Source organism: Phaethon aethereus (genome assembly GCF_964289735.1).
Source record: "Phaethon aethereus genome assembly, chromosome: 17".
NCBI classification, from domain to species: Eukaryota; Metazoa; Chordata; class Aves; order Phaethontiformes; family Phaethontidae; genus Phaethon; species Phaethon aethereus.
The window spans coordinates 9,495,308-9,777,117 of record NC_138593.1 but is presented as its reverse complement, the minus strand read 5'-3'; the positions used below and the strand labels follow the sequence as shown (position 1 = coordinate 9,777,117).

Here is a 281,810-nt window from a genome sequence, read left to right as displayed (position 1 = left end):
TGAGCTCTCATAAGATGAGTAATTGGGCACGGAGTGGTTACAGCAGAGTTGGCAGTTGAATAGTGTTAATCACAGTGATGACTTTAATAGCATTTAATAGACACTTATCTGAATTCAGAGTCAGATGAGATACTGTGCTTTTAAAAAGCATTTCCAGTGCTATTAGCTTTCTGTCATGAGAAGCCACTAAAATTTCCATTTTTTTGTTGGATGTTGGGAAAAGTGCTTCTCTTGCTTTCTGAATTCCGGAGATAAGTTGGCTGGCTGTACTGGAAAACCCATTTTCAGTTGATAGCTTAAAGCAGCTGTTTAGGGTTGAAACTTCCCTCCCAGGCAATCCTTTAAAAACTAACAAAAAGGTGCTTCCAAAACAAGTGGCTGAGGAACGTAGGTATTTCTAAACTGCGTTGCACAAAAGGCAACCAGCAAATACCCTCAATCTGTAAAGGGCATAGACATTGAGCTGCTTAAAGTCTAAATTGAGATTGCAGCTCCACTCTTTGTGTGAGACTGTTGATTAGCTTACTTGGATTCTTGTGGATGCAGGTACTTAATGCACAGCACCAGACATGGTCTATTTCTATTCTTACAGTACTGAAGTATCAGGCAAATGCTTTAGGGAGAAGGTGGGGGGATGTTAGCCACAACAGAGCAGATTGCAGATGATTCATATATAATGTAGCTTTAGTTAAGCCTGAATTAAATTTCCCTGCTTAGTTCTATTACTGTGCCTTTTACAATTGGACCTGTGCCGTCAGACCAAATCCTACTAGGAAGTAATGGTCCATTCCCCTTTTTTAAGGAGCAAACAACTCCTGATGGACAAAGTGTCATTCAGGAAGGATTGGAAAGGGAGAAAAATGAGCTTTCAAATGAGTGCAAAACTTCTTAATCTATGCTAAATTACGTATTCTCTCTAAACACAGGTTTATAGCAGGTCTGACTGCATTTGAATAGTCATGCTGGAAAGCAGTGGGTTTTCTGCCAAGCTAGCCATAACCTTTTAAACTGACAGCACCAAAACAAAGATGACTAGTCCTTCCCGCTTTCCTAAATCTAGCCACTAGAACAGCCAGCCCTGTTGAGTGTTCTACAGCGTTGACAGCTCTAAGGGGTAAGCCAGCCACTTGCTGCGTATGTTTTGGTTGTTTATAACATATTTATTCGATTTTACTTTATCTAAAGTTATTTCTATTGATTTAAGTCATGTCAGTTGAAAAGTAATCAAATGGAGACATGAGGAAGTGACTGCATCTGAACACGTTATCTGTCGTAGACACTTCTTAAAATACTACCTTAAAATGAGCTGGTAGGCTCTTGTGATAACCTTCTCTCTGAATAGAACAGGAAACCAAAATCTTAGAGGATCACTTCAACCTTTATTTCAGTGTGACCCATCAGAGCCCAAATGCTCACAAGCCTTCCCCACAAGCTATTCAATGTTGCTAGTTTAATGTGTTTTCCAAACTGTGCATGCTGCTGCTGGTGCACACAAAAATAAACAAAAGGCAGCTGTGTTGGCAGCGTAGAAAATTTAGCAAGATGCAGCTTTTGTCAAACAGAAGAGGGCAAAATCAATAGGAAAAGAAGTGTTTTCTAGCTTCTTGGAATGCAAACAATGGAATAAAAAAAAGCAACCTAAAAGAGTTGGCAGTGCACTGTCAGCTTAAAACCACTGTTTTAATTTGGCTGCTTTGTAATGTCTGCTTTATTTTGTTAACAAACTCCTCTCAGTCAGGGTTTCATGTCTTCTTGTTGATATGTGCTTTTTAGTCTGAAGAGAGAAGATATATTTAACTTTCTAAGGAGCTGAGCTGAATGTATCTGGGCTTTGTGACTGGTAAGATGATGATTATTAAATTTTCTCTCAACTATTAAGCCTGATTACTAATTTCCAGGAGATATTAATATAGCAAGTACTGAACTTATTAATGATTAAATGGTTCTGGATTTCCACGCACAAGAACTTCATCAGTCTTTCTGGATCTAGCAAATCACTTCTTGAAGTGTGTTATCATTTGTGTGGCAATACATTAGGCATGTGGAAGGTTTGTTGCTTTGGCAAATGGAGCTGGAAGGTGTGACCATCACTGCCTGCAGGAAGTATTTATCCTTTTATCTAAGGAATGATGGTGCCTTCTGGATGTCCAAGGATAAAGAGATAACAGCTAGGAAACTAGAGAGATCCTATGGGGAACTTCTCAGGGCAATTAAATACTATGACTTCCTCTTTTTCATGTTGCCCTTTCTAATTTTGTTAAAATGCATTCTGCTTAATACTGGATGATTAACGCTGCTTTCTTTTTTTTTTTTTTTTTCTTCTTTCAGTGCATTTAATAATAGCAACATGTTTGTTTTGTTGGGGGTTAAAACTTTATACTGGCCTTTTTTTTGACAGTGTAAAGTTTTAACTTCAAGTACTTTTAACTTACTTAACTACTTTTAACTTCCTCTTCTGTAAGTCAGTCCTGCTCTGTCTCCTCCTTATTCTCTTCCCAATTTTCTTTTTTTTTCTATCTTTTACGTCCTTTTACATTGTCAGCCACCCTCCCCAAAATGCTGCCTCTTAGACTGTAAACTCCATTGGCTGTTAAGTCAGTTTAGTTGATGCTTTATAACTGTAATTTCATCTGTGTTCATAGTGAATGTGGTCTGATCTTTGGCGGCCTGCAACACCAAGAGTGTAGAACAGCTAGGAAGATAAGAGACTACAACAACTGTTTTGTCTTTGGCATTTACCGGTATTGGATGTGTAAGAAGAAAATCCTGTTGTTTGCATGTTATTCCATAGGAATACTTAAGCTTATTTCAGGTAACAGTAGCTCTCATCCTGTATACAGGACTTCAGGAATATTCTTGTCTCTATTTCCTTCTTCCCGCAGATTATTTGTGTTTTCAAACATTTGCACTGTTGGGGATGCTTTCTAACTTTCTTCACCTCTTCAGTTCTCTCTCTTTCTTGCCCTAGTTGACCGAACAGACAGGTTGGTAACTGCAGCATACCATGTGGCTAATCAACCTCTCAGTCAGTGTAATTCTTCAGTGTCTGCTCTGTACGATAACTTAAATCCTGTGCTTAAGTGGTAAGTTAGACCTCTGTAGCTACTCCTGCTGACTTAAAAATGTGTGTTCTTATCAGTATTAAAATATTACCAGAGCAGAACTCTTGCTTTAGGCACATCTCTTGCCACTGTGTTGGCTAATGAACCTTGAATGAAAGTAAGAGGGCCAGTGACTTTGAAATAGAAGCTGTTAGCCAAGTGTTGTAGAATTGTAGTCCTTATTTATTTTGTACGCTAATCTGCACTTGTGACCCTGAGCAGAAAAGCTGCAGTACAGCAGGTTTCATAATCTGTGGCTTAACCAGTTATCTAGTATCTTAAAACTCTTATTTAAGCTGACTGGTTTTGTGCACCGATCAGAAACCTGTTGTCATTGATCATTAAATGCTATGCATATTATACATTCATTTACATGGATTGTTCTAATAGTGCTTGTGTGTATTATGCTACATTACCATATTTTTTATATACACACACACACACACACGCATGTATGTATTGCATGAGGTTTAATTGTTGGGATTTTTTTGTATTGTCACTTTTGTATTCACACAGTGCCTCATGTATCTATTTGCATATTGCAAGAAGTTGTTTCAGAGCAGTGATTGGAAACGGGTGGGGATAAGAACTCTCCACTGTAGGATCTGATGTTTCTGAAGTATTAATAAAGTATAGTGATTCGAAACATTGTTTGTTTCTTTTCTTAAATATGTTTTTCATTCTAATACTTCAAGTAGCTGGATCCGCAGTGGTCATATTGCACATCTTTGGGTGATTATCCTGTCACCAGATCTTACCTTCTTCCATAGGGCCTTTCTGAGAAAAGAGACCAGTGGAAGCACTAGAAGGAAACAATCCTTGGGATCACAGAGCATGCTTACTTGAAAAGATGATGTCATTAAAACCATCTTAGAAATGGACTGCGTACCTCTAATTCATAGATTTTATTTAAGTTTTCTTTCATTCTTTTTACCAGCTAACAACTGTAATAATGCAGGTTAAGTTTAGCGTACTACCTAATGTCTTACAGTAATGGGATAATGATCTGAAAGACCTTTTTGCAGCAGAGATCACGACAATTTGTTGTTTACCTGCATACTTGTTAAAGAAGTGGTCTCTAACCTCTGAAGTAGAAGGGTGGATGTGAATTCTTGGAGTACGTTAGGGTTAATTTACTACAGAATATAGAGGAAGTTTGGAGAAGGATGGTAACTTTCAAAATATATACGTATGGCTTGGAAGCTAAGCTAATCTGTGTGATTGTTTCTGAAGTGCTGGTGTTCATATCCTCAAGAAAGTAAGATGTAAGGAGAGCAGGACAGAGATCAGAGACTTGACAAAAAGCAAGCCTTAAGTGTCTTGGGGATCTGAGAGATGCAGTCTTTTAGGCAGTTTGTCTAAATGCTGTTGTATTTATTCTAGTGAAGAAGAAAAATAAAAACGTAGTAAGAGCCCAGGATGCTACGTCAGAGGGAAGCAGGTAAGGTATTTCTTGAAATAGAAAACTAAGAATAACCATAATCAATCATCAGGTAGATTCTGCTCAAGATGCTTGTGGGTATACTTGAACCTACTTCAGATAAAACCTCAAATCTCTTGAAAATATCTTCCATTTCATGGTTCTAAATGTTTTGTTGGTTTGGGTTTGTTTGTTTGTTTTTTGTGTTTTTTTTTAACAGTAAGAATTCCAGGGGTGAAAATTCACTTGTAATAATCTCTAGAAAAGTAGCAAATTCTTAGAAAAGTGTAGGCTGGGAATTTGCTTGACTAGGTTTAGCAGCAGTTTCCTAGCCTGTGATTCACTTAGCTGTTGTTATGCTCCCTGGCGAGCTAAGTGTTTCATGACTGTGCAAAGCAACTATGGGAATCCATTATCCAGGTAACTCCACAATCCAAAGGCAACTACAGCTGCTCTTTGCTGATAACAATACAGAGCTGAACAAAATAACTCCAGTGTCTTGTAGGCATCTTTGGTACTTCCTAACAAAGGGGCCCATCTTCCTATAGATCTGAGCCCATTCTAGCTGCAGTTGAGAACAGGACTGGACATCACTATTGTTTCTCCTTGCTGGTGCCCAACATTGGCTTTACTGTCTCCTTTTGATTAGTAGGAGGTGAAATCCAGGTGTTGCTGATTGTTGTTGGCTGTGCTGTCTTATGAATATTTTCTTTTTCATCCAGCAGATCTCAAGCAGACCATGTGTTCAACATGGGGCTCGTAGCCAACCTTCTGCTCTGTGGTATCAGGCATCTGCAGTCTCTGTTACTGGTGGGTTTGAGCAAGAAGCAACCAATAAGCCTATGGAAATGAATGTAAAACTCTGATTTAAAGCTACATGAAGCTAAACTTAGATGTTATTGTATGGGGTTCATGACACACAAGCATTATCCACCTCAACTGAGCAAGCAATAACAAATCTTCAAGTCCTGTTTAACCACCCCCATTTGATGTATGTTTCTTTGCGGACAGTATGCTGTAAAATCTGTAGCCACTCATTCCCTAGACTGTAGAAAGTAATGAAATAACAGTGGTGCTGAGGCAGATGTTTCTGTTTCAGCTTGAATTAGTGACTGTTACAACATAAATGAGGGCTATTTAATTCTTGTAGAGCTGCTGAATTACCTTGACTAGTATTTGCTGGTTTCATCCAGGTTCTCTAGGAAACTCTACTGGAGGTTGCTATGCTGAAATTAATTCTTTAGCTCTACCAGATCTGTCTGGAAATGCCTGTCCTCTATACCTGGGAAACGGAGTAGAAGTGCTTCTTCAGAGACTAGGAGAACTTTAAGAAATATGGGCTCTCCTCTAGTAATGCAGACTTTGCATGTCTCTGCTCTTTGGCGAGGGCCAGACAAAAACATTTTCTGCATCTAGATCAAGTTTGCTATTCAAGTAGCACTAATGTAGATTACAGGCTTTCATGTTACTGTCTAATTATTATTTTTTTAAGAAATCAAGCATAACCTTGAATATGTCACGCAGAAAGTTGCTTGTAAATTATGTGTAGAGGCTCTAATAGATATTTACCTGGTTCACCAAACTGATAATGCAGGTTTGCGTGTGTAACTGTGCAGATGTCTTACAACCAACATCCCTTATATAAAAAAAAACTTGTTTTTTCATAATGTTTCATAGCTGTTCTTGAACTTTTCTGTTTCAAGTATCTAACAAAATGTTACCTGTTGTACTACAGCTAATTTTTAATATCATGTTTAGATGCTCTTTGATACTTGTGTTTTGGCTTTTTGTTTTTCTTTTACTGGAGTTAAAATGTTTTGAAGTTTGAGTTTGCCACATTCTCATGTTGTTATGTTGAGCTGTTTGGAAAGAATCTTAAGTTCTCATTAGAATGAGAAAATATTTAAATGTTTAAATTGTGCAGCTGTTATCTATCCTTCAAATAGAAGTAGCTCTTGGAAAGAAATATTTTGAACATGCCTTGACAAACATAAACCTGCTCATTTTATACAAGAGTTCATTGTATGCTTGAGGCATCTAGTAAGGCAAAAACAAGTCTTTTGCATAGCCCAAAAGAAAAAATTCTAACTATGTTGTGGTGGGCCAGACTAGCTACAGTACTTCAGTCTGCAGTTTGGTGGTGGTCTGTTTTCCCTGAAAAAGATTGCACAAACGATAGAAAAGAAACTTACTTCCCACATCATATTCTAGGCTGTAGAGTAAGCACTTCCAGGAAAGAGCCTATGACCTCCTTCTACCCAGCCTGATTTTTCTGCGTAGACCTTCAGCTTCTGAGCCCTTGCACACGACAGGAAACTGCTCCCATCTCAAGGTAAGGCAGGAGGGTCTCGGTATAGAAAGGCAAATTGTTCTGCAGGTGTCTGAACACTCCTTTAGGGCTTTGTGTTTCTACCCCTAGAGGGCTCCCTCTTTCCTTTGGCCAAAGCAAACCAAAAAGCAATAGGAAAAGGTAGGTGATGCCCATTGCCACAAATTGTTCGAAAGAGCCCCTTGCATATTATGTCATTCCCATAATATTTTCATCTTGTAGGTGGGCACTGGAAAGCTGAGTGGGAAAAGTTTCTTTGCATGATAATGCCTTCCTTCCCTATATCTTTTAAGCAGTTGTAGTGTTTCTGGCACTAATTCTATGTTTTGCCTTTTCCTAGTTAAAATTCAAGTAGTTGCTTCAGGCTGGGGTACAGCTGTCCAGTACCATCTGACGATGGCCAACAGCAGTAATTTGGGGAGAGTGCAAAAAGCCTTTTACATGGCAGGTGGGAAAGAAGTAATTCATGTAATGAATGGGACTAAACAAGTATAGGTTTAGAGGAATATTCCTTTTTGCATCTCTTGCTTGAGATTAAAAACCTCTGAAGTCTTGTTTCTCTTTACATAAGATATAAAAGGTATTTCTCCCTGTGTTTATCAGGCTATAAGGATACCTCTCTTTTAGTCTAAAGCCTAGTTCTTTTACAAAACCAAGTTCTGGTGTCAGTGTGGGGAAAGGAAAAAAATTTTTAACAATGGAACTGAAGACACATCAGACTTTCTGTATGATTAATTATAGTAATTTAAAATCTTGTGCAAAGCCTATGCTTGAAAAAGTTCTAAGTTATAATTAAGCCAAGCTGCTAACGATGGATCTAATTGTTGGGTTACAGACAGGCGCAGGTAATGCGAGTTGGGCCACTGACATCAGATATTTCACCCAATTGCTTTCTGTTGATGCAGCTAATTCCACACAACTGTTCCAGCAGCTGGAATGACCGGCATGGGGTGAAGCATGGATGCATGTCAAGAGTTCTCCCTGACAGACTTAACTGGCCAAATGTCATTGGTCTTTAAAGGTACCGTGTCCTTAGTGTTGGCTCTCAAAAGACTCCCTGGAGCACAGCTGCTTTAGCACTGCTTTTGTTGAACCCCCACTGCGGAGGGACTCGAGATGGGAAAATTAATTAGATGCTAAAATGGCTCTGCCAATTCCCCTCTTTCTATCGTGTCAGTCACCTGAAGTCCCGTATCTTTCTGAAGAAACAAATCATTGCAGTAGAGGCAAAGGTCAAGTTCAACAGTGCAGGCAGGCTTTGTTGTTGCATTGGTGAGTCTGCTTTTAAAAACAAAGAGTAATTTTCTCTCCCTCTCTGTGTCCCACCCTTCAATGGATTTTCATCTCTTAAAAAAATGTTAGAAATATAAAATCATACATGGGCAGACCTTCCTCTTACTACAGATCTAAAGTTGTTTGCCTGTACTGGTGATTGATGAGGATACTAAAGTAAACACCAAACCCTACACATTCAGTATTACGGTTACATCTAACGTCTAAATAGAGGGTGCTTGGAAGTTATCGACTGAACCATTGAAACAATTTTCCTGATGCACAGTGCAGTGTATACTAAGCAGTAGATTATGAGGAAAGCATTTCAAGCGCTTGTTTTTGGACTGACATTAAAACCTTTGCAAAATAGTTTAATCTAATTTTTCCCCGCCATTATGTTGTTCCTCCTGGAAATGTTTGTAAGGCTGATTTTTGCCTTAATTGTAGCATCTCAATTCGTGTCTTGGTTTTGTCTGCTTTCTACGGTAAAGAAATTATGGATCTGTATTTTTAATCTTAGGCCCCTTTGTAACTGGTGGCTTTTACTTTTTTGTTAATGCCAGCAAGGGATCGGAAAGTGGCTGGTTTCTGCAGACTAAAAGAGGCAGGGAGGGGATCCAAGCAGTTTAGTATTCTTTACTTTGAAGTAGATTAAGGAAAGGTTAATAAATAAATCCTAATACAAATACTAATGAAAACGGTTGATTTCATTCCCCTACTAATAATCACCTTTTGTAATGGGAAGATGTGTTACAAAGATCTGCCCCTACCCTCAGAAAAGTGTCTTCTAATATTTTCTTGTTAACGAAATTTTAAGTCGATGAGCTACTCCCAAACAGCAATAGGCCAAGCCAGGATGTGCATTAGCAGGCTAATGGCAGGCATCCTGCATTGCTGAAGGCAGTGTGTCTCACAGCAGTCCTCTAGGAGTTGGCTGCATCACTTGAAGCACTTAATACTGGCTCTGCTAAAGCACTCTTGTGCTCCCATTGCCTCCTTTGGGAGACCACTCCATTGACTAACAGATCTCATTGTCAGGAAGTCTTTCCTGTTCTCCAGTCTTACTGATCTCAGTTCCAATATATATAACTGTAACTTCTTTGACTACTCTTCAATGAAAAATTTAAAAAGATAGGCAGAAAGTCATCACACACATAAAAAAAAAAAATTGAAACTAATCTGTGTTTCAGTCTTTGCTGTAGAACTTGGGTTTTTAGTTAAATGCTGCCTGCATACATTTTGGGCTGATGGCAGCACGATCTGGAAGCTGGCTAGCATAAATCCACTCATCAATAAAACTCCTGCGACTTTGAATCTGTCAGTGACCGATGTGCATGCCTGTGACATGTACAAAAGCTGGCAGCTAATGAAAGCCAAGCTGAGTTGCTCAGGGCTCAAGGGAAATTTGTGAAGTTACACAATGTGCTAGTTGAGATGTCATGGGGAAGCCAAGGGCTGGGGGTGGAGGGGAGACCACCAGGGCTGCGTTTTGCAAGAAAAATGGTGTCAGTGCAACAGCAGCCTGCAAAGCTCTCTGGCTTGGGTGGTGGGAGCTGCTTGCAGCCATCGCCAGCCGTGGAGAGAGGCTCGTGTGCAGGAAGTAGCTGGAGAGAGGTTTTCACAAGGACCTGTTGTTTGGTTGCTCAGATTATATCAGTGTTCTGGCTATCGAGAGGGATTTGGCCTTTGGGTTTTGCTTTCAGCTTTATTTATTTTTGTCTGTTCTCAATTCTCTTTGTGAATACCAATATTCTGAGTCACTCAGAGCGATTTCTGCCTTCATTAAAGATTCCTTCCAGCTCCCCTTCAACTGCCTGTAGGCTGTTGCCTGCCCCTGCCTCCCCCTATGCACTTTGCTGCACATATTTAGCTCTCAATATTCCATCACTCATCAACTCCTGCAGCTCTGGCACTTGAATACATTCAACCATCTTAAACTATATTGTGCCTTTGGTTCTTTGCACAACCTGCGTTCCTCACCTGACCTGTTCTGTACTGTCTCTGCTGCTTCTGAAACACGTTTCCAAGCAGTTGAGATGTGGTATGAGGCCATAGTTTATCCTAGTCCTACAGCAGCTGTGCTTAGAGCTGACGGAGTGAAATGGTTAAACCAGGAAATGGGCATCCAGACCCTCCAATCTATTTCTGTTACACTGTGTCCTTCTGTGTCACCCTGGATAAATCCATTTACCTATTTGTGCCTTTGTTTCTTTCATATACATTGGTGTTTAAATTGTCTATGGTATCTACACCAAACGAACAGGGCTATGTTTCTAAAAACCAAAATTAAAAGATGCGATATAAAAAGGAAGTAATTGTATAGCTCTTTAATGGGTATTCCTACATGAGTTGCTGAGCTCCGTGGCACTCTAAAGCTCGTGTATGAGAAATTCTACAAATCAATGAAGAAAATAACCTGGAGAGGAGGATGGGTCTCTTATTACAGCACTAAGTTTTGATACTGTAGATTTCTTAATGCTAGTTAATGACTGTCTCTAATGGTATTCAAATAATGTACATTTGCTTTAGCTTTTTTCAAAGTCCAGATGAGCTGCTCAGAGATGTCTTAATGATGCAAATTATTTAACGCTCATTTGTATGCAGTATGCTCCTGCTTTGAAAGTACTTCACAGAATTCAAGCCAAATTCATCCTTGCAGCTCCGCTGAAGTCCGTGCTTGTCTGTGCATCTGTTGGTTGCTTTTCTTTTTCTTTTTACTTGAAGAGTTAACTTCTTGTTGTGTTGATTTTATCTTTTTTTAAAGGTAATATCTGCAATGGGTTTTTAGTCATCCTTCTCTCCTCCCAGAAAAGTAGCTGTAAGTACAAACGCAGTTCTGCTGATTCTCACGTCTCCCTCTTAACCCCTGTGAAAGGAGGACGGGCTAAGCAGAATGTATTTTTTTTGTGTTCTTTTCTTTCCTCTATTTTGCACCTTCCAAGCACAGTTTCTGTAATATTTGGCACTTCTAAAAATCATCCTGCAAAGAATCTCTGCCATCTGATGTTTGCAAGTTACTGAGTTCCTCTCTGTGGCCCATTTCTGGATTAACACAACATGAACTGTTAGAGGCCCAAGTTGTGTGCAATTCTGCAGGTTAGTTATTCTCAATGTAACGATGTCAGGGTGCACTTTGTTATGGCTGAGAGCAATATGGCATGGGAGCCTGACCTGATATTTTGAATTAAAGTAGCTGCTGAAAGGTGGAACAGACATTCTTAGTTCAGGCATATGCTCATTTTTTAGTGTTTGACTTTACATTACAATTTTTAACTCATCCCAAATATGAGGGATGAGTTTAACACACACACACTGAAAGAAAATTAAAAATCATCTGCAATCATATCATTCGCTCCCCCTGGGTAATGGGTAGGGGTGTGATTTTCAGCTACAGTACAGACCCACAACCATCTACTGCCTGCACAGAGTAGGTGGGAGTAATGGAAAAGCATCCTTTCTATATATGCATGTCACTAGAATGGGCAGAGACGTTCCTTGTCAGCTGTTAGATATTTGCTGGCAGCACAGGGATGAGTGTTGAGACGTGGGAACAATGGGTTTGTTTCCAAGCTCCACAGCGGATAAATCTAGATGCCCTGTTGCCCTATTTTATATAATATTATTATAGTATATGACTGCTTCCCCTCTCCTTTTCCTGCAGTACTGTCCTCCGGCTCCTGCCGATGTTCATCTTGATGTTCTCTATAGCGTAGCTCCTTCCTCTCCCTCCCCCCAGCTCCTCCCTGCCCACTGCCTGCCCATCCCTTTTGGCCTGAATCTCTCTTCCCTCTCTCCTGCTGGGGATGGATGTAATCCCCAGAGGAATGTGGCCCACAGGCCTCTGCAGGACTTGGGCGTGTGACTCTGGAGAGCCTCGGATGGTGAATGCAAAGCAGGAAAAAGCAATCTCCTGTCACCTGGCAGCACAGGGAGGGAAGAGCTGGATGTTTGTGGGCTGTTCAGTGTGCCTGGCTGCCCAGCCAGCTTATCAGACGAAAAAGAGGCTAGACTTTTCGCCTGCATGTGCTATTTCCCTATTCATTGTGTCTGGGTGATGTATTTTCTGCCTGTGGTTTTAATAAATATATTCCATAGCTACTTTCTGCTTCAGTCCCCCTTGGGTTAGCTCTTTCCAACTCAACTGCATCAGTGTGCTGAAGATGTTAAGCCTGAGTGTGTGGAACAGAGGAAAGAGGAGGGAGAACTTCATGCAGAGCATCCAAGAAAGCTTTACTTTAACCGTATCTCTGTGAAGCTGCTGCATATTACACAAGCCTCACCTGCAGTTTACTTTGCACAAAGCCCTCTCTCACTTAATCATATTAACTCTTCTTCCCTTTCCTCTTTGTATTTTTATGTCCACAGAGCATTCAGAAGTGTTTGCAAGGAGAACCCCAAGCTACTGCTAGGACCCAAACTTGTGTTGTTTTTTAATAAGGCTTTGCATGTAGGATGTTGCTGTGTTTTAGAGAGTGTCCTGGAGGTTTCAACAGGGATGGGCGGGGGGGGAAGAATAAAGATCACAATTCTGTGTTTGGAAACTGAGTTCTGTCCTATGTAGTAAGCACCTGTCTTAACCCCGCTACAGCAGAACAAACGCCCTTTTCTAGCAGAAACCAGGGTTGTTGTTAATTAATGTCTTGCTGAAAACTAAGTCTTTGCCATCTGTTCCACCCCCTCACTACGAATGCCACTCTCATTATGTTGATTATGTAATTAAAAATGAAAATATATTTTGGTAGAGTGCTGCGTAGGCATCTGTGCTGATTCTTCTCCTGTTCCTATTCACCGTCCCCTGCCCCCCTCCCATAAGAAGAGGAAAAGGCGACAATTGTTTGCCTGCTCGGTAGCTTTATCCTGGAGCTGCGGCGCTGGCTGCCAAGCTGGTGCATGTTGTGGGAGCTGCCACTTCAGCCCCGCCGCGTTTGAGCCGCGAGCCCTTTGGAAACCCTGGTTATTAGGCTCATGAGAAATCCATGGCAGGAAGCTGCCCCTTAAACTGAAGCTGCTTGAAGTTCTGGTGAGGGGTTAACTTGAATCCGTAAGAAGAAAAGTGAAAAGAAAGAGGCCTGGTTACTTCATAAGTGATAGCATGACCTCTGAGATCAGCCAGGCTGCTCCTGTTACAAATATGGCCTCTGTCTATCTAAGGGTGGAGGAAGAGAAAAAGAGGAGGGGTAGCTTTCCTGGAAGTGGGTTAGAGCAATTACTGAGGTCTCTTACAGCAAATGAAGTTGTCAGTGTGAGTCACATTCCCTTTTTTCTCTCGCTGCCAAGTTTTAGGCAGTAACCAGACAGAGGGAGGAAAAAAAAAAAAGGGAAAAGCAACAATGGAGAAAAGTTGAACTGAAACAACCCTTCATTCGGGGTATTGTTTGACATTTTGGTTCTGATTGTACGTAGAGATAAAGGATCTATAAATATCCTGTCTGCTGAAATTCCGTATCACAACATCGCCTGTCAGCTGAACAAATAGGTTAGGTTCTCCAAATAATATATAATTACATGTGTAAATATGAAATTCCTGATTATATCCTTGTGCCACATGGAATGAAGGCCTGATCACTGGAAAGGACGTTAACCTTTTCTGTTTTACGGAGAGATGCCCGGTCTCAGGAAAGCAAGTGGCACATATAGCTGCTGCCGCTGACTTGGTGTGAGCTCCAAGACCAGGCTGAAATAAGCAAGGAGATACTTATCTGACTGACTAGACTAGATGAAAGCATTTTCTGACACTTTTTGAAAGTATCTTAGCATTTAGTTCTGCTTAACAAATGGCTGGAAGCTTTTCTGCTCTGCCTTAGAGCTTTTAATGAAGCATTGTGATCTCATTGTGGTCAATTGTTTGACACTCTTATTATTACTGGTATGCATAGCGTTTTTTAATGTTTGACAGCTGGAGAAAGAAGTATTTTGTGCATTCAAACTTTTAGCACAAAGCTGCTGTTTTCCATTCTGCCTTTGTCTTTTATTCTTGCTGATGCAAAGCAACGAAAGACAGAACTGATTAAATTACATTTGTTTACTTTTTACTTGATGATAATAAGACACAGCCTGCCTTTTGTAAAAGACAGAAATAGAGGATGTGAATGTTTCTACAGTATTTCTAGAAAGGTTTTTTTTCTTACAGTATAAGGGCATTTATTTGTTTCTTATGTCTTGATTTATCAGATAAAGTGCACTTGCTAATGTATGGGGAATAAGAATAGAGCAGTGAAAAACAGTTAGCAATGGATTCCCTTTGGAAAGCTTATATCTTGTTATTTTTATTAATTCAACAGTATAAATGATCAGACCACGTCACAAAACACACACAGCAAGATACTTCTGTCCTTCACAGCAGGACTGCCTCTGATCATTACTAGAGCTGTAGAAAAGCCCCATCATTGCGGGCTTTAGGTTTATATATACACAGTTGTTATTGGGCCCTGGCTTCAGTACGTTGGTACGATACTGGAAAGAAAAAAGCACAGAGAGGCAGGGCTGGAGAAATCGGATACCCATGATTGTTTTGGTGAGTAATGCGCATGTCTTGTGGATTGTGTAATACTTTTTTTTTTTGAGAACGCTTGTCCTGAGAAAGGGTCTGCATTTGTCTGTCTTGTGCAGTGTGCTCACAAAGAAAAAGATCCTGGATCAGGAGTGCGTTTCTAGAGGTCTGCTTGTGAGATGGTAGGACAAGGTCGCCAGGAGCATGAAGAATTACAGCAGAAAGATTTTTGGGAATGGTAAATGGTAGAAACAGTAGAGGAAGAGGATGAGCATAAAGGAGGTAGTAAGGAAATCACTATAAAACTGTCCTCGTGACTATTTTTTTCCTGCATTGTTCCAGAACAAAGTGCAGCAAAGGATGGCAAAGACACAAGAAGTGTCTGAAGGCTTCTCAGCAGTGTAGTCAAACCTCCTGGTTTCACAGATGAAACTAGACTTAGGGAGTGATATCGCATGGCAGCTGAGCCAAATCTAATGGACTGCTGGTATCAAAAGGGACACCTCTGCTCCCAGCCCTGCTGCTTTCTTTGTACAGGTCTGGTGCTTGTCTGGCCCTTTGATGAGTTCATGCAGTTCAATAAACTGTAAGAAAATGAATTCAACAAAACGTATACCAGCCCAGGATAGGAGGAGAGTTGGACACTGTGAGAATGGAGACTGGAACTGCAATGAGTGGGAGAGGTATGGACATCAGATTTTTGCTGCAGATTTGGGCTGTGCCGAGGGATGCCTCGCTGCTGTTCCACACCTAACCTCCCACTTCACCTCCTAGGTGGTGATTCCCTTGAAAGGGCATGAGAGGAACACAGCCTGATCAGGGAGGCTGACTGGATAGGTAGAGGGAGGCGATCCAGCAGCAACCAGCCCACATGGCAGAGAAGGGAATGAATGGGACTGCAGGAGCCCAGGAGGATGTTGTCATGGGTAAGAGCAGTGGAAGAAGAACCAAGGAGGAATGAGGACATGTTCAGAGCGACCACAGAAGGTTGCTGCAAGCACTGGAAACATGCTTGAATACAGGGCAATGGTCCTATCTTCCTAATCTAGCTCTTAAAGGGTTTATTCTCATGTATCTATGTAGCTGAAGGATGAGTCCTGTTTATGTCCCTTATTTAGGTATACATTTCTCCAAATTGGGATTTGGTAAGAGGACAGCTGCTGCATTTTTATTTTCTGTGACAAGTGGCAGAGAAAGCTGTTCAGAGTTCATGATGGAAATGTGTTTGTATATTGGCATTTATCCAGCCGCACTTTACAAAGGTAAATGGGATATGAGAGTGGTACACTGCCCCCTTTTAATCCATTTTCTATAGATGGGGGCATTTTGCCTCTCTGCGGGAAAAGCCAGCACAGCTACTGTGCTAATAAACACTCATTTCTCACTGCAGCATATGCGCTTCCCAGACTCGTAAATCCAGGCAATTTGTAGTTGAATAACAATTAAATACCCACATGCGTTTCCATACCACGGTCTGGTGTGCAAGGCATAGTCCTAAGTAGCTGGACATCTGCTGTCTGCTCTCCCACACTTACTGTTTGGCAGAGCATAATCACTTAATCTTACCCTATCGCCATTAATGGTACCTGTAAAATTTGATGCAGAGCATTATCCTACAGATATTTTGCCATATCCATAAAAAAGAGCAGTGTTCTCCCTCTTGCTTTATTCTTTTTTCTTTTTTTTAAAGTAGCCTTTATTGTAATAGTCAAAAATACTTTTAACTGCTGTTGGTCTTTCTCAGGATTTTCAGGACAGGGATTCAGTTTGGCTCTGTTAACATCAGTGGGAAATGAGACATCATATTGAAAAGTTAGTTGAGATGCAGGATGCTGATAGATCCTCACAACAACTTTGTGTCACTTGTACAAAACCCAGAGACTCAGTAATGCAGTAAGATAAATGTAGCGCTTGATTACAATAGATGTATTGCACTTATATAAAAGGCATCTCTCATCATTAGGCTCTCCATATCTGGAGTAATAACCACCATATGTCAGGTAAGACAATGGTAATGTGAGCCAGATAATTTTCCCATTATTAAAACTTTCAAAATCCAAAAAGCTATGAATGTCTCAATTAATAATTAAATTTAGCTAGATCTAGTGCGAGTGGCCAGAGGGAATATGTTTCTGATGTCCAGTCTATCCCCTGGTCTAACTGATAACAGTGTGTGTGGCAGAGTTCAAAATGTTTGTGTATGTGGCAAAGTTTAAATACACAGTCGTTACCCATCTTGAATGTCTGTGCAGCAGGATTACCACATGAAACTGCGGTTCAGATGTTTCCATTTGTCCTAGAAAGCTTGAACAAACAGATAAGCCTTATATTTGGCTCTGAACTTAGCAAGCCTCCTTCCGTGGTGAAGCTCTATGAGACACAACGCCTGTCTTTGCATTGTTGTTGTAGTTACCTGTCAAAATGCTTATTCCCTACAGGATTGGCAGAAACCTTGAATTTCCTCGCTGAGCCCAACCCCATGTGCCTGTCAGCTGCAGACCAAGTCCTAGCCATGATCGCAACATCCTGAATCAGCCTCAATAATTTGCACTTCCTTGCCAAAGATCTTATCTGTCGGGGGTGCAAATTGCACCATCAAGGTTGCTGGTGTTGAAAAAATCTGCACCCTTCTGCTCCCCAGCTCTACCTTTTCAGGCTAGGTTAATTTATCCAGAAGAATTAATTGAGACTGCAAAGCTGTCAAGTGAGAAAGGCCACACAGCGAGACAGCACTGCTCTGAACATCTGCACAATTTGTATATTTGATTAAGTACCTGAGCACTTGCAGATTATTGTTGTTAGAAGCAAATCTTACTTGTGCTATTTTCATATAAGGCTCTGTGCTTTCATTCTGCAGATGTTCATTCTCTGTATACCCACATTGTTTACAAAAATGACAAATGCTGATAGTAAAAATTACATTTGCTCACTCAAACCTCGTGCTATCTACATACAAGAAAAATCATATGCCAGGGGTCCAATGGCCTAAAAAGAGATGCAACATGGACTTCAGCTGGTGGTGGATGGGGCCCTCAAAATCTGGTTGTCTCACACAAATAGTCCCCTGATATATATATATATAATGAAAACCTTATTTTTTAAATAATGACAGATGCCACAGGGGTTTGTATATTTGGATATTATTTTTTCTCTAGGACTGTTTATTAACAAATGCTTGAAAGTTTCATGATGTGGTGAAAAGTCTCTCAGGATAAACAGGAAGCGCTCAGACATATTGCATTACCCCTGTAACGCAACACAGATTCCAACAGCTTGGCTCTTTTTTTCAAAATACTGTGACACCACTTCCTTCAGGAAATCTCTCATCTGCACAACTCTTATCTGCTATAGATATGCAAAATTGCAAAAGAAAGGGTTGTTTTAAAAATGAATGATGAATCATCAATTTCAGGCTGTAGAAATGGATGTCTGTAATTGATATAATATCTATTAAAAATACGCAGTACAGCCTCTTTGGGCCCTCGGGTCAGTGGATTGAACGAGAGAAGAGACTGACGCCGTCCCTCCCGCAGCAGAGGTGCAGCGCAGAGAGCAAAGATGCAGATTTCCCTGCAGGCGCTTGAAGTGTGTCTCAGCCGTAAATCTGGAGGTGCCTCGTCTGCGCTTCCGTCGGTCAGCGTCAGCACGGCCAGGATCTAGCCGCTAAAGGAGAAAAGGCAGTCCTGTTCCCTTGTTATCTGCCAAGACTAGCAACAGGAAAGCTAAGTATGGCAGCTCATATGTGGAACCTCATATTCGGAATAACTTGTACTATGGCCTCCAACTTGATCGCGACGGCTGCCGCGCACCCGTCATGCGACGTTGTATCAATGTTGGCTGAATTTTGAACCCTGGTGACTCTCACCTGAAAATCTCAGAACCCCATTAGTGTACTGTTCCCTATCGCTTGTTTCTGTTCGGCCACTGCCCATCGTTTAGACTAAGTGTGATAACAGCAGACAACTAGGAAGTTTACCTGTCCCATCACAAAATCATTAGCTACATGTTTATTTGTGATGAACATCACCCCAGCTGACAACAACGGCACATGATAAAAAGCAAGTCCTGGTAAGCTCTTTTTAGGTCTGGCACCATTCCCCAAACTGGTTCCTCACGAAGGGACTTGTGTGTCTGCCAAGCGCTTCACTTGCACAAAGCCAGATGCAGTGGGGTCTGGATATCACCCCTGCAACTATAACCCTTCTATTCCCATAGCTCATTCCCACTATTTGCTCATCTTTATTTTACATTCTTCCCCTGCATATGCTCTTTTATTCTTTCCTTCATCATCCTTTCTCCTCTGCCTTCACATCGGCCAACCTCTTCATCATAAATACTCCCTAAATGTTTAGCTATGAGCAAGAAATATTAAAAATGGAGTTACTGCAATACCTGGACAACATAAAACTCTAAAATCCTCTTTCTACATTCTTTGACCTCTGCCTTGGTTGGAGGCATCACTTGTCCTGTCTACAACTGAACCGAGAACAAGTGGGGGAAACAGACTGTATATTTTAGTATAATCTTATCTCCATTTTTGTATTTTCCTAGGTATCAGAAATGCAGTGATGAAGAGACTGATATTATACACTAGCTAAATCTTTTTGTAAAAACTTAATAGCCTTCCAGTGCATATAGCTTCGGCAGAAGAAAACAATGGTCATATACCGGGACTTCAGTGGCATCCTTGCAAGTTGCTGTAACATTCTCTATAAATATTGACTATATGCATGCGTTTTTTTTTTTGTCAGTCCTGAAAATAACTTTTTATCTGGTGGTTCAATTCTCTTATCATCCACAGCTTGTTTACTGAATTTTAATTCTTGGGCAGGATGAAGCAAGTTCATGAGGAGTAGTTGGTTTTCAAAAGATACAAGCTCCAGATAAGTAAAGCACTGAGGACAAGTAAAGCACACAACAATATTGAAAACACCCGGAGTTCTGTTGCAGCTGACTGAGACAGAGTGTGCTTTGAGGCTGGGAAATTTCCATTGCTGAAGTGCAGGACAGTGCCTGGATACTGCTGCTACCGCAGTTGAAAAGTAAAAGCAACTTGATTTTATACAGACAGCAACAAAATGTCAGTATATCAATTAAAATTGTTAGAAGTACATAATAAGCTTTTAAGTTTGCTGTAAAATGGATCCCTTTTAAAATATTTAGAGTATAATTGTAAACTACTTGTACAAAACTAAGAAACATAAAAATGACTTGAAATTGCAACTGTGTTTTCAAACTGTATTTGTGAACAGCAAATCTAATAAGTACATGAATACAAGACCTGTCCCACCACAGTGACAGATTCTGACAGTGACAGACTGATACCCAATGCAAGATCAAGGTTGCTACTGACAGTATAGTTCTGCAATTAATAATCTTTTGCGCTCCCCGTGGCATGCACAAAACAAACATAGTAATCTGTTTACTAGTTTTAACTCCCTGGTGTATAAGCCACCACAAGCTTCCTGCAACGTCGGTCAGAATGCTGAATGGGAAAAAAAGGAAATACTAGGGGGGAGGGAAGTAAATTTTTTTTTTTTTGGCATCAGTTGCCCCGCAATTTGGGTAACAGGCTGTTTTTAACTTCCCAACAGCATAAGATTACACAGAGATCCTCATTTTCGTTGAGGTCACTTTAGACTGTCAAAGCAGTGGTTGACATTTAAATGAAAATCAGTCTCAAGGGATTCAGCTGTATGTCACCGGTTAAATCAAGCCCAGGTAGGTACTGACTAGAAGTTATTAGCATCTGATGCTCTTTATGAATCTTAGGATAGTTCCCTGTGGATCAAAGCTCATATCTAAGCAATTTAAGTTTGTGTCACATTCATCACCATGGTTCCTGAGTGCCTTAGAAGTTAAAATATATCTTTATAAAACATCTTACATGTCTTATTTCTCTCTCTCGTCACCCCCGCACAGAGGCTTAAGGTCTTTTTCAATAATGCTGGGAAAATTGTTTTATATACTTGAAGCCTGCATCTTGTTGGGATGATGGGGAGGTTCAGGGTCATGCTGAGGTACTCTGAAAGCAAATGCCATACTCCTACAGCAGCCACCAAGAAAGCCATGTCTTCAATGTCCCCACGCAAATAATACAGCTAATACAATGATGATTATTTTGGGCAATGTAGCTTTAAATTAGCACAAAAAATGGAAATCGTTCCCATCCCCAACAAAGAGTAGCATTGTAGGGCAGCTACATTGTGTTTGTTCTTTGCCTAAACCTGGAAATGCTGTTTCCAGGACTTGTAGGACCTTTCATAGTATGACATTTACTTTTCAAGAGACCTATTTACAGAACACGAAGTTAACAGTTAAAGTAGATATGTATAACAGTACAGAGAAGTTCTAGGCTCTGATTGTAGGATGAACTCATCCATGTGACTCCCGAACTTGATATGAAGATGGAGATAGTCCAAACCATGGCATATTTAAACTGACCGATTGTATGGCTTAGCTGTTTCCTAATATAGCTTTCAAACTGAAGGTACTGCATTTCTGTTGGGACAAACTCTTCTTAGCAATGCTTTTATTTCTGTTTCAGATAAAAGGTTTGGGGTTTTTTTCCTCCTGCTTTTCATTATCTGCTATAATTTTTTAGTAACTATCACCTCTTCTCCCCCAACATAACCCTTTATTTTGATCATGGAACTAATAATTTTCTTAAAGCACATTTACATTCTTTCCAGAATTGAGGCTTTAATGTCACCTTGTTAAGGTAAAAGACCCAACATTAAGTGCAGGTAATGGCAGTGTACTTAAATAGCTTGAAAAGCAGTTGATAACATTGCTGTCTGGTCTGCCTGAGTAACTGTAGCGATTCATTGAAATATATGCACTAAGTTCCATCACAGGAGAAATTGTTGGGAAAGCATGCCATAGCCTTTTGACCACTTCTTTGGGTTTAATTGGATTAGACATAGCAGAACACAGCATTCAAAGGAGCTGAGTCTTTCCACAATTTCCTGGTCTGCCTGGTTGGTTTCCTTTTTGATCAGACACAAAGGTAGAAAATAATCTAGATACACGCCAGTTTTTAAATTAAATTTGCTACAACAGGTTGTGTTTAAGCTAGATTCTCTATAATAATTTGTTTTGCATTTGCTGATGACAGGTTTATTTATGTATGTAATCAGAACTGTAAGCATAATTTCATTTTTAGAGTTAAGAGAATCTTTTAAATAATATTTTACTTGGTTTCAGAAAATTTAAACATTTATTCACATTTACTGCTGTCTAAAATTTCTGAGAAAAATAATGCTGCGTTTCTAAAGTGCAGAATAACATATAATGGAAAGGAAAGCATCATATACAAGTAAAAATAAATACATCAGAAGCATTATCCCACTCAAATACATAAACAACCAAGCTATACAGTTGAACATCTGTTAAATACAGAGAAGAGTTTATTAGATTATGTTGGTCACCCATGACGGCTTTCACTCCATCAAACTGGGCTGCATCTGAAACCCAGACCCTGCTGGGTAGGTCTGCCTCAAAGGACAGTCCTTGGGCTGCAGTCTGGCTAACTGGCTGCACAACTGGAACCAGTAACTCTTCCCTCTCGTCTTCTGGTCTAAAAGCAAGCCCAATGCTTTGGGGGATGTTAGTAACTTGTAATCAGGAGATTGTACAGCATTTGGAAGCAGCTATAGAAAACTGCAATCGTTTGGTCAACGGCAAAGGAAGCTGGCTTGCAGCAAGCAGTGACAGAAGAAGGTGGGATGCCAGAAATGACCCTCTGGCAGTTGGGAGGAGGAAGACAGAAAGTACATTGGCAGGGACACATTAAAGGCAAAGACAGACATGAAGCAGCATGATTGCCAGCAGATATGCCAATAGTAAAAATGTCAATAGAAAAAGCAGAGCTGAGAGAGAAAATCTGAAAGAAAGAAGAGGGCAAAGTACAACTGGTGAAAACCTGAGAGCAGCTGGATTGTCATGTAACAGCTTCTGGCTGAGTACTGTTCCACAGGAATACAAAAGTAATAACTACTTAAAAGAAAAAAAGCTTCATGGTCAAGAGATAACTGGATGATTCCACACTGGGGTCCTCTGCCAGGCTGGGATGGGTATAAACGTGGAGACACAGGCATGCTAAGCTTTATAAAGATACATATTTGAATGAATCTTCAAACTAACAGAAGATACAGCCCATTCTCAAGCCACTGTAGCAACAGCAGTTTAAGCAAGTAGCAGTAGGATTTCAGACCAGGGATTAATACTTTTTGTCAAGATCACTAGAGAATTGCAGAAAAAAATTCAGGAGTTAAAAACCTTGTGCGTAACTTCTGCAAGCATCCAGATAAAGCAAAAGCTGTATTAGGAAAACTGAGCCTTGCAGGAAAACAGAAGAGAGAGACAATCAGTCATCAACTACATTTTCACCTGCCATTCATAAGCCTTGAGTTTATTTACATCTATATGGGAAACAACTAACAGGAAAATATAATTCAATATAAAAACAATATGCTAAATAGAGGTTGCAAAACTATGCACTTAAGTTAGGAAATGTCAGAAATAATCTTGCCCTTATTACAGTAATTCAGCTTTCGTGTATAATAACCTTGTGCTGCATGACATCAGAAGGTTGTAGCACAGCCAAGAACAGCGCACAGCCCTTCTGGGTCTCAGACCAGCGCCTCACACACATGAGAAGCCCTTTCTTTTCCTGCAGCTCACTGCCGGTCACCCTGCGCCCGGCATCCAGCTCAGCTCCACACAGAGCCTGCAGTACGTAGCTAAGGTGAACGGCAGCAGGCACCGACAGTGACCGGAGGCGGGGTGCAAGGGCCTGCGGGACGCCGGGCCTGCCAGCCCTGCCCGCAAGGCTTCCTTCGGGCTGGCGCCCGTCGGACAGACGCTCGACCCTCGCTCAGCACTACGCAGGCACCCCACTCCGCCCGCCGCCTGGCGGGCCGCGGCGGCAGGGCCCGTCCTGCGGCCTACCCAACGGGCGGGATGCGGACGCCTGAAGGCGGCAGCGGGACGCCCGGGCCGGGCCCTGCCGCCGCGCGGGCTCCATTTCCTGCCCCCGGCTCGCCGCCACCTGACGCCTCTAATGGCGCCTGGCGGCCGCGCGCCCGCAGACTCGGCACGCCCACCACGTGACCCCGTTCGCCGCGCCCCCTCCCCAGCGGCTGCGGTTACCGCAGTCCTCGGCCCCACCCCCCGGCCCCGCCCCGCCCGGCCCCGCCCCGCCGCCGCTCCCTCCGCGCGAGCCCCCACCTCTCCCCCCTCCCCGCAGCCCGGGTCGATGCGCGCGCGCGCGACCGGCGGCGTCTCCTCACAGCGGCCGCGGAGGGGACGGCGCTGACGGGGCCTCGCAGCCGGCGGTAGCGGCCGGTGCTCTGGGGCGCGGCGGAGCGGGCGGCGCCTGTTTTCCTCCTCCCGCATCCTTCTTCTCGTCCCCCTCCTTCCTCCTCCCCTCGCCTCCGCCCCCCACCCCTCCCGCCGCACGCAGTCACCGCGGTTCCCGGCACGGACAACATGGCGGCGGTGTCGGGGGCCGGGGCTGCGGGCAGCTCTGCCAACGCCGGGGGCCCGGAGATGGTGCGGGGGCAAGTGTTCGACGTGGGGCCCCGCTACACCAACCTCTCCTACATCGGCGAGGGGGCCTACGGCATGGTGTGGTAAGTGCCGGCTGCCGCGCCCGGCTGGGGCAGCGCCCTTGCCCTGAACAACTCCCTTCCCTCCCCGCCGCCCTGCCTGGCCGCAGCCTCCCCGGGGCCCGGCCGCGGGCTGCGGCCCGCCCTTGTAGGGGGGAGAGGCCCCTGCCGTGCCCGCGGGGGAGGGGAAGCGGGGGCTCAAGCATCTCTGCCTCCCTCTCCTCGGCTCTGCTTTTCCCTTCGTGTTCCCGAGGTTGTCTCTCCGGCATCACCCTTCCCCTCCCTCGCTGCTCCCCCCCCAATTCCTCCATCGACGGGTGCAGCTGAACGCCTCGTTTCCTTTCGGTCATGCGTTTGTTTTCTTGAATATTTTTTGTCCCTGCCTCTAGAGTTGGTTGCTCTCTTTATTTTCTCCGTCTCTGTAGTGTGGTTGCAGGCGTTCAAAAAGGGGAAAAGGTCGTAAAATCCTGCTAGCAGCTCCGCGTTTCTCTTTGTGCCCGTGTGAAGGCTCACCTGGCTGTACGTCCCCGAGGTCACGGTTCATGAAAAAAGTGAATCTGTGCATACGAATTGCTGCCCCGACCTGGCTTTTCTTAGGACGTGCTGTTTGTGCTGCATAGCCTGCCAGATTGGTGTCTAAATTAACGTGTGTACTGGTGAAAGTTCTCCTCAGACGTTCTAGCTCTTCGTTATTTTGTACCGTGAAGACTTATATGAAGTCTCACTAAAAAGTGATCGTGTGTGTGTGTTTTGCTTAATATCAGCCTTAAAGAGCCAGGTGAATGAACTGCAAAATACTGAAAATGTAAACTAACTGGATCGAGAGTGTGAGGGTTTTTTTGGTTTTTTTTTTTTTAGCGATCTAAATGAATTGGGATGATGCTCTGTGGTGGTGTATCTGGTGACTGGGTTCTAAATCTGACATGCTCAGTGACCTTACTTGGGATTTCTTATACTGTCTTCTGTTAGTAAAACAGGTTTAAAACACTCTTAGTTCTGAAATAATATAAGGGATGCAGATGAAAAACTTTTTGTTGTCATTTAGTCAACTTTCTTCCAACACTGCTTCTGTTTCTTCAGAATGTTTTTTGACCAAAGGTACTAAATGAGGTTTACAGGCTATGACTTCATGAAAGCTTTATCAGCATTAACTTCTCTCTCTGATGCTTAATCTTTTGTAAACTAGTGCATTTCTCAGCGAATGCTCTTCACAGCCTTCAGCTGTGTGTTACAGATTTTTACAGCTATAGCTTTTTGCATATGGTCATTGAATTGTGCTGGCCTGTTAAGATGAAGTCATCCTGTATTTCAGGGTGGAAGCTTTCATCTAGGCCTGAACTTAGCTGGGAGATGAGCCTTTCTTACAAAGTTTTGAGTTGCGGCCTTCACTTTTTGCTGAAACTTCAAAATGTAAATCCAGGATTTCTGATTTATGGTCTAAAAATGTCCTTGTTACTGTTTTAGTGTTAGAAATCGCAGCAATGTATCCAGTCCAAAATTTGTTACCATAGCTTATGGTACAAGCTGTTTTTTATTGTGGTGTAGTTTATCATCTGAGCTAGGGAAAGTAAACCGGTGCAGATAATCTCGGTACTAACTGTACCAGTTTACACTTGCAGTCTGATTTAGGAAGGTGCTTGGGGAATAGCACTTCCAAGATGTGTGCTGTGTATAGTCCAGTTCGTATCAACAGGGTGTAAAAGGGTGTCTAACAGACAACATGTTAAAGCTAAACTATTCCACCACAGATCAGAGATTACAAGAAGCAGTACGATGGCAGCTGATGCCCTTTTTTGGCATCACTATGCTAGTGAGCAGATACAGGGGAAATGGGGCCACTTTCTGCCCCTCCAAATGGTATGTTATTAAGTGCCACACTGAAACTCTTTCCCCTCCAAAACTATAATAAGGTTATTGTTTATTTTAAAACTTACTCTACTACATTGTGTCTGCTATGAATGCTATACAAAATTACTATCAAAAAATCCAAATCTCGGGTTCAGTTGTAGTATGCACTTGGCTCCTATGTTTTCTACTCTAAAATTATTAATGTGGGATACTAAATTTGATACATTGTGCTCTTAATTATTGCTCTTCTGCCTTGGGTGTGAAATGCAGGGAACAAAGTCTCAGTTCATATTGTATACTTGATAAGGAAAGTGTTGGATGCACTTCTTGTAGTTAAATGCCATAGCAACTCTAATGTATTGTAGTGCCTAACATACAAGCTGCAATGATTAAATAAGATTACTTATCAATCAACGGAGGTACAGGTTATGCAGTTTAATATTGCATGTTTCTTATCTTGCTTTGATTGCTAATGCAGTGAGGATCTGCAGAAGCTTCTCCCGTGGGGGGGGTGGGGTAGAGGGCAAGCTATGAGTGTGCAGATGGAGATGTTTCCCGCAACTGCAAAATCCATTTAAATTTGTACACTTTAATGAAGGAAAGCAGAGCAGGCTCTGATGGTTTTAGACCCACTGCTAATGTGTATGACTTGTGAGATGCTAGTTATTTACAAGTGCGTGGTGCCATAAGGCTTGTTATATGGAAAACATGTGACTTAACTCTTAAAATCCTTCACTCTCTTGCTTGTTTTTACCAATTCTTATATTTCTGGATTAGGGAGTTGAAAACAATACAACTCTTATAATTATACTACTGAATAAAAGGGAAAACAAAGTATTCTTAGGATAGTGCTGTTACGGTCAGTCTTCCATTTTGATTTTGCAGCAGAGAGAATAACGTTTGAGAAATATTGATCACAACATAAAATAAGAGCACAGGAAATAGAGGAAGATGTTGACTGAATAGACTGTACGCGAATGTTCTCTCATCTGGATTTGAAAACCCTTAAAGGGTAAATTTTTCTCTAGTACAGTCATTTTTAACATAATCAGGTTTTGAGTAAAAATAAACTTAGCAGTACATTTACTTCTGTGTTGTGGTTGCACTTTCTCAGCTTCATAAGCAGAAAAGGCACGTTATCAGGCAAACTCCCATCTTAATGTCCTCCAGTTAAACTCTGCCAAAAATGTTCATCCTTTGATACAGGCTTGCATCTTACTCGGAAATTTTGTTTCTGGGGGTGAAGTTTTTAATAAGTGTATATCCATGTCACTGTTCCTTTCTAATCTATTTTTTTGTTTTCAGTATTTTTGCATGTGAAACTAGGGAATGACCACAGAGCAAACAAAGTTTTATCCAAAATCCTCAGTACTTTCTAGGACTGCAGGACATTCTTTGAGTAATGTAGTCATACAGTCATGTTTGTTACTCTGAATTAATTTATCCAAATAGATGCAAATGCTGTGGTGTTTGGGTGTTTTTTCTTCCCCTTCTGTTTTACTTAAGATTTGTTCTGAGGGGTTTTGGTGTGAAGCTCTTTATGTGACTTTCCCTTTCTTTCCGTGGTAGGGGATTATCAACCTCAGAGTCAGCTGGGACTGACTTTCAGACCAAGTCTGAAAGTTTCAGAACTACCTTTCAGACACAATGAAGTGTGAAAGGTTTTGGAGATTGTCTCCTCCTTCCCAAATGTGTGTGTTTCGTTTTTGTTTTTTTCTTCTTAAAAAAAAACCCCAAAACCAAACTGCTAACAGGCCATACTTTAAACACACTGAAACAGCGAGAAAAATATGATTGTGTTGAGCTTTAAATTTCCAGTGTGAATTGTTCTTCATCGAGTTGGTCAGTGGTAATTTGGCAAGGATGATCATTTGACAGTGTAAAACAAGCCATCTTTTTGCAAAGAAATGGTGAATGGGAATGTGATAGGGATGTTCTGGTTTATATTCTGGTTTTTGGAAGTCCTTTTTGTCCTCAGGCTTATGTGAACATGAAGTATTTTCATTTCTGCAAATAACTGCATATTGGTAATAAAGATTAGTGCAGTTGGAAGAAAAGTTTTGAAGCTCAAATCTTGCATTTTGTGGCCTGAATTTGACTGTGCTATTACAAGGACATCTTTGTGTTACTGATGTGCTATAGAAGAGTGATGTTAGAAGACTACTTTAGTAGTCAGTAGAGGAATTCTGAAAAGAGTATTTAAAAGAGTATTTAAAATGTTTGGCTATAGTTTTTTTTTAAAGGTCTGCTCCTTTCTGCTGTCTCACAGAAGAGCCCTACTTTTAGAGGATGGATAATTTGAAATGAAATCTGAGAAGATTATTCATGAAGAGGCTTGAAAACAGAAAAAAAAATCAGGAATAGAATGATCTGCAAGGCATAGATGTTTATATTAAAAGATGAAAAAAGAAAACTTTGATAGGGTTGATGGTTGTGTAACACTTTCTTTCGAGGCTGTCCAACCTTACACAAAAAGGTAGCGTTTGCATCCCTCTGAGGGTCAGAGTGGTGATCTGGGGTGGACTGCTTAGTGGCAAGGTTCAGTAACAGCCTGGAATTTTTTTTTGTTAACCATTGCATTGATCTGATGGTAGAGCAAGTGTAGAGATTCATGTCCTTGTTTATATGTGCTTTTAGGGAGCACAGGTTGGCTATGGGTGTCGATACCTGGTAATTAGCGTGTTCTAGGTTGTGTGATAAGGAAAACCGGGAGCTGATACATGTTAGCCAACCCTAATAGGTCCTCCTTAGTGCAAGGATCAGAGTGGAGAATTAGGGAATGTAATTGGTGGCTAGTTATCAGCTGCTGCTTCCCTCTGGGGAGAAGGCTGAGGGAAGTGTTTCTCTTCAGTCACTCAGACTTCTAGCACTTGCTTAACCTGATGTGGAAACACCAAGGAGCAATTAGAGCTGCTTTTCCTGCTTGCCCCTGTGATGGGACAGGTGGTCGGCAAGCTGTGCAGCAGGCAGCGGGGCAGGACCGCGGCTACTTGCACACTCTGTTCGTATCAGAGCTGTCCTTAAGATTTATGGAAGAGGAGAGGTAGCAACTTTTCCTGTCTGCCCAAAGTAATGGGGTACTAGCTTAAGAGGTGAAGAGTGTGGCTCAGGGACACTTGCATTTTATAAATAAATACACACTTTCTTAAAATAGCATGGTGCAGCCCATGGAAACAGAGATAACTTGTGTAGGTTTTTTTTAAGCATGATTTATTAAGGAAATAAGGCTTTTGTTTTCACAGTATCCATATGTCGTTGCATCAGTCTGTCTCCTGTACCCCTACATGCTGCTCTTGAATCTGTTGCCTGCCTTCCATCAAATTTGACGGGTGGGAAAAGTCTTAAAGATGGAAAGTTTCTGCAAGTTTCTTTAAAAACGGGTATTTTGCTAGAGTGAAAAGATCCTATGTGCTGCTCCACTGAGGAGGAGACTGGATCAGGAGGTCATGTATGAGTAGTCAGGCTGCCCCAAAGAGACATGACAGATGCCTCAGTTTCACAGATGGATTTATTTGTACTCTCGAGACCAGAAATGTGTATTTGCAGGACACAGGGTCTGTTAGTTCAGTGATGTCCCTTGAGTGGGGATCTACAGCCCACAGAAGAGTTAATACTTACCAACTGAGCAGGTATACAGCTCAACTTGAGTTGAAAACTAATATTTCACCAACGTAGTAATTTTTTCATGCTTTTTATGCTGATGCTTTGTCATAGCTTTCAACTGTGATCTAGAAATGAAATTAACTGATCGATTTGATACTTAGTAAAAATATTTTATGACATCTTGCTGTGGAATATGTCACAGAATAATGTAGGTTGAAAGAGACTTCCTGAGGTCACATAGTCCAACCTCCTACTCAAAGCAGGGCTGATGTCAAAATTAGATCAAGTTGCTCAATATTTCCAAAATCTCCAGGGATGGAGATTCCACAACATCTCTGGGTAGCTTCTGGTTCTAGCGTTTAACCAACTGCCCAGTGAAACTTTTGCCCTTAAACATGAGTTTCCCTTGCCGCAACTTGTGACCATTGCCTCTTGTCCTTTGTACTTCTTACCTCTGAGAAGAATCTGGATCAGTTTTCTCTGTAATTCCCCTTTATGTAACTTAAAACTGCAATTACATTCTTTCCACACACACCCTTTTTTTACCCCTCCTAGCCTATACAAACCCAGTTTCTTCCATTTTTTTTCTTCCGTGTCCTGTCCTTCAGCCCCCTGTGCATCCTAATGGTTTTCTGCTGGACTTGCTCCAGTACTGGGAGAGAGGAAAACTGGATGCAGTATTCCAGATGTGGCCTCCCAACAGTAATCACTTTCCTTGACCTGCTGGCTATGCACTTAATAATGCAGCCCAGTCTGCATGATGGTGAAGGTTAGCCTTCATTGCTGTGAGCAGGTGCCGCTGATGGATGAATTTGGATGTTGTTCTGGTAAGCTAGAAGATACTTTTACTTGCACTTAAAGTGAGGTCTTTTAGGAACTTTTCAAATAATGCCTGAAAAAAACCCCAATCCCCACAACATTTTATTAAGTGATTTCAACTGTATTTTATTTTGATTTCCAAATAGCTCAAATGAAGCATGTGGAGCCATAAACATATTTTAGAATGTAGCTTCTAATTTACCTTACAGCACAGTAACAGAAATTAATAGTATATGTGAAATGCAGCAAAGCTGAGTTTGTTTCAGTTCTATTAATTGTTAGGTCAGTTCTTAGAGTTTTTTCCTTTTTCAGAAGGGAGCTTATTTTCCTTTGCTTTATTACAAGTTTTGGGCATATGGAGAAGCTATTCTTAAACTCATCTTTTTGCAAGGTATGTTAAAAGCCAAATATGCATTACTTCATTATCAGCTTTGACCAGGAAGATTGGTAAGACCCAGGTAGTAATAAATGTCATTAATTCTGATGGGCTTATTTGATGAGATGTTGGTAGATACTTGGACAAGACGAGGTTTTTTGTGCTCCATCAGCATGCAGTAGGTTGGTTTCTGTTTCAGAGAGCATTCCTGTCTCCACCCCTTTCTGCTGGGTTTCTGGTGGCTGGGTGAGAGCTAGAGCAGAGGCAGCCTCGCGTCCCCTGCGGAAGGAACTGCGCTCCGGCTTCCACCGGGCAGGCTTCTGGTGCCCTGGCTGCCTGCACGCTGGCTGAAGGAAGAGCTGCCAGAAGGTTGCTGTGTGCCTTCCCAGGCCTGGTTGCCTTTCCGTGGTGGATGAAATACTGATTTGTGTGTGTGTATATATACGGCTTGTAGAAAGGCTTTGCTAGAAATGTGGTTCTATTAGATTTGTGCAGAATCTTCCATGACAGTCCAGTTTTTAGCGAAGTTGTGCATGTGTGTTTACTATCTTTCGTGTTTAGCAGCATCTAAAATCACAACAACCGAAGTTCTATTAAGGGAAAGTATCTTCTCTTGGAAGTTCTTCTTGTATTTTAAGAGAATTTTCATAAAATACTGAAATACTCTGGGGTGATTAGAATGCAAATGAGAGTTTTTGTTACATAGTAGAAAGTAATTCGTCTGTGTTGTGGGTATGTTTTAAGTACCAGCAACTTGCAATTATGCTTATAGTTTATAATATGCAATTACTTCATTTTGCAGTTTTCCTTAAAATTAGCAGCTGTCACTGCAGTACCTTACATCTCACTTCTTTGGAGGGAAGGCGGTTTGCTCCACCAAATATTGCTGATGTGTCCTGAGGAAAACTTGAAGTCATTTGAGCGCCGCAAATCAATACTCCGCAAACTGCTTCAGTCCGGAATTCACCCAGGTTATTTGCATTTGGATGGTGCAGAGAACCCCAAATGACATTCAGGATGACTTTTATATGTTTGAGTGTTTCATAATTGTGAATTATCTTCCTTTTAGTTACAGTAGCCAGCATGTCTTAATGCTGATACCCTGTCTGAACAAAACACAACACTGTTACTATGTTGATGGGCTAGGGTTTACTGCTGGCATGTCTTTCTAAAAAGATGCATGAAAAAACATGCAAAAAAAAAAAAAAAGAAAAAACCTACAAAAAGTGCCTTCTAAGCTGATACTGAAGGGAAGTAACTTCTGATAGTGGCGCAATGCACACTTGGTGCTAGTGGTTTGGTTTTCTTGTTTTGTTTTGCAAGTGGGATACTGAACTAACCATGGCAGAGCAATCAGTAGCAGTGAGCTTGCTTTCTCTAGTGCTTTGTGATAGTTTTCGTTTTGCAGTGATGTTTCTACAGGTTTAGGAGAACCTCTGCTTCTAAGTACGCATGAATGATTTTGTTCAATGATTTATTTCTTTATTTTCTGTTGGAGTGAAATACTGTGAACTATCTCTTCTTAAGATTTATATTGCGTGGAATCAATTAAATAAGCTAATTACTGAAAAATATAGTAATTGTCTGGGTCTTGTATTTTCTCCTTTTCCTAAGGCTGATTTTAGGAGGAGTATTTGGGATATAAGTCAAATCAGATCCTTATTAGACAAAAGAGTAAAACACACTGGGGGATTTGTTAATACCATTACCACTTGCAGCACTCTGGTAGTGCTCTCCCTGCTCTCTGGGAAAGGGGGGATATTTCCTGCACACACTTAGAGTGCCTGCTTTGCTGCAGGGGTGGCAGCGGTGGTTCTTTTCCAGGCTCTGGAGTAATGTTGGTCATGTTACTGACCTGCTGTCCCTGTCTTGGTGGCTTTTTGTTGCCTCTCAAGAAGCCATAAGCACAGGAGGAGGAAGTCAGCACTTCATCGGCTCATGTGTGGAGGTTTAGCTTTCATGACAATCGGGCCTAGACACTTCAGCTGTGGTTTCCATGACTGACTTGTGCTGATCTTGGTCTGTGCTGCTCCTACAGGGGAAGCCTTTCCTTCTGTGCCCCTGGTCGTGTCATTTCTTCCTCCACTCTTGTGCTGGTGCTTACACAGCTGTAGAGTTACCTGTGGTGGAAAATTTAGATGAAAAGTTACTTCACAAAAAATAAAATAAAATTCAAAGGTGGCAAGTTGATGTGACCGATGCAAAACCCCATGAGTGCTAGTGCTGACACAGGAAGGGAATAGGAAAATGCAGGTAAAGACTTCTTTACTGTTCCTATTTGTAAGATGCTTTGACTTGGAGCTGCTCCAGTTCTCTGAACTGTCACAAAGAAAGCTACCGCTCCAACCAAAAAAGTGAGAATGGGGCAGGGTTGTCAGGCACAAAAAGGAGAGTGAACCACAACCATGCCTTTTAATTCACTGAGCCCTTAGGTTGTCTCAGATGTTGTCAAGCTCTTACAGTTTTACCCTGAAATTGATTCCCGCAGGAATTGTTTATAGAGAGAGAAGAAAGATAGTGATATTTAATATCATAATATCAAAAGCAATGGGTGCCTTTGGAATGAGGGGTTCATTTTGGAGGTAGCCAAAGGGCCTTTAAACATAACAGTGAAGTTTGCCTAAATGTTAAATTTGGCATAGATGCTATCAAGGGGAATATTAGCAGTGGAGACTCTGTAAACCTCTAAAATGGGGAGGATAAGTGGGAAGACAAGAAGTAGGCAAAATACTAAGATGTAAGAGTTGTCTATTCTCTGAAGACCAACTTGAAGTGGCATAGAGTAGGCATATATGATGATTTGAAGTCACAATTCTATACCTTTGAATTCGCAGCCAAAGGTATAGAAAGACAAAATGCATTTTAGAAGAGATTGAGAGAAGTGATCGGTTTTTTATAACAACAAAGATTGGTCAAAACACAGTGAAGTTAAATGACATCTTTAGCTAAACAATACAGAACCTTGGGTGAAATAGCTAATATTTTTCTAGTATTAATGTTAAGGTGTAGTCCTAGAACTGTTGCTCTTCATAGTTCTACTTAGTAGGTGCTAACGAAACACAAATCATCTGGTCTGCCACACCCGGGATTATGAATTGACTCAGTTGGCAAAAATAATTTATTTAAGACTCCATTTTGCATGACTAGCTATTTGTTTTTACAATACTAGGAGTGATCTAAGGAATTAAGCTATTAAGTCATTATTATGTGTATAGTAAATAGTTTTAAATTGTAATGCTTTGGAAGGTTCCATCAGATTTTACTTTGCAAATTCTAAAAAATTAAATTGTGCCTTTGCAACCTATTAGAATTATTTCAGTAGATATATGAAAACTAATCTCCTATAGGAGGTTACAAACGTGCCTTAAGAATTTGTGGTGTGAAGGGCAATAACCTGTAGTAGATCAGAAACTACCAAAGAGTAAAATCACTTACTAGTAATCATGTACTTTTGTCATGGGAGGAAAGAGTTGGTGTAATTGTGCCAGAAACCTTTAATATTAGGATTGATTTTGAATGTTATGAGAAAGACGATTGAAAAAGTAGGTGGTAAAGGTGAAGGTAATGCAGTTACATTTTTGACTCAGTATGCTTCAGAGGTTAACTAAAAGCTTGATAGAGCAGTCTGCAGTGATTACTTGGGCATCTTGCTATGCACTTGTGATAAAATAAAGGACACTGGTTTAGAAATTATATTTATTTTTCCCCTTGTTGGAAAAGTGAAAAAAATCAACTTTAAGAAATGCAAACAAAAATAATTTGATTAGGTATCTTCTATAATAAAAACAAAACCAAACCATAGCGGTGATCAGCAACAGACAAAAAGAGATTAGGAATATGGACAAACTCATGAGGATTTTGTAAAGTATGACAGTTGCTTTGCAGAGGGGTCATCATAAAAGGTTTAGAAACAGGGATTCATATTTTCTTAGCCCCAAAGCAATAATCTATCTACTGATACTAGAATCCCGACAAGTGAAAAATGGCTTAAAAAACCCTAAAACAACACCAAAAACAAACCCAAGATTTTTCAAATAGCATGCAATTAGGAATTTTCAGGTAGGGCCAAATTACTACTACTGCAAATTGGATCACATCTACTATATAGTAATTTTAATGTTCTTTTGTTGCTCAGTCTTCCCCTGCTGCCATTTTTGTAGGATGAGATGCAAGAAAATGGGGAGAAATTGTGAGTGAATTTCGGTGTCTGCGGGCAACCGTATGTCACAGCAGGGCATATTCTTTTTCTTTCCTCGACAAAAACAAGACTTAAGATAAATCTGAGGTTATCCTGTAATTTCTAACTTGAGGTAGTTTTCTGACACACTCGACAAATAGTGGAGAATTCAGCAATGAGAGAATGATGAGAAGAGGTCCATTTCTTTAACACAAACCTTTGGCAATTCAGCACGTAATTCTTGTATCTAAGCTTACTCTGAAGTATTTCAATTTTGAATTCAAGTTTTTTGGCCTCTTCTTTTATGATAAGTGATTAATGCTTATGCTTGTTTCCCAAAGACTGAGAAGATAATATATACAGTTATCTTTTGATAATCAATGGGGGGTGTCTGTAGCATACCAATAGAGAATTGAAGAATGCTGAATTACAACTTACTTGACTTTTGTCCCTCAGAGTAGGATGAAAAAATACGTGGTGCTTGTGTTCATAAAGTTACAATCTTTTTGTAGCTTGAAAAGCAACTAGAGCCTCGAGGCTGAGCTGGTTTTTGTCTTGTTGTTTTAAGAATACCATATTTAGGTAGTTCTCCATTTTCATGGATCTACTAACTTTTCTGCATGGTAGGAATTAGTCTGGAAAACTAAATCTTTAATGGAGAAAAGTAGAAGTGTATTAAGATGCCCTTGTTTCTATAGTTTATTTCCTGAATTCACAGCTGAAAAGCCTGGGAAATGTTTTGTTATTGAGAACCTCTTCTGGAGAAAGCTAATAAAACAAAAACTCTGAGTGAGACATGGGTTGCCTTTTCATAAACTGAGGTTTGTTAAAACAAGGCAAATACATCTTAATATGAATAAGAACATATTCCTTTTAAAACCAGGTGCTGATTCTGTAAGTTAGTGCTAAGAAAAAAGATCTGTTGAATAATATACTTACCAAAAATATTATGAATAAATGGAACAAAGTAACAAAAATTTCTAGTAACTGTAGGTGTTTACAGTTGGGGACAAAAAGTATATTCAGTGGTATAAAAATGACATGCTACTGGATGTCCTAAATTCTGAAACTCTTTGGCTACTTTTATCCTTTTTCCAGTCTTTTCTCTTTGGTAGGAGAATAATACACTGTAGCTGCTACCTGTATTTTAATCATATAGAATCAGAAATCAATTATTTGGAAGAATCTGAAAATGTTAATATTATTTAAAAACAAAAAAAACACAAAACAAAACCAAGCAAACAAATAACCAAACAGTTCCCTCTACAAATCTGCACCCGTGACACCAGCTTCCCCCACCTCCAAATCTGTAGCGAACAGTCTGTTATAGTACTGCTAGTTATTACTACATCATCTGCCTTATTTTCCTTACAGCAGTCTTAAAAATAAGTTTAAGCTATTTGCTTTGTAACTTGATAAATGTCAGCATGTTGTAGAAATGTCCACGATTGAGCTAAATGTAGACTGAATGAAAAGATTAAAGATCTGCATAGATCAGTTTGCTGGGAATTATTTTTTTCTTTCCTCTCCTGGCTGCAAGCAGAATTACTCAGTATTTAGGAAAGATTCTTATCCCTGGATATGCCCTTGGAATCTTGTTTCCACAGCAACACAAAGCTACTGATAAAACATCCCTTTTAAACTTCAAATCAGTCTTTTATTTAGAGTTGTAATTGGGATGTTTGCCGGTAGCACTGTGTATTTTTATGTGTATGTTCGCATATGCTGAGAGCAGCCTGTAAAACAGCCATAAGGTGAATAATCCTAGAAGTGTTGGAAGAATATTCCATGCTGGGGTGAGCCTTCAGGCAGCGTGGCAGAGGAGTGCACCAAGGATGGCGGTGCCGACGGAGTAGGCCGTTGTTTTTCAATGGTTCTGTGAAGAAACAGCCCTCTATGGGCTGTAACTATTGCCAGGAGCTGGCTCCTTTCCTCCCGGCAGCTGCAGCATGCTCTCACTTGTTCCAGTTCTGCTCCAAAACGAAACATGTGAAGAATAGAAATGGATGGAAGAACGTGCAGCAGCCTTTGCGGGTAGAAGGAGCTAAGCGTTGGCACTTGGCCTGATCTGCCTGGTGAAAAGCTTTACTTCCTTGAGAAGGAATTAATGGGAGCGGGGCTACATGTCAGAGGTTCATCTGAGCAATTAGTATGCTGTTTTCTGTAGGCTGCTCAGGTACTGCGGTGTGCTTTCTGGTCCTTGCATGTGGAAGCAGCCCTACCCTGGGCTTCATTTTTAAAAAGGAAGTTGGTACCAGAGCAGGAGAAAGATACAAAACACTGGCTTGAAAAGCTGTGTGGTGCAGCTTCTTGGGTTATAAAAGCTCATTTGTTTGTTTCGTACAGCTGTGCAAGATGTTTTACTTAGTTAAAACTTAGTTATATATTTACAAGATACTTAATATGAGGAAAGATGAACTGTACAGCTAGGGCTTATATTGATTTTCACATGGTGTCTTAAAAGTATCAAATAATGGTGCTGTTGCAGGTTGTCACAGGATAGTAACCACAGCTTGAAATAGGAATAATGTTGTGTATACTAGAGTTGGGCAGTTGCAAAATCTATATTTAAATTTGTCACGTTACAGATAAATAGCACTCACAGCTGAATGGTTGCATCAGCTTGTGAAGCTGCATATCATTGGGGTGGAAATAAATCCTTCCTTCTGAATATTTAAAGTGTCAGTAAGTAGCTTAATCATAATGTGAATAACACACAGACTGTTAAAGGGAAAGTTCTATGTGCAGTGATTGGTTCACGTGGTTAGTGATTAGAAACTAAAAGCTATAAATTAGCACTCTAAAAGTTGTTAGTATGTGAACTGTTATTCTCACTTTACAGATTTTTATCTTCTCTGGAAAAGAGTCTAAATAATAGAAGGTTCTTGCCTTTAGAAGGAGCCCCTTCTATTAAGGGGACTAAGTTAACTGCTTCAGTGAAAATATAAACAGTTGTTGTGAGATTTAGTAGAGGCTGACAGTCTAGACGACTAGGTTAGGCTGTGCACACTGGGACAGCACTTCCAGAATGCAAATAATCTAAATTTAGGATGCGCTGGCCGGTGGATGGGATGTGTGTGTGGAGTTACTCCTTTTTGGACTCTAGGAGGAGCACAGGTGATTATTAGACGTAAAATTAGATCTCTAATTCTAGCTGAGGCTAAGCAAGATGAATCCTGCGTGAAGTGATAAGCTGTTATATTAACTGCGGTAAGTTAATGCATCGAGGGTTTGGATTTGCACTTTTTATAGTTGTTTCATTTGTGAACACTACAAATGGACATATAAATGGACATATATAAATGGACGTATAAGCGGTATTATTTCTTCAGCAGAGTTCTGGAGAGTAGCGGGTAAATCTGGTGTTGATGGCAGGTAGCGGTTGGTTGGAGATTGTGAGGAACAGGGAAAGCTTTGCGGAACGGTTCAGTCTGACCTACAAAGGACACGATTTTGTTAGCTTACGGTGTTTCCTAGGTAGTGAAAGAGATACTGCTGTATGGTTTCATAGGCCCAATAGGTGTCTGGCTAGCATATGTGCATGAGAAAACACACGACTTCAGTTCTACTGAAGTTATATGTTATAAAGTTATAGCTTATATAGTTACATAGTTATAAATTAATATAAAGCTTTTACGGTTTTCTATAGCACGTGTCAAATTGAAAAAGCACTGTTTTTGAAAGGGTCACAGAATTTACTGAATGAATGCTGTATTTGCTTTGAGGGCTGTGACTCTGAGAATGTGGAATGGTGTTAACTTTATAATACAGATTCTCTGTGTACCTGTATTATGCATGATATTTAAAATATAACACATAAGCAAGTGTACATAACTACTTGTATGCTTCTTGCTCATAGGAATTGAGATAGATCTTTCATAGTCATGCTCATATTTCAGAAAATGTGGCAACAGAAATAAATCCCACGTCCCTTTTAATGTTTCAACTAGGTAGTATTTCGGTTTTGCTCTCCTTAGCTGAGGCTTTGTAGTGGTAACAGCAGTGCATGCTCAGCTACAGTAGTGTGGTGAGATCTTCTGATACAAATAGAAGAACAACTGTATGCAGAATGTACACTGGCGAGGAAATTGATTGCATCTTTACTGCAAATAGTCAGCTTTTTTCCATACTGAATCATGTGTTTTATAGTTGAACCATCTGAAAGTAAAATTACCCGGCCTTTTTAAATAACAGCATAAACCTTCTTCTAAGAAAATGCTTCAAGAACTATAAGTGAAGCAGGTACAAGAGAGGAAATCTTGGTATATTTAATGGATTCAAATTCATTGAATCTGTACAAGAAAAGATGCGTATTTTTCATCAATAACCCACCTTTGCTTGAGAAGCAGTAGCTTAGAGATTTTATCAAATATTGTGAGAGATTAGGAGCTTTTATTTAAGCAGCATTGATTGGTAAATATTGGCATTTTGACTTTCTTTGCTTTGCATAGCTGCTGCTGTCCAGTACTTTGAAAGGAAGTAAGATTCTGCATTGTGGGAGAAAAAAATAGGCTTAAGTCAATACAAAGAAGGAGGTAGGAGGTTGGTTTGTAATGATAAAATGGTCCATAGGATTCTTTCGCCACTTTCCCAAATGCAGGTTGTTTGTGCTTCAGAATTATTTCTAGTTTTGTTTTCTGCTTGTGACTTACCTTACTGGTATATTGTAAACAGCACAGGTGATTAGCTGATTAACTAAGAAAATTACTGTAGACGAAGTGCTCTTGAAGGCTGTGCCAAGTTCCACTTATGGCACTTTGTTATTATCTATTTTGGGACTTACGAACTGCTAATGTGTTATCTATACATATGTAATAGCAAGAGTTGTAACGAATACTTGCTTAGCATGTGGAATTTCAAAGCACCCTGTGGAGCATTTGAGTTCAGTGTTTCTAGAGGCAAATAAATTGTGCAGTCTGTTTGTGGTTAAAGACCGGAGTTACGGATGCAGACAGGTCAAAGTGATTCTGTGGAAAAATCATGCAAAAAGGATGTCACTACATATGCATGAGCTGTATGAAGATCTTACTGGTGGCACAAATTCTGTGTAGTTTATAATAATGGAAGTGAGAAATGTTAAATGCTTTTGCGTACAGTGGTAACAGTACTATCTCAAAAACACCTTGTCACACCATAAATCTGCTTAGTGGTAGAAGAACCTTGACGTGGCCAGGCATTTGAATTCCTTTTAGGTCTCCTTCTCTAATTGGTTTTTCATATTTCATTCTGCTTTACCTGATCACCAGATACCTGGACATCTCAGCAGAGTAAGGCAAATTAAGAGAGTTTCAAAGAATGTTCTGGGACTCGATTATAGAAAATGATGGAATGTGAAGCCTGTTTGGCTAGTATGTTTATATTTTTATATGAAATAGTTGAGGCTAACAGAAGTGTTTCAATGTAGGCTTGATTATTTTTTAATTTCCAAACAATGCAATAGTGAGCAAAAAGAAATTTGAAAGGAACAAGAATCATATATGCACATTTGAATTATAACTTATTCAATTACCATGTACTTTTAATACAAAGGGAAATTATTATAATGAGATGCTATGTCATTCATATAAGTAATACCATACAAAATATCCTAAAATTTGTAAAGATTCATAACATTTTTACTAAATAATAACCAGAGTCCAAATTTTAGAAGATTGTGTATGTTCTATTGAGCTTTTTTATTAGGCTTAGGCTGTGATATTCTTCATAAATGTGTAGGCATTTTGAACAGAAATACTGAGACTGCTTTATTGGTATAGCTAGGAACGCTTTCTAGGCTTCTGAAATGACAGTACCGTAAATGTAGCAGCCAGTGTGTTCATTAGTATGGGTCACAATCACCGTATTACTTTGTTGTACCGCTGGTTGCTTTTGCTTCATGTGTGTAGTCAGATAGTTTTTCTCTTCTTGAACTTGGAAAGGTGTTTTCACGAATTCTCCATCCCTTTTATTCTTCCATGTCTGTTCTTCATGGAGGTGCCAACAGCGTAGCTTGACTGAGGAGTAAAAGGTTGTGACAGTTGGAATTACTTGCAGGAGTTAGACATAGGATGTGGAATCCTGCTGCTTGAAAGATGATTTCTGAAGGCTTTTCTGTGCCCCAAAGTGAATGGGTTAACTCAAGATAAACTTTTTCTCTCAAACTTCTTCTTGATTACAGCATATAGAAAAAGACTCGAACTTGTTTTGTTTCACAGGCTGATAAAGAAGATGAGTACGTCTGTTCAGGTACCCAAGAATCAGCAGACTCTAAGTCAGTTTGGAAGACTAATGACTTGTAGATACCCAAATAGGCTAGTGATAGAACAACAGTATTTTGTCTGTTCATCAAACTAAAAGATACTTGCTACTGTTGCACTCTTAATTTGGTAAAAATAAATGTAAAACAAATGCACCGCCCCTCTATTCAGTTGAATTTGCATTCTTGCTTTCTGAATTGAATGAATTTAATATTCCTTATAACTAATGTTATCGATTCTCTTCTAGTTCTGCCTATGATAACGTCAACAAAGTTCGAGTTGCTATAAAGAAAATCAGTCCTTTTGAGCATCAGACGTACTGCCAGAGAACTCTGAGAGAGATTAAGATCCTACTGCGCTTCAGGCATGAGAATATTATTGGAATAAATGATATTATCAGAGCTCCAACTATTGAACAAATGAAAGATGTGTATCCTTTCAAAGTTTTAAGTTATTTTGCATAGTTAGTGATGGTTGCCTTCTCTGTTTTGACTATTTCTTCCTTTTCAACCTCTTTCTTACTAAATTTTAATAAAAGTTGGCTTCTGTTATTGTAAATTGAAAGGGAAGTTCATAATGTTTGATTGGTTTGTAGAAATCAATGTTGTAGAGATGATTTAGTTTAGTTGATCCTAAAGCTATATTTGCTTTTAATAGAGCAGTTGTTAGAACTGATTGCTTTGAAGAGAAAATAAAATGGCCAGACTCTGCTATAATTGTCTAAAATTTTCTTTAAAGAATAGATTGGATGCATCTGGGGGTGGAAATATTAAAATAAAGCAAAACACAACCCTTAGTTTTGCAGTGCGTCCTACATTTGTGAAAAGTCTGAAACTCCGTGAGGGCAGGTAAACATGCTTGATTAATATATGCAAATCTGGCCTTTTTGTTATACTAATTGTTCTTTCATGGGAAACTTGTCTTTGTGTAGATACGACTTCATGTGGCTATCTAATGTATGAGGTAGTCTTAGCTGGGAGACTCTACCTGAGATACAAGGCCTAATTTAGAGTCAACCAACTTAATTTCCCGAAGTCCACATGCATTGGTTTCTCTTGGTTTTGTGGGTCTTTGCAGATGTCTGCCCTATAAAAGGCGTAAGTGCATGCAGGCAGAAATTGAATTGAATCTAGGTCAAATGTTTTTACTTCATAAATTATCAATATACTATTTGAGTTCAGTCGGTCTTTGTGGGATTCTGAGGTTGCATTTCTGTGGCCATTTTGACTAATGTAAGTGCATGCTGTCTGTAAAAAGATGTCCTAGTTGTGTGATTCAATCTGCATACCCAGAGGAGAGGATGGGAACGCCCAACTGGAAAGGCAGTAGTAGCGTGTTTTCACAAAATCCTATTTCAGTGAAAAGTGATCATGGAACTACACCCCAAGGGGTTTGCAGCCAAATCAAATTAAGGGAGAAGAAAATTTTACTTAACTCATTCCTACCAAAGCAGGAAAAAAACCCCAACAACTTTTCTGTATGTTCACTCCAATCTTAGAAAAAAATCATCTGACTGAAAATATTAGATTTAATCTGGTAAGCAAAGGACTGCTGTGTTCAGTGTAGCATAATAAATATATAGTAAAGGAGAACAACAGCCAAATTTTTGAAGTGGAGAGATGACTTCCGAAGACTGATCAGAAATTATCAGATCTTCTACCTTCACAGATTTATGCAACTGTAAGCAAGTATCTCAAGTATCTGAAGCTTATTACTCATTAAACTAAAAAACAGTCTTTTTTTCTTGGCAAGCAGGATAGGAATCTGATTATATTAAGATTCCAATAAAAATCAGGATCTAATATAAATAAATAGAGGTTTATGATGATTAATTTGAGGACCATGTGCTGATGCCTCTTAATTCTGTAAACTGCTGCATCATCAACAGGACTGATTTGATTCAAAACTTGTAAAGCAAGATGCAACTACATAGTTTCACAATTGTCATGAAACAGACAAATAAGAGAGAAAAAGTGTTACAGAGATTTAATCTGGTACTGTATGTTGATATCTAACATGACACCACGTTTGTTTTGCTGCCTTACATCCAATCCCTGACAGATACATTGTGCAAGATCTTATGGAGACAGATCTTTACAAGCTTTTAAAGACTCAACACCTCAGCAACGACCACATTTGTTATTTCCTTTACCAGATTCTGAGAGGGTTAAAATATATCCATTCAGCCAACGTGCTTCATCGTGACCTCAAACCTTCGAATTTGCTGCTTAACACCACTTGTGATCTCAAGGTTAGTTGAAATTTCTCACAGATTTTGCTCCCATGGTCTTCATAAATTACCTGCTGTAACCATGAATGTGGTTTTGTTACTGGGGATTAATGTGATTTTTATCCTGGAAAGGTTGCCAAAACATTATTTGCTTTGATAAAATAATTATTAAGATTTGAGTGACTAAGAACTCACTGCTACGCTATTTTAATGAGTGCATCACTGTTTCCATCTGGAGGCTGACATTGAAACAGCCTCTTTGAAAGCTAGGTGAAAATACTTGTCTGAAGTGGAATTGTGTTTACCTAGGGAGTAAACTCAAAACTTGTGTGTATTTTGAGTCTTGACTCCTCTGTGTTTAAACTGTTAATTGTTCAGTGTTGGAGAAGGACTTCATTAGTGGGCAACTGAAATGGCATGTGAAATTCAGTGCTGATTAAATGCACAGCATTTACTTGGAGAGAGAATATTCCTAATTTACATTTCCAGTGATGGGCTCTGTGCTAGTTAATACTACAGAAGGATGATCTTAGAGCTGTTACGATTCTTGGAAAATGTCAGCTCAATGCTTACTGGCATTCAGTAAAGCAAATCAAGTGTGAAGAATTAGAACAGAAATAGAGAATAAAAAACCCCATGCCATTCTATAACTTTCTGGTTTTGAGTCTTCAGTTCTGTGTGTTCGTAGTTATCGTACTCTTCCCTGTGATATCCTTTCAAAATGAGGAGACCAGGACTTCAAAGTACTTCTCTCCATGTCAGGAAGAACTATTTAGCCTAGGTCTCCTCTGCTGGAAGATGCTGCTTGAGGAAAAGAAAAAATACAATAGAATTTGATAAAATTTAGTGCCATAGGGAGGGAGAATAGAGAAGAGTTGTTCACTGTCTTTACCTATTAAAAAGGGGTAGGGGGGATGAAAGGAGCAGGTGGCAGGCTCAGAGTGAAAGGACATAGTAGTTAACTTGCAGGATTGTTAAGCTGTGGAATTTGGTACCACAGAGCCCTGTAGATATTACATGTAATGTGACTTAAAAAAACAGCAAGCAAATTAGTAGAAGAAAAAGCTATTGAATGCTGCCTTTGGGTTTGAGTCCCATGGTGGCAAATCCATGGAAGTTGAGAGAAATTAGTAGAGAAGCACTGGAATATGTTCCATTTTACGCTTTACATTATGCAGTCGCTGTTGGCCACTGATGGAGTGAGATTATGGAGCTTACGTTACTTTGATCTGAGTGGTACCACTGTGTTGTTGCATTCTGCGTTGTACCTGATTACACTCTGTTTTTTATAGTAGCTCTAGCTTTCTCATTAAAAAAAATTAAAATACCCTATTAAAAATGTAACCCAGTTGCTGGCCATACAAGTTCGTCACAACTCCAAGAAAAGTACTTGCTGTTCATGTGCTGGTCCCTTCTGTGTACTGGCTGCATGGTCAGTTTGCTTTACATTCCCGCTGCTACTTGTCAGCTTTTCCTAATGCGTGGCACTGCTGGACTGGTCACCTCTGACTCTTGCTATGGGATTTCAGCAGCTGTTATTACATCAGATCCCTTCGAGGCACTAACCCCTTCATGAAACAAATGGAGTAAAATCAATGATGACTGTGCGATAGAAGCAGGAAAGAAGAGTTTGGGTGTAGCGCTGTGTTATGTGCGATTAAAGGCAGTAAAATAATAAAAGGCAATGTTTTAACACAAGTAAAATGGCCTTGAAGAAGGTAAGCCCACTGTATGGCAAAATATACAATATGACCTTAGTGAGTACTGTTCCAGTTTCTTTATAAGATTTTAAAAACAGCATGCCACTACAATATGTGCTTCCTAGTGCAGAATCTGGTAGTCTATATGACAGAGCATATGCTTTTTCATAACCTAAAGGGAACTCTGGTGTTGTATTAATACCGCATCTGAAGTTTAAACAACACAAAACTAGTACATGTTAGGCCTTGTCTGATGAATGCTGAACTTGTACTAACTTGCTTCTTTTAGGGCCATTCTGCAGGTCTGTGTGTCAGCTATGTACATGTGCGTGCTCACAAAGTTGATTGTTGTACGTAAGCTCAAAACACACCATACTGTGCAAATGAACAACTTAAAGTCATACTTTTGGAAGAAAGTTTGTTCATCTTCAGTGGTAATGCTGTTTGTGGAAATGCTTCTTTCTTTAATGGCATTATGAGAGTGCGCTGTTAATCTCTTCTGGAGCTCAGTCCTACAGGTTGTAACGAGCTGCTTCTTTCTTCTCCTTAAACATGATCTTGACTTCTGGATCTTAGATTGCATTTCCAGGAAAGAAACGTATGAGTCTCTATTGACACCGTTTGTCTGTGAACCCTATAGCTTGTCCTAAGCAGCTGCAAGGCTCAGGGCAGAAGTGCAGAACCTGAAGGTGTTTCTATTTACTTGGGCTATGCTACAGACTTAAATATGACTTACCACACAGTGAATGAAAGTTTGTGAAACTACATAATTTGACTTAACTACTGTCTCCTGTTACATATTTTCAGTGAAAATTAGATTTCAGCGTCCATGAAAACTCCTACCTTAGAATCTCTCTCCAGTGAGAGTCCTGGGTAATAAAGATACTGGTATTCTTTTTTGCAGCCTGGCATCTTTCCCATGAATGAGATTAATGTATACTGACATGCTACAGGATGGAATATCTTCTAAAGTAGTATCTAACTTGTTTAGAAATATTTTCACATGCTTTTGTGATTATCTGTATCCAACAATTTGACCTGTTTTGCAGTTTTGTAAATTAAATGTTACATAAAAGCTATCATGACCACATAATTTTCCTAGGCCAGTGGCATTAACATTCAGAAAATGAGGTCAAAGTTATTTTAAACAGATTCTCAGCTAGTATGTTGCAGTGTCTTCAGATATCCAGTTTACTCTAGCTGAGAATTCTGCTCCTTTGACTTGGTTAAAACATTAACACACTATATAAATATTACTTATAAGTTGTGCTTTTCTGTCTACATAGTGAATACTCCCAACTATTAAACATCCAAGAGTTGTTAGATACTTTGATAGGCTTGAAAGGAGTGTGATGAGAGAGGGGTTTTTTGAGGAAAACTGCAAGTTATTGTTTGTTTCAGGATTTTGCCAATTACTCTAGAGATGCAACTGTTTCAACTACTGTCTTATTAGCAACTAATCTTAATGGAAGCCTCTCCTTTTCCTTTTAAAAAAATGTATACATACACATGCACGGACTACTCAATGATACAACTTCAGATATTTCACTGTGTTAGTAGCACTGTTGGGTGTCATTTCATTTGCTTAGTAAATGTTCATATGTACATGATCCTTATAAATCTTCTCATCTGCTTGATAGCTTCATCCAATTTTAAGCCATGTCTATTTAAAAAAGAAAAAAAAAAAAAAAGCAAAGCATACCTGATACTGATTATAGGAGCATTGTTTCCAGAGAAGTGGAAGCTAAACATATAAATAGGATGCCGGCATTTTATTTATTTATTTAGAGGGGAAGTTATTGCTTCTCTCTTAGTAGCATCTGTTCTGTCCCTCCAAGGCACAAGGCACTGGCTGACATACCTGTGTCTTTCACTATGCAGTTTTTAAGTCTCTGCTATGACTTAATCAATGCCAAGAAAATTTAGCATGTCGCTACATTGCTCTCACGGATTCTTTCTTCTTTGGTTTTCGTCCTGATTGAGAAGCCTACCTTATGGTGCTTTGACTTTTACCAATTATTATTTGAACAGGCAAATTGGAACACCCCCACACCCCCCATACCCCCCCCAGTATGGTAGCTGCTTTGTTAAATGTGTTCTGTGGCCACAGGGCAAGAACTGTCTGCCCTCATCAGGGTCAGTCTCTGTGCTTCCTCCCTTGCACCCGGGACTTCAGGCAGAATGCTGGCCCCTCCAGCTTCTCTTCTGCCAGCTAATGCTGCCGGTCAGCTCTGCAGCTGGTGAAAACACTGCTAACAGCCAAAAGCCTCTTTCCTGCAGCTTCAACCTTGATGCCTTTCTCACTAATGGTGCTGCTTCTTTTCTGCTTAACCTGTTTCTGCTCTAGTCAGCAGGAGCTTTTTGTCATTTTAATGAGCTCTCTTTGTCATTAATCTTCCTTTCCATCCCATGTGCATTTTTCTACTTGAGAGATTCACAGACACCTCCTTTAATTCTGTTCTTTCTCCTCACCGTTGACCGAAGAGTGTCTTTCTTTTTTGTCTTAATAATAAGTCATAGCACTTTGCTTGTGTCATACTATAATTCTGCACAAGTCTCCTTGCCTGTACTCTTACATAGCTTTTTTCTGAGGTTAGGAGGAAAAGATTACAACAATTTTGTCTGCTGAAGAAGCTGTCCTCTATAGTTTCTTTCCTTCTGTCTTTACATGAGACTCTTCTGATTATTTGTACTGATTCTCTTTGTGTAAGCTGCTAATTGCACACAAGGCAGCCATTCTGTTTCCGTAGCCTGGGAAAACCTTGACATGCTTAAAAGGGTTCTCTTTGGTTTTGTTTTCTAAGGATTCAGGGGACTGGGTTTTTTTAAATATGTAGCTAAAGTCAGAGGAGTCATCCCGTGCAGCCTCGCCCATGAATTTCATCATTGCCTTTTCTTCCGTCCCTCTGTTTAACAATCAGCTGCGGATCTTGTCTTTCAGATGTAGCTTTTAATTGGCTGAATCACTTCTGAACTGATCTATCGATTGTTTCACAGGCTGTCCCCCCAGGAGAATAAAGGAGTAGGTTGCCAGGGTACAGTGAGGTTTCTGCATTTCTGGTAGTATTATCCATTACAGTCTTTATGGACCACAACATATTATTACTTCACATTTTTAATACAATCAGTGTACACAGTTAGCTATCAAAGAGTAAACTATTGTAAAACGTATGCATCGGAGGAACCTCCTAACCATTTGCTACTCCTACATTTGATGCTTTTTTTTTCTGAGAGTACATATTCTATCATGCAAATATGCTTTGTGTGGAAGTAGGTCATTATAATAAACTGGTATTTGTTTGGCGGTAGCAAAAGCATATGAATTTGTCTGATGTGCCAGTCAACAGACTTGCCATTCACCTTTTGGAAGGTAAGAAGGGAACAGCTGCTCTAGTCGAGAACACTTCACATTTTCAGTGTTCTTAATTTCTCTCTGGAGAAAGGGCATGAAATAGTTCTGAAAGCCATGGAGCTTCCTTACAGAGTATAAATAAAAGCACTTTTTCCTTTTTGCTGATCTCACTAGTCTAGATCAGAGTTCATTTTTCTTTTCATGCTTAGATAAAACTATTTTCCTGATAAAGGGTTGAGAAATATTTTTTTGTGGTTTGTTTGTTTTAAGCTCATGTTTCCTTCAGCAACCTAGAATCTCTCCAGTCTACCATTATCTCATGATTGGACAGGATGTTTCTCGTGCAAAGATGCAGTTATGGTAGCTTTTGTAAAAAGGAGCATTGAACTTTGCTACAAACGTGTTGGTTGATAATTTTGTTTTCTGGGAATCTTAATATCTCTTCATTTCTGGTAAATTTCTAATAACAGGTTGCAGCAGTGCATCTTGCCACCTGTCTGGCAGAGAAGGTGTTAAGTAAGTGGAACATAAATTGTGCACCAGGAACATCTTTTTTCCCAAACCGTTTATTCTTCCTGGCCCCTGCATGGCCTAATTGGATACTCTTTGTACTTAATCCAAAACATTTTTCTTAACCTTTGTGCAATAATTTGTTTCAAAAAATACAGGTTACCATCACTGTTTTTGTAGGTGTTACATCACGGGTTGAGGAATGGTGAATTAGTGATGTTGTAGTATTGGAAGCTGTATGTCTAATGTGCTGCTTTTTTTTTTTTTTTAATTTCTTTAAAATCAGATTTGTGACTTTGGACTGGCTCGTGTTGCAGATCCAGATCATGATCACACAGGATTCTTGACAGAATATGTGGCCACACGCTGGTACAGGGCTCCTGAAATCATGCTGAATTCGAAGGTAAGAACCATAGTGCGCTGCTAAGGGTGCTTCTGCGGCTGGTTATTCACTTGTGAGTGCTAACTTCGCTTCCCCCTTCCCCGTGCTTTCGGGATCAGAATGCATGCATAGTCTTGAGGAAATGTGGTAATGGATTTGCAGTATAGCTACTGGCTAGCAATAAACTTGTGGTTGCAGATACAATTACTGGATACTCCAACTGCGTAATCATGTGCATGAGTTCCCATGTGTCCAGTTCCTTGCCAATCATGAGACTTCTTTCCATCAAACGCTCTTCCACAGAGCAGGACGGAAGTACTAGCAATGAGAGCATTTTACTACTGTCTTCGTGAAGGCTTGCAAATGTCGCCTTAATATTAATCTTGACAGCTTGATTTAGGTTTAGAATGTATAATGAGGGTGAATCTGATTCTAAAGGCATGTGATCTTTGTGTGTCAATCTTAATTGCATTCCCATAGTCTTAATGAAATCATCCCTTTGGGGTTTTTTTACTTGGAATTATTCTTACGTTCTTCTGTGGCTGTTTTAAGGTGTATCCAGTAGCTGTATGGTGTGAGTAATGAGTCTCCTTCATAACCTTTGCATTTAGTTTCTACAGCCATACGCTTGTTCACAAAATACCTGTGATAGCTGCATCTGTATTTTGTATTCCTCAAAGGCTTTGTTGTTTTGTAGGATTATTGCTTCACTGGTTGTTGGGTTTGATTTGTTGTGGCAATGCTGTATCTAATATGCTTCTAGAAAATAGTCATTTGACCAATTGAGGGTTCTTCTTCCCCAGCTTCTTGTATTTCAAACTCACACTGAGCCATAAACATAGGGCGACTTAACCTTATTTCTGGATACACATATATTTATCAGCAACTTTGACAAGAAAATATTCTGTGTGTTTCTTAAATGGTCAACTTACCATTTTCCTGGCCTATAGCCTCACTTCTTTTAGAATTACAGTGCCTTGGAAACAAATGCTCAAGTGATCATGGCTTTTGTTGGAAGCTCCCTGCTAATGGAAGGGGGAGCAGTGGGCAGCAGGCTATGGGAGAAGAAGGCAAGGGAGCTTGTAGGGCCAGAGGTTCTTGAGGTGAACTTGCTCCTCTGTTACCCAGGCACTAGTGTAACTCGAGTGCTTTGGAATAACAGCCTTTTCTTATGGATAACAGAGATTATCCCTACACATGGACATATGGGCATTTGTTCCATTCTTCTTATATCCCATTGGCTGTTGTTGGCCTTCTCACATCATCTTTACTACTTACTTACCTGTTGTGGTTTACAAAACAGCTAACCAACAACCTATTTTGCCCTTTCACCACTTTGATGCTGAAAGCTTCTTACTTGTGTGGTATATAGATCCCGTTGGGAAGAAGGATGGCTTTTTTTTCCACATGGGTTTAGCATACTGTTAGGAGCTTAAGGAATTAAGAATAGCTTGTTTCCAAAATTTGTTAGTGTAAATTTGCTTTAAAATTAGGGACTCTCAAAAATTTGCAGTTGGTACTATGTTTAGCTAAAGTTAGAGAATCCTTTTGGAAAAGTGTATCTTGCATACTTCAGTTATTGCTACCCCTTCAAAGTAGCGTTTTGATACGCAATTCTTAATTATTTCATTCTGCACAGAAAAATCAAACAGCATGAACAAGCATGACTCATTTAAAAAAGAAAAAATATTTATTTGCATGCACTTTGAAAATTTACTAAAGTAACATATTGCTGCAATTACGCAAAAATTTCTTTGACAAAAATATGGTTTTGCTTTACTTTCAGGGTTACACCAAGTCTATTGACATCTGGTCAGTAGGCTGCATTCTGGCAGAGATGCTCTCCAACAGACCTATCTTTCCAGGAAAACACTACCTTGACCAACTTAACCATATCCTTGGTAAGCTTTATATAAAGTAGCATTTCCACACCCGTCTGTCTTCATCTTTTCTCCAACTGAATGAGTCTTGGTCACTCATTTCTTTCTCTTCATTGGTCAGTGTATAACATATGGATCTGTAGGTGTATCATCTGTTCCCTGTAGTTATTTCTGCAGTGATTTCTACAACAAATAATTGATTTGGAGGGCAACTAGAGGATACTTACCAGTTTACTTACTATATCTGCAGAGATGTTTTTAAAATAATAAAAGCTCAAATACACTATTAGGTCCATGTCGGTTTGTTTGTTTGTTTTTAATTTCTATAGATATGCCACTTAGTTTGATCTTTTAAACAGATTACTGATCATTAGAAAACTCAAATGCATTTGTTTGTCTGAATGCAGAAAAAATAACTTAAACCTTTTTAGTAAAGTTTTCTAAAAAAAATTCAAAGGTATTCTTTACTCTTAAAACATTTAGTCTAAAAACTTCTTCCCAGCAGTTTTAATACTGAGTTTTAGCAAACATGATAAAACCATTTTAATTCTTTTCATAGAATGCAGTACTGTTTGTGGTTTTTTTGGTTTTGTTTTTTTTAGGTATACTTGGATCCCCTTCCCAAGAAGATTTGAATTGTATAATAAATTTAAAGGCCAGAAACTACTTGCTTTCCCTACCACACAAAAATAAGGTACCATGGAACAGGCTGTTTCCAAATGCTGACCCCAAAGGTATTTTATGCTCTATTACATTGTATCAGATCTTCGGAAATGGGAATGAGCACCAAAAATAATGTCAGGATGGGATTTTTCGAACCCACCTTAAGAATTTATCTTCATCTATATTGGAAATAGAATATGCAGGTCCCTTAAAATGGCAGTACAAATCTAATATAAAATCATAAACCAGCATGGAACCCTCATAGTAGCTTATCTTTTTTAAAGCAATTTTTAGTAACTCTTAAGATTACGTGCTGTGGTGGTTGATCTTTAACTTAACACATAAAACATGAATCTTAACTCTTGTTATTGTCTTTGAAAGCATGATGTATGACTCAAGTACCAAACATAGGTGTTGGATTTGACATAGGCATCAAACAAATCTTGAACTTTGTTTCTAAAATCAGCTAGAAGATAGCTGTTCATTGCTGAGCTCAGTGTAGTTTGTGCAGACTGCATGTCAGTTCTAGATCAAGCAGGATAATATCAGTCAAAGTATGGGTCCTTTGGCAGTATGAAAGGTTCACATTTAATGGGTTAGAAAATTCAGTTACAGTAAGTGGAGCAAAAGTTATAAAAGCAAGGAATGTAACAATTGTTGCTTTTTTTAACAAAGCTTTAGTAAAGAGTAAATGTGATTTTGTTTTGCTAGATAGCCGTTAGCTTGCCTTTTAAATTCTACTTCATACATTTAAGGGTGGTTGTATTTACAGTACACTGCTCTTTCACCTGCTCTGACACAATTCATAAGTCACTTTTTTTAAACTGAGATGATAATTTACTCTTCGTGAATATGATCAGGTACTGAACTACTGGGTAAAAGCTGAGTTCTGCACATGGCACTGTGTAGAGCTGGCTGAGAGAAACAGCAGTGCTTTACTCTGTTTTTGTAATAGTGCTCATCAATGTAAGAATTTTTACCGTGGGCTTCTGACAGCTCAAGTTGTAGCATTGCTGATATGCTTAGCTGCCAGGGGAGCATGCAGTTTGCCTGACTTTTGCAACACCTTTTCATCTAAATCTTCAGAGTAGCTTTGACAGAGCACTTTTTCAAAAAGCTGCTTGTCAATCATTTCAGTAAAAAGCATTGTGCACGACATACTTTAGCATGGCGTGAGCATGTGAGTTTCCAGTGTCGAGAAAACTGCATCAAAATATTTAATGTTAATTGCTGTGCAAGTTTGCAGCTTTTTCAAGCTGCCATTGAATGCAGTGGTGAAGTTCTGTCTCTTCTGCAGTGCTTGGTATGCATCTCATCCTGGTGCAAAGCTGCAACTACTTTACTGCATTGAAAGCCTTTATTAAAGTTCTATGTCATAAATGGCGTAGTGAGGAGAAGAAATGGAATGAAATTTAGGATACTGCCAATATCTTTGGGCTTCTTCCTACTACAATCATTCTGTATTATTTTATTGGAAAAGGAAAGTGTGTTACAGTCAAAGTAGCTGAACAACTGCAGTAACTCTGACGTGTAACATTTGTCCAGAATTTCATCAGACCTCACTCTCTGTCTTACTGGATCTTCAAGCTTTCTATGGATTCTTTATGGGTTGTCTTCAACAGATTTTGCCTGAATCTCATGAATATGAATATATTTGCATCTTACCTGGAGAGTATCTTCTGGGCTGCTAGTTATGCTACAGTAGTTCACTGTGATGATCTAGGACTCCTAATGATTTCTGGATGACGTTTTCATCATTAAACAGCCAAGTTTTCTTTTCAGAATAAGAACATATTCTTGATTACTTACTCATTTCAGAAAAGCTCTCTCTTGGTTTGATTTTTGGCACAAAAATCCAAAATGTCTGAGTGAAGAAAAAGCCTGATCTATTGAATTTCTGCTGTAGTTAAAAACAGATTGTACCATAGGGTTCTACACATTTCTTCCCTCGACACTCATTCTGACGCTGAAGAGCCTTTGAAAGGGTATACCACCTCCCTTAGCCCAGACCGTGCCAAAGGCAGCCGTAACCAGGGAATGCCGATGAGATGGGCTGACGAAGATGCTCTGCCCAAGTTAAAGGCAGCGATCTGCTGCTGCTGTTACTGCTGCTACAGCTGGGGAATTCCAGCTGTCAACTGAAATTAGCACAAAACTTAGAGGAGCATGTATTTTCTCTGTAATATCAGTGTTTATAACACCTTTGTACTTTGGAGTGTATATTAAACTCTTGCTCACTTTTTTCCTCTCAGCACTTGATTTGTTGGATAAAATGTTGACCTTTAATCCTCATAAGCGGATTGAAGTGGAGCAAGCTTTAGCCCATCCATATCTGGAGCAGTATTATGATCCAAGTGATGAGGTAAAGACACTGTTAAAATGTAAATGTTGATTAAATGATGCAACAGCTTATTTTCTTCATTAGTTTAAGGACAGTGTTTCTACTGCTCTAATGGAGTTGAGGAATGAATTGCATCAATTTACCACAATTTTGTATTTCTTGTTCTAGTATAACATTTTGGAGGTGCAACACAATAAATAGATGCTAAGGTGTACTATCCTGAAAATAGAGCTTCTGAGCTCCCTGTGGTCGTGTTTCATAACGTCTGAGATAAAGGAGGAGAACAACTGAGTTTGCCATCAGATTATACATTTAAAACCCCCGAATCTGAACTATAATAAACTGTAGTTTATTATACAATTCTGATGAGATATCAGGTTACTTTTGGTGAAGGACTAGGGGAGGGAAATAAGCTAGTTTTCCTTAAGGGAAGATATGTTTACTCTGAGAAATACAAATGTTTCAGATAATTTTTCTTCAGGTAGATACTAAGTTATGAGCCTTTAATAAATATTTTAACTTGTGGTTTAGATTTGAGTAGCTATTTACTACGGCTTGATTTAAAATTTGTTAAACTAATGTATAAAGCACACAAAGGACTAGTAGAATGAGTTCTTCCTTGAAGACTGCACAGCATTAGATATTATTGTGAAGCACATTTTCAGAGGTTTTTTTTCTCCCAAACAAGGACTACATGAAATTCAACAGAACAGTAATATTAAAAAAGTAATAATCTTTCTTTATATTATTAAGCCTGTTGCTGAAGCACCCTTCAAGTTTGATATGGAGTTGGATGACTTGCCGAAGGAAAAGCTGAAAGAACTGATTTTTGAGGAAACTGCTAGATTCCAGCCAGGATACCGATCTTAAATTGTGCATAGGTAAAGTCACAGCAATACAAAACCTCTTGGGCAGGGGGAAGAATTTTGGAACTTTGTTACTGCTACTGGAATGCTGAACTGACCTTTTCTATTGATACGATAATGAGCTGTAAAGGATAGCTGTGTGCTTATTCATTTGACCTCAGTCCTGCTCTGTTGTTGAAGAAACAGTTTAGTTTTGCCTACAACTCTGAAGAGTCTACAGAGAATCCAAGCAATTGTCTGAGATGTTTACCTAGTTTTAGGTTCCATTTAAGGAATAAGAATTACGTTTAAATAATGCTCCTCATAATGAAAAGTAACGCTTTGAAAAGCAAATTCTATTCAAAAACATTTGAAGGGGGCAATGTTCTTCATATATTACAGACTATTTTGTCATATGGCTTCAAATGTTTTTTTTTAAAAAAAATCTTCCTTAAATGTAATGTACAGAGGAGAAATCCCTTGAATTATTTTAAAGGGGGGGAAAAAACAAACCATGAAGCTTCAGTATTATTTAACTTCAGTTTTAAGTACTTCTGAAATAGTGTGAGTAAATAAGACTAGGTATCTAAATATTAACAAATTACTTATGAGTAATCTTCTTAATCTTTTGAAGATTTAAAATTTTAATTTAAAATGTAATGTGCTGATATTGACTGTCTATGACCTTTTTTTTAATCAATGAACTTAACTGGCCTTCATATACTGTGAGGCTTGCAAGTCTCAGTAGTTTCATACAAAATTGGTCAAATACTGACTTGAGTAATTTTTTTAATACTTGAAATCATAGAATCACAGAATAATTTGGGTTGGATGGGACCTTTAAAGGTCATCTAGTCCACTCCCCTGCAATGAGCATCTTCAACCAGATCAAATCAACTGGCTTGAATATTCAAATGTGTAGTTGTTCACAAATGAAGTAATTTTGATCTTTAGAAATATTGTATTTTGCTTATTTAAGCTTACTAGCTAACATTTGAAACTATTTTAATAATTAAAAGTTAGGTAAATCTAAGGTTCACACATCTGGCTCTTATTATTAGCTGGGCATTGCCAGTTGAATTAGTTCTGGGACACAGTAATGTGTGTGGTGGTTATTTCCTGTCCGTCTTTTCTGAACGTAACTCTGTACAAGAGGCACTAGCAGTACATGCACACGTGCTGGAAGAAAATGAGATAAATTTTTAGGAGTAAGATGAAACCTGTTACTGATAGGCTGTAGTATGAAGGAAGGGAGAGCAAATAGCTAACGCTGTGGTAAATCGTAGCTTATGATCTCTCCTGCTTGCCTCTTTGCCCAGACCATATGTACCTAGGTTGTATTAGGGATTAAGGGATAAAGGGATCAGGGATAAAGATATCTGTGATCTCTGGCTAACGGAAATTTCTGGTTTGCTAAAAATGTTACCTTTAAATGTTACTATGAAGAGTTGATTTGGCTGACACGATACTGAAATTTAAATACTGTACTCAGCTTGATAATGATATGCTGGTAACTTGTCCTAGCCATTTGTCGTTAGAATGATTAGCTATTCCACATCACAACAGCTTAAGCGTAAGTAGTTGATATCCTAGTGAAGCCAGTCCCCAGGAGCTGGCTTAAAATGGACAGTGACAGTCTCTTCCTGTGCATTTCTGCTCCCCCTACAGAGCCCCTGTACTTGATCAGCTACCTCTTCTCAGTGTGTTACTTCTTGAGATTCAAAACTTCCTGCTTGACTGTTGTTTTTGGGATTGAGAAGCAATGTGAAAATCACAGATTCTTCAGATGACCAAATAATATACTTCGTTCATTAGTTATGATTAACTTTCCTAATCTTTCTAAGATTTAAAATTCTAACTAAACTCTCTGATCTTTGTTTTTTAAACATATACTGGTACTGCTGTCTCTGACTTATGGTAAACATAGTGTACATAAAGCACAGAAATAGGAAAGTATGCTTGTTTTAAAAGGTGATATTAAGACTTCCTTCACTGAAATATGTCTCTGCTCTTTTTTTGTAGGACAAGGACTTAAAGGACTGGGCATGCTCAAAACGTTGCTGTTCCTCTTCCCAGTTCTTTATTGTTGGTCATGTCTTGTGGCCTCTCTCAGCTTATCCACTAACTCCTTTGAGCCATTCAGGAGGGCAGTTCCTGGTAGTTTTGGCTTCTCATGCTTTCAATGAATCTTTTAAGCCTGAAGAATTGTAATTGACACTCCTATGCGTAATGCCCATTGTTGCAGTACTGTACTGTAAGTGCACCTACTGCTGGCCGTATTTTAACTGCTTGCTTTCTGGTTTGAAAGATGCAGTGGTTCCTTTCACTCCTGGATCAATATCCAAGAAGATAATTCATTAACCTGTAAGAAGTTTACACCATGAACTATGTTTTTCTGACTTTACTGAAGTCGCTGGCATATTTTTTTTTTTTTTTAGGAAAGCTACTATTCAGGGCACTTTAAGTCAGTGACATCCCAGATTTTTTTTGCACTTCCTTTTTAAATAGAAATGGTTAGCATCCAGCAGAGTTTCTACCATTACGCTATGGATTACAGCATAAGTCGTGTTCATGTTAATCTTGCTTATGCACTTGTTTGGGTGTCCTGTGCTGTGCATACAGGTATTCTATACAGCATAAGAGCCACATAGGAACCCAACTTAATTGAATTCATCTAAGAAACTTTTTTTCCATATATTGACAAAATTTGTACCTTTTTCTCCCTGCCTTTTCTAAAAGAGATCATTTAAAGTTTAACCATGTTGGAGGCATAGTACTTCCAAAGTTCATACCATGTAGTAGTGTTTATAAGACTTGTGCAAAGAGAATGAGTGGCAGCTCGCCAGCTTATATTTACTCACCCTGTGGTGGAAGATTAACAAAGAACATAATGGCATGATGACCTAATGGTGAATGCTTTCCTCTGTGGAAGGCATCCGTATGTGGTGGCAAGCAAGAAACCAAAATACGATGTTAATAAACTCAGTCTACATACTGCATACCAATGAAATGCTTCAGATGAGGACTGATAGTTTTTACATTTGAATATAATCAGTGACATTGAGAATTTTTGCAGAGAGGAACACTGCATCTTTAAATGAGAAAGTTTGATTTTACTTTTGCTCCTACAGCATGTCAGCATCTCAAGTTCATTTCTTGCAACCTACACTATGGTGATTTGTAATCAAGCCTCCATGAGCTCGTGACATGAAGTACTGTTCTGTTGTCAAGTACTATCAAACTCTTCTGATAATGCTGAGTTAGGACAACCAAACAAAGCTAGCACTAAATAATGTTTAAAATTGTATACCTTTTAATGATCTTTTCAAGTATTTGTTACTGAAATTGTATAATGTGGAGTTTACTAGGTGTTATGTTCCAGTGCAGTGCCTCCTTTTCTTTCCCCACTGCTCTCTGTGGTGAGAAATTTGCCTTGTTTAAAATAATTACTGTGCCCTCGCATGACTGTTAAAGCTTTCTGTGCAAAGATGATTGTCTAAGTGCCACATGCCTATGATTGAGAAAAAAAAATAATCTATTGTTACCTCTGAGTTGTGTTCAACTGAAATGCTATTCAACAAATAACTTAGGAAAAATAGTTCTATTTTTAGCTTTTCATATCTCTGCTGTCTTTTTCTCATTTTATTTTGGCAGCAGTGAAGAATGGATTGTATAAAGACTGCTTGCTAATATGAACAAAATGCACTTGTAATTCCTGGAAATAAATTTAAATCTTATATCTTCACATTAACATTAAGAATTAGTTTTTGGTTTCCTCTTGGGTAATGTGTTTGAATGGAAATCAGGTTCAATTGCTACTGTAGTATATAAGGATGCTTGCTGGTTAATAACTCCAGGCTTCCTCATACCATTTAGTCTGCTTTTCAAGGAAATCTAGAAAGCCATTAATGTAGACTTCAATAGATAAGGGTGCTTACAAGATTCCATTTCAAAGTTTTCTTTTTCCTATAGTTTAAGTGTTAGTTTGCCAAAACTAATTTTTAATAAGCAAGGGTTTATCATTAAAGGGCATTTTCTATTAGGAAGTTCCTGTGGTACATAAATCTCTATAGCGGGGAACATATTAGGAGCATTGTCAGGACATTACACAAGCGATCATTGAATTGTGGTATGGAACCTATGCTAAAAACATTTCTATAGAAGAAATATGCACTTGACTGTTGATACTAGTGTAGAAATTCACTTGACATTTCTACACATCTTTACCAAAATGCTTTTCTCGCTCAGTTTTGAAAAGTTGAAATATTTCTAGAATCTCTGCTACTTGTACGATCATTCCTACAGGAGTCATTTCTGGCATGTTTGGAAAGATGACTGTTACTGAAATTCGTTTGTAACACCTCAGTTTTAATTTGAAGAACTTTGGCAGCTTACTTCATCCTTCTCTTTCTCAATTCTTTTTTTACTACTTTCTTTAATTTTGGATTTTTGGGGAGATGTAGACTTACCCTTGCATTCTGTCTCTCAGAATGAGAAACCGAGGGTTTGCTTTACCTAACATCTGGTGCTTTCGGGCTTTCTTCCTTAGCTATTCTTGCTGAATCCAATTGGCATCCATCAGTATCAGTAACCACATTCATCAATCTCTTGCTGAATTCAGTAAACATTGTTGGGTTGAATTTGCTGATGCGTCAAATGCAGAAGCATGATTTTTTTTTTTTTTTGTTTAGATTTTGAAAGTAGTTTAAAAGGAGGTGCCTATAACAACACTGTGTTAGGTCAGTTATTTCATCATTTTGCTTTGAATTTCTTTTTTCTTTATGTAGTTTTTCTATTTTAGAGCGGAGAACAGCAACTCTTAATCAAAGTAACATGCATATTTCATGGTAAAGATGTTTTGGGAATACGGAATGTAAACAGTTCACTGTCAAAAACATTCTAACCTTATAGCTGAAGAAAAATATGCAAACATAAAATTCTCATGGATGCTTTGGCAAGTAAGCATCCTACTCTACTGTCCTGACTGTTGCCAGACTCTTCCTCATCAATATCACACGTTATATCAAATCCGAAGTGTACAACACACTACATGGGCTGAGCGGTGTGGTGCACTATGAGCTTTCAGGAGTAGCAGTGATGATAGAACTCGGCAGAGGCCAAATGAAACCCAAGGAGCTGAGCATGGTTTTCCTTACAGAATGAGGAAAAGAAAAAACAGTTGTTGCTGCCCACTGTAATATGCTACGATATATTTATACCATGTCGAAGTTGTTTGCTGAGCAACTGTACTATAGATTTAAACTTTATTAATATATATTTGCTTATGTTAGTGTAGTTTATATAGTCCTTGGTTATTGATAAATTTATTGTGTTGTTACAGCACAGTGATATGGTATAAATATAGAGTCTATACATACACACCATATACTCATGAATTTGGTCCCTTGCATAGTACTTTTATATTTGTACAGCAATGTCTTCAAGCAATCCCAGATTTTAGGGGAAATATTTTTGTAAATGCAGTGGTTTAAACAAGAGTCCAAACAATCCTTTTACTAAGTTTTAAATACATTTGTGGTTCAAAATGGTTTAGTTAACAATTGAAATCAAGACACTAAATTAGTGAAAAGTGCACATTAGTAAAGTGAAGCTTACAATGGTTTTTGTAGCATGTGCTGTGATCAAAATAGGTGAAACATTGAGGGAAATGTAGAAGTTGGACTACCTTTGTAAATCTAGAACAAATTTCTAAAGGTTGCAGCTGGTTTACTTACTATTGTTGCCTTTTCTTGTGTTGTATCAGTGTAGAGCACTCTTAAAATACTCAAACTGCTTTGTCTTTGCTTTGTACTGTTGGTGCCTTCTTAGTCATGTACCCTACAAGTCCCGCATAGCTAATTTAGTTAATGGTAAGTTTAAAATAAAAAAGCAAAGGAAGATTTTATAAAAAAGAAATTAAATCATTTTCTGTATGTTCTTATTCATTGTAACAATTAAACGTTTATATTGTGACAGATTTGTGATTTGGTTAATCTGTATAGATCAATTGTAAGTAGCAAAGGTTTATATTTCGTCTTATTCTTTTGATGTTGTAAACGTATGTGATCTTCTTTTTTTAAATCAGGTAACTTAATGTTCTGTTTTGTTTTTGGCATCTGAATCTTGTAAAAACAAATGCAAAGAAAATCATTAAATTGTGTCCCTGTATTACCAAATCAGCATAGTACTGTGCATATATAGAATGACTGGAACTTTGCTTTAAAATGCAGTGCTGTTTTATAAACCATATTTATGTTTTTATAAACCATAAATACACTTACATTAGCTTATCTTAAAAAAATGACTGTCACTTGAACACTGCAGTAGTGAGTAGCCTACATTTAATATTTGTAAATACTCGAGTGTTGTTCCACTGTATGACTATACCAGCTTGAAATTAAATTAGGGAAGGCATCCAAAGCCACAGGCGACGTTTCTTTAGAGACAGGCAGAAATGTTTTATCTTTGGTGCAAGAATGTTAGGAAATCATCAGTGTTTTGAATGGTTGGGCACGGAGTAATGCAAATAGATTTCAGTGTATCTGATGATTCACAGGCTTCTTTGACACTCTTTATGTTGATATTCATATAGCCATCACCCTGTTCTCATGAAATCTTGAAAGTAATTACTTGAGCAATCCTTAGAGACCAAATGTTTTCATTTTACTACAAAAAGGTTCTTCTCGGGCCAAGGGTTTGAAATGCGTGATTTCCGAGAGCAATGCAAGTAAGCTTACATCACTGTAATGGGCTTTTAATTAATTTTTTTTTTTAGCCTAAAATCAGACTGACAAAGAACTGAACTCTTAAAAGGTGCAGTTGGATAATGGCTGCTAGAAACTTCTCTCATTAATATGAAAACACAGAAAATGTGACCTGAAACTAAAGAGAGCTTAGCCATAACTGATAGGTCTAAAACAACTCTGAGAATTGGCTTGTTACAACTCATCTCTTCATCTCTCCACCCCCTCTTTGGATTTCACAACAGTGTTTAAGTTTTTCCCCAGAATATTACAGAATTTCGGTTTTGCCATAGATAGGTTTATGTGCGTTCTTACTTTTTAGTTGACTGCAGCTGCCTCTCGCTTTCTTTGTGTTCCCCCTAGCAGAACCCTGTATTCACAATAGTGTGTACTTCAGCAAGTTACTTTAAGATGTGACTACACTGCCGCTCATCTCGGTGGAGGTTTTGACAAGCCACTCATTGACTAAACACTCTTGTAATCATTGTTTAGGTAGGGCTAGTTTGAAATACCATGCATATTTCCTGTATTTCGCCAGAATTGGACACTGATCCTCTCCATCTGTAAGCTTCAGGTGTAACGTTGGAGTTGAGTGCTTGGGCCTTGGTGTGGGCTGGCCTGTTCCAGTGAGAGCCCCCTGGATGCTCTGGGAGCTGAGCTGCCTGTGCTGGGGGAGGTGGCACACTCAAATAGTCATGAAGGCTTGTGAGGAACCACTTCTGAGTGTAAGCCCTGTTTATTGGAAGAGAGACTAGTGCAGGTCTGATGGCATCAAGCTTTGTAGAGCTCTGACCCCAGGACTTTCTCTTCAGGCCAGTGATGCCATTTCTGTGTTGTATATTTTTCATTTTTAGTTATTCTTTCTACTAAATTGCATATATGTAACACTTGACAAGCTTAAAACCTAAGAAAAACATTTGAGGCATGTAGAAGACTTGGAAACTTCATCACTTCAATACATGCCATGTCTGTTGATGGTTATCTTGCTCTGATGGGTCTTTTCACCACAGGTGAAAGTCTTCACCTCACTTCAGAAGAGTTCTAGAACTTGAATTCCAGTTCCAAAGGTGGCTTTGGCAAGTGTGCAAAACAGCATCCTGGGGCTCTGCCAGCTGTTAGAGGTGGCCAGTGTTCACATCCCCCATCAGAAATGTGGCCCCACTCATGCTGTGTTCATGTGAAGGCTAATCTTGGAAGTCAGATAGGAGAATTGTTCTGTAACCCCTTTATCTTTCCCCTTTATAAATTACTCGCACTGATGACTTTCCTTCAGGTGTTTTCCAGAACTCTCAGTACATCTTGCTATTGACAATTTACCTTCCTATTCAAACTGAGTTCCAGTTGTTCCAAAAACCTTTCTTCTACAGGATTTGTGAGCTTTCTGATGACAGACCACAGATTATTGGTCCTGTTAGTTAAACTGATGTAAATCCAGTGAAAAGGTAAGCAAGAAGGCTGTAAAACTCTTGAGACTCTTGCTGTTGGAAGCACAGCCTGTGATCTGGTAACTGTACATGGGTTTCTGGGAAGGCAATATAAACAGACAGACGGAACAGAAAGGAACAACGCATTTGGCTAAGATGTGGCATGAAACCCTGTTCCGCTGGGTTTCTTTGTTGCTGTTAGGAACTTTTGCCTGAAGTCCAACAGTCCCTGGTTCAAACTTTTCTCTTTTTGACTCTAAATCTTTAAATACCTTGTGGATACTGAAAGCTTTTTGCTACTTCCCTAAAATTGCCTCTCATCTTCCTCTCAACACACACACTCATACACAGAGCCCATTTTCCTTAAATTCTTTCCACCTAATTAATTAGTGTGGTAGAGAAATGTGTGATCCTTCTAGCCTTTCATTTTACTTGGTACAGAGGCAGCTTATGTATGTACATGAAGGCTGAAAAAAGGAGCCCTAAAGTATTTCTGATTTTTTGGAAAAGAGCAAGAAATACCTTGATAGCATGTTGGGTTTGCAGAATTTTCTCATCTAAAAATACGGAGTTTAAAAATACTTGTGAGTCTTTCTGTGAGTTCGTGTGACGTTCAGCTGTGTTAACTGTTGACTGACCTACTACTTCTCCATGTCTCTTTCCATTGCTGCCTGGACCAGGCTGACCTTTGATCCTGCTGAGTTACTGTCTTCCAGTGATGCTTCTCTTCCTCAGGGTTTTACACTTTCCATGTTGGTATTCTTCTCCAAAGTCCTCTGTCTAGTATGACTGACTCGATGACTTCACGTCTTTGTTCTTGGTTTTCTTTATCTTGCGTGGCTGCAGATGACCTACAGTCTCATGGCTCAACTTTTGTTTGTGTGGGGTTTTTTCTGCTGTAAGGCTGAGCCAAGGGCACAGCTGCGCTTCACAAAGCTGGGCCCTGGTTACAGGCAGCTGACTCCTGGGCTGCTGTTTACAGCTGCTGGCTTTGCGGGGAAAACTTGCGTAGCGTAGAGCAGCTCTTCTCCTGCAGTCAGTCGCTGCAGTGCCCAGGATGGCACCGACTAAGTTGTCGTGCGGTGTAGTGATCTGCTAATTCTACCTTACGATGTTAATGCTGACCTTGAATACACAACCCAGAAATAACAATGGAAAATTTTAGTCTCTCGAGCCATGATGCATGCTTCAGCACGTCTGAAAACTATTTCAAAATTCAGGCTTTTCTAGCAAAAAAAAAACCAACCCCAAAGCTGTAAAAGAATGCCATAGACATTTTTTAAATTTGCTATTACTGAAAGACTTGAGATGCACCTTTTAGGGTTTTGTTGTTGTTAGATTCAAGACCAAATGGCTTGTTCTGAAGATGTTTTTCTGCCTTAAAACTGCAAATGAAAAAATGCTGAATATTCAGAATTTTGTCTTGAGAGTCACTGAACTGATTATATCACAAGTGAGCTGAACAATTCAGGGGAAAGTTGTTTTAGTCAAGCCTTTCTCCTAGTTCACCTTTAATTTCAATAGCTAGTACTTAAAAGGAAATTTTGACTAAAAAACATTTCTATATTCCTGGGAGTGTTAAAACTCACAAATATTCTAAGTTGTAGTTGAGACATCATGAACTCTTGAGTCTAAGCTTCAGACTTTTTAATGTATTCTGTGTTTTTAAAAAGCTTTTTGTTAGTTTTTGTATGTGTATATACTTATGCAGGCTTTTTGAGTAGGTATACCACAGATGTGGAGGGAACACAAACTTTAGCAGGCCAGCTTAACACACTCAAAAATACTTAAATGAGTATCGCTGATGTCAGTATAGCTATGTGTTCTAATTCTGTGTTTGCTCTCACATGCAGCATAAGTGCAGCACTCCAGACAAAAAGTGTGGGGATTAAGGAAAAAAGAAAGCCTGTGGTCATTTCTTAAGCATTCTTTTGTAGATTTCTTAAGTGTTGTTTTGTAGCTAAACTTAATTTATAAACTTGTTTTGGAGGGTATGTATGGTATTTTGGGAGAACTGTATTAAGCTGTTTTTACAGCTGACTTGGTGACATTTCTCAAAGTATAATATGCTGTTGTTCCAGCATGGCAAAGGTCTGCATAATTCATGTGTGCTCAGCTTAATCACTGGTTTTCTTCTTGTGACAATAAATGGCATTGTACCAAAAGCAATATATCCTGTGTGTAGTTAGTAGTGGAAATAATTATTACTGTGCAGCTTTTATTTTCATTGTCTTTCCAGCCACTAGCATGGATTGTGTGCATTGACAGTTGCTCCAGGCTATTAAAGATGTCGGGCGGGGGGAAAAAGGTCCTGAATAATACTTGTGCGCTTTCTGGAAGCTGCTGCTGTACTTTGAAGCAGAAAAGGGTTGCATCTGATGCTGCATTAAGCTTATTTTCTCCTGAGTCTTATCATCAGCACACATCTAGATCTAGAGTGTTTCTCCGGAATTGCTCCTCCACATTTTTCCTCTTGAGAAAGGCCCAGGCTCAACACCAGCATCGTTAGAGCCAAGGAATATAAGAGCACGGAAGGGCTTTTTTTCTCTGCTTGATTTTGGGATTCTGCTAAGCTATGCTCAGCCTTACTAGATCACGGCACTGTAAAAAGACTTGTGGAATGCTGCAACTGGTTTTGCTCATCAACTCCTTAACTCGAGACCAGATAAGACCACGGCAGGCAATATGCAATTCATGGGAACTCTCTAGTCTTAAGCTCTGTCTCTCCTGGCCCCCCAGTAGCAATTCTGCACTACTGGCTCTGCAAGTAAACCAGCCCTGGATAACTTTCCCTTCAAAGAGGGAAGCTTTGTTTTTCCTTTCTAGGTGCTCAAAAGGGCAAGATACTAAGACAGTTATCTCCCCACCACTTGCATTTGACTGCTAGTGTGTAGTATTCATCATACTAAAGTGTCACTGTACAAGAATTTTAATGCTGTAGAAATAACAGGGCTGAAGAACTGGCTCTTCTCAATGTGTATACTCCTCCTTGCTTTCAAAATCTGTAGAAAAATACTTTCAGTTATAACTGAATAGCTTTTCTGCATTCTCTGTGCACTTTTTTCTCTTCTGCCTCCTACTCTTCTTGGATGTGACTTATTTTACTGCTAATGGTGTTATAAAAACTGTAGTACTACAGGTGTCATATGGTAACTTGTAAATAAAATTACTGTAAACACACGGTCAAGTTATTTGTGGTGCTGCTCTGTAAATGTGTGACATTACCTTAGCTGTAAATCTTAACTGCGCTTTCCTGAAGGACCTATACATTGCACTTAGTGATTATAAAGCTGGTGTCTGTGCCTTTTACCAAGAAGCCTTTCGGTGACTAGCGTCCACAGCAATCTGGTCCTAGTAACACGTTCCAGGCAACTATAGCATTGACAGTAATTACTTCTAGGCAGTAACTTTGCAACATAATTTGCTAGATGACAGCAAATCAACACTTACATCAAGCTGAGTGTCAGGGTAGCAATAATACATTTTAATGTAAATATCTCTAACCATTTGTGTAGCAAATGCAAGATTATTTACAGTTGGAAGCTGATTAGGAAATTGTTGCTGTGGTAGCGTTTTGTCCTTGGATGCTATCAGCTCTAGCAAAGGACTCTCTGTTTCCTATCCAATTGAGAGAGTGGCGGAAAAAAGTGGAAGAGGTCTGACCTGTGCAGAGAACACAAAGTGCTATGTTTTAGTTAAAAAAAACAGGTACAGTGCTCTGCTGCATTCCCTTCGTGGTTGGTATGCTGTCAGAAATGGAGCAGCAAATGCTGTGTGGCTGGCTCCAGGGGTGTGTAGGCAGGAGAAGAGGTATTGCAGGCGCTGCCAGGAGCTGGTGGGGACACGTTTATGAACAATACTCTCTTTCTCTTCTAGAAAACGGTCCTGAGGAGATCTAATTAGCAGTCGGACATTAAGCTCTTCAGAACAGTTTGCCTTCATATATGCACATGTTGTGGAGGGCCTGTCATTGGTCAGTAGATGAAATTCAATGTTTAAGGGTTTTCATGCCTTTTCTTTGGGGGATGAATGTTTTAGTCAATACTATGGAATACTTCAGGAAAATATTCAAATGGCTGAATTTTCTGCAGTGCTGGAGGGATAAGCAACTTGTCATTCCCAACTACCTGAGGGTCCAGTCAGCTGTCTTTTGTGTATGCAAGTAATAAACAGCCTTCTACTCCATACCACGGCAACAGGCTCTTTTTGAAAAGCATACCTGAGCAGAGGCAGGTGGGACAGGGAAGCAGAGGGGTAGGCTGTTTGAAATATGCAGTCCTTGGCACTCTTCCTCCCTTTGGGGTACCTCTATGGAATCATCCTCTGCAGTTCTCCCTTCCCTGTCCCTCTGGCTTCCTTCCCTGCTTTTTCCTGTCGGTGCAAACTAAATGATGTTGCTTGTCAATGCCTTGTCTGTGACCGATTAGAATTTCCTCCCTCTCCCACTCTTTAAGTTCATCTGGAAGCAGAGGGGTAGGCTGTTTGAAATATGCAGTCCTTGGCGCTCTTCCTCCCTTTGGGGTACCTCTATGGAATCATCCTCTGCAGTTCTCCCTTCCCTGTCCCTCTGGCTTCCTTCCCTGCTTTTTCCTGTCGGTGCAAACTAAATGATGTTGCTTGTCAATGCCTTGTCTGTGACCGATTAGAATTTCCTCCCTCTCCCACTCTTTAAGTTCATCTGGAAGCAGAGTTCGTTCCAACTTTAATTCTGAAATCAGTTACTTTCTTTTTTTTGGTGAGAACTGTTGATAGTTATTACAGAGTTGAGTGTTTTGCTAGGCAAATGACAGTTCCTTGTGAGACAGTAATAAAAACCTTGGCAAGCACCTTTGCCTATGATAGCTTTGTTTTGTCCAATGGAGTTGACAGATAAATCAACAGATTTTTTGCTTTCCTTGTGTATTGTGGTGACAGTCATTGAGAGCACACTAATTTGGATGAAACTTTTTAGAAAACTGGTCAGGTTTAGGAAACACTTTGTGCATTCATTTTTAAAAATAATTGTCCTAATGATCTGCAGTGTGAGTACAGTTATTTGAAGGGACGGGCTACAGAGGTGCAGTGACAGGCATGCAGCACTTGCACAGGATCTAGTTTGTAGTTCTAAAACTGCCCAGGAGGGGAAAAGCAAATAAGAAGAGTGGTGGCTCTTTTAAAAGCAATTGGTAATCCAAAAAATGCTATATGATGCTGTCTAATAACATTAGCTATGTTCAGAGTTTAAATAGTGCCAAATAAATGAGCAAAGAACAAATAATTTGCCATCCACTTTCAAGATGCAGACGACCAATGCTTGGGCCAGACTCCATCACTCTACTTCAGTTACTGCCAGTCATAGTTAGTCTGATGAAAGTGGCTGTATTAACGCATTTATTTTTTACTACAACTTCCCTTCATGCTTTTGTTATGTAATTAAGAAAAGTGCTTTCCATTCAAATCAATCGTTTAAAGCCAGGGGAGAAAGAAATGACCTTGCAGTGTTGCTCTTGACTTTCAATAACTAGGAATGATAGCAGTTCTGCTTCTCAGCTTTCAATTGCTCCTGTAACTTTCACCTTATTCTTCCCTTTAAATCTCCTTCCTGCAACTGTTACATACAGTCTTTGGGAGCCTGGTTCTTTTCAAGGTATGTAAGTGTATTAAGAGGCAAATACCACATGGAAACATTTATCTGGAAACAGTTCCACTTAACAGGGATCAAACTGTTTCTCAAAGCAGGAGCTTGTGACACAGTAGCTTGTGGCCTTTTACCGTAAGGGGTACAGCTTGTTTACAGCAAGCATATTAAACTAAACAGTTCAAAGAATAAGCATACTCCAAACAAATATAGTCCTTTTCAGAATAAAATATCATGTCCATGATAGCTACTTAATGGAATCTCTGACAAAAAAAAAACAAACCACAAACAAGCAAACAGGTACTAGAAAACAAAATGTCTCAGAAGCAATGCACTTGAATGAATGAAATTCATGCGTGCAACAGAGATTGTCTGAAGGTGGTGATTATAACTCAGGCGTTTTTTGTGGGTAGAGAGGTGGGCAGCAATAATGAAGCCTGTGGCCTTTCTGTATAAACATTTCTATCCGCAAATTGCCACACACCTCCTCCAACAAAGATAGCAATTAATTAACCAGGAGTCTGTTTCAATTCTTAAGGTGCTTATTCAGGATATTCAACTATTGCCTTGAAATTCACTTGCACTGAGACTGGATTCATGATGACATCTTTGTGTTAAATTATTGAAATTTTGCATGTGTATATTTTGGTTGTACTTGATTGTATGAATCACTTGAACAGCCAGTAATTTTCACTGTGAAAAGAAGTGTGACTGCATTTCAGTGATCCTGCCTTGCTATTGCCTCCTAACTGTACTTGAATTTGGAGGAGGGGGAAATACTATTTGTTTTTCTTTTGGAGTGCACCTTTCCATGCCATGGAATGTCTTTAAAATAAAATCATCTTCAGGTAAACTAGTAAAAATTGCAAACTCTCCATATGGCCTGTTTTAATAAATACATCTGCATACCCTTTGCACCTACTTAGGCAGTGAAGAGGTAGCTAATACCTAAAAAGCTTGACAAAAATAGATAATGTAAAGCCAGCTCATGCTCTTCTATAAACACAACCCTATACCCTCCTGACAGCCAGCTTCCAGGGCTCGGTAGTTTGCAGAAGTTACATTGCTACTGGGTGGTTTTTCTGATGCTATGTGTTTTTTTTATCACAGCAGCCCAAAAGTTGGATTAACCCAGTGCCCTGTCTCCTTCAGGAAGTTACGGGCTCAGTCAGAAGTGTTCTACCTGGTATCCTCTTGCAATGATTTTTTCTTTTTCCATTTGTTGTCTCCTATAATCAGTTATTTTCTTTTTTGTTTGGTTTGGGGTTTTTTTTTAGTCCTTTCAAACTTAAGGTTGTTCTAGAGTCAGATTAATGCCTGGCCTTAGCTGAAGCACAGGGAGTCCATCATGAGAGCCCTCTGTAATTCTTTGCAATTATATGCTAGTTTTTGTCAAATGTACACCAAGCTAATGAAGGCAACCATAGAAAAACTCGGCTTGGAAGGAACCTCTGACGGTCATCTGGTACAGCCCCTGCTGACAGCAATGAAGATGTGGTGACCTGCACTACCTCTGGACCACATGGGGCTGAAGAAGACCTACTCAAGGAAGAGGAGGAGAATGTAGATCTTTAATTTTTACTTGCTTGTGCCTTACACTGCTGGTTTTCGCAGGTCTTAAGGAATAGTTAGAAGACTAGTAGTCTTCTAATATTAAGTCTTCTAATAGTAAGAAACCATTAAGTAACTGATTAGAGAGAGAAGTTAGAGATTAAAAAGACAGATTGAAGTCAGAGATTTAGGTATGGAATTTACTCTTTCACTTTTTTCACGTGCTTGTATGCTATACAGGGTGCCGCCCCTCACAACATCCTTTTTTCTGTCTTGACTGGAAGATATTGGGTGCAAAGGATGTCATTCACATTTGTATAGAGGTTTTAGTTACCGCAGAGATGCAAACAATTAACCCCTCCTTGCTGTTCAGGCTGGCCTTTGTGCTGTTCCTGCTCTTGGGCTAAGCTTCATTCTTCTTGTGCCATCTGTTTGCATCTTTCAAGCACTGGATTTTACATATAAAGACAATCTATATTCTAGAAATCAAAAGCCATTTTGTGTAACATTCGCTATTAATTTTGTGCACAGGTCAAATTTTTCAGAGACAGAGCTATATAGTCTCCAGAGAGGAAAAAGAAGAGAGATAAAATTGGCCTGAGAAAAGATGAAATAATACTTTTTACTCAGGCTCCCACTAGATACCTTGCCTCCATGAAAATCCAAATAAAAGCTGCTGCAGGAAAAGGAAAAGCGTAACTATGCGCTTCGAAGCTCTCCTGCCTATTCCAGCAATTGTAGAACTGTTAGAATGATTATGGTCTGTAGTTGTGCCATCTGCTGGTGGACAGTTGCCATTAATATCATTTATATAGATAAAAACCTTGCTGAATGACAGTTAAACATGATCATTAAAGAGCAAAATTTATAATAATAATACCTAGTGTTCTGAAAAATATCATACAAATCCTCTAGAATTATAGCTCCAGTGTTTATCAAAGGCTAACCTAGCAACAGTTTAGAGCAGGAAAATACCTCTGAAACTCTTAATGACTGATTTACGTTTTTACATGGTAGGTTTGGGGTTTTCTGTTTTGGGTTTCGTTTTTTGGTTGGGTTTTGTGTGGTTTTTTTTAAAGCAGGCTGAGTCTCCCAGTGGGTCTGCAGTATAGAAATGAGGTCAAAGCAGTAGAAATGAGGATTAAAAGAAAATGTTATTGTGTGGAGACTGATTTGATCATTCTTCCCCTTTTTCCCCAGTTTCTGGTGTGGGTTCAAGCAATTCCAACCACCTATGAATAAAGCACACCACCATGTCAGGGAATGGAGCACAGAAGCAAGGTGAAGCATAGGGTACTTTCTTAATATAAATATTAATGATGATTATTATGCTAGTTACGATTTTCAAACTTTGTACAATCTGTTCGTCATGTCTCAGTACACATCCACCTCTCTTCATATTACTGACATAAGTATCAAAAGAGCAATTAAAGGTAAAGGACCGGGAGAAAACAGTACTGTAGCTTGGTAACATGAAAAATTAACTTTACTGAACTGTTGCTGTGTTTTGAAACCCTTGTTTGTATGTGACTCGATTTCTCTCTTGTAATAATATCCAAGGGACTGCAAAATCTTGTTTGTAGCAGCAGCAAAGCGTCTTGCAGGAAGTTTCTAACAGATGCTAATGCTCAAGGGACCCTGCTAGTTCCAATAGTTATTCTGAAGGCTTTGCAATGGTTTCCATGCACTGCTTTGCATCCTGCTCAGACAGGTACTCTACCTGCTCTGTAATTCTTTGAGCTGACAAAAGAGCAGATTGCACATTTCTGATTAAATGTGAGTTACACTGACTTGTGCTTGTGTCCTCCAGCCAGAGCAGCTGTTTTGGTCCTGTCCTGCGCCTCACTGAGCCATGCAGATGTCTTGGGTGACTTTTTTCCAGAGCCTAAACATTTGAGATACCCCAGAAATGAGGCACTGGAATGTGGATATTTTTGAAGCTCTTGCAAAAAAAGGATGACTGAACAGGGTCTTGACAAGGATACCAGAGAGTACAATAGTAAAACCCATGATGCAAAACGGGTTTCAAAAAAGCAAAGTGCAAGCACACCTTTGACAGTTAATTTGCACGGTATGACAGCATTTGATGTAACTTTTTTTTGAATACACCGATGCAGAAAAAGATGCTGAAGACTGTGACCCATAGGCAGTGTGGATAAGATACTTCCAAGTGCCAGCCTCTGCAAAACGTAGATATCAATTGAGATGGCATTGCAGTATTTGCATTTCATCCATGTATTACCAATTAACCTTCTATCCTGGCACACTGCAGAACATGAAGCAGCAGCATTACCTCTGTCTTTATTTTAAGTAATTGTTATTGCATACCACGACATATGCCTGGTAACTTTTACGCTTAGTGCTGATGCTGCTGTCTTAAGCAGGTGCAAGATAGCTTTTTATAGCTTCCTCCCACCCTTGTTCCAGTCATTTAAAATGCTCACTGTGCTGTGGTTGAAAGTCGCCTTTGCAACAGCGCAGTCACCCCATTCCTTTCCTGTCCTCCTCCCCATGCTGCCTCACTGGGCTACAAGCTACACTGGCGGCTGTGCCAGAGTCAGAAAACATTTTGACAAACATTTAAGTACTAGAGCAGAACAGAGTAAGTATTCAGTAGCTGTATGGCACAGTACATAGCACAGTGTGTATGCACTGTGTGCATAGTGCCTTCTGACCGAGCAACACACTTATTTAACGCAAATATTTTTTCTTGGTACAAAATCTAGCAAGGAATCCTTCATATAAAACTGTAGTGCGGCTATGAGCAAGATATACAGCAGAAAGAATGACTTTGATACTATTAACTCACTATGTATCAGTCTTGCAAACCTGCACTTATCTTCAGATTTCTGAGCACGTCTGCAGGGGATATAAAATGGAATTCTAGATTTGCAATGTGCTCCAGCTTGGCACTTATATTACAAGGTAAGGCTGCTCTGTCACTCACCTTTGGGTATCATGGATACTCTATAGGACACGGCAAGAGAGACTGTTCTTGCCAGGCATATTTTGCTGGGGCCTGTGACTCCTTGGAAACAGGCACTTTCTTTGTTTCCACATCATATGGATCAGGGGATGTGTCTTTCATATGAAGACTGCCAAAATACGTATGCAGCTAGCCTCATCCTGTCACGAACCCAGTAACCAACTCTGTACCAGTTTCTGGAAACATAATTTGTATTCTCTTGATCTCTGCAATCTTGCAACTCTGACCATATTTTGAGAGAGATAAATGCAATTTCTAATGTGACTGTTAGAAGCTCTATCCAGTAATATACAACAGAAAATCCAGCATACCCTGTCAACTCACTGCCTTCCTGCTGCCAGCACTGAAGGTGCTAAAAGTGAACTACTTTTTTTGCAGTCTGAGGAAAATATATAGTTGTGCTATACACCAAAATATGAACTTACATAACTGGGATATGAACAAGGGACTTGCTGAGCTATGTGGTCACGTGTTGGCAGTCTCCTGTAATTTCTGCTGTGTATTTTGTCCTTTCCTATGCTGAGTTCATGGTTTGGGCAGTCAAGCAGTCAAATTGGGGCAGTTACTGAATATACTTCTTGTAGCTCAGGAATAGCAGGAAGAGGTTAATTGAAAGGTATCTGCTTTTTTCTTTCATTCGAATGCTAGCATTTTATCTAAGGACAACCACCTGAAAAAATATTTGTTTTAGAGAAGAATGCTGCTAAAATAAACAAGACTGGATCTGTGCTTATGCTTTGGTAGAAATTCTAGGCAATTCTTGAAGGTAAGTGGTAAGTTATGTCACTGTCCACACCAAATTAATAGTGAACAACGATATTACTGCAGGTTGGAGTTAAAAAGTGCTGATAGATGCTTGCTCTCACTATGCCGGGCTGAGGCTTCTCTAATGGTAACGAGGAGGATGTAATCAAAGACTATGATCAATAGTGTTACACAGGGAAGCAGGCAATGCTTGCTTGAGCTAATCTTGTCTTTAACCAGTCTCCCTATTTCTCTATTACCAGAAACATTCCACCCATTTGTTCTAAAAGTTCACACATTTATTTATCAATATTTATATACGGATGATGGTAAGATTTAAAAAAATCAGTACAGTCTCAGCCACAAGATGGAGCCAGTACAGTACCAGGCACATCTTCCCAGCTGAAGAAAACGTTACATGCTATTTTGTCTCTAAATCTTTCAGCAGCTTTAAGAGGATTGTTTGCTTCTCACTTAGTTACTGAGACAGCATTGGAGAAAACAAAACCAAGAAATATCTGGTAATTAGGGTACAGAATTCATATATAAATCATTCCAATCCACAAAAAAACTCTTACAGCTTATCTGATGAAGAAAAATAAAAATCAGTGATGCGTCTTTCCTTACTCTACATAAAGCTAGTCTTTGGACTCAGTTGTATTCTCCAGGGGTTTATGAAATTTAAGTGACTTGAGGAAAAGAAAGAAAGAAAGGTTAAGAGGAGGGAAAAATTAAAGGGTGGCAAATAAGGCCCTTAGGTTAATCTTACAGAATCAGGTATACCAATGTAAGTAATAAAACAGCAGAGGCAGCTCTAGCAGCTACCACAATGAATTTAATAAAAATTCCCAGTAAGTAGGACAGAAAGACAGAGGTTCCTCTGTACGCTCTCCTTCCAGCAATCTTTTTAGACACTTTTTAGATAAATTACTAAAAATAAATTAATTGGTTAGGCCTGCCTGCAGTGTCAGTTTATAGTGTACAGTCGTGTCTTCTAACAGTTCAGAGCATCTATGTTTTCTTCTTGCTGCTACTGTTCTCCTCTTCAGTCTACTACTCATTCAGTTTCAAAGTTATGCTAGACACACTAATCACAACAAAAACTTTTAATTTTGTCCTTCTCTGACAGAAAATTTCTGTGGCCAACGTTATTTTTCACTTTGTATAATTGTCTTGACATTGCAAAAAAGAATAAGCTCTTTAATAATATCTGTCTTCATATAATTCCAGAGAACAGTGTGATGCCTTGAAGTTTTACCCTGCCCTGTTGCATTTTTCCCTGTAAACAATGGGCTGGCTACCACAGGAAGTCAATTCTCCTTATCAAAATAGGTATCTTTTCTTTTCCCTAGAGTATAGCTTTACTAAGGAAACCTATGTTCTGATTCACCTCTGAAAAAATCCAAGTAATCTGCTGGTCATTCTCCACAAGAGATGCCTCCTGAATGTAGACAAGCTTTTAACTTGTACTGTATGTCTGGACCAATTCAGGAGAAAACACTGACAATCTGAAAATGTTTTGACAATCAATTAGCTAACTTTTTTTTTTGCTTTCCCCTTATAACAAGATTCTCAGTAGCAGAAACTTTCATTAAGGTGTCAGTGCATTTATGAACACGCCAGTCACATCCCCACTTCTTTCAACTTAAGAATGGATGTTTGTATAACATATGATCTGCACAATGGTACTGCTTGTAGAAAAGACAGATGTTAAACATCTGTAGTACTCATCTTTCATATAGTGTTTATTCAAACAGCTAACTATATTAAAATAGTTGCTGTGAGGCTGAGGGATTAATAATGGATTAATGGTAACAAATATATTTTCTTAGCATTGTATAAGCTATCGTTGTCTAAGAACATATATAAGATGGGGTCTGTGGGGTGGCCAAACATTTTTATTAAACCAATGACCATGTTACCTCTTCCCAGAAGTCCATTTCACTTATATTCTCTCAAACAGCAGTGATTTTCAAATCAAATTTGCATTTAAGCTATTAGAGAAACTTTATGATATGTTCCTAGTAAGTTATTGAAAGTGGTGTTACAACTTACAAAAAAAAATTCAACTCAGTGTCTCTGATGTATCTAAATGCTATTTGTAATTCAGGGAAGGTAATAGACTCATCAAGATTTTGTTTCCCTCTCTATAAGGCTTCTCTGGGCTTTAAACTTTGCAAATCTGCTTGCTTAGAAAGAAAGGTGGGAATAGGCAGGTATTCATGTTCTTGAAGTGGGAACAGCAATTCTGAAATGCCTTTGGGGATCCTTGTGAAGAATCAGTTGAATGCCTGGCAATTAACCAAACAGATAGATATGATCATCAGACTGTCTAAATAAGAACAAAACAGTCCTGTGTTTGACAGCGACAAAAATCACTGCTGGAATCCACAGTTCAAGAAATCATTTGATAACTTGGAGAAGGATCTGAGAAGAGATATAGAAACAACTTAGAAATTGAAAAATGTGCTTTATAAAATGCTATTGCTCGAAAGGATGACTTGCCTTTATATTTGCAGCAAATCCTATTGTCTCCCCAGTCTTCCAGATGAAGGAAAAAACAGCTGAAAGATAAAACTAAATACATGCAAGGGAGAAATAAGATGTACATATTTGTCAGTGAGCATCATTGATGACTGGAACAAGGAATTAACAATTTGCAGAGACAGGATGTTCTAAGATGTTTTCCTAGGGGATGTTCTGGTTTAAATGACAAGTAATATCACCAGTCACATGGCTGCTATCTCACAGCAAGTTGTACGACATGATTACAGTAATCCCCTTGGCCCTATTTATCTGTGAAACGATAGACTATGCTTGTGCTGGATGCCCTAATCTGGACAGGATATAAAATGAAGATGGAAATACAAGTCCAGCTTTTAAGATGAGAAACACACTTCTTGGAGGAAGTAAAAAAAAAAAAAAAAAAAGAAACCAAGCAAATCTAAAACAGAAAAGGCTTGAACACCTGCCTTTAGACAGCTGTTTTGCATATATAGACAAGCATATGCAGAATGTGTTTATACAGAACATGTATCAACAGAAAATTAATCTCTGCTTTTCTATGGCTCACAAAACACAGGTTTAACTTCTCAGATAAGTAATAGCTGGCCAACAATCAGCCAAGGAGCCTACAGCTGCATGAAGCAGATGACAATCCTATATAAAGGTGGATTTTATAATATGTATGTGTACATTTAAAAGCTTATGTAGTTCTTTTTATTCTACTACCTTTATGTAGTTCTTTTTATTCTACTACCTTTTCCTTTGCCTTAGAGAGATGTGTCTTCTGCTTTCTTTACTGATAAATACAGACAATATATGCTAGCATCTACTTTTGCTCTTTAAAATGCTATGGTCCTCATAATGTGCAATTAGTTTGTATATGTTGTTGTGCTGGTTTATTGTGTTGCCACTCCTGCTTGCATGCTAAATTGAGATTCAAATGTTCCACTGTACTGTGTAATGTACTTACCCAGAGTGAATAGCTGCAAAACTGATGATGCCATTTCCAGTCTCATGGTAAAGTGCAGTCTGATTCTTGTCTACAGTCTCAATGTATCTTGCTGTAGGCACAGCCCAGCCCTCTCTGCAGTCAGAATTACCCAGCCACTGTCAGAGGTTCAGAATAGTTCTGTCTTTTCAGTCTTTGGATATGATCTAGACACATGCCCCCCCGCAAAGGAGTTCGGGATAGTTTAAAATAACTATTACTTTTTCTGAGATGAGGGGGAAGTTACAGAGTACTGGATTAGGCTCTTGTTCACTGACAGATTTTGTCCAGTCCAGCCATATATACGAATGCACTTTCATAATCAGAAATGAAATCCAAATACTGAATTCTGAAACAGGTCACAGACAAATGCTAAGAATGCCCACCATTTTCATCCTGTTTTCCATCTCTAGTATGCTTTCACAACATTAATTATCAAAACAAATCTGCATTTGATAGATAAATGATTATGCTTATTTCCCATAAAGAGAAACCTGACATAAATTGCCCATAGACAGTAAGATTTGGAATTTGAGCGTGAGGACTGAGAGATACAATGTACAGTTCACACAACTGACTAAATCTACACTGTTAATTAAAATAGAAAGACCTTCTAATGTATACCTTTGGTACTGCTTTTGGTCCTGAATCTTCTTTTGTAGCAGTCTAAAGCATATTAGAATGAGTCAAACCACTTGTGTCCCCAGTTTTAGGACTTGATTTCTACTGTATCTCACCTTTGGGTCCTGATCTGTCAATCCTACCATTCCAGAGGTTGTAATGGATTGACTGTGCCACATACATACAGAAATGGAACATAGTTATAAATTCTGCCATTAGAAAAACACTGTTGTTAATTTTATATCGAGTGATACACACATGTATTCACATACTGCAATTGTCTGTTCTACTCTTGAGTCCCTTGAAAGACTTTCTGCAAATGCAACAGCAGCTAGCAGGAAAAGCAGAAACAACCAGTTGCAGGGCTTCCCTACTTACCGAACTAGGCAAGTAGCTGCTCGCAGTCCCTGCAGCTGCCTCTGCTTTTGAAGACAGTCAGAACTTCATGGATCCAGCATCTTTTTCTCTCCACAGCTTGGCTAGTACAAGAAACAATTTTCAAGAATAAATATGGCTGTCACTTTTTCTTATGATTATAATTTTCATTACTGTGCTCATATCAAGATGACTCTTTTTGTTGGCCTTGTATTTTTGTTTAAAGACCAAAGGGAGTATATAACAAAACCTGAACTCTTATAAGCTCCTACCACTGTTATCCTGCAGTGAAAGGTCTAGATTTTCTAGTGAAAGTAGATACTTAAGTATTATAAACCAAATTCTGGAAAAAAATTAAAATAAATTAACCTAGCTACTAAGGCATGCTGAAGCTTGAATGGCTTGTATGCTGGCTAATTCCCTGGTGAACTTCTCTGCTTTAGGTAGGACACTTGTGTATCAGTCAGTCTGAATATTAGAAAAGTTTAGTTAACATCTGGTTTTGCTATTTCAAAAGTCACACAAGAGATAAAAGTAGCACTTCCACAGTGATGGCGGGGACAAAAAGAGCAATTCAGATTTTGCAGATGACGAATCACCCTCTAGTGGTGTATGTTTCAGCCCTCTGATTAGAGAGAAGATATACACTCCTGAATTAGGTATCTAGAGGTGGGTGATACAGACTTTTTTCCCCCTCACATCCATTTATATGTATATGAGCAGATGTCTACATCACACAAAAGTCATGATACAAATTTGTTTGATTCATAGCCCCCAGACAAATTCCTCTGCCTATTCTCCACTTGAGGATAGCTTGAGACCTCAAAGTATTTCAGGGCAGCTGATGATATCACTTTATATTCCCTGATCCACTAAAGTAATGGCTTCATTGCATCTTTTCTGGGTTTGCAGGTTTTACATTGGCATATGTAGTACAATTTAATACTTACTCCTACTGGTTTCAAAAATCATCCCAAATGAAATTATACTAATTTATTTGTTCACCTGAAATGCCTCCCTACACATGCAGTTCCAGACAAGTAACTAAAATAAGCTGTGACAAATGCCAGTATAATTTATGACCTAGCAACAAGCTGGTTTGCAACTAATGCATAATGTTATATTTTCATATTACATAATAAGAAATGTGATATTAATTTTGTCGGCTAGTTCAGTTATTTCTGTATTATACTCTTTAAACTGGCTGCTGCCCTGTCCCAAGAAATAGATGCATATTTCTTTTCCTTGGAGAACTTCAGAGAACATGATGTTATAAAACTGAGTAACTGGGAAGAGAAGAGCAAACCTGGGTTTTTTTTCATTACTAAGCTCACATTTATGACAAGCATATAGCAAAGAAGTTATTTTTGTCTTTAAAAAAATATTTTTCCTCCTTTCAGTAGTTGTCTTTCAGCTAAAACAAAGAACACGGATCTCAACAATTCTAAGACCCATCAAATTTTTTTTTAAATTCAGTTAAAGTATCCAAACTTTCGAGACTTAACATATCCTAAAGAAGCAAAGGAAGGAACGATCCTGACATTCCTTCTCAGTTTAGATGCCTTTAACGATCTTTCCTGCCTCTACCTGTCATGTTTTGAGTTTGTCCTCTTTTCAGAATGGCTGTTTATGTTTTTGAATACGATTCACCTAGCAGTTCTATTTCTAATGTGCTAAACCACATGGACAATGACTGCATGCTGTCTCTCCAATTCCCATAACCCAGTGAATTCCAGAACTACAGACCATAAACTTGATTAGAATCCTAATGAGGAACAGTAACACCCTCCCTCCTATTACAGAATTATATTTAAAGAGAAGTTTCATGATGCAGAGCTCACAACAAAAACATAGGCAAGAGTTGCCAGTGTCAAAATCAGTCTCATTAAAATGGTGCACATTATATTACTGATGATAACGTTATTGTGATATAATTATGACACTACACAGGATTTAGTAGTAGTAGTAGTAGTCGTATGACAACTGCTTTGCTAATTAAGATCAGAGGCCCACTCTGAAAGGCAGGCTTTGCCCTAAGAGTTTACAGTTTAAACAGTACAGAAATTGAGATGCAAGCATTTTTCAATTTCTTCCATGCTTTTTGTTTTAAGTTATTTCACTGTTTCACTGGAGTACATGCAGTACTTTCACGTACATCATGCTGTATCAGAGGTTCATTCGTACAAGCAACCTTAACCTGCTACTGAAAGCACTGAATACATCCTTGACATGTCTTATCTTAAAAAAAAAAAAAAAAAGGATGATATTCCAACAGTGCAGCTTGTGTATTTGTTACTAGGGAAACAAACAGCAAAGAGAAAGAAACCCTCAGTGTCCTTGTCATTTGGATCTTTCAGTGGAGAAGCAGAACTTGTGTTAAAACAATTGAAACATTGTTCTGCTTTCAGGATCCTTTGCTGTCCTCACTGAATGACAGCCACTTCTTTCTCCCCCTTGTCCATCATGTCATTTCTGAAAAGGAGAATCACTTCTATATTCAGGGTTGGACCGCTGGTTATTTTTTTATTCGTCATGTAGAGTTTAATTTCTGTTTCTGTGTAACCTGGTCAGTTCCTAACACCTAAACCAAGATCACAACATGTCTCTGAAGGTAAACAGAAGAGAGGAACCAGATATTCCATTCACATCTGTAGAAAAGCATGTACAGCAGCACTAGTAATTCCAGGTTTGCACTTCTTTGAGTCAGCCCTGAAGCAGAGCATCAGCAAGACTTTAGACAGTGCGAGAAGTACTGCAGCATTTGCCACATTTCAGCATCGCAGGACCCTGCGCAGCTGTGATCCCTGAAAAGGACTATGCACATGTGGTAACATTGCCTTTGAGGTTCAGGGGTTGGATACTGTGGTGGGAGCTGTGCCAGCAGTTTAGTGAACCAGTGAGGTGTCAGTAATGACTTAATGTGGATTGACACCTCACTACAAGGGTTGAGAGGACTACCTGCAGAGATCAGTGTTGTTTTTATTGTGACTTTCTGCTCATTGCTTAATATTCCTCGTTCCTAGCTCTCAAAAAGAGGATAAAAGTAAGAACTATGGTAAACACACTGTGGAATAGTACCTGAAACCTCTAAAATACAATATAAGTATTAACTGTTATTAAAAGGTCAAAGCAATTACTTCTAAAGCATACATACAGGGGTATTTTTTAGGCAACTATATGGCAGCTGGCTGTGTGAATAGGGTATAGGATCAGCCATACCAGATGACAACAGCCATCCATCCAACTAGATAAAGAATGGACTCAGAAGTCTATCTTGTTAAGGGAAAGTAGTAACAGGCCCCTCAAAATGAAGTAAAAGCAGCAGCCTGTTAAAAATTTGTAAAAGCCCTTTATGGATTACTTTTAACTTTTAACGGCTGAAGCTGTTTTTCAAGAAGTATCTCAAGATTTATGTACTCCTGCACTGCATCAGATTTAATGTATTTTCTCTGCTAAATGATGCCACATCCCCGCCTCTTTCTCTGTTCCAATTATTATCTTGTTGTACATCTTTACCATACGCCTTATCTAACTCGTCTGTGGCAACTAGATTAGGAAGCTTGATTTGGTGCACTCAGAAGTGTAGCTAAGTAAGTCAAAAGGATTATCACCTTTCTCCTTTTTACAAGACTACAGCTACCAGCACTGGAGCTAGAGAGATGATGGGAAAGTTGCAATAAAAGCCCTACTGGACATACTCTCACAGATGTTTGTTTCCTGCTGTTTTGCCAAAACATATTTCTTCTTTATTGTGCAAGCGTGACTTTTTTGTACTATTCTTCAAGAACGGCCATTAATTTGCCATTAAGAAGGAAGGAGTATATGACAAAAATGTATAAACATGTGAATTATGTTAAAAAATGGATAGGCAGAATAAAATCAACTAGCACATGGTTTATTGATTATAGCCACTAGCTGAATTGTAATGGACTATATTTCTCTAATATGATGCAAAGTACCAAGGCCCCTTGGGTAAAAAAACCCACTTGATAAAGATTTGGGAAAAAAAAAAGTCAGTACTGACAAGAAGAAAAGGAGGCGAAGAAAATTTTATTGATGCTGCATTTATGTAGCATGACAAAAGAGCCCTGCCTCGGGGTACAAAGTATAAATGACAGCTTTGTCACAGGCTTCATCAGTTTGTGTCTCTATACTTTTTGCCTGTGGAAATAGAAGAGTACAGCCAAAATAAACTAGGTGCTAGCTTTTATTTACTTTTTAAAGAAAACATGATCATTGCTAACAAATCTCAGATGCTTCGGAAACTACTGGTATTTTGGTTTCCTTCAAAAATTTTCCTTTATACCTTAAAACCCGTGTGTTTTTTTCTTTATCAGCAATGAACTCTTCCCAAATCTCCCTCTCTGGAAACAAATGCTCTGACCCATTCTACTTATCTTCCACTCTCCAACTGGGCGTTTTTTCTTAATGTTTTTTTTAGAGCACTTAACTTTTAACAGGCCCGTGTCATCTTCCAAGGTTTTACCAACTTCCAGCAGAAACGTGAAAGACAAAACCTCTCTGGCGAGACACAAAAGTCTGAGCAACCTTACACTGCTTATTACAGCGCCCTGGCATTAAAACCCCTCTGAAAATACCTCGGGACGAAGCCATAACCGTGGCCGCTGCTCCGGCTGAGAATTTACCTCGTGCTCGCTCTTTCGCCCCCTACCCCGGGCGGCTTTTCTCCTCGGCTCCCCCCTGGCCTCCTCGCCGCCACAGACGCAGGCCCCGCCGCACCTCAGCAGGGGCCGGGCGGGCGACAGCCCTCAGCGCGCGCTGGCGCCTCGTCCCGCCGCGCGCCTGAGGCGGGAGAAGGCGGCGGGTAACACACGCCTCGCTGCACGCGCCCCGGGCCACGCGCCCGCCCGCCTCGCAGAACGCGCGACGGCTCGCGGGGCGGAGCGAACGGGGGTGGAGCCAAGCCGGCGCGCTCACCCCGCCCCCGAGCCCGAGCCCCCTCCTCCACAAAGCCTGGGGGCGGAGCGCCGCGCGCCCCCCGCTCGCGCGCGCCCCCCGGCGCGGTCGCCGCCGCTCTTTCGCCCCCCGCCCCCAGGGGGCGGGGCGGGCGCGAGGGCGCGCGCGCGGGCGCGGTGATTGGCTGCCGGCGGCGGTGGGAGCGGGTTTAACGGCCGCAGCAGCCGCGGGCCGGAGGAAAACAAAACAAAGGCGGTGGCGGGCGGGTGCGCAGCTCGGCGGCAGGATGCCTCGGCCGCCCCTCGGCCCTCAGGGCGGGAGACGCGCGCCCAGCCTCCGCTGATGACCCCCGGCCGCCGCCGAGAAGGTGCCTTCGAGGCGAGGGAAGACGCCCCCCCCGCGCGCTTTGTTTTTCGGAGAGGGCCCGGCGCTAAGCCCTCGCCGGCCGCCGTGCGAGCAGCGGGGGTCGCGCCTCCCCTCTTGCCCGCTGAGGGAAAGGGGCCCGGGGTCGCGCTGCTGTTCGGAGTCCGGGCTGGGGAGCGGAGCCGGCAGGGCGTAGCGGTGAGTACCAGGGCGTGCGGGAAGCCGGCCCCTCTCCCTGTTGTTGGTGGGTTTTTTTGTTGAGGAGACGGGGAGGCGGCTCCGACAAGGGCCCTGTGTTGCACCCCCGGCCGGGGGGGGCCGCGGTTTCCGGTGCGCGCGGGGCGGGGGGCCGCCGAGGCAACTTCGGTGACGGGAGGAGGGCTCGGGCGCTATTTATAGCGCCTGGAAATGACGGCAGCGCTGCCTGCCCGTAGCCTCCTCGTTACAGGGCGGGCGGTGATAGTTTACATAATTGAGGGGGGAGCGAGGCTGAGCTCGGTGAGCAGGGGGCCAGTGGGTTCCCCCCTCGCTCTCTCCCGCTCTGACAGGGCCCCGGGAGCGGTGCGGCGGGTCCCTGCCCGCGGTCCGCCAGGGACAGAGCCGACGGGCTGGAAGAGCCGGCCCATGTTTGGGGGGCGCGCTCGTCTCTCCGCCGGCAGCATGCCGGCGGTCTGGGGGAAACAAGCCGTTGTCCGGCGGGGATCGGTACGAGCGGGAGAGAAAAGGCAACGGCGTCACCCGCCGCGGCGGCTTCGTGCTCTGGCGTGAGGGAGGAGAGGGCTTAAACGTGCACGGAGCAGCTGTTCCCTCCCGGCCGCGAAACCGAGCTCGGTCTCCGCCGTAACTTTATCCTCGCATATTTTTTTCTGTTATTTCTCGGTATCTGAAGAGAAAAATGAGGTTCCTGTGTCTGAGTCTGTAACTTGGTGATGTTTTCGCTGCTGGAGGGAATCGCAGCTTGCTAAGAGTGCGTGCACAGGCTTTGTCCGGCTTCGTGGAGCTAGTCAAAGACTCAAGCGTATTTTGTGTCACTCCTTTATTCTGAGTCCGGAAAAAATGACGGAGAGGCTAATTTCTCTGTACGGTTGTGTGCGACTCTTGAGGCGGCCGACCAGCAGCGGTGTGAAAATCCCCACGCAGACAGGGGAGCTGCTTGCTTTTGTTTTCTCCTTGCCGGTGCCCGGTCGCAGAGCGGAGCAGCTCGCGCAGGCCCGCGCGGGGCCGCCCCCCCGCCACGCTGATCGGGGTGTTTGTTTACACATCCGGGAGCCGCGCGGGGCGGGGCCGCCCCACCCATTGGCCGCCCGGCGCCCCTCCCCAGTGACGTCACTGGGCGGCGCGCGGGGTGCGGGCGGTGGGACCGGGCTGTTAAATTAATCATCCCCGTAAAACCGGGCGACGGGGCTGTTAATTAATCAGTCATCCCCTTAGAACCGGCCTTCGGCTGAGGGGCGTCCCTCGGAGCGCGTCGGGGGGCGCGCCCTGCCCGGGGCCGGGGGGCGCCCCTGGGCGCAGGCCGCGGGTGGCTGTGCCGGGGCAAAGCCCCCGTGCGAGGCGGCGAAGAGGCTTGTTCAGGTTCCTCCTGCCGGCTGTACGGGCCTGTGGCGAGCACGCTAGTGCTTCCAGAGGCTCCTGTTGGGGCTAGACGGGTAGGTACACAGACAAGTCGCCCGAAACAGTCTGGACAGCCATTTAGAAATGGGTAGACAGCAACCTGTGCGCTTACTTTTGCACTTAACTTGGCAATTTCTTCTAAGTTCCTTAGATCTTCAGGAAGCCCAGCTGTCGTGTGCATGACCAAAGCACAGACTGTGCTGTTGTCTAAGAGAGAAAGAAAGAAAGAGTTGCCTCAGGGTTTTACGCTGCTTTCCACAGAGTACTGAACAGCAGCTGTGGAACCTGCTGCTGCTCTATCAGAGTCAAGTGAGACTGGATTTATTCACCATTACTAGAGCAAGCTACGAAATGGTTTGTGTTTTGATTCTTGTCTTTAACATCACAAAGCAACAAGTTCTGGGGTTCTTATGGTGTATATCAAACACATAGGATTGCCCTCTTATTGAAGAGAGCAATATCAAATACAGTTTTGTCAAAAGAGCTTTGGAATTCTTTAATTTCTGTAGCTGCAGGACTCAGTATATTGGGTCTGAAAGAGTCCAGATTGCCTTTAGAAATATAAATTAAAAGAGCTTCTGGGAATGCCCTGAAGAAAAATACTTATGTTCAACTTGCTGAACTTCTGCAAGCATTGAACTCATGTTTTGATTACTGATATAAAGGGTCTAATCCAAAAATAAAACCATCTTTGTTTTGTGGTGCCTTTTGTTCTGAAACCCTGGGTTTTTTTCTATTTCTGTAAACCTAAACAGGATCTGTATCTTTCTAACATTAAGAGTTCAAGCAGCAATTTTAAAGGGGACCTCATGTTTAACTTCAGGATTGTATTTCTTATGTCTTCTTTCTCCTATAATATGTTATCTCTAATAAATGTGGCTTAATATCTAGTTGTTCTCTCCAAACACTATAATCATTCTTCCCTTTGCAGTTATACCTATTGTCCCAAGATAATTTAATTACATAATATTTGTTTAAATGGCTGTATTAATAATTAAGTTCTGGTCTTCATGCTAACTGGGGTAATATTTCAAACATATTGATGTATTACTTGCCAAATCTGTCTTCCTTTTCAGTCTGATGTGTAGATATGTGCTTTGGGTGGCAACTTCTTTCAATTGTTGCTTTAATTTTTGGATTGCATTTGTTCTGCTACATGTCTTGTTTGTGGCTTTTCTCTGCCTTTGCAATTCTTTGTGTAAGAAATTTTCTTGTACTAAGGCCTTCAGTAGTTCTTGAATCTTTTCTTGCTGCTATCATAAGCTTAAGATTAAAAAAACCAAACCCCTTTAAATCTCGCTGTGGTTGTCTCTTGTGCTAGGCCTGTACAGATTACTTTTTCAGAATTTATTTGAAGCACAGTGACTGCTTCCTAGGAACGAACTTTAATTTATGTGGCTTTCATTATCTTCTCTATTTGTATTACTAGTATCCTAAGGCCAGAAGAGTGGTTAACAGCTGTCCTGCACACAGTTTACAACTGTGATAAGTGTTTTGCATGCTTGTTTTAACAGCATGGATGATGATACTGTAAATTCTTTATATTGGGTCTCATTTCTGTGTTTGTGCTATTGACCTACTGTCAGTCACCTGATAGCTGATGACATAAGTGACTGTGCAATGTTCATGTTTGGATTGCTCATTAGCTTGATGCATACAGTGTGGCAGCTGATGGCCTTTGACAGATCAGTAGATGTTGTTATGAATATTTAGAATCTGTAACTTTCAGGCAAACTCCAAAAAAAGCTTGCTTTCCAGCATAGTGGGAAGGTCTGGCCTTCTCTGTTTATGCATGTAATGTCTCTTAAAGGCACTCAGAATTAAGAATGCAATAGCTATTCTCAGTGTAGAATTTAACTTGTATTATCTGACTGGGATTTTGGTAGCATCCATTAAGACTATTCTGGTTGAGTGAGGAGGTATTTAATTAGCTTTCATCAGGACACTAGTCGAAAAAGTCTTTGCCTAAAGGCATAATTCTGCTGAGCTTGAGAGAGGAGGAGACTAAGATCCCTGAATAGGGTGGCAGCATCTTCCTTGGCATTTGACTTTTGAAGCATTGACTTCAAAGCCACATGTGATGCAGCAAGATTTTTGCTGAAAGCTGAAGTGTGAATATTTATTGTATGCTTATTGTTGGACATAGCAAGTGTTTTCCAAGATGCCTTGTCACTTGCTATGTTGGAACTGACCACTGGAACTTCAAAGACAATTAACTTTCTCTAATCCCCTGCCTTTTTGCCGTAACTTTCTGCATGGATGTCTTAAAGAGTATACCTCGTATATTGTAAAAAGTGCTTGTGTTTCACGGAGAGCTGTTTGAATCTCCTTCATTAGAAATGTGATGGAGTAAATGCCACTAGTGGAACAGAGCTGCTTGTTGCTGTATTGAATGGAACTTGAATTGAGCAGCTTCACAGAAGAAAGGGGCCTGTAATGTAGCAAGGCATTTGCTCTAAATGACACTTTGCTTTGTCTCTAGCATTGTTGAATAACGAGTTTTTTCTGGCCTCGTTGTAAGCTGCTAATTGTTCTGTTCTTTTCACCTACAGGTGGTGACTGTTTCTCTTCTGTCACTTGTGTGGAAAGTGCCACACACACTCCAGAACAACAACGGCTTTTGCTTGCATATTCCAGTGTTTCTTTTGTCAGCGAGTTCAGCAAAGTTGTAATTCTTCAAGTGCCAGCCCTGAGCTGAGTGAGGAGCCACCAGCAGAGATGGTAAAAATGACAAAATCAAAAACGTTCCAGGCTTACCTGCCAAACTGTCATCGAACCTACAGCTGTATCCACTGCAGAGCCCATCTAGCCAATCATGATGAGTTGATCTCCAAGGCAAGTGATTTAAGAGACCTCACGAATTATTTCTTAACCAAAATGGTTATCACTGTATCACTGCTTCCAGTAAATAAAGGATGCAAATTGATGCATACTTCAGAGTATCTTCCCTGGGTTCACTCTTGGGTCATACATGTTGTGTACTAAGGCCTGGACATATTCTGGAAATGTTTGAACGTGACAACGTGATCTAATATAATCCCCATGTTAATAATCTGTCTCCTGTCAGGTAGGTACTATGTGAGCTGTCATGTCTGAAAAGTCTGCTAAGGAAAACTGTCAAAAGAAGACATGGATCTCAGAGTAGGGAAATGATTCTGGGCATGGTCATTCCAGCTAAAAATTATTTTTGACTCTTATTTGACTGGAGGTGATGAAACTTGCTGGTTTTGGAATGTTCTACTGCTATTATGGAATGTGTAAACACATTCACTTCTGTTGTATACCAGTTCCTAAGGAATACGATTAGCCCGGTTGGACTGCCTAAACTTAAGTGTAGAGGATGTGTGGATCCTTGAGACAGGCCTAGCCTCCTCTTACCTGTTGCTGGAAGAAACCAAGATTTGTGATGTATGAAATATGTAGGAAAACTTGAAGTTTGGGATAAATACTTGACAGACTGGCTCATTTTTTGCTTCAAATAAGCTCCTGATGGATTTGCTCTTAATGGCATCCTGGAGAAAACACTTCAGTTGCTTTTGAAAGGTCTTAATACAAATTGCTTTCTACATAACTATTTTGTGAAATTTTTTGGCAGTAAACCCTTTATAACTAACTTTATCTGTTGCTCCTGCCTGTTTGTGTGTTCAGTGGCACTAAGGTGGTGCTGCTTTTGAGTGCTGAAGAGATGGGAGGTTGAGAATTCTGCGAATTCTGAATTGAAGTTTTCTTTGGGTGAGGAGAAAGTATACCTGCTTGCTTATCCCTTAGGGGGTTATCAGGAAATAATGGGGTTTCCCCATATAGTTTTTCTTGTGTTACTTATCTTTTTGATCTTTGTTTAGATCTCAAGGCAACTTTTGGATTCCAGTAGTAAAATTGGTGGCAGTTCTTGGCAGTGTTACTTATTGCTTGCTTCTGCTCTGCCTTTAGTGTCTTCCCCTAAGCAATTTTTTCCCTCAACATAGTATATGTATGGAGGCATGGTCCAGCAAATGTGATGCATCAAATATGAAACAGTGAGCTAGCTGTTATATATATATATCATATATAAAATGATGTGAAGAAATTAAGAGGGAGGACTTGTTTTACTTGTATTAACCTGAAAACAGTTCCTCACTTTCCTTATAGTGACTGATCTTATTTTGGTTTAAGGTCAGCAAAACCAAGAGAAATATTTAAATAGTAATGTGAATGTATTTGAATTTCTTTTTTTTCCCATGCTGATTTTGGAATTTGAGCATAAGGGGTCTTTTTGGCAATGCTGGATTCTAAATTACAAGCAATAATAGCTTCATTATTTGCTCCATGTTCTGGGCCAAAAACTAGCGGGAAGGGACTAATCTTTTCTGAACTTGTAGGTGTTGTAGATGCCTACAGGAAGGGTGAAACTTTGCTAGCTCTGTCTCTTGATATCTATAAATTCATCAAGAAAAGGCAGTCCAAGCACACATACTTAATAGGAAGCTCTTCTTTTTGTGGACTTAGACTTTTGCATGTCAACTAAACTGCCACAGTTACCACATGAGCCAGTTCTTCAAGGTCTTAGGAGTCTTGGTCAGCAGAAAATTTATGAAACTGTAATATGAACATGTGCTTTGCTTAAGAACATATTAAAAATAATCTCAAACATTAACAAAATCAAATTTTCAATTCAGACTCTTTAAAGAAATCTATCTGGTCAATACAAATACTTCTCAGTTGTTTCTAATGGTGTTGGGAAGGGTGTTAGATATAGGTTCTGCTTTATTTCTGGCTTCCGTAATTTTCAGTGAAGACATTTCTTAGAAAAGTTTCTGCACTTGCTGGTTGACAGTATGTTTATTTGACAGCTGATCCATATTCTGTCAACTTAAAATTTCTTAACCATATTGTCTAAATCTGTGGTAATGAGAAATACATTTAAATGTGAGGTGTATTTTTTGTATGCTTGTGAAATAAACAGAACATTTCTCATCTATTGTACTTGTATTTGGAACATAGCATTAAAAAGCCCACCCTCCTTTAAGTTGTATATATTCCAATATTGGAGAAGTTCTGATGGAAACAACTGCAAAGCAATAGTTAGATACACTTGGATCATTAAAAATAAGTAGTGCTGTCCTGGGGGGTGGCTGGGGGAGTGGTAGGAGGATATAAGATTTGATTTCTTTTGAATGAAAACACAGGTTAACCTGGAAGATGAAAACTAAAGGCACATTCTAGACATCTGTGTACATAACTTAGAACTGTAAAAGGACTAACAGATGAGTATATGTCAGAACAGTTTTTTATATGAATCTTTAAGTTCTCAGAAGTGCTTTCATTGATGTACATTCTCTACAATGAACTTAGGTTAATGAGAGATTTTTTTTAATTTATACTAACAATATCTAGAATTCTCATTACTATTAACTACCCAGCTGCAGCAAAAATACTTAAAATAACCTGAAGCATAGCAAGTTGATTCTCTACAACCTAAGAACAGTGCAGTTTCTGTGCTGTTTTGGATTTATTGATGGAGTAGAGAATTGGACTGCTCAACCAGATTCCCCCGACATACTCCAAGGACCTAGTTAGAAGCTAAGCTCTGGGTAACACTTACTAAATACAATTTTTGTTTGCAGATTGTCTCACTTTTTTCCAAATGCTTACTCTACAATATCACTCCAGAACACTAGTGCCCTAAACACTCTTCAGCAGATAAAGACAAACAGTGTTCAGTACCTAGCCGTAATGGCTTCATTTGGGTGTTCCCCACCCTGCAGTTCCTGGATGCATGGTGATTGTTGCTGCCTTCTGTATGGTCAGGGAAAAAAGCCAAAATACATGGTCTGCTTTTAATTGAAAAAAGTAGCTTTCTAATGTGCTTTGAGGTATAAGTGTGTTAGACCTCTGACACTAATGTTTCCAACTTGATGGAAAGATAAGCTATGCTATGAAATGAGTGGTGTCCGTCTTTTAAATGCTGGTCTGTCATGGAAAAGGAAAGAGCACTGCATATTTCTGTCAGTCATCCCTTTGATTCTGGTTCTCTGACCACCAGGCTTCAATACAGATTTGCAGTTCTTCTGCTTTGAGAACTGTTGATGCCAATTGTCTGACAAGGATGGCAGTGTACGTGAATCACCTTTTCATTTTATTGCTGTTCAGTCTGAGCAGCAGGATCTCTTTGTTGCCTTAGAATTAATCATCACGCTCTTTCTTGTGCTCTTGCTGGTGATAAAATGGTGACCAAGAGTCTTGGCAATGGCTTTAGAAATAAGAATGCACACTAATAAGATGGTGTAAAATGTGCTACCTGCACAAGTGGATTTATTATCTGTAGTTTTAATTTTCTCTGCAACTATGAAAGGATTAAACATGTTGCCTTATATTGAAATCCACTTTGATGTTAGTGAGTGAAGCATACATTTCTAGATGTTCTCACTCTAACCTTGTGTTTTCTGAGTCTAAGGAGGAACTTGGGGAAAGGGAAGGAATGGGAAGGAGGATGGCTGAGAAGTCCCAAACTGGGAGGTCGTCAGCAGTAGAGATGTTGACAAGCATTAGTCTGTGCAGCTGAACATATGCACACAAGTGTGAACAGTTGCCATAATTACAACCCCATTTGTCTTGGAAGACACTAATTTGAAGGGTGAATAATAAAAGAACTAACAAACTGTATATGACTTCAAAATTACACATTTCAGTTAAGAGGTGTTAGGTACCTCTTAGACACTACTGCTTTGCGTTGTTAACAAGTCTACAAGTGCTGGATTTTCTCTTTCGTTGGTGAAGACTTCAAAGTGCATGTTAAACACTTAAAAAGAAAAATACTATTAGGAGTATACCAGTCTTCACTACATTGGGGGGCATTCAGAGGGCAGGGAAAGAATCTGCAGCTTTTTTTTTTCCTTTAAAGGAGCAAATGGATATTTTTAGAGTAATATCCTACTATGCCTATAGACACAGATGAGAAAACTTCTATCAGCAAGCAACCACAGGCCTTTATGAGCAAGGCAAAAAAATTGATGCTGTAGGAGGAACTTGCTGGATTTTAAAGTGTTCAAGTAGTGCACAAAAAGTGACCAAACAGTATATGTTAGAAATAATAACTTTAAAAATCCCAATAATTTTAAAAACTGACATAACTAAGTTTTGAGGGAAAACTTCTACAACACTCTTTGAAGTCGAGGTGATGCTGCCATGTGTGTGGCCTGTACAAAATGTTATATAGCTCTTAAAGCTATTCTAAAATAAGTTTTTTGAAAGCATTAACTGAAAGAGCTTTCTTCTGATCTGTTTGTAAGCGGTACTGCAGGGATTATTAGCAGTAGTTAATTTTATTAGGAGACCAATGTTGCTTGAAGAGCATGAGTTCCAAAGCACTTGAGAATGGCTTGTACCTGCTAAGTTCCAGTAATTGTTTAGAAATTCAGTCAAGGTCCAACAAATGACAAAGAAATACAAATACATAATAGAAATCTTGGAACCTAGTGACTATATTGCAAAGGATAATGCTTTGTAACTCAAGGGTGACCTGCCTGAAAGACTGTTGAATCATCTTACAGTTTGCCTTAATGCTGGGGATGGAAGAAAATCTGGATTACTTTGTGTAGATGCCTGTATATATACTGTCACTTTCTTCTGTCTCATTCATTGCAAAGCGTATCTGACCAGAGGGGAGAAAAGTCACAGACAAGACTAGATGTGTCAATGTTCTCAAGAACAAGTTCTGCATAAAGGTATATGTATATGTAATGGTCATTGACTTCTCTGGGAAATCCTTGCACCTCATGGGTAAAAGAACAATCTTGGTGGTTAAATTTAGTTCTCCAAGGCATTCAGTATATCTGCTGTTATATTATTGATGAGAAGGAAAAGTCTTCAGCTTAAATAGATGCCAAAACATTTTTAGCCTTGCCTAGCAATTTGTGTTTTTGTCCTCCTCTGTTTAACTGCTGAGTTCAAGAGGAATTTTTGCAAGGGTTTATTGTCTTTAAATAACAGTGCTATTCTTAACTTGATTCAGTTTGGTAATTCCCCTTTACTTATGATATAAGGAGTACCTGGAAAGGTAGCTGGGCCTGTTGTATCCTTGAAGGCCATTGTGCTGAAAAAGCTGAGAATGGACCTAATGTCATAAACATTCTGGTGATAATCTTTTTTCTCTTAAGAGACTTCTAGTTTTTTGGGTTCTGGGAGTTTGTTTCTTTTGGGGGAAGAATCTAGTTTTTGGAAGAGAAGCAATCTTTGGAAAACATCCAAGAATAGATTTGAAGGCTTAAAAGACCTGGAAAGTGTGCAAGGGTATTGTTCTCTTCTATGGGTGTTTTGACATAATTATTTCCAGAACACATCTGAGATGCTGTATAACTCAAGATAACTTGTCCTGCCTGACAAAGTCTTCACTTTGGAAACACCATTTGCCAAGTCTTAAGGCATGCAGTTTTTGAGGTGGAATTTTTTAAGGTTATTCTCTACATATTGAACTTTAAAATTTGCTTCATTAAAATCAGTAAATAATTGAATGAAAATGCACTTTTAAATTTAAAAAAATATTTATCATGGAATCATCTGAGCAGCATTATCACTAGTTGTCTGCAGTATCAAGGAGGAGTTGGATCTGAGAGAAATATCAAATGAAACAAATATTTTTTCCCAATGCGTTTTTTGTCAGTAGCTTATGTTGAGTTCAGTTTTCTGAATTTATTTTGCAAGTCTTGAAGTGATAGGATATCCTTGCAGTCTCTGCATCTTACTGAGAAGATAATTTTAGGCATCAGAACACTTGTGTTTCTGGTTTACCTTAAGAATACTGCCCCTAAGAATACTGTCTTCTGAATTTGAATTGTGTATTTGTTCAGAATACTAATTCAGGTTGATCTCTTAGCTTGTAAAGTGAACTGTAGCAAATGAAAGGAATCTCAAGAAAATGAAACAAAACCAACCCAACTATGGACTTCTTTCATTGCCATTCTTTAAAATCATCTTTCTGAGTTACGAGTAGCTTGCAGGTTGTGCGTAAGGAAGATACGGTTAATACCATTCTGAGTTGCTTAATGATGCCTGCCATACCCTTAATACATGCTAAGATGGCAGTTTCTCTGCGTGTTTTCTGTGGAGCATGATCTCTAGCCACACAATTTAATCCCATCTGTGGGGAATAATTAATTACATAAGCTTTTTAGTACCTTCCCTTCCCCCACTCATGCCCTTAGGTATGCCTTAAGGCAGTAAATACATCTTCTGCTTAACTGGTACTTCTTTTTCTCCTGGGTAACAGCTAATCCTGGCGTCAGAGGTAATGATGGGTTTAACTTGGAAGCATAGATCATACCATTCTGCAGGTATGTCCTAGGGTATAAGTGAAAAGTTTCTTTACTACAAAATGTATTGATGACACAGGTCTGTCAGATGACTTGAAAAGATTGTAATACCAAACTCTTATTGCAGTTGACCTTAGTATAGTTCCTAAGCACAGTTAAACAATTTTGGTTACATTATCAGACAATTCAGATACTTTCAACTGTGCTGAAACAAGAAAAAGTTATGGTTCTAGTAAATCTTCCTGTAGGAATGGACAGCTAGTCAAAGATGTGGATTTTTCTAAGGACAAAGCTGACTCATAAATCAATGCAATATTATTAATTGAGGTCCATGAAAAAGCAAACTTGAAAGCAAGTTTGTTTTAACTGCAAATGTTAGTTGAACTGATAAATCGCCCAGCTTCTAAGTAAAAATCCTGGTTGATGTGAGTCATTATTGATGACAGTTGGTCCTACTTGCCACTATTTTCTAATTCCTCTTTACTGGATAAGACACATATTTCAGACTCAGAATTAGGACAGTTTTAATAGAATGTTCTGTTATAGTTATGATGTATGTATAGTGATAGCAGTCTTGGAAGTGCTGAACAGATCTTGCAAAGTCAAAGTTTTCGTTTGCATAGATCATGTTTATTCTGTAGAAGAGCAGTTTGTCTGGAGACTGGTTTGAACAGTTATGCCTGTTAGTCCTTGACACTGCCATTTAAAATATTCTCTTTGCTTTCGTTTCCTTTGAGGAGTTGGCACACAAGGCGTTTAACCTGACAGTCTCTTAAAATTAATATCAGTATAACTAAATCATAGAGTGCAGAGTGTGAGAAACTTAGTGCTGGTAAAAACAAATGTTTGTTCAGTATTAATTTTTTTCTAGTTATGCAAAATACTCTGTTTATAGCCATGTTACAAGCCTAGCAAGCGGTTCAAGTGCCAAAATGAGTTGTCATCTTTTCATTTCTAGTAATAGGATGCATCAGGAAGTAGAGCTCTGATAATAAATCTTTCTTCTACTTAATCAATATTCTGTGGTCAAGAGGATGCATATGTGACTAATGTGTACCTTTTTGTGTTCTTTGAATACAATTTTTGGGGAAAAAAAATCTCCTCAATTATTCAAGTGAGTAAGAAACTATGACTGCCAAGCTCTGACAAGTTAAGAAAGTCATAAGAAAAATTAAAAGGCACGGGGATTTAAAAATGTACATCTTTACAGTGCTTTTACTTCAGTGTATGAGAGTTCCACATGGGTGAATTGCAGACTGTTAAATGCTCAATGACACACTGATGTTGTGGTTGGACACTGATTTTAAAGGAAAGTCTGACTTAGATTAGACCTAGACCCAAGTTCTGCATTCCAAAACACAGTAATGCAAGTTGCCACGGGTTGCTGTCAAGTTACCTGTAAGTAATGTAAACATGGAGGAACTAGCTCTTCCCATCTGGGCAAAGAAACAATTGTTCTATGGCACGTAAATATAATATCTATCCTCTAAACATATATGGAGGCAAGCCCCCAACAAATGAATGGGCCTAACTCTGCTAATGGGAAGCTAGCGAACGTGGGAATGGAGGAGCTTTTCACAGTGCGATGTTTGTGAACAGATTTACTTGCTAAAACCACTGTCCCAGGAAAAGGTTCTGATTTGTGTTGCTTTTCCCTCCATTCTACCTTGATAATCCCAAAAATTAGAAAGTAATGAAGGTGGCCATTTCTAAGGGGAAAAAACCCTAGGAGAGTACAGCATATTTAGGGCAACAAAGCAAGGGGTAAAAGAAAAGTCATCTTTAAAAATACATCAGGAAAAAAGCAACTAAAGCAGTACTTTCCAACCTGCGGTTTGTATTTCATTTGGCTAGAGGGTTTTTTTTCAACTTATGAAACAAGAGAGGGAAAGAGCTGCTTTTTCTGCTATTCCTGGCATCCTGTTACTGCCCTCTGCTTAATTTTGAGAAATGCAGTGTCAAAGGAGAGCTTTTATTAGGTGATATTAAGTCAAGACTAAACATAAACTTGGCAGAAATAATTGCATAAAGTAGTTCAAAAGGTCTTCTGACTGAGTTGTTCTGGAGTCTTTTTCTTTCCCAGCTAGCTGGGGAATTTCAAGTATGGCATATAAGTAGTTTAAAAAGTGATTGTGTAGGACCAGACAAAAAAAACCACATTAATTTGTATGTGATTGGCATGTGTAATTACATGTAAATAGAGAAACTAGCACATGATTAATTTAATAGGAGAGAGTATTTCTTGGTGCAGTTTGAAAAAGGATTTCTAAATTCTAGTTCACAACATGAAGTTTTTAAAGCAAGGAGAAATGGCTGCAACTTCTTTAATACAAGAATTTTTACAGTAGCTTAACCAAAAATAATGGTCATCGTGGCTTTGAAAGTTCTTTTTCTTAATTACTGGTACATGGAACAAGGAAGTTCTATTTTAGGTTTATTTCTTAATGAATAAGAGGACCTTTAAAGTGTTTCCTTTGCTTTTTTTAAATTTTGGAGTTGCATAACAGCAGTTGTCTAAATTCATGTGGAGTTGACTCAGACTAGTTACTCATTTGTTAATGGGCAGTTTTTGAGAAAATATACACAAATAGTTTTTTGTTTTCATCTGCAGTACGCATTCTCTGCCTCGTTATCGATCGTGAGACACTGGCTCTGATTTAGAGCACTGCTTATTCTATAGAAACTACAGACTGTAGGTTCAGTTCCATTCTGCCAGTTCTGCGATGCGTGTTTAAGTATCTCAGGAGAACTGAAATAGTGGTGGGGCTTTGCTTGTTTGTTTTAAAGGTAGGTATAAGGATTGCTGCTGGCAGAGCTGTTCAGACTCTGTACTCGACTCAGTCTCTCCTTTCAGGGTCAGTCCTACCAGAAGTTTTAGCTTTTACTGCACTGCATAGCCTCTTTTTGCCCTTGCCTTGTGAAAAATAAGACTTGCAGTTCTGACTAATGGAGAGAGTACCTTTTCTGTTGTCTTTGCTATAGATGAACAAATATGTTCTGTGAATAAAAATCTCCATTTAATAATTCTTTTAAGTGGTTGCTAAAATAATATTAAAATATCAATGTTTTAAACTGTTAAGTAGAACTTCTCATCTTAAGGTGAGATTTTATGAATAGCTGAGGGCTGAATGTAACTACACGACACTGTTGCTAGTAGTCCAGAGAAACGTATTTCTTAACATTGATGAAAAAGTGTTCATTTATATACGTTTCCCTTTTACATCTTTTTTTTTTTGCAAACTGTTCTGAATAAGTTGTTAAGATACAACAGTTCTTGGTGTTGTGTTGCTAATCATTAGACTGGCAAAATATCTATTTTGGTGTCAAGTGACTTCTAATTATATAGGTAAATACACATCAGAAGAAGAATGCATTACAGAAAGGTCCTTCTGCCTATGGTTCCATGTCTAATGTTACTAAAACCATTTAAAAAGATATTAAAGGTGAGATTTTCCTTCCAAAAACCTTCCACGTTGATCTAAGGTAGGTTTCAGAAAATTTGGTCTTTGATTTTCTAATACTAGAACCGCAAGGATTTTTTAACAATTGTATTTTCTCTTTAGCATGGATAAAATTGTTAATTTTCTTTGAAAGTAGGTTAGGGAAGGGAAATTCTGGAAAGACAGACAGTTTAGGGATTTTTTTTTAAAGTGAAATTCAGTATAGAAGAGAAAAAAAAGCTTCCTTTCAGTGTGGTCCTGTTTGAATGGGAAATAATGGCTGTGTCTAAATTATCAAGTAATTCAATACAGAAGGAACAAAACAACAGATGAAAGATATGTCTTACGTACATTTTGAATGTTTTACCTATGGCTGGATCGAGTCTGCTCACAAGTTGTGCCAGGATGTTTGTAGCTCAAGGCTGTCTGGTTATAGGTTCAGGCCTTTATGTCTTCATTAGTGTTTGTAGAGTGCGCAGTGGAAGAGCTTCGGCTTTAGTTGGGTGCAGAAGGAACAAAGGCGTAGTTCACAGGCACTGAAACTGCTCTGCCAAACCGGCCCCGAGTGAGTGTGGTTCATGAGGGGGGTTTGCTTCAAAACTGTGCTACTGCTCTGAACTAAAACATTAATGTAGATTCAGCCAGGAGAGTCTTAACAGTCATCTTTTGTCCATAATCTATCATGGAATGTGAGAGATTTGAAAGCATATGGCTGTGCTTGTGCATTTGGTGATAACAGTTGTTTTATTAAAATAAAGCCATGCTCATAAACTGGTCAGATGCATTTCCTGAATATAATATGCTAGGTTTATGCTTGATCCAGAATTTCATTGGTCTTACAGCAAATGATGCAATGAAATTGAAATAATCTTTTGGGTGCAGTGGGAGAGGACAGAGGAGATGGAAATAATTCCCTTTGAATTAAAAGCAGATTTATTTTAATTGGCATGAAGGAAATGGTCTAGGAAAATGATATCTAGCAGAGGGGTAGGAAAAAGTATGTTTTGTTTGCATTACAGACATCTTATTTTGAACAGTAATGCTTAACAACTTAACATAGTTGCTAAAAATTTCATGTGGGTGAAAACTTTGCTGACCAGGCTTTCCTATAAAGAATTGGTATAAAGTAATTACTCTGAAATAGTTTATATCTGTATTGTGTTTATGTGCTTACTAACACACCCTTCTGGAACTATTTTTTTGTTTGGTGGGGGGTTTTGTGGTTTTTAACAAGTGCGCTTTTGTTTTATGCAGTCCTTCCAGGGAAGCCAGGGAAGAGCCTACCTCTTTAATTCTGTGTAAGTATGTTATTATGGTTAAGCACAGTACTTACAGAGTGTAACTTTTTTTGGTATGCTTCATAAGTGGAAAACAGTAGGAATTAATGTAGCTGCACTTTGCCCTGTTCTTTTCAATGTTGGCTTCACTCACCAGCAATAGTTACTAAAGAGCTACTGAGCTGATTCACAAGTATCCCTTTGCACATATTAGTGTATCTTAAATTTTAAGTAATTCTGCTAATAGCTGAAAGTTTAGGGGAGGGTGTTAATGTGAAATTCCTTTTGTGTATGTAATGGTAACTGTCTTGAGTAAGAGTTGCCGTTCTGAGATAATCCAGAAATCAAAATATGTTGTGTGACTGTAACTTTGCTTCAGACAACTCTGCTGTACTCTGAAGAAGAATTTTCCAGCATGATAGTTGGATACATTTACAGGTTAATGTTTCAGTAAACTTGGTACATCTTAAATGACCTTGAATATTGCAAGTGTGCTAGAGGCAAAAGGTCTCTGTGATCTTATCAAGCCTAATATTTGCAATTTTAGGCATGTCCTACCCATGATAATAAGGTTCTTTGAATCTGCTAATGGATGTATTTTAAGTTTCTGATATGCAGGATTGCAGTTTTGTCTTTATTTTTCAGCAGTTTATTGTGTTGCAGCATTTTGGAAAAAGAGATGCAGTTAAGTGTCTTAGTCTGTTTTATACCAGGGTAATGGAACTATAACTGCAAAGGATTTCATTGCAGATCCTTGAAATTCTTTTTATATGTAGTCATTTAGTGGTGAGTTGGGACTTCTAGTATAATTGTAGTAGTAAGGATCTGGTAGCACAACAGCAAAAATGGCAAAATTTTGCTTTTGTATAACATTAAAAACTTGGTTTAGTCTTGCCTCATGTTTTCTGTGTAGACTCTTATTCATGAAAAAACTAGCTTGATGCAGTACTTCCTGGGATGTTTTGTTTTGATATTGCTGTTTGTTCATCATGGCTTAGCCTGATGATCTGTAGCAAAGAAATATTTATGAGGCTTTTTCCTAGCTGCTATTTTTGAGTTGGTTCTAAATTCAGATGTTGGTGCTGATTTATTGGTATAGACTGCCATTATAGGGGTCTCAAATAGTATTTGAAGAAAAGCCTGAAACTGGAGAGGTGTCCAGTTACTGCTTAGTGTTGTGTTCTCTGAAAGTTTAACTATTTAGCCTGTCTTTTTTTTGATGGGAGTAAGTGGGCACCACCAACAGTTTGCAGTTTAGACTAGACACTTGAAAAACCCTTTTTCTCTTCTGTCCTTCAGCTCAGTGTAACAGAGGAGGTTACTTTTACAGCATTGAATAAGTTAGGCCCTTTTTTAAAACTGTTTTTTTGTACTCTGGAGAAAAGATGGGTAACAGATAAGAAAAGAAACACTCTTGTGCAGCTAATATAACTTCTTTTTTTTTTCCCCAGGGTAAATGTGGGCTGTGGTCCAGCAGAGGAGAGAGTTCTTCTGACAGGTTTACATGCTGTAGCAGATATCTATTGTGAAAACTGTAAAACCACTCTTGGATGGAAATATGTAAGCAATATACTTAAGTCTTTGATAAATGTTTATATGTTGAAACACAGATGCTTGAGTAGGCCATTGAGTAGCACCTATACTGGTAGTTTAGGTGAGTTAGCTCTAGTGCTTTTGTGCATATCAGACTGTAATATAGTTTTGCTTCCTTCATCTGCTGGAGTGCTGTAGCAGAGAACAACTTTAGACTACAAAACAAACATGAGCTATAGGTGCTATTACAGCTATCTAATGCTTCTCTAGTATCTTTTTGCGAGATTACCAACCACATACACTAAACTGGATGGAAGAAATTGTCAAAGTGGGTCTTTAATTTCTTGGATTGCAAAAGTTGGTTCATATAGCAAAAATCTGAATGATGATAAATGGTACTGAGCATGTTTACACTGCTTACAACTAATGTGAACTTGATTCTGTTTGAAAAGTTATTTGTGCACTTGCACAGTTACCTATAATGCTTGCAGCTGTGTTGCAAGTTTGATGTTTTGAAAATGTTAGATTCTGGGTGCTGCATGTTGGAATTTCATTGATTCAGTATAGCTTCAGATCTTATAGAAAGACGTTGTCCTAATGCATTCCCTCTGATGATGAATATAGAGGAGAGCTTTTGAAAAGGTTCCTGTTCCCTCTTTTCATTGTTTCTGGGAATAAAAAAGTGAACACACATAACGTGCTACTTTAGGAAGCATTCCTAAAAAATTAACTTCAAAATAAACCTTCATTTAAAAAGCGTTAAAATTCCCTAAGCACTGAGAGAACACGGAAAGTTCTAAAGCAAGATGGGTTGTGCAGTGGATCTGCTGATTCCTCTTACGAGAAGTTTACTCCTATTTCCTTCTCAACCCTGTTCATCTTTCCTCCCTCCCACCTTTGACTTGGTGTAACTGATAGGGATGTTAACTGGAATGTCTCTTGGTTTGTGTTTTTAATGCAAGTTTGATGTTTAGAATACTTCATTTCCCCAGCTTAACTCAGTGTCTTTTCTTCTTTCCAGGAACATGCTTTTGAGAGCAGTCAAAAATACAAAGAAGGAAAATTTATCATTGAACTTGCCCACATGATAAAAGACAATGGCTGGGAGTGAATCATAACCTTTTTCCTTCTGTTTGGACAATATTCTGTGGAACACGCTTTACAAAGACTAATGCAAAGTAAAGGAAGAGCTTGGCTAGAGTGGCCCTGAGAATATCACTGACTCTCAAACCTCACAAATGAGTAGTGTAGTGTAAGTGGCTATTTCAGGCCATGTTTGCCTTTTCTCCTTGTGTAAGTTCCCTCTTTTTGTATGTGTATTATTGTGTGAACAGTTGTTTTGGAACATTTTGGATGACCTTTTTCTAAACTCTCTCAAACTAGAGAAACAGTTCACTAATTGAAAATGGATTTTACTGGTTAGCATCTATCTCTGACCTATGCCTTTAATGCTACCTTCTGCTGTGCATGCTTCTTGCCTAAACACCTACACTCCAGTCCTGTAGAAGTTCTATATCTGAGCAGTCCTAAAGAATGTATGGGATGGGGTGCTTTTTTTATATGTAGCAATTTCTGATGTGTTTGGCAGTGAAGAGGATGCAGTATTGTAGTTATTAATTTCTTTTGTAAATTTGAGTGTACCACACCTGTGTACATCTTGTAGGTGAATTGGTTAAAGGTACAGTGCTCACTTTAAAAAATATTTCGGTTGCACTGACTGAAGTTAGCAGGTTTCAAGGTGTTAGGAAAGGTTATGCTAGAGGTTTGGTATCTTAACGAAATACCTTAGAAGGATTTGAAATCAATGCTATAGAATATGTTAATTTAAGACCAACATATTCCCTAAGGAGTTTGGTGGATAAGAAATTTATAAAATTATAGCTTGCAAGATTAGAAAGGCAGAAAAATATATGCATCTTCTATTTTGGAAAAAAAAAAATTAGTTGTTGGATTTTAAAAAAGTATTGGGTACTGTACCTTTGCCAGTAACAGGGACTTGTGCATCAGTAGAGTTTTATGGCTGGTTCCATGTAACTGTATAGTCCTAATGCACTGGACAAAGAGGTTGATATCAAGGAAACTTGTTGAAGTATTCTGCTTCTGCTACTTTTGAACAAAAATATTTATTTTTGTGAGAAATGGCCAGAGCCTATGACATGAAAATTAATATAGTACTTGTAGGAAAAGGAGGGGCAATAAGAGGGAAGGGAAATTTGACTCAGTTTTTCATAAAATAAAGTAACAAGATAGTTTTTAAAACTTGGGGATGGGGAATGGGGTTTCTTGGTTTGCTGGCTAAATCATCCCCAAGTACCTTTTTATAACAAAAATTTATGTGAAGCTCGCCTTCTCTTTTGTTCTCATGCTGTTTCTTAAATGGAATGAGTTAATGAGAGAAACTTCTGGAAAGAAATGTGTAGGCACAATATTAGCCGTTGGTGTATCTGTGCGTGCAAATTCTGGGCAACTATGGAAGAAATGCTCTATATAAATTTGCTAACTTTATTTTCAAATTTGTCTCTGAAGACTTTTTGTATTTTAATCCTTTCAATGCTTGAGGGCAAAATGTTTGGGGAAAAAACCTTTAACACTACATAAGTACTATAACTGAACGATATGGAAGCCTTGCAATACAAAATCATGTTCTCTCAATAACAATTCTAATATGGCACCTGCTAAATTAGTCATAGGTGCTGTTGCTGCTGTTATGTTTTTGGGAATCTCTGATAGGCTTTCTGAACTTTGCTGCACTTTAGAAATTTTGTCATACATGAAAAATTATGCCAATGGGTAGGGGCAATACAAATCTTTAAAACCAGCTTTCTGGTGTCTCTATGGAGAGGGGGAGAGAGAAGAGTTCATCCATGTGTATGCATTCTCTATGATGCAGGCTGGCTAAACTGCATTCAAGATGTTGTAGTGATCTATACCTATGAATTAAAAATGTAAAATTAGAGAGAGTAGTTAAAGATGTTGGATTTCAGTTGAGAGACCTGAGGTAGTACAGTCATGTTCAATCTGGATTTCGTGGCCTACACATTATTACATGTTCACATCATCAGGCTTCAAAGTCTCCTTTCTAACAACATCATTGATGCAAGATGGGCTTTGGTGTTGCCTGTCTCTTGATCTTTTTGACCTGGAATTCTTGTGATTTTGTTTTCCTCCACTGTAATGTATGTTGCCAACAAAGAAGGCACTAAAACTTCTATCAGGAAAAAGCTTGTGTTGGCTTCAAAGTCCAGTTGCAATGTTGATACTTGTGAACACGCTTATGTGAAATTTGTGTATCTTTGGGCTTTTCTTGTTTCTTGGCTACAGACTTGTTGAAGCAGTACACTGGACTGAAGACAAAAATAATGGCTGCTTTTCAGTAGAGAGTTGAAATTAAAGAAAATATGTAAAGTATTAAGGATTTTTCTCTCTAAAATTGGGGGTTTGGCTATCTCTTGTTATTATGTTAATGCTGTCTGTAACACAGTCTGATTCTTACTTAGAAATTCAACCTCTTTCTTCAGTGCATTATTTATATTTCAAACTGGACATTTTCACCAAAACCTTAATTAACTTTGATGCCAAAGGTTGGGACTTCATCAAGTGCTTAGCACATAGAGCTTCAGACTACTGGCATAAAGAGTTAATGATCTATATGTGATGTTTATGGCTTTTAAGAGAACCAAACAAAGCAATATTCTTTTTGGTCTTTTAAGAGTGGATGCTTAGAAGGAGTAAGGAGTAGAACTAGTACAGAATTACTATTTCATGCTGCCATGCAACAATTCTTGAGGCTGATTCTGTTGAGGGAAGATGTGAATTTTCTTCCTGTGTTGCTTGGCAGTGTTGACAATTATTTTCTTCCCTTGTAAAGATGTAGAGAGTTCTTGTTGGTTTTGGTGAAAGTAGAATCCAGATAGCAATGGCTGCTGGCTGATGTGAAGAGGTCAGTCTGGTCACTGAACCCTCCGGCAGTCATTTGAAAGAAAAACTTACTTGAAAAAAAATTTTACTAAAGCATTTTCCCTCTAACCAATTTTTGTAATATATTAAAGATTATATTTAAAGTTTGTATGTGTTTGCTCTGGGCAAGTTTACTTCCCCTCCAACTTGAGCACTTTTGTTACTTGTACTGGGTTTTTTTTGTTGGTCTTAACATTTATTTTGTATTTTGTTTTTTATAAACTGTAACAAGAAGCTTTTGTGAACCTTTGTTTCTTGCTGGCTCTTTCTTGGACCAAATGAACTGACTATGAGCTGGCTTAGAAGAAATGTTCATTGGGATGCATAGGAATTTGCTAGCAAAAATGTACATGTATTGAAAGTTTTTTTTCCTCTGAACCTCTAAAGCCATGCCTGTCCTAAAGTAATTAATCATAATTTGATGTGACTTTAATAATTTGACTACACAATCGCTGTCTAGGTCCAAAATAATGGCTGTAACAAGGGTGTTCCAGGACTGAGTCTGCCTCCAAACACTAGAGTTATTCTTTGGCTGGTCACCCTTAAGTACCTTTTCGACTAATAAAGGCAGTGCTGCCATCTGTAAAAATTCTGTTAAGTTGCAAACTTGCTGTGGAATAAGCTGCAGAATTTGGTGAGGGATTGCTGACACATCAACGTAACCACTCTTGCTGTATGCTTTTAGCGGTCCAGTAATCTCAATTTTACCTGCCAATAAAAAGGGCCAGAATAATAATTTCCTTTGTTCATTGTAAGCTATATAATGCCAAACTGTATTAACGAAGTTTGTTGTAATTCCATCTTAATTTCCCACTAGCAAGGCCTACTTTAATGGCCAGTCTGAGTGGATGCTTTGCATGCTTGCAGTCTTTCACCAATCCATGGGAGAGGAGCGGGATTACAGTTTATGAAATTTCTTTGAATTAAAATTTGGCCTCAAAGGTTCTGACACTAATCATCACTGTGCCCATAACCAAATGGTCATCCATATTTCTTACTGGTATATCAAGTTGGCGCAAGAGTTCATGAATGCTGTGTACTGTTTTTGGTGGACTTGCGCATCCCTCTGGGTAATGCTTGTAGAGCTGTTTCTGCAGGCTCATCTCAGCAGTCAGATTGCAACACTAGCGACCTGCAGTCTCAAAGACCAAATTTCAAACATCTCCATTCTTTGGTAATGGCGATGAGTGAAAGAAGCTGTCAAATTATTGTTAAACTTTTTGGACACTGTATTGTACTTCATTGAGACTCATGTTAAGCCAACTAGCAGTATAAATGCTTACTGCAAAAGGAACAGACACTTCAGAGGTTTCTTTTAAAAGGACTGTTACAAATGGCTTAAGGCCTAAAGCATGAGTCGTAAATGGCAGTCAAGTTGTGCCTCATTGTTTCTTAAACTCTTTCCAATGCTTTCTTTTACAGGTGACATGGCTGTGTTGCTGTTTTGTCCTAGCAATACTGTACATCATTTGTTGTTTCACTATATTGTATCTACTTGAGGTATCACAATAAAAGCTTTCAATTGTTTTGTTGAGTTACTTTTGTGCTATCTTTTCTTGCGAAGTAAATTCTCATGCTTTATTCTCTGATAAAAAGGCCAGTGCTCTTAGTTACTCTTAAACTTCTAAATGTGGGTTGAATCTGATTTTTATGTGTTTTAGGTCTGCCGCTAAACATTTGGGTTTTTCCTTTCACTAATCTTCCCAACACACAGAAAGTTGTGTTGCTGCTTTTAGAGCTTTTGCCCATTTTGAGCCAATTGTAGAACCTCTGCAAAGTGCTTTCAAAAAGAGCCAGTCTGTGCACACCCCAAAACTTAATTTTCAGAGAAATTGTAGGAAGGGTGGGTGTGCTTTCTGTTGTGTTACCTTGGTCATCCATAGGTCAGAGGAGCACTCTGAGCACAGGCACTCAGTCTGTTATTTCTGCTTTGGCTGGGAGGAACTTCTGTAGTTCCTCTAATCATATTAAGGCTTCTCACATGTTAGTGGAGTTAAAGTCCCCACTGTGAGTCAGAAACAAGGATGTGATGAAGATCGGTCCTCCCCATCCAAGAGCCCAGGTTGTAGTGGGCTTCATACTGACTGAGATTTATTCCACCTGTGTGTTTGCGGGAGGCACAGTGTGCTGTGTCCATAACTGCAGGGCTCCTACCAACATTCAAATATGAACTTTTCCTTAAAGATCATGTCAGTACCTCACCAGCTGTCCGTAGCATCAGGCGTGACAGTGGCGCTTAGATTCTCCAGTGGAAAATCTGTGCAAAACAGAAAATTTGGATGAGAAGAGATGACTAAGGAGGGAGATGATTTCTGTGATAAGCTGCCTCCTTTCCTACTGTAGCCCCACTATGTGTTTTGCTGCTTTAGGGTGAGAGGACACTCAGCTCATATTCAACCTGGCATCCACTGTAGCAACCCCCAGGTCCTTTTCAGTTTGAAAATCCAGTCTGAGGCACTCATTGATGATTTAGTGACTTCTTAGGCCAAACAAAGTGATGTTTTCTCCTGAAGATTAACCTGCAGATGGTGATAATTGATCTTAATGGTTGTGATTACAAGAGCAAAGGTAAACTGAGACTTTATTATGAAAGGCTTCATATTTGGAAGACTTCATATGATGTATTTGAAAGACTTCAATCAATACCTCAGTTCAACCAAATCCCCAAAAAAGCTCTGCTTACTGATAGTAAAAATATCCTTTAAAATTCCTTTAAAATGTAGCAAGGGACTATTGCAGTGATCTAGCTTACTCTTCTGTATAATAACAGGTGTGGGATTATCCTTACAGTAAACAATGTGAAATAACTTTCAAAGAAGTGCTTCACATCAAACTTGCTAGTACAAGATGTAGGTGCATGCTAGGTAGTGTTAAAGTGTCAATGAAATTTTCCTGGAAATTCTCCTAACTCCAGGGTAGGCTAAATTATGTCATTGTGATCATTCAACTATTTTTAGCATGATATATAGAATTCAGATACAAAGCATCGGTTGTTTGCATTTGAACACTGAGTGAAGTAGGAAATTGGTATCAAGGACTCATGTAGGATTGGGGGGGGGCGTTTGGTTTTTATTTGGCTTAGTTGAATGTTCAGTTACTGAACACTGGCAACAGAGCATCAAATATGACCCCTTTGGACTGCCTGAGGCTGAGAATTAAGTCATTCAGTGCAGGCTTATTCAGTGTCTCTTCAATAATCCATCATTTCATCTCTCAGACAGATGGGGATGCTCTACATAGGAGATCAAACATAGTATTTCCATCTTGAGAAAGATAGCCTGCTGCCCTTTCTTTTATTCATGTGCTTATAAGCTGTCATCTCAGACTCCTTTTTTTCTTTTTAACCTTTTGGCTTTACTGTCTTAGGGCATGAAAGAAGGATCTGAAGGTCTGAAAAAAAAATTAATAAAAATGGCATTTTATGAGATGTATGGTATTCATTGAATAAAAAACTAATTTTTGACACTCATATGATCGAGGTAATGCAGATTCAAATAACACAGAAGTATCTTTCATATTCAAGATGTTCATAGTAACATCCCATTAAATTTTGGTGTAGCAAAGGGACTGTAAAAAACACCAACAACTGGAATACTTCTGGAAATGTGAACTCCAGCTGGAGGATCTCTGACTTACTTGCAGATAGAGAGAGATGGGCAGATGCCTTATCTAAAAATTGGGAACCTTCCATTAGAGGTCTCTTTGCCCCAGTTAAATTTAAATAACGACAGCAGTCTCGGTTGAGGGTTCTCTCCCTACGCATGAAATGCCGTAGCTGTAAGGCTAAGCCGTAGTGGTCTCTTTTTACAAAATCCAGTTAGCCTGAACAGGAAACCAGTCACAACTAAAGCTGAGTTTAACCTCTGAAAAGTGCTCTGGCTAGGTTACTTTGTCCACGTGAGGGGTTTTTTTCCATTTTTGTCTCTTTGCATCCCCTGCCTTGGCTCTTCCCCAGATGGGTCCAACCTGTGGAGCGGAGCTGAGCACCTGCGCTGCCGCTGGCCCTCACACCTCTGACGAGCAAAGCAGCTGCGGATTAACTGAGGCTGGACAAAGTAATTCCTTGGCTGTGAAGCAGCTCTGCTGAGCCATGGAATTGGTCAGCATTAACTGGTTCTCCTCTAGTTAGGAGGCTGAGCTAATCTGAGGGTTTGGGCTCACTCATTTCTATAGTGTTGCTAAATAAGACTCGAGTGGAGGTCACTAACCGCAGAGCTTGGGCATCTGAGATACTCTATGATTCTAGTAGCAGTTTACTCTATGCTTGCATTACTTATAAACTTGATTGCCCAAAGATTTTACTCAGTAAAGATCACTCTAGTAACCAGGCAATAGAGGTTTTCCGGTATTCAATGAAACAATGGGCAGTTTTTGCATGGTCTGATTTCTGTATTTTTGTCATAAATAGTGTAGCTTAATTTCCCTTCTTGCTCAAATAAATAGACTTTAGAGGCTTCTGGCTCAAGCAAAGGCAACGGCAGGACCAAACTAGCCCTTTATTCAAAATGGAGTTTGCATCCTGACTTTAAAATACATACATGTATGCAAATTCCATCACAGTATGGAACATCGTGACTCGCCCTTTACCTGCAAGACGGGTTGTGGATGTTCTTTAATCTTCAGAACACCTTTATGACATGATTAGCAATGATCATCTGCTTTATTTTACACCTGGTGGAAGTTGTTACTTTTACAAAATCATTTATGCGCAAAAGGCTCCGGTTTGGGACTTGGAGCAGGTGACAATGCAGCAGTGGTGTATGGGCATCTGAAAAAAAGGTCTCGCTCTTATGTTTAAGTGTTGTAGAATTAAAACTTCAGTGAATTAAACAGCAGCCTCATCGCTGCCGATTTTGCTAACCTTCCTATTCTACGCGTCTGTACAATATATATGTCAAAGCTGGTAGCCTTGTTTTATTGCATAAGGCAGACTATTAAAGTCAGATGAGATTACAACCGATATATCATCTCTGAGTTTGGCTACATCCATTTCTGATCACGCATTGGATTTCTTCAAGTTTCTTTGTCCCTAGAGGCAGGAGCTCACCCGCACAGGCACCCTCAGTCCCTGCACGTTCAGGCTGAAAGCTCGTCGTGTCGGTACGGGAACAGGGAAGGCATGTTACTGACTGTGGGAAAAGTTTTAATTTTGTTGTGCTTTGGGTTGAGTGGCGTTAATAGTCAGCTGTGTTTGAATTGCGATCCAAGTTCTTTGTCCATTGAAAAGCAAAATCAAATAAGCTTTATTCTGCAGGAATGGTTATTTAAAATGTTTTAATACTGAATCATATACAACCATTCTCACAGAGGCGCAACACTAAAAGCGAAAAAAACCCAAACCCAACTGCTGGAGCTCTGTGCATTGTGCAAACAAACTTTTTCCCAAAACTTTCTTTAAAAGCCCACTGGAAGTTGGGGATCTTGTGACAGGGAGCAGGGCTGCCAAGGGCGAGAGGAGCTTGTTTTGCAGTTGGGCCCGGGGAGGATTGCTGCATCTGGGAGCCGGGTTGCAGATGTGAAACACGTGCTTTTGAGGGCTGGGGGGCTTTCCTAAACAAATATATTTCCTAAACAAATATAAATAGATTCTCTGCCATGCGCAGGGGAAACCTGTTGATATTATCGCAGTGAACCTTTGATCTGTTGATCCGGAGCTGCCGTACACTGCGAAACCATTTTGGGAGGCAGGTGCTAAGTGCCTAAAGCCAGGGTTCGGAAGGGCTGTAGGGCACTAGGACGGGAGGGGTGGGCACCGACCCCTGCAGTGCTGGGAGGGTGGCTCTCCCTCCTCCGAAAAAGCCGAACCTGTGAAAGAGCAGTCTCTCACAGCCTGCCCTGCAGAGAGCGCAGGCGCAAATCAATGGGGAAAGATGACATTTTGTGACAACGCGGGTGGCCCCAAAGCTCTCCATTTCTGTGCCTTGTGTTAGGTGGCAAATGAAACTGCTTTTTGTGCGCCCTGCGGGGAAGGAGGAGCCCCTGCCCCAGCACCCTGCTGACCGGCTCACCGTCGCCCGCGCTGCGCGGTCAGGCCGTGCCTCCGGCAGCTCGCCGCCATGGGTACCGCACGGCCCGCAGCCAGGCTGGGCTGGGAGACCCACAGCTCTCCGAACCGCTGCTCTTCGGGGCGAGAGACTGTTTCTGGCCATAATCTCCTTATAGGCCTGAATTAATCATCTGTTTCCCACCGATGGCCAAGCAAGCACCATTGCCCTGGGTGGCACGCTCCACCTCATTACCTACTTTAACTGTTAAGCCTGTAAATCTGCTTTTGCTTGTCTACTTAAATTATCTTCCCTCCCTTTCTTCCTCTCTCATCTTTCTCCTTCCTCAATTCCCCACTTTTTTATGGTACACACAGCAGTCCAAAGTCGGCGGCATTTTGCTTTTTATTGTTCCTCTTCTTGCCCCTCCAGAAAGCAATACCCTAAGCGGCAGCATTAACAATTCATGGTCACACACCGATGTTTCGTGGTGTTTGATTCACTGCCGGACGGTGGGTGGGTGGTGGAGGGAGCCCTGTCCGGCCGGACCCTACCCCTGCGCCGGGGAGCCGGCGCGGCCCGTCCGCAGCCCTCGAGAGCAGAGGACAACGTGCTGCTTTGCTATTACCCTGTCACTGCTCTGCTGACTAAACTCCTGCGGCAAGTTTGAGGCCTAAATACTGTTTCTCCGCCGTGATCATCGACAGAAATGGAGCATGTATGACCTGCAGCCCCACAGCCCTCCAGCAGTGCTGCGCTTTATCGGCTCTGCTCCTCCTGCTCCCAGGCTGACGAGGCCAATGGATTTTGCTTCAGCAGCACTTTTTTCCCCTTTCCCCCTCTCTTCTATAATTAAAAGTTTCTCACAGCATAGAGGCTGGAGACACAAATTAATGCTCTTTAATTACCTACCCAAAATATACAAAACCAAAAGGTTTTTCACGTCATTCTTTCAATGTTTACTAAAATAGAGACTTTGCTCTGGCAGACCTCTCCGTCACTGGCCAAAACTCACGCTGAAGGTTAACAGCTCCCAAAGTTAATGATTATCTTTCCTTGTTTGCTCGGTGTTTCAGAGTTAAAACATGTAAATACAACTCCCCGGTGTAATTGCCGTGGTCAGCCAGCGACGAGCACTGCAGAAAACATAAACACGTCTATTAGCAGAGAGAAATTTCACTCCCTTGCCTGGCCTCCCCGGCTCGCAGCGGTGTCCGCTCACCCAGAAAACAGCCAGCGAGGACGACACCGTCCCGTGCCAGCTGGCGATTGCACACTGTGAAAACCCCCTCTCAAAATAGCAGTTTCTAATCTCTCCCGAGGCCGTTAATCAGGTTTCTAATCCAGCAAAGCTGTCCGTACTGTAACGTGCTGCGATTCCCAGGCCTTTATTAGAAACCTCTCTCGGTTACAGCATTTACTGGGTCAGGGGACGGATGGCAACGGCCGCCTGAGCAGAAATAGCTGTGAGAGGCATCTGAGATAGCGGTCGGTGCCATGACCTGGCTGCACCTTCCCTGCGAGGGCTGAGCATTACCAAAGGCTCGTCTGCAGAGAACCACCACATACCACCACCTCCTGCTTGGAGATTTTCTGAGGACCGAAAGCAACCTCTGCGTTTCTGAAGACAAACACAATGGCTGGTCCTGTCCGACCGCTTTCAAATTGGGTAGAAATGCCCTGAAGGCGTGCGGCTGTGAAAGATTTATGGGCAGCTTCACAGGAGCAGCGGGCTTGCCCCCGTACCTTGGCTAAATTCTAGCTGGGGTAATTGCGTCTGCCTCTTGCCTGCCTTTCCCTGGGTGGCTCTGCCTGTCTCGGAGGACCTGATGTGTTGCAGACTGGGGGTGACACGACCGATGTGGGTAGCTTGCACAGAAGTATGTGATATTTGCAGTATTCACGGGGGTCCCTCTGGCAAAAGGCGCTATATAAATGTCAACTCGTCGCTCACAAAGCGAGTCGGCATCCTGGTGCACGGCTGTACACGAGCAGGCGGTATTAGCGAGGCAACGGGCTGCTAAATCTCCTCCTGCTGCAGGAGCGGTACGAGGCTCCCTGCGTCCCAGCACGACGTTTGGACTTTGAGGCTCTGGTGGCAGAGATGCAGGCTCCCCAGGGGCTCAGTGGGAGGATGCTGCAGGGACGGCACTGTCACGGGGGGCTATCCGGGTGCTCAGCGGTGGGGGGATGCCGCGGCTGAGCCCCATCTGGGGATTTGCCTTGGTGGTTGCCGGTCCATGCGGCTGTGCCCCGTGACCCTGCCCAGCTGGGAGAGGGTGCAGCGGGATGGGGAGGCGGGGGGAGCTCATGCCTCAGGTTGCTTTCCATGCCCCAGGACTTGTCATCCTGCTTGCACGGCCCGCTCTGAAAAGCCATTTTAAGCAGAACCACCACCAGTCCCGGGTCTGCAGGAACCAGTAGGAAGGTTTACAGGCACTGTGCATTGAGACCACGGCGGTGAGCGGACGTGTGCTACGCCGAGACACCTCCCTAACACCAAACCCAGGACGGGAAAAAAGTTTAGTAAAACTTGGGGAATGAACTGACGTGTGTGAGAGCCCCGGACAACTGTTACAACATCACTGGGATGTGCGCAACCGTGCGCTTCTCCAGGAAAAGCCCCCGCCGCCTCCCGGCCTCCTGTCCCTCACCATCCCTGAGCGCAGCCGCGCACGCTGCAGCAGCCCGCCTGCAACACACGTTCATGGGGAAGACGATAAATACAGCGTGTTTTCTTTCTTTATTTAGCATCTTCCTCCCAAGAGGCTCCAAGGTCTTGAACTCGGGGGTTTTACCGAGCTCGCTGTTTATGCGCGTGGGCCTATGCGCGCATGTGCGCGCACGGCGGGGCCGCTTCGGTGGCAGCGGTTTCCTCCCCTGCAGGACGAGCTCCCGGGGCCCGAGGGGTCCGGAGCAGCCCCGTCCTGCAGCTGACGGCCGGTCAGCAAAGACTGCAGCAGCCTCTGCGCCCGCCAGCACTCAGCCAGCGCCCAGCTGCGCCCACATCGCGACCAGATCAGCTGGCCTCCCCCGGAGTTTTGCTTTTGTGTTGTGCTGTTGACGTTTGACCATATATTTTAGCCTCATTTTGCTGTTCCTTTTTTACCCCACCCCTCTCCCTTATTAGCATCATTTAGCCAGTGCCTCTGTCGCTTCCCCGTGCTCTCCCCTCCCCATCCGGCTGGCTCCGTGCCCCATCTCCCAAGGGCGACCTGTGTCCTGGCCTGTCCCAAAGCCCGTCCAGCTCCGGACTGCAGACAGGAGCGGTGGAAGGGAAAAAAATGTTATCGAGGTTTTTCCAAGGGTAAGCGCTTGCAAGCGCCCCGCTCGCAGCGGCGGGGCTGCTCTGTCGAGGAACCGGCGCCAGCCCGGGCTTCGTTCAGCACCGGGCTGGCTCCGCGTCCCTGCCGCGCTTTCATCTTCCGTTAAAATCAAGCCTGTAGTGCCGCGAGGTTAACGAGGGGCCCGGAGCAGGGCAGCTGTGGGGCTGGTGTCACGCTCTTGCCCCACACCACGGGTCCTGCCCGCTGGAGCCCTGCGTAGTGTACCCAAAATGAGAGACGCCGCCTCGCTCAGCCGCCCACCCCTGTCCCGGGACGAGCCCACAGGAGCGCGGGGCCGGCGTGTCCCCAGCGCTGGATGCTGCCGGCGCGGGGCAGTGACTCATTCGGGGCTCTGGGTGCGGATGTCTCATTTGTTTCTTGCCTCGGCAGCAGCAGCTTTGCCTGGTCAAGGGCTCTTGCTCCCTGCCCAGCACGGCATGGGGGGGCTGGCGCTCGGCCCTTGGCCCCTGCACAGCGCCTGATCACGTCAGGCCACAAACTTGCAGCAAAACTACCTGCCTCATCCCTTGGTTTCCTAGAAATCCAGCAGCCGGCTTGGCGAGCGGAAACCCAGTCCAGAGGGCTTGTTAAATCAACACAGAAGGGACCATTACACGGAGGTTTGCATGACGAAGCGTTTGCAGCTGTGCCAGAGGGTGGGGGGTGTTTTTTAAATCTCTGCTTTTTCCGTTTGAGCTACAGAGGCAAAGCAGCCCTTCGAAACAGCACAGAGGGACACAGCCTGCAGGCACAAGCGGGCGCATCGGGTGCTTGAGCCATGCCGGGCGGCTGGAGCCCCGGCGCCCGCGGGGTTGCCCTGTCTGCGTCCGGCAGCAGCCGGGCACGGCTCCTCTGCTGCCAGCCCCGGCACGGGGCAAGCCGCCGGGTGCTGCGCTGGGGCTGGTAGATGCTCAGGCTAGCGGTGTTGAAAGAAAAATTGTATCATCAGTGCAATGAACCTAAGCTGAGGTGCAGCTGCAGCAATGGGACGTGGACAACATGCCCAGCCGTCCTTCTGGGGGTGTGGGAGCCCCCAGAGCCCTTCTCCAGCCCCCAGTGCACCCCTGACCATGCAGCAACCCCTCCCCTTGCCATCACTTTCCTTTGCGTCTCTTGGCTTTTCTTGTCTCTTTGATTTTCTTTTCCCTGCTCTTCTCTCTTTTCTCTTTTTTCTTCTTACCTTTTTCTTTTTCCTTTTTTCCCTTTCCTTTCCTCTCTTGCCTCTTTCTGCTTTCCTGCTGTGCCACAATCGGACAAAGCCTGACAGCCAGGAGCAGTTACTGGCTTTGTGAGCCACCGGTGTCCGGCAATACCAGGGCCTGACTTTGCTGGCTGGGACAAGGCCCCTTCCCGGGGAAAAAAGCAGCTCTGGTGCCTACGGCCGCCTGGGAAGGAGCCTGGCCCGTCCAAGGTGCAACATCCGAGCCCTCTGACCGTACGAGCTGTTGTCCTGGCGCCTGTTAGCGAGCATTAACACGCAGCGGTTTCGCCACTCAAAAATCCCAAGACTTGTAAGAAGAGCTGGGCCTTTACCCAACGCTGTCGGTGCAAAGGGCTTCACGGAAACTCCTCTGGTTTCTGTGGATGTCGGCTCTGAAAAACAAGCTTATCATCTCCTCTGAGCCATGCAGTAGGTCGCTAATTTGAATTACGGACATGAGGGGAGGGCGGCAGCCAGGCTGCGTGAGCATCTCCAGCTTTTTTACATCAGGAGTCGGTGAAAACTGCGCCTGGGCTGGCCCGGCCTGGCTTCCGGGGCACCAGCAGCAATGTCCGTAGAGCTGGTGGTTACCTTTCTTCCCCATTTTTTCCCACTTTCCTCTCTTTTCCATGTTTTCAGATGAAGCCGAGCTGCACGGGTGTTTGATCCCCGGAGGCGCCGAACTGAGAAGCAGAAGTGGGTGCTGTCGCCCCGGGGGAAGCCCCCCGCGCTCCCCACCGCCCGGCTCCAGTGCTGCCTGAGACCCGGCTGCCCATGTCCGTGCCTGGACTGCCTGCGGCCCTGCTGGGGCGCGAGGCGCGGCGCAGGCCCGCCCGTACGTGGGCGGGTGGTGGGGTGGATGCTGAAGCCGCGTCGCAGGCGCGGACACGGGCCTGAGGACCGTCCTCTCCGCTCCCCATCAGGCAGCACCCTGCCGCCGCCCCGGCCGCCGTCCCCTTGGTATGAGCTCCGAGTGGCATCTGCTTCGGCTTCGCTGTTGCTCCCTGCGGCCTCGCGGCACTACAGGCTTGATTTTAACGGAAGATGAAAGCGCGGCAGGGACGCGGAGCCAGCCCGGTGCCGAACGAAGCCCGGGCTGGCGCCGGTTCCTCGACAGAGCAGCCCCGCCGCTGCGAGCGGGGCGCTTGCAAGCACCTACCCTTGGAAAAACCACACACACACACACAGAAAATCAGGCCAAGCTCCAGCAGCGTGTAACTTGTTTTGTTATAGATTAACTGTGGCAATACACCGCAGGCACTTTGCTGAACTGGCCGTTTAACCTACTGTCCCCACGCCTGGGTTTTTTTAAGAAAGACCGGCGCAGTACAAATGGCCATCCGTGCTTTCACGGGGAGGTCACAGGCTGCGGAGAGGTTTGCCTGGCCGCTGCGCATCCCCAGGCAAGAGGCCGGGAGCGAGGGGGGTTCCACCTCCAAGCACCCCGGCCCCGGGGCTGGGGACACGGCCGCGGCCGGGAGCCAAGGCCCTTCATTTCGGTGCTGAGCAGAAATGCCGCGTATCGACTGATTAATTCTTCCCTGAGCATCTGCCGACTCCTCACGGCGGCTGCCGGAGCCTCTCTGCCTCCCCGGCGCCGGGAGGGCCCTTTGCCGGGTGCAGCGGTGCTCGGCCGCCGGTTTCCTTCCTGGAAAGGTTTCAGGTGCCGCCCAGAGCGCGAGCGGGTTTTGCTGACCCCGCAGCCTGCAATCCTACTCCTGGGCTGGAGCCACCTCCCGACGCCGCTCTTGGCCCCGCTCCCCGCTGCTCCGTCCCCGGGACACGCTGTAACCATCTCGTGGCAGGACAGCCCTGACCTGAGTGCTCCGGCTCCCAGCAGATTTCCCCAGCCTCGACGGGTGTTTGCAAAAAACCCCAATGATTTATTCTCGACAGCTCAGCTGGGCGGAGAAAACAACATGTTGGTCTTTACGTCTATTCTTAATTTTTTTCTTTTTTTCTTGTAACAGAGGTTGCCAATAATAACACAGCAGGAACAGCTCCCGGCCCCATAACTGTCAGTTTTCTACACTTCTCTGTAGCAAGTGCCAGCCTGGTTTCTTGCCAGCCCCATGTCTGCTGACAAAGCGTCCAGCAGCGAGGCAGCGGGAGTCCGGTGACGGTGTGAGCGAGCCGTGCTCCCTCAGCCCTGGATGGTGGTGGGGACAGCGGGTGACACCCGGCCCTTTGCTTCCATTCGCAGTCCCTGGGAGGTGACAGCCGCCCCCTCCGGTAGCTGGTTACGGAAATACGGCCGCATGAAATGCAAAACCAACACAGACAGATAGGGCTTATAGGCCGGTGCCTCAGGATGGGGATTTTCTGGGAATACATTTATTCGGGAGATAAGACGACAGTTCCCAGCCTTTTTGGTCCCACAGGATGAGGGTGCGGGGGGGGGGGGCACCTGCTGCGCTGCAAGACCAGAGCTGGGAACAGCCTGCGCGGCGGGCAGAGGAGGAGCCGGAGGGTTTGACTCGGCCCCGGCGCGGTGGGGCTGGTTTGTGTTAACTGGCTCCCTTGTCGGCACGGGGTGCGGGGCTGGCGAGGGAGCCGGGCTCTGCCCCAGCGGTGCCCACCCCACAGCCGATGCTGCCCAGCACCCCTGCAGATCCGGCGTGGATAAGCGCGCTGTTGTTTGCCTTATGAGGGGGGAAATACGTCAGTGTCTTAAAATGGTCCTAAATAATCCAAGCTGTAAAAGCTAGTTGACGTCTTCCCCGTGTCTCTGCCTGCTTCCTTGCAGAGCTCCGCAAGGTCTGTGGCCATAAAGCACAGCCAAAAACGAGCGTATTCAGCTGAGGACCTGGCACCACTGGAGACCAAGAGACAGCCCAGGACTGGTGGAGATGGAGCAGGGTGGAGAAAGCAGGATTATTGCCTGGAGTGAGGCTGGCACTGCTCAAATTGGGGCAGGGAAGGGCCAGCACCCAGCCATGCTCCTGCCAGCTGGGATGCCTACAGGACCTGGGTACGATGCCTCCACCTCTGGGCAAGGAAAAGCTGCATCCCTTTGACCACTGAAGCTCAGGAGACCCATTTGCTGCCAGCTCCTTTCCCCAGCAGCCCTGGCTCCCCCCTGCCCACCCGCTGGGCTTGACCCCCATTTCTGCGCTGCCCGGGGTGCCGGGCGGTGGCAGCAGCCGTGGGAGAGGCGAGCGAGCTGACCCCAGCGTCTCGGCGCTGGGATGGCCGAGCCTTCCTCCCCCTGCAAGCCCTGGGCTCCCGCCCGTCCCCGCCGCGGCACCGGCCCTCGAACCCAGCTGCAAACCCGGGCTGTGCAACAGCTAAATACTGGGAAACTGGGCGGGCGCCAAGGACTTTGATCCCCAGCCATAAAAACCGCCTCCACAAGCTGACTTCTCTTGCGAAATAACCTCGGGGGGGGGCTGAGCTGATGCCTGCTGCCCCCGCTGCCTTTGCAGCGCCAGAAAAGGGAGTTTGGCTGGTAAGGGTTGGCATCGCCCGCAGCCTCGTCCCGCAGAGGTGCCGTGCTGGTGCCGGGCAGGTGCACGTTGCACCAAATACACACATTTACCTTGGACTGCTCCCAAGCGCTGCCGTGCTCCGCCCCGGTACACCTGCACGCACCGGCGGCGGCAAGGCCAGCCGAGAGCCTCCCCGGCTGGGAAACGCCAAGCTGAGGGTCTGTGCCTGGCGCAGCACCGAGACCCCTCTTCCAGACATGGCCGGCGGGACAGGACCGGCAGCGCTGCCCACCCCGCCGGGCCGGGGGCGCGGGCGCAGCGCTGCGCAGCGGGTGGCTGGAGCTGCCGCGCCGACAGCTGCATTATCAGACGTGGATGTTAGCGTCTGCCTTAAAAAAACTTTAAAAATGGGGTTTTAATGGGTGTAGGGTTTGTTTGTTTGTTTGGGGGGTTTTGTGGGGTTTTTTTCTTTCCCGGGGGTGCTCAGCAGCCGCAGCCCACCCCACCTTGGGGTGGGCGATGCTGAGCTGTTGGGTGCGAGCCCTGCACTGTGCTGGACATGCAATATCAGGCTGGCTGGGTATGCAAGAGCCACAGGTGCCCTCTGCTAAAAAGCTCAGTGAGCCACCGATGAACAATTTCTTTTTCCCATTTTTGTTACCTTTATTTTAACTCCAACGCCATGCAGCATCCTGGCGGAGCTGGGCCTTTAGTGCTATTTAGAGGCAAAGATGGGAAACAAAGGGATGTTTTGCAAATGCCAGATTGCAGCTTGATCAAATAAAGGCAAAATGGAGTCTGCACAAATGGGGATGTGTAAAAAGATGGCACAAGAGCATCTGGGGCTTCTCATACCAAGGAATCTCCGCCTGAGGCAAACACAAACCCTATCCCACGGTCCAAAACGCTGCCAGATCCTCAGAGAAGGTGATGGTTCCTCTGAGCTGCTGATGCAAACATCCCGGGTTTCCAGGCCGACACAGAAAGCGCAGGACCAAGGCTTCTGCGGTCACAGCCAGCCCTGCCGTGAGCTGCTTTTATTTCTCAATGTCATGGTTAAACCCAGATTTTCCCCGTTCTTGCTTGTCACTTTTATTAGCATTTCTGCTCCTTTATTTATAGCTACAGCCTCGTCTCTCGCACCCACGGACACACGTGTCAGCAAGACGCCTCTGCAGCGGGGGCTGATCGTCCTGGGGATGCGTCTCTGCCACCGTGTCCCCGATCCTCGCCCGGGGCCAAGAGGTTTAGGGCATCGGTGCCACAAGGCCTTTAACACGGCTCCAGTGTCACCTAGCCGTGGCTCCCCAGGCATGGCAATAACTCGGAGTGTTTTTCCGCTCAGCCAAGTAACCTGAGTGACTTCCCGCACTCCCCTCCCCGTCTCCCCGCAGCTGGGCTCCAGCATTCGCACTCTCGGTCACGCCTGGATTTTGTGATTTTGCAGCCCAGAGACGCTCCCCTCCAGGGTGAGCGCTTGGCCTGCAGCACCCAGGTGGGTCCCCCGGCGTTTCGGGAGCATCTGGCCGCTGCCGCTTCTGGTGCTTGCTGGGACCGAGCAAAACTCAGTGCATAGGTGCCGAGTGGCAGAGCTCGCCACAGGGCTGGGGCTGTCGCTGCCAGCCCCGTGGTGCAGCGACGGCGCAGCAGCGTGGGAGTTTCCTTTTCCTATTAGCGAGCGCGTTGAACTTTCCCGGACCCCCCGTGAGGTTCCCATGGCTTGGGGTGAAATCAGAGTTTGGCTCCGCGTCGGCCTCTGCGCAGCGTCTGGGAGAGAGACGGGCCCGGTTCTGATCCCAGCATCGCCAGCACGTCTTCGCCCTCCTGCCGCACCGACCGGGGCCACAGCACCCGCCAGCTCCGCAGAGCTGGGCGCCAACACAGCACCCGGCCCTTTCTCCAGAGAAGGGATTTTTTTTTAAACAAACCAAAACACAAAAAATCTCAAACTCAAACACGTTTTTAAGGAGAAACGACGATTAGAAATACTGTAAGTGGTGGAGACAAAGCACCAAAAATAGCATCCAAAGTTTCCTCCGTGCGCTCTCCCTGCAGGCAGCCTGCACTGTATTTGTCTTCACTTGCCATTTCTGCTGCAATCAATTTGCAACGGCCGCTGGCGAGGAACCCATCTATTACAAGCTCGACCGAGATCTGTGGCAAAGATGTCTGTAATAAAAAAACCTGGCCATTTGTTAAAAAAAAGTACCCTCCACAGATTCTCCTGGCCCCAACAAAATCCTCTAAAACTGTCCCTGGCCACACCGTCTGGGCTCGGGATCTGCCGCGGGAGCCCGGCGTGGGTTTCCTTCCACGTGGGGAGGGATTTGCTGTGCAGCCGCTCAGAGGCTTGGAAGCACTTGGTGTCTGCTGCGTGTCGGTGCCTCATCTCCGCGATTTGCTGCGGGCCGCCCCGGGGAGCTGGATTCCTCCAGGGTCAATTGCTTTTATCATAAAAACAACTGTTTTCTATCATCCCTTTCATCCCAAGATGAAAGCGCAGATAGAAATCATGCACGCAACGCCCTGCGCCGCCTTGGTGGGCCACGCTGCCGCGTGCTGCCGGCAGCTCGCTCTCCCGCCCCGAGAAAAGGGGTAGGAGGGATAGGGAGGGCAAACGGGAGCCGGCAGCGGTCCCTGCCTTCGCCTAAAAAATAACCCCATGGGGCTGGCTAAAAAATAACCCCGAGGGCTCTCCGGAGGCACGTGGCTCTGCCCTCGGCTTTCTGCCCCAAAGCGTCACGGCCAGCGCTGCCACCCGGCTGGCTTCTGCCAGACCCGGGTACCGGCCGGGCGCCCGTCTGAAGCCCCTGTGCTGGAGGACGGGGCGCGGAGGGAGGCAGGAGGGCGACGGGGCCATTTTGGGGAGGCTGGAGGCACACAGCCTGTGTAGCCAAGCCAAACAGCGTCTGCGGGGGGATGCAACTGCTGCCTATAAATAGCGCTGGGAAGCAAGCATTAGGGAGGGAGAAAAAGCTATTCAAGCTAAAGGACAATGCTGGCACAAAAGCAAATAGATATAATTAGCCATTAATAAATGGAGGCCAAAGATTAGAGAAAGTATCTAATATCAGAAAAGTGAGAGCTCGAAAGGCTTTCCGGGGGGGAAGGGTAGGGGAGAACTTGACCAGTGTTTAAAACAGGCTGTGGCTGTTTTTTAAAAGCCATTAAGTTACGAGCTGTCAAACGCAGCCTGCTGTGATTGCAGATGAGCCTTTTTTCTGTGTAATGGGGAAGGTTTGGCCTCTCCATGACGTCAGGAACGGCAGAGGGGCCTGGGAAGCTGCCCTGTGCGCAGCCCTGCGGGTACAACCCCGGTCCCCAGCGCTTCCATCTCCTCCCTCGGGCAGACGGGCCAGTGCCAGCCCTTCCCGCAGCCTGCTGTGGCCGCTCGGCCCTTCGCAGCCCTGCCTGGGGACCAAACCCGCCTGAAGGGATGCTTTAATCCCCAAACCTCCCCAGCAATGCTGGCGGGGTGGGGGCCTTGCCGCAGGCGTGCCCCAGCCGGGGGACACGGGCCTTGGGAGGTTTTTTTCCTCGCCGCAGTCAGGGCATCACGCCGGCAGCGGCAGCTCCTGCCACCCCGTCCCGCAGTGGCCGCCCAGGGCTGCTGCAGCGGGCCACATGCTGCACAGCCGGCCCAGGGCCCCGCACGGTCAGCAGGGCACGACGCCCCTGCACCTTCCTCATCTCCGGAAAACAGCACAGCAGCCAGCCTGGAGCCGTGCACGGAAGAAAACCCCGCAGAGACGCAGCCCCCCGGCCCCGCTCTGCTCAGCCCCCGCAGAGGGAGCAGAGGGGTCCAGGAGAGGCAGTTGGCTGTCTTTCCTTTTTATGAAAGCAAACAAGTACGTGAGCGACAAGCGACCGCAGAGCTCGCTCGCCCCAGCCCCGCTGACCTTTAAACAGCAACCGTCGGGAGCAAACTTGGCACTGGCACCGCAGCAACTCCGAGAATTTACAAAACTCTTGCTCCCGCCCCGAGCGACCGGGTGCCCGTTGCGCCTGTGCGCACCCTCCCGCGTGCCCCGCGGCAGAGCCGCCGTGGCAGGCGGCACAGCCCTGTCCCGGCCGCGGGGGCTGTGCCTGTAGGGCACCTGCCTCGTGCCCAGGTCAGCCCTCCAGCCCGGCCCCGGCCCCGGCGGAAAGACCACCATGGAGACCCGCAGGCTGCCCCACGGGAACGGGAACGCTCCCAGCCTTTGTGGCAGACCCGCAGCCGGGCAGCGCCGTGCCGGTACGAACCCCAGGACAGGGCTGCTCGCCTGCGATAAGAGCGAGAGTGGAGGGGCCCGTTGTCTGCTGCAGTCGCTGCAGGCCGCTGCAATGGCTGCGCTTTGCTGCCGGGGGAACTGTGGGATTAATTTTCCCCTGAAGCCTTTGCAGAGAGGCCGCTGCCTTTCTGGAAGACACATCTTAGCTGCGAAGGCACTATCGGCTTGAGTGCAAATTGTTCTGTCTGTGCTGTACGAGCAGGTGGGGTAGATAAAGTCGTGATCGCTCTGGCCTTGAGACCCCTTGACGTCACTGAGTCCTGCAGCAGCGTCCCGCAGCGCCCGCCGCGGCGCCAGCGGCACCTTCGCTGGCAAATGCCGAGAGCCCCGTGCGGCCGTGGGGCCCTGTCCCGTCCCGTCCCGCGTGGAGCACCTCCAGCGTGCGCCCAGGCTGGGGGCAAGAGGGCTGCTCCTGCCTTGGGGCTTAACCAGCTTCCGCGGCCGGGGCTGAGGTGTGGCAGCGGTGCAGGCAGCGGTGCAGGCAGCGGTGCAGGCAGCAGCGAGCGCCTGTGTGTCTATATGGGTATGGTGGTGACAGAGGGACGGTTCTTCCCCGGCTGCTATTTCCAGCGGATGAAGTCACCAGGCTGCAGTGCCTGAGCTCAGCGGAGGGTGAGTCAGTGCCGGCCTCACCGAGGCACCGCGCGCAGCCCCCGCGGCCCCCGCTGCGCAGCAGCCACCGCGCCTCACCCTAACGCGGCAGCGCTGCGATGCCCGCGGCCTCAGCCCCCCACAATGCGTGGGGGACGAGTTCAGCGGGGTTTGGGCTTTACAGCAAAGTGGTGTCAGGGCCCCCGACCCCCCCGTGGCCCCGTGGGATGGCCGCTGGGCTCAGCTCTTCCCCCACAGTCCCACTGGCTCCGGGCAGCACTGAGGAGCTGCTTTTCAGAGCCACCTCGCCATTTGTCCCAAACGGCTGCAAGTCCCTTCAGCGGGAATGTCCCTCCCAGGGCCGTGGGGTGCCCCAGCCCATGATCACAACATGCTTTTTGTTTAAAAATCCTTATGCACACTTTCTCACAAGCTCTTGGCTGTAAATGGCGGTGCTGCGGCCATCAGCCCCAGTGCTGCGCCGCGGCTCAGCAGCTACCGCTGCCTCCCGGCGAAGACGTCCGGCATGGGACACGCACACTGCGGTCAGCCACGGCACGGCCCAGCCGCTGCTCGCTGGACGCCAGCGGCCACGCATGGCTGGAGCCTCCCAAAAGCCACCCGGGCTGCCCACAAGGTGTGCGGGAGGTTGGGGGTCTGGGACTGGGAAAGGGAGGGAGCTGCCGTGGTGGCTTTCGCAGCAGCAGTGGGAAGGGCTGACCCCACTGGGACCCTCACTGCTCTCTGATCCACCCATCAAGCTCCTTTTGCTTTTTTAGAGGTGTGTTTTGCTGCAGGGTTTAAGGCCCAAGAAGCAAACTTGCCCCTGGCTGTTTGTGCCGGATCAGTGAGCTAAAGCAGCGCGTGGGATGGGGGGGATGCTGGCGGCTGCGTGGCAGGGCAGGAAGGTGTGATGCCACCCTGCTGTCCCCCCCAGCACCGCAGCCCTGTCACAGCCTTGTGCTGCAGCGGGGGTCCCCGGGGTCCCACCCTAGTCCCCATGGGTGGTAGGGACAGGGACACCCAGGTCCGAGCCGAGGGGGTTGGATGTCACCGCCGTGGAGGTGGGTGTCCCGGAGCGGAGGGGCTGCGCTCCCCAAGCTCCGAGCACAGCCTCAGTTCTGGCCCCTTCCCTGCAGCCACAGCACAGGGCGGTTAAATCCTCCTCCACGGCCGCGATAACAAATCTGCTTTCTGAAGAAAGAGAGGAAGCAAGAAACCCCCGGCCACGCCATGCGGTGTAACCTGTTGCCGGCCAGGGCAGGCAGCTGCCCGCCTCCTTCCTGTGCCGTCTGAGTTAGTTTGTTTGCCTTCTCCAAAGCAAACAGTGTTGAAACTTGAGGGGGGGTGTTTGGCAAATCCCCTCCCTCGCTTATAAAAGCTGCTTCCTGGCACAGGGTTTCCGGCATCCTGTTCCTTCCAAACACCACTAGCAAGGGGCAGCGGGGGGATCCCAGAAATATTTGATACTTATGACCCGGCGTCTGAGGGCTGGGTTTGTTTGCCAGCTGCTCCCACCAGCTACAGGGTGGCCATGGCCATGCCTGCGGCTCCGCCACCGGCTGAGGGGACCGACGCGGCCCATGCCGGGGTCACCCGTGCCGGGGGGGGTGCCAGAGCCCTCTGCATCCACGGATGCTGCACCCGTCCGGCTGCGTGGCTGACCACCACTCTTGAACAGAAGCTGCATCAAAGGTCAGACCATGGACATTGGGCCAAAGCCCAGGGGACCAAACGGGTGTAAATGCCCCCCTTGCCTGGGAGGGGAGCGGGTGCTCATCCTGGCTTCTCACCCTGAGGTCTCTGTGGCCAAGTCACGTTGGAAAATGCATAAACATAGCTCAGCCCAGCTGAGGCTGGGGTTGGTAGGTCTGTATTGGACCCAACACACAGGCACATGCCACCCTGTGGCCCATGGGGACAGGCACAGACCTGTGGCAGGGGCACACAGACACACACGTGTTGGGAAACCTCTGCAAAAAACTGCCAGGAATTGTCCAGAAAGGACCCGGAGAGCAAAATGGATCCCTTCGGGTATTTGGTTCCCCTCTGCAAGGTCTCCAAGGACACCTGTGCAAGGTGGAGGCACCAGCGCAGGCAGTCGCCTCGGGGCAGGGTCATGCCACCTCCATAATGTGCCCTGCGGGGTCCCCAAACCTGTGAGGCAGCCCTGGGCGCTTCTCACCTCCTCTCTTTCGGCTGCTCTACCCCACGGGTATGGCAGCCACCTCAAGGGGCTGGTAGCTGCAACCCGCACGCCAGGCTCCGGTGAGGAGTCCTGGCACACGCGGCAGCCCCTCCTCCCCCATCCCCATCCTACCAGCATCGCAGGCTCCTCCAGGTTGTCTCTGTCCATTTGTTTCTGCCCATGCTCTTCTCTGCTTCTGGTGCCAACAGCATCCCAGCAGCAGCTGGTCCACAGCCCGAACATCTTCCCTGTGCCCACTGTTCAGGCTCAAGAGGATATGACAGCCAAATCCTGGAACGGTACCTGGTTGAGGTTATGTTCTGTGTGGTTTTTAATTCACGGTAAGAAGTAAACTGGAGTAAATTTATCACAGATGGAAAGTGAGCCAAGCCATGCTGGGCTGAATTCTGCATGCGCTTCTCCATCCCACCCATCAAGCCTCTCGCCCCGATGGCCAAGCGTGGCTTGGGCTCTGGGGAACACTCGCTGCCTGGTCCCTGTCTTGAAAGGAGCTGGAGGGAGAAGCAGGATTTTCTTGGAGAACTTGAAACACAGTTTGACTACTCACAATTCATGGCCCCACATGAGGTGGGTGCCACTATGATCTACCACATGATGCTGAAGCGGAGCAATTGCTTGTACAAGGTCCTGCTTCCAAGAGAGTGGGCTGTAGCAATTCAAACTCGTGGGGAACAAGCAAAATTAAACTGAACAACAGTATTTTGGGCTTCTTCTCTTGGTAAATATGGAAACAGAGTTGCAGCTATTTAGCTTGAAAACTATTCAGTTAGTGCCATTTCCCCCCCAGACGATACTACGGTCCTTGAGGGGCCGGGCTGGAGGCACACCAGAAAGAGCAGAGGTGAAGAGCCGAGTCTCCCGCAACCCCCACGTCTTTGTGCGGCTGTATGGAAACGAGCGGTCACGGCTGCCAGCCCCGCCGCATGCCACAGCCTTCTCGGGGGTGTGTTGTGCTTGGGGCGTTTGCCGCTACAGTGCCGGATCTCAGGAAACAATGAATTTACTGGTCACCCAGTGCCTCTGCCTTTCAGCAAAATGACTCAGGTATGGAGCAATGCAAAGTAAGAGAGCACTGGTGTTATTGCAGTCAAGGCCGGAGAAAAGCTGCTTCAGCCTCTAGTTAAAATCATACTTTTTCTCTCTAAGCACATTTATCCGGAAAAGTGTCAAAGGCACTTTGTAAAAAGGTGCTTACAAACAGCAGGGCAGCTCCCGGGAGTGCGTTTCTGTAGTAAGGCTGCACAATTCCTGCCTGTGCCTCCAGCCACGGCAGCAGCTGCTCTGGGTATTCCTTTAACACACCATCCTTGCTGGAGAGCCAAGCGATGAAAGAGGCAGAAAAGGTTTCAGGAAAGCCTCCTTCTTCCCCTTTCCCAGCTCAGGCAGTGATAACTCTGCAAGTCACCCAGCAAAGAGCCAGGTTTTGTAAAAATGAGGGCTACACCACAGTGCGCTGCTCGCTGGGCACCCCGCTCGTGCCCCTGTCAATGTATCTCACCACTTCGCTGCGTCACGTTGTCCTCCTGGTTCTGCCCATCAGAAGAAAAGCTGAAGTTAAAAAACCAGAAGTGACCAAGTATGCAAAAGCACAGGTGTGGGAGGGAGCAGAGGGGTGGGAATTCAGAACAAAAATTTGCTGCAAGGTCTGGCTGCCCGAGCACTGACAGTGCTGCCCCGCAGAGGCTCTTGGTACAAAGCCCAGCCCGGCTGCTGACTCAGCACACGGCCTCGGCCAAACGGCTCGACCTCCACATCCCACCGCGGCACCCTGGGGCCGGGCCAGAGCCAGTGTCTCCCAGCCCGGAGGCACCGACACAGCGGGGAGCACCAGCAGGCCTGCTCGAGAAGGGGATTCAGGTCGAGCAGCGAATGGGAGCTGAAGAGCTTCACCCCTGCTTAGGGCAAAACTAAAAGGGTTATGCTCAGCCCTTCCTAGAAGCCAGGAAACGGCTTTCTTTTGTGCCGATGTTATGGTGGGCAACTGTAACGAAATGGGCAGCGCAAAGGCAGCGCTTGGTCGGGCAGCGGTCCTGTCCGTGCTCTGCATGGCCGTGGTCCTTTGCGCGCCGCAGCGAGCACTGCCAAAAAGCTGGAGTAGAAAGGGAAAGCGGGCAGTTATCTCTGCAGCCTGCTGCTGCGAGAGGAAACTGTCCCTTATATCAATCTGTAACAAGGACTCTTGCTGAAATAGGAGTCCTTGCCACACCTCTGTTGCCTTCCTTGTAATCAAAAGCTCCTTTCTTTCATAATAATCTCCATTTTAATCTAGTACAAAAAAGCATTTTACTCTTACAGATTTCATTAAACTGCCTGTTCCAGCTCTAGCAACACTGTGAACTTGACAACTCAAAAAATGTGCTGAAGCAGAAGTTAGGTAGAAGGGATCAATAAAATTTATCAGTAAAAGGCCAGCCCAGGAGAAGCAAAGAGGCTTCAGTAAGACACAAGAAACGCAGCTTGAGGAAAGTACCATCATATCCCCTGTTCCAGGAATCAAACGTGTTATTTCAAACTTACACGCTGCAAAATGTTGCAAAACAAAACCCCTCTATTATTTTTTCAGACTAGTTTCAACTTCCTATGATTTAACAAGGATGTAATCACATCCGCAAAGATCCAGAGTTCCTTATGAGCATCTTAAAAAGTAGGAATGAATCATTTCCTTGTACGACAATCAACTTTGCAATGCCATGGTCTTGGAAGTGACAGTTGAACAGTCAAAGGCAAGCACTCAAAAGAAAATAAAAGCATTTAATGCAAAGCATTTTACCAAAAAGTTTTTACAGCAATTTCATATAAATGGAGTCTTCTCTTAAAACATGAAACCACCAATATAAATGTATTGTTACAAAGTTGATTATAAAACTATCTTCTCCGCCACACAGAGAGGTAGGGAAGGTATTTCTGTCATCTGGAAATACCCAAGATGAACTGAAAAGTAATGTTCAGGATCTAGCCTGCTATGTCTGAGTGACAGTAACACACACATGGTTTTGGATTAAAACTTCACAGGCTGATATATCTTTACCCCATAAGGCCTTTATTAAGCTTCCTAATAATTTGTGAGGATGCAACGGAAATATCTGAGATGCCTGTCAGCTAGATTATAGGGTTTTCCATAATGATGGGAAGCCTGATGTCAGGGCAGACTACAGTGTGTGTTACCCTGCACGAAGCAGGCTTTAGGGATAGTTATAAAAAAAAAAAAAAAAGAGTTATTTCTGTTCCTGCTCAGTTGCTCCAGGATGTAGTTTCTGGGACCCGAGGACAGGGTTGAACTGGTGCATCCTGGCCCCTCTGGCTGCCCAGTGGCTCAGGGAAGGCCATACACTGGGAGCAACAAGCAGTGCAGCTACCCCAGGCTCCTCATCTAGATTCGCTGCTTCCCAGGCTGTCAGAGACTTCAACGGGTCCAGAGAGCGCGCATCTTGGAGCGAGCCAGGCCCTTCAGAGACTGACAGCAAGTCAGTCCAGCCAGGAGGTAGACCCACAAAGAGCAAGAGGCAGAATCGGTCCTTGTTGGGAACTCGCAAAAGGCAGCTGGAAGGGAAGGGCAGGGCAGCCCTCTCCTTCCCTCCGCAAAGCACTGCAGCAGCACAGGCGCTTCCCCACCACGTTAACTCACTCCTTCATTTGGCAGACTTGGCTCGTCTGGAAACGATTACCTGTGAAAGGAGCTCTTTCACCAACGTAGCTGTTCACTGAAGTAGCGTCCTGCAAGGCTGGGCTCTGCCTGGTCTGCTGCCAGCCAAGCAGAGCTAATCCCCAGCGGAGCTGGGCTGCCTGCTCCCCACTTAGCAAAACAACAACAAAAAGGCCTTCGAGGAAGATGCAGCGGGGGGGAACGCAGCTCTCTAGAAAACAAAGCCACATTAACACGCTTTAACAAAGCGACAGTTTTCTTCCCCAGTGGAATGGCAGGCTGGTGCCTTCCCTCCCCAGGACAGACTGTCGTTTGGGCTCTTCGAGGACACGTGGGAGGCTGCCTTTTCTTCTTTGCTGTGCTGCTCCAGTGCTAGGCTCCCCGCGCTGCTACCAGGAGCTGAAGTCCCCAAAGCCTGTGCTCTTTTTCTCTTTCTTCACAGCTGTGCTGGTTGAGGGCCCGTCATCTTCCACACTGCGCTTCCTGGAGCCAAAATGAAAACAACTCTCAGGGACTATTCACCGTTCGGTGGGACCAGGGCAGCTAGATGCTCTTCCTCTCTCAGCAACAGCTATACCGGAGCCAGCCCATCCTGCATCAGAGGGAGTGCAAGCGCCGTGCCAGCATGGGGACTGCAGAAGGGGTGGGGGCCTCTGGCATACCCAAAAAGAGGGAGAGTGTGTCAGTCTGTGGGGATGGTTTGGGTCAGGCTTTGAAGGCTTCCAGGAACCTGTTCAAAACCCAACCAGTTCTCCAGGCCAGAGATGAAGATTTAACAGCTGTACTTTTTTAGCACAGTCATGATGAGAACGTGAGCCACAAGTTCTCTCCCCACCTTCTCACCTGCATTTGTGGCAGCAAAAGGATTTATCGGGAATTAGGTGTAAAGCAGCTGGGCAAGTTTTTCAGATCCTTTCCTGCTTCTTGAGCACAGCCTGCTGCAGTTGCTGCTGCTATTCTCAGCCTCTCTCGAGCAGAGTTTGCAGCCCCATGGAAACACTACTCAGCCAGCTCACGTACTGTGGTTTTACTGTCAGATATCAATAGCCAATAGGGAGAACCCTGAACCTGCCAAAGGGCTGATACGGACCAAACGCCCAGTGGCAAGGCAGGCTGCAAGGAGTGAAGGACTAGGAAAGGAAAGTCCTTTCTATACTACTTGGCCCTTTCCACAAAGCTGCAAACTCCACATGGGTTTCCTTGGTAAATACAGTGCAGAATGGTAGCAGTTTTAAGCTGACCATAATATTTTAGGGGACCAGCAATATTTTGTAACTGAAATGTTTAGCTGACACACCAAACTGACCTACATGAGAACATATTTTTGTTCTCGCGGTTATGCAAATGCCTGTAAGTCACACGGGCACATACGAGCTGATTAGGTAGTTGTCCAGATCTGTGTATGCATAAATACATGCCTTTACACAGCAGACAGACAACAGCACTTTTGCAAATGCTTTTAGAGAAGTCTGCTAAAAATCAAGTGCAAGGCATTTATTTTAATTCATCCAAAGCTCATGCTAAGCTGCTGCTCAGGCAGGATTCTGTACTGTCCTTAGGAAAGCAAGCGATGCTGCCAATCCCAACGGGTGTACAAAGGGTGTCTGGGAAACGATGCTTTAGGACAAGCCTGTACAACCAGCCAGGCACCCTGGAGCTACTCGCCAAACGTCCTGTGCTCCCACAGCAAGCCTGGGAACCTGCTCCCCTTTCCTGCCATTTCAGTTGTGCTGGTACAACTGTTTGTGAGGCTGAACAGGGAACCAGATCAGCAGACTGATATGGGCTTAAGGCAACTACTTTGTGCAGGGGAGAAGCTGCTAAAAGAGCGCATCTGTGGGACCATGGCCTTCAGAAATAGCTGCAGAAGAGGAAAAGAATAAAAGATCGTATAGGAAGTGACACAGTACGGTTCCTCAAGGACTTCCGAGTTGCGGAAATGTATCTACAGTTCTAAAGTCAGCACACGCTGTTACAGACCCAACTTGGTCACATTCAAGTGCTAAAAGCTAAACTCAGTTAACTTGTAATCTTGAAAAACAACAGAAGTAGAGGGAACTCTTGACTGTTAGGACTGCATGAAGGTGTCTTTCCAAAGCCTGCTGGCACAAACCAAACATCTGAGCAATGGCACTGGACAGGGTCAGCATCCAGCAGGGAAAGCAACTAAAACACTCAGCAAAGATCAGATGGGCAGGGAACTCACGCTGCAGCCATGTTAATGTATTTTCCAATTCCCTGCCGGTAAGTTTTAGGAGTCTGGACCTCTTTCTTTGGTGGGACCATCTCAGCTTTTGTTTTGGCTGCTTCTTCTTCTAGCTGGACCTTCTCTCTTTCTGCAGCAACCTGTGGGAAGCAAAGAATGCAATCTCTTGCAAGAGCTAGTCCAGAGTAAGGAGAAAATGTCTACAATTCTTTGAAGCTTTAAAGCACTCTAAACCAGCAATCAGCACCATTTATGATTATAGAGCAGGCTGTAGCAGACAGACCTCAAGACCAAACAGGCTGTCTGCAGCCATTGTAACAAAACTCCTCTCTTCTCACCTGCAGCTACACATAGCTACTGTGGGCATTTGGAAAGGAAGCGTGATGGACTGGGAGCTGTGCCAGACTCAGTTACAAGACCTCTCTGCTGAAAGAGCGGTGATGATCGTGGCACAGAAGGCAGTGCTGAATGGCAGCTGTTTAATCTTAGCTTGCAACCATGTGGGCCAGGGGGCCGCCCATATTCAAAGAAAAGGCATTAAATTACAAAGTTCTCCAAAGATCTTTGGCCTTTAGAAAAACCCAGCCAACCAACTATCCTCACCTGGGCATCTGCCTCTTCATACGGATCAACAAAAACGGTTGTTGCCTGAATTCGTATTTCCTCCTGGGAGCAGAAGAGAAGAAGAGCAAATCAATCTGCCGATTAAGTTGCGCCATCCCCCCCCAGTCTGCCTTTCAGAGAAGCGTCAGCAGGGTGAAGCGCAGTGCCACGTGAGGCCATATGCATTCGCTCCCTCCTGTACAGCCCCTGGTGCTTCACACGTACCTTGGGACGGTCTGTTTTTGGGTCACTTTCCACATTCTCCATAGCAGTCAGAGTCTCAAAGCCACCAACCACCCTAAAAGGGGAAGGACACAATTTTCAGCTGTCACAACACACTCAAAATATTCCTGCACCCTTACATCTAATGTATCTAATATATCTTATTTATGCCCATCACTCTAGCAGATTTTTAAACGATCATGTTTGGGGGAAAGGGAATCAGCAACTGTATTTGGAAGACCTCAGATAATGTCATTCAGTGCGGAAGTTAAGAATTGTTTCTCAAGTCTGGATTTGAATTTAAAATTAAAACAGAACATGGAAAAGTCAAACACTCAGAGGCAAAGCAAAGCCATTTGTCCAAAAACCCAGCAGCCACACAAACCAGCAAGATGGAGAACGAGCAACTGTGCACAGCTATCTAGATGTGCACGAAGACACAAACCCATTTCAAAATGGGTTCATTTGCTAATGCTACATCCATAAATTTGGAGCTCATTTGTTCCTCCCATGAGCTCTGAAAAATAACCCAATAGACTTGGTCAAGAAAGCAAATATTTTCATTAACTTCTGATTTTTTACTTCTTTTTTGCTAAATTGTATATCAGACTGAAGAATGGTATTAGGAAGAAAGGGAATCATAACTACAACACTACTGGAGAGCAGTGAAAGACTTGTCCATAACACCACCAATAGCACAGAAACTGCAGAACTGCTCCAAAAGCACATCACAACTGTGAGCTCGGGAGGCTCTGGGAAAGCAGCAGAGCATTGAGTCACAGCCACAAGATAACACCAGGACACTTTTCATCGCAGTTTTTAGTTATGAGGACGTTAGATGCCCATCCTTTAATTTTTCAAGTCAACATATCCAAATACTTGCTTCAAAATGTTTAAGAAAGGCTGAGGACTTTCTGGACTGTCGTATGTTCATTTAAAAAAAAAGTGTGGAACAATGGGAAAGTTCCAGAAAAGGATATTTAGAAAGGATAAATGGGGTGACCATTATAAGCCTCTCATCCTGGCATCTATCCCAGCAAAATAATGGAATAGCCGAGACAGGACATGATTAAGAAAGGAAATAAGTAACGGCAATCAACAAGGTTTTGTGGAAAACAGAGTCTGTCAAACAACCTTCTATCTTTGAGACGACCGATGTGGTTAACAGGGATAACGGTGTCCGTGGAACAGACTTCTGGAAGGCGGCTGATATTTTGATTGAGAAACCAGAACGATACCAGTGAACACAGCACACATTAAATAAAAAATTGGCTGACAGGTGTCAAAATCTAATTTTAAATAGGAACCACTGAGTCAGTACATTTCCAGAGGGGTCCTGTGGGGATCGGATCTTGGTCCCAGCATATTTAACACTTTTATCCACATCATCATCCCCAATTAAATTTGAAAACAGCTATACTTAGAAGAGCAGTAAATAAAGATGAAGACAGGCTGCTGATGCTGGGCGATCCAGATCCCTTAAAAAAAGCAGGCTGTAGCTGGACAACATCTGTTTTAATAGGGCCAAGCCACATGGCCAGGAACCAAAAATACAGCCCATACTAATGGCTGTGGGACAATGAGAAGCAGCCGTAATTCTCAAAAACACTGTTCCCGGAGCCAGAGGAGTTTGGGGCTGGGAGCTCGGCCGCAAGGCCATCAAGGAGCCCAGGGTTGCCCCGGGGACAGGGGTGCAAACCCAAAGGCCAGCAATCCTCCAGCCTTTGCGGCGTGGCAACTGTTGTGAAGCGCGATTGCTGGGATTACTGGGACTCTGGTACCAGCACAGGTAGGCTGCCAAGGGATGGGCACATGAAATGTCAGAAAAATTGAATTGTATGAAACTGGGGGGGTGGGGTGCAAACTGGTGGAATACATAAGAGTATATCACCTAACTCTGCTTTCACCTCAAAGAAACGAGCGTTACCTTGGTCAAAACACACCACATATTCACAGGTATCACACATCTATACGCTTCTACTATGACATCTCGTTCTCGCAGGTGTTTCGCGGCCCGGCAGCCCTCTCCAGTCCTGCCACGCCAGTCTGCCCAGCCAGCAGCAGGAGTGGCCCGTGACCACCACCTGCAGTGGCCTCAGCTGATCCAATGGAGAAACACACCTTCCACCAGCGCTCCGCACCGCGCTACCTACGCGCCTCCCAGGAGCCACGCTATCCACATGCAACAGGCCGAGCACCGCGGTGGGAGAGGCAAGCGGGTCCTCCTCATTCTACACGCCTTGTGCTTGGTGCGCAGCACCACTGCCCCGCACTGCTGCCCCACGGGCCGGGACAGGCCCTGAAGACAACCGAAAAGACAGACCCCATCGCAGAAAATGGAAGGATGCAGGTCAGAGAGGGTGCTGCTCCGCACCCGCCCCAAGCACAGCCGTCCTTGCCAACATTTCGCTGCTGCGGCGCTGCTCCAGACGTCTCCCCTTTACTCCCCAAAGACCTGTGGATATTCTGTAATCAGGTTGTGACTTTTAAGAGCAATTACAAAACACGTATGTGGGCTAGAACAGCCTCATTAATTTGCAACTGGAGGTAACACACTGGGGGAAACTGCTCAGGGCTTGAGGACACTGCATGAACTTTGGAAAGTTCATAACAAAAACTCAATTTTAAAATCCTCCTCCAGGCCAATATCAGATTCGCTTATAATACTGATGATTAACACACAGCCTAAGATATATTCACTGTATTTTAATTGCCCCTAAAGGAAACTTCGGATTTAATATTGGAGGATTTTCTAGCCAACAGCTCCACTCATTATCTGCTTGTATGTTTTCATTTAATTAGGTTCTGATCATTTGAAATAGCCAGATCAGCTATGCACCGGCAATCTCAACTGAGTAAGCCCTTAGCCCATAGCTAGACCTCCCACAGTACTAGCCCTAATGCATTTTGGCGATGCTCACAAAACTTCAGTCACTATGCTAATTAACTTTATTTGGAATACTTTGTCGCTTGTGCATTTTAAAAGGCTGTGATAGACATGGCATTCACAGGTCATCAGTAAATGACCTAAATAGTCTATTTTGACATGGTTATAAAGGGCTAAGGGGGAAGAAGACAAAGTTGTTATGCCTGCAGAGCATGTAATTCTCTTTTCTTCTTAGCTTCTTGTCTCTAAAATGGAAAATTGCTTTTGTTTACACCCCTGCATTCTCTAACGTTTTGCACAGAGTGTATCTCCATGCGTATTACAGTGTGAGCACAGTGAGCTCTCAGTATAGGTTTATGTTTTTAGACACTGCCGTAATACCAATAAAAAATAAAAAATAATTTGAATACAAGCCACTAGCTCAGAGAAGAGAGCTCTGACCAGAGGAACTGGAAATAATTTAGTCACTTTTGTTCAGGGAGCACTTGGAAGCTGTGTCACAGATCAGACCCAGCTGAGGCTGGCGTTTCACCAGTAAAAATCCAAAAAGGACAAGATCTGATTGCAAACATCACCCATCCAGTAAAAACTGAACTGCATACTAATCAGGGCAGTCATGGCTGGATGCAAGAAAAATGCAGTATTTCAACGTAAGGTCTCAAACCGTAAAGGATTTTGCAAGCTTTCCTCTGATTTTTCTAAGTAGAGAGATGATGTACACGCAGGCTCTCAAAACACCACATGTTGTTATTGTCAAATCTGGTGATGTTACATTACTGCACTAAAATCAGTCTGACGAGATATAATGTATCTAAGCCCATGCACTGGTAGCCATTATGGCAATTGCTCCACACAGAATGAGGAAACCAAACACACCAGAGTAGTTTTGAGCATTCTTATATCCTTATATTCTTACATTCTTAATATTATTCTAATATCCACTGAACTTTGAACAAAGAGATAAAGCCTGTTCTATGAATAAATGTGAGTCTCAGCACAAGGAACTCTCTACATCATTTTCATTAAAACAAAACGCAAACTCAAGAAGTTCAGACTAATATCCCTTTATACCCTTTTTATGTGCTACGCGCGTTACATAGACGGTGGCAGATCACACCGCTCAGCCTTTCTCATCCAACGTCACTTGTACGAAGTTGGGAGCACAGCAGGGAAAGGAAGGGAGAAGGGCAGAAACAAGTTTAACCTTTCCCACTGTTTCTGGCTCCATTCCTGTTATAAGGCGCCACACATGCTTTGTCCTAAATTGACCAAATGAGGTTTAAACAGATGTTCAGATGACATCCTACAGTGAAAAGGATGATACCTTCAAGACACCACTTACATTAGAACAACTAGCAAAACCGAGGGTTTGCTGTGTACTTCCAGTCGATGTTGAACAGAGAAATGATGATCTCAACTATATATTTAGCTCAGCATCCCTGAGACAGCTTGTTGTATTTTTAGAGGAGCCTGATAAATGTTGCATTACACTTAAGCATGAACGACAAGGTAGGTACGTTTAGGTTTTTTTTCTGTTAGCATAGTAACGAAAACAAAAAATGTGCCCTTACTCATGCAATTCTGTTTTCTTGAAAACTGAGCTAAGTTAGCAGTGGAAATTTTAATTTCAAAATTAGAGATATTATTTAAAAACTTACTTCCTGTTAAGGCTCTTTTATGCAAACTAGCAACCTTGCTTCGTAACCACTGCCCATGTCTTTGCATGAAGTAGAAGTGAAATATCTGGAGCAAGCTCTATCCATTTGCAATATGCCAACAAAAGTCTCGCTGTACGTTAGTTAGTGCTGCTCCCAAAGAAAACTGCAGCTCCCTAGTGTTTCACAGACGTTCACACATGGGCTTCCTATTTATCATATTTTTGTTTAGAAGAATTATAGGAATTAAGGCTTATGCAATGCTGGGGATGGCAGCAGTCCAAGACGATAGAGTTTCCTGGTCAGAAGATGATAGAAGAACAATCTCTGGACTTTTTTTTTTTTTTTTTTAAAAAAAAAAAGCTTTAAACTAGAAACAGAAACCAGAAAGAAATATTGTTGTTTTGTAAACACATTCTGCCCTCAAGCTTATTTTTATAAAAAGGACTACATACATTTATATACACACACAGAGAGAACAATATATACACGTACAAACACGTCCACTCAGGACAAAGTGTTTTCTGTGTATACACCCAACCTGAAATGGCGCGAGCAATTTGAACTGGCAACGAGGATGCGGTCGAAACATCTCCATCTCTCATAAAGGCTTAATCTAGCAGGTGAGACACAGTAATGAGGGGCACTGAAAAAAATAAAACAACTTGGAAAAAGCATTTTGAAACTAGACTCGGACAAACCTCGCTCATAAGGACTTCTCTGCTTTGGCACAGGTTCCTCTTCAGAGTTCATACAACTGTTTTGGAAACGATAGCAGCCCTCATGCAGCTCTGATGGCCCAGGCCTCGTGTGCTACATGAAATCACGGCCATGGCTTCCACACGGAGGCCTGGTTCATTTTCCCACCTTGCTCTTCATGCCTCTCCTGCTGCCTGGGGAGCGGACTCTGCAGTGCAAAATTAGGTCAGGCTCCCTACACAGATTCAGCAGAATCCTCTCTTCTGCTGTCACACAGCTTCTCCATTCTGCAGACGTATTTAAGCGGAAGCGCAACAGGAGTTTCCCAGCTTAGAAGCCATTGGAGTTCACAGGTTGAAATCACAGAGGGAATGTTAGAAGTAGAAACAGACACTGCGCGTTACTGAAAAATACCCGTATAACTGAGTAACAGGAGGTGGTTTGTGTAGCTAATTACTTTAGAGAACAAGAGTTACTTTCGTTGCCCCATTCTACAGAATTGCAGTAGAAAACATTAAACGGGTTAAAGAATACTCAACACAGAGTGATACATCCAAGGAAAGAAACGCTCTTCCACAGAAGCATCTGGCAAGGGGAGGAGGGAAGAGAAGACTAAGCTGAGTGCGTGTCAGCTACTGACTGGTGCCTCCAATTTGGCCAAGTCTGAGGTTTCCCAAACCACCTTGTTCATTATTTCCAGGAACAAGACAACTGAAGAATGAGCAGCAGAAGCCTTGAGAGAACGTTAAAAGTTATCAGTGTAAGCAGATACGTGCAGCCACGTACAAAGGGGACAACTGTCCTCTGTATACTCATCCCCATCTCAGTTGCCACATCCTTTTCTCAGTTCTTGACAAACACAAGCAATGCTCCAATGAACACACAGAACTGCTGCACAGATCATTTCCAGCTTTGCCACTCTACCACAACACTTTTCTCTCCGCTCTATTGCCTTTCTGTTTATCACACCGCATACCTGCAACCTGCCCTCACTTTCAAGCCCATCATGCCCCGCTTGTCCTAAATCTCACCCAAAATTCAGAGAGTATTTCTTTCCTCCTGCTAATCAGCACGGCTTGATCACCTTCCACTATTATTTTAAATATGGACTTTTTACTGTGTCCCTTCAGCTTTGGAACAGGCTCCCCCAAAACATCCACAAAGCCATTTTATTTTTCCTGGGGTTTTCTTTTTCCTTGGTTCTGAAGAAAGTCCAAACTGTCGATGGAAGGTAGACTGAAACGGGTCACTATCATGACTTCCCTGTTACACGCAGTCTCTTTTCTACCTACACAGCTCTCTGGGACAGAGAGAATGTTTCTATTTCTGCTTATAAAGGGCAAAGGTAGCAGGTCTCTGATCCACAGGAGCTGTGAGCCATTCGAGTAATAGAAAATACAACAACAATGGTTGGGGTGTGCTTGCATCTACATTTCATAAAGCATGCCGGCCAGGAACGTGAGTCCACACTGGCGTTCTGGCTGTAACATCTCTGTAGCTGATGCAGCTCACGCAACAGCTAACTGCCAGTTGTAGCATGGATCAGAGGGAGTCCCCTCACACACAGCCCACGGCAGCAGCAGACGGGACCTTCCCCATGTCACCTGCAAGTGCTTCTCATCCACTCTATGCAGAGCAAATGCATGTCGGTTGGTTTACATTAAGTTCCTAAATTAAATGTTTTACCAGCCAGCTAGAAGCCAACAAAAGCCACCAGTTAGTTTTCACATTAATTACAACATTCTCTAAGTCAGGAGAAATGGTAATTACTAGAAATTGTAATTACTAATTTAATCAAGGCAGCTCTGCTGGAGCAGGAAATCCATGCAGCCTGCAACACACCTCCAGGGGAAGACGCTCTTCTCTCACTCTTTGCCTTTGTTTTGGTTCCCCAACCATGCCAAATCACCTCCTTTATTTCAGTAACATCCATCCTCATTATTGCTATGGTGGGCAGCACAATCATGACAAGATGCCCTCCCTGTCCTCCAGCCGCAGCCTTCTCCCGAGACTTGAAAACTCCAGTGCACCAAGCCAGACACGTGCCACCTCTTCACAGTCCCGCCACCTGCAACTGGTGTGGTTTTCAAATATACTTAACAGCCAAATATCCAACATTAATAGCTGCTACTATGCAAAAATTGTGTTTCAAACCAGTGGGGACATGAATAAGATGCAGCCCCAGAGAAGGAACTTTTCAATGTTCCATCTCACTCAGGACCACGAAACAAAGCAAGGGATGGGGAATGGTTGCTCCTTCGCTCTTTCTTTGTTCTCCAAAATGGAAAGCCTGCTGAAAAGTTCTATACCAATTGCAAGCGGGTCAAATTCTGCTCTTGAAGATACATATATGACACTCACTAACATGAACCAGAGCTGCAAAGAAATAGCTGAGGATACAGTTGAGATCAGAGTATTTTGGTTTTTATATTAACTGAAATAAGTAATCCTCAAATCTGTATGAAAGTCGCAACAGGCCAGTAAGCATCCAATTGAGACAATCCAACTTAACATTCATGGAAACAAAGAATTCAGGGTTCATTCTATTCTTAAGCCTAGATATTATTCCTAGATGTGCTTCCCAGATATGATTTTACTACAGTACTAAGATCAGATACAGTCACCAAATCCTGGAAACACCCAGGATCTAAAATAGCAAACCAAAGCTGGAGTTTCACTAGAAGTACAATCTCTTGGATCTTTTGCCTTTTATAGCTTTTAAAAACAAGTGCTGAAGGAATTTGATGACAGAATACAGATCTTAAGAGCTGCAAACATCAGCCTTTTGTATTAATTTTGTAGGTAAACTCAATGATTCAAGTATTCAATTTGTAGATAAATACAGAGTGACTACAATGCATCTATTCCAGCATCTTCATTTTTTACATTCTTTGAATTAATCTTCATTTACATGAAGGAAAGTCCAGAGTAAAATGCACCTTCTCTGTGTTCAGATGAAGATGTTGCTCAGTGTTCATGCAGAGCGGCATATATGATTCCAAAACAACATTTTTAATAAAGTTGTTCCTTTGTATTTTGGCTAAGAATATTTGCAGTGCTCACAAAGCAGCACCAATTCTTTACTCTGCCAACCAAGTTCAGATTTCTGCAGTATCAAGGACAATTAAAAAACTAAGACAATCTTTGCTAAAACTGCATAAATCTCTGCTACATACACTTAACCAGATTTACTTGGACTTTGACTGAAGTAATTCCCCTCTAAAGGGCAACGTACAGTGTGAAACATCAGTTGTGCTATTTTACTCATAAGGTACCCGAGATGTTACGCATGGTGTGAAGGCTATTGGGAGCACGTTCCCTGCACTGCAGTAAGCTCAACTACTCTCTAAATTCTTTCCTGGTGAATTATGGTAAAACTGGAGCACACTGGGGAAAGACAGCAAAGACACTGCAGGACTATACAGGATGCTCGCTGAAGCCAGGCTGCATCCACAACTGAACAACAGCCACATTTTCAGCTGAGCTGTCCTAACCCAAGTATTATTTGATGAGGTGGCAAGCTCAGGTTAACAGCATTACTGTATGGGATTTAATGGGATTTTTGCAAGGACGACTCAAATTGTGGCTTAAGTGAAATAGTCTTAAGATATGGGTAATGTAACTCCTCCAAGAACATACTTGCTCTCAGCTTTCAGTATTAGAATTTGCTTTATTTATCTGCTTCCACCAAAGGACCAGAGAACTTTAAGTTTTTCTAGGACAGACTTGAGAAAGGAAAAAGAAATAAAAGAAATATATTTCAAAGGGTGCAATTAATGCAGAATCAGTATCGGAACTAATACTAAAATAATTGTTTTAAATGAAGCCAGTTTCTGCCTCAAGAACTCACAGGCAGAGAAGATGGATTAAATATATCACTTCCACTGTACAGCACAATTGTATGACATCCGATGAAAGTAAACACCACATGCATTTACTTTCAATTGCTGCTTTTCAAATGGATAAAACTATGAAAAGAATAAAGACCAAATCTTCATTTAAAAAAGATTGTAAAATCCTTGGGAACTACCAATGAAGCAGGCTAGTAAAACCCCCTTCCTGCCACTTGCACCAAGGCATTTGTTACAACAGCTATGCATGACTTGGTAAATACCATGTACCTGCAGCAGAGGAAGCAAAGAACAAACTGTAACATAAAGATTTCATAATGTCTTCAGTAATAAATACCTTGATCTTTATCACTTAAGGGCTTGACTGGAAAAGACTTTCAGAAGAGACTTTAAAAAGAATGAAGTTCCCTTGCTGTCTTGCCATTGGTAGTATCTTTTTATATATACATACACACACACGCATACATACAGATTTTATACCAATGATAACTGTCAGGAATAAAAGAAAAGAAGAATAAAATAAAAAAGAATAAAAGAGGCCAAAAGACCTAACCTATGCAGAAGCTCTATGTTCTATGCCATGATGAAGAGCAGCCCTGCATGACTAATTTCCCAGTGGACAGCTCGTAAGAGGATGAAAGCAGTGTTGAAGAGGTAATCTCTTGTGTCCCAGCAATTAGCATGCACAAATATTAACATGGTTGGTTACAGGATGATGATTACTTTGTTCATGACTCCCTGGAGGACCATCCACAGAAGGGAAGCAAGGCAACTTACAGTGATGGAAGCAGAAAAAAAACGCAGAGTCTGATGACTGGCACTGATGTGATATTGGCCACTTACTCATGACCAGAAGAACTGGATTGTGAGCTAGGATTTTGCTCCAGTTCAATTGCAAGCGTCACTAGATTCTTCTCTTCAGGCTTCAGACACACAGAAGAGTGTGTCTGCTAGACTGCTGTTCATAATATCCTTCACTTACCTTCCAAAAACTGTATGCTTCTTGTCCAGATAGGCACAAGAGCGGAATGTGATGAAGCTGGAAGGAATAAAGACGTAACAGTTAGCATATTATTTCACTGACACTCAACAACAGCCAGAAATGCTTAAAAACAGCACTCTCAGAGAGGGCAAGCCCCTCTCCCTCTATGGCTCCTCTCTGGGAGGCCTGCTGGCGAAACATCCTTTAAGTCCTCTGTTTTGTGTGTTTCATCTTGGATTTCTGGAATTTTGAGTTCTCATTTTTATACCTTACTAACATCCCTAGACAGTACTCTGAGCACGGCGACTTGTACAAAGTCAAAAATTAATGTAAGCATCTGCCTCCTTGGCCAGACAGGTCCCAGGGAAGCTCACTGCAGGACAGGGAGACATGAATCCTGCTTGAGAAGTACGTTTCTTGTGCGTGACTGGGAGCTTGTACCCAGCAAATACAGTTATATAACACAATAGCACTCTGCCAACTTCTATCTTTTAGGATATTTACTTTTTTGCTTTTCTCTTCCGTTAAATTGGCCTGTCGGTGATCCATTTCTCCTCTGGACAGAGCAAATTTGTGCTTTTGGATACAAACATGGCAGAAGTGTCAAAAGTAATGAAAACCTGTGAAACTTTGATTTTTAATTAATTCGACTTTTAATTTTGAGGGTTGTATTTTTAAATGTAAACTTGGGAGCTAAAATGCCAAATCCAAAGCAACCTTTACTACTAAAACTTTTCTCTAAAACTTAATGCTTCTTTGGAAGACTTGAACTACAAGCATATGAGACAGAGGTTTCCACTGTGGTCTGCAGACCACGATGGCCCATCTTGGCTGGACATGCAGTGCTGGCTCTCCTCCCCGTCTCCATCTGTTACACTACATTAGAGACAGCTAAAAATATATAAGCATTCCAAAAGCACTTTTCCATATAAGCAACTGCCTCAGGAAGTTATACTATTGCAAATAGGAGGGGCTGCAATCTGCCAGACAATCTATTAAGACGTAGTTTGCCCTAGGAAAGCTTTGAGATGCTGTGCAGAATGCAAACTCCTACGCAGGGCAAACATTATAACTTCGCCTTGTGCATGGGTTCTTTGCACCAGTTTATTTCCAGATATCCAATACTTAAGATTATCAAGTGGTCAGTTATGGAGCATTGTAATAAAATATCTGAGCAGTTGCAAATATACAGAGAAAGTTTCTCATCCATCACCCCAGTCAAAATAAAATTAAGGACACTGGAATTAACATAACTCAGGATGATCCCGGAGAAGTTTTGAGCGTTATTCGAGCATCACCTTACACAGGGGACCCAGCTCACTCTGCACTGCAGTGTCTATCACCTATGGGGAGAGTGCTATTCACCCAGTTCCTAAGGTCACAACAGTTGCCAAAAGTGTCTAAACACTTCCTCGGAAGCTTTATAAATATGGGCAACTGGAGTCCCTCAAGGACTTAAAATATAAAGGAATTTCATATTGCATTTGCAAATGTTAGGGAAACATTTACAGCAGCAGATGATGTGATACAATATGGTACATCACTCATAAACTGTCTCTAACTTCTGTTTCTAGAATCCTTTTAAAAGAAAAAAAAAGGCTCTACTTTCCCCTAATTTAGCACCTGAGTGCTGGCAATAACATTCAAATCCAAAATAAACTCTACAGCAGCTCCATCCTGCAAATTGCCCAACGTGTGCTTAGCCTTAAGTATGTGAGTAAGCCTATTAAAGGCCCTGAGACAAGCACTTGCGTTTAATTAAAGCTAACCACACTACTGCGCAGTTTACAGGCCATAGTAATACTCAGCATCATGAAGACCAACACCATGAACCCTCTCCCCCGCCAGTCACAACACACATATACACACACACATATTTACTCTTTGCTGGGGCCCCCAATAAAAGTACAACTTTTTTCCATTGTAGCACTTCAAGAGCAACTAATAAATAGCTGTCTCAAAGTGACACAGAAGATTTTCAAAAGGCTGCAGGCAAACACCCATATCAGTGGTACACGTAAAGAATATTATTACAACTTCAATTTAAGTTTCATTTGTTGTTCTTCCTGCTTCTTCATTCATTTTTTCCTCATTTTAGTCCTCATTCTGCTTTTGTACATCGAAAAACAAGACATTCTCAATCCCAGATTCTGCACTCTGCTATGTCTGTGTTCTACACATTTCAAGAGTGCAAAACTCTTGAAAAGTTCTCACTTATCTAAAATCAGGCAAGTAAAAAGAAGCAATATATCCATAGAGTATATGTTTCATTTCATTAAGCCCTTTCAAAAAGTTCAATAAGGAAAATGCAAATTTCAATCTGCGTATTGAAATATACATTCAATATATATTTTGAATACAAAAGAAAAATTTAAACAAAGTGCAGAGGTGTAATGATCTTACAGGGATAACACTGGGAGGATACTGACAAAAATGAAATAAAAACTTCAAATCATAAACCCAGAAAGTTAAAATTAATGATGATATAATAAACCTACAGGTCTTCTTCCCATGCTTCACTTTGCTCTTCGATTGGGTAACAGCAGCTGTAGCTACCCTGATTTCAATATGCAGCACTCCACAGAGTATTTCACTTGACTGAACTTTAAAGAGTAGCTCTTAAAGTGTCATTTGTATTCTTAAGAGAGTAAGACACAATGTCTAGAGGGAAACAATAAAACACAAAACACAAGCGACTACTTACAACTGCGATTTGTTTGTGTTGGGTCCTGAATTGGCCATACTAAGAACACCACGTCCCGTGTGGGACAAATTGGGCTTAAATTCATCTTTGAAAGGTTTTCCCCAGTAAGATTCTCCTCCTTAAAAGAAAAAAGATGATAGAAGAAATGTTTGTTTTCATTAGTTTCCCACTACATTTTGTAACAGGCATTGACATTAAATTCAAGGCTTCTGGCACTTCTGATCACTATGTGTATAATATATTCTTACCTCACCCCTATCACTAGGCTAGTGTTTGAGCATGCCCTTGAAATCAGGAGTTTGTAACTGGCAACGCAATTCTGTGCCCACACACTACCAACTGCAACAGACCAGACTGTTTATCAACAGCATTATATATTGTGTGCTAAAGAACTGTCAAGGATTTAATTGTTTACTGCTGGCCCACCATAATTTTTCTTTTTTGAGTCATTAAATCTTTAAAAGTGGCTTCCTCACAAAACATAGAGCAAAGAATTACTAATTTAATCACACTCTGGATATTGCATTGCTTCCGGAAATAAAATATCAGGGAGATGAAATACCTTCATAGAGTCAACTAAGAACAGGACCTATAAGCTCAAATGCTTAATTCCTGGCTAAACAGTGAAGAATGACAATATATATTTGTCCAAAATAAAAGAAAAAAATTAGATATTTGGACTAGGTACCTGGATGATGTAAACACTTAAATGCAATGACATCAACAGGCTGATAAAAATTTACACAAGCCACAGACCCAGCCTTCCGAAACCGATTTCTTTTTCCTGTGTCTGTGAAGAGGAAGAGGGCCTGGGAGACCTCTCCTCCTTGCTGTCATTCTTATATTATTTATGACAGATCTGACATTTTCATTTGTGCTTTCCTCCAGGATCATTCTTAGTAAGCATAACGAAGGCTGAGATGAGTCATAGTTTTACAGTCAAATCCACAATCTTGTTTGACAAACCATGAAAAAAAATATTTCACCTTAGGATAGTATTAAAAATAAAACAAACAGAACTATCCAAATAGGCAGCAAGACTCGTCCATCTGCAGAATTGGCTCAAGGACCCTCTAGAGTAACTGCATCACTTGTGAAGCAGGAGGTCAGTAAAGGATCTGCAGGGCTCAACGGCTATTTGCACATGTAATACAGAAAAGCAATTTGATGATATAACTGCACAGGCAAGCAGCAAATACAACTGAGGAACAAAACAGGCTCCTATTGAAAAACTTATGCAGAAAATCACAGGAGTGCATCGAATGAGAAAAGAGTTTCAGATGATACCACAAAAGCAAAGCATCACACGTGGACAGCTGCAAGTGCAAGTGGAACTAAGCAAGAAAGAAATTTTGGAAGAAACTGACCCACTTAAAAACCCAATTAATCATGTTCAAAAGACTTTATTAATAGAGTGGAGTGTTGTCTGCTCTGCAGTTTGACAAGAGGCAGCAAAAGGGGACAAACCTTGCAGGGATTTTCTGTAATCAGGAATACAGGAGGAGTGATTACTTCAGCAATCTTTGGCTATTGAATATTTTAAGATCAGCTAAATTACACCAGCTTGATCTCATGTCCAGTCTCTTCCAGCAGTGGGTAAAAGGGATATGGTACAGCTGTGGCCAGCTCTACTGTCTTGAAGATGGATCCAAGACCCAGCTATTCTAGCCAAATCCAAAGCGTTCAACCTATTAGAAAATGTCTTACCAGAAGCCAGTAATTTTCTTTGCTAATGAATCTCCTTGTGCATTCCTGTTTGCTGAGAGAGGTTACTTGTGCAGTGCCTGCTATCTACCTTGTTCAGGAAAGCAAAGTTCTTGTAGCTTAGTAAATAAACAAGTTACGCTCAGAATGTAGCAAGGCTCCACGCCAACAAGCACTGCCCCAAACCAGAAACACCCCAAAGCCCGCAGAGCCACTGCCCATCAACAGCACTATGCCCTGGGCACCGTTCCTCTTCCCCCCTTCGCCTTTCGGAGTTTTCACCCTTCACTTCGGGCTGGCCTGGCGGGGCAGCGCTGGGGACGGGCTCCCTGCCCGCGCCACCGCGCCCGGCGCTGCCACTGCTCCAGGCTCCGCGTTTCTGCTCTGGGCCATGGCCAGAGCTTTTTGCACCCCAGGAACAAACCTCACCTGGACTTCCCTTAGAGAAATACAAAATTTTGCTTCAAAAGGTCTCTTGAAGGAGCTCCTAATTATTTGTAAAGCAGGTGCACTCGCGACGAGTCCTAACCTAGAGGAATTTTAGCCGTCTGACATTTTCAGATGTTACGCAAACAGGAACACAGCCCATTGAGATGTTACCCAGCAGCAAGTGGCCAAACCCTTGAGTTCCTTACACCCTTCATACGCTTCCAGCTGATGCTGGAATTACAGCGTTGTCAAGCTGCTGAAAGAGAGTGGAATCAATCCCGAAGCCTTCGCTGGTCAGAAAAATAATTCAAAAGGAAAGAGAAAAATTGTGAATGACAGAGAGACTCTCTCTTTCTGGCACAACAAGCAACCAGACCCAAGAGCTTGCAGACAGGAGCAATGAGCCATGATCTTTGGGTTTTGGAACACTTATTTTTGTATGATTTCATTTTAGATCACGCACTGCAGGTCAGAACTAATCTCATATGTACGAAGGCTAACTTTGGTTCTCTGGAACTAATTGCTAATATTTCAGTAGATAGTTACAGCATGAGATCCAGCCCCTGCTTCCCTCTCTGTCTGCCATACAGCTGTTTCCAAGGCTAATTCTGGCTGCCCGGGAGCTGCAGCAAGAGCAGAGAATGGCCTGTGCAGCATTCACCTAAAAGGCCAGACGTCCTATAAAGGACACAGCTGAAGTGTCTGCGGAGGCATGGACTGGCAAGGGATGGTGGAGACAAAGGCAGTCAGACAGCAGTACAGGGGTTTTTTGTTTTTTTTTTAAAAGAAAAATAAATTGGTGGTTAAAGAGAATAGTTGTTTTTTTTTAAAAGGAAAAACCCAAAAGTAGTCTCCTTAAATTGGAAATAGCCTGAATGTGCTGTTTGTCAAAGTCCTGCTAACCTCTGGGATTGTTCCACGCTTCAATTATCTGCTTGAAGCAGGACCAGACAGAGCAAGCCAGAAAATGGTGAGTTAAATGTATATATTTTTTTAATTACTGAAACCCAGAACCATTTCCTCTCTGAAGATCCAGTACAGATCCCTCATTAGTCTACTGCCACGGCGGTGCAGTGCCCAATGCTCAGCCCGGGGGTCTGGAACAGGGATTTTCCATTCTTACATTTTACTCTCTACGGCAGAACTCAACGTAAACTTGGGAAAATAAGTCACAGGCTCCAAACCTACTACTACTAATTATGAGGCATTTGGAAAGTATCTAGTAGATGTTACTGTATTTACTCTTGACACGGTTGGGAGGTGTGTCTGTGCCATCTTCCTCATTTTCTGAAAGCAGGATGGCTGCCAACAGAGGAGGTGGGACCATCGCACTCTCTAGCTCTAGCTCTCGTGTTACTCTCATGGTAATCCATAAAGAGAGGAGGCTCCTCCTTATATTCCCCCAATCTTCCTCAAAGAGCACACAGATCACTGCTGACTATATATGGAGTCACGATGATGCAAAAACGTCACCCCAGTGCTGATGTACAAGCCTACAAGGAAAGCCCACGGAAAACAAGAATTGACTCTGGCTGTTGGACTCGCAGTGGGCAGCGCTGCCTGTCACTTCCCCTTCCTCTCAGATTACTCCCTGATTAAGATTATTTTCTGTCCAAGTGGAGCTGGGTGCCTATTGGACTTGCAAATGTTTCTGAGATCCTGTTACAAAAGCTGCTGGAAAAAAATTCTGGGGGCTTCTGTGCTAAAAATCAGAGGAGTTCACACGGCAGCAGACACGGCCCCAGGCGGGTACCGCCGCTGGCTGGACTGGTGCTGGGCGCGAAGCGGAGCGGGACTTACAACCCCGCACGTGGGGGGTCTCCGGTTTGCACAAAGCTGGAAATGCACTCGGGATCGGCCACGGAAGTACGCTGGCCTTCCAACAGCGTTTAACCTGTACAACGTCAAAGCCTTCAGGAGCCAGAAAGAGTTTCTGCATAATTCTGCAAGGTAAAAATCACAGGCCTACGCAGACACTCAGGATTCAAAGCTGAAGGCAGCTGGGAGCCACTTCCCCACCTTTTTAATAAAAGGGAAAAATTCGCTTACATTAAAGAGGTGTTTACCTAATTCTCACGCAGAGATGAAACCAAGCAGATCACACAGCTCACAGAAAAAATGATGACTGTAATAATCATTTCCATGGCTATCCAGAGTGGCAAGATATATTTAGATTGTAACTGAAGCTTAGTTATTCAATCTTGTATCTGCATCTTGTGCTGATAGTGAAAAGGTGCACAGCTCTAAATGGACACCTGAGGCAATCACACATTAGCAACCATACAGAAAACAGCCACGTTTTCAGATTCTCTTTCGAACTGAAACAGCTTACTCTTTGGTAGTCTTTCTTCCTTCTAAAGGCATTTTTTCAGAAAGTAATTTTTTTGGGTAAAATTGCGTAAGTTGTACAACTATATTTGCAAAGAGCTGAGAGATGCACCTAGAGCTTCAGAAATGGAGCATTCCAAAAGCCAGGTGTGGGCTGGGAATCATCATTCATGACAGTTGCGATTTTAAATAAATCGTTCCTTTTTCTGGCATAAAAATTGCTAAGCAGTGGTAAGGAAGTGGGAGGGCTCTGATTCACAAAAATGATGGCTTACTTTCTGTAATTTTCAGCTTGTCATTTGGAACAACGAGGTACATAATAACATCTGACACTTCTACAGAGCTTTCCAAGCGAGATTCTTGAATCATTTTGCAAATATGAAAGCCTTAGCTCAGCCAGTAAGTGCTTCTCTCCCTTCAGGTAAGAGGACACGGTACTTTTAACCCCATGTACCAGAGGCTGGATTTTCAGATGGGCTGCAATCTAAAAGAGTATATTGCTAGATAAAAAGGTCTTGCTCTTGTCCTTTTGCTGAGCTTCAATCATGCAAGAAAAGGGGCTTTAAAACCGGTTACGTTTTAGGAACTTGCCTTATTAGGAAATCACATTGCAGAAGTGACCAAGTTTGTCCACAGTCCCTTTGCTATTGACGGGGAGGGGGGGTTGTCCTCCACTCTGCTCGTTGCCACCCAAAACACAATTCCATCTACCAGTGGTATTTCATCTTGGCCTTTTACAGCTATTACATGCCTCCTTTGTGCCCTCCTGGATTCATAAATGGACGAAGGCAAACACACACACCGATTCATGAGACCTTCCAACAGGCTGCAAGTAAGAGTAGCTGAAAACTGCCTGGGCCGCTTTGAAAACGTAGTGATTTGCATATCGTTTTCCCTTTTTCATACAGAGGGCTTAAGATATTAAACCTATTTTTCCTACATGCAAATTTTCTTCTATTATTTGGAACACTGAATATAGAGAGCAGCTGCTCCACTTGCACTAGCATGGGTTAGACAGAATTACTCACAATGTTCAACCACTTAGTTGTTATGAACAGCAGGAAAAGAGATATATCACAAATCTAAAATTCATTTTCAAATAATTAATCATTACAAAGAATGACCATGACTCAGCTTATTGCTCTGAATACCGCCTCTACGGGTGGTTGTTTTGTTAGAAAAGAAATAAGCTGCTGCAGCACACTTCTCCCAGTAGTCTTATGAAACATCAAGTTGAAGGCTGTAGAAAATGAGTTGGGTCCTCTAAATCAGTGTCAGCCTTACAGGAGTGTGTATCTAATTGCTTTGGCAATGCAGCTCTGTCAGATAAGCTAAGGTAAAACTATTCCTCACTCTTTTCCCAGTGTGGTACCGCAACTTCTAGACGCCGTAATGCTAATTTTCACCCTCCTCCACCTCAAAGTTAACAGCTGAGTACCAGGAACCAGTTGTCCTTCACATGTCTGCTGGGTCACAGTTACTTTTACGACAGCCTAACAAGAGACTCAAAAAGGACACCTTTGGGGTGCTGAATAACAAATAAAAAAGAAATAAGGATCAGAGCTGCTTACAGATGGACTGTTCAGCTGGAGTAGCCATGGAAGCGGACAGTCGGTGACAACCAGCTTGGCATTTTACATCTGTGAAATGTTTCCAGAACACAAGCGCACTTACCTAGGTGAGCGAGAGCACAGTTGCAGTCTATGTACATATGATGTGTAACCTTACATCATGTTGTACTGAATGTGCCCAAATCCACCCAGAAGCCGACCTGTCCTGGGCTTAGTTAGCAATGGAGTGGGTGACCATCTAAGCATTTGGGAGCTGCAACCATAAACCTGACACCTGTTGCTGAACATGGGATGAATGTCAGATGACAGAAACCAAATGGTGGGAAGATTTTTGAACAAGTCTGTTCTAGTTCCTGAGCTGATGAACAGGAATGATTAAATAAATATAACACAACAAAAATATATACAGGCTTAATGCACCTTCTCCATATCAGTTTGGAAAAGGTGGTTGTTTTATTTAAATAATCAAACAAACAACTATCCCAAACCTCTTAGCCAGAAAATTTCAGTCAAAGCAGAAGGCTCTATGTGGAAGAGGAAACGAAGGATGTTCTTTTTTTCCTGAAGTCTTCCTACAAAAGGCTCTAACAGAAACAATTCTGGCCATTTAAAATATTGATGTTTAAAGGGTAACCTCCAAATAGTCTTCCCTATTGCCAATTGAAACATCTGTGAAGAAAGCCCTGTTCTACTCTCATATTACAGAAGTCAGGTTATTTACTCCCCCAGTAAACCTCTAAAGACCGTTAAATCTTATGGACTTTCTAGCTTTCAAAGATGCATCTTTGAATTTTTTTTTTTTCTAAAAGCAGTGAGGCAAAGAAATACTGACATTCCTTCCAGCTGCCAGAAGAAATAAAAAAGGGAATTTAGACTGCAAATAACATACGAGACCCAGGTAAAAAAAGGTACAAAGTACTGAATCCCAGTGCTTTACTCCAAAGCTTTCCTAACATGAATGCTTGTGATCACTTTTACAAACTTTTACACCACGAGTGCCTGGGAAAGCATCGCTACGTTTGCCATGTTCTTAAACCGCTGCTGAGCTGTACCCTCCGGCCACACTGCTGCGGAGAGAACGTAAAGCCAGACAGGGACCTTACGTCTGGGCACCTTCTTACAGCAAGTGAAATTCCTGCCTCCCATTCAAGTGCCCAGGACCTATTAGGTAGTCAGAAACAAACCCTGACAGACTACTTGCACTCTGTGGACTGTCTTAAGCAGCTTCACTTAAGCAAGTATTAAATACTCTGGCATGACAGTTCAAGAGAAATCAGCCTGTCCATATACAACATTTTCTTGTGATATTATCATATTCAATAAGTGATTAAGTAAGGATAAGTAAGCTGTCTTCAAAAAATAAAAAACATTAAGTTGCAAAGAAGATAGTTGCATCATTTGGGCTCTACAATAATTCCAAACAGTCTCTAAAAATCTGCAATACTCATATCTGAGTGTACACTGTCCATTTTATTAGAACTTTAATAGTCTTGACAGATGTTTGCAAGACATCTTGCCTGCCATATATGAATATTTAATTAAGAATGACAAGGAGGAATAGAGGTCATTAGACTCTTTTTTTTAAATAAAAGAATATACATAAGGCGTTTTTTTCTCCTATGGGCTTATTTTGCATTTTACTTCCTACTTGCTTTGCCAGTAGAGCTGAGTCTTGACCTTCAATGCAGCTGCACTGCCAGTCCTCTGCCAACTGTTAATTGTGCTGTCTTACAATACTTCTACCGTTTGCACAGAGACAAGAACGACACCAGCAAGTTAATTTTCATTCCACAGCAGGATCTGAACTCCACCCTACAAGGGTGAAAGGTGTCTCAGTCAACCCATTAAATTTCTCCTGTCTCTTGACACCTCTTTAATTTCTCATTTTAAAAGATGTTCCTAATTATGTCTTTTGGGATTTGAACTGAAACTTTCCTTACAACAAAATCAAATCACATTTCTTTTGATAGTCCAAGCATATACCGTAACAAATCTTGTTAATGGGCTTTTCCCATCAAAACACAGATCCTTTAACTAGTCTCAAATCTTAGAGTATGCAACTTCTAATTATCGCATGCAGTAGAAGAAAAGCTGTTGGGCACTCACAATAACATTATTTACAAAGTAAATAGAGATGAAGTATTTAACGACTACAAAGACATCTTTTTTGGATAACCTGTGAGCACACACAGAAGAATATAGTGCTTGCATATACAAGTGACACATGTATGAACTAGAATAAAAATGCAGAGAACCCCACAGGACCAGGTGATGAAGAGCTGTGGAGGCTGGTGACATCTACAAGTGGGTAGATAAAAGGTGCAAGGGGAAAATGAGCAAATTCACAGCGGCAACTAGAGATATTACATGACATGTATACTGTGGTGGGTGATGCTGTGAGGACCCTTCAGCTGCTGTGTCTCCTGACCATTTCTGATATGGTTATTATGCAGATCTCCAACTAAGGGAGAAAGGCAGAAGAATTTAGTAACAGTGATCCCTAAAAGTTAGAAAAAGAGCAGCTTGGGCTTTACAAGGCAACTAGCTGGGAGAACAGATGGTACCTGGCCACTCACTAATTCTGAGGTAGGTCTCAAGTATTTCATTAACGCTGAATTTGAAAGCAACTTTGCATGAATGTGTTTCTTGCTTTGTTCTTTGCCCTGGAAGGCTAGCTGTAAAAGAATTATAATTTTTATTTACCTTCTGGAAGAAAAAGGAAGTAAAGATCCAACAGGAACTCTACATGGAAGAGTGCCCAAGTTTTAGATTGAGAAGATCAGATGAAATTTTGAGCATAGTTAAAATGGTCATAAAAATATAGCAATAAAATCTCTGCTTTAAAGCAGAAAACTCACAATGTAACACATATCATCATTTAGAGAATTTTAATCTACAAGGTGTCTGGAAATAAATGTAACAATACAGTGCATGAAGTGGAGACAGTTTACTTGATTCAAACTCAGCCTTACCAGTTCCTGTTCCAGTCGGATCACCTCCTTGGATCTGCAGAATGTAAATAAAATCAATAGGTTACATATATATCTGTGTGAAAGACATTAAATACAATCCATAAAAGCCAATTCTGCTCAACTTTCTTCCTTCTATATTGCACCAGGTTGACAAGTTAGCAACGAGGAAACCATTACTACTTATTTGGACCTTCTTTTATCAGCTGGCTGTCACCTCCTACATTACTTATCCAAGAGCAGAACGACAGTTTTATAAAAATAATAAGTCTCTTGTGGGTAAATAGGGAAAATAAACTGTCTCAAATGAGTTAACCAGATCATCCTTCCTATTATGTGCTGGGTCGTAACCTGCTTTTTAACTGATGATGCCTTACTTTTGGAAATGAAAAGGCTTTACATTTTGCTACCAATCCTCCACATGATGGGAGGGCAAGAAACAAGGGAATATGGAACATTTTCTGTATCTGAATCTGTATTTCCCAGTATCCCCCTCACTACCTGCAGTAGGAAAAATGCCCATGTGAAACCAATGTTTCAGCAACAGAATTAATGACTGATATATATATATATGTAGGATCTACAGAAATAATATTCTATATTCTAATGCCAGTAGAGGTAGTGTGCCATGACTAGCTTCACAGTTACAGCACACAACTTTAACTGAATTTAACTATGAACTGAGACATACAGTGCTGTCAAAAGAAAAAACATTTTTTTAGGATGAGAGGATGGAATGTACCATTCAGTGATGTCCCCTGAAAAACGTGCACTGCCTTCAGAATCAGGTTATTAATTCTTCTGAATGGAAGTTAGAGGATAGCTACAATATCCTAAGCTACCTGGACTGTACCTATGTAAATAAAGATTTTTGACTACTAAAGTCAACTTTCTGGTTCACTAGGTGCTCTTTAACTCCTTCACAAAGAAAGCCTGGGCTTAGTCCTGGAGCACACTCAGGAAAGGATGATCTGACAGTATCCAACTACCACAACCTGAACCAGAAATTCAGCTGTTTTCTAAAGTTTCATCTGAATGGGATTTCAACAGGCCACAGTATTACTTATCCAAATTAGCATCCCCCCCCTCTCCTTCTGTTCATTAACCACCCACTCACAGCTTACAGAAGGTAACAAGAGCCTTGCCAAGGCTCTCAAAGGCTTTGTCTGGAATGCCAGCAAAAGCACTACTAAATGCAGTGATGTTCCAATATTAGTCAAAGACAGTTGTTAGCAAGACTAGTAAACACAAATTTTTTAAGTTAGGACAATCCTAGTTCTGATGGTATATTTAATATACATCTACTGCAAATTGTCATGCGTGGAAGAAACTAAAACTGAATTAAGCTAAATAAGTATTTTGAGGACATCACATATTGAGTATTACACAGGAGTTGTCCAAGACTCACCACAAAATTACGAATCGATCTGTGAAAAATTGTTCCATCATAGTAGTTCTTCTTGCACAATTTGATAAAATTTTCACATGTTCGTGGTGTCTGAAAGACAAACGGAAGTTTTAATTAAGCAATACCTTTAGACAATCAAATTGGTCACTACACTATTTACAAGAATCGCTTTTCATTTGTGCCTTCCAAAGAAGCAATCATGCAGGACTCCTTCAAGAGGAATGAGTCGCTGTCTACAGAAAAAATGATATAATACATTCTCTTTTAAAGTATACTGGAGACACACACACTGTTAAATAAATTAATCCCAGACCTTCCAGTTAGCACAAAGTGCTGAACACTAGCTGGATAGCGTGAGCTCCCAGTAGACATAATGATGGCGAGAGCAGGTAAGCCCAGAGACTGTCAAGTAAGAAGACTAAGACTACCGGGGAAGATTATGGAGCGGTTCATCTTGAGAGTGCTCACAGGGCATGTACAGGACAAGCAAGGGATCAGGCCCAGCCAGCATGGGTTCATGAAAGGCAGCTCCTGCTTGACCAACCTGATCTCCTTCTATGACCAGGTGACCTGCCTAGTGGATGAGGGAAAGGCTGTGGACGTTGTCTACCTGGACTTCAGTAAAGCCTTTGACAGCGTCTCCCACAGCATTCTCCTGGAGAAACTGGCGGCTCGTGCTTAGACAGGTTTACTCTTCGCTGGGTGAGGAACTGGCTGGATGGCCGAGCCCAGAGTTGTGGTGAACGGTGTTAAATCCAGCTGGCGGCCGGTCACAAGCGGTGTTTCCCAGGGCTCGGTTCTGGGGCCAGTCTTATTCAATATCTTTATCGATGATCTAGATGAGGGAATTGAGTGCTCCCTCAGTAAGTTTGCAGATGACACCAAGTTGGGTGCAAGTGTTGATTGATGGAGGGTAGGAGGGCTCTGCAGAGGGATCTGGACAGGCTGGATCGATGAGCAGAGGCCAGCTGTATGAGGTTTAATAAGGCCAAGTGCAGGGTCCTGCACTTCAGTCACAACAACCCCATGAAATGCTACAGGCTTGGGGAGGAGTGGCTGGAGAGCAGCCCGGCGGAAAGGGACCTGGGGGTGCTGGCTGACAGCCGGCTGAACATGAGCCAGCAGTGTGCCCAGGTGGCCAAGAAGGCCAACAGCATCCTGTATCAGGAATAGTGTGGCCTGTATCAGGAATAGTGTGGCCAGCAGGAGTAGGGAAGTGATCATGCCCCTGCACTCAGCACTGGTGAGGCCGCACCTTGAATCCTGTGTTCAGTTTTGGGCCCCTCACTACAAGAAGGACATTGAGGTGCTGGAGCGTGTCCAGAGAAGGGCAACGAAGCTGGTGAGGGATCTGGAGCACAAGTCTTATGAGGAGTGACTGAGGGAACTGGGGTTGTTCAGTCTGGAGAAGAGGAGGCTGAGGGGAGACCTTATCGCTCTCTACAACTACCTGAAAGGGGGTTGTGGTGACGAGAGTGTTGGCCTCTTCTCCCAAGTAACTAGTGATAGGACAAGAGGAAATGGCCTCAAGTTGTGCCAGGGGAGGTTTAGATTGGATATTAGGAAAAATTTCTTCACTGAGAGGGTGGTCAGGCATTGGAACAGGCTGCCCAGGGAGGTGGTGGAGTCGCCATCTCTGGAAGTGTTCAAAAAACATGTGGATGTGGCGCTTCAGGACATGGTTTAGGGGGCATGGTGGCGCTGGATTAGTGGTTGGAATTGATGATCTTGAAGGTCCTTTCCAACCTAGTGATTCTGTAACTTAGTTCCAGCAGTGTATCATAATCCTGTTCCAAAGGGGGACTTCTAGCACTGAAAAAAAGTTCATTTCCCAGAGTAAGAAAGAACCTCTCTGCTCCACTATTTCAAAGTGAGCACATTGCAGCTAATTGGGAGAGAAACATTTGGCCCGCTTCACCACTAAAAATGGGACTGACCCCACAAGTCACCTGACCGTAGGAAAAATAAAGACAACTCGTTTTTTTAAAAAAAAAAAAGACGCTAAATGTATTGCCAACTTCTAACTTGCTTTTACAGTGCACATTAAAGCTATTTATTCAAATTTATGAGGCATGTCATTCAAACAGTAACTTATGAAAAATTTTACTGTCTACCTAATTATCCTTCCACTGCAATTGTACGGACTCTCCTCTCTGCAATACTAAAATATCTTCACATGTACAAATACAAGTACAGAAACAGCTTGTTTTCTATACTTGGACATGTTCTCCAGCCCCACCGTGGATTACGTGCATAAATATATTCCAGATTTACAAAAGAATACATCTAACTAATCTGAGTTGTTACAGGCCTTGAAAATATCCTTATTGTACGTGCTTGCAAGTAAAGCCCCAGGACGAGTTGCAATGTCTGTAAATGAACACACACAAGACTTGAAGCGTCTTTCTGAAAGACACTGATTCACTTTGCATTGGTATGACATCATTCTTGGTCTGAGAGCTGCAGAGAGACAGAGTCAGACTGAGCCATGCAACCTGAAGTGACTTAAAAGCAAAAAAATACGGCAAGACCAATTACAATCATTTGAGGATGAAATAATCTCTATCTTTTTAAAAGCAGATCCATACAAGTATTCATCCAGAACCATAGAGAACTTCAATTTTCTCTATTTTCTCATCTGAAACACAATCATTCTCACCCCTCTTTATTGACACTGAAATGTGTCTTCATTATCCAAACAAACTCTACATGCCATCATAAACTCTTTATAATGATTCCTTATTAATTACTTTACACAGATGTAGATGACAGTTGTCAGCTGGGCCATAACTGGAAAAATAAACATATTCTAATGCAGTCTTACACCAGCTATTACCTCAGATTTCCTATATAATTCTTTACTGGGTTAAAATGGCAATGGTACCGTCATGGGTTTACAGTAGAATGCCACTAGGACATGTATTTTGGTAGCATCCTGAGGGCAACTAAAGTAAATATATTCCACAAAAATTGTTTCAAGTAATAGGAGGTTTTCCTACAGTTTCAATGCTTATAGCAAATTTGAAAAGTTTTCTTTGAATTGGACATATATGCTTGAAAATAATCTTTGCACATAACCTTTCAAGTAAAATTCAACCCTTGAAGAATCATTTGTGCAACATGTGCTTCCTTTATTAGACAATATCGTAACAGCCTTGATCCTAACGTAGTGCTATTAGTTATCACTCATGAAAAATGTCAGTAAGGATAAAAATAAGTTTAAAAAATCTCTTTATGAATCAGAAATGGAATCAGCAGCTTTTAGCCTAAGGCACTTTATCTCATGAGAACCAAACACTCTTTGGAGAGAGACACATAGCTAATAAGTTCTCTGGGGGGAATAGAGCAACCTGTAATTAATTTTTTTAAGAAAAACAAAGTCAGGCGAAAGACTGAGTCCCCTAGGAATACATAGCAAACTGTTTTAAATTTGCACAACGTTGATAACCCAATACAGATTTCCTACTTATTTTCAAAATATGATTTGTAAAATATACATCAAAAAACCTGGCTCCAGTAATGTATTTTTTATGTAGGACCTATGCTGACCCTTCTCCCTAAATGGATTTCTAGGTATTGTATCTTTTGCCAGAAACAAGCTTTTCAAATGCAACTGCAGAAATATTTAGTATACACGCAATATCATTTCAGTGAAAGGTTTTCTTTAAATAATTGCCACCAAATTGGTTCCCATGGTCACCTCATGCATCATACAGATACATCTGGCAGGTAAACAGTTCCTTAGCAACATCACCATTACCTTTTACAGTGCTTTTTAATAGACACAAATAAAAAGGTTTGCATTCAATCAGTAATAAACCCTAGTTTCAGTCATGCAGTTGATCTAGAATATGTCTCAGATTATCTGACTTATTCAAAGCAGTTAAATGTTCTTGCCAAATCTCACACTGCCAAGCACATTTCAGAGACTTTTTTAAGCAGTATCCTGTCCAAAGCAGGAGAAAAAGGCTTAAGGTTTATGAGGAAGGTGTAGATCCCAAGTAATGAAGTTACGTTCTGCATTGACCATACAAACATAGCCAGTCTTTGAAGTCTTTGTTCCAACTACAAAGACTGATGAGAAATACACATAAACAAACCTGACTCTGTTATTTGAGTGTAAGATCTTATGGAAGATGTCAGACTAGCAGTCTTGGAATGCAAAACTGTCTACTTCTTCAGAAACTTCCTCTACACCACTTGCTTCACACCATTTCTGAAGGAAGAAGGGACGGTCAAGGCACCTGGAAAAGCAAGAGTGCAGGAGGCAATGCTGGTTTCTTGTTGCCTCATTACTGACAACGGACTCCAGGGTCTCTTTGTACTTCTGGCTGTTCTGGTCTCAAATTGACCACAATAACAGCAGATAGCTTTTCGCTCTTTATTCTTTTTACATTAAGCAGAAGTAATTTAAATTATTTTCATCTGCTGACTGTGACTTAGACATGTATGTAAGAAAGTCATGGGGAAAATGCCACCTTAATTTGTTGATCTGAAAGCCACCAACACAAAAAAAGCTTATGTTTTAAATCTACTGCAATACCTTCTGCGAAGGATGCAGTGATAGTCCTAAGAAGTCAAATTTAAAAATTGCGGAAGGCTTTTCTCTGTGAAGAGTAAGCTAGAACAGCCTTGAGAAATTCTCCTTTTCTTCGGTCAAAGTTGCACCACATAAGTGACCACAGTGTCTCTGTATGATGTCCTTCAACTTAAAGACACTTCTCTGTCTGAATGACAAACAGCAAGAAAAAAACAACCATATTTATACCAGAAAGAGTCTCCTGCTCCAAGTATGCTCCCCATTTATTTTGTAGATGCCAGATAACTGTCTTTCAGCTATTGAAAATTCACACGCAAGACAAGTGGTAAAATGTTAATAAACAGTTTGAGACAGGAATCCAGAAGAATACTTGTCCCAGAAGATGACACAAATGCTTTGCTTGGCTCACAGACATGTGCATTTAATGGGGAAACAGCCCAATGGTTTTCTAATCATGTTTAAGTCTCCATTTAGCTAACACACTTAGTACGTAATTCTACATGGAAATACCAGCAGTCTACTAGTAGCTACTAGGCCTGGACAAATTTCAGAATTGAAAAGAAATCGCTACTATGACCATGCAAATACAACAGTGACAAAGAAGCTGATCGTGAAATCACAGGTACTGGGAAAACACTAAAGAAAGGAATGTAAAATTAAAAAAAAACAAAACCACAAAGCAAAACATAAACTCGAGTCCTTTACTATAAAGTTCTAGAAGAAATGCAGATTTTATCTTGTTCCCCTTTTAAGTATTAACTGAGCCAATTTTAGTTTCCTTTTTGCCAGCAAGGGTGGCTTCAAACCCCGGCAAAAGTAATCTCTCTTGCTGCACCCTGAGACCTGAGGGCTAAGACTAACCAAGCCAGGTCACTATCTGCTTTCTCTGTTTGCAGCTCTCCTTTCTCATCAGTTAAAATGGGTCATTACGTTTGTAAAAGTTACCTTAACTCAGAATTTGTATTGGGCAGCTGAAGAGCCAACCAGAAGCAGATTAAAAACCTGCGGCACTCCTGTTGCCAAGGTTCAGGAGATGGGAAAAGAGAGGAGCTTGAGTCGTTGCCATGACTGCAAGGAAGAAGGCTTTACTATGTGAAGAGCTAATAATTTCAAAATGCTCCATCCCTTGAGGATCTGCATGAACCTTGAAGAGAAATTACACACTAAGCATTCAGAAGCTGTCATTCGCATATCTGTATAATTTCCTTGTGCTAATTCCACTTCCCTTTTATTTCTCTTTGTCTCTCTAAATTGGATGAGCTGTAGTAGTTGCAATAAACCACAGAGCCTTGATATATGCTCATTAACCCTATGTTTCAAAGCAGAAATAAGCTGAAATAATGAAAAGTTTGTTCCTCACAAATTAAAATTGCATTCTACAGCCTTCATCTTATCACACAAATGCTAGAATCCCGCTACTAAGAGGCATGAACTAGTGATGGAAATTTCTAAAGCTTCAAATGAAGCCTGCAATTTTTTTAACATAGATCTCCTTTAAAATGCAAGGTGGATTTTGTTTTGCTTTAGTCCATTTACACACCTTTTTCTTTTTAAATAGAGCATTTTCACTCTTGTAATTGTTCATTCGAGCAACTATTCTAATGCATCAGCCCATAAAGAGATCCTTTGGTTAGGTTTAAACTCAGTTCTCCCCATCTCTTTCAGTCCGCAATCCTTGTAGCCTACCCATCCCACAGGAAAGAACTCACCCTAATAAAAACTTGGCTTTCTTTAGGGCTTAGTCAGAGGCAACTGTAATGGAGCAGTTTCAGGAATCACCATCTATCAGGTGCAAGTGTCTGTTCCCTCTACCAAGTCATGGACAGAAACTGGACATAGCAACGTTTCTAGCGTGTTTCAAAGCATAATACTCTACTGGAAGCCCGTTTAAGCCACCCTACTGCACTTTGCACCGATGCACTAGGAGCACACTCCATTTGTTTCAGAGTAAGAGGGACAAGAAAACCCAAAACTCCACAAAGCCCACTGAGAAAGCACAGGGAATTTCACTGCGGGAAGCCCATGACATTTCCTGCTGGAGGAACATTTATCATAGACCCGAACATCAACCCCTGCCAGCTCCACTTTCCTTCTAACAGTGCGACAGGTTATGGTGGCAAATAACAGCTGCCTAGAGTGGTTCGGTTCAAAAAGGACACAGTTTGTGTAAGGGACACCACTCTCAATCTGGTCACGCAGCCAGCAAACGCGCTCAGGTCAATTTGTGATCTATGGTCAGAAGAGCGCGGTTCCAGTGAGAGAGCACTGGGAGAGATGAAAGCATCAGGGCATTGTGGGGTAAAACACTTGGCCAGACTCTTACTGATATTAAAAAAGAATCAGAACAGGCAAACTATGCCTCAGGTAAGAGATCGCTGACTTGATAGTAAACATTTGCCTATTTTCCTACCTCAAAGCCTCAAAGTTTGCTTAGAACAAAGAGCAGAATTATTGCATTCCCATTACATACAAACTCACTATAATTTAATTAGCTATTTAGCGAAGATTCCAGCAGACGCTAGATTTCGCTTTTCAAAGGCATTTCTTCCACAGTACTGACATTAACAATGCTACCAAAAACTTTTTCAAAGTCTAAGCAAGATGCTCAGCTTAGACAAGATGCCAATAAAACAATTATATATTCCAGTTTTATTTTTCACTTTTTTGCAAATACAGGGACAATCAGTTTAGCTGAGCACAACTCCAGTTAAACAAGGCATCTAATTCACTCATCTAATTTTTCAGTGTTAACTACTAGCTCTCCAGAGGCAGAGTTGTCATCTCTAGCCGCAGTCATTACTTTTCCTCTAACTTTTATTTATTGCAGTGGTAGAAAAGAAAACAATCCTCTCCCTCCTTCTGAAATTTGTCAGTCAGGGAAGGGCTGAGGAGCTTGTCAGACAAGGTGGTGCAGGGCTGGGTGCTGATGAAGATGGGACCAACAAGCATGACATAGCACCACTAGGTACGGACTAAATGAGAGCACAACTTTAATTGCTTGAGTAACCTCCAGCAGCTGTAAAACTTGGGAGTATCGCTGGTCCCGCGGTGGCTCCCTGGCATTTTGTCAGTCTGCAACAGAGTGCACATAAATTCCACCTTTTCAGAAGGTGCAACCTGTAAGCACTTCCACACCAGACAGCAAAGCTCTGGTAGCTGTCAGCCTCCCAAGGTCACCCTGCTCTCATCACGGGAGCCAAGGTACAAACAAGTAACATGTCAGAGGAAGATGAAGAGCAGCAGCTGTGTAACTCCAAACCGCCCACCTCATCCTCGGGTTCAGGATCGCTAAGTGGCAGACGCAGCTGGTACGGGATGCCTGCACCCTCAAATGTCAAAAAACAAGCAACACAACCCAACAACAATCTATTTGCTCCCCAGATCCAGCTTATCAGGGGGGCTGGGGAGGTAGAAAGGTCCACATGTGCAAAATGCCTTCCCACCAATTACCCAAGGCCAAAGGCTGCCAGGAAACTCTGCAGAGACAGCCGGGGCAGCAAGCCCCGCGGCGCAGGGAGATGTTCACAGCGAGGGGGCTGAGCACCTCCCTTAAGCCCACACTGAATGTCCCATTCAGGCACGGGCAGCAGGGGACGCTGGGGACTCCCACTGCCCTGTCACTCTGAAAAACAGCACTGAGGACAAGCGCGCGATGGCAGCATCCAGATAAAGCATCTCCTACTAACATCTCACATGAAAACGTTTCTCCTTTCTTAAGCATGGGTGTTATGCTCCCAAAGTTAAAAATATTTAAAATATTAGCTTCTAGTCACTTAAAAGCAATAACCTGTTAATCAATATGGCTGCACAGAGCCATTTCACTCCCAACCATAAAGAAGAGCAATAGCTCTGTCTGTTACTGTAGCGCTTTGGGATAAACACACACCAGAACAACAAACGCTTTTATCCAGCTCTTTTACTGGAAAAGGACGGGTTGGTTGGTTTGTTTTCGGTTTCTGTTGACAAGAACTTTCAAAGCTGAAAGTTGCAGCTCTTCCTACAGTGATCTACTTTGACGAAAAAAGTACAAAATAAGCCATTTACAGCCATGCCAAGACCGCTGTACTTCCTCCCTACAACCATATTACTGAGGGAACAAAATACTAGTAAAACATCAGCCAGTTATTTGCCTGACAGTGCCACAATGACGCTGACAGAAAGCGAGCAGAATGGACATTTAAAAAAAAATGAGAGATTTGGGAAGACTGGGGAACCTCGTCATGCCAGGAGGCCAAAGGAATTTTTTCCAGCAACTTACTTCTTTCCCACTGGAAATGGATAAGAAGTTTACAGGCTTCTGATCTTCAGAACAGTCCCTCACACAAAAGGAGAGATGATTTCAAAGACCAGGGGCTGGATTACACATTTATAGATCACAGGCATATTTAACAGGTCAGAGGGCCTCAAAAGATTAAAACATCAGTGTTTGTAGCATAATGGCTTCTTCAGATAGTTATGCCAAGACATCATCATTAAGCAGAGTTTGCCAGGTCCTAAAACCTCAAAAAGCATTTGCGGAGTGCTGGATGGAGCTTTGAAATCCATCTCACATTCTTCTTTGTTACGCCAACTTGCCCTTAAACCTTAAGTATTAAACCTGAGAGAGACAGGCAAATTTACAAAAATTGCCATGGCAGTTACGGATCAGTATTCAATTACTGCTATCAGCATGTGTTTAATCGCCAGATCATTACCCCAAGACCACTTGTATGAGGAGAACTCACAAAGGAGAGAAGGGAGATAGCACATCAAACCTCCTGTTCATCACTTGGGCAGGGTCTTCTGGAGTGTTAAATTTTTATATGTATATTTCTATAGCACAATGAAAAAAATACAAGCACTAAACAAGAAAGCCTCAAAGCAACCTAGAGGCAAAAGCGGGAGTTTTCATTCCCTTCCACAGGTGCAGAGACTAGAAGTCTCTACTCTGTTCTTATGCAGGGCTGCTGATTCCAACAGGCAGCCTGCGTTATTCGTGTAGCTGCACTTCAGCAATCAGGCACCTGTGATACGTATTTTTGCCTGGGAATTCAAAATTATGCCTGTATTTATTGCTCATTGTGAAATAAAAAATGGGATGCCACTGATTTAAAAAAAATAATCTGTAATCAAATGACATAGCTACATCACGCAGCAAGTCCACGGCAAAGGCACAGAATTCAGGGCTTACCAGCTCCTAGTTCTCTACTCTGCCCATTACACCACACTGCTTTTGTACTTCCCAACCCAATTCAATTTGACTTTTTGCATAGGGTAAAGACTCCACCCTGCCTTAAGAGGCTGCTGCACCACCTGCAAGGTATAACTGCATCACTATAGTCACTAATACAGCAGAATACACACAGATGATACAGACAGTTCTTCCCAGCAGTATCCTGATTAAAGCAGCTAAAAGAACTTGAGGAGATTAGAAGAATCACAGTAAATAAAATACAAGAAAACCAGTGACATTCATTGCCTTTCATCAGTTATTTTTTCACAATTTATTTGTTTGGCAATGCATGAAACTAGAGCTGAAAGAGTAACACTTGTTGGATGCTGTTAAATCTTCTGTGTACTTGCCAGAATTACTTCTGGCAAGTAGAATTTTTGTAAATTTGTTTCCAATTAGCGTATACAACAAATGTTGCTTATGCCCAGCTGAACTCAGCTTCCTGGAAAATGTCCCTAACAAACAGCCATCTGATTAGTCCCCATCAGGAGGAAGATACTGTATCTGAATAAGAAGACTGGGAGAAAAACAAATGGCAACAAAGAGCACTACACACACTGCTAGGATGCGGAGACAGTAGTGTACCTTTGCGCATTTGAGGCACTAATTCAAAAGGGTGGAAAAAAAATGCAGCTTCTCTTCCAAAGTCTTTACTACCTTTTCTCAGATCAATGACTTAGACCACACATCATCTTTCTGGAACCTAAGTGAAGTTTTCTGGTGCTCTGAACAAGTGATTTCAAAAGCAGAAAATATCTGGATTCCAGACCTATTTCATGCTCTCTCTCTGAATCCTGTCACAAAGTAACTGATGATTTCAATCACCTTGCAGCTCTGATTTCCTCCCCTGGATCGATACAAAACATTTCTTGATTAGGTTTTTGGTGCTAGGAAGAATCTCATCACTATCAATCTTATTGATTGGCACCTTAAAGTACCAGTGTATGAAGATCCCTAGATTTATTTTTAAACAAAAGTTTCCACGCGTACATATAGACTGAACTCCAAACAATCCATACTGACAGATAGCTCACAAAAAACAGGAGAAAGAAAGAAGAGGAGGCAGAAGACCTGTGAAGGGAGAGGGAGTAAGAACCCAAGGGGGTACTGAAGGCAAGGAGGATATTGGGTAGACTTCAGAAGCAATGCAGACTGCTGAGAGCACAACTGCAAGAATATTTTGCTTACACAGACAGCCCATAGGCATGAAAATACAGTTGAAGAGCAGACATACACTCTAAGACAACAAATATGTCACTTGCTGTTCTCTATTTCAGCAAGAAGACTTCACCTCAAAGTGTGTATTGAAATCTAACCTGTAAAACTATTTTAAAATGTAATTTGAGTGTTGCAAGTCCTACCTCCGGACACAGGTATTCATTTGTCATATTTATATAGCAACTTCATCCTCAAGCTTCCTACAGCATTTCACAATCATGTATTTGCAGTACTGTGCCAATACAACCACTGCTAGGGTGGCTTCCATAATAACCAGAGCACAGGAAATCACTCAGCAATTAAAAAAAGGAGCCTGTGGTCAGGTCAAGACAACAACCAGCCAGGCCGTGTTCAGTATTTAAAAAGAGAAGCTGAGCACCACTGTACTATGGCTTATAAATCATATACTTGCTCCTGCAGTTGCACTGCCTGAAAGAGCAGATGTATGAATTCCCCAAATCACACGTATTTTGCCTGAATTCAAACAGCAATGACAATCTAATATTGCCATCATCTCTCTCATTCACTCAAGCAGCACAGATCTGTGTGTTGAATCCAGGGGTCCCGAATCTGCTGGTGGTCGCAGCGTGTATCGATATAGTGCTTTGGGCTGAAATTTGTTCCTCCATTTCTTTCTGAAAAGCCAGGCTACTACTCACGCCAACTACATTAAAAAAATCACGAAGGCTGAAAAGTCAGGCACCAAAAAGCCTGTGCAACATCAGTTTGGGTGAGCATTATGATACAGTCCAGCTCCCCCTGACTGCATTCAAGGACCTTACCCACACTCTACACTTCTGCAGAAAAAACAAATCCTACATATAAACCATTTCACCACACAGTTCCAAATAGCTCCCAGAACTTCAGCTTGTGCACTGAATAAGCCAGGAGAGCTGATAAAACACTCCTCATATGATTAATCAGGACTATTGCCATGCATACTCACAAGCAGGGTGAACTGCATGTGTTTAGAAAGGCTTGATTTTGGCATTTCCCCATACTCTTAAGTTTGTCTTTGCAATCTCAATAGATCCATTGTAGCTGATCTGTGTATATGTCTGTGACCTATATATGCGTTGTATGTTTGTAAGATGTTTGCTCTATCTGCACCTTATGTGCCTAACCTCAGCGTGATTCAGGAAAACCAAAGTTAGAAGCACAAACTCCTTATATAGTAAAGGGAGAAAAACAAGCTCCTCCAGGAAGAACTGATTTAATAGACCTCAGATGATGACCTAAAGTGGATGTTGTGAAAACCTCCTCAAAGCAGCAAGTTTTTCCTACTTATCCTAAATATATTTTTTTCTTTTCCCCTCTGCAGTGCCAAAGGTCTGCTTAATTCACACAGATTTAATCGACACAAAGAAATGAAAGAAACAGATGGCTACAGGCCAGTGTTCAAGTAGGTCTGGTTGTGTAAAAAAGGTCACACTTCCAATGTGTACAGCAGTGTGTGTGGAAGGGAGATGAATAGGAATTCGTCTGGAAAAAGGAAACACAATTGATATCATACAGGAAGTTTATAACAGGCAATTGGGACCAGGTCCTGAGGACTGAGTGACACTGATCACACACGTGGCCAAAAAACCCGCACTGGTAAGAATAGCTGCAGTCAGCCTGCATTAGCCAGGAGCCAGTTTGAGAACATATGGCAAAACAAATGATTCAATGCAATCTGCTCATTCTGCTGCTTCCCCCAAATATTGCTGTTCTAACATCCTCTGCTTTTTGCCTTATTACATAGTGTTACTATTTAAGAGCATGGAAAACACCTGTAGGGATGACAGGGACCTACAGAATTACTAGCGTGATACGCTGCTGTGGAGATTCTCATACTGTTTCCATAGATCAGCTTCAGATGTTTACTCTCCGTACTCCCGACTCGCACGACAGAAAGGAAGAGACGGGAAAGCTCACAGGTTTGTCCTATTTGCTCCTTTTTCTTTCTCCCAGGCAAAAAAGGATGCATTCCCCCACTGCATCTCTGGATTTCACACCAGGTACCCCAGCTCCTAGCCAACACCACTGTCCTTAAAATTCTGTGAGGGTCACAACAAGCAGAAGTTTTACCATTTAAATCCCTATTCACATCCTTCAACTTCCTAAAACATCTACCTTCAGGCCTATGATCTCCTGAAGTAAAAATCTCAGTAAACAACAGAAGGTTTGGGCTTTTACATTGAAATTTTTCTCCTTGTGTGGTTATACAAATAAATAAGCCAGGGCACCAGCAAGCGGTGACATCCAAGACTTCAGTGTTGCCACAACTCATCTGTCTATCACAAGTCTTGCCATGTTCATTATTTTAACAGCCACAGATTTCCTCCAGAATCAGACTGTATTGACTATAAAAAAAAAAACTCTAGTCCATTCTTTTTTAAAATGAATGTTTAAAATGAATGGGAAAAATGGCAAAGGGAAGATGTTTGAAAACTTGAACCTTAGAAACTGAGACAGCAGGAAGTAAAAAACATATTCCAAGGTTTTCATTTAGGTTTGTTCTGTAAAGCTCAGGATTTAGAAGCAAATCTAACTATTTCTGGGGATCTCAACTACATGTACTCAGGCTGACAGACTGCTCTCAGTTTCACTGAAGTTCTTTTCCTGCTTCTGCCAGTAACCTGCTGTGTAACCTTGGGTTATTTTCTCTTCTCTGTGCTCTTCCTTCTCTTTTCTCTGCCTTCCTTGTCATCATTTTGGTCACTATAATCCTGACACTTTGAAGCTCTAAACATGTACCTTGGCATATTCTAAGTAGTCCACTAAAATGTATGGGACTACTCACAGAGAACATTTATACATATAGTAGCATAATATATAAAATAATATATATAGATTTTACAACAGAGTATTGTGTATGTATGAAAACACGCCAAAACAACTGAAAGTTAGTTATTTATCTGTATCTATTACAACTATGCACTATTCCCTTCTTTGGACATTCCCATTGCCAGCTCCTATTCTGTTTGTTATCTTGAGAGATTTATCTTATGGGGCATACAGTACCATATCACAGTGCAGCTCCAAGTTTAGGTCTCCTTTATTAGTGTGAAGTCGCACGTAGCCCTTCTTCTTCACGTATTGGTATCTCACAACATCTTCTTCAATAGCAGCTGTATCAAAGCAAAAGAGAATAATTAGCTCTCTGAAAGCGTACTCATTGATCTTTAGAAGTCATCAGAAAACAAATTGCTACATTCTACTGTCTGACCTCCTCCCCTCAGGTACTGGGTCTTCAGGGATTGTACTCTGCAATTCATCTACAATAACCTCACATTAATCTCTGTGCAAAACACTTTCCATTATAGAAAACCACCAACTCCTCAAGAGCCAACAATATCATGTATATTTTTAAGTCACAGAAGCATTCAATATTACAAACTATAATTTTCAAGTAATGTCTACCAAACACAAATGTTACTTTGAAACCAAACTGTTTCTTGTCAAACTTGGAAGCCAAGCAGGTAGTCATCAGTCAACAACAAACTGCTGACATAGGAGGACCTACCCAGTTCTGAAAACAAATGAAGTTAAGTTACTGAAAACATTACTGGAAAGTCAAACCAAAGGATCAATCTAGGATGTTTCCACTTCCATTCTGTCAAAATGTCCAGTTAGTCAGATATTTTCAACACTTAAGATTCACCTGCACATCAGTATAATCCACGAAGTAGAGGAACTGAACTTGGTATTCAATCTTTGCCTAGGTGTGTGACGTACTTCTAAATTTTAGTGCTAAAAGCCAGACCTTTCTCTTCAACTGGGAATGCCAACTGCTCAGCTATTTAATCAATATTCAAATGGAATAAATTCTACACATTTGTGTTTAGGCTGGAGAATGAAAGGAAAACTTTATTGTCCTAAAATGTGTTTTTGTGTAACCTTGAAAAGCAGTAAATCTGAAGTTATCACCACAAAATTTGCTGTCGTTCTAACCAATACTGGGTTAGGCCAAAAAGGTGGTAAAGATTTTGTATGCTAGTTGAGGAGAGATTATTCTTCATTCCTAACTTACGTAAGTGGATATCCCATTTTGTGGTCCCTGGGCATAAAAAATACCTCATTAATTTCTGTTCAACATATGTAACTGCCATTCAAAGCTGAAGCTAATACATAATTGCTCCATTATTTTCAGAATGAGCTCACTGGAAACTAAGGATATATCTACTCAGGGAATACATTTCCATGGCATCATTACTGACCAATTATCAATGCATTCCTTCAGTCCTCATAAATGTATGTGTGCTAGGGAGCACACTTCAAAACTGGGAAGTAAATAACAAGCTCGTAGCTAGGTAGTTCTGGTACCTGCTTCGTGGGTAGTTTCGGGCACCATTGCAGTGGAGGTGAAGGAAGCACTTACTGCTCCAGTGGAATAGTGAGCCTGTTTGCAGAGGAAAAAGCGAGAGAAAAAGACATTAGATCTTAGACTTTATCTACTAAAGATACTATATAAGCACTAGAAACACACATATGTCATCCTTCTGAAGGCAGACTTTCCGCTCCACCTCCTATAGAAAGAAACAAATGCACGATGCAGTGATAATTCTCCATCTGTTACCCATAACATTTGCTCTGATGAAACCCTAGTTAAGGCTGCCCAAGTGCTGAGATGAAGGCACTTACTGCTTCCACTACAGTTTAATACACCATTACGCAAAGACTCTATTAATCAGAATTTATTTGTATGTCCACAGGTAGAGATATGAAAGGAGTACTGCTGGCAAGACATCTGTAAAATTCTCCAACATTGCTGAGTAAGTGGAAGGAAGATCCAATGAACCACAGATACTGCAGAGGAAAGCAAACCACCCCACCTCCCACACACAGCCCTTCTGCACGCAAAGGCACCGTCTCGTGGTTCCCAATGTCTATTTTGAGCTTTGTAATTGTCCTGCAGAAAGGAAATGTAAATGTCACACATGGATTCTGTAGTAAATTAAAAAGATCTAATAAACCCAGAGATACATTTAACAGTTCCGGGGCAATGCCTGTAAAGAATACAGGTCAGGCCAATGCTCTATCCATAAGGTTACACTGCACCCTATGCAAGTTTATCATTATGCCCATCCATATCATTAGCTGACAATCTGACTCTGCAACACGTGTAGAGCTCATCGTTGTCTCTCACCTCTTTTTTTTTCTTCCTACACCTTTTGTTTTCTCATAACTCTGTGATGCCCTGAAAAAGGAGCAAATGTGATCCTACTCCTTGGTCACATACACTCCCTGATCTGTCACTAAGCCTCCTCATTAAAAGCCATATGCTGCATTGCTGTTCGTTTTCATGTAAGTAATCAAAGCACGAAGACACATACATCCCAGAATTATTAAAGGAAAGGAGAATACTCTATCTTGCCCATTTCAAACAGTCTTTGATGTATGAAATCTAGATGCAGATGAAAGTTTCTCTTGACAACCATGACCACACAGTAACATGCACCTGGAAGAACATCCTTTAAAATATTCCACTAAAAATCCTGCATTCCAGTGGAAAAAATGGAGAAGCAGCTGTGGATGATTTATATATTTGCCCACACCAGGAATGATTCACTTGCACTGCCCTTAAGGTGTGTTCTCTCTGCCAATAACTGCAGGAAGCAATGATAAACAAATTCAAAGCAAGAGATTACAACCTGGGAAAAAAGTTTCTGCCAACATATACATGATAACCACATCATAAAGATTCTTTCTTCTTATTGTGCTCCATTTCTAAAATGTTTAGGTTCATTTACAACGGTTTAACGATGAGAAACTCACTGACCATACAATGTATTTCTAAGGAATCCCAATACGATTCTCATATTCTCATCTATCACAAATTTCCATGTAACAGAAAACAGAAGTAGTAGTGTCTGTTTATATTGCAATATGTCCTCTAAGCTGAAAAACATCTATTACCATTCTTGAAGAAGTCAGTCAGTGCCAAACTACACATTAAGTCAACTTACTGCATTCAGCTTATCCACTTTCTTCTTTTCAGGAGCCTTCATAGTAGCTGCTAGAATATCGTCGCCTTTGAATTCCTTATAAAGCTCCAGTAAAGTCTCTCGGGTCTCTGTATTTGTATTTTTCAAATAGTAAGATGGATCTAATTTTGCTTTTTCTTCATCTAGATAAGACAAAAGTTAAATCATTCAGAGTTAAAAGAAAAATTCTATTTGATTCTCCTTCAGTTTATTACATATCTAGTTACACAAAAATCTTCCATATATTATTTTTTTTAAAAATAAAAAGGCCTTGTAACTGTATTGATTCCTGCAGAAACAGTAACAAATAGCAATGCATAACACTAATGACAGTACAACTTGAAATATAGCACAATAAATGCCAGTATGGTGAAGTATAACAAAAGCAAAAAACAACTTCAAATCAACTACTGCAAAAATTTCTTTGAAACCACTAGAAATTATCTGAGTTCATGCAAGTCTTGTAAATTTTTTACAGAACAATAAAGACAAGATACAGTTGGACACAATATAAACTTCTGTCCTTTGTTTCCTCACTGAATGGCCAGGCCTGTGATGCAAAAATCCCAAGATCAGCTCTTTAATGTCATTCCAGGGGCAGGAGTCTGGTAGACTGAACTGTAGAATTATTTTTTTTTTTTAATTTAATTTTTTAATTTTTACAAGTTTCACTTGTTCCCTGTCTCGGTATGTCTGCTGCTTGCTGGATATTAAATATTCCACCTCTGAGATAATATCCACTTATTTTTAACAGGCAAATAGAAAGAGAGATGCTTCCTTGCAGAACTAGTAGCTTAAAAAAAAAAGAGCGTAAGTCCCAGAAAAACACACCATGCTTAAAATCAGCAATTAGGTTTCATTAGAAACAGTTCTAAAGGAAACCACAGGGGCAACTGAGAGAATTTTTTTGCCTTTGGCAATTTAATATTAGTAGATATTACTAAGCATTTAGCTATCAAAAAATCACAAAAGAACTGAAAAGTAAATTTCTTAGATATCTAAAAAGAAGAAAAAGGCATTTGATTTTTTATTATTAAAATAATTTTGGGACTATTTTAGAAAAAATCTCTATCAATCTTTAACTTGGAAGATGTGCATTGTTACGCAGGCAGAAGGACGGGCGACACAGGGGTGACACACAGGAAAGCGAGCCTAGCAAGCAGCTACGGAAGACGTAGGTTTCTGGCGGGGTTTAGCCCCAGGACGGCAACTCGGCCCACGCAGCCGCTCGCTCACTCCCGCACAGCGGGATGGGGGAGAGAATTGGAAGGGTAAAAGTGAGGAAACTCCTGGGTTGAGGTAAAGACAGTTCAATAGGTAAAGCAAAAGCCCCAAAGCAAGGAATTCATTCACCACTCCCTGTGGGCAGGCAGGGGTTCAGCCATCTCCAGGAAAGCAGGGCTCCATCACATGCAAGGGTTACTTGGGAAGACAGACGCCATCACTCCGAACATCCCCTCCTTCCTTCTGCTTCCCCCAGCTCTATATACTGAGCATGACACTGTATGGTATGGAATGTCCCTTTGGCCAGCCTGGGCCAGCTGTCCCGGCTGTGTCCTCCCAGCTCCCCGTGTACCCCCCTCCTGCTCGCTGGCAGCCCAGCGCAAGAGGCTGAACAGTCCTTGACTGCTCAGCCACAACTGAAAACATCAGCACCTTATCAACATTTTTTCATCCCAAATCTAAAACATAGCCTCACACCAGCTTCTATGTGGAAAATTACCTCTATCCCAGCTGATAGACAGTATCCTTGTCTTGGTTCTGGTACAAGGCTAAGGGACCTTTTGGCAAATTATTTTTCCTCCTCTTCTCACTTCTCTCTCATCTATCTACTCTTAAACGATATGGAAAGCTTTCCATGTTTGCACAGCACTCAACAGAGACAGTTAATGATTTCTCACAGAATTATATCTCTGCTTCAAAATTTGTTAACACCTTTTCATGTAAAAGGAATAGTTTCAACAAGTTATTCGTGTTTCCAAGAAGCTTTCAAAGTTACCATTAGCCACTGAGAGGTGTCCATCTAGAAAACAGTATCAATTTGTCAATTCCATAACGTTGTCTTTAAAATTTGCATATTTGGGTTGGTGTTTTCTCAGCCTATCTTCAATTCATCCTTACCTGGATCAATTACTTTTATGTTGTTCTTAACATGAAAGAAGTTTGAGACATTGAACTTATCCAGGTTTGTTGGATCCTGAAAATAATAATTAAAAAACCAAATATCAGAGAGCTTGGTAGGCACCCATTCCATGCAACAGACTAGTCTGAAGGGCTGACATCACCATAATGAATGAATAGGGAGAGACAGAATAACTTCCATGGTCCCCAAACCACAGAAAGACAAAAAAAAAAAAAAGCAATCAACCCCAATCAACATCAGCAATGAGTCTATTAACAGTAGGATCTGGAATTTAGTCCCAAACATAATATTCCATATATTTTGCCTAAAGAAGTTACTAACAGAACTAAGCTGAGTCTACCCTATGCTAGTGAGAAGAAAGAATGAGGAGCTGCAGTCCCTTGATTCTTTCCTTTGTTCTGTGGTTTGGTCTAAGATCTATGCAAATTCACATTAGCTATCTCCTTCTATTAATAATAGTGTGCCTGATTTGCACGTGCTCCGTGAACTTTTGTAATGCATTTCAAAACACAAACAAACCTCAGAGCAACTCTTTGCAGTCTGAACTGTTTTGACCATTTGGGTTTTTTACTAGTGAAATTTGTGCTTACAGAATTATGTTTAAAAATAAAAAATAATAAAAAAGCAACAAAAAGCGGTATTATGAAAACTCTGTTGAGTGATTACTCATGGAAAACAGCACAAATACACAGTCCATTAACTGTGAGTCTTTATACTACCTCTAGGCAGCTTGGGGCATAACTTTGACCTTTTGCTAGAGAGTGTGAGACAAGGAATACCTACTGGTGATCTAGGTTACATTATACTCTCATTAAACAGTTCTTAATCGTCTTCTTACAATGACTTGAAGGTTTTCTGCTCAAGTTCCTCTGCAGCACAGAAAGGTCAAAACATGAGCCCTGGACACACAGTGATTTCTGGAAATTCTCATACAGAAAATAATTCAAAAATCTAAAATACTAAAATACCTTAATAATACGCAATAGTTTCAAGCTCAGGATAAAAATAATGCAACATATTATGCAAAGAATTACAACACTGACATGAAAAGTATTATCGCAAATAAATTTAACAAAGCTTCTCAGATGACCACTGCTGGTAAGAAGTTCCAACAATTCCATCTCTGCTAAAAGTAATGATTAATACAAGCAGAGGTGGTAACTCCATTAGTTATTAAATGATCTAATTATGCCTTTTATCCATCCCCGAAATGGAATGCTTCCACCAGCGAGTCCATTTTTAGTTTTACTGCTGGTAGTAAAACCAAAACACATTTATGAAATCAAGCTGTGTGATTCTGCACCCTAATGATGACCTCCTGGTTTTCTGCTGTCCCCTTTCCCAACCACTATGTAATAATTTTCTATTGTTTCCTGCCCCACTATACCCCTCCCGACAGATCTTCATCAAGACATGGACTGACCAAAAAAAAAAAAAAAAAAAAAGAGAAAGATATTTTATTTTTAAGATCTTGCATTAGAAACAAATAATCTTTAAATAAAACTACTAAGAAACAGGAAATTTGGACCTGTTTTTAACCATTTTTGTATCCTCTGATGCTGGCACTCCGGTGTATTTATTACCTCACATGCATATTTATGTATATGTACGAATACAGATAATTTCAGCGTTGCTCTTTGACAGTCAAGAAGATGCATGGAGAAAGTCTGGAGAAAGGGCCCAGTGTGTTTCCAGACGATGTGTGTTGCCCCCTCCCAAATACTCTTCAGTAATCATGAGCTGCAGCTTTCCCAGACAGAAATCACCACCTTGCACATGAACATACCACCTCAAAAGGTGAAGGAAGTAAGATGACTTACCCTTTCAAGGAAAGGGAAAAAAAAAAATCTGTGTATTAATATTAATAGAGACAAATGGATTTATAGCAGTCCACATACATGTCTGCCGTTCATGAAGACTGACTCGTGAAACCAACTTCTCATGGACAGGAGGGAGGGCAGAAGACAGCAGTAAAGATGAACCAGAAAACATCTTCACTATATTTCTCTAAATAAAGCTTCTTCATTTACTGATTTATTGATTGTTTAAAAACAAATAAAAGGACATCACAGCTGCCAGTGCCTTATGAAACCAAGGGTTTTGTGCTCACAGGACCTTCAATCACATTGGTTCAAACTGTTTCACAGCTACAGTTCATTCAAACGTTTACCCATCTTACCCAGCCTAACTGCAAGCGTTGAGCAACTCCGGCAAAAATGTTTATAGCTTCCTTCCCTGCAAGGGATTTCTCAGGGCTCTCCAAATCTCTTCCCCATAGGCAATGCATCCGTTATGGTATGAAGGACAGCAGAGACCACAAGGCAGCTCCCTCTCCTTGAAGACCACAGCCATCCATCTGCTTTCTGAGAGACTCCAGATAACCCCAAATTCCAGAACTGAGACCAAGGTCCTCCGCGCAAGGTCCTTCATCACATTCAGGTGGGCCATTTGTTCAAATGGAAACCTCAACAAAGATTTGATTTACAGCGTTGTCCCCTGTGTTCCTGATTCTGCAAAGCAGGAGTCTCACCACGCATCGAAAAGGCAGACAACCCACACGCCCACTCCAAACCAGTTTCCCTCTGTCAGTGGGAAAAAACTCTCAAAAATGGTTCCTGAGGTTGAAATTTGAGTGTCATCTTACACAGGACACCCAGGGCAAGCAGCTGACATACTGATTGCTCCCTGTAAAATGCAGCATCACGATACACTAGGAGAAGTCTGATTAGAATGTTTGATTAAAATTACACAAACACGCATACTAAGTGTGACAGTACTGCGGTGAATGTTAAGTTAAACACAAGACACCATTTGCTTCTACCACCCCCAGGAGCAGAAACACATCTGACCAGTCTAACCTGTGCTGCAAAAGATACGAACCATTTCCTTATGGATGGTACGGAGACCTACATACACATTTTTTAAAGGTGGGTCTATGTAAATTTTAAAAGTGAATGCAGTCTTTAGACATATCACTTCAGGAAGAAAACTGTCTCAACATTGTAATTGCCCTGCCAAGTTCCTCTCATTGCATCCATCATGGTTACTGGGCACAGAATCAGAGCAGTCCAGCCAAGACAGCACAGGGATGGGCAGACGGACATACCTGCATCACCAGAGCCTTGAGCTCTAATGAATTAATGGCCTCTCCTGGTCACAGAAAGGCTGGACTTACAGGGACGCTCCCAGTGCTGTTAAGATTAAGGCCTGGAGCCCAAAAGCCTAAAGAAATAAATTCTGTGTAAGTGCACAGAAACCAGAAAGGAAGATGAACCATGAAGAAGAGTAAATTAGCCTACTTTTGTTTGTTTTAGCATGTTTAGAAATATGTATTCAAATTACCATGGCTAGCAGTCTCAGGATTTTTCTTATTAAGGTTACAAACCATAAACTTCAGTTTATCAAATTACTAGCACAGATACAGACTTCAAAGAGTTGCTAACTCTCATGACTATTAAAAATCTCATACTTGATGTTTTCCTGAAAGCTGAGCTCTGGAAACAATTAATCTCAAGTTTTCATTCCACTTGTTTTTTTCCTATAATTTTCCAGTTTCACCTACTTAGGGAAACAGCTTAAACTCTGTTAATCTTAAGCACCATACAGACAACCCCCCCGAAAAGCAGGTTAAAACCAGCACAGTTTTAGACCGCGTGATTTCTTTGAGGCCTGATTCCTCTCTTGCCATTTGGTCAGCCATGCTGCATCCCTAATTATCTTCAGGATTGTTACGTTCATACGCCGACCATGTCCCAACGCGTCACTTCTTTACCAGCCGCTCCACACACGCATTGCTGCGGGATTCGCCCTCAAAGAGCCCTCACCCACAACCGAGAGGAAATCTGCTCTGACCTTCTGTCACACACCGAGCGAACGAGAAATAGCTGAGGAGTGAAATATCAATTAACAGCGTGCAGCTCAGCGACCTCCAACTTAGCTCATTAGCTATGCCTCCTGCCACAAATGCCAATGCTGTTTAACAGCTTGTCAGGAACCACGTCTTGTCCACGGCTGATTAGGTTGTACAGAAACAACAGAATTGACATAAGGAAGCACATAACAGTATGAGCCTTTTTTTTCCTTTAACGGCAGCAAACCTGTTTGCATTCTACCCAGACTTTTTTTTTTTGGTCTATTTCTCCCAGGAACCCTGCTCCATATCTGCAGTGCAAAGCAGATGCATTTGTTAGCGCGCCTTCATCAGGGAATGCTCTCAGACGAGACCGTGCCTATTGCCACTGGCACACCAGAGTTGGGGGGGGTTTATTGCAGTTCTGCCGGTGAAGAGGAACAGACTGCTTCTGCTTTACCTGCAAGCACTGCCGCTGAGCAGAGCCACGCTTCTCACTAATTCCCCTCCCTGTCAGCACACAGCCCAGCAATAGCTTCTAAGAGTTTGCAGAGCAGGAATAATTCCTGCTGTATCTTCACAAACTTGAGAGCCATGGTTTCTGGTTTGTGAACAGAGACACAGTGGAGGATGAAGAATTGACAGGGCGCTACAGGGGAAATTGTTCTTAGTTTCTCTGAACACTTCCCACCAAATGGGGTGTGAAAGCAGGGTATTGCAGCATTCTCACTTCGCTCTCCTCAGGACCCACTCACACTCGTTGCGATGGGAAGAAGTCCACAGGACTGTCAGAGCCCACCACCATGTCCAGCAAAGCATTACCTGACCCTATTCCTCTCTGTGCACCTTGAGCTGGAGCAGGCACTTGCTTCAGCCTGCTTAGTCTTATACAAGGGAATCCAGATTATACTTATTTATGTGCTTGCAATTGAGTTCCACATCATTACACAAAGAATAATTTGCAAAATACATGATTGAAACACACACGGAATTTACAGTAACACTAATTAATAATAATTTCTACCAGACATGTTAAGCGGATTTTCTAGCAAAGGTTAAATGGTGGACAGCAGACCTTGAGATCTAACACTGAACTACACCCCCAAAAAATTTACTTGGAAGATAACTTCAAATTAGGCTAAACGTTTAGATTAAAAACTATCTAAAACCTGTAAAACATAAGACTGAAAGAATCACCTAGTTCTGAATTGTAGTCTAACGCAATCTTATTATGTCAAAACTCTTTCAAAGCTATACTGAATCCTACCTTTAAAACAATGCTACCAGAATGGGAAGCAGAAAAGGGAGGTAAGAACACTGCAAACAAGCTTCAACAATACCAGCCTTCCTATTACAGACACCCTGTCCCCACAGATCTCTAAATGCTTTACATCATACCTTACACATTAAGTGTAACTAATAAATCTTGAGGTACTTGAGCTGTCTGTCAGCTGGTAGCACATTCATGACATTTGGAAGAGATGCTAGGTTAGGCTGAGCTTCTACCTATTCTTCAAGGTAGAAGAATACAAGTGGGTTTAGAGTTATGAGAAACACAGACAAAATACAACAGCAATATTCCGTTTAGAAGAGATACAAACCAGTACAGTTGAAAGAAAATTATCTGAAATAATGATAAACTGTAAGGAGAGAGAAACTTAGAAAAAACTAACACCTGTGCTGTAGAAGACGGAAAGCTTGATTTGAGTTTGTGGTGAGATCACACAGCTAAGCCGAGAAAATTTCAACTTGAGAGTAAAGAGCTACAGCCTAAAAAAATCCAGTCGTACTAAGATTGCTGGTGTCTAGGAAGGGTTTCATATAGAATAATGTCATGTGTATTTCTGTTGTTATCAGCAAGATACTAAACCAGAATCCATGACATCTTTTGCCTGAATAACTACATTCCAGTTTTGGTAATGTATCTGGCACACCAGGATACGGTATTATTCTTTACCTCATGCCCTGAGGGGCTGGATAATATCACTGTATGCTGATGAAAAACTGCCATCGTCTACCCCAGGACATTTGCATTTCAACAGAGAAAAAAACAATTTCTATATATGTAAGCGCAGGAAGCACTGTGGATTCCTTTGCAAAGAGAAGCACTCACAGATCTAAGATAGTGTTGTTAACAACTAAAGTTGTGATTTTGCTTTTTTTAGTTCCAGATCCAAAATAATTTGCCCTTTTTAACAAGTAAACTTAATAGCAATAGGACACAAATAACTATCCCTAAAATCAAAGTGACTAGCTGAGATGGTGCTCACCAGAAAAGATAACAGGGATGGATTATGATTAGACTTTAAATAATGTTTAGCACTGCAAACAGGACAAAGAATTTTATGCAATTCTGTCTCTTCCGGAAAGAGCAAATTTTTTTGGCTTTGTTTTTAATTATATACATCAGGAGAGAGAGGTCAAGTTTTGAGGTCAATTGCTATTCTGGTAAGAAACATCCCTAGCAGCTGTAGGATTGCCCTTTATGTATCAATAAGGAAAAATGTGATCACACAAATAACCCGTAAACATACATTACTCAAATTTTCCATTTATCATGTTGTATTTCACTACCAAACACAGGTATCCCATCTGCTTCCTAGGACATTCAGAGTCAGCTTCTGGAAACGCTATTTTCTATTGATAAACACAGCTATTACAGACAGACCTATTCAGCTGTTATTTGCAAAGCAAAGAATGTTTTTTATAGCAACTTCCTTTATATCTACCTTTTTGCCTAAGAGCAGGGTCAGTGTTACCAACTCGCGCTCAATTCCAGCTCTCTCAGATACCACAGTACCCAATTTACATGAGGGAATGGGAAAACAACATAGTGATAAATTTCAACACAGAATTGAAAGGTTTTTAAGAGAAGCAGGATTTGGGATAGAGCTCTAGAGCTACCAACTGAAACGCAACAGATTGCTGTCATGACCTCTGGCTAAGAAACAAAGCCACAGGTGGTAGAGCTTGACAGTGTGAAGCCACCACGTTGGCTGCAGTGTTGTCAACAAGAGAGCTTGTAGAGGAGGCATTGGGCTGTCTTTCAACAATTAACATTAAGAAAATACTGTGAGAAAATAACAACAGATTCCTGCACCACACATACGTAAGCAATTTTAATACCCAGGCTGGTCATACCGCTTTAGGTTGCATTCTGGCCTCTACAAAGCAAGTCAGGGTAGGGCAGCATTTGAATACAAGAAATCAAGGTCTACTTGCAAGTTTGCAGTGGGTGTTGTGCAGTGCATTAAATGGCTCTTCTCATCCAACACCCCGAAGCCATTTTAGGCTGTTTGTTGAAAATCCTTTTTTGAAAAAAAAAAAAAAAAATAAAAAAAAAAATTAAGAACTAATTGTGTGAAGGGTCAAACTTTAGCTGGTTACAGCATTCAGGTGGTCAAAATCTCTTCCAGTCCAATCCCAAGATGGGGGTATCTTTGCTATTTCTAAACTTATTTCAGAAGAGTATATACCACAAGACTGTACATTCAGAAGTTAACACCAATCCATAATGAGTTGTTCGCTTAAGAGGAACAAATCTACTCATGCATTACGAACGTCATCCTAAACATGTGAGAGGTACACGCAATGTATGGCTGTGACCTCCATGTAGCTGTCAGGACGACTGCACCTGTGACCGGACAACTATCATAATCTACTTAGTTTCTGTTAATGGACATATTCCTCCAAGCAACATAGAAACCCAACATGTCAAGACAGGATGAAGATGAAAAATATTGATAAAAATTCACATAGGGAACATCTAAATTGGTAGCTACTGCATTTTGAGATTTAGGGGACTGTAGCATCTGTTTGGTTTTATGAAAAAATCAAAGCTAGGCATGTAACAGGAACACACTCTTTATACACACATTCAATTCCAAACACACAAAACTACCAAAATATTTTTAAATGACTGCACATTTCAACTATTTGTTCAAAATAATTTGGTTTTCCATACTGATGCACAGAAACATTTTTAGTCACTCATATTGTCTTTTTTTACCATTCCAAATCTGTTAGCAACCATGCAGCTACATTCAAATAACATTCTGTTGGGAGCTTTCAATCTGAAAAAGCTATGGCTTTTGCTTCCATTGGATTAAAAACATTTTACTTTGTTGCATTAGCTTGAACAGCCACAAGCCCAAAGGAATAGAAGAAAAATACTTATAAACATGCTGTTCAGCACTGGGGAGTAGGGAAGGAGGGATAAATTTCATTTAGACATAAATGGAAAATATTTTTCTCTTCAGATTAGACTGTATTAGTCTTGGTTAGTGGCAATTAACTGTTAACAAGATGCATACTAACTCATGACTCCAATAATAATGATGCTTGAATCTTTTTCCCCCCATTTCAAAATGATGCAAGCTTAAAAATGCCTACTTTTAAACAAAAGTTTTCAGTCTTTTAATACTAAACTTCACCTGTAAATAACTATCTTTTACACTCTGAAATCTACGATGCTGTCTTAATTAAATCAAATTTAATTTAATTAATTAGGTTTTAATTCTATGAAATCAATAAAAGACCAATGTTGGTATCTATTCAGAAGAAAACCATTCCTAGCAAGCACTTAAAAGAAAATCCTCTGGTTTGCTGCTAATTTTACTCTGTGTTTAGAAAAACATTCTATAAAAAAGGCTTATCTGAAGATTTGACTCTATTAGGCATCTTCAAAAGAGTAAGAGGGACAACCAACTTCAGTCTTAATGTAGCATGTCAACTTCCTGAAAGTTTATATTCTAAAACACATTTCTTTTGATAACATAGACCATGCACTGTTGGGTGTCTAGAGCTGAAGATGATTCCAGACATCTCTTTGCCTTTCCTCTAGCCAGTCTTTTCCCAGTGCACTTCTGTTAAATCTCACAATAAATTGGAGGTGTCACAGCAATTTTTCAGGTAAGATTAATAGAAAAAACCCCAAAATCTTACGTGTAGTTTCATATCTGAAACTTACAATTATGCACAAGATCTTATATTCAGTCAGACACAGTGAAATAGTGAGCAACTGCAAATACAATTGTCAAAATGCGTATTTTTACACAGCATCCTTGATTTTTTCTGGGCACCTTTTTTTTTCTCCTTCAATTTACAAAGTTGAACAACCTGGTTATCTACACAATAATCAGCCTAGATTTGTCAAGTTCTAAGTTATATGGCATCTTTGTGGCTCATCTGGATAACAAAGAAAATACAGCACTTCCCCTTCTACCCATCTCCAAGACTTCTCAGTTCAATTATTCTAGATTCCCGCTATAACAGCATACATAGCAGCATTTCATCCTCTGCAAAAAAGCTGTATAGTAAAACATGTAACTGAGAGAAAAGTTTACCTGCAGTGTCACAATGTCTTGCCGAGTGAAGGGCTCATCTGTCAAAAGATCCTTGTAGCTCTTTGGTTTTATGTTCAGCTGCTCAACTGCCTAACAGCCAGGCAACATACACAGATATTAAAAATTGGATTCTAATGTGTAAATATTACAAGTAAATATGTGAAACCAATAAAACCTTGAAGTACAAATGATAAAGAAAACAATTTCACCCTTCACTCTCAACTGGCAGCTTCAATATTTTCATCATGTGCTTTACCAGATGAGAAGCTTTTGTCTTTCATCTCTACAAAACTTGACAAGTTTTATGTGGGTTTTTTTTAAAAAACAAAAACAAAAACAAAAACCAATAAAACCTTGCAGTCTCCGTTCCATGGTTATGCACATCATTTTAGCCAAATTCAAAATTTATTTTGGCAGTACCTAAATACTGCCAAAATAAAAAACTCTTGCTTGCGATTTTCTAAGTACTTTACAGATGGTATAAGACAGGCAGCTTTAAAAGGGGGTTTGTATCTCCCCCCATCAGCACCCCTCGGGGAGCCACATGTGTCCCAGGCCAGCTTGCACAACAGCAGAGTTGCATTAGCTCTCACACTCTGTCCACCCTGACTGCTGCACCTAGCCTGCAGGAACACTTCTGTTCACCTGAGAAAATTAAATGATGCTCAACAAAGCAGCAGCATGTTATTTCATAGTGAGACTCAATGTAGAATAAATGCTTTGTCGTTACGAACAAATACATCATACAGAGAGACGACTACGGAGGTCTACCTGCAAAGAAATGAATCTGCCTTATTCACCCAAACGTCCTCTACTCTCCTCAGATGAAAGTGATAATATTTTTCTAGTATCTCCAGAAGTCCATAAAGTAATACTATGCTTACGACAAACCGATAGATGCTATTGCTTCGAGCAGTACACCACATGAGAAACAGACCCTCTCGGCACAGCTTGTTTAGGAAGCCCGGTATTGTAAATTGTAACAAACTGAGCACAAGCATTTAACAAAGACTGCTCTTAAACTCATTCTTCCCTTTTAACCACAGCAATCAAAGCATCATGCTTCCAGAAGGAACAGAAAATACTTTCTATTTTAACCTAATCTTGACTGCTCTCACAGATGGAATGAACACAGTTCAACTAGAACAGAGCAAGTTGTCGAAAACGTGATGAATCCAGCCTTTTCCTTGATTGCAATGGTCCAGCCTTTTCCTTGATTGCAATGCTTTCAGCTTGTTCCTTTCTCAGTTTCTGAAAGTCCTACTGGAATTACCCATCAACGTATTTCAGAAAGCAGATGTTTCACTGTTCAGGCTTTTTATAACACTGGATATGGATCCATTAATTGAAGGATTTATTTGCTACTGAAAGATAAATAAACCTTGCTTTTACACTAAGGATTATGCAGACAAGTCACAACTAAAATTCCACCTGGGCTCAGACAAATGTTCACAAAACACAAATAAAAATGCTGTTCAAGTGTCCATGAAGGCGTTCTCTCTGCAATTTCCCCAGCTCCAGTTAAAATACTTAATTCATTGATATGAATAGAAATGAGGCAATTTGTGTTTTGGTGATGACTCTGTATCACAAAGACAACAACAGAAAATTTGTCTATTAATTCAACTGGGGAGCATATAAAAGCTACTCATTTTGGTCTACAGGATTCGGTGGATGCAGATTAACTTAGGAAAAGGTTTTAAAAATATCTTTTAAATCATATTCTAGGGTTGTTCATATTTTGAAGGCAAAAGCTGGACAACAATTTGTGAAGTCAGTTCACCTCCATGTACTTTAATTTCCCTGGCTGTAAAACAAGAATAAAACTTATCTACCTTTCTAAAGCATTTTGTGATCTTGAATGAAATGCATTCAGTATTAATAATTAATAATGAAATGAGACAGAGAACCTACCTCATAGGCAAACACGTTTCCAGTTGTCTTGATAGCCACAATATGGGAGTTATTGGTGAATACAGTAAACAGCACTGGACAGTGGTATTTACCTGATGAAGGGGGAAAAGAAGGGGGAAAAAGTTTAAATTTGGCATGAAGTCCCTGCAATTATTTTGAAACAGCTAATTTCTGTTATCTCTGTGAGGAATATTGACATTAATTTTTAATATAAAGTGTAACTTCAGCGGGTATTTAATGATGTTTTAACTATGCTTTTATTCTTCAGTGCCAAACAGAAAAAGTAACACTTAAGAGAATTATAAAGCAAGCAAGGAAAATGCAGCTTTGAAATTTACTGCCTTCAATCCCCCAGAGAATTTTGTCCAACTTGCTTGATATCGACGAAGTACCACAATGTAATTGCTGCTGTTGCAATCAAACTCTATCGATAGCATGAGCCTGTACCTTGTAACATGCCCAGTGCTCTATTTTCAGTGTTGTTCCCAGGAATAAAAGTTTAGCTTCTATCCTACAAAAAAGTTCACAGGAGCTGTTGTGCTTTTAGGAGAGAAGAGCATTTTGTATTCAAATGTGGCAAGCAGAATGCCATTAAATCTGAACACGTTATTCAATAAGGAACCCAGCTTCTGCTCTAATCAAGCTGTGAATTTTCCCAGGAGGCTCAGCATAAATATTAAGCATGTCAACAACGAGCAAACTGATGGAAGGCAATGTACGAGGAAGAAGAAAAATGTCTAAATGATCTCAGCAGAAAGCAATTAGAAGAAGGTTATTAATACTTGATCAGTTTGCTAGACCTGGGGGTTTGGGTGAGATGTTTTAAATAGGTTGGGCCTATTTGGTTCTTTTTTCCTAATTACCATCTGAAAATCAAAACCAGCAGGGAGACCAGAACAGAGGCTGCTCACAGCACCTGCAAAGACAGGAGAGGCAAGCACCTACAGAGTATTCCCCGTTAACTGCTCAGCCAGAAGCACTCTGACCTCCAGCACGCAGATGCAAGTAAAAGCTAAGGACTGTTTCTGTTAATGCCACCAGAGCTGAAGAAAAGCCATTGCCACAAGGGACTGAAATTCAAGAGGAAGTTTAGAAAGGGATTTTTGGAAGTGGCATCAGGGTATGGCCCATCTGATGGATACAGAAATATGCTGGTAAAATGTGAGGCCTCTGTCCAGCTGCATAAAAAAGAACAAATCACCAGGTTTTCAGTTCTAGCAAAAGCAGAGCTGCTGAGGGTACACACTTGTTGATCTGGATAGAAGGTACTCAGCTAAGCAGGGATTATTAAACAGAAGAAACTACAATATCTGAAGACCTTTTTATCATACAGTGTGAACAGAGAAAATCCTACATACATAGCAGCCATTCTACATGTTAAGATTTAAAGAAAAGTTTGCTGATAGACAGAAATGCAACACTTTACTCTTCCTCTTTTGTTGCATTTCCCCTTGACCAGTTAATGACACAGCATCCACCTTTTTATGGAAAAGGCTGCTAAGACTGCATGGCTGCCATGATTCCACCCCAGCATTATGAACTGGACTTCTTTAAGGAAAGCACAATATCACAGTATCTTTCAAAAACCTTGGCCACTGTGACTATTGATAATATTTGAACACCCTGCTCTTGAGACAGATGGAACGCAGAAGAATTCCATCAGCTAGAGAAAAGACCTTGTAGTTCATGGACTTTTGTAAGATAAGGAGACAGACACTCCAGAATTTTATTCCCACCTGATCCTTGTCACTCGCATTTCAAAGAAATCATTATCTGCCTTGTAAAAGATTAATTAATCTCCACTCTTTTCTTCTAAGCACTCTCTCTTAGATGGCAGATTTTGTATTTTTAACCCTGCAGAAATTAAACTTGAGGCTGCTGTCTTGTGTGTTGCTATTCATAAAATCCCACACGTGCATTTAAGTCTAATTCATTTTATAAACAAAAAGCTGCTCAAAACCAAGTGAACAGCAAATATTACCATAGGCAAGTTAGGAAAAAAGAGAACATGTTATGGAAATTTAGTCTTAAAGTAAGTAAATAGCCATTAAAGTAAGCAGTACCTTGCTGTAGTAACAGCTATAGGAAAGTGAAATTGCTTAATAATTTACAGCTCCCCAGTGTAAAGAAAAACAGTAATGGAACTTTAAAGGTAAATATGTCACTCACAAGAAGCAGTTATTCTACTAAAAAAATAAAAACCATGACAGAGAACACAAGCTACATAACTTCACCATGAGTAAGACAAACCAGGATTTATTAAAGCACTCATTAAGGGAAAAAAAAAAAACCAAAAACCAAGAAAAAACCCCACAGAAAATTACTGCACTTACCTTCACTGTTTTTAGCAAAATTCAGCTTTATAAGTGATTTGGCATCTAGTTTCTAAAGAAAATGAAGCATTAAAAAAATTAATCACAACAGAATCTAACTGTGGAAACAAAAGGAAACTGTAACATCAGTATTAGGATTTTAATAGTACATAATTTATTAATAATATATTGCAAGATGTCTGAATCATCAGAACCCTGGGAATTTAAGTCTCAGCCCACAAAAACAAGGCTCAGTGAGCCTGAGAACTGAGATATGTTTATTTACAGCGTTGTAGTTTGACACAGTACAGAGCTAACCAGTAAGCTTGAGAAGTTGCACAACTGTCTTAGCACAAACTGAAAGGGGAGTTTGCATGAAAAGCTAAGAGGCAAAGATCATCGCTGCTGGTCAGAAGGAACAATTTGGAAGAGACCTCTGATGAAAGTCATAAAACCAACAAACCCTTTTGGCAATCAAGCTCACAATGTTTTCTGTTATATAATAATAACTGTAATTTTTTCTGTAATTTTTCTTTTACTTTAGGAAATGTGTAGCAAAGCCCATATGATAACTAGCAATAATGAGCAGAAACAGAGGCACAAATGCTCTGGAGAGGCGCTTAGGCTCGTGAAGGGATTCCCAGGAGGGATCTGTGGCCACTTCATCCCCCAGTAGCAATTCCACGGAAGAGGGAACTGACATGGCAGCTGAAGTTGAGGTAATGCTCTCTGATTCCAGAGAGGACACTGCAAACTAAGCTAGCTCCTGCTCTCGCACACTTCATCAGAAGAATGGCTATGGCATTTTTCTGCTGCCCTCTCTCCTGAGGGACTTTCTGACATGGACAGGGAAGAGCTATGGGGCTCGCAAATACTTCTGGATGATCAGGCTGCTCCCTCCCTGCAGCCTTCCCCAAGGCATGAAAGCTGCAAGCACACCAAAAAAAAACAGTGAGCCTTCAGTAACATGACAGGGCAGGCCCACATCTGCCAGTCATTTCACAGGGTCATTACGTGATTTGGGCACATCGCTGGCATGACGGGGCACACCATGACCGGGGTCACCCCACCAAGCACAGCCTGCCAGGACAGTCAGGTACCACTTGACTGGGGCACCCAGCTGGAGACAAAGTCCAGCCCAGCAAGCTGCAAGGCTGAGTCAGGATTGCAGATATATTAAAAAAACAACAAACCCTTTGACTGTATCAGCTGTCAGAGACGGTTTCACTGTCAAATTGATCATTAAAAGCACACACAGCACAGGCCTTTTAAAAGAAACAATTGGTTCTTTTCTCAAAACATGCACCTGAACAGATTAGCGAGGTTTTGTAACACAGACAGTTCTTTATAAACGGCTACGAGTGGAGATCTGCCAGCTGCGGTGCCAACGCTGCTAGTTCAATCATTATGGCAAAGCGCGATAACAAAATCATGTGAAACTAAGTCAGTGGGCTGCTTCTGCCTGATCAAAATTCATATTGTTGGTTCAGAGAATACATGTTATGACAGCTGAACTCATTCATTTACAGGAAGGCACTTCTCAAATTGTTTTCAGCCAACTGGCAGGCTTGTTTGCTGCCGGAAAGGTAACCATCTCTCTAATTTCTGAGCAAGAGCAGCAATAAGGGCTAGTAGCAATGAGATGGGAAGGGGAAAAAAAAAAAAAGAGACCAGGTTATATTTAGTTAGGCAATGGAAGACCAGTGCTGCTGTTTTTCCTTAAGGGGATTCTCAACCCCTGCCCCGCCGCCCCCCAACACCCCGAACAGAAACCCCAAGAACAGCACATTGCTGGGGTACAAAGAAAGACAGCAAAGGCAACGGCAGCTTCTAAAAAGATTTAAGTGGATGCAGAGCTTTATTCATTTATTTATCTTCTTACAAGAACAAAATTGTCAAAGTAGTAGTAGGGGAACAGCAGAGTTGCCAAAGTGAACGTACGTTCCTGGACAGATCTCTTCAGCCTAAACAACTTATTAACACAAAGCAGCATCCATCTATGCACATGTTGTGCAATAGCCCAAAAACTATGTTCCAGAAAAAAGCTGCTTTAGAAATACAACCACTGGAAACATTGATAATTTGAAGGAAGGCCCTTAAATTATCTTCCTGGCAGACTTGAGCTATCCCCAAAACACATGAGCAGATCATCTTTAGACAAAAATGGAAACAGTTCCCTAAGAAACAGTTTAGCATAACTGAAGATTCAGATTTATACCTTGACAGAAATTTAGTGGAAAAGAGACTAAACTGCTGTACAGACTTTAAAGGTAGCAAAAGCTGCAGTACACTGTTTCATCTGTCAACGTATGATGTATCGTTAGAAGTGCTGCCAAGCCCTTGGACTCTTACTCCGTACCCAGAGAAATAGTATGGTATTTCAGGTCACATCTTTCCATAATACGGAAAAAAGTTAGTTTTCAGCATCAGTTACTCATGGTGCATCAGTTGCTCACGCTGGCATCTGCTCCGCACCGAGACCATAGCTTATACAGTCTTACATGTCAACAGTAAATTAAAAACCCAGTGATTTTCATATGGGAGTTGAAATACACACAGTGCCTGGAGTCTTCTTCCAGGATGAGAACCCTACACTGAAGTACTGTTATGAACATTATAAACTTTTACTGCCGCCGACTAGCCTCCTATCAAGCTCGCATTGAAGAAGCAACCTTGGCACATCAGCTCACGCCCTTTGGAGCGGCTCTGCACGTAGGCACTCCCCGAGCACTCCCACACCGTATCACGAGGCGACGTCCCACTACTGATAAAGGTTGTTGTTTGTGGAATGTATTTATGAAACGGGATGGAAACAGAACAAGAGTTGTATACAAGAAAATATGTGGGGGAAATATAATTAGAGCAACACCTCAAAAATATTTTGCGAAGTTGATTGACATGTCTCAACACACAGCAAGACAAGAGGGTGATTTAGTGTTTTGTCAAAGGAAATCTCTGGAGCACCAGAACAGCAAAACCAGGCGATGATCTGATACAAAGGATTGCCATGGCCTACAAAGGCAGTTCAGTGCCCAAGACCAGGCTGCAGGATCGGGCAACTGCACACAGAGCAGCCGCAGAGGAGGGGATCCAGCCTGCATGCTGGGACTTCCAGTAGGTCCAGTTTTGAAAGACCTACATGTTACACAGGAAACTATGAAAGAACTTGATATAGGAAACCTGTATCATAATTTTTTTTTTCCTCTCAAGTTCTTCATTTCACAGGGAAACAGGGTTATCTTGCGTGTGGGTGAATCTGCTTTTATTTATTCTCCATCAAAACTCAAAGCCTTCCAAGCACCATCACACAGTTTGTTGCCATGGAAATTACCATTATGCCACAAGCAGGCATTAGTCTTCATGGGAAGAGACAGCAGGAGTGAATAAGTCCTAAAATGAGTTAAAGTACTTGTTTTCATGTATTTCTTATTATTAATAAAGCAGAAGAGAGCTCAAATATTGCATACACAGCTCCAGTTCAAAACTATGTCCAACCTTAGTTTCCCTGAAACACACTTACCATCCAGTTTCAGCCAATCTCCAGTGAAGAAAGCAAGCAAAAACCCAATGTTTATTAAAAGCACTCGATCTAATTAAAATTCTAAATTCTTAACAAAAATGAAAGGCCACAAGCATCCACCACCTCCTCTAAGTAGAAATGAAAGCTGCATATTCACTTCTAAAAATATTTTATGCAAGAATACTGGAAAGCAGACGCATTTCACCGCACATAGTGCCAGCTGCTCCACAGCAAGGAAGGTCTAAAAAAACAAATGCAAAAACTGTGCAAGCTCTTTTCTCAGCTGACTCCTCTCTCGCAGGCACACTTCCACAAAGGCAGCCAAGGCTACTTTTGGCCATGACCTACTTTCTTGCAGCAGCGAGAAGCCTCACCGCCCTGCGCGCTCTCATCTGTCAGCTGACAGCACTTGCTCCTGCGGGATCCCAAAGGGCAGCGTCCTTTATTGATACCCAAAGCAGAGGTTATTACGATGCGTAGGTTAGTGGGGCACTGTGGCAGCTCGAGGATGAAGCATGCCGATTATTTCGAATTAAATCATTCTCTGTCATCGCTGCGTGTCTCATGGAGATATGACCTACAATCCCTGCGCATCAATTAGTTACACTCTCTGAACCCCTTTGGTCTGTGGCTGCATGTTCTTCTTGTTAATGAGGCTCTGACCCTGTTGGATACGTACCAGCCTGAAACGCCATCAAAATGGGCTCATTTGATTCTCTACCCACACATGGGTAGAGTTGGTGATGTGCGGCAAGAGTTGTATTTAGCAGATGCAGACTCTCCTGCTCTAACAACAGTAATTGAGTTAGCGTTAAAATGTTCAATGCGTGGGGATTGGACACCCTTCTGAATGGCCTCTGGCAAAAACGCACAATAATCCAGTGAGGCTATCTCGAGGAAAAAATAATGTGTCATGTCTGAACTGGTTGACAACACAAGGACAAAATTTTCCAGGGCTGACATGCCCATTTGGTAGCTTCTCACGCCACCAAAACAAGCAACACAGAGTTAGCACAAATAGCCAAAACCAAATACTAATATTAAAACACAAAGTTGCCTACCAAATACCAAATTTAGCCTAACAGCAGCAAATTAATTTTGTATTAAATTCTTTGGTTCCTTTAAAGATGAGACCTGTTACTCATTGCATACAACCTCACATCTTAGAATTTTCCCTGCTATAAAACTTTGAAGAAATATGGGGATATGAATTCGAATGAATAGTACTAGAATAACTTCATGTATAATGTTACATATTTCAGATCTTGTAAATGGATTTAATGATGATAAAAGGCACTGGAAATCCTCAGCAAGTGTACACATTATGGCAATATGAGTGGAAACAGCAGCGCTTGGTTTAACAAGATAAGCCATCTTCATGTAGTTCAATATTTCATGGGAGTCAGCACCCAAGAGGCCAGAATAGTCTCATGATTCAACGTATTGCTTCTATGTTCAGTTCAACAGCAAAAATGCTAGATGTGGACAACTGTCTAACAAATGCTGAAAAGACACCCTCAATTCACATTCTTGGATGAAGCTACTGTTTAACTGCAGCTTTCATCTGCTACTGAACTGGTATGGAAATGGACACAAAAGATCCTTCATTATCCACTTCCAGGCCACTGTTTTTCCATGTTTAAATTTTAATTAAACTGACACCATATGGTCACAAAAGTCTCGTCCAGAGAATCATAAAGATATGCTTGATAACACACATGGCTCACAGACACTAGCAATAATGTTTCTCTATCAAACAGCACATTAACAGAAATTACCACAAGAAAAAGATGTGTAGTTTTATGAAAGTGAAAGATTAAACCTGCAGTCTTAATGCAGTCAGAATTCTATCAATCCAGAGACCCACAGCCAAATACAACATGATTCATGGAACATAAAGCTTTGCAGAAGCATCAAAAAGCTAGTCTCCAATTCTAGTGAAAAACAGGCAAGTAAGGATCTGTGGGAAACCTCATGTTGCATCTCATTTAAGGCTAGAGTGTTTCACAGCTGCTAGTTTTTCAAGTGTCACAATCACAAAACCCCATCCAATGTGCACACTCCCACCAAAACATGAAAAAGGGTAAAAAAAAAAAAAAAGACCATCTGCTCAGACTGTAAAACCTAGATGTAAATACTTTTTTTTGCTATAAGGGAAATAATGCATTAGGAGTAATGCTAGACACATTCATCTGCCTGTGTCCAGAACTGGCTTACTGGATAAAACACTGCCCATCACCACCACAATACCCGTCAGCAAGGTATGAAGGAGGCACAGCAGCTTGGCCAGTGACTCATGACACCGGAGGGTTTTAAATGTCTCCTTTTGATAAAGCACTTGAACACTAAGTCAAGGCATGTCTCATCTTCTTTGACCTCACTGTTTCCCAAAGATACAGGGAATTGAAAAATAAATCCCCCTTTTAGGACAGATAAAGGCCAACTGTTAGTGGCGCGGGGTGCACTACTGTAAAACACAGAGATACAACTTGGGAAGAGAAACAACCAACTATCCGTATGATCGTCAGTAACAAAGGAGAGTAGGAAAGTTTCAGAAAACCCAACAAAAAAGGAGTCCTCTTCCAGGTCATCAGCCTTACTGGGACCCTCATCCCCTTGACCCCCCTGTGTTTTATGACCATTTCCAGTTATGAGACATGACTTTCTGCTCATTCCTCTGGGCAGGAATCATGTCCTCATATGTTTCCATCCAGGGGCCTTGAAAATTTATGGTCACTAGTCAAATATTAACTCATTTAGACTGTTGACTAAAAGCTAATAATTTCTGAAGCAAATGAGGCAAGACGACACGGCTCAGTTGCTGCATATTGAAGAGTTCATCTTGTTCAAAGTGGATTCTAGGCATTTGAGCAGCAGTCTGTGTCTGCTGCCCCCAGACAAAAATGCACCTGGAGAGAGATCCTTAATGATGATGGCTGTAACCACCCATGCCTGAATGACCGCTACAGGCCACAGAAATACAGGCAGCAACTTTCAACTGGAAACAAAGCAAAACAAAAGAGCAAAGGAAGAACCACTGCTCATTCTGGCCACCTCTTACTTGTAATTAACTACTTGCTTCTGAAATGACCCAAGGTCTCAAGAGAAAATGCAACATATTATCATATTCTGAAAGCACCCTTCCAGTCTCAACACATACCCTGAAACTTTTCTGTCTTACACTGTCATGTGTAATATATCAAAGTATTACTAAAGTATTTCAGGAAGAGACTAGAAAAATATTCCCACCGCTGTACCAAGCGTTCACCCAGCATTTACTATGTATGATTAAGACTAGCTCTGTTCAAAGAAGATAAATTAAACAGATGTGGAGAAGGACAATTGTGACCATTTAGGGTAGAGAGAACTTAAAGGCAAGAAGAACATCTGACAGGAAAATACAAGTCTCAACAAGAAAATGTCAAGAAAGCACTGAATTCCTCTGTACCAAATACACAGCTGTAAACACTGAGAGAAGTGCAATTCTGGCACAAATACAAATGAGACTAAGCTGGTCAAACTCAAAATTTACAGAAGGTATCCATCAGATGAAAAACCATCAGAAGAACCTCTTGGCAGCCATAGCAGGAAGAAAGCAAACACCAGTTCAAGAAAGAGCATGCAGTCTGCAAAGCAGACTGCCAGACAGCCAAAGACCTCAGAGAGTCTTCTAGTTTTCTGCTCCTGATCATTTCACCCTTCTTTCTGCAGCACATGAAAACCAACTAAGCTGGATTTGTCTGAATCATTTTTCAACAACAAAGCTTCCCTTGGTTTTATTTCTGTAAGCTTTGTTCTCTGCTCTGTAATAAGCTATTACTCACCCAGAACAAAACTGTATTCCCACTCCCCACTGAAACTTTTCTTACAAATAAACAGGAAAAAACCTCCCTCCTTCACTTCAAATGTACAGAAAAAAATATGCCAATTTTAACAAAAGGGGAAAAAAAGGGGGCAATTGACATTTAAACCTATGCAATATCTGAAGACTGAGTTGCACCAGACAAATTAAGAAATATACTTTTAATTTCAAAGCTGAAGATGTGCTGACTTCTTCTGGCAGGTATGCAAAAAGCGTTCTCTAGAGAAGTATTAAAATGCTCATTTATACATCAGTTATGCTACAGCCAAATGAGATCTGAAGTCACTGATCCACCTAAACGATCACTCATTTCCAAAGCCCCAAGGAGAAAACGTAGCAGACTTCCTGGATTTCAGGTGCTGTGCTCTAATGTTGAAGAAAAAGACAATGAAAGGGGGCTATGTCTCACTCCTGAATTTTTCTATGTAATGAAAAATATCTCAATTGGTCAAACTATTTTGCTCTTATTTAGATAGTCCCAGCACTCTAGATATGGAAAACTGATGTGGAGATAGCCTGCCTATAGAGGGCTGCACAGCATTTTCCTCTCAATATTTTGTGTCTAGACAAAGAATGACAATGCTCTGAGCATAATCTCTTTGGAAACAGTAAGAATGAAGAAAACTTCTCAAGAGAAAAAAAAAAAAAAAAGAGTCACAAGGAAAGTCTGACTCCTGCTGTAGGCTGCCATCTTTACAAGACAATCAAAATCCTAAGGTAGTATTACCCCCATGTTGCAGAAAGGTCTAGACAAGCACTCTGAAAATGCATCACACTGAACTTTACCTACATCTATTAGATATTCCTGACAGTGTATTCCAACAGCAGCTACTGCTACACTGGCATGAAAGAGGTCACCTTCAAACCACAGATCCTTGTCTGATGACATCCATTATGTGCTGCTCATTATCTAGAAACACACCTGGAATAACACAATTGAAACAGCAATCTGCAGTAAATTACCACACAGACCATGTGAATCGAATTAAAAGCCATAGTCACTGTTGATTTAGCCAATACGGGTCACAGGAAACTTGAACTTGTCCTCTCCTCCGTTCAGGCTGGAGACCTGTTCTACTCAACTCAGCACTGGACGAGTTTTGTTTGTGATCCTGATTTCGACACCTCTGACTCAGCAATGTGTGAAGCTCATGCAACCCACTTACAGGAATCCATTCCCGAAACACATGGGCTCTGCGCTGATTATTTGATAGGGGTGGAGAGCAATTTGTAGTCAACTATAAAGCCTTGGCTGGAACTTAACCTGTACTTTAGCACCTGTTCCTACAGTACTTGATGTTTCTCACACTTCTAACACACTGCAGTTTCTTTATTCAGAATACTGCAAAAGAAGAAAAAAATACCCAAGCCCTCTTTCTCATTATGTTCACTTCTCAGGTGAAGAAACAATTATCAGTCCTTTCTATTTCTGTATTTCTGCTTTCAAAATACATACATGGTAAAAACACTTCTACATCTAAGGAAGTTTCGCCTTTGCTCTAATTTCTGCATCCTTTTCAGGCAGGATTTCCGTTATTTAGACAGCCAAAGACTTTTTTAGTGCATTAAAAAAAAAAAAAGTGCTGTAAGGTTGTTTGTTTATTTTTAAAGTGGGATTAATAAATTCAGCTGTAAAAAAGTAATCTTCTCTATATCCTCTCCATTAACCTGGTCAGCAAGCTCCTCTCACCTCAAGACCAGCAACTGATTTCTATGAGATTCACTGAAGTCTAATTGATCAAACTGAAAAGAAACCATGCGTTCACAATAAAATGAAGTAACAATAGCCACCAGCATTTGGGAGCAAAATTAGCTAAGAAACATATTTAAGGAACGTTATTTGAGAAGGACTTTGGAATGAGGCGGCGCCCGCTACAGGCTCTGTCATTGCTGCAGGGCATTGTAGGTACAAGATGTGCATCTCTGGGTACTTTACTGTAGGGATCAGACAGGCTTACTGCATGAGGCAGGCACCTGTACTGCCACAATTATTTGATTATATTAGTCATAATCTCACTCCAACTCATTTTTATTTGGTAAATACAGGATTAAGAGTGTGGGAGAACAACAGCAAATATCTTTCTTGTACGCAGAGCAAAACTTTGGGTACAGCTCTCTTTAAGAAGGCAGATGTCCTACTGGGAAAGTCAGAGATTTTCAGCCTTCTGACTCCAAAGTTAGTCCTCATTTTCCATGTCAGTGGCTCTGCCTTCTCCTACATTTTATATGCCTCAGACTCCTTTTTATGGTTATCTTCAGAGGCAGCCCAAGCAAAAGGCTTTTCCAACCCTAGAAAAATCCTCAGAATTTAACATTTTTCTTATTTAATCTCGTAAAAAAAAAAAAAAAAAAAGCAAGCTCTCTAGCCTGGAGGTCTGGATCCTAACATGCATGAGACAGGGCACAATACAAATTGTGCTCTGCTTCATTCAGACCAGAAATGTGACCCGTAGGCTCATACATCTACCAAGCAGCATCTTCAGTCTCTTAACCTAACTCTTAGGCATATGTTAAGCCCAAGATAAATTAACTTGGCTGAATCCCACTTGCCCTTCAAGACACACACGTGCAACAACCACACAGCCACACATGGCCCTTAACATGAGGATTGTTTCTCTGGGTTATGCAGAATCAGCAGTTACACGGATTTTAGTTTGCTCTGAGCAGTGCAGAAAGAACTCACACAGGTGAGCCCCGTATATGAGTTAAAAAGTAGATGCACATAAAACAGTTCCAAAATTGACTTTGGACCAAAGCCTTAGAAGTAAACACCAAAGATGAACTGACTTTCAACTCTCTGAAAGACCTAAACTCCCAAAGAAAAGGGGGAACAAAGGACAATGACCACAGCTACTTTTGAGGCAGGGGAAGAGAGAGATTTGCCCAAGGTTACAGACTTGAATGGGGCTGAAGTACAACCACAATAACTTGCCTGCCCACATACAGTTAGAATGTCACTGAATCAGAGTGGAAAAATAGGTATTTACATCAGACACATTACAATGCAAGGGAGAAAAAAGGAAAAAAATAGCTCAGCCCACATATAACATATCCATGCAACAAAGAACAATTTCCTTGAAATTCCTGTCAAAAGGCACGCTGATCTATCATCTGTTCATATTTGAGATTCCAACAAACCAGACACGCTCTGACCAATCTCACTTCTTGGAAACAGGTACTGAGCCCAGCTGGCTGACTTGTGTGGGCATGCTGGTCACTGCTGTCATATCGCCACTACATGAAATGTTCTGGCAAGCTTGCAACTATCTGCAAGCCCAAGAAGCCAAAGCGCTGTTCTCAGTAAAAAGGAATGAGCTAACTATGACTTTCCTCTTCGTTTCATGCAATTTCAGTGTAAACACAAGCTAGGGCAGTTTCCCAACAAAGCTGACCAAAAAAAAAAAAGTGAGCCAATGCCATCTGACAGGCTGTAGTTCAGCTGCAAGAGATGCACTGTTTCTTCCAAAATCATTGGTGTAGTAACAGAAGGTTTTTTTACCCCAAAGCATTATTAAAAAGGGAGGGAAAAAAAACCACTAAATTTTTGGAATAGCTCAGGGGAAACTCTAGACAAAGGTCAATGGTGATTTGCTTCTCCTAAACATATATTGGTGTCCATACCACATCTCAGGAGAAAGTTGGGAAAAGCAAGAAAAAATAAACCATAAACCATAAGGAAGTATAGGGAAGAAAAAAAAAAAAATTAAACATATCAAGGAATAACTGTGATCTTGGCATTGCAAAATTTCTTTAAACAGGAAGGCTGGTCCAATAGTTTGGGACTCGGAAGGATCAAAGAAGTCACTTGTAAATCAGTTCACAAACATCCAATTAATAAAAGACTAGCACAGTCCTACCCCCTGGGAGCACTGCAAAGATAAATATATTAATGATTGCAAGGCTGTCCAATTCTCCACTGAGGGGTCCACTTCAGAAATAAGACAGCTAGACAGAATTTATGAGTATCAAGAGTGCATCATTAACAACACTGTTTCCAAGTAGCTTATTGACTTCTCTAAAATGTTTGGCCTGTAGCAAACCATAACAACAGAAGTACAAGCCACAAAGGATTTCATTATCATTTTTAATTTCAGGACATAAAAAAAGAAGGAAAAATTCTCCAGAGCCTCATCACCAATGACAAATCAATCTGTGCAATGTAACTTCATAAGTCACCATACAAAACATGGTACTGCACCTAATCTGGCTCAATTCCTTTTAAACAAACTCAGAGTCTTAAGTTTCACTACATCACCAACTCATTACAGAAAATATTTTCTGGTTTCCACAATGAGCAAGTCATACAAGTACCAGAAGGTGCACACACAATGACAGATTATTTTAAATAGAGGGCAGCACAGTCCAGAGATGTTCAAGCTCAACTCACTGACTTCTGCCACCTACCCTGCTTGTCCCAGCACCCATATCCCCTTCCTGCCCAACGCCATCCCCCGCTTCCGAAAATCAGAGCTGGCCCTCTGGGGAACAAAGGGCAAATTAGGACACCTCCTTCAACCCCACTCTTCAACTTACAGCTCCAAAGGGCTGGATTCAGCAGGGCTGTGTGCTGCTCTGGAGAGCAAGCATCTCCTTTTTCTTCCAAGTGGTCTGGAACACCTTCGTCCTCTGGAGGACAGAGCTGTACAGTACAAGTCCACCACTGAATACAAGGGAAGAAGAAAGGGCTCCCCAAATAGAGAGATTATGGAGGAAAAGGGATGCATGTTGAGGAGAGCTGAAGGTGCACTGCAGATCAATTACAGAAGCACAAGTCTGGGTAAACTAACAGATCTCAAAGTCCAACTTCATTTGAGCATTTATAGTTCACCAAGTACATTCGGCACAACCTCCCTTTCTCTATGTTACACAAGACCACTAGACACATTAGACTTCTTGCTTAGCATTTACCTGAAGTAATTTGAAACCACATTATGGTTCATAGTCTGAAATGAGATCAGGTGTCATGGAGCTGCTCCGAGTGAAAAAAATTGATCTGGCAACACCCCAAAACTCCCAAACAATGCACAGAGCAGCAAGGTGTGAGAGGCGGACGAAAACAAATGAAATCGCTGTAATTCCATTCCTTCTCAACAATACATTGGCCTCTTCATGTGTGAGGACCTTCAATCATCTCTCCATTGCACAAACACACCTGCAGTTTGCTATAACTTAAGATATTGAGTCTCAGACAGCCTGTTCATGTTTAGAGTTTGGAATGCTGCATCTGTATTTAGCTTCTCCTCGTATCTGTCTGCTGGGAAAATCTTTAATCAAACACAAGATGTTTCAGAGGTAATCTCATACCACAAAGCCATCTGCAAACCAACCAGCAATGCTGTGCAATGTCTGCCACCTAATGCTCGGGAAAGTAACTGCACTTACTGAAGGAAGACGAGTTTCAGTAGCTCAAGCAACCATTTCTCTTTAAAATTTTTCTCTATGCCCTCATAAAAAATGCACTTTCTTTTAACACATCAGAAAAAAACAAAATCCAGCAAGGAAATATTTCCATTACTTCATATCTACCCAGTGCTTTACAACTTCACACTACTACAGAAAAGTAATCCCTTCATATTTATTATTTATGCAGAAAAAGGAGGGAGAGAAAAACCACTAAGGTGCTGATCATAGTGTGGTGAAATCCCAGTCCCACAGTGAACTATCACCACAGAGGCAGGTCAAAAGCTTTCTGAAATATATTGTCAAGATAACTCAAAAGATTTTGCAGCTTAAGCTTACCATTCATAATATCACCTATTAATCTCTTTAATCTGTGTAAAGCCAAATATCTGCTTCGTTAGGAAACATCACTGCAAGTTTAACTGCAGATGGCGAGGTGAGCTTGCCAGCCCCTTGCCCTGTATGTATGAGAATCCTGCTTGTACGAGGCAGCAGTACAGAGCCTTTTCCATCACTGACCAGTCAGGCTTTCTGAGCACCACTAGCAGCAACAAAAGAGCTCGTATTTCCACCTATACAGATTTTAATTATGCCATACCTGTAAGAAAGGCAAGATACCCTGGTAGTTTATATAAATGAACTGCACATTTCCTCCACCATATTATTTACAATCCAATGCAAAAAAAAAAAAAAAAAAAAAAAGAAAGCAGCTTTCCTCTTTCTTCCCCACACATAGTTCAAGGATGAGTATTTTCTACTACAACCATTAGCAGGATGACAGCGAGAAGATGTCAGGATGTCAGGCCTGGAATCTAGAAGCCCCCCTTTTTTTAAAGCTAAAAAGAGATCCCTAATAAATATGTACACTAATTTCAGCAGAGCTGATCTTATAAATATCATACTTCAAAATAGTACTCCTGTTCGACTTCTTTTGCTTTCATTAAGGCATTTTTGTTTCTCCCACACATAAAATAGGAAACTGAACATAAGGAAAGCAAACATATCATGCGAATACACCTGTCTTTACTTACTTCTCCTGTGATTGGATTGGTTCCATATTTCTTTATCCAAGGAACAATGCTCCTGCAAAGAGAGGGGATAAAGTCGAAAGAGACAAGTGCCATCAGAAACCTGTTATTTTTTGATGAGCATGAATATTTTTGCCAATCTGCTAAAACCAAATGATGATTACACAGCTGTAACCAAGCAGTTCAGCAACACAAAAGTAAAGCTGAGTAGAGACAGTAACTTACAGTATGTCAAAGACTGTCCCATCTGGTGTGCAAACTGGGTATTCAAATGGCTGCAGAGACAAACTAGAAGAAAAATTACACATTCTTCTTAGCAAAGTCAGATGGAAAACATGATGACAGAAACAAATAATGTTTTGCCGATTCACTTACACATTAAAGCAAGGCCTAAACCAATGAAAATACTGAGCGGCTGCCAATACCCACTGCTTGATTCTACATAAGTTAGGTTATCAACAAAACCTGTGAAAGAAACTGGTGCAGGTCAGTAACTTGTAGCTGCCAGCACTCACAGCCATAGAGCCGCAGGGGCACATGCTGTAATACTCCCCAACGTGCTTCCATTGCCATGTTGGGCCCCAACTGCACAAAAGATGGTTCAACCAGAAACACTCACTGCCTTTGCACTGAAACAGGTTAGGGATTAATTGGCAGTCACATTCAGCATCCCCTGTCAGGGATGCTTCCATAATTCAAACAGCTTTTACCCAAGTAACAGTAGTTTGTGGACGTCTGTAACTATTTGATTTATAAGAGGGCTTGTAACCCACCTCTACTACCTCCTTTCTTTCACTCTAGCACTTTAAGCAGTAAACTCTAAACACAAAAAAATAGTATAATTATTGCTTCCATCTATTTAATCACTGCCTCAGAAAGACAAATGATTGACCAAGCATATTGTGACCATGGAAAAGTAAATTCAAGTCCCAATTACACAGATTTGAAAGACCGCAAGGTACATGATAATTGTGCTGAATTATTTTTTCACTTCTGCATCAGATTCAATCTTTGCAGAATTATGGAAAGTACATAGATTGTTTCAGTTCTTATTGAGTATTTTCTTGCTACATTACTATCATAGCAGACACAGGTCAATGAAAGTAACTACATCAGAAAAGCATGGCTTCAGTAATAGGACATCAACAGCCTGATGAATAAATGCTTCATGTAATGATGATAATGTAAATTTGTTGTCTTACCTGCAGTGATCAAATGATAAACGTCTAAAATTAGTTCGTGGAAGGTCTGTTCATGGAACAAAAACAAAAACAGGATTTTAATAAACACATAGTATTCTAGGTAACAAAGACACATCTAGAAGTTACATTTTGCTATATACATGGTGGAAATTTACTGATGAGAAGGATAAACACACTAAACCTTGCAAAACTACAACTAGAATTGGACTTCTGGAGAGCACAAGTACGCTGCTCAACTGAAACTGCACAGTCAGAAAAAAATCAAAACATACCTCTGACAAACTGGCAGCACTGAGTTTAAATTTGACAATTAACACTGTAACTACCTTCAAGGGCTGCCCTACCAGCGGGGACAAAACTTGTTGAAGGCAGGGACAGCTCATCTGGGCGTTAAACCTCGAATTTCTGCCATTTTCGGGCTGATCAGCTCCACTGATTTCAGGACCCCCAGCTGCACAGCCCAGGGCTTCAGAGGACAGCTCGGGAGGAGGCGGGGCAGCCCCGCTCGACCAGAGGATGCTCTGCTCAAGGAGGCCCCGTCATGAGCCACCCCGAACCGAAGGACCCCACTGAAGCCGGCGGGACAGCGCACCCTTCACCCCTTTACCTGCTTTCTTGCCCCCGTAGAACTGCGTGTACTCCGCGCACGTGATGTACCTGCCGAGACAGCGGGGTCACTCACAGGCAGCCACAGCACACCCACGCCCTCTCCACACCCCGCGCGTCCGCGCGCCCCCCGAGGCCCCGAGGCAGCCCCCGCCCCGCCGGGTCGGTCCCCGCGCACGCCCCCGCTCACATCTTGTCCTTCTGGTGCTGCCTCTTCCCCATGGCGGCGGCTCAGCCCGGAGGCCCTCGGGGACGCGGGTCGCTGGGGCCTGCCGAGCCGCCTGCACCCGGACGGCTGCGGCCGCGGCGCCCTTCCGGTGCGAGTGCGCCGGCGAAAGGCCGCGCCGCGGAAACACGGGCGGCGGTCAGCGTTCCGGGGCCGGGACGGCCTGAGGCGGGCGGGAAGCGCGGGAGCGCTGAGGGGAGGGTGGCGGCGGGCTCCCAGCCGCTGGCGCCTCCGGCAGGATAGAGCGCACGCGTAAAATACACGTGTGGCCTTTCGGCTATCGGAAACCGAGTCTGTTCCCCAGTACTTGGCGCCCAGCTGAACCTAATTTTATTTTGGTTTTTGCTGTAGCCCCGGTTGGGATCTCCCCCACCCCGGCCGCGGGGAGGGACGCCGGGGAAGCCGGCGTTTTGGTGGGAGTTTCCTGCCCAGATCGCGTAGTGACAATGTCGGAGCCCGCCACGGCCTTCCCTGTCCAAACCATTAATTAATAAAAGCTCCTTGGTAACACCCACCAAAACAACCTGCCCCCACTCCCACACCAAAAGTGTTCCTCCTTGATGTTGCTGCAGGCTTCCTTTGGCAATGTAATTTAGTCTTTGACAGAGTTTTGACCAGAGGAGATGGTGGGAGACATGGTGGTCGAAGGCCATCTTGGGCTTAGCGACCATGACATGATAGAATTCTCAATTCTTAGTGAAGTAAAGAAGGGGTCAGCAAAATTGTTACCATGGGCTTGCGGAAGGCAGACTTGGGCCTGTTCAGGTCCCTGGCCGAGGGAGTCCCTTGGGAGACAGTCCTGAAGGGCAAAAGGGTCCAGGAAGGCTGGACGGTCTTCAAGAAGGAAATCTTAAATGTGCAGGAGCAGGCGGTCCCCATGTGCCGTAAGACGAGCTGGCGGGGAAGACGACCGGCCTGGCTGAACAGGGAGCTTTTGCTGGGACTCAGGGAAAAGAGGAGAGTTTATTACCTTTGGAAGAAGGGGCAGGCAGCTCAAGAGGAGTACAAGGATCTCATTAGGTCAAGCAGAGATAAAATTAGAAGGGCAAAAGCCCAGCTAGAACTCAATCTGGCCATGGTCATACGGGATAACAAAAAATGTTTTTACAAATATATATTAACAAAAAGAGAGACAAGGAGAATCTCCATTCCGTATTGGATGGGGGGGGGAACATTGTCACCAAAGACGAGGAAAAGGCTGAGGTACTTAATGCCTTCTTTACCTCAGTCTTTAATAGCCCAACCAGTTACCCTCAGGGTATCCAGCCCCCTGAGCTGGAAGATGGGGACAGAGAGCAGAATAAACTCCCCATAACTCAGGAGGAAGCAATTAAGGACCTACTGTGCCACCTGGATACCCACAAGTCCATGGGGCCTGATGGGATCCACCCAAGAGTGCTGAGAGAGCTGGCGGAGGAGCTTGCCAAGCCACTCTTCATCATTTGTCATCAGTCCTGGTTAACAGGGGAGGTCCCAGACGACTGGAGGCTCGCCAATGTGACGCCCATCTACAAGAAGGGCTGGAAGGAGGATCCCAGGAACTACAGGCCTGTCAGCCTGACCTCAGTACCGGGGAAGATTATGGAGCGGTTCATCTTGAGGGTGCTCACAGGGCATCTGCAGGACAAGCAAGGGATCAGGCCCAGCCAGCATGGGTTCATGAAAGGCAGGTCCTGCTTGACCAACCTGATCTCCTTCTATGACCAGGTGACCCGCCTAGTGGATGAGGGAAAGGCTGTGGACGTTGTCTACCTGGACTTCAGTAAAGCCTTTGACAGCGTCTCCCACAGCATTCTCCTGGAGAAACTGGCGGCTCGTTGGCTTAGACAGGTGCACTCTTCACTGGGTAAAAAAATGGCTGGACAGCTGAGCCCAAGAGTTGTGGTGACCAGAGTTAAATCCAGCTGGCGGCCGGTCACAAGCGGTGTTCCCCAGGGCTCAGTTCTGGGGATGGTCTTGTTTAATATCTTTATCAATGATCTGGATGAGGGGATCGAGTGCTCCCTCAGTAAGTTTGCAGATGACACCAAGTTGGGTGCGAGTGTTGATCTGCTGAAAGGCAGGAGGGCTCTGCAGAGGGATCTGGACAGGCTAGATCGATGGGCAGAGGTCAACTGTATGAGGTTTAATAAGGCCAAGTGCCGGGTCCTGCACTTCGGTCACAACCCCATGAAATGCTACAGGCTTGGGGAGGAGTGGCTGGAGAGCTAACTGGCGGAAAGGGACCTGGGGGTGCTGGTTGACAGCCGGCTGAACATGAGCCAGCAGTGTGCCCAGGTGGCCAAGAAGGCCAACAGCGTCCTTGTAACCGCAATAGTGTGGCCAGCAGGACTAGGGAAGTGATTGTGCCCCTGTACTCGGCACTGGTGAGGCCGCACCTTGAATCCTGTGTTCAGTTTTGGGCCCCTCACTGCATGAAGGACGTTGAGGTGCTCGAGGGTGTCCAAAGAAGGGCAACAAAGCTGGTGAGGGGTCTGGAGCACGAGTCTTATGAGGAGCAGCTGAGGGAAGTGGGGTTGTTTAGTCTGGAGAAGAGGAGGCTGAGGGGAGACCTTATCGCTCTCTACAACTACCTGAAAGGGGGTTGTGGCGAGGTGGGTGTTGGTCTCTTCTCCCAAGTAACCAGCGATAGGACAAGAGGATGAGAGAAAATGGCCTCAAGTTGCACCAGGGGGGGTTTAGATTGGATATTAGGAAAAAATTCTTTACTGAGAGAGTGGCTAAGCATAGGAACAGGCTGCCCAGGGAGGTGGTGGAGTCACCATCACTGGATGTATTCAAAAAACAAAATACAAAAAGGTATTCAAAAGAAGTGGCGCTTTGGGACATGGTTTAGTGGGCATGCTGGTGTCGGCTTGATGGTTGGACTTGATGATCTTAAAGGTCTTTTCCAACCTTAATGATTCTGGGATTCTATGAGTTTTCATAGCCCTCATCTGAAAAAAGAAGGTGCTGAATATAAGTAGAAAATTATAAAATACCCAATTTAAGAAAAAATGTTCATGTTAATTTAAATATATTTTGTTGCATGGAAATTTAAAATCGTAATATTCCTGGTCTGTCAGGCAGTGACAGAAGCCCCCAGAAAAAAATGGGTAGAAGAACCTACATAGTATCCAATATGGACACAGCTCTTCATAAAAGGTATTTCAGTGTCTCTTCAAAGACTTAATGAAAAAGAAGAACTTACTTTCGCTTAGCTAATCGCCTTTAAAACTATACATTTAAATGCTATTAAACAGCATTCATTACAAGACTGGTATGAACAACACAAGGCTGAACAGAGAAGGGCCAGAATCCAAACATCTTGCTTTTTACAGAGGAAACAGCCACACGTCTCAGAGCTTTCACTTATCAAACACCTCCAAAACTATCCATGCTCATTTGTTCTTTCCTCGTTAGACCCCTGTCCTGGCATCTGCCTACACAGAACAGCTGAGAGTCAAAATCCATAGAAGCCAATAGCCAATAGCCAGCCTCTCACTGACTGGGACCAGACCCACCTTTTCTCCAGAACATGGTGTCAATCTCCTATTTTAATCATTTCAGTGGGTTGTTTGCCTGCATACGTAAGCACTAAATGAGCACAACCTGCCCTAGTTACAGATGCCCCTGGTCATTGCAGGGGGGTTGGACTAGATGACCTTTAAAGGTCCCTTCCAACCCAAACATTCTATAATTTTATGATTCTATTCTATGAGGAATATAATGCCTGCTTCGATGAGTATAGGCTAATTGGCAATAGCATATGAATCATTCACAGCACTAGCAGGACTGGTTGTCACAGTACTGTTAAATGTTTTGCACTAGAGGTCAGGGGAAGTTGGATGGTTCTCCTAATCACCTTCACTTTCCCCACCAGGTACATGCAGAATCAAGCTGTGCTGTCACTACATTCCCCACTGCTTGTTAAAAACTCACTGATGCCATACTGAAGAATAGCTGTGAAGTCAGTTGTTTTTCTTGCTCTTCAGGACACTTCAGTCAGTGTGCACGTGAGACTGCCATACCGAAGTGTAATCCTGTGTCTGTCGGGTCTCACAGTTGAATGCAGGAAGCAACAAAACTCTCCAAATGTGGGGTTTTGTTTCCTTAAAGAACACATCCCTCCCTCTAGGATCCAGACAACCATATAACTGCAGAACCACCTCTCTGAAGAGGGTCAGTCCCCTTTGGCCAAAAGCTAGTCCTTGTCCTGGCTGACTGACATTCCTTACGAGGGCAAAGGATATAGTTTGCTTCTGATAGAAGTTTACAGGAGAAGCTACCATTGTACAAGCGTATAATAGTGAAATACACTTACTCGTTTCAATACTAATTTTCTTACTCAAAAACATCTCAAGCTAAGGCAATAAACTGTGGCACACTCGAATAGTTAGGTCCTGGAAAGAACGAACACATAAAACTTGTTGGGCCACAAAAATGATCAGAGGGATGGAGCACCTCTTCTATGAGAACAGGCTGAGAGAGTTGGGGTTGTTCAGTCCTGGAGAAGGCTCCAGGGACACCTTATTGCAGCTTTCCAGTACTTAAAGGGGGCCTATAAGAAAGATGAAGACAGACTTTTTAGCAGGGCCTGTGGCAATAGGACAAGGGTTAACAGTTTTAAACTAAAAGTCAGCAGATTTATACTAGAGAGAAGGAAGATGTTTTTCACAATGAGGGTGGTGAAACGCTGGCATAGGTTGCCCAGAGCGGTGGTAGATGCCTCATCCCTGGAAACATTGAAGGTCAGGTTGGCCAGGGCTCTGAGCAACCTGCTCGAGTTGCAGATGTCCCTGCTCATGGCAGCGGGGTTGGACTAGATGGCCTTGAAAGGTCTCTTCTGACCCAAAGATTCTATGATTCTATGAATTCTTTCCCAGCACCAAGCATACTTGGGGAAAAAAAAGAAAGTTGATTGATTTAGTTTCAGTGTAATTCCAAAACCACTCCAAAAGTGAACTACTGGCAGGGCATCAATGCTACTACAAAATGCCACACAAAGAACATGGCTATAACAGCATGAAACTCTTTTCTTGTTGCAGCACTGACCACTTTTGGCAGTGGTCAGGGGAGCTCATTTTGCTTTGTGGTGCCTGAGATAATGAGCACTCGCACACAGTCCTGATCCCTCACCTGAGATGTGGCTGCAAGAGAAAACATCACTGCTCTAGGGAGATCACAAGTACTTGTCTGATCACGCTTCCAGAGAAAGATCACCCAGACAGTATTATTTATTTCTAGACATGTTAACATGACTCAGCCAGCATTGACATTTCTGGAGATGCCTGTGCCCTTTGTAGTAACTCAAGACCATGGTTTTGCTTTTTGTTTTTTAAACCAATGCAATGTTCATTTATTTTTGTACTTACAAAAAGAGCCACCCCATTGTATCCCTCTCCCTCCCCCCAAAATGCCTTTTACAAACATTTAAAAATTAAAAACCAGATGATGACATGTTAATTTGGTAGAATTATTTTGAAACATAGCTTTTGTAATTAGAGTTAAATTTCCTACAAGATGACTTTGTAGAGATAGCCTGATTATAGGCCAAATAAAATTCCATAATACAAGTTAGCAAATTCTAGTACAAAAATAGTCCATGTGTTAGAACAGCCTCTTATTATTATTATATTCACAGGAAAGAGTCTATTGGCTGCATAATACCTTAATATTTATGAAATTTCTTTTAATGTGGCTCATTCATCTAATTTAATATAGTGTTGAGCCTCAATAAATCCTCAGGCAAAAAACCCTAAACAGGGTTAAATATGCTGTTCAGTGTACTCTGAAGTACTGTGCTTTTCACAGGACATCCAAGAAACCCCACAAACAGTTCTCAGCTAGTTTTGATATTAAAATGAGATCCAGATCCAAAAGGACCCCCCTGAAGTACATATCCACGACTTTCCATAGAAACAGAGGCCACAGCTTCGATGGTTAAGTTTCACTTGGGAAACGGTCTAGCTCATCCACTCATCATTTTCACAAATCCACTTGCGAGCTTCTTTAAAAACTAAAGCAGGTCACTCCTGAAGCATCTGGGACGCTTACGGCACTGCTCTCTTCAGGAGTGTCCGTACTGACCGGGCTCTCGCTCCTCTTCTGTCTCTGGTTAATGCTGTTCAGCAGTTTCTCTCGGACCAGGCCCCGCAGGGGAGATCTGGGGAAATGCTACTTGTCTCTCAAGATGTCTAGCTGCTCTTGATATTCTGTGAAAAGCCTCTGGAAGCGAAGGTTCTGTCCAATAACAGGGAGAAGCTCTTTCAATAGTTCTCTCTTTCGTAAACCCTGCAGAAAAAAACCCAAAAGCATCCTCAAAATGTACTACTTGATATCATGAATATATTCCATAGAGCTGTTTCGGATTCATGCCCTTTTTCCTGCCTGGAGAGAGCTGTGTATTTTATGTTCTTACTCTGCTTACATGACTCCCAGAATAAAAACTGTCTTTACATTTATATACTCATGAAGCTGCTGCAGCCTCTGCAGTTACAGATGCCAGACATGCTCTGAGAAGGGAAGACATTTAATTGGCATGTCACTATTTCAAAAGTGCTGTCTGAAGAATGTGGAGACCTGACCATGCAATTCTGCTCCATCTGTATGATACTCAAGACAGCACCAGAGCTGAGACTGTGGCAATAAGCATTTGTCTATGGTTTCACATGAAATAAATACAAGTGCCTTGGGAGGATGCCTACTTACGAGATTAGAGCAGAGGACAGAAAGGGTTCCAGAGTCAGCAAAAAGAACTTGTGATTGCTTTTTTGCCACTAAGTTTAATCATATTTTAAGTTCTATTCTACTGTCTCTCCATGTTCTGTAATTTCCATGGGAAACTCTTCCTTGTTCTTTGTTAAACTATTATCAAGACTTACCATAACTGTTGATTCCCACTGACTTCCAGCTGAGTAATGGACTGGACCCAGTAAATCCTTGCATAATTCTCGCAAACGATATTCAAACCCTGAATATTATCAGAAAATAAAGTCACATTCATAAGCATTTCAGTATATATAACCACTCCACAATGTAGCTGACAACATACAGGAAAGAGTTAGAAGTATCTAAAATAAAATAAAATAAAAAAACTTTGATTTCTGAAAAAGTATATTGTTTTTATAACAGCAAATCTTTGGAAAGAGGATTTGTAAAGGATTTCTTTTAGTGTTCCGAAGACTTTTATTTTAAGTTCTCAAAACCAGAAACAGTACCTAAAGATGATCTACAATAGGGAGAAAAACTGAAGTAGTTACTCCAGTTTTAAGAGCTGCCCTGATCTCAACCTCAGTCCCACCTCCCACATAAAGATACCAGCTTTTAAAAACAAAACAAAAAACATTTGAAAACCGACAGACTTCAATGGCCAAAGAACTAATACAAAAGAGGTACCACAAGGGTTGGAAAACCACAAGATGAACACCGCGAAGGAGAAAAGCTGTGAGGTTGCATTTAATGGCAATATATGAATTTGGAAAAGTGGAGTCAGTAGTAAAAAAAAAAAAAAAAAAAAAAAAAATCAGACATCCCTCTGAAACATTAAAATGTGACTAAACTAGAAGAGGTCTCTCAAACCCTTAGTGAAAAAGCTTATAACAAAATTAAAATTGATCCAATTAATATGCACAAGAGAAAATAAATGAAAACCTTTAATAAAACTGCACACAGTTTCCAGGCCAGCTTCATTCACCCAAGAATCGGAGGGGAGAATTCCCTTGCAAGTAACAGTCATCCGTTCAAGAGTAACTTGCCAATCAAGGTGTAATATATTGAATATTTTAGTGGATTACAATTCATTAAATGCTGAGATTGTCATAGGAAGAAAGGGTCAATTTTCAAAATCTGGCAGACCTGGAAAACTAGTGAGCAGCAATACACGTATGGCAAAGCAGAGTTTGCAGTGACATCCAGCATATAGACACACACACAAGGCAGTGGCTTTTGTGCAACGCAAGAGGAACCTTGCACACACAACAGAGAGGTTCTCAATTAGTGAAGACTTTTACAGTATAACCATCTCTTAATGTGTGACCCAAGATGAAAATTTTAGTTTCAACTGGGGAAGGACAGAGAGAATCATAATCAGTTCATCAAGCTCTCTTGTTACATAAAGTAGGGGTCAAAAGGCAAAAATTAATGAGCTCAATTTTAATTCTGCCAAAACCTATTATGTGGCCTAACATGAACCATTTCGCCTCCCTCTGTGTAAAATGCTTATGCATGGTGAGGAATAATTTGGCTGAATTAATACAATGGGAACTACTAAATTTGGAATGCAGACGAGGAGAGGTACAACACAGATCTTTAAAAACCAAGAAGCATAAAAACAGCTGGTTAACCATATTTAGCATAACAGCATACAGATATGTATTCAAATATAAAATAGATGCAAGCAACATTTCTTCTGGGTTTCTTTCCTCACAGAATTTAGCCTATGGAGCTCACCAGTACAGGCTGTTGAAATTTTAAAATGTAAGAAAAGTATAACGTGCAAGTAACACAAGCAAATTCTCTGCCGTTTTATGTGCTCTGGTACAAAGTGTCAGACTGAGCAACTCTTCCATTTCACATCAGGCAGTGATCATCAGTCGGCTCAGGAATGTTATGTATTGTAGAAGGTGCTGCTGGTCCCTCTGAAACAGCTGTAGTTGCTGCCAGACAGTATTTATGATATGCCTGACAGACCACTGGACTTCTTTACAATGCAGTTACTGAAGTCCGCAGAGGGCACTCCTTCCCCAGACCATGACCTTCAGTCAGTGTGTCAAAATAGGATTCCTGAGTACTCAGCGCCACAAGCAAATGCACTTCAGCAGTTTGTTTTGGTTTTGGTTTTAAGTAAACACTGAGTCCAGAAGCCAAGTGCTAAAAGGAGAATGTTAAGTGCAATCATACATATACATGACATGAATAGAGTGTTTTCTAGAAGTCCATCAGAGCTTTAAAGAAGTAACACAGCATGGCAGGTCTCACCTTCATTAACTAGGTACCGTGCATAGATAAGGAGCCAGTGGCGATATTCATGACTGGATTGTAGCATAAGTGCTGCTGCTATCTGGTTCTCCAGGTATGCAAGTGTTGTTTCTTGTTGCACTAAATGAGGCATGGAGAACAATCTTGCAGCTTGCCTTCCTGAACTACAAAACCAAAAAATTAACATGCCAGCCATAAAATCAGATACTAGTTTAGGAAATAGGTATTGTTGTAGTACAAGCTATTCTACACTTCTCTCTCAGGGGCGCCTAATGCTTCCAGAGTTCAAGCTTTTAATGACAAAGGCAGCAATTCACAGCAAACTGCCTCACCCCCACCCTACACTGGACCATTTACAAGTATCAAGGTTCATGGAGGATTTTCTACCTCCTGTTCTTTTTGTCTTCCTTTCATCTGTCTTCTCTGTGAAAATACATGCTTATCAGTGACCAACTGCTCCTAAATGTTTACAGGAAATTAAGGTGACTGTCTTTACCTTTCTTTGCCCCTCACAGGTGAAAGTCACAAAACAAATATGAGATATAAAGTTAGCTTAAACCATTTAAAGGATTTCTTGCAAATAAATGTATTGTCATAAGAAGGCTAATTTAAAAAAGTAACCAATTATCTCCTGCTGATTTTTCAGTCTGATATTTTCTCTCTCTGAAAAAGAGAGTGTTGTTTGTTTGGATTTCAAATATTTTTCCCCAATTAATTCCCCTGCCCTCTCCCCCAAGAGAACAGCAATAAAATCATACAACTCTATAGAGTTTCTCTCACCAAAAAAATTAAATTTGGATGCAAGGGACAGAAATAGCACAGAAATCTGCCTGGGAAATCTAATTCAAATCCAGGTGAGTATGGGCTATTAAATTACCTACAGGAGTCTGCTCTGGCTCACACAATTCCCTGGTGATATTTTCAGATGTTAAAAATATGCATTAGATGACTAATCACTCAACTTTCTCAGAGACTTCATTAAATAGATCCCTTGAGGACAACTGAACTACTCAAAATTTGTAGGCTTACTCCAGAAAACTGGTAAACTCAAATTTAAAACGTAAAATGTTAGAAATTCAGTTTAGCTAATCAAAACATTCCATGTACACAATAGTCAAATACTCTACCCATGCAATAAAGAGGAACCTTAAAATGATTAAGTTTAGAGCATGCTTTCCTGCTCCCCAAACAATTTCAAAATAACATTAACATACAGACTATAAATGTGCAGAGGTTAAATAAAACATTGTACCAGCTCCTGATAATTTCAGAGCCATTAGCATCTTAAGAATTAACTTGTTGATTCAAGCGCGTGAATAAACAAATAGACAAACATGCTGATCAAATGAAGCAATTAAGTGCGTACTTTGATGTTCGTCCCTGTATTACAGCTAAGGGCCCAGAACACAGCATGGCTTCTTGGGATGGTAAACTATTCCTGAAGTCTGCGCATTGCGCTAGAGAGTCCTGTTTGTCAGAAACAAGATTCCTGAAAAAAACCAAACAAACAAAAGCAAAGTTTGAGGAGAGTAGGCAGTGATATCAGGGGATCCAGCTCTGTTCTGCCTCAAAGCCTGACTTGTATTTTCACAGATAATGAAAAAAATGTCACCGAGGTGCTCAGGAATTCCACAGACCACAACCGTTCCCACTCCATGTCCATATTCTGCTTGGGCTGTCATGGAAGTGTCCCTCCCACCCCCAAAGTTCACAACATTAATTGCATAATACAATTTAGCATTAGTTTTGAAGGAAATGAACTTTCTACTTGTCATTTTACATCTAATAAGAAGTCATGCCCCAGAATGAAGACTGGAGTAAACACGGGTAAAGACTTTCTCATTTTAAGAACTTGCTTTTATCTCACGTCAGGTTCCCCCATCCACCAGACAAGTCAGAGACCACACACTGACAATCTTTCCCATACATTACAGCTCCTCCTTCGTATGGAGGGAGTTGACAGTTACAGCTGGCATTTCCACACCTAATCAAGGATATCATTTTCACTGGTTTGAGGTGCCAAGGGAATCAGTGCCTCAAACCAATGCTAAGTTTAGACCTCCAGACAGCTCAGAGGTAAAATGGCACAAACATTTAAAATACCCTTCACTGCTTTATCATATTTAAATTTGTACGACTAAAGGGATTGCTCTTTTATGTGTTTCCAAAGCTGTGGTACAAACTAAGAAATGACAGCAAATTCAGAATTATGGCCGAGAGCCTGTCCTCTACTCTTTATTGACTGGGAAAATTTCTGCATAATTTCTCAGTTTATCTAAAGAACAAATAAGGTGTTTTTTCTTTTCCAAAGGATTCACATCAAGTAGTTGACTAATAACAATTATTCTAAGGAGGAGTTAAAACAATAAGCCCTTTCATCAAGCATGCCCATTAGACTAAGTACCACAATTATATTAAGAGTGCAACATGTTTTTTCCTTTTGGGAAGACAACAAAGAATCTGTTTTGGAAAGACGCTGTAAATAATTTAACCACGGAGTTTTTTTTATGGGAACTTATGCCTTGACAGAAGTAAGAGAATCCATGGGGAAAGCCTGTCTGATACCCAATAAGGCACAGACTCTTACGTAGCCTTTCCTTGTGTTTAGGACACCAGTTTAGGACTCCTCCATGGGAATTCTCTGAGGTATAATGATTTCTTCCCTCCTCCCCTACCTGACTTACTACCTTCATTAAAAACTTTTACATTTTGGAGACAAAGAGCTCTCTTCAAACTTGACTGGTCATCAGATCCAAAATATGTTAAGGAGTGATGGGGACTGACAAAGTCAGGCACGTACACGTTCAGGATTGGAGTGCATACATTTTCTCTGGAAACTGAGCAAAATAATTTTAACATGTCTAAACTCCCAACAAACCTCTGAAAATTGTTTTGACAAATTTTCCAAAACTGCATTCTTTTACACAAAAAAGTGAATTGTAAGACTAGATTATCTTTAATCATTGCCAACTGTTTGACAGATTCAACTGTTGTACTTCAGCAAAAGTACGCATAGGTGTATGTCAATAAATAAAAGAGTATGCACCATGTAGGAAAGAGCGATGAAGTAAGCTGTAGTTTAACTTTTTCATTTTTTAAATTTATTTTAAACATCACAAATCGTAAGAATATAATAGAGTAAAGCCTAGACATACAGTAGTGAACCAAAGCAAAACTAAGCCTGGCGTGTGATCCTACTCAATCTAACCTTCAAAACATGGAGTGAAACAGTAAATCAGAATACACGTCAGTTCAGCTAAGTTGTAAAAGCAGGAAGTAATATATAACTTACCATGTAGAAAGAGAAGGATTAAAACAGTATGCCTTTCCATCGGACATGCTCATTACAGGTATACCATGCTGAGTCAGCAAGATCTGAGAGACAGTTGCATCACTTCCTATGAGTCAAATCAGACCAAAATATTTCTTTTGGAGTCTTGCAAAACATTCATAATGGTAAAAAATGCTATCCACCATTAATCATCAGTCATGGAGTCTCTCATTTCCCAGCATATCCCACGCCCAGTGTTTGTGCATGTAACTTCTAATGAAGACATTTGCAAACTGCTAGTACAACTACTTCCCTAGGTAGTTTTGTAGTACTGTATGGATTAAAGCTAAAATAGATGCCAATATGCTCTGAGACACTGCTATTTTGATACTTTGTTTTGTGCCAGACATTTGCAATGATAGAAAAGGAAGATTTTGAAATAATGAATTTGAAACAATCAGTTGTTCATCATTAAGATAATATACATGCAAAGTGCACACAGAGAAATTGCTGTAATAGCAGATTCACATAAAGTATTTGGTTTGTGATCTTCACAACGCTGAATCTTCACATTCAGAAGCAAGCCAGAATATAATTAGCTACATAATCTTGTACAAGTCTGTTAGCCACTGATATTCTCATCTCAGTTATTTCTACTGTATTTCAACATTGGCAATGACTTCCCTTTATTACACAATAACAAAGTAAAATTATTTGTTTAGGCTTTTCAGGTTTCATAAAATTTCAGCATATACATAAATGGCACTAAATAGTACACGTAGGCTCAAAGGTCAGTAAATAAATGACACTTTTTATTACCTGAAAATATTGTTTGCAAAGACTCATCTCTAACAATGGCTGTCTGCTTGTGAACATCCCTGAAAAAGTCAAAAGTACAAACCTGCAGTTTAAAAACAACTGAAAGCTCCAAAGTAATTTAACAAATGCATTTCAACATTCATGACAAGGTGGGGGCTTTGGGGGAGTTTGGTGGTTTTGGTTTTGACATTTTCTTCATTGCTTCAACAAAATGATTTGGCAAACTCAAACCCCTTATGGCAAGACAGAAGTCAACGGCAGAGAACAACTTTTATGGCTCTTTATCAGGAAAGCTCATTACAGCTAAGCAAACACTAAGGATCCAAATAACTCCTTTAGGAGCTCTGACTTGCATGAGATCTTAGATTAAATTCAACAACTGTAAACAAGTACTGCAGTTTTTATCTTGGTGTCTTGGAGATGGCTAGAGGACTTCTAACTCTGAAACTCATGTACTTTATTGGCTAGCTATGATGGAAGTTGGAAATATCCATATTCCTCCTTTCCCCTCCCTCAATCCATTCCATAGGCATGACACAAGTCTATCCTATGGAGGCTGTTTAAACTAGTAACTTCTAGCTGATCATCTGTCTTCCCTCTAGAATCGAATTCAACATTATGGACGATCCTAGAACAGAAAAACAGTATTCAAGGCCTACCCAATTAACTCTTCATATTGTATCAAAAAATGGACTTGTGTTTTGACCAGTTTGTTTTAAGCCTCAGCTTCAACAGCAACGCATCGACACGATTGAACAGAGTTACCTATAGAAATCAGCCCAGCCAGCTGCTGCAGCCTGATATGGTACTTACCAAACAGAGAGCGTAGCAGCAGTGGTGAGAGCCATGATGTAAGAACCTGTGCAATGTAGGGTGGAAATGGGTGTATTCAATATTATAGGGGGAAGAAGGCGACGACCACAAGCTGAAAATACTGACAATGTTCGTTTCTCACAGGCTACACTTACAATCTCACTAAAAAAAAATTCAAAAAAGAGAGAGATCAAAAAGAAACATTTACATTTTGTCAAACGCAAGACTGATTTCTTAATTTATCATACAGCTTGGGCTAATTCCCCAAAGGGTAACTATTACAACTTTTAAAAAAATCCTGGGTACCAAAGGAAAAGTTCAAAAAGCACACAGTTTATCTATAGGTGCGTTCTATGCCTCCTTAATTTGTTTATAATTATAGTGGCCTAAGAAGATTAGCAGTTTGCAGGCCGAGATAGTATTTTTTATTAGACCAAGTGGCATTGTTGTAAATATCAGGAAAGCTTTTGGGTATACACAAGCTCTTCTTCAGGCCTGAAACTGTACTTAGCTTTAAAATCCATTGGTTCTTTTTCAGACCTGGACAAAGCATTATATGTCTGCAAACTTGCCTAATTTTTTCAACTATGCTTATCTGTGTAATAAAAGCTATTACTACTAACTACAAATATTAACAACTTAAGGGTGTTACTGGAGTATCAGCATAAAATTCAAGTTAAAAAAGGTTTCAAAAACATTCTGACAAATACTGAATCTCATGGTTCAGGGTTCAGAAACATACTTTCAATTTAAACTGAGGTTGGAACTAAGCAAAGTTGAGTAAAATAAAGAGAGAAAATATCAAAAGACAGGAAAATACTTCTATGTCACAAAACATCCTGTTTCAAATTTTTCATTCTTTACTAGTTAGTACTTGAACCGCTGTCACTTACCGTGATTTACAGAGAGATTACATCTTCACTTTAATGAAGTGAATTTAAAGAAGAAATGTAAATACACAGGAAAATAGTTGTAACTGGCTAATGAGAATTTGTGGTACTTCAAGACTGCATAGAGCTAATACTTGGAGTGAAACTGGTCTTAAGACTAAGAGTAGTACATATTTTTATCCACAAAACATTTATGAAGGAAGACTGTGTAAAAATTACAATGGAGGGTGATAAAACCAGCAAACAGCAGTCAACAGAAATGTCAGAACCTCTACACAAAACTCCACAGGATAAGAGTTTAAGCGCAACAGTGTATTACACCAGGTTAGCTGGAAGAGAAATAGGACATCCTGAGCCAAGCACAAAGAATCACAAAAATCCCTAATGGAGGCAATCCAATCAATCAACTTCTCTAAATAAGTAGGAAAAAAAAGGTTTAGAGCCTCTCCTTATTTGTAAATATGTGGGTTTAAGCATAATTAACTTTCTGTAAAGTGTACTTTTGTACCCCTAAAAATGTTTTCTGGCCTTCAGGACTATTCCTGCAGGCTCCCACTTCCTCCAAAATATACTCTCTTACCAGCTTCCTGCTGCAGTGAGAATTCGACTGGTGAGGACTGTCTCCCATTCCTTTCCTTCTCGATTACACTTTAACCTGCTCAACTTTGAACCTCCCACTGTGGTCATTTCATTCTCCACTTCAAGGTACATTGATGGATCTGAACTTATCTGAAAAACAAAAAATAAAATACTTTTTGGTAGAGGAAAATAACTACTCAAAAAAGCAGCAACTACTATTAGATCCAAAACAATGCCAACTTTAAGAATGGATTTAAGTATGGCATCCTCTGTTTAAAATGGCTTCAAAACACACGGTGGTACTTCAAAAGCAGCACACCTCTGAAAACAGTCTTGGCTAGAACACAGATCATTTCTTTGCGTTCGGAGCATAAGAATGAAGAAAGGTTGTGCTAGTCTGTGCTTCCTAATTAAGGGCACCAGATCAAGTCTAGATGTGCCCAATCTCCCTACAGTCTAGAACCAGACTACCACAGTGTAAACACACAGAAAAATTATTTCATAAATACCTGAAGTAATACTATTTGCCAGTCTCTTCAGATGTAGAGCATCTCCAGAGAGATCTCAGAAAACACTTGTTTTTTCTCTTCAGCAGTACCAACCATAATAACCATGCAGCAGTTACTCCCATTGGAGCCTCTTATCTTTATGACACACTGGTTAACCAGGAGGAGGGACTGAAGTTTAGCTATTTCAGAAGTGTCCTATTTTTGGCTGATTTGCCATTAACTTTTCTCATCCAGGCATATTCTTAGAAACTGAAGTATACCATCTTGCTTGCTTGAACAAATACGCATTTTCAAACATTAATTTATCAAAGGATTCCGAATAGTCTGAGAATATTTTTTGAAAAACAAGCAGGATTTTTTTTGTAAGTATTAAGCTTTTTTCGCCCCTTATAGTCCACTTACTTGCAAAGTAAATGATTTCTGTGGGATTGGGGTTGGCAGTTTAAGTGCTAATGCTGGTGCAGAGATGCAAGCAGCATCCTTCTCAGAGGCCAGTGCAGCTGGGGACTGGAAAAAAAATTGCAAAAGTAGTTAAATTTTTCCATTAAAACCAAAGATATTCTGTAACATAGACTTGAAAGAGAAAAACATTTTTTTAAATTCCATATAAAGCCAATTGCAAATATTGATCTTTTTCCAATTAGTTGTACAAATACAATTTTTTTCATATAGCTTCTAAGAATTAAAAAAAACAAAACAAACTAGATGTGGTTGTTTGGTTTTGGTTTGGTTGGTGAGTTTTTTGGTTTTTTTGTTTGTGGTTTTTTTTTTTTTTTAATGCAGACCCTCCACCTTTCAGCTGGAACTAAATGGAAATTCTGGTATATTGCATGGAAAAGCTAAGCTTGAATGCTGAAAAGAGAGGGATCTATATGCCCCCCAAATGATGGAAACTCTAATGCAACTTACTACTCTATGGTTCCTAGGAGATTCATAACCATTTAAATCATCGTATCCAAGTCACTCTCTTGTGCTTGGGCCACTGTCCATCAAAGAACACCAAACACTGATGGTGTTTCATTTTGTTCTGCGCAGCCGTTTGGCAGGCTGTCACTACTTTGCACGCTGGTACCATTCAGTAAGCAGCTGCATATTTATATAAAAGATGGAAACACTGACCACATCATGTGCACCTGTTTTTTATAATCTTAAATTTTAAAAAGAATAAGATTAAAGGCAAGGAAGAGGGATGGCTACAAATTCTGACGGACTGATACTACTCGTGTTTCCCTGACTTGGTGGAACAAGTCAACATGGGACTGACACTATTAAGTGAACATTGAAAGCCACAATGAATCTTATTTGTTTCACCTGAACAGTTAAAGTTACTGGTACAAGTCTGGAGTCTTTTCGAGGCCTTCCTTTTTTCTTCTTTTCTACCGTTTCTCCCTCAAGTTCCAGTTTCCTTTTGGGTGCACTGAGCGGTTTAGCAGCTGGAATCTTCTCTTCACTGTCACTGCTGCTCTCCAGAATATCCTTGGGCTTATTGTCTTTGATTAAATTCTGATCCTTCAGTCTGAGCAAGTAAAAAAAAAAAAAAAAAAATTCAGGGTTTATATAAGCTGATTCCAAAAGCTGCCACATATCCTACACGCTACATTCTTGTAGTTAAGAAGATACATTCTTAGCCTTGTTTGGGTGTATTTCAATATGCACAAAGGCAAGAGGAGGAAGCTGAAGACATATGGCAAATCCTCTGCAAAAGTACAATGTGCAATATATATGTAAGCTGATCAGACACAGCCTCTCCTTTAAAAAAAATTAATCAAACTAGCAGTTAGCAACTGGTTAAAGCTGTAAGTAACTTTTTTTTAGCATTCAGTTCTAATTACAAATCAGATCTCTTTCCCTGGGTTGATACAAGATGCAAGAGTAGCTCATCTTTTCCCCACCAATGGACATTACACTTTCGCTTACTCATGCGGAACTTCATTTGTCATTCTGTTGTCTATCCCCAAAAGTTGTCCTATTCAGTTCTGACTACTGTAAGACTCGTATCTGCAAACCATACAAATGGCCTCATTGCTCCATTTTCCATTTCAGGAATACAAAGTACAAATCCCTGTGAACTCATTTGTTAACCATTATACACTAAAATAGATCATTTAATCATACTCTTTCCCATTCCTTACAATAGCTGGTTGTAACTCACAACAATGTTTTTCCACTGAATTCCATAACCACCCAGCTTCCTAGAAATATTTTGCATAATACAAACCTTTTTTCTTTGGCGTCTGAATTATGTCAAACAGTACACTTTTATCCATACTTTACTGACACATTAGAAGCAATTACGAGTAATTTAATAAATCTTTCTTCTGCATCATATAGTTAAACCCTTTGATATAAAAATATTGAGGTCTTTAGTAAAAACACAAGTTGGGGAACTACATACTTTTTTCTCAAGACTGCTTTTTTTTTTTTAATCACGTGCTTTGGTGAAGCAGGAATACTTATGCCATAACACACTATGTCACAAAACCAAAGGCTTGCCTTTTTTTTTTTTTTTTTTTAAATCATGCAGATCCAGAGCCAAAACCCCTTAAAATCAAAGTGTCTTCTCTGCATGCCTTCAGGCATAAAACTGAAATACATCTGCATCTATTATGATGATAGGCCCTCTGCAGACATGTATGGCAATTTATCTTGAAATAAATCTCACTCTTGTACAGAGATGCAGGCTGGCTATTTTTGTCTTCTAAGGAGCACAGATGCATGGAGCCACACATGGAGGCATGTGCACACACAGCCTCTTGCACAGAATATTCTGAAGAGTCTGCTTGATCCCAAATGCACAAAGGGATATTGCCAGCAAAGAATTTACCTATTCACAGCCGTGTCCTTCCTTCCAACTGTGGAAGTGACCCACGACAATTTCTACAGTGCCAGCACCATGACATCCACGCCACAGAGAATCAGTGTTTTAACTCTTCGGCATTACTATCCTTCTTCGCCCCCGCCCCAGGCTATGTCTTACCTGTCCACAACAGTCTGATTTGTATTCGTTACAACAGCAGTCCCTGAGGTGGCTTTAGATCGTTCTGTAAACCTAGAATCAAATGCTTTCATAGGTTCAATCTTGGATGGAGTTGTCAACACAGAGGAAGATGATGCAGGAGGAGCAGTTGAAGCAGAGGTAGCATTTACACTGTCAATACAAGGGACAGAAAAACAAGGATTGGAAGAAATTTAGTATTGGTAACTGGCATTGCTCATAACAGCTAGCTAGCACTCATTATACTGGCTAAAAACCATATTGAAAACCTTTCACTCAAGTACATACCTGAATTATGATACGCTTTTTCCCCCTTTCATGTGTCAGTATCTTGCAAGCTTTGCCTACTCTCAAAAGCTGTTTATGATACATCTCAGAGCTAAGAGCTTCATGTGTCTGCATAGACATACCTGGATTAAAAAACCCTAATTCATTCATTATGTATTTTTAATTCTGGAATAAAATGATACTTTCAGCTGGTACTTACGTACCCAAAGGGAAAGGATCGCTATTTTAAATCATGATTTGGGTTCCTGGTTCAGGTTACTAAATACTTTCCATTCTGAGATTATATTCCACTGTTTAGCAGTCAAACAATTTGGGCTGAAACAATTCAAGAGCCAGGTTTTGATTTTGTTGTTGAAGAATCCAAACTAATTATTAGAGTTATGCTTGGAAAGGCCTAAGGGAAAGGAATGTGTTTTCCCCACACTAAAACATTCCAGGGGTCTGTTATTTGAATAGCTGTTTACTTTAGAGATTTTTCAACTCATTCAGAGAATTAACTGAAAGAATGGCTCTAAGATAACTGATGTTTGTACTAAAAAGCAGTTAGAAATCCAATTTCCAAAGAAAAGGAGACTTAACAGTTTCATCTGTCAATCATTTCTCATAGTCTATCCACTCATTTTTTAATCTGTGGCCAATTTCACAACTGAATTTGATAGAGTGGTAGAGGTTCCAATGACATTGTGCTCTTACAAATACTATGAAACCACAATGAGGAGAAGGAACCAAGTCACATGTGACCACTGAGGGAAAAGCAAGTAAAATGTAGTTGTTCTATAATTAATTTGAAAGACACACTGTCCAGTCAGCATATGTGCACTGACAAGTCAATGTCACTGTGCTCGCTCTCATCTGTGGGGTTGTTATCCAAGGAAGAAGTATTACCACATTTGAAGAGAGGAGATCTACAGGACACAGGACAGAATTTGATGGAAAATGGGCTTCATTACTTCCACTGCTGGAAAACCTTCTATAATTTACTAATAGCAACCCAATAATCTATAAGCAAGTCAATTTTTTAGACTATTAGCAATCAACTAATTGTTCATTTCCAGAACTATGCATATGGATTTCTTCATTACTGATTTATCACTATTTAAAGTAACTAAATGCTGATAAAATCTTGAAGTTTTGTGGTACGGAAAACTCTTTAATAATTGCTTGATTACAGAATTGTAAACAAGAATTAAAAACTAAACAGAGTCATATAAGAAGTGAAAAACAAAACTGCAAATACTGACCCATCTTTATTGGCTGCATCATCTGTTGATTTTATACTGGCTGCTGTTGGCTCTACAGAAGGCTTTGAAGTATTAAGGGAATTTGCAGCATTAGAATCTAATGATATGAGCTGCTGGTTACTTTGAGAAGACATCATTGAGCCAGAGAGAGATCCAGATATTGGGATGCTATTGAAAAATGCTGTAGAAAAATCCCTAAGCAAAAAGACAAAGAACAAATGTATTTCTCAAAAATACTTTAAAAATATTATGAAAAAAAAATTTGAAAAAGAATAATTTTAATTAAACTATTTATTGCATTCTTTCCTTTTCCACATGTGGATACTCGTATACAACCTAAATAAGCCACCACCACTTAACTTTCCAGAGTCATTTCTCATATACAATGGATGCTAAAGCCAGTATTAATGTACATGTGAACCTGCAATACATTATTGTTCACTCATCTATAATGGTAGGTAACGAGAATTAGCCTTACCTATTAGAAGTGAGATCTTATAGCTAAGAGAACATAGGTTGAAACTATATTTCATATGTACACACAAAGTATTTCCAGCAAGTGCTTTAAGATGCCATAAGATTAAAATAAGTCAGAATTCTGAATTTGCATCAGGGAAAAAAAAAAAAAAAAAAAAGAGATAAAAAGGTACAGAAGGATTTTAAAGATGATTTCAAAACGTACCCAGTGTCCAGCTGAGCTATGCAAAGAGGCGTGATCCTTCTCCGACCATCTGCTGTTCGTGTTTCAACTTGTTTTTTTAAGAGATTCTGTTAAGAAATATATTTCATTGTCATTTCTTATAAATAGGAAATGCTTTTTGTCTTTTTTTTTTCCAGCTGACAAGACTAGGTATATAAGATGAAAGATGTTCCTCAGTTAAAAATCTGTTATTAAAGTCTTTTTCCATATTGTCTTTGAATGATGCTATTATTGCATAAATAGAATCAATCTACATTCTTATTAATACAACTGTATTTTAATACCACAACCTTTTTTTGACCAATAGTAGGTGTTTTTTAAGTAGAAGTTCATATAGTACAAAGTATAATAGAATTCTGATTACTGCTCTCAGTCTGTACCATAACATACATTTTTAATTTAAAAACACACACATTTCTGATGCTGGATCTATCCACCCGTAGAAAAGGCACTTGTGGACAATGCAATCTGCTCTCCACATTAGAGAGTCAAGTCTGAAATATTCTCATTGTGCACGTTGAATCCCTCATTAAAAGTTGTGTTCTGTGTTTAGGAGAGAATTAATAATGCTTTCAACCTCCTTCATTGAGAAATTGAGGCACAATTCTACAGTTTGACTGTTATTAGCTGCCTTCGGTTTCCTTTCTGCGCGCAGAGAATTTAGCACACATCATAGAAATACCCGCAAGTCTTTTTCCACATATACCCGCAAGTCTTTTTCCACATAGTCTTATTTCTCCTTCAAAGCATTGTAGCTTTTCAACAAGTCCCAGTAATGTCAGCTGGACCATTCATGGGTTGAAATGTGCCATTCAACAGAAATAAGGAAGCAGAAGTTGGTTTTATCATAAGCAGTTTGATATTTATTGTTTTAGTACTTGACGCTATAATGTGACTATCCAAGAACACGTACCTTTCTAATGTCCTCCAAACTCTCCCCATTAACCATGCTTGCCACTTTGGGAGCCGCTGTCGCAGTCCCAGATGCTTCCCTAATTGACACGCTCTTCTGCTCCACCTGCTGCTGCTGCTGTCTCTGTTGATACTTGAGCATCTCGGGATTCTCAATGATGGTGGTAGACAACTGAGCTTCAGTCATTATAGCTAGGCTTTTACCATAGGTGGACTGATGAATGTTGCTCTGTGGGCGTTAAAAATGCATCACACAAAAAGGGTGACTACAACTGCTAGCATGACATCACTAATTATGATGTAAATGGAATCACACAAATCTAATGGAATCCATAAAATGCAAATGCCCTCTGTATCATTTATACACTGCAGGTTTTTTTTCTTTATATTTTCAGCTAACACTAAATCAATACATAAAATAATTGGTATTCAAAGCTTTAGTTGCTAATAGCAATGAGAGGAAAAAACAGCTAACCGCAATCAGTTTAAAAAGACTTGCACACATGCAAGTCAGAGAGCAATTTTAAAGTGTTTTGAAGCACCCACTCCTTGCTTCCTTGGACAAATAATTACTTCAAATGTATAATGATGTGTAAGCAAGTGGATGCTTTCCAAACAGACTTTCTTTCCAGAATATCACAAATTCATTTCTTGACTACTCTTTTTTAATGATTTGCAAAGCAGACAAGAACACATTTTTCTGTAATATGGAAATAGTCCAATATTTTAATTGAATCAATATATCCCTTAAATATGATCACAGATTCTCTGAGTGCTTGCTGTACCTTTTCCTCCTCGCTGAGTGGATCTCCAAGTTCATCCTGGGAAAAGTCCAAAAATGCCACTGATCCATCCATAGAACACACAAGAATACCGAGTCCATTAAGGGTCCTGAAAGAAATAAAGGTCCACCTTTGTTTTCAATCTCTTTCATTGATGCAAAGGGGCAATACAATAAATTGCTCAATAAAAATCTTAGCATAAGATTTGTTATCACAACAACTACTAATGCAACCAAAGAAATGGGACAGCAAGGAGACAGAGTGACGGACAGCAGGAGTCCGTGTGCCAGTACTCCCTTTGGACACTGCACACAGGAAGGTGGCATGCACCTACCCACGGCATGATCAGCACCATGAGAACCTTCCCGTAGGGGTGAAACAGAATAATGTTCACAATAAACAATGAGAGAAAAATTATAAATGTATTTGCTTCAAAAGATGTACAAAATTTGTGTGCTAATAGAACTGGATGAAGAAAGGGGCCTTCAGCAGATAAGCAATCAACACACTTCTTTTAGGGCCCTATAAATGGCTGTTTGGGGCCCATGGAAGATGAAGCTTCATCATGCATGGGGAACAAGCACCAGATAGTCCACTCCTATAAAGAGCTTACAGTCCAAATAAACAAGACAGGAAGGAGAAGGGATGAGACTCTTAAGAGGGAAGGTCTATATGCTGGGTGAATGCCTCTTCCCTATCATCATTATCTGAAGCAACAGCAATAAAAAGAAAGCAAGATGTGCATCTGAGCAGTCCAAAAATCTCTGTACTAGGCAAGAATGTATGTTTGATTTTATTATTTTGGTTTTTAAGCAAACTGCACATGTTCTTTTATGCAGGGATATATTGTAACCCTCTTCTGGAAGTCTCAAGAGGTTTTCTTGGCAGAACAGAGAGGAGAAACTATACATTCTAGTCTTAATGGAATGGTAACCTTCCATATATAACCACAGAATCATTAATGTTGGAAAAGACCTTTAAGATCATCAAGTCCAATCATCAACCCAACACCACCATACCCACTAAACCCTATCCTGAAGTGCCACATCTACATGTTTTTTGAATACTTCCAGTGACGGTGACTCCACCACCTCCCTGGGCAGCCTGTTCCAATGCTTGACCACTCTCTCAGTAAAGAAATTTTTTCTAATATCCAATCTAAACCTCCCCGGCGCAACTTGAGGCCATTTCCTCTCGTCCTATCACTAGTTACTTGGGAGAAGAGACCAACACCCTCGTTGCCACAACCCCCTTTCAGGTAGTTGTAGAGAGCGATAAGGTCTCCCCTCAGCCTCCTCTTCTCCAGACGAAACAACCCCAGTTCCCTCAGCCGCTCCTTGTAAGACTTGGGCTCCAGCCCCCTCACCAGCTTCGTTGCCCTTCTCTGGACACGCTCCAGCACCTCAATGTCCTTCATGCAGTGAGGGGCCCAAAACTGAACACAGTATTCAAGGTGTGGCCTCACCAGTGCCGAGTACAGGGGCACAATCACTTCCTACTCATTATATTATCCATAATATAACTATTATTGCACATTTGAAAAAAATAATATTTGATGAGTTTTGACTGCTAACCCAGTAACTTCCAATTACAGAACTCACAGAGACAGTGACATAGTGGTTTACATATGACTCGTTACAGAGAACAGAAGAGGAATGGGAAGCAGGCAGAACTCTGAGTTCCTATCCAAATTAGTCCAGCAAGGCTTAATAATGTATTACATGCATCATGGCTGTAAGTGTTTGAAAACATCTTTTTTCATGGTGGCTGGTGCCCTGATAGCATCACATCCAGAGAAGTTAGCCTCAGCACCATGTAAGTAGGTTAATGAACACTACTCCAAGTTAGAAAACGATAAAATCTTGAGAGTTTTCTGCTTGTTTAGCAGACAAAATTGCTGAGCTCCTATTGACCTCTGGATCCAAGCAATTGTTCCATGAAAACATAATCATGTTCAGATATTATGATGACAGATCCAAGTCTAAAACTCTAAAATAGAAACGAGACAGCTATAACAATATAATAATATCAGATTTCTTTGAATTTACCCAGTCTGCTTTCAGAATGGAGCATGTTTCTGGGAACATTCCATATTATTGACATTTTAGCCATACATTTCAATTTGTAAACAGGATATAAAATAACAAGTTTCCTGATGATCCTTTGTCGCTCAAATATCCCACAAAACCATGTCCTCAGAAATTGCAAAATGTTAACCAGCTACTACTCCCAAACACTTTGTGCCATGAAAAATGTGCAAATTGCAGATGGAGAGATAACACTACTGGAAAACAAAACTATTCAAAGCTATTGTACTACAACAATAGCAGCACTTCTCATGAAATATTCCACTTATTGGCTTTCTAGCCTTAATCTATTAATGAAAGAAAAATGTTTTGGTTTTGAAAACTTTTTATCATGCTTCATGGCAAAATCCACATGGCAAACAGAAAACAGGAACTTATACAATTGTAAGCTTTAAAATTTACAGCATAAGCCCATCAAGATTGTTATAGCTATAAAGGTAGAATTTCAAAAGTTTAGGAAGTGCTAGAACTAAGACAACCTACGTAATCATCTGTGTGCGTATCATGAAAAAAATTAATATTAGTTTTTTCTTTTACAGAACCCTTAACTCTGTAAATCACCTGATGCATTGGTTCAGAGTATTTTTAAATACCATTTGCTAAGTGGTCTTAAGGTTATTTCTCCCTTATTATTCAAGTCTTGCAGTAAATAAAGAACTATTAACTTCTGCATTTTTATGAGCAGGCCTTAGGAAGAAAGCAGGAGAGGAGAGAATACCGTTAACTGCAGAAAGAGGAAAACGAGTTTTGGGGCAGTAAACTGCCCAACCCCACGCAAATCACTAGAGATGTCGTGCGGTCTCTTGGGAAAGCTCAGCACTTGCCCTTCTGCTATGTCCTGTGGTTGGTGAATGGGGTGTGGTTGGGTGTAGTAGGTTCATTCTCCCTTCTCTGAGACTTGCTACATGATCAGTCTCTGCGACTCTTCAACACAGAACAATTTACACCCTTCACATGGTGCTGCAACAACATGATATGACTACATTTTTACTAAAAAACAAAAGCTATTGCATTTTTTTTTAATACATGAAAAATCCTTCAGACAATTCAAATGATGAGTAAGTGGTGCGTGTGTGTGTGTATGAGTGAGTGTATGTATAAAACATTAAAACCCCCAAACTTTCGGTTTTGCTTTTGTGTCTTTAAGCATGAAGGAAAAGATTGGCCTAGAAGGTTCACCTGAATTTGTCATAACTGTCCTGTGCAGTAACTTTTCATAGATGTAATGCACATAAAACTCACCAAGTCCACCATGTCATGTTATAAAAGAAATGTTATAAAATTCTATGAAAAAAATTTCAGAGAATTCTAACAAGTAGGGACTCATTCCACAGGTATTTTACTGCATCATGTTCTAAATACCTTAGTTTTTATTCAGCTTTGAAGTTACACAATTGCAAGTGACCATATGCTAATTGCTAATGTTACTACCAAAGATGCTGCAGCAGAACCAAAACCTTCAGGTACTGATTACTTGTGTTCCAACAGCTACAATCTGTACTATTTTAAGGAATTTGCAGTTAATGTGTAGCAGAAATCAACTTACCAGGAGATGTCCATGATAGACTTGTCAAACAGCTCATGTATGACAACTAAAGGTCGTTTCAGACATGTGAGCTTAAAACAGAAGAAACAATGCTCAGGAATTTAGAAGTTCTACGCTATCACAGATACTACCACATTAACACTTTCCCAGAGTCTAAAAATATTCACCAAACAAGATCTGGCCAGGAGACAGCTGTATGCCTGGTGGTCTGTCTGAAACACTTAGTTACCCGTTCCACTACCGGCACAGAAAAGCTTTGGAGACAAAAAGCTGACATTCAACCCTCCCCTCCTTTCTGAAACACAGACTGAATTTCTTAACCAGCGTTGCCTTACATCGCAGTCACAGAACACTCTACCACTCAAAAAGTAATTCCGCAGATGCTAAACACAGCTTCTATTCTAAGCTTTAGTGAGATAAGGATGTTGCAAACTGCCAGTACAAGAGGAAGACAGAAGACAGATTAGGTTTCCATGTCCTCACTCAGACTACTTGTCTAAGTGAAGCCTATCAAGAGCAATGGGAATTTGACTCAATTATTCTTACAGAGGATTCCTCTACACTTATAAATCAGCTTAGTAATAAAGAACGGAGCCTAAAAATTGCCAGTAACCTGTTCTAAATCAGACATTCAAAGCTCTTTAATGTTAAACCAACAGACTTAATATCTATAGTATATAGTACAACTGAAATGAAGCAGGAGAAGCCAATGTGGTCTAGGATGTTTCATGCTCATAGGTTCACAGATGTAGTGTAGTAGTCATCTTCAGTAGTTATTTATGTTTCCACAGGGCTGTGTTGCATACCTATCAAAATCTTCAGGGCAAAGACTGCCTATGACTTTGCATCCCTGTAATACCTACTATAACCTCAACAGGCACCCTAAATGAAATCATAGTATAAATAGAAAGTAAAATATACTGAGAGTGATACTTTGATATGGGTATGCACTGGTAGCATTGCCAGAAACAGATTTAGTGTTATGCATTTAGCAATTAATGGATAAATATCACACTGGAATCTATAAATAGTAGATTACAGTTAGCAATCGGTGTGTTCTGGCACATATCCTCATCACAAAGCTTTACAAATCAGTTAAATTTATTCCCTGTCCTTTTCAGTTGCCAAACAACCCGTCTTGCATTTATAAATGTGAGAATAGCTACTCTTCTCTTCGTCAGAATAACAATTTTAGTGTAGATTTTAAAGTAAAACCCAAACTAGATATTGAAAATTTGATAGTATACTTAAAAAGCTCATTCACTTTCACATTCCTTTCCATAGCAAAGGCAGAAGCCAGGGGTTGAAGCCAGAACAAAGCAGAAAGGTGAGCCGTAGATATGCTCAGAAAACACCTATCCTGTGCAATACACTCTGCCACTGGCTTCTAGCTGCTCTTGGCTTTAGAGAAATGAACTGATACCAATCCACTTCCTTCCCCCAGCTAATCCTGTAATAACAGAGAGAAAAAAACTAAACATGAATCTAAATGTAAAACCCAATGCTGTACACGTGACCTTTGTGCTAAACCCCCAAGTTATCCAAATGATGACATTAGTTCGAAGGCGTCAAAAAAACACTTACCCAGACAGAAAGAGATCGATCCTTACTACCAACAGCACAACAGCAGTAGGGACAACTTGACTTGGTGGAGCTCCCATTCTTTTGTTTCTTCTTGAAGATTTTTGGATTGAATTTCTGAACAGATGAGATGCCCCAAATTTTATTACAGAAATTACATTTTAGCGGGAGATCTGCTTTAAAAGCATGTTTTCCACTTAAGAGTGAAAAAGAAACATTTCATAGAAGCAATGTCCCTAACCAGACCCTGTAAGAGCACCGACAGAAGTCGCATATGCTTTCGTAAGGGGCTTTCTGAACGCCTTAACAGGAATGGCAAATAATATTAATTTTACTAGCAATCAGGAACCCACTAGAAACCAAAGTCCCTTTAATCAGGTCACCGAACAGCTAACAAAGCTAGTGTTTGGCATTCCTAACATGCTCCTGTACTCACTCTTCTTATCTTGTTCATCTACGGCCAGTTCTTTTATCACCAGAACAAACTGATTACTTCCAACATATAAAGTTGACATTTTTTAATCACCACCATGCATTTGACACCTATCTTCACCTCTTGTCCCATTTAGGCACAAAATTATCAAAAAGCACATATTATAAGTTCTACTTCAGGGACAAACTACTATCACTCACTTACCACTACTGTAACTGCCTTCCGATGCCCTACAAAATCCATGTTGGTTTTCCATCCATCTCTCTCAATGATCTGAGCAGTAGGTCCAGAATTATTCATGGCATGAGCAGAAACAAGATAGTGACCATCAGGTGACCAGCTAAGACGCAACACATGAGTTGTCCCTCCACACTGACAAAAAAAAACCATACTAGAGCTTTAAAAGTGTTTGGCAAACAAAGGATTTTTAATACAAACTATTTAAATTTTAGATTTAGGGAATATGATTACAAGGTAAGTTTTTTGTGTGTATAAAAGAATGACATTATATTCAATTCTCAGCACTTCAGCCACATTTATCCAGGTGGTCTAGTGTAACTTAGGAAGACCTACCAAAAGAGGGAAAAAGGAACCCAGAGAACTTTAAAGGAAACAAAATGTAAGTCTTTTTGGATACTGTACACTCAGTATTCATCACAGTCCTAGTTAGTGACAGGGCTGCAGCATACCAACTGCTAATAATGAGACTTTAGCTTGCAACACCAGCTCACACATGAACTTAGGCATTTACAGTCTGTTATGAAGAGTAATTGCACTGATCACAATACCATGAGATCACTGCAGAACACTCCACTCACTAAGCATCAGCCTCCATCCCCAGAAATTTTATCTCTTTATCAAAGTCATGACGTAACAGCCCTATGATGCCAGACCAAAGATCCCTCATAAGTATTTATCTCGTTTCTGATAGTGGCCAATAGAAGATGCATAGAGAAGAATGTAAGAACACTGTAATTAGTGTGCCAATACTTCCTTGGAATAACCTCTCAATTTCTACGAATTTACTTAATTGTTTACTTAATTTATAACCTATGTAAACCTTTGGCATCCACAACATCCAATGGCAATGAGAGTCTCAATTTAATCACATGTTGTGTGAGAAAGTAGCACTTCCCCCCACCCCACTTTTGAACGTGCCATTTGGTAGTTTCATTTGACTTGGCACTGTTAAATTAACTAATGCTTGTGCAGAATCAGAGTTATTCTTATAATTTTTGCTCATTCTATAGGAATTCACATTCTGAAGTACCTCATCAAAGGGTTTTGTGATGCTAGTTTCCAACTGCCAGTCCATGGTCCGCCACACCTTCAAGCTTCGATCATCAGCCTGAGAGGCAATATATTTTCCAACAGGATCCCAGGTCAGCCCCTTCACCAAGCCAGAATGCCCCTTCAAAGTGGCAAGAATTTCTGTGCATGCAAAAATTGAGAATGGAGAGCAGTTACTGATACCTCCTTTAGGACAAACCGTTGAGATTTACAACACCTTTTTGAAACAGCATATTAAATATAACTTCCTTTAATGTACAAACAACAACATATCAACCAAACTGGAACCCTTACGTAACTAAGAATGATATTAAAAAAGTTGTAAAGAGAACTCTGGCCAGAATAAGGGGTGCAAAACTCTTTATAAGAAATAGATCACAGCAGGAAGACCAGCAGAGCCCAGGCACTTCAGAATAGCCCTTTCGAGCTCTGGAAAGCAGCAGTTTAACTGGACCTTCAGTTAAACATTCACCCTTTCTTCTGCACCCAAAGATTATCACAACAAATTCAGCTTTGTGCACCAGCTGTGAACTAAGTCAAAAGTTGTGACTGAACAGACACAAAAGCCTGGCAGAGCTGGTAACCTACTTTCAGTCAATCTCTTGCTTGTCAAACTGCGAGAGAAGAGGCTGAGAGTACTACACAGGCTACACAGCTGGCTTGAAAGTCTAAAAACTCTGGTATCAGGATTGGAAGCAACCCTAAAATCAATGGCAGTGACTAGGCATCACACAGTGGGAGTTTTAGCCTGCATCAAGTTACGTAGTGAGAGGCAGCTGAATAAAGGTACATGCTCCCTAACTGCTGCAGACCCTCACAGCTCAGCGAAAGCTGTCCAGTGCACCAGCTGCGCCTGGCAGCACGGTCCTTGGGAAACAGACGCCTCGGGACCGTGGGAATTGCCAGCACTGCAGCAATGGAAGAAGGAAAATGGCCATCAAGTGTAAGACTTGAGAGCTTCTGCTACTGTGAGGCTCCCCATGTCCTCCCTTCCTCCCCTTCACACTGCTTATTAAGCATCAGCATTTAAAATGGTGTAAATAAGACAATGCCCCCCCAAAGGCAAATGAATGAAAAGTCCTGTAGGTACACAGGCAACAGGTAAAAAAATATATACATATATAGATGTAATACCAAGCTGAAGTTCTATTTATTGGCGATTTTGCAGAGAAGGTGAAAAAGAAAATACATGTAATAATGATGTTCATGTAAAATCAGCAGCACAACCCAAACGTGGCGGTTGTCTACAGCAGAATGGAATCCACTGCTCACTACCATCCAAACCTGGAAGAAGGACTGACTCATTCTCAACAGACAGACAACCCATTCCCACATAGAGATTTTCAGTCAGTGAAACACACCCACGGAGGGAAGAGCTCGTCACAAAGCTTTACAGAGTTGCACATCTGAAATGTAAGAATTCTCACCTGGAAATTTGACAGCATTCCAGATGACAACAGTGTTATCCACACTACAGGATGCCAGCCAGGCATCATGCGGAGACCACGCTACATCCATGACATCTGTTTTAAAAAAAAGTCTCCATATAAGACATTGATGGTAATCAGAGAATCCAAAAATCTTTTTAAAAAGAACTTATGTGGCAACATTTTTTCTCTCACCAAGAAATTATTATCATCTCACTAGAGTGGAAGGTAAGAAAGAACATAACAGCACTCATTGGGAGTGAGGCGCTCCGACTTAATACGTTCAATGGGGAACAAAAAAAAAGTCCAAGGCAGAGGCAATGGTTAGTGATTACAGGAAGTACTAAAGCCCATATAAAGTACTTTTTCTTGTTTTGAATGAAAAAGCAACAGCAGCTATTGCAATGCACTTGCTTTATTCCAACACACGTGGAGTGATCAAAGTGATTTCAATCTTGATTTTAATCATAGCTCATGTAAGCAGGTGCAAAACACATTTGAAATTATCTGGTTTATTCATCTTTTGCATTGCCACATTAACATCCTTTGGTTTAGAAAAACTTTACCTTTTGCCAACCAGTTTTTTATTCACTGCAAGTGTAGCGTCCTTTATGCAGATTAATTTTTAAGCGAGAAAAAGCAACATATAAGTTTCTTAGTTGCTAATTTCTCTACTAAATAGCTGCTGGAAGTTTTCTATTACACTGCTGGAAGTTACTTGTATGAAAATCAACATTTGATTAAAAAGATTTCCATTGTTGCTCTTAAAAGTAATTACTGACTTGCCACCAAATATAAGAAAGAAAATATGACACTGAAAAACATTTTTTTTTTCCACAAATACATTCAAATTACGTTCGTGCAACATCTTTTAACTTACCTCCTGAATGGCTTCTGAGAATCGATACACACCTCCACTGCTCAACATTAGTAAGTTTGCTACTAGAACCAAACACAGTGCTAGGTCCGATGTACCTAGTTAAAACAGAAACAGGTATCAACAGAACCACCTCAAGTTCTTCAAACTTTCTTTCTAAAGAAAATCAGCTGCACAATACACTTCTATTTTATAGTCAGTTATTCCTGCAATGAAAACTGAAACAAAAATATGTCTTTTTTGGAGAAAGTCATTCCAGTTACTAAAAAATTAGCTTCAATAAAATGTACAATTTCTACAGATAGCAAAAAATGATAAATTTAAGGTAACTCTTCAGATCTCATCAGGAAGCTTTCTTCAAGGACAGAAGAAAATGCTTCGGCTCCTTGAGAGGAGTGAGACTGCCCAGGTAGACACACACTCCAGCCCAAAAGACAGAAGAGACCAATGCTCCAGTACCAGTGGCGTGGTGTCCCAGGTTTCAGCTCCTTAGGCACCAGGCAAAGCAGTGAGCTTACAAAAGGTCAGTACAGGGAAGAAACACTAGGAGACATGACAGAGTAACCTACTTGAAATAAAATATAAAACGGAGAAGGAAGAAACATGCTTACGCAGCTCGTTTCCACACCATAATCAACTTGTCATCTCCCCCTGAAGCCAAGTAAACTCCATTGTTTGACCATCGCACACAGTTCACACAAGCTGAAATGTAGAAAAGAACGTTTGTAAGATGAAATAGGAGAATAACTGCTTCTGGACTGGGGACAGAGTTTATAATAAGCAAAACTCGACAGGAGATGTTCAGGATTTAAGTGTGCTTTTTCACTCAAAGCAGTTACTCTGGCTGCTTTAGATAAATGAATTGGTACTTATCTTTCAGTAGCAGTTGAGGAACTTCTTAAAAAAAATTCCTTATTTAAAATATCTTCACCAAAAGTAGCTCAAAAGAAGAAAGATTAATATTCATCTAGCAAACGAAACTTACTGTGGTAAATAAGGTGGGATTAAGACAGCAAAGAAGGAAATATGTATCTTGAAGAAAAGAAAGGGGACAGCTTGTTCAGGTAACTATATTTTCAAATGTAATGTGCAATAAATCCAGAATAATTTAGAACTATCACCAACATTCTTATTTCTTCTCTTGCCCTTTCCTTCAGAGCTCCCCCATTTCTCAGAATGTACATTATTGATTACTTTGTGGCCACAGCCGGAAAGAGTTCACTGGAAGATTTCCAAAGGTATCTATATTTCTCTGTACATTTTCCAACATTTTAACAACCTTTTCTGCTGCATATCTAAAAAAGTACATAGCCAAAGTATGAGACCACTCTGCTGTATTTTATTGATTGATTCCCCACTGGACAGTGTGTGATTTTTGTAATTACAAACATGTAATACTTAAGCTTTGGCAAATTACCAACAGTCAGTTAAAAAAATATATTAAAAAAACCCAACTTTGTTACCTAAGTGATTGTCCATTTGACAAAGCATCTTGGGAATATTTTCATTCTTTTCATCTTCCTCTTTCAGGACAGGAGCCATATTCCAGATCACAACTTTCCCAGAATCCTGACCTGTAAGAGACCAAACAGCCCCCTCCTTTTCAAATACATGCAAAAATGTTTTTCAATTTAATCTCAGTTCCAGAACAGATGCTAAAATTTAGGCATTACTGCAGTGGGAACTTTGGAAACATCTGAATACAGATGCCATTCTGAAATAATTACACCGAGTCAGAAGTGTTTTATTTTTCTTGAAGCTATTAAAAATAAATTTATACAGCCTTGTTCAAAAATCAGACTGTACATAATGATACCAAGTATAAGGATGAACTATTTATGATAAAATTGTATTTTAGAAGAGAAAAGATACATTCAAATCCTAAATTGCAGTTATTGTAGCCAACAAAATTATTCACTACTGTAATCCAAATAATATTTTTACACGCATTTCTTGAGCTATTCCATTTATATAATTGGATTTTTTGGTACCAATAGCTCTACTATTTAGCAGGTCAAAAAGCCCAACTTCACATTCAGTTCCTCTTCAAATAAAAAAGAAATTTGGCCAGCATGGCCACTTCTCAATTACTGCAGCTACTATCTCAATGATGTCCAGGAGGACGAGTACATCAGAAACTGTAACACTGCCTTCTGCAGTAATAATAGCACTTTTCAATACATTTTAATGACTTGTATCTCTAAGAAACAGATAATTATGTAAGTGATGTGTTTTTAAAAGGGTCAAACAAAGTGTTGTGAAGGCACAAGATTATTATTACAGTCCAAAATTCTGCCTTCTATCAGTACGCAGACATACCTTGTCCTCCTGTTGCAAACTTGGTCCCATCTGGGTGAATGTCCACTGAAAATATTGGCTTTCCTGGAATTAGAGAACAAGCAGCAACATACTGAATTGTTTTACAGTTAAGAGAACCAGAAGTCTTCTGCTCAGCAAATAACTTTCTTCTTCTAAAAGCTGTAGTTGTAAGAATTACAACTGACTACAAGAGTTTAAAGCAACTTGATGACAGAAGACAGCCTATTAGAAGCGTACGTGGAAGTTATCATGCCACAACAAACCAGTGATAACCAAGGACACTCAATCCAGCAGGATATGCCAAATGCCTCCAAGCAAAATAATACCACAAAGCGAGTGCCGACGAGGCAAAACTCTATTTGAGTGAAGGATTTCTTCCAGGTTTCTACAGTTCATTAGCTGATGACCTGAAGCAAGGTTTGTTTTGGTTTCTGTTTTTGTTTTTAAATCCTCCCCAATCTCAGACTGCATCTGTTGATCACACAATTACCTGTCTCAAATTTAAATTCTGTTGTTATTACGTGCTTCTACCATAAGCCTAGATTTATTTTTATGGCTTCCATACAGACAAAGGAAGACTAACCAACTCTAATATTACTCTTAAATATTTCAGTTCTCTGTATGCGACATCTTTCAGAAGAAAACTGAATTTTATGAAAATGTAAACCCTATAACAGCTAACACAGTTGGGAAACAGCTTTGGAAAGCAGACGACCCTCACTCTCAGCCTATTCTGCTCCGACCACTGGATCACATACGCCCTCCTATATGTTCACGGTTGTTTTAACCTTTGCAGGAGGAGAAGGAAGAGGGGAAAAGTAAACTTACTGCCTTTCAATGATGCTCAAAGAGCTACCACAAAGGATTACTTGAAGGAATATGCATGTGATTTCCACATTCAAGTAATTTTTGGCAGCAGTCCAAACCCCTTCAAATTGGAATGCTTCTGCAAGCAAGAGCACACAAATGCCAGTATAAAATAAGGCAATTTATCATAACAGCCAAAAGAACTAGTACCCACTGTACCAAGATTACTCAATAAATTTCCCATGTATGTCAATTCTTGCACTGTATCTTCATGATATGTTAAGACATAAATGATAAAAGATGGAGAATTTATCCAACGATAGGTTTTATGTTGCAACCGTAGCATCTGAATTCCTTGACGCTAAACTGCTAACAAAACCCTCATCCGAGTATCTAGTATTTCTTACTTTTTTGGGGACAGGCATTTTAGTTCATGTCAACTTTTCTTTTCTTTATGTTGACTTGTTTTAAGGTTTATTTTATTTGGATTTACATTGCAACTCTGACATGTGATTCCTTTTAAAAATTTCACAGGCAGCCAAGCAAAGACCTTAAGTACAGTAAGATGGCACTCAACTTACATTCCTTCCAAGTCCTTTAGACCGCATAAAACACAAGCTGAGACTTAGCTGTGGCTTTTCTTCAGATTGTTGCGCCTGACTCAATCTTTTATTCTATTAACTTGAATGCAACATACAGGGCTAAGCTGAATATTTTGAGAAGCACTGGCAAGCAGCAAACATTTATTTTCTCCTTCCCAAGATGTGGAAGTTCCCTTAAATTAAACCGGTGCAACATTTGAAATAGTTTAACCTACAGACACTTACAGAAACAGATCATCCTACAGACTTTATAGGTGGCTTTTCAATCTGTGTCAACAGTCTTGGGGAAGAAGACTTACTATACTCTCAAACTTGCCATTAGACATAAAAAGGAGAGTGCTCCTTCCAGGAAGCCAGTTATCAAAGACCTTTTAATTGTACTAACCTGGCTCATTTTGCCTACGTAACATTCGCACCAACAGGAAACAGTTCCCCAGCAAATCAGAAGGAAAAGTAACCTCTAACACGGGCATCAATAATCAGGAGGAATTATGGCTTCTTCCAGAGCCAGCACGGCACCTATGAACAAGGCTTCAGAGTTTAGGTGGTTTGTAGTTTAACAATACTGTATTTACAATTGGTTTAATAGGTGCAGCCGTCTCATACAGAAAGACTCACTCCTCCTCTGCTCCGATTCCACCATTCTTCCTTGGCAAAAGTCTGCATTAAAAAGCAGCTGTGACCAAAGCACACAGATAAGCTTGTCTGACAGACAGAGTAGCTTCTCATTATTCAGGCAAAACAGATAGGCCATCCATGCTGAAAAGCTGTGAAATAAGTCACTGCACCTGTTGCTTTGCAAAAATTACAGACATGATCTAATTTTATTTTCCTTTACTAGGTGTTAAAACTATCATAGCATCTCCAATTTCTGCCTTATCATGAGAGCACAACTCTACAGCAGCAGTAACATCAGCTCTCTTCCTCCTTCTGGACAAAGCTTTTTCACAGATCCACAAATGGGGTTGATGAAATTTAGTAAATTATTTTACTTATGGAGCTACAAATTTACCGTAGAAGCTTAAAATTAGCCACACCACGCCAGGGAAAATGTCCCTCTAGCCCAGTACTCTGTGTTCAGAAACTAGCACTAGATACCTCCCTAGGGATCTGTACAATGGTAGGCACACAAGGCTTATTCCTAGGATAATCTTCCAGCTCCAATAATTTCCAATTCTGACTTCTTAAATCAAAGGCCCTCAACAGATTTTTCTTCTATAAATTCAATCAGCCATTTCTCAGATCCATAATTAACATCGATAGCCCCTAACACAAAAAGATCCACAGCCATGGACTCTGTGAAGAACCACCAACTTCATGTATCCTGCACCTGCTACCTGTTATTTCAACACCCCTTAATTCTTGTACAGAGCAGTGAACAAAAATCACTTGATATTCACCCCTTTTCTGCCGCTCACAACTGTACAGGTGTTCATCCATTCATCACGTCTCCAGCTCAGTCCCCCCACTCCGAGCCCAAAGAGTCCTGCTCTACTCATTCCTTGTACAAAAGCTGTCTCACACTTTTGATCACTCTGGTCACTCCTTGATCAGCTTCTCGCAGTTCTCCTGTATTTTATGATGTGAACTAGCATTGAAGACAGTCTTCAAATGCAAATGATCCATGGATTTATATAGTAGAATAATGTGGTTTTTTAGTTCTTTTCCTAGCACAAATTTGGTTTTCGATCTAATGAGCACTGAGCAGATATTTTCATAAATTATTATAAACCCAAAACCTCAGACCTCAATGGAAATCGTCAGGTCACAGGGCATTACTGTATATGGCAGGCTTAAAAAGGGTATGGACTTTGTACTCAGGAGAGGTGGCGGTAATAAATAAAGCCCTTAACAACAAACCGAATTTCCTATACGGCTTAACTGTGATTCAGGAAGGGATCTTATTCCACAATGATCTACCCAGTAAACTTGTGCTTTTCTGCAGAATTTGCCAGTAAGCTTAAAGCACGATGACTTGTGAACATGAGACCTGTCAAATTAATCTCCTGTAAGAGAGATAAGTAAATATTGTTTCCATCTGATGGATAATTCTTAACAAATTGGACTAGTTTCATACATCTCAATCTCACCAGCAACGTCCAGATGCATCCAGTGGTTAACCTTTAAAGACATGCTTTTTTGCCCTAGAAACATTAGTTTACTAAACCAAGAACCAGACTGCTCAGAGTTTGTACAGATACGAGTCTTCCATTTTCCATATACAGGAAATGGGTCAAACTACACCCAGCCTCAACCTGTCACACCCTCTTCTTAATAGACATTCTGCATTAATCGAAATACAAACTGCAACTGCAAAATGCCATGTCCATATACTGGCACAGCAGAATACTTACAAATCAATGTAGATGAAATACTATTTAGAGGTCAGTCTGGATTTTATTTCAAATGGCTTTGGATATTATTCCAAGACCCACGGGGCAATATAATTAAACATGGACTGTTCAGTTGTTTAGAGCCCACAGTTTTCAGTTCACAACACTTCTGCTGTGCTCTCCCACTTCAACTACAAGCTGAAGTAATTTTATTAGTGGAGGAAAGCATAAACTTAAGCTGACAAGAGCAACCCAAAAAGGGAAGAAACTACTTAGGGACTAGGTCAGGACCAAAGGGCAACAGGATTTAATTCCTGGCTCTGGCTGCAGTGACCTGGTGGTAAAGACAAGTGTAGCAGCAGCCTGGTTTGGATGCCTGCAGGAAACAGTAACTACTGGATATAGGATCCTTAGCTTCTACCACTTCGAGCTAAAAAGATCATTTGCATCCATTTTTCTGGCAGCATTAGAGCTGCTGCGTGTCTCGGCAGCAGAAAGCTTAGAGGCTCACAGTGGTGTAGTCTAGAGAACACCTAATTTGGACCCTTTGGCCCATCCTCAGAAACAAGCTGCAGCCGTCACTATTTATTAGAAAGCAGCATGTTAATGTCACAAACAAATTAAGTTCCTATTTAGCACAAACGCTGCACCAAGTTTCAAGGCAGTTTTGTTACGTACTCATATTTATGACTACAGAAATAGGAGAAACACACGTGGAGTTCACAGTGGCACGTTCAAAGCTTCCACGTTAGCGGCAAGAGGCATTAGAATGCCAACGCACCGGCTTGGAAAGGAAAGTCTTCCCAGTGTCCTGCTCCAGAGCTGCCCGTGCTGTTCTTGGCTACCGAGAAACACAGGGCTTGTCATGATTAAACTAGATTACTTTGATTTAAGAAAAGGAATCACTAGTAAAGCTACATATTATGAATGTATATTAACTCTTTCACAATCTAGAAGGAATTTCTTTATGTTTAAAAACATAAGTTTGCTCTATACACTTTTATATCTGTCCCTTAAAACACAGAACAAGTTCAATAATCATTACATTACTTGCCCAAGTAAACCAAGACTTGTATTTGTTTCCAGTTTTATCAATCTAGAGATGTCAAATGATTAAAAAAAACCCCAAATACATTAAGTGATCACAGGACAGAAATTTAGCAAGACAAAGTCCTTACCAGGGTGCTCTTTCCTCCAGGGTACTGTTATCAAGGGAATACCATTTACAGTGGTAGATAACTGTCACAGGTTAAAGCTGTAAGGCTTGTTCCATACTACTTGTGGTTTATCAGCTGATCACAGATACTGGGCTTTTCCTTACTTCCTTCATTCTTCTCAAAAAAAAACCCAAACCAAAAAAACCAAACCCAAGAAGCAGCCATTATTTGACTGCAACCGCTTCCTTCCCCAGGTCTGTGTCTTTATCTGACTATATTGTTAGATCCTGTTGAAATGAGCCAAAAGGCACAAGGTCCCTGTTTAAAAGTGACTGAATGCTTTCCCATACTCCTAACTGGAGAAGTGTTGAATTTCCTAACAGTAATCATGCATCAAACCAAAATGCAAGTGATACTTAAGCAGTAACATTAAAAATCTAACAGTGTGTTTTAAGGTCTTTTGCCCTCTTGCAATAATTTCTTAAGAAAAAAAAGTCTAAATTATTGAAGCTCCCAGCATCAGACTGCATACGGAAGCAAACCAGGTTCATTAAAAACAGAACACCTTATGACAGACCAGATGTCCTGTTGGATTATTTGTTTAAAAAACCCAAATATACATTATGTACTTAAAGAAATACTGATAATGAAACAAGCTTCGAACAAGAAGTTCCAAGTAAGATAATTCAAAGGCAAGGAGAAGGTCCCATCTTTAAAAAAATACACCTGCTGAAGAAAAAAAGTGATTTTAAATAACTAACAAAAATGATGCAATATTTAACTTTAGGCAATAATCAGTGAAATATAAAGACAATTTTACATGAATTTCTACCACAATATGAATGAGTTTCTATTCATTTTGCTTCCAGCCCAACTGATACATAACATTTAACATGACTCACAAATCAATTCAAATATTTACATTCCACCATCACAGCTTGGAGAGAGAATAAACTCCATGCCTATATTTAAACAAAAGCAGGCTCCAATTTCTACAGGTTGTTATACATGAAGAGCACCTTGGGGTTTGCACGGGTTGCTCAGAATGGCAAGGGACCTCCTTTCCTGCAGGGCTCAGCGTTCGCCTGCGTCAGCCATCTTTAAGCACCAGGGCTCTCAAAACCTTGTGTGCCAAATATGTATATACAACTGTTGGATGCGTGATGCATCTTTAGAGAGGTACTGAATGGAAAACTGGGAAAGAGAAGCAAAGCACACCATCTGTATCTTACTGTCTTCCGTTCCCGCCCCCACCATTAGATTGCCTCTTTCAATATTCTTTCCTGCTCTAAGTCAAAGAAACGTGGAAGAGAACACCACAACAATAATGAGAATTTAATGCAAAATCTAATAAACCCACATTAAGAGTGTGAAAAGCTTACGGAAAATGCATCGGAAGAAGAAATACTTCCAGTAAGTACTCAGATAAAGCGACATTAAAGAACTCCAAGACCTGTAGAACCAAAGTGTGTTGAAGTGCTTTTACCATAAATGCGCAGCATCTTGGCTGAGCAGCATACGATTCCCAGGTGTATTGAATTCCCCTGCTATGACACTAACTTCTAATGTCTATTATCTCATGGAGAATGTATGCCTCCAAGCATCATTAAACTCCTCCTACTCTGTTCAGTAAAGTACAAATCCCAAAATTGAGTGAGGAGAGGGAAAGGCGGGGATGACAGCACCTTGAACTGGTGTGTGGAAGAGCCAGTCTTGCTATCAGGACTTTTGCTCACAAATCAACAACAGCAAAGCATCCTCTTGTGCCGGTGGGGAAAACAAAAGGAGTAAAAATTATCACAATGAGTCTCCAGTGTACACAGTATAAATTATCTTTACACTGTTTCTGGAGAGGTTTCAGAGCAAATAGGTAGGCCTATTAAAAGTGATAGAGACCACCTGCATGCAGCAATGCCTGCAGGATCCAGAACCCGGGTACGTTGAAAGAGGCTGACTAAACTCACCAGTTTTTATCCTGCACTCCTTGCCCGAAGGAGAAGAACGCATGAATGTTATATAGTCCTGTATACGTTAGCAGACCTTAAAGCATTATACAAATGAAGCCAGTGATGAATGGCTGTTTTGCAGGTGGTGAGACTATGACAAAGTGGCTTGCCCAAACTTATCCCAGCAGGACACTGACAGAAACAGGAGTAGAATTTGGGACTATCGAGGCCCTGTGTATCACAGGGCTTTATAAATGGAGCCTCGCTGCAAACTGCTTGGCTGAAGACTGTCTTCTACAATGGTTAGACATATTTTGAATTGCTACAGATTTCAAATGCATACCCATACCAAAAGGTGCACCCATTGAAGAATAAGGAAAGATGTTACAGATCTAATCTCTGTGATCTGCAAAGATTTAGGCCAAAAGTTTTTATTCAGCTGCTCGTAAGCGGGCTCCCACTGAAGATCCAGAGAGGCACAGGACAGTCTGCCCACAGGCAGCCACAGATTAAGATGTAAATGCTACATTTGTTTAGATTAACCAAGCAGAAATGTAAAAAAAATCTTGAAATAAAGTACTTTCACGTTTCTTCAGTTCACTACAACCTTTCCTTAAATGGCTAGGTCCATCGGCTGACTATATGGCCCCTGGAGAGTAGTTCAAGTAAAGATGCATGTGAATTGCAACTCAGGGTTTAAGTTACTGTTCTTAAAACCTGAAGCATGATTACAAAGACAACAATGCATACAGAAAAGCAGCTGTAAAGTTGCATCTGTGGTTTTTAAAGCATACTTCTCCAGCTTGAATAACATAGTCTCTGGCTTGGTTTTTATTCTAGATACCAATTGGCCAGATAAGTCCAACTATTGACATTTATACCACGGTATAACATTACACCAGGGTATAAAACTTGCAGCTGAAATAAAGCTGTACACATGAATTTGAGGACAAAACTTGCAGGGACAGAAGTGAGCTCTTCATGTTAAGATTTCTTCTCACTACTTCGCCAGGAACAGTACCGGTATTACTCCAGAAATTTATCGTAAGTGGTGTAAACATGTAACAGTGATGCTATCCTGTACTCTCCACACTAGCAAAGTGTAAAGCTTTCTGTCGACATCAACACTTCATTCTGAAAGTGTTTTAGTTCACAGATCTCTATAAAATCACCAGAGGAGTGGCAGACAGAATACTACATAACTTCAGGAAGTTGTTTTTCAAAGTACTATTGGAAGAATCTTCTTCCCCCACGGCCAACTACAGCACAGATGACCAGTGCTGAAACTTACAGCATTCGGGGACTTCAACACTGGACCTGACTCAGTAGTGTGAGACCACTGCGGTCACTGCAGCGCGTTGGCACAGGATGCCTGCACATCGCAGCCACAGAGGGTACTTCGATCGCTGCACCAAAGCCTCCTCTCACTTTTGCAGGGAGCACACTTGATTCGAACTATCCCTCTCCACTTTCTCAAGCGGGAAGTTGCCCAACGTTCGTGCCTGGCAAGTAGAAGCAGCGCGGTCTTCAGCTACCAGCGCTTCACCGCTCCCTGCGAAGCCCGCGCTGCAGCCGGGGGCTGCCTGCGCTCCCCAAAACACGCGCTCTGCCAGGCGAGAGCCGTCCCAGCGGCTGCCACCGGCGCAGCTCCAGCGGCCGCTGCCGCGGCACCCTTTAGCCATCGTCTGGAGGTCGGGCTCTCACCGAGCCCCCTCCTCAGATAAACTCTGCCTCCCGCAAACCGCGCTTCTCTAGAAACCCCGGCTGCGTGCCTGCACCTCCGGCCCCCCGTGAGCCTCCCAGCCCGCTGCCTCCGCGCCGGGACACCGCGGGGTGAGAACTTGTTGCGCCCGCTCCCGTCGCCGCCCGCCCGGAGGCACCTGCCCGCCGCCGCCCCGCGTACGCGCCTGCAGCTCCCCAGCGCGGCGGGGTTCCGAGCACGCCGCGGCCGCCCCGCGGGGAGCAGGGGAGCAAACGGCCGCCCGCAGACGGCGAAGCGGCAGCTACAAACGGCTCGGGCGCCCCCGGCCGCCCCTAGCCCACGTTCAAACTCGCCCCACGCGTGTGCCGCGCCCCGGCCGTGCCGCGCCCCCCCGGCCCTCACCCGCGGCCCGCTCCCCCCCGTGCCCTGCCGCACCTGCCCTCCCGGCCCCGCGGCACCTGCTGCCCGGCGGCGCGGCCGGCTGGCCCTCACCATTGTGGTTGACCCAGGTCGGCTTCAGGAGCTTCATTGTTCCCCGCCCGGGGCTCCCGCCGGCCTCCGCCCTCGGGACCCCAGGGCGGCTCCGCCTGGGCTGCCTCCGCGGCCGAGCGAGCGGCGGAGCTCAGCGGCCGCCGGCCACCATGGGCCCCTGCCGCACGCCGCTCTGCCCGCCCCCTCCGCCGGCCGGAGCCGCCTCAGCGCCGCTCCATGCCCCGGCGCCGCCCGTGCCGCAGCCCCCACCGCCCGGCCGCATCCCCCGCTCGGCTCCCGGCGGCTCCCGGCAACGCCGGAACTCGGCGCCTGGCAACCGCCTAACCGGCCCGGCGGGAAACAGCCGCCCCTAAGCCCCGGCGTTCCCCCGCCTCGGCCGGCGGGGGGCGAGATCCCGCGAGGCGCCACCGCCCCGCCTCCATGGGCGGGCAGGCGGGAGCGACCAGGCGAGCGGGCGCGCGCCCCCTGCCGGGTGGAGCGGGGCGATGGCGACGGGGCGGGGCGGGGAGGGGCCTTAGCAGTGTGGGGAGCCCAGGCGGAACATTTGGGAGCCGGAACAGGGGACGCGAGAGTCGGACTGCGGCCGGTGAGGAGTGCGGGTGCACCCCTGGCACCATCGGGGAGCCATGTTGGCGGCGGCGGTGGTCCGGGGGCTCTGCGGCGCCTGGGCAGCGCCCGGAGGTGCCCGGTTCAGGTAGGGCTGGGGCGGTGTTCTGAGTCCGTCCGTGGCGGCCTCCCTGCCCTGGGCTCGCGGGGAAGGAGCCTAGCGACGCGCCCCTTGGTCGAGGTTCCCGCCTTGCCCTCTTCCGGCAAGCCCTGGGCCTGGTCTCCTTCCCGGGCGGGCCGCGCTCGCCCGGGGCTCCCTCGGCGGCCTGGGCCTGCGCTCTGGGGTCGGGAGCGGGATGAGGTGTGTGCGGGCACCTGGGCCGAATCTCTTTCTCGTGACATCCGCCGAGATTTGAGAAACGGCGCCTCTCTCCTCCCAGTTTGAACGGAGGTGGCCTTGCTTCTCCAGAATCAGCACTTCAAAGGGGCCGTTATCAGAGTTTAAGAATAAAATTACTCTAACCTATTCATAGACTTAAAAAAATAACTGCTTCACCCCTCGGTACGGTGTGGGTTCACAGCACTGAACAGCCCAAACTTTGGTTTTAGTTACCTTACTGAAGAATTTGAGGTGATGATCACTGGGCAAATACTGTCTACTGTCATGAGTTAAGTAGCCAAATATGATTTGAAACTCATCGTTGTAATTTATGACTAATAAATAGCTCTTGTGTTTTGCAGAGTGAATGTCATCAAAGTCCGTTTCTCCTCATGCTTTATGTTCCCTTTTCTTCTTAAGTTCTTGGCTGCCCCAGACAGTTCCATTCCGAGGAAGTCACTGGCAGACTTCACTGCTGGCGTTCAGGCCATCTCTACCTGTGAGGTGAGTGCAACTTCTATTGAGGTATGTAGAAGTGTTTTCATCCTTAGGGGAACACAAATTTTCTGAAGTTCAAATTAACTTTTGATTATAGATGTTTAGTGTTAAGTTACTGTATGTAAAAGTAGTTAAGAACCATTGACCTCTTGAGGAGTCTAGTGGTAACCTGTACAATTATCACATTATGCTTCTGTGTAGTTGTATTTGCTTCCTCAACCACAGAATGTGGTTGGAGATGTTTGGATTTAAACTGTGGTCCGGAATTCCCTTTTGAGCAATGATGGAAATGAAAGCCTAGCTGAACTGAAAATACTTCTCTATAAAGTGGTATATTGGACAGCCTGCATTTACATGTATGTTACATTTTGGTATCCGTGTTTTGTTTTGTTTTGATGCAACTAGATTTAAAATACCCTGGTAGCTATTAGGTACCATCAGAGAAACTGTTTCACACCATAAAGGTTGTTTGTTCGATCTGCAAGGCAGGAATGCTATCCCACATGTCCACTGTGAGGATTTGTTTGTGTTTCTGGAGCGTGGCATGTGTTATCTTGGGTATACTGGATCTGTGTGGTGCAATACAACAGGAGAGTAACACCTGCACCTTGAATTTGGTTCCAGTTGTGGAAATTGTAAAAGGATGTGTAAAACCACTCACTCTCTTCTTTGATGTGAGATGACAGGAATATTTGGAAATGAACCTGTTATCTGCTCTGCTGCACTCTGAGGTAGTGCAAAACAATTCCAATTCAATTTTTCTGGAACTTTGCTCAGGTCATTCTAATGTTCAGCACAAAACCAGAAGTTGCTTTTCTCAGGCACGTACAGTTCTCTTTGCAGACAATCTCACAAGATATATTACCATCTCCTGGACGTTACATTACTTGAATTAAGGAAATGGCTGGAACTTCTATTAAGGACCAAATTAAGCAATGGGAAAGAACAATTCTTAGAGAAGTAAAGTGGAAGTGAAAGTTGCTGGTTTTTAATTAAATTACAAAATTATCCTCCCTCATTCATGTATTTCCTTTGTAGAGCACAACCAAAGAAGAAGAAGAAAGTGGATGTAAGGAGAGAGCAAGCACAGAAGGATCGTATGAAAAAGAAAATAAGAAAGTTGGAAAAAGCTGCCCCAGAAATGATTCCGATTGAGGATTTTATACCACCACTTAAGTACTCGGATAGCAACAGGTAAGACAGACTGTCTTTCACCATAAACTTGCTTTCATGGTAGAAAAACTTCTCACTTCTTTCTCTGCAAAACTGCAGTGTGTAGTGCTAGCCTTAGTACAAAACCTTATCTACTTCTATCAGGACAAGAATGTGGAAAGCAAATTTTATTTGCCTCTCCTAAAAGTAGTAGAAAATCTCACACACAGACATTGCATGAATGAAATATATTCTCTGGGTTTGGTGGGGTTTTTTTTGTTATTTTGGGGGGGGGGTTTGTTGGTTTGGGTTTTTTTTAACTTGCTCACTGGGGTGCAGGCTATTTCTCTATTACAGTGTTAATCTTATTCTTTATCAGGGTGCGAAGTCTTCCCCCTCTGTCATTTGAGGAGAGTGAAAGAAGAGTTTTACTTATGAAAAAGTGGTGTTTGTTTAAGCAGAGACAAGATAAGGCAGAAAAGAAAGCAATTCAGACTCTTGTAGAAGCTCAACAAGAGGCACTAAAGGAACTGCGCCTTGAATCAGAGGAGCTGTATCAGGCGGCCATCAGACGAGATGAAGGGCTTTTCCCCTTTGAGAGAGATGGACCTAGTTATACCCCACCACTTCCTGGTTATGATCCTCCTGAAGGAAAATGCGTTGATATCACCAAAGTGTATACGCACTGATGGAGGAGTCTGCTGTTTATCTGGCATGAGCTACTTGGAAGGAGGAAAGAATGGATCAAGAATAAACAATTCCTTCTGTGTGTTAAAATACTGTAGGTGTGTGACCGTAAAAAAACGTATTAATGAAGTACCTGTTTGTTTGGGGTTTTTAAATGGCTCTCTAGGTAATCAGACACCCAAGAAAACGACACTACCTTATGCTTGTGCCATGCTAGAACAAGGCAAAGTAGTATTTCACAAAGCACTTTATCTTTCTGGGCTTAAATCTCTCATCCCTCCGTAGACTCCTGAGCAGCATTTTTTTGTTCTGCATAAACCATAACTTGGATGATCCGAGGACAGAATGTCACAGTCATCACATCAGAGTCTATGCTATACGGGAGGTAGCAGCTGCTTACTGCCTTTCTTATCAGACTTCACTGAAGTACCCCTGCATATAAAAGGGAAAACAGATGGAAGACATACTGTGACAAAGCCAAAACTAAGGTTGCTTTTGGTTTTGTGGATTTTTTTTTATATGCCATGTAACTATTGTAACTGAGTTTCTAAGGGTTTGCCCTAAAACAAAACAGATCTCTCTTCATTCATTTAAACCTTTATTTTTGTAGTAATTTTGAATACTGCCATTGACACAGACCACCATTCAAGAGCAGTTCCACAAAGGGGCAGGGTTGCAGTTTCAGGGTGTGCAATGTCATCCCACCAGGTGAGAAGCTCTTAACCCATGACAATAGTGAATCTGGAAAATGCCTTTTAAATGCTAGTGGTTTTGACTGTCCTGAACTGGCAAGGAGGAGGCCCAGCTTGCTTTTGGTTTCCCAGCTGGCAGGCCTGGGATGGGGCCTTTGTTCCAAAAGTGCACAAGAGTGGCTTGTAGGGGAAGAGGTCCTCATCTAGCAAGAGGAGCTGGTCATTTGGGAATTGCCTGCTGAGATGAAATCCTAGAGTGTAAAACAGTAGTAAGGGATCAGAATCAAATTAAGCACCTCAATTCTCCCTTTGAAAAATACTGGGTGTTTAAATAAACTCTCAGGATTTTCAAATGAGTATTAAGTATTGCAGGGTGGAGGTACACATAAAAGACAGCATAATTCTGCATTGTGTATTACATTACTGACCAACTGCAGCAAAACAGTCTTGTTAATTTGGTTTGTCTTGGTCAAGTGGGAGATACCAGTCAGGTGGTGGGCTCTTCCTGAGCGTCCACACTGGAGCATGTTTCTGTTTTTCCATAACTCGAGCTCTTTCACTCTTGCACAAAGCTTCCTGAAATACAGGGAAAAAATATTACCACAACAGCACTGGATGTTTTAGTCTTACAGAGCTTACTTCCTGCTGTGACTATCTGAGATAAAATGAGGAATGGAAATTTATCATACTTAAATAGAAGCGCTGTACACTATGTAAGGTAAGCCAGGATACAAGCTTTAACTATGTCACATTTTTATTTTGCCTCTGACTGTTCCGTTATGAAGAAAACTACCACGTATGTGCTACCTTCCCTCCCAGAAGGTGTCCTAGTTGGCTGAAAGGGTGAGTTATGCTGCAGCCTGTGCTGAGGCTCCCATCGTTGGTGTTCATGGGGCCGTACCCAGGAGCGGTTCTGGGCACCCCAGGAATCCTTTTTGCCTGTAACGTGGCAGCTCTTTGTATTGTAACTGAAATCAAGAGCTTTTACAGCAGAACACTGTGAAAATACTCCCGCTGGCTGTCAAGACCATCTTACCCACCTCCAGCCCAAGCAAACGTCGGATTTTCCAAGCCCACCCCGTTGTGCGACCGCCGACACGGCTCGCCGCAGGCGGCTGCGAGGTCTCTCTCCCCCAACCTCCGGCTTACAGAGCCCCAGGCACGGTGACCACAAGGGCCCGGGCGGGACAGCGACCGCCGCTCCCGGCTGCCGCTCGCTCCCGAGGCGGGAAGGGGCAGGAGGGGAACGACGGGGTCGGGGGCGGTACCTGCGCGGCGGCGGCGCGGCCCCTCTCCCAGGCGCGGCAGGCCTCGTAGTCGTCCCGCCAGCGGCCGCAGGCCGGCAGCTCCCCGTGCGCGTAGTAGTGGTGGAAGGCGTGCCGCAGCCCGCGGCAGTGCTTCCATTCCCACCAGTAGTCCTCGCACGACCGCGGCGGCTGCGGACGGTCACAGAGGTCGGGCTGAGCCGCGCTGCCGGCCCGGCCCCCTCCGCCCCCGCCGCCCCCAGCCCCGCTCACCCGCCAGGTCTCGCCGTCCGCCATGCTGCCCCCGCTTGACGGCCGCCGCCCAGCCACCAATCCCCGCCCTGCTTGCAGGGGGACCCGCGCGTCCGGCCAATAGCGACGGGCAGCACAAGCTGGCTGTCCCGTCGCCCCGCCCCCGGGCCTGCGAGCCCACGGCTGCCCACCTAACACCTGGCCCCGACCGCCCCGGGGCCCGGTTCTCCCGGGAAGCCCCTCGCCGCGGGTGGGGAAAGCGCTAGAGCCACGAGGCAGACCCCAGCACTTTGTGGTTGTTTGGTTTTTTTTTTTTTCCCCCCCCTCCTGAAATCACCACAGCAGGGACGTACGCTGGTTACTAAGGAAGCTTTACTCGGCCTTTCGGGAAGGCGCGCCGCGGCTCCCCCCGGTTACCCAGGCAGAGGATCGGTAACCGCCCGCCGGCACACGGAAGGATGCGCAGGTTCGTACCGGCACCGCTATTCCAAAGCGCCGGAGCTCTGTGCTCCCTCACCAGCACCGGGCTCAGAAGCTGGGTCTCGCTTCTCCCTACACATGCCAGAAGAGTGCTACAGTACGTTATTCTATCTGAACTATTAAAAGGCATGTTATTAATTATAAATATAAAAAGCAGTTACAGGGGGATTACTTAGAATGATTTATAACCCAACACCTGAAGCTAAGATGAGAGAGGCTCCCTGCACAAAAGTCTTAAACACTGAAGTGTTAGCCTTCATTTGCACCACACCAAAAAGCTTACCTTAAATTGTGGCAAAATACATATAGAGGGAGAAAAATAGCAAGCACAGAGCAACATGAGACCACCATCACTCAGGAGATAAGAGGGAAGGATGTAGTCTAAGAATCAGACCTTTTAATAAGATAGAACTTGTTGGTTGTACTTCTCAGGTTTACCCAATAGACTTTCCCTCTTTGCACATCCAAAAAACTCCTTCAGAATTCCTAGAACTTAATTTTCAACTGAAAATTAAGACAGTCTGACAGCTCTAGTTTTAAATGTGAAACCAAAACCAGTGAAAGTGTTCCTCTGCTGCAAAACAATCTTTCCTCTCAACTGCAATAACTAGGATCCAATATGCTGCAATTGTTATTTTATTTTCCTCCTAACTGACTAAAGGTACCACAACTTAGGGTTTTCTTCCTTTTTTGCGCAGGGACTGGCCTTCTCCTGAAAAGGCAATAAACCGGCTTCCAGATTCATCCTGAAAAAAGGGAAGAGGAAAAAAAAAAAAAGGTTGTTACCTCTTTGCTCACTTCTTGTGTGTGATGAAAGCTGAACAATCGTTAGAAAGAACATTCCATCAGAGCAGCATATGACTGTAGACATTTCACATCTTTAATCCACATAATAACCACTTTCTCCCTGAAAATAAAACACGAGCATTTCAGCGGCCTTTCAGCCAACTGAAACAAGTTTGCACTGGCTTATTAAACTTATACCAGGCCAATCTTCTTACCTCAGCAGGCAAGGGCATCGGAGGTTGCTTTCACCTAACTCAAACCACTTTTTAACTACTGCCACTTTTTAACAGAAGTGTGCTGTGAAAAACCAAGTACAGAGAGAGGAAGCACTAACTTCTGTGCAAAATTGGGAAGGACCCAACTTTATTTACCTCTTCGACCTTCTTAACTAGCGGACGTGAGTTTCTAATGAATGTGATTCTACCGATCTTGAAGTCATAGTTGGGTATTCCTCTGGAAAAGAAGCATAAAAGTATTATTAAAGTTTTGTACCTATTATCCAATTGAACACAGCGAGATCTATTCTATGTCTGTCAGTATTGTACCAACACTGGCTGCAAATATTCATTACCAAATAATTCTAGAGTTAAACCACGGAATTATTTTCTGAAGGTAGGCATACACTGCATGCAGTAAGTCATCACATACTAGAGCTGCTGTAGAAGCTTGGCTGTAGGCACGTTTCCATGCAGCCTGTGGTTTTATTGTGACAGGCATAAGTGACAGAACACCACAGGAACCACAGCCCTGCACACTTCCACTAAGTCTGAATTTAGATGTTTCCTTCCAAGGAAATAAAACCAAACCAAAAAACAACCCAAACCCACACATGGCTTGACTTTGGTTATCCACCCAACTCAAAAAAGATTTCACTCTATGCCAAATTTCGCTTTAGAAAATGGGCAGGGTTCTGTGCATCACTCAATCCAGCCCACCGCCCAGACTAGACCCGCTGCCTTTCCCTACCTGTCTTCTATAGAACCAGAGCTGATTGAGAGAGTTTTGGCAACATTAATTTAGGATCTGCACCTTAAGTAGTCAGGACACACGGTCAGTCTGGAAGATTAGGCTATCTATTTTCTAAATGGAAACTTACCAGGAAGTTAGCTTGTTTATATTGCAGGAGCAGGAAAAAAACCCCAAATCAAACACTCAACAAACCTCCATTCAAACACTGATCCTTCACTTGCTGACAGCCGCATGAAACAGCCATACCTTCGGATGTCTCCTGGTTTAATTGGTGATGGACTAGGCTCAACGCCTTTCTTCTTGCCATCCAATCTGTTCCCAGAGCCAGAGAATGCCTATGTATACACGAGTTTTAATTTAACCGGATCTTGTATTTGAAAGCACACTGCACAGGGATACTATATTCTGTAAAATCTTACCATAATTTTTATATAATTATTTGATTCAGCATGTTTCTTTTTGGTACATAAAGACTGATGAACACTGGGTTTGGGAGACCAAAACACACTCCTATTTATAGACTGGCCTTTTAAGGACAGCAAGTCATGCTCTTACCAGCTGTAAGCACCATAAAACATTCACAGATACTTGCCAGTTAAATGAAGAGCACCTCTAAGAACAGGTACTAGTATTTTGCAGTTGTTTGGGACAACTTCTCCTCACCATTTTACAACATTCAAAACTGAGCAGAAATAGGAGACTTACACGAAATCCTATGTCACTCACATATCCACTATGGTCTGCTTCAACATCCTGTGAGGAGAAAAACGGTTACTTCATTGTATTCATGTTGTGATATGCAGAACACATGAAAACAGTTCCACAGATTTCTGACCAAACAGAACTTTAGACTAACCCATTTCCAAAATCAACAGTTGTTAAACAACCATCTCCTAAGTAACACAGGAAAAAGAATCTGTTAAGTAAAGTTTAGTCTTAAGAAATTGTTTCAGGGGGAAAAAAAAAAGTATGCTGATGCTCACTGCTCCATCACAAGCAAGGCTGACATCTAGAGAATGCATTTTTGAATAATAGAAGCTTAACTTACTGTGGTCTCTTCCTGTTGTGCACTTCTTTCTGGTTCTTTGTACCCCAAAGGAGCATCAAAATCCACCTATTTACATAAGAAGAATGAAAATAAGCGTGACTGATTATTTTTCTTTTAATCATTAAGCTTTATAGTACTATTCCTTAAAACTCTACAAACTATCACTCCGTTTTGATGTAGAAAGAACTGAGGTTTGCTTGTTAAACATTTTAACTCGGAACTAAAAAGACTAAGCCTCCCAGGTATGAGTGTTAGCATGCAATTGAAACAGAGCAGTAAAACAGCACCCCAACATATCACTGCAGTTTGAATCAAGACAAGGCTGCTAAATAAAACTCAGATTACAAATCACATTGAATCTAAACATTAAGTTACAGACACTACAGTCACCTGATGGTACATGAAGGGCAGCTCATGAGCACAGATGTGGTTACAAAGGTACATGGAGTACGGAGTACTCTCTAATGAGTCATCTTCCCTATCCCATCTGATTTCACCTTTCCTGCATCAGAGGTGCTTGGTGTACAGCACTATCGCGGAACAAGATGCCCTCCCCTTTTGGGAGGACACAGTAAAAGCACACTTTCCACATCAGCTTTAACTTACATTCATATCGCATTCTATGATGGACACAGCCTTATCTGGTTTGGTCTCCATTACCCGAAGCTCATAGATCTGAAACAGCAATTAGTATTTTAAGATGCACATGAAAGAGCTCAACTTAAACATAAGAAAAGCATATCTAAACCTTTCCCTACAGATATCTTCAAGAAAACTGAGAAAAGTGCTCTTTAGATTGAGGACTGGATACCACAGGGTCTCTAATGAACATGAGAGCAAAGATTTTTAACTTAGAAGACTGCTATATTCGGGAGCTAGAGAGCCTACCTTTTACTGTATCTTGCTGCACTCTTACTGTACCTTAATCTGCGTTTTTGAAAGCAAATTATGAATTTAGGATAAATTCTGTCCCTTGACTTGTAAAAACATCAACGGCACAAAGATTTATTTTCTCGTGAGTCAAAAAACAGTCTAAACAGCAGCTCAGGAGAAGACTTAACTGACCCCTTTTTTTTCTTCCAGTAGAAAATCCAACTGTGAAATCTACCATCTGGGATTACTTGCCAACAATACTGCAGAGCTCTTGTGTTGGATGTTGGTACTAAAATAATCAACAACTGATCTTAGTCTACAATGCCAAGTGATCAAAAGTGCACATGCTACCAAAAATACTCATCTATAAAACCTATTCACAAGATGTAGTCGAAGTACTTATGTGGTCACAATCTACTGAAATACAACATACTTTTTTACATGGGGTAGAATTTATTTCCTCAAACTGATGTGTTACCTAAATTAAACTTGCATGGACTGGTGTTGTATACTGCACCTTTTCATTGTAGTTGATGGCAATAACATCCCCAGTAGTTAGACAAGCGAAGTTTCTCAATGCATTTTCTAATCTTTGGAGTATGTTAAGATGAAACATTTGTTTTCAATGCAATATCAAAGTTTTAAAGTTACTATGCTATAAAACTTTGATCCTCGGTCTCTCAAAGGTGGTTTAAAAGTCATCAGTACTGCAGACAGCCTTTTAGTGAACATTTGGGTGTATGAGTTCTTCTACAGGACACTTAAACTCATTGGACTTTAAGCTAAGATTCATGCTTCTTCGCTCCAGGCTACACTTTGTGCCAGCACTTTGCAACGTTTCTTTACATAAGTTCCCCGTTGTTTTTGTTTTCAAAAGGAGCAGTAGTTATCTACTACTGGAAGAGCATGAACCATGCCTGAAAAGCTAGCTCTTCTCCCAAATTGGAGTGAGGAAGCAAACTTGTGTCCCCTGCTCCACAATTGATAGGAAGGATACACAGCTTTTGGATTGGTGATGTCCAGAAAATCTGGACTTTGTGGCTGAAATTTTGAGTAAGTAGCAACTTGAAGATTAACACTCTCCACTTGCACAAGGCCTCCCTCTTCCAGCAGCAAGTTCTGCATCATCTGCAACAATGAAAAAAAAAAAAAAAAAGATAGAAACCACTATCAACAAGACTGATGTTTCCAATTCTCTTTCCTTGAGTATACTTATTTTTGCTGGGGCAACCAGCTTCCTTGAAATGCACCAGTTTACTATGGTTTAATTCCAGGAGGAACAGTCAGGTACATCTTAAAAAGCAGTCTGTTCGCTTACTTACTTAAACTCTGAGGGAGGGAACCTGAGCTGACACTGAAAGCTGTTGTAGGAACATGATTAGCAAAGACATGCACTTTCAGGAAACATTCCACCTGTTTAATTAAACTGGCAACTCACTAATCCTACTCTTCAGGTTTTGACAGTTCAGCATGAGACAACTCACCCAGTGTGGAAGGTAACATATGCCCTCATCAGCCACAAATTCAAGCACTCCACAGTGAGTCATTCGGTCTGAATTTTTATTGGTCAGCTTAAACAGCATTGGGTAAGTAATATTAAGTCGGCCTGATGAGAAAGGAGAAAAAAAAAGTCTTTGTTAAAAGCCATTAACACATTTCTGAAGCTTTCAGAGATTGAACATTAGCAGGAGAATGAGCCAGACTGCAGGATAGGATTCCCCTCACACCATTGTTCTAATTGCTAAAAACTACAAAACCAGGAGAGAACGTAGATACACAAATACTGTACTACCATCGCACTTAGAGCTTTAAATGCCTCTCCAGTATTTCCCTAAGCTCAGAGATGATCAGGCAGCAGGTATTAGCAGAGGAATCTATTACTGTTATGTCCTTGAGCTATTATCAGTTAGCTCCTACCTAATGAATTTTAACAGGCTCTGCCTATTTTAAAATAAAATCCTGACTAAACTAATTTCTCAAATTCTACTAAGGCTAAAACTCGGGGGGGGTTCGGGGAGATAGGGGGAAGGGAAGGAGGAAACCCTTAGTTAAAAAGGCCAATAAAGGCCATTTATAATATTGATTCAGTTATTTTTTTTCCCCATTTCAAAGTTAATTATAATTTATTTTGTCTTTAAATTAAATTTTGCTCCAGACAACAGTATCCAGAACAAGCAGGTTAAGATTAAGAATTTACTAGATTAACTGTAACCATTATATTCAGTATTCTATTAGTAGTTAATAAATATTGATTCGTGCCTCAGGTAGCCAAACACTTCAGATGTCTGTACTTAAAGATAGACAAGCCCCATTAATTCCAACAGACAAAATACTTCCAACATACATTTTTTGAACTAGTTAGTCTCCTATTCTCTATTTAAGTCAGATTTTAATAGATAACTCAAATACTGTAGTATTTGCTTACGCATTTGCTCATATTTCTAATGTTGTTATTCCAGAATAAAATATTCACTTACTGAGTTGATCCAAAGCCGATGGTGGCATAATTACTGCAGAAATGAATTAAGAATGTAAGATTAGGAAAAGTATGACTGTACAAAGAGTACATAATATACACTTTTATCACTCCCTTCTCTAAAATTACCTCCAAAAAAAGGAGATTCTAAAATCTCCTGCAAATTAATTTCTGAGCCAGAGATTTCACTAGAATCAGTCATGACAAGTACACCTGCTAGCACTGAGACTTCAGAATTTAATCAGGAAAAAAGAGAAGACAAGGTTTTACAATACCTAGTACTAAAGAAAATGTTTCCTAAAGGTAATTTTATTTGTTTGGGCTTATAGGTTGTCTTTAATCGATGCCAACTCAAAACAACATAAGATTAAGTCTGACAGCCTGAAAATTAAATTGGCTGATCTCTTCTCCTTGTTCAAGCAAAGTGTGGTACAACAAGGAGGGAAAAAAGTCTTTAATCATAAATTTCGATGGCTCATAATGGGCCCAAGATTTTAACAAGAGACTTTAAAACAACAGAATGTCTTCTTCTAATGCTCATAAACCAGGACTCACTCGGTAAGATTTTTAATTACACACTAATGTGCTAAAACCCTCCGCCTTCCTTCTTAAAGCCCCATCCAGGGTGCTCTTCTACCACAAAGCCAACAGTACGTCTCCATGCTGTTCAACAATGTTTCTGCAGTCTTGTCCAAAAGCTGTATTACTTGATATTATTCACAAACACTCTTCCAACACGTTATTAGTCAAAATAAAACATGCACATACTCTTCCCGCCTTTCTCCACATCTGACCTGTCATTAGGTCCAGCAAGCATGGATACCGAGAAGCAGCGGTATTGGGTTGAGAAACGGTTCTGGAAAACCCGAGGGATGGGGTGATCAAACATATTAAAAGAGAACTAGAGAAAAAAAAAAACAAAACACAAAGAACGTATTAATAGGTATCGACAGCACACTGAAGTGTTACAGCACTCACTGAAGTCTCCTGAAGTTCAGCTACAACTGCGCCTAGGAGCCGTACAGTTATTTCCCCGGCCACCGAGGCGCCCCTTGTTCACACAGCTTACGCGCTGCTTGGGCATAGATCTGTGCGCCAGGCGCTCCGTGGGGAGGCAGAAAATGGAAGCGACGCACTTCCAGGTTACGCTTCAAGTCAGGCTTGCCTGACCAACCGACCAGCACGGGCGGCGCTCCGCGGAGGAGACGCCAGCACCCGTCGGCCGCCCACCCTCCGCCTGGCACTCCACACCGGCTCGCTGGCTTCGCAAACACGCTTCGCGAGCGAGCACCGGCGGGGGAACCGCCGCAGACACTGAAGGAACGCGGGGCCCAGCAGCCCGCCGCCCGCCCGCCGTGACTCGGCATTTCCCCCGGGCCTCACCATGGCGGCGGCGCTGAGGCGCAGGGCGGCGGCGCTCAAGCTCCCCACAGGAATCGGCGGGGCGCGGGAAGGCGGGCCGAGCCGAGCCACTCTCTCGCCTGACGGGGCTCTGACCGCCGCCGCCGCCGCCACGGGCCCCACCCCACCGCGTTGCTCCTCCCAGCGTGCAGCGCGGCGCCCGCCTCCCGGGCGGTCATTTCATGTGAGGGCGGAAGGCGGGGTCTCGCACCTGCAGATGTAGCTATTGTAGAAGTCTTTTCTAGCTGCTTCGTCCTTCCTCAGTCAGTGAACGTTGAGGTGGCACCTTCCGCCTCGTCGTCGAAGTCGCTTAAGTGTTAAAACAAACAATTCGCCCCCAGCAAAGATGGCAGACATGGCGACAAAAGCAGCACGGTTTTTCCGGCTGAGATACTCCTGGGATTGGCCAGCCGCACGTGTCGTGCTTCCCATTCCCAATCCCATTGGCGAAGACCCGGAATGAGTTAGGCAGCTCGCCCAATCCGCTCTGCGAAGGAAGGATGGCCGCTTTTCCATTGGCCAGCGCGCCGTGACGAGCAGACCAATGGAAAGCGGAGCTAATTTGGCGCCCAGTTTGAGTGGGGGCGGTCCGTGGCTGCCGCTGTTTCCCCGCCACTCTCGCGCTGTCGCCATGTTCATCTCTGACTGCCGCCGGGAATTTTACGACGTGATTGTCAGCCAGGTGCGGGCGGCGGGTGTCAACCGGGGAGGGGGGTGTTGTCATCCCGGCGGCGAGCGGAACCGCCTCCCCTCAGGCCGCTCCCCGCGCGGCTGTGGCGGTTCCCGCCGCCTCACGGAGCAGGGACGGTGCCGGGGCGTCCCCGGCTCAGTCTGCGGCTTCTGAGGCTCTGGTTCTCTTGGGGCCGAGGGGGTGTGGGGAGCGGGGGTGCCCGCGTCTCGGGGGCTGCTGGGGTGGGCCCGGCGGCGGGGAGCGCCGCTGCCAGGGGGACGTAGCGCTCCGGGCCGCCCTGAGGGCGGGGGCCGTCGGTCAGCGCGGCCTGTAAAAATGTCCTTCCCGAGCGTGTCTGCGGCGTTGGAAACCTCAGCCGGAGCTGCTGCCAGTGCGACGAGGTCTCGCCAGAGGTTTTACTCACAGTTCATCTCTTTTCTCGCGAGTGCTTTGGGTATTCTTCTGGATCTTTTGTTTTACCAAGACATCTCTCGAGCTATTGTTTGTCTTTAAGTCTTTTTAACCATTTTGATGTTTTTTGCCCAGACCCGAAATCTTGTATTCTGTCTTCTTTGAGGTTTCTATTGCAGTCTCTCCTGTAGCAGGTCTGGTTGGCTTTCCTATTTAACCCACGGCTTGCTTAACTTTGTGCAGAGTGGATGTGTACACTGAAGGGGTAAAGCTTTTGTTGGACAGTCTTTTAGTATTTCTACCTGTGACACTATATTATGGATTATGCAAATGGAGGCATTTCTGTCAAATTCTCCAACTGTGAGCAAAATCTCAAAAAAAAAACCCACCAAACCCAAAAACACCCAGAAAAACCAACAGATAAATTGTTTTGCCTAAATCAAGGTTATTTCAACAGCTGCCTTGCTCCTGTTTTTGCTACAGATTTTCTTTAGTCAAAACTGTTACAGATCCCACGCTGAAAACATACACCTTTCTAGACATGATGAAAATAGTTGTAGGGCTGACTAGCTTTGAACCTTCAAAACTATATGCAGTTCATAGGAGTCTGAACAACTACATTTCCTCAGAGCAGCTGACATATTTTGGGTGTGTGGAGTTGTTTGTTGGTCACATGCACAGTGATCCAGATCAGTTAATTTTGGTTGCAGTGTCCATTCAGAAGCAATCCTGTTTTATGCTTATGATGATATCTACCTAAATTTCTTATTTTCTTGTCTCACAGTAATCTATGCATTTCACGTACCAACATATTGTATTTGGCACCTATGTTAACATATTAATACTGTTATTCTGTTATTTTTGCAGCGTGTTCTTCTTCTTGTTGCTTCAGATGTTGATGCATTATGTGCTTGTAAAATACTCCAAGTAAGTCTTTGTTCATTATCACTGTAGACTAACAGTAAAAGGTAAAATGCCCGGATATCCTTGTAATAGGTTTGAACTGGGGAAAGCGTGAAGGTTTAATCTGCTTTTGTAACTTTTTGTTTTCGTGAGTTATGACACTGAGAACTGGTGAGTCATACTCAAAATGTTCATGTAGATTTGTCATTTGGGATGTCTGCAAGATAAAGATTTGTGTGAAATAGAATTATAGCATGGTATAGTGTTGTAGAAGAGATTGTTTCTCTTCACCTTTGCTAACAGCTGTTTGCTCCATTTCAGGCTTTGTTTCAATGTGATCATGTGCAATATACACTTGTCCCAGTATCTGGATGGCAAGAACTTGAAACTGCCTTTCTCGAGCATAAAGATCAGGTGAAAAAATACTAGAAACTTTTTCAGTTGCAGCTCATCTTAAATAGACATGCACTTCTTCCCTTTCCCTAACTTAAAAGGTCAGCTCTTAAACTAATTATTATTATTGGTTGCCTCAAAACAGTGATTAGATTTTAACATACCAGTAACAAACTTCTCAAGTTTTTACATCAGCTCAAACTAGTGTGCTCTAATTTTGATAGAGTCAAATTAAGTTTGCACACATTTTGAGATATAGAAGGTGGTGGTATTAGATGTCCAACATTCCCCAAAATTTGGTGGGGGTTTTTACAATTTTTTTTTTTCCTCCCCAGAGACATCAACTATCAGAAAGTAGATATGAGTTTTGGCAATGATGACTGCTTTGGAATTTTTGTAAAGGTGTTTTCAGTCTTCCGTGTTCCCTGCTAATTGAAGTGTGTTGGTTTTTTTCTTTCTGTTTTTTTTGTTTGTAGTTCAAATATTTTGTTCTTATTAATTGTGGTGCCAATGTTGACCTTCTGGAGATTTTGCAGCCTGAAGAAGACACTTTTTTTTTTGTATGTGACAGCCACAGACCTATCAATGTAGTGAATGTTTACAACGACACACAGGTAAATGCCTTTCTTTCATAACAAAAATTTTTGCATAGAGTGGTGGTGGCTGGTGTAGTGCTTTTCTGTGTTTAGCTGCACTGCTTACAGTGTTAGCTAGTAGGTCAGGAAGCAGTATTAATGGGTATTTGCAGTAGTAATGTACATGATCAGGAAAAAAAGTCTGTTTTATATTACTATTCCAAGTAATAAAATACATACTGTTATTATGATAGTAGCAGTATGATAGCTGTCAGTAGTAAGCTCCTGTTAATCCTATTGCTATAAATCAAACTGCTACAAATCAGAGGATAAACATCTTCCAGAATGTGACATGTATTATCTCTCAGCATCTAGCAACACCTAGAATTTGAGTATTAAGCACAAATTATTCGACAGTGTGACTTTAACAAGCATAAAACCCAATAATTCTTTCAGTAATGCTGTAACAAAGGAATACATTTTTTACTCATATTTTGTATAAATGAGCATGGTCTTTGTATTAAAAAGCAATATTTTCATTATGCTGGGAATTAGTCACAGGCAAAATGAATTGTTAGTTTCTCTTACTAAGTACCTGAAGCATCCTCATTTGTCATTTGAAATTTGTTTAAATCACTAAATAAGATACTTCATTTAAAATGCATTTTTTTCTTTCTAGATTAAGCTGTTAGTTAAACAAGATGATGATCTTGATGTTCCTGCATATGATGATATCTTCAGAGATGAAGAGGATGAAGAAGAGGACTTGGAGAATGAAAGTGATGGGTCAGAACCATCAGAGAAACGTAGACGTTTTGAAGAGGTGTGTTTCTGCTACTTTGCTGTGAAAAGAAGGAAAATAAACAGTAGTTAGATATACTTTATATCATAATAATGACATTTGAGATCCATGTTATGAATGAAAATTATGTTCCATTAGATCACAAATTCAAGTGTAAGATTTAAAAATAATCTACTATGACCAATAGAATTTCACATACACAAAATGTTTTTTTATGAGGAGAAAATATTTCTGTGCAGTTCAGATAAATAAAACATGTCTTGAACTTGATTATGCATAATGCTGTCTGTATAACCAGTGACCTGAAGAGATCTGTCTCTGTTTATGTGCTCTGGGCTTTTCAGTCTGCAAAACAACTTATTTAGATATAAGCTTTTTTTTTTTTTTAATAATTGTTTGAGAAGATAGAAGCACACAAATAATTATGTCTGTTCTTGTAGCAGTAAACTAATAAAAGTATATTGTGGTAGACACAAAAAATTAAATTTGCCATATGTTATTTGTAGCATATTTTCTATTATACCATACAAGGAAGCAAAGGCACGAGGCTAGCAATATTAAGAGACAATTAAATTTAAAGTCATTCTCAGGTTTAATATATATTCCATATTATTTTTCTATATTTTTCTATTAACACCATACATGTTTTTCCTACTAATCTACAAAGGGTTCTAACTCGGCAAAAGCAGATATCAGAAATTCAAAGAAAAATCTAGTATATACATCAGCTATTCTCAAATCTGTTACATATTTCACAAATAAATTTTTGATTTCTTTGAGTTTTCAAGCTGATGATGCTATTTATGTAACTTAAATATACAGTGAGTGTCTCTTTCTAAGCTTCATTAATTATCTCAAATTTATTTTTCATCAGTGTCATTTATATGTTATAAAACGGTAGGTTGCAATATTGTAGTGTGTTTCTTGGGAAAATATGTGATAATACTTTTCTCATTAGATGTTGTTAATAGGAATAATTCTTATTTTTAATGAAGACTTTTAATTAAGTCTTTTTAATGAAGACTTACTCATTGAAGTATCTGGATAGGTGCTAATCTACTAGAGTATTTTTTCCTAGCTTTTTAATATCCAAATTAATTTACAGGATGTAATAGAGAGAACAATGAAAAGACGACAAAGGCGGGAATGGGAGGCACGCAGGTGTGTTTAGCTTTATGTTGCTTGTATCTCTCTTTTTTTTTTCTATTATTCTTCGATTAAAATCTTATTGAGAATACAAAAATATGATACTATGCTGCTTGATTTGCAAGATGTTTTAGTTCTAACTTTATTCAGAAAGTGGAGACAGATATTTACTAGATAAAAATAAAACATTTAAATGGAGGATAGTTGTAAATAGTAATTTATAAATTTGAGTAGTAATAGGTGCATTGCTTCACTTTTAAGTAGCTGTAGTATTCTTATACTTAGAAAGTGAAATTTGTGCGTCTGTTTTCTTCCTTTATAATCCCACTATTGCCAATAGGAATGAGTAGGAGATGAGAAAATGGGATTTGAGGATTTAATACATTTTTCCTTTTTACCTTACTTATGAGTACATTTCAGTGTGGTTTCCACATTGCTACTGAAATCTAATTGCCTCTCAGAAAAACAACTTCTAGCCGAAGTTGAATTATTTTCTTTAATTGCTAAAATGAAATTTAATATTATTTTGCAATTCCTGGCCTGAATCCAATGACCAATTCACCACTTAGTCAAATGTGTGTGGGTTTTTTTTCCCTTTTTAGACGAGAAATTCTTTTCGATTATGAGCAATATGAATACCATGGGACCTCAGTGAGTATAAACTCTTGTTTGCCATAAAAACACAAGGTGCCAATGTAGAAGTAAATGGACATTATCCAATGTTATTAGATAATTATCTAATACAATGGTATCATTATAATAGTATACATTATAATAATATTGTTATATCTTGTTATTTTTGTATCTTACTGTTATATATAAGATACATCATATATGTACAAGTAGTTTGATGTAGCAATTTAATGTTTTCTGGTTGTGTACATCCAATTTTAACATTGATCAATTGGGTACATCATAGAAACATTACTGGTAGCCTGGCAGACAACAGCAACTGAGTCACAGTGGGTAGTGTAATGTTAACAGTCGGGGTAATGATAAACCAGAACTACTAACATTTTTGTTGTTTGAAATCTTTAATGATGGTATTAAAAAAAAAAAAAAAGGATAGTGAAAATTTTTTAGGTCTTGACAAAAATATCTATCTATGCATAAAATACTCCCGCAAAAAGACTTTAGCATGTAGGGAGCTTGTTTGCCTTTCAAAGTGTCAGGATATTTCAAACTTAATGCTTAGGACATCAAACTCTTCCTTCTGTCATTTGTCCTCTTGTCTGATTATATTTTGTTAAGTGCTGCTTTATATATAATGCAGGTTTGCAGAGCTGTATAAAATATTTTTCTTTCTATTAGTGCCTTAGCAGGTAAGACACTGGCAGATTGTCAGACTTGAGTGTGATTTGTAGAGCTCTTTAACATGCTAGTACTTGGCAAATTTAACTGTGTTCTATTTGCTTAATGAAGTGAGAGTTTTGTGTTCATTTATCCTCTCTCTTTGCTTTTCCCTCATATAGTCTGCGATGGTGATGTTTGACCTGGCATGGATAATGTCTAAAGACTTGAATGACATGTTGTGGTATGTTTCCATTATCATTTTTCATAGAGGCTATAAGCTTAATCCCATAGTAAAGAGAAGCAAGATTTCCCCAAACTGTTTGATTTCTGTATGAGGTTCCAGTTTATTTTGTGAGTGGAGGTATGTCTTGAATTGGAGGACACATCTGTGTAAATTAATTACAAGCAAGCAATAGATTTTGCATGGAAAATGGGAGGATGTTACTATACGTCTATGCCTGCTAAAGAGGGAGTAACAGTATATAGCTTTGTTATTAACTTCTGTGTACAGTTGGTGAACAGTGTTTCTGACTTTTCTGTTACATACTTAGAGGGTTAAGTATAATATACTGTACTGGAATATTTTTTGCTTTATCTATTTTTTCCTTTTGTTTTTTTCCCCCCAATTTTAGGTGGGCTATTGTTGGCCTAACAGACCAATGGGTCCAAGATAAAATCACTCAGTAAGAATTTTTTTTTTAATTTAACTTTATTATTATTTTTTATTTATTTATCTGTCTTTTAATTTTTTTTTACGAGTAACTAACAGCAATTAATAGAGATCAGGGAACATATGTGAATTAATATAATACAAGATAATAAATAAAGAGTGACATTAAATATCTTAATGACTGAATGTGATCTGATGCCTTCCAAAAATGGGAATATACATCAGGAAATAATTATTTTCCTTTTCTACTATTTAGAATTTTTAAACTAACTTTATTTTTCAAAAAAATTACAAAACATTCACTTCTGATCCAGGAGTAAACGATGTTTAGCAGTAGTTTATGTAAATACAAACCTTGATACAGTTTTATTAAAGGAAAAAAAATTGTATGTTCTGTATTCTCCAGCTTTCTTTCCAGTTTTAGTTAATGAGTTTCAGATTTTATCTTTTTTTTTTTCTTATTTCCTACTAGATAACATCAGAACTCTAGTAGTTCATGTGTAAACTTTAATTCTTGTGTTTTATTGTTAATCATACATTGGTGTTTTCAAGGAGTTAAATGTAATAAGTAAGTAATTTCATTGGTCAGTCTACCTGTCTCTCTGTATTGGTTTTATTTTAGCTTTAATTGCCTGGGTGTATGGCTGAATATTGAAAGAATATTATTTAACGAGTTGGGTTGGTTTTTTTAAGATGTATCTGCAGTTTTTATGCTGCTGAATGGCCAATGTGTAATCTTTAGGAAGCACTTTTGTGTTCTCATAATCAAATATAAAAAAATACAGTAAGAAAGTGAAGTAACGAATCTGGTTTTGTCATAGAATGAAGTATGTGACTGATATTGGAATCCTACAGCGTCATGTGTCTCGCCATAACCACCGCAACGAGGATGAGGAAAATTCTCTGTCAATTGATTGCATGCGAATAGCATTCGAATATGAGTATCCTTGCATAAGATCTGGGGAAAGTGAACCGTATTCACTTGGTGAACCCCAGTTGAGTTTTTATCTAGGGGAAAAAAAATCCCAGCACCATCTCTGCTGCTGAAAATGGAATTAAAAGAAATGGAAATTTGAATGTTTTGTTGAACATGAATCCCTCTTTCGATAGCTCATGTAGCTTCAGTTCAACCTAACCTTTCAGAATTAGTTACAAGTCAATGTTGCTCGTCTTGTGTTACGTGCACCTGCAGCTTCTAACTGTATCTTATGTAGTACAGAGAAGCAGTATATAAAAGCAAGAAGACTTACCTACTAATTGTGGGATTTTGTTACTATTTGTAACTTCAAATTATATATGTGTTTGTAATTATTTTCCATAATTCCTGTTCAGTCTGCGCCTAGCACTTTATCAGCACTGGTCTCTATATGAAAGTCTCTGTAATACTTCATATACCTCTGCTAGCCTTAAGCTTTGGTCTGTACAAGGGCAGAAGAGGCTCCAGGAGTTTTTGGCTGACATGGGGTGAGTTATAAAAAATCTGAGTCTTGATTAAAGGCTGATTTTTTTCAATGAATAATGGAAAAATACCAATAACCTAGTTTGCAAGTACTCAGCTAGTTCATTTTTAAATATGATTGTGGGGCTCTGAGTAGGTTGAAGTGTCTCTTTGAGTTGAGTTATTCAGTTTGTGTCTTGGTGTACGGGGAATACTTCAGCTGTATGCCTTTATGGAATAGTAGATTACTAAGTAACCTATGCTTTCTCACATTTGCTCTTCAATGACTAAAGAAAAAAGAATGCAAACAAGCTTAGTCAGACTTAACTTGCTAAATTATCTAATATTAAGAAAGCCTTATGAAAGGAAGGCAAAATATTTGTTTCTTCTGGCATACCTATCAATGCATTTTTTCCTTCTGTTTTTAGTTTGCCTTTGAAGCAAGTGAAACAGAAGTTTAATTCCATGGACATATCTTTAAAAGAAAATCTTCGGGAAATGATTGAAGAATCTGCAAGCAAGTTTGGGTAAATTGTTTTAAATACAAATGCTTTATCTGAAAATACTTTTCAATTAAGTTCAGATATTTTTATATGAAGAAGATATAACATCTTGTTTTAAAATATTTTTAGTTTGACAAAGTAATATTAGGCTTGTTGCAAATGTTATGGTATGATTTTTCTTCATGTTCTTATCATTAACATACTGAGGAGATGGCTGGTCAATGCTGATAATAATGCTGATAATGTTAATAATCTTTACTGGTTCTATCTCATTTTGCAGAATGAAGGATTTAAGAGTGCAGACCTTCAGCATTCACTTTGGCTTTAAGAACAAGTTCTCAGCAAGTGATATAGTTTATGCAACAGCTTCTCTCATGGAGAATATAGAGAAAGAGGGACCTGAAACAACTAATTTCATTAAAGCTTTGGACAGTCTCTCCAGGTACTGAAAATATGTCTCTTCATTCTTTTACAATTTTATGTAGGGAACATGGGTTACATATCTAAAAGATGAATTGATGCTTCATAAGCCATTGAAGAAAAATATCCCTGTGAATAGTGTTTAGAGAGGTCTTAGCTTTATTTTAATATGAAAACGTTTGTTTTTATTCTTTCTGTTGCAGGGGCAACCTGGACAAACTGCACCAAGGACTGGACCTAGCCAAAAAGCAGTTACGTGCCATTCAGCAGACAGTAGCCAGCTGTATTTGCACCAACCTTGTAATTTCTCAGGGGCCTTTTCTCTATTGCTCTCTCATGGAGGTCAGAATTCTAGTTTTTGGTTGTCTTGTTTGACTGTCATATTTGGTGGTCTCATAGTAGAATAACACTGTTTTCCTAACTGCTTGACTCAAAAAGAATAACTCTGTCGGAAAGAACCTATTTATCTATACTGTGCTGTTCTCTGATGCGTCAATACTGACATCTACTCTGAACTTCCCAAAGGAAGAATCAGTCCTCTCAAAGCAGGGAGGGCTTCATATCAAAGTCAAGTGGGTGAGATCTAACTCCTGTATTGTAATGGTTCCTGTTAGTGTTCTTTGAGCCACACAAAACTTTTAGACTTGTCAGTAGATATTAAAATTAAATAAGTGTAAGAATCGTCTTGGATTGTAATTGAAATAATTCTTTTCCTAGGGCACACCAGACGTGAAACTGTTTTCCAAACCAGTGTCGCTGTGCCTGCTTAGTAAATACTTACTCAAGTCATTTGTTTGCTCTGTAAGTGGATCAAAAGCTTTTGACTAACTAACTTCTGGCCTGTGTAGAAGTTATTGTTCTGTTGGATACTTGCAGTTGACTATTAAAAACATATGAAAATCTTAATGTTTTTCTGGTAATTGGTTAGATAATTTTACCACATCTGTGAATGCTACTCTAGGAGAGATACCTGCCTGGGAGACTTCGTAGCATTAGAAGGAGTTTACATTACTAAGACACTTAGAAGCTAAAATCTTTGTGTAATTTTGTAAGTTTTGAGGGACCATATCACTAAATATGTACTTTGAAAAGTTAACCTGCCACAAAAAAAAATGCAATATTGCAGGACTGGTAATTGTTATCTAAAGATTTCTGTGTCTGTTTAAATAAAATCCTCTGATTTATACAACCAATGTAACTGAAATTAATTTGCATTTATCTTTAGAGCTAATAGTTACATGATTCAGATAAAAATGAGGTTTTAAGTGAGCACTTCCTAATTTGTAAATTAAATTTATGGTGGTCCATCCTTGTCAGATTGCATCTGTCTGTCCTCATTTTTGAAGTTAGACATGGCGAATAACTAGTCTGCCACTAGGAGCAGGACAGCATTTTAAAAACTGTCTGCAAAACATTTACCTTAAGAACAGAACACTTTAAACAAACTTCTGTTTCATTTACTTCAGTTTCTAAAAATTTTTAAATCTTCATAATTATTTTTTGATTTAATTAAATTACAAAATTTGTTAAAGTTACAGCTTACTGCTGTGAAACAATATGACGGGGGAAATAATTTCTAGTGAAGACTGTGTTTCTCAATATTTTATCTATTGTATTTCACTATAAAATTATTACTGCAAAAAATTAAGCCCAGTTCAAGTTTTTAGATATGCATGCCTACAGTTCTTTTGTCGTGTTTTTTTAAGATTTTTTTTTTCTTTACTGTAAATCATAACTTGTCTGTTGATATAACTTCTGTGTTAAAATGAAATGCAAGATCAGAGAAGAATTGAAATTTCTATTGGTCCTTAAAGTGACTTTTACTGTAAGAAAGAAGGGAATTAAGAGATTATGTAAAGAAACCACCTTCTGTTGAACTGCATTATAGCTGTATCCTGAGATGAATATTTGTAATACTAGCTCACATGGAGAGCTGAAACTAAATTGTCTCCTGATTTTTGTCTAACAAAGAGGCTTTCTGACTTCCAGACAAAAAACAAGCGTTGTAAATTGCTGCCACTAATAATGGCTGCACCAATGGATGTTGAACAGGGAACTGTGATCATGGTGGGGATTCCTCCAGAGACAGAAAGCTCAGACAAAAAGAAGTAAGCATATTTTTTAGAAGTTCTTAATAAAAGTTATCTATAGACTTTTCCTGTCTCTGAAGTAAATATATCTTTCCTGTGTCTATTTAACACTGAATAAGTTGATGTGAATTGTATCCTTCTTAAAAAACATGTTTTTTGCATAGGGTATGCATGACAGGCTTTGAGAGAGCATATAGATGTTCCCCAGCTTCCTTGCAAGTTTTTTTTTTTCCCCCTCCCTCTTAATTATTCCTTTATTTTAAAAGAGGGAGATAGTTCACTATATGACCCATGACTTCATTTCTTAAAGGCTGCAGTGATTTTTACACTTGAGTAAGTGAAGTGTATGTTGAATACATGGCACATGAGAAACATCTGGAAGACATTTTCAACTCTTGGCAAGGAAAAAGTTCCATACTTCTACCTTAGTAAAGACATCCTTTTCTGTAATGCTCACTTGTATTTCTATTCCTCTTCTAGCTTTTTTGGAAGAGCATTTGAGAAAGCTGCAGACAGTACCAATTCTAGGACTTTACACAACCATTTTGACATGTCAAGTGAGTAATGCTATCACTTATTTCATTCACCAAATAGCCCTTTAGGGGTCAGTGTTTACGCAGCCTCCATAAAGCATAATGCCTGTAGACAATATACTCATTTGTGTATGTCAGATACAAACATCATGGGTGTGTATGTGATACACTATTCCTGCCTCTAGTATAAACACAAACTACATTATTTGTCAATCTTTTTCTAAGTGCTATCTTGTTGTGCAGAAATTATAAACTACTAAGCAGAAGCTTGCATATCTTTTTGAGACGGACTACATTTTGCATGGAGTAATGATTTTTGTATGTGCACTTCACTTTAAAATCCATGGTTATCCGTGAGGGTTTTTATATTTAGCAGACAAATCAAGTATGGTATTGATGTTATGAGGCACATTCTTTATTGTCTGTTTGAAAAATTAGATACTTATGCAATGAGTTCTGCCTATCTTTGTATGTGCTTACAAAAGAGGCAGTTTTTAATAATACATACTTTTTTATGCATGTTGAACATACAAAGAAACATTCCTAGATTTAAAAAGTGGCAGCTATATCATGTAGTGAGAACCTAGAAATCGGAGTTTGCTGAAATCTTAAGAGCAAAATAAACAATGTGCTTTGCATGTTGTCCAAATAAATAGTTTCTCTCTTTCCTTCTTAACGTTGATTAAGTATATAAATAAGCAAACTTGGAATTAATATTCTTCAGGTGTGACATCTAGTATATCTTTCAGTTATTTGCATCTTGTAATAAAATATTTCATATTTTAGTAATTGAATTGAAAACAGAAGACCGGAGCAAATTTTTGGATGCACTTATTTCTCTCTTGTCCTAATGGTAAGACATTTGAAGCAAGATTAAGGAAAAAATTAATTACAAATCAAGTTAGTACCCAAATGACATTCATATATTACCTGTAGAATGTTCTAAGAAATTGCGGCAACTTCTAGTGAAAAATACAATTTGAAGTTTCTTACAAAGATAATTGTTTTTCTTTGGGGGGGAGGCAGACAATGTACAAGCAGAATAATTTTTTTTTTCCTCCTTAAGAGATTTATTTACATTTTGTCATCCATAAGCTTCTCTTCCATTGTTCTTAACTTTTTGTGGCTTTTTAACTTCAGCTGGAAAAGGAGCAGCTCTTTGTGTTGTGAAAGAAATTGAGATATTAGCTAATTCTAGTTGATACTCTGTTACTGACCTTTAATTATTATGGCTTGTTTGAGCTCAGGATGGAATCTTGGCCATAGCAGTGCCATTCTTTGGCTTTCACGTTAATGTAGAATTTGCATTTTTCTTTCACAGTTTTAAGGTTGTAGCCTATGTTAGTGTGTAGTTTTTATCTGGAATAAAGATGAGGATATAAGACTTCATTTGTAGTTGTGACCATTAGCTTCACACTAGTTCAAAGTCAGCTTTAAAGCTGGTTTAGGGCAAAACAGATTTTACTGTAGATCTGATGAGGCTGTCAAATTGTTGCAATTGTCTTCTGATATTCACTGCCTTTCAGTGATAAACTATTTTTATTGGTTTGTGTGTGCGTTTATTCTGCAGTGATGGGTATGGATAGCTTGCTTTATCCCAGAGAAGAAGCCAAGCTCTAAATTATTTTGTAAAGTCTGATCAGACAACCCGTAAGACTGTTTGAAAGTGTAATGGCTTTTTATGCCTAAAGATAATGGTCTTCACTATTAACATGTGAAGTAATCTCACAAGATTATGGTATATAAACAAATGCAAAGGAGTAATATGAAGACTTTAACAGCAGCCTGTGAATGTTGGTAGTCCTAGCCAAATGGCAATATGACTTACCTTTTTTGAACAGTATCAAAGCTACAATTTCTTTTTTCTTCTGTTCACCCGGAAGTTTGAAACAGTGGGTCAATAGCTACAATTGTTTGTTAGACAGCATAGTCATGCATGGCTTCCAAGATTTTTACATCTGTGTGTTCCTTTCTTTACACTTTCTTTACATTCTGCCTACTGATTGTTTCAGTTTGTCTTCTGCCCGTGTTACACAGTGATGCTTTTTGTCTCCTTGTGCTGGAAGCTGAGGATCAGATGCTCTGAAATTATTTCGGATATACCAAAGTTCATGGTGCTACAATTGTGATGTATCGTCTTCCTTTATCTTAAATGTACTGGTACAGGCCTGGACTGTTGTTTTTATGCCTCTTGGGAGGTCAAAAGGATTTTAACCTTAGTACACAGATATTGAACGCTGCTTTTTTGTAAAGATCCCATACTTGTAATGGCAAAAGGTATCAACTATGAGTATTTGTAAATTGGACTTCTATTTGTCAAACTTGCTTTTATTAGTAGATGTGCTCCTGTGATGTTTAGTTGTTGGCTAATAACAAAAAGTAGATTTTGAAGAAGTTTCATATTTATATTACCATTATACTGCCATTCAAATGTTCTTTTAAAATTGCCTTGAACGCTTTTTATTTATTTTTTTAATAAGAAACTTTTTGAAACTCTCCTTGAATTTCTAGAACATTGAAACTTTTTTAGTACTATCAGGTTTAGGTCTTGTACTTTAATTAAAATAACTGTTTTGTGAGACAAGTTTTAAGAATTTAGAGCTTTTAAAATCCCGGTTCTGAGTAACTGCCAAATAGAGAATGAAAAATCTGGGGAACTCTGGTGTCAGTAAAGTATTTTTAGTCATGCATCGTGATACTGTGTTGTCACTTGTAGCTTGGCTTTGGGAATAATTTTCCTGGAAAGAGCCTAAAATACTATGATAATTGTGTGTAGACTGTAGCGTTATAGATATTGACAGACTAGTTCAATTCTTTTCCAAAACAGAGATTTCAGTTCACTTTGGACATATGAAATGGTATTGCTTGTTAGCCTTTATCCTGCTGTGCACTGGGTGGGTGTGTATATGTGTATGTTTGGAATTCTTTTTCTTCTTGCAATGGTTGCTTGAATTCTGTGTGACTGTAATGTTTTCATGTATTATAATGAATATGTAAAGGTTATGTAACATTACATCGTACTTTGTACAGATTTTTGATACAGGCTAACTTAATATTAAATGCGATTTAAATGTAGCCAACAGAAAGCTAATTAAACTATGTATTTTTCTTCAAAGAAAAGTGATTCTTCTATTTTTTTTTTTAAATATTGTCATCTTACCTGAGTAAAATCCCCATGCCAAGCTGCGATGGCCAAAAAGTTGTGCTTCCTAAGATAAAACATAATGCCACCTTTTGGTTTTGTATATTTACTAGGTAGTATTGGCAACAAATAATATTTCCCCCTTACCAGCGTACTTTGGGGTTTGCCTTTATGCAGCATACAGTCATTTTATTACATTTCTGAAATAGATTACTGTGCTTTAAGTCTCTGGAAATGGAAACACAGAAGTTTATGTTGTTTTTTTGAACAGATACCAGTGCCAAGCCAGGATTACAATGTAAAAGCTAGGAGTCTATGTGACTCTTAAGTGCACTTCTAAATATTCTCACTCTATCTTTCAGTTGCAAACTGCTGAATGAGTTAAGTGAATTTCCTAAATTTACCTTAAACTTACCTCTTACAAAAGAATCACTGCCATTTCCACAGCACTAAAAGACTGTAACTTTAGTTCAGCCTTATCATGTATTTAGGGCTTTCATGCTTCTAGATGTAAATATCAGAGAAAAACATGGGTATGTGTAGCAGTAAATACAATGAGCTTCAGTGTGTGAGATCACCTTCATGAATATGGAATGTATAATGTGTGCTGGGTAAAACTGAATTTTTACTCACACAGTCTGCTTACCCAGTAAATACATAAAAGGTCTTGCACGTCCTGGATCTCTGACTCATGGTTCAGTGGCCATCTATCAGGAAATCCTAAACAGACATCTAAATTCCCTGTTTTCTCCCTGTACAAAACCTTTAGACAGGGGGAAAAAAATGTTGTGAGGAAGGCATCCAAAAGCATGGACATATAACATCTCAGTTTAATTACTATCTCTGTCTTTAGTTACATTTAGTGCTATGTTTTCAATACATGAAATAATTTTGATGGGTACCTTAGCAAGCTATTACCTTTATCATCATCTTTGGGGTTTTGATTTTGCTGGGGTTTTTTTTCCTCCGTCCTCTCATTAGAAACTCTGCATGAACCTCTTTCTCTCACCTCATCAATTCTTTTATTGCTGTTCTACCTTCCATCCCTCTCCTGGAACTTCATGTATTTACTCCCTTCACCGTTCAGGGTATGTTTGGGTTCTACTGCTACCACCTTTTCCTGCTGTTGTGATAAATACAGATCTTGTCTTGCGATGAAGAAGGAAGTTGGAGAGGGGGAGTGCTTCTGTGTTTTAGTAGGTGACTGTCATGTCTTAAAAAATGGACAAATTTTCAGGCACGTGCACCCTTTTAGCCTCAGCATATTGCATTGTGCTGGGAGGATGAGAAACGGGAGCTAGTTTTTATGTCGGGATGTGTTGGTAATTGCTTTACTGGCGGGTTCTTTGACCTCCAAACAGATATGTTAGCTTGAAGCTGTGGATCTATTACATGGAGGATAAGCTTCCTTTGTCCCTTCTTTATTGCTTTTTGATTTTTTTGTGTTTTTTAAGGTTCTAGTTTTCCCAGGATCTACTGGAGGTGCCAAGAATGCTTTTGCAAATTTTAGAATTGACCAGCTGTTGAACTGATGCCAAGGCCATCTAAATGTGGCCCAAAATCACTCAGGAATGCTGAATACTACGTAAAAAAGAAAGTTACTAAATCTGTGTAGAAACCTGAAGAAGTTTCTGCCAATACATAAATTTTTGCATGTCACCATTTTAAAATACGTAAAATAGTATCAGAGACTCCTTACATAGTTTATTCTATGCTACAGAGTTTGTTGAATATGTTAATATTACTTGCAGAATCATTGTACAGGAAGATTCAAAATTATGAAGTCCCCAGTGTGTGGATATAAAAGTAGCTCAGTTCAGCAGCAGTTAATTGGTGGTTTGAATGGTTCATTGCAACTGTTTTGTAGGTTAGTTAAAACAGTCGATTCTTACAGTCAAATGTTGGACAGAGACTCCATGGCAAGAACTCTTGACATTTCTTCATGAAGAGATTATTATGCTTTTGATTTATTTGCCCAAACAGAAAATGTGGCTCTAACGAGTCACTTTAAAATAAATAGTTAGAGCACTCCGAAATCGGCTTACTGTCTTAGATGTATGGTGACATTCCACCTAGCCATGTCTGAATACAAATAGAAACATTCCCTAAGGATTATATTTGAGCTGCAGTAACTCTTTTTCTCCCACTGTGTTTGCTTGCTGTAGTAGTAGCCTCCTAATCAGCTCTTTAAATCATTTCTGCTGCTGCTAATCTGTTTTAGAGAACAATAAAAGTATGAAACAAATCCCTTAAAATGTTTTAGTTTTTTTAAGAAAATAAAATAATGAAAATCCTTAAATACCAAAGTACTGAAGTAGCTGAACAAGCTGACTGTATTATACCATTCCTGCACAGTGATTCATGGCCGTTTTCTTTCTGGGGTGATAAATTTAGTCATAATTGAAATTGCACAGTAAGGACCTCATTTGATTAGAATTAAAGTGAATCCTTTTCCCTGGAAGAATAGTAGTGGCTTAATAGACTTGTACTTACCAACGTGAAGGTTGCTTAGTGGGTAAACATTAATTCTTACTTCCTTTACTCTTTCTCTTAAGAAAAAAATGAAAAAGTATTACAACTTTATTGTACAAATGAGCTACTGTGTCTATGCCACTTTAAACATGGTAATAATGACCAGCGGGCCATTTAATCAGTGTCTTGACCTCTATAATGTCAAAAGCAGGTGCTAGAGAAGAGTATAGGAACAAAGCAATTGCATATGATGCTTCCTTCCAGATACAAACACAAGTACTCTCCCAGTCCTTATACTAAAGGGCATCCTGAACCAGGGGTGGTTTCTGTGTAGTTGGTAACCGTCAGTAGGTATCTGTGAACCTGGATAACTTCCTCCTGAATCCTTGTAAAATTCTAGCCTGTACAATATTCTGTAGTGAGTAGATCTGCAATGTAGCTAGAAACTGTATAAAAAACTACAACTTTTTAGTATGCTGTTCAACTTACCAGTTGCTGGCTTATTTGATGGTCCGTAGTCCCTACTCTTCTGCGTACTCTTGTTTTGTAAACCTTTTTTATATTCCCCAGTCACCTCTCACCAGTCTGAGGTATCGTAGTCTAATTTTTCCTTTTACAGGTGCTGTCCTGTATCTTGCTCACTGTTGTTGCTCTTCACTAAATCATTTTCAGACAGGGGAGAACAATATTCAAGGTGTGGGTGAACAAGTATATGGAACAGTATAATAGTGTTGACTGTTCTCTGTCCCTCTGTTTAATAATTCTTAACACTCACTTTGCCCTTTTGACAGCTACTGTGCACCAATCTGATGATTTAATCAATCTAGCTGGTTTGGTCATAACACCAGTATCTTGCTCGTGACTGGTAATGGTCCAAATTACCGTTTTTTTGCCACATGCATCACTTTACACTCATCAATGCAGAAAGTAATCTGTTTACTGGTGGTTATTTTTCCAAGTCAATGGAAAGAGCACAATTAGTATGCGGCACTAAAAAACTGGCAGTAAAGAAAAATATAAGAAGAAAAAAAAAAAATCCAGACTCTCCATCACTGAGTGATGCATAAGTGGATGGAAGGAGTAAATTCTGATAGTTTGGTGACGCAAGATGGCAAAAACTGTGACAGAGCTTAGTGGTAGAATAAAAATTAATAAACTCTGTTTGCAAGCTTAGAACTGAATTTTTTAGGGGGAATATTATTGTTTATATTTTCTCTGTTCTTTTTAATGGAAGTAAAAGCCTCTACAATGATTTCTAAGCAAATTCTTTTATGAATATTTACTATTTTTATTCGCTATTGTAAAACTTGTTATATAAAGGACAGAAAATTTTCCTGGGTTGAAAATTTGGAGATACAAAGGGTTTTTGCCTTAATCTAGAGGAGTAAGTATGCCTATCCTAAAACTGTTTTTTATGCTTTAGTACTTAGATTAAAATATGGTTGATACTACAACAATCTGGGCTCTAGCTCACGAGCCATATCAAATTTAGCTACAGTGCTTGCTGTTTTTTCCCACCACTCACCATGACTACTCTCTCAGAGCCTACTGCTTTTACAGCAGAAGCAGTATGTCAGAGATACTTCAGTCTCTGATGTTTTTATCTACTCTATCATCAATTTGAGTTTATGTTAGCAGGTAGCAATCACTTTTAAACCTGACAGGATCTGGGAGAGACACTGCAGTCTTAAAATTCTGAATAGCTGTGGGAGAGCTGTCATTTGTTTAGTAAAATCCAATGTACTCTAGAGAGTGTAGGCAACTGTCCTCCTGGCAAGTGGAATTCAGTGGGACCAGAACTGTAGGTAGAGAAGTCCTAGGAAGCATAGCTGGAAAGCTTGAGTTTGTACATTGCATTCTGTCATTTGTTTTGGAAGTCAAAGATGGTAATATGCAGCAAGGTTTAATCTTCCTTGTTTTCTGAAATTTTCCAATCAAAAGTGTTATTACAAAGGTATATATTTCTTTCTTCGACAGTAATGATGTTTCCAATGGAAAGAAGTAATTAAATGGAGGTTGGGGGGAAAAGTAACTTAGAAATGTCATGTTTAGCATGTTTAGCAGCTGTGATCTCAGTGTCTTAGACTACAAAGGGAGAACTAACTCTGAGATGTTTCAAGACCTTTTTCATGCTTCAGTTTCATTTTTTCCACTCCCATTTTCAGGACAGCATTTCCAGTCCTCAGTTGTCCATAAATACAAGAGAAGTAAAATGTTACTTCTTTCTAGGAGAGATCACTGATCACTAGTCTGGAGTACTCCCTTTTTAAGGTCTGAAAAAGCGAAATTGTAAAATCAATCTCTTTTGTACAGGAGTTCTTTCAAGATGGCTTTGAGTTGAATTAGCCACTCAGGGTATGCTAACTTGCAAAGATGGGAGTAGTACAGAACAGTATTTATTTAAAGGGAAGTGGAGTAATCAATAAAATATCACAGCTGAGGAAGAAACAAAATGTAAAACACTCAGGAGTGTTCTCAGAACAGTAAACAAGATCATCATTTGATCATTGATTTTATGTGTACGTCTGTCAGTCACGATGGTTTTGATTCCCTCAGAAGAAATAATCTTGAAAACATTCTGATGAAAGCTACTTTGTGAGTAAGTCTGGCTTGTCAGAAGGAAAGCAAGCAGTGAAATATTTGTTTCTTTAAATGGAAAAATTTAAGTCCTTCTTGGCTCTCGTGTACCATTGTTGTCTTCAAGGTGGTACTGAAAGTTCCCTTTGGATTAGATTCAAGGACTGAGGAAAAAATGCTGCCCAGGGTGGAGCCTTAAAGTACAGTGCCACCTTTATTCACAAGCATTTGGGTTATAAACACTTTCTTAGCAGGAAATATTACAAAACATTCACTAGGGAAAGAAAATGATGTGAGCTTTTATTTCAGACTGGACTCCCATTCTCTTCAAGCATTTGAGTTTTGAGTTTTGTCACTTGGAAGGTGGCAGAATTGGAGAAGTAAGATAAAGGTCAAAGGTGTTCAAAGTAGGCAAGAGATCTTTTACCCAATTGTACGCAACTTTATGACAGTTCTGGGTTCTGATAGAGAGCAGAGAATGTCCGTTTCCTAGTCCCTGCTGTTGTGTGGTAGAATAATTTTTATTTCCTCTGCCCCCTCAAGGCAGTTGTGTCTGCTGGGTAGCTACCCTGGCACTTTTTACTT

At 41.3% G+C, this 281,810-nt stretch overlaps 8 protein-coding genes across 11 annotated transcripts; 4 read left to right on the top strand and 4 right to left on the bottom strand.

The window, feature by feature from the left end:
• Positions 1-24,104: 24,104 nt before the first annotated feature.
• Positions 24,105-55,210, top strand: MAPK1 (mitogen-activated protein kinase 1; the record flags this gene model as incomplete). The annotated part of the gene is made up of 8 exons (XM_082007584.1): positions 24,105-24,247; positions 41,530-41,712; positions 43,344-43,533; positions 49,361-49,477; positions 51,243-51,357; positions 51,939-52,070; positions 54,252-54,361; positions 55,094-55,210. The coding sequence occupies 8 exons, from the start codon at positions 24,105-24,107 to the stop codon at positions 55,208-55,210; spliced, it is 1,107 nt and encodes a 368-aa protein (XP_081863710.1).
• Positions 55,211-88,211: 33,001 nt separating this feature from the next.
• YPEL1 (yippee like 1) lies at positions 88,212-102,281 on the top strand (the record flags this gene model as incomplete). The annotated part of the gene is made up of 4 exons (XM_082007661.1): positions 88,212-88,468; positions 99,615-99,658; positions 101,089-101,197; positions 102,192-102,281. Exons 1-4 carry the CDS (start codon positions 88,352-88,354, stop codon positions 102,279-102,281), a joined length of 360 nt encoding a protein of 119 aa, XP_081863787.1. The 5' UTR covers positions 88,212-88,351.
• A 27,828-nt stretch (positions 102,282-130,109) lies between these two features.
• PPIL2 (peptidylprolyl isomerase like 2) lies at positions 130,110-204,344 on the bottom strand (the record flags this gene model as incomplete). Of its 2 annotated transcripts, none has more annotated exons than XM_082007897.1 (20): positions 130,110-130,266; positions 131,990-132,129; positions 132,593-132,655; positions 132,818-132,890; positions 142,889-142,945; positions 145,593-145,710; positions 154,597-154,630; positions 156,002-156,091; positions 169,978-170,084; positions 171,280-171,355; positions 172,923-173,083; positions 175,062-175,137; positions 184,279-184,368; positions 186,193-186,284; positions 188,526-188,577; positions 202,318-202,369; positions 202,540-202,602; positions 203,517-203,562; positions 204,124-204,173; positions 204,313-204,344. In XM_082007897.1, the coding sequence occupies 20 exons, from the start codon at positions 204,342-204,344 to the stop codon at positions 130,173-130,175; spliced, it is 1,566 nt and encodes a 521-aa protein (XP_081864023.1). The 2 variants fall into 2 exon arrangements, with proteins under 2 accessions (XP_081864023.1, XP_081864024.1); XM_082007898.1 differs by lacking the exon at positions 130,110-130,266 and adding an exon at positions 130,914-130,941.
• A 6,160-nt stretch (positions 204,345-210,504) lies between these two features.
• On the bottom strand, positions 210,505-247,741 carry HIRA (histone cell cycle regulator; the record flags this gene model as incomplete). Its single annotated transcript, XM_082007628.1, has 25 exons — positions 210,505-210,621; positions 211,212-211,300; positions 213,307-213,470; positions 214,673-214,795; positions 216,599-216,704; positions 217,397-217,455; positions 218,210-218,371; positions 219,680-219,828; positions 220,590-220,694; positions 221,499-221,703; positions 223,165-223,335; positions 224,712-224,906; positions 225,394-225,479; positions 226,325-226,552; positions 227,109-227,214; positions 230,739-230,809; positions 232,323-232,436; positions 232,957-233,124; positions 234,023-234,183; positions 235,470-235,565; positions 236,350-236,444; positions 236,958-237,048; positions 237,810-237,920; positions 238,666-238,728; positions 247,705-247,741. The coding sequence occupies 25 exons, from the start codon at positions 247,739-247,741 to the stop codon at positions 210,505-210,507; spliced, it is 3,072 nt and encodes a 1,023-aa protein (XP_081863754.1).
• A 589-nt stretch (positions 247,742-248,330) lies between these two features.
• MRPL40 (mitochondrial ribosomal protein L40) lies at positions 248,331-250,968 on the top strand (the record flags this gene model as incomplete). The annotated part of the gene is made up of 4 exons (XM_082007504.1): positions 248,331-248,398; positions 249,050-249,133; positions 250,166-250,321; positions 250,659-250,968. 4 exons carry the CDS (start codon positions 248,331-248,333, stop codon positions 250,966-250,968), a joined length of 618 nt encoding a protein of 205 aa, XP_081863630.1.
• Positions 250,969-252,004: 1,036 nt separating this feature from the next.
• LOC309411319 (synaptic plasticity regulator PANTS) lies at positions 252,005-253,580 on the bottom strand. Its single transcript, XM_082007922.1, has 3 exons — positions 253,176-253,580; positions 252,927-253,094; positions 252,005-252,234 (listed from the first exon to the last, which is right to left on the bottom strand). The coding sequence occupies exons 1-3, from the start codon at positions 253,197-253,199 to the stop codon at positions 252,109-252,111; spliced, it is 318 nt and encodes a 105-aa protein (XP_081864048.1). The 5' UTR covers positions 253,200-253,580; the 3' UTR covers positions 252,005-252,108.
• A 702-nt stretch (positions 253,581-254,282) lies between these two features.
• UFD1 (ubiquitin recognition factor in ER associated degradation 1) lies at positions 254,283-260,837 on the bottom strand. 2 transcript variants are annotated; one of them, XM_082007895.1, is made up of 11 exons: positions 260,555-260,837; positions 259,788-259,820; positions 258,795-258,916; positions 258,308-258,438; positions 257,828-257,900; positions 257,044-257,112; positions 256,438-256,503; positions 256,095-256,142; positions 255,636-255,724; positions 254,792-254,873; positions 254,283-254,380 (listed from the first exon to the last, which is right to left on the bottom strand). In XM_082007895.1, exons 1-11 carry the CDS (start codon positions 260,673-260,675, stop codon positions 254,306-254,308), a joined length of 909 nt encoding a protein of 302 aa, XP_081864021.1. In that variant the 5' UTR covers positions 260,676-260,837; the 3' UTR covers positions 254,283-254,305. The 2 variants fall into 2 exon arrangements, with proteins under 2 accessions (XP_081864021.1, XP_081864022.1); XM_082007896.1 differs by lacking the exon at positions 259,788-259,820 and having other exon boundaries at positions 260,531-260,681.
• Positions 260,838-261,818: 981 nt separating this feature from the next.
• CDC45 (cell division cycle 45) lies at positions 261,819-273,885 on the top strand (the record flags this gene model as incomplete). Of its 2 annotated transcripts, XM_082007683.1 has the most annotated exons (18): positions 261,819-261,869; positions 263,136-263,195; positions 263,493-263,585; positions 264,041-264,178; positions 264,819-264,962; positions 266,047-266,102; positions 266,690-266,738; positions 267,560-267,621; positions 268,013-268,063; positions 268,872-268,991; positions 269,383-269,514; positions 269,917-270,015; positions 270,272-270,433; positions 270,615-270,753; positions 271,129-271,212; positions 272,401-272,519; positions 272,982-273,058; positions 273,821-273,885. In XM_082007683.1, 18 exons carry the CDS (start codon positions 261,819-261,821, stop codon positions 273,883-273,885), a joined length of 1,701 nt encoding a protein of 566 aa, XP_081863809.1. The 2 variants fall into 2 exon arrangements, with proteins under 2 accessions (XP_081863809.1, XP_081863810.1); XM_082007684.1 differs by lacking the exon at positions 264,041-264,178.
• Positions 273,886-281,810: the final 7,925 nt, after the last annotated feature.

Coding starts and splice junctions, on each gene's coding strand:
- LOC309411319 (XM_082007922.1), bottom strand. CDS start 253,199: ATGGCGGACGGCGAGACCTGGCGG. Junction 253,095..253,175: donor CGGACGGCGAGACCTGGCGG/GTGAGCGGGGCT, acceptor GACCGTCCGCAG/CCGCCGCGGTCGTGCGAGGA. Junction 252,235..252,926: donor GCCGCGCCGCCGCCGCGCAG/GTACCGCCCCCG, acceptor CCTGTATTTCAG/GAAGCTTTGTGCAAGAGTGA.
- UFD1 (XM_082007895.1), bottom strand. CDS start 260,675: ATGTTTGATCACCCCATCCCTCGGGTTTTCCAGAACCGTTTCTCAACC. Junction 258,917..259,787: donor ATCGGCTTTGGATCAACTCA/GTAAGTGAATAT, acceptor CTTTCTCATCAG/GCCGACTTAATATTACTTAC. Junction 258,439..258,794: donor TATGTTACCTTCCACACTGG/GTGAGTTGTCTC, acceptor TCATTGTTGCAG/ATGATGCAGAACTTGCTGCT.